The sequence below is a fragment of the Diospyros lotus genome, chromosome 2, assembly GCF_014633365.1.
Source record: "Diospyros lotus cultivar Yz01 chromosome 2, ASM1463336v1, whole genome shotgun sequence".
In the NCBI taxonomy this organism is placed as follows: Eukaryota; Viridiplantae; Streptophyta; class Magnoliopsida; order Ericales; family Ebenaceae; genus Diospyros; species Diospyros lotus.
The window spans coordinates 11,016,557-11,223,650 of NC_068339.1; the positions used below are offsets into that span (position 1 = coordinate 11,016,557).

The 207,094-nt window shown below is 35.6% G+C and overlaps 15 protein-coding genes and 1 pseudogene across 33 annotated transcripts in view; 11 read left to right on the forward strand and 5 right to left on the reverse strand.

Annotated features, from left to right (window-relative positions):
- LOC127794253 (phenylalanine--tRNA ligase, chloroplastic/mitochondrial) overlaps positions 1-13,106 on the reverse strand; it is a 15,350-nt gene extending 2,244 nt beyond the window's left edge. For both annotated transcript variants that reach the window (XM_052325199.1, XM_052325198.1), the window contains exons 1-8: positions 12,855-13,106; positions 11,684-11,874; positions 9,515-9,721; positions 9,314-9,431; positions 9,100-9,176; positions 1,601-1,780; positions 1,411-1,455; positions 606-710 (exon numbers count right to left, since the gene is read on the reverse strand). In XM_052325199.1, coding sequence (XP_052181159.1) covers positions 606-710; positions 1,411-1,455; positions 1,601-1,780; positions 9,100-9,176; positions 9,314-9,431; positions 9,515-9,721; positions 11,684-11,874; positions 12,855-13,053 — 1,122 coding nt within the window. In that variant the 5' untranslated portion in view covers positions 13,054-13,106. The remainder of the gene's footprint in view (positions 1-605; positions 711-1,410; positions 1,456-1,600; positions 1,781-9,099; positions 9,177-9,313; positions 9,432-9,514; positions 9,722-11,683; positions 11,875-12,854) is intronic.
- Positions 13,107-20,806: 7,700 nt separating this feature from the next.
- LOC127794252 (copper-transporting ATPase RAN1) lies at positions 20,807-31,634 on the forward strand. 3 transcript variants are annotated; one of them, XM_052325195.1, is made up of 10 exons: positions 20,807-21,251; positions 23,839-24,465; positions 25,100-25,529; positions 25,789-25,979; positions 26,073-26,114; positions 29,001-29,059; positions 29,165-29,507; positions 29,936-30,133; positions 30,231-30,488; positions 30,889-31,634. In XM_052325195.1, the coding sequence occupies exons 1-10, from the start codon at positions 20,940-20,942 to the stop codon at positions 31,363-31,365; spliced, it is 2,937 nt and encodes a 978-aa protein (XP_052181155.1). In that variant the 5' UTR covers positions 20,807-20,939; the 3' UTR covers positions 31,366-31,634. The 3 variants fall into 3 exon arrangements, with proteins under 3 accessions (XP_052181155.1, XP_052181154.1, XP_052181157.1); XM_052325194.1 differs by having other exon boundaries at positions 20,808-21,251; positions 25,789-26,114; XM_052325197.1 differs by having other exon boundaries at positions 21,110-21,251; positions 23,828-24,465; positions 25,789-26,114.
- An 849-nt stretch (positions 31,635-32,483) lies between these two features.
- On the reverse strand, positions 32,484-36,514 carry LOC127795144 (beta-galactosidase-like). The gene is made up of 16 exons (XM_052326624.1): positions 36,306-36,514; positions 36,120-36,186; positions 35,934-36,026; positions 35,694-35,837; positions 35,483-35,571; positions 35,281-35,386; positions 35,093-35,180; positions 34,864-34,982; positions 34,616-34,777; positions 34,315-34,508; positions 34,130-34,233; positions 33,935-34,044; positions 33,601-33,828; positions 33,293-33,507; positions 32,921-33,197; positions 32,484-32,795 (listed from the first exon to the last, which is right to left on the reverse strand). Exons 1-16 carry the CDS (start codon positions 36,512-36,514, stop codon positions 32,688-32,690), a joined length of 2,313 nt encoding a protein of 770 aa, XP_052182584.1. The 3' UTR covers positions 32,484-32,687.
- A 2,466-nt stretch (positions 36,515-38,980) lies between these two features.
- LOC127794628 (beta-galactosidase-like) lies at positions 38,981-53,981 on the forward strand (annotated as a pseudogene).
- LOC127794629 (beta-galactosidase 15-like) lies at positions 53,227-55,323 on the forward strand. Its single transcript, XM_052325879.1, has 3 exons — positions 53,227-53,434; positions 54,997-55,112; positions 55,234-55,323. Exons 1-3 carry the CDS (start codon positions 53,227-53,229, stop codon positions 55,321-55,323), a joined length of 414 nt encoding a protein of 137 aa, XP_052181839.1.
- Positions 55,324-58,794: 3,471 nt separating this feature from the next.
- Positions 58,795-59,558, forward strand: LOC127796006 (VQ motif-containing protein 22-like). Its single transcript, XM_052328029.1, has one exon. The coding sequence runs from the start codon at positions 58,896-58,898 to the stop codon at positions 59,517-59,519; it is 624 nt and encodes a 207-aa protein (XP_052183989.1). The 5' UTR covers positions 58,795-58,895; the 3' UTR covers positions 59,520-59,558.
- An 840-nt stretch (positions 59,559-60,398) lies between these two features.
- On the forward strand, positions 60,399-62,897 carry LOC127796007 (small RNA-binding protein 11, chloroplastic). Of its 2 annotated transcripts, none has more exons than XM_052328031.1 (4): positions 60,399-60,656; positions 62,112-62,180; positions 62,248-62,354; positions 62,462-62,897. In XM_052328031.1, exons 1-4 carry the CDS (start codon positions 60,521-60,523, stop codon positions 62,588-62,590), a joined length of 441 nt encoding a protein of 146 aa, XP_052183991.1. In that variant the 5' UTR covers positions 60,399-60,520; the 3' UTR covers positions 62,591-62,897. The 2 variants fall into 2 exon arrangements, with proteins under 2 accessions (XP_052183991.1, XP_052183990.1); XM_052328030.1 differs by having other exon boundaries at positions 60,423-60,656; positions 62,236-62,354.
- A 2,975-nt stretch (positions 62,898-65,872) lies between these two features.
- On the forward strand, positions 65,873-83,736 carry LOC127795187 (choline-phosphate cytidylyltransferase 1-like). The gene is made up of 8 exons (XM_052326706.1): positions 65,873-66,098; positions 68,052-68,165; positions 68,394-68,489; positions 68,915-68,957; positions 80,969-81,124; positions 81,270-81,350; positions 83,118-83,216; positions 83,370-83,736. Exons 1-8 carry the CDS (start codon positions 65,953-65,955, stop codon positions 83,538-83,540), a joined length of 906 nt encoding a protein of 301 aa, XP_052182666.1. The 5' UTR covers positions 65,873-65,952; the 3' UTR covers positions 83,541-83,736.
- A 5,165-nt stretch (positions 83,737-88,901) lies between these two features.
- On the forward strand, positions 88,902-155,734 carry LOC127794885 (proteasome subunit alpha type-4). Of its 4 annotated transcripts, XM_052326163.1 has the most exons (5): positions 137,659-138,073; positions 138,194-138,286; positions 146,979-147,030; positions 148,565-148,631; positions 154,790-155,734. In XM_052326163.1, the coding sequence occupies exon 5, from the start codon at positions 154,790-154,792 to the stop codon at positions 155,537-155,539; it is 750 nt and encodes a 249-aa protein (XP_052182123.1). In that variant the 5' UTR covers positions 137,659-138,073; positions 138,194-138,286; positions 146,979-147,030; positions 148,565-148,631; the 3' UTR covers positions 155,540-155,734. The 4 variants fall into 4 exon arrangements, with proteins under 4 accessions (XP_052182124.1, XP_052182123.1, XP_052182122.1 ...); XM_052326162.1 differs by lacking the exon at positions 148,565-148,631; XM_052326161.1 differs by lacking the exons at positions 146,979-147,030; positions 148,565-148,631 and having other exon boundaries at positions 137,660-138,073.
- Positions 98,550-100,415, forward strand: LOC127794884 (zinc transporter 1-like). Its single transcript, XM_052326160.1, has 3 exons — positions 98,550-99,192; positions 99,379-99,528; positions 99,908-100,415. Exons 1-3 carry the CDS (start codon positions 98,590-98,592, stop codon positions 100,211-100,213), a joined length of 1,059 nt encoding a protein of 352 aa, XP_052182120.1. The 5' UTR covers positions 98,550-98,589; the 3' UTR covers positions 100,214-100,415.
- On the forward strand, positions 105,771-109,358 carry LOC127794887 (uncharacterized). 4 transcript variants are annotated; one of them, XM_052326165.1, is made up of 4 exons: positions 105,786-106,004; positions 106,088-106,128; positions 107,740-107,867; positions 108,881-109,358. In XM_052326165.1, the coding sequence occupies exons 2-4, from the start codon at positions 106,100-106,102 to the stop codon at positions 109,102-109,104; spliced, it is 381 nt and encodes a 126-aa protein (XP_052182125.1). In that variant the 5' UTR covers positions 105,786-106,004; positions 106,088-106,099; the 3' UTR covers positions 109,105-109,358. The 4 variants fall into 4 exon arrangements, with proteins under 4 accessions (XP_052182129.1, XP_052182125.1, XP_052182126.1 ...); XM_052326166.1 differs by having other exon boundaries at positions 105,786-105,963; XM_052326169.1 differs by lacking the exon at positions 106,088-106,128 and having other exon boundaries at positions 105,771-105,913.
- LOC127794883 (protein SUPPRESSOR OF FRI 4-like) lies at positions 109,501-136,437 on the forward strand. Of its 3 annotated transcripts, XM_052326158.1 has the most exons (7): positions 109,501-111,320; positions 113,217-113,317; positions 133,308-133,419; positions 133,574-133,983; positions 134,895-135,049; positions 135,139-135,192; positions 135,951-136,437. In XM_052326158.1, the coding sequence occupies exons 1-7, from the start codon at positions 111,127-111,129 to the stop codon at positions 135,957-135,959; spliced, it is 1,035 nt and encodes a 344-aa protein (XP_052182118.1). In that variant the 5' UTR covers positions 109,501-111,126; the 3' UTR covers positions 135,960-136,437. The 3 variants fall into 3 exon arrangements, with proteins under 3 accessions (XP_052182118.1, XP_052182117.1, XP_052182119.1); XM_052326157.1 differs by having other exon boundaries at positions 135,139-136,437; XM_052326159.1 differs by lacking the exons at positions 135,139-135,192; positions 135,951-136,437 and having other exon boundaries at positions 134,855-135,037.
- A 14,358-nt stretch (positions 155,735-170,092) lies between the features above and the next one.
- On the forward strand, positions 170,093-172,388 carry LOC127794337 (cationic amino acid transporter 5). The gene is made up of 2 exons (XM_052325349.1): positions 170,093-170,645; positions 170,757-172,388. The coding sequence occupies exons 1-2, from the start codon at positions 170,369-170,371 to the stop codon at positions 172,139-172,141; spliced, it is 1,662 nt and encodes a 553-aa protein (XP_052181309.1). The 5' UTR covers positions 170,093-170,368; the 3' UTR covers positions 172,142-172,388.
- Positions 172,041-177,493, reverse strand: LOC127794336 (pentatricopeptide repeat-containing protein At4g20090). Of its 2 annotated transcripts, none has more exons than XM_052325348.1 (2): positions 174,732-177,493; positions 172,041-172,163 (listed from the first exon to the last, which is right to left on the reverse strand). In XM_052325348.1, exon 1 carries the CDS (start codon positions 177,120-177,122, stop codon positions 175,161-175,163), a length of 1,962 nt encoding a protein of 653 aa, XP_052181308.1. In that variant the 5' UTR covers positions 177,123-177,493; the 3' UTR covers positions 172,041-172,163; positions 174,732-175,160. The 2 variants fall into 2 exon arrangements, with proteins under 2 accessions (XP_052181308.1, XP_052181307.1); XM_052325347.1 differs by having other exon boundaries at positions 172,041-172,193.
- A 997-nt stretch (positions 177,494-178,490) lies between these two features.
- On the reverse strand, positions 178,491-186,059 carry LOC127794338 (uncharacterized). 4 transcript variants are annotated; one of them, XR_008021641.1, is made up of 8 exons: positions 185,864-186,052; positions 185,559-185,708; positions 184,937-185,113; positions 184,242-184,330; positions 184,095-184,159; positions 183,720-183,822; positions 179,126-179,326; positions 178,491-178,832 (listed from the first exon to the last, which is right to left on the reverse strand). XR_008021641.1 is itself a non-coding variant. In XM_052325350.1 (8 exons), the coding sequence occupies exons 1-8, from the start codon at positions 185,979-185,981 to the stop codon at positions 178,707-178,709; spliced, it is 939 nt and encodes a 312-aa protein (XP_052181310.1). In that variant the 5' UTR covers positions 185,982-186,044; the 3' UTR covers positions 178,491-178,706. The 4 variants fall into 4 exon arrangements, 1 of the variants encoding a protein (XP_052181310.1); XM_052325350.1 differs by having other exon boundaries at positions 179,216-179,326; positions 185,864-186,044; XR_008021643.1 differs by lacking the exon at positions 178,491-178,832 and adding an exon at positions 179,669-180,024 and having other exon boundaries at positions 179,263-179,326; positions 185,864-186,059.
- Positions 186,060-187,012: 953 nt separating this feature from the next.
- Positions 187,013-195,585, reverse strand: LOC127795158 (vacuolar-sorting receptor 6). Of its 3 annotated transcripts, XM_052326653.1 has the most exons (13): positions 195,056-195,571; positions 192,971-193,663; positions 192,792-192,880; positions 192,544-192,613; positions 191,612-191,695; positions 191,429-191,505; positions 191,266-191,347; positions 190,253-190,335; positions 190,054-190,117; positions 189,808-189,936; positions 187,715-187,818; positions 187,488-187,612; positions 187,013-187,390 (listed from the first exon to the last, which is right to left on the reverse strand). In XM_052326653.1, the coding sequence occupies exons 1-12, from the start codon at positions 195,357-195,359 to the stop codon at positions 187,493-187,495; spliced, it is 1,899 nt and encodes a 632-aa protein (XP_052182613.1). In that variant the 5' UTR covers positions 195,360-195,571; the 3' UTR covers positions 187,013-187,390; positions 187,488-187,492. The 3 variants fall into 3 exon arrangements, with proteins under 3 accessions (XP_052182613.1, XP_052182612.1, XP_052182611.1); XM_052326652.1 differs by having other exon boundaries at positions 187,480-187,612; positions 192,792-193,663; positions 195,056-195,585; XM_052326651.1 differs by having other exon boundaries at positions 192,792-193,663; positions 195,056-195,582.
- Positions 195,586-207,094: the final 11,509 nt, after the last annotated feature.

A 207,094-nucleotide genomic window follows, 5' to 3' on the forward strand; every position in this document is an offset into this window, starting at 1 on the left:
TTGTTCAAGAAGAAAGAAAAGAGATCCAGCAACAAGGAAACTGCACTAATGCTTTCTGTGTTCAAATAGAATCGTTTATGTAACTGTAAGATAATGAAATCCTTAAGTTAAATTCAAAGAATTGTATAGAGAAAAGATGTCACTTAACCTACAAGTTAACCAAATAAATTGCTCGACTAACTTGCTCAGGCAGAATATTAAATATCCAGAAACGAAGACAGAACTTCTAAGATGTCACTTCATGAAACAAGTTAACCTCTAAGTAAATTGTTCAAAAGAATAGTTTTATCAATGCTAATACAACTTTAACATGTCTTCTCATGAAATCCAGACACTGAAATCCAAGTACATTGTTTAAAAAGAATGACATATGGCTGGGAACACTAGTGAAGCTTTAAGTGTCACTGCATGAATCGAGAAGTTTAAATTATTTGAGTAAATGGAAAGAAAAAGAGAGAAATGGATCAAGAGCCCAAAAAAAAAAAATCAATCAAATATATCAATTCTTTGGTAATCTCCAAACACGAAGCAAAACTTAGTTTTTTCTTTTTAGGTAATGGATTATTAGTTAAGATGCACTGATCAAGGAAATTCAAAGTATGTACCTCCTCCGCAAGATCTCCAGCAATTCCTCGAACAACTTCACAAAGATTGTTTTCGGTGAAGGAATCATTGATCCAGAAACTCATGTCCTTGTAACAAGGAGGAAACTACAAGGGAGAATAGCTTTTGTTCTTAATGGAAGAGATTTGTTATGACTTATGAGGAACAAAAATAAATACTATCCAAATAATTGAATTTTAGATGTCAAAATATTAAATAACAAAAATATTCTCTGAAAGATTTTCCAAAGAACAAACTACTGTATCAGTGCCTTTAAAGTCTAAACTCTAAACATGAGAGATGTGGTTGCAGAAAATCATATAATAAACTTCAATAAAGTTGGAGCCTATCTCGTAACTTGGACAGGCATTGGATGGGCAGATTACATCTACTCTGGCCCTTTGTTGAAAGCACAAGAAGACGCTCTATCTTGTAACTTGGACAGGCATTGGGGGCAGATTACATCTACTCTGGCCCTTTGTTGCAACAAACTATGCTTCAAGTCCACTCAAGTACTTCAAATTCGTATCCTTCACTTATGAGGAGCAAAAATAAATACTATCCAAATAATTGAATTTTAGATGTCAAAATATTAAATAACAAAACTATTCTCTGAAAGATTTTCCAAAGAACAAACTACTGTATCAGTGCCTTTAAAGTCTAAACTCTAAACATGAGAGATGTGGTTGCAGAAAATCATATAATAAACTTCAATAAAGTTGGAGCCTAATAAACAAAACCGCCTTCCTCACTTTTTGAAAATCTTTTACCATGCCATCCCACTATGCCTAACAAAAACATCCATACCTTTGAAAATGGCTTGAACTTTACACCAAGCTGGCCTTCCGAAAACTGTATTAATTAAAGTAACAAATTAATATAAAATTAATAAATCCAGTTAGTTCATGACTTTTGAACAGTTAGAGCCCTTTTGTGTATTCATTAGCACAAATTTTCTGACAAGAGTTTCGAACTTAAAAAAGAATTCAGCACTTACTTGAGACGTAAACCGCTCGTCAGTTGACCAGAAAAGTCGGATATCTGGTATATCAAAGAGGACCATGGCCAAACGCTCCAATCCAAGTCCAAAAGCCCAAGCAACATTATTTGTTTTGCCACTTCTCTTCAAGATTTCCTGCTCTGTCACCCCACAACCCAGAACTTCCAACCACTTTTCCTGTCAAAGCATCAGAAAAGTTAACAAGTTACACAAGACTTTCTAGCCATGAGCCATTAATCCAAATAACAACTTTGTATCACAGCAATAAAAAGTTGACAGCACATATTAATTCAACCATTGACCATGTCAAATTTATATGGTGTAGTTACAGCATCAAGAAACAGTAGAACATGGAAGTCAAAAATGAATATACAACAACAATCACAAGCCTTAATCCCTCTAGGTGGTGGATTCTCCCACAGCGTAAAGCTTATCATAGGCAACACTAGGCTTAAGAAATTGGACAAACACTTGGTCACATATAAAAATAGCTTACCAACTACACAAATAGACTGCTTCCTTATGAGACAAGAGAGCCACTTATGTTGTGAGGATTATAAAGTTATATTGGAAGAATGCCTAACTGTTCAACATAGACTTATGGTCATTTTGACATCCAAATCAAAAAAAATAGAGGACAAAAAACTATAAATGAAGCCCAAGAATTAGATGGTGGAATCTAAAAAGTGAAAAGCAAACTATTTTCAAGAAAAAAGAAAATGCGTAGCAGAAGAGATTGGACTGTAGTAGGAGACAGTAACCAAATGTGGATTAAAATGGCTATTGTTACTTGAAAGAATCAAAGTTAAGTTGGCTTGCTACAAGACTTTACATAAATGCTGTCATGAAGAGAACCTAAGAGGTATATTTTGGCCAAAAAGGAAGCAAAGAACACAGTTAGTTAAACAAACTCAAAAGCTTATAAAACTTTATACCAACTATTCAACACAAAAGGTGAGGAAAGATATATATATTAGCTAAGGAAAAAGTATAAAAATGTTGGAAGAATCCGAGGCCTGAAGAGTTCTGAGGCATGAAAGGTGGCATACATGGCATGGAATAAACTCCTAGATTAAGAAGGAGTTCTGGAAGATAATACTAGCTAAAATCTAGGAGTGTTTTCAGATATTTATCATGTATAGTTTTAGTTTAAATATATATTATCTACTGCTGTAAAGTAGGAGAGTTTTTAGGAGATATCTTTGGAGAGATTGTAGGAGATTTTTTAGGACTTTTGCTGTATAAATTCTTCCTAAAGTTGATGTATGATTTACGAGTGAAAGATTTAATTTTACCCTAGTTATTTCTTCATGGTATCAGAGCCATCTCCTATGGTGCCTGATTTTCCCCATTAATCCATCTCAAGAAGTTGGGTTAATACTCCGAGATGGCAGACGACTCCAACAGTGAGGTGACCACCTCTAATCCTCCTCCGGTGAGGACTTTTCCTTTGGTTCCACCTCTCTCAACAGCCTTAGACAGTCCGTCTCTCCAGATTACACAACACAAACTGAATGAAACTAATTTTCGAGAATGGTTCCAATCAGTCTTGTTGGTTGTGAGAGGCAAAAGCAAGGAAGGCTACCTAACTAGAGTTACAGCAAGGCTAAGTTCAGAATCTGCTGCTTCAAGCATATGGGAGGCTGAGAATGCCATTATTATGGCTTGGTTAGTTAATTCAATGGAGCCTAAAATCGGTAGAACATATCTCTTCTACAAAACAGCTTGTGAGATATGGCAGGCTGTCCAAGAGATATATTCTGACTTGGAAAACACTGCTCAATGTTTTCAAGTTCGATCTCTCATTCGAAACACAAAACAAGGTACAAACTCGGTTACTGATTATTTTAATATTCTAACAGCTTTATGGCAAGAGATAGATCTCTTCTATGAGATTAAATAGGAATGCACAGCAGATGGTAAGAAATATGGAAAGATGATGGAGAAAGAGAGAGTGTTTGATTTTCTTCATGGATTAAACTCAGATTTAGATGAAGTTAGGGGTCGGCTGCTAGGGATGAAACATTTTCCAACCATCAGGGAAGTATTTGCTAAAGTTAGGAGGGAAGAAAGTCATGTTCTCGGAGTCGGGACACTCTTCTAATGAAGTTTATTCCCCTGCATCAACCCTAAATACGTTAAGGGAAAAACTCCTCTATCTTCTAGAGGAGAGACTGCAAGAGAAAAGCAATGGTGTGACCATTGTAACCGGCCCTATCACACACGAGAGACATGCTAGAAAATCCATAGAAAACTAGCTAACTGGAAGCCTAAGAATCAGAGAAGAGGAGGACAAGCTGGAGGCCAATCAGTCTATATGGTGGAAGCTGAGAAAGGGAGGAATCCAACACCTCTTACCATCACAGCAAATCAACTGGAATTATTACAACAACTTCTCAGCTAAACAAAGGTGACTAAATCAGAGAATGTAGAAAATCCTACTCCTACGGTTTCTTTGGCCACAAAAGGTAATTTGCCTATTCTTTTACATCACAAAGAATACCTACCAGTAGTTGGATCATAGACACTGGTGCCTCAGATCACATGACAGGTTCTTTAAATTTATTGTCCAATTTTGAATCATGTGATAAACCTATAAGTGTAACTATGGCTGATGGTACAATATCCTTAGCAAAGGGAAAAGGAACAGCTGTGGTAGGAGGATTACTACTTAAATCAATCCTTTATGTCCCAAACTTGCAGTGTAATTTAATATCAGTAAGCAGATTTACCACTGACAGGATCTGCAATGTGATATTCTCCAAAAATTCTTGTGTTTTTCAAGATCTATCCTTGGGGAAAATGATTGGCAGTGCTGAGATGAAATGAGGGCTCTATCAAACACCAAGGCATGATCATTCTGCTGCTTCTAGGACTCGATTTTTATATTCTTTAGCTCTTGTTTCAGAGATGAAATGAGGGCTCTATCAAACACCAAGGCATGATCATTCTGCTGCTTCTAGGACTCGATTTTTATATTCTTTAGCTCTTGTTTCAGATTCAGACATTATGTTATGGCATAAGCAGTTAGGACACCCAAGTTTTGAATATCTTAAACACTTGTATCCTTCTTTATCAAGCAATAAAATTCACAATTATTCTTGTGAACAGTGTATTCTTGCAAAACAGACCAGGATACCTCATCCTAATCATGTTTATACTTCCTGCACACCTTTTCACTTAGTTCATAATGATATTTGGGGGCCTTCTCGAACTACAACCCTTACTAATACACAATGGTTTATCACCTTTATTGATGACCATACAAGGGTTTGCTAGGTTTTTTTTATGAAAGAGAAATCTGAAGCATTTTCTATATTCAAAAGGTTTCATCATATGGTGCAGAATGTGTTTCAATCCTCAATTCATGTTTTGAGAACTGATAATGGTAGGGAATACTTTCTAATGAATTCAACACATACTCAATTGAGCATGGTATAATTCACCAAAGCTCATGTCCTTATAACCCTCAACAAAATGGAATTGCCGAAAGGAAGAATCGCCATTTGCTGGAAACAGCTAGAGCAATGATGTTTACTACTTCCGTTCCAAATTCATATTGGGGGGAAGCTGTTTTGACCTATGTCTATCTTATTAATCGCTTACCTTCCAAAATCCTAAAGTTTAGGACCCTTTTGGCTGTCCTCCTTGATGTTTTTCCTCATCATGCTAGAGTTCTAAACTCTCTCACTCCTCATGTGTTTGGATGTACTGTTTTTGTTCACCAAAATCCATCCACTCCATCCAAACTCGATCCTATGGCCATCAAATGCATTTTTGTGGGCTATTCTCCAACACAACAAGGATACAAATGCTACAATCCTAGTACCCACAAATTTGTTATTTCCTATGATGTTTCTTTTCTTGAAAACCAGCCTTTCTTTCAGCCTCAATCTCAATCAGCCCATGTTCCAGAAACAGCCAACAGTTGGAATTCTCTGTTTTTGGATACAGCTCCCTCTCCTTCTCTTCCTACTGCTTATCCTAATCTTGTGCCTGAACTTGATCAAGGGGGAGAACATAACCAAGCCCAGAAGAGTGATCAAATTCAAGCTGAACCACCCTTATTGGTATATTCAAGAAGACCTTGTGACCCTCAGCATCAGCAGCAGCCCATGTCATCTAAACTAAGGGTAAGTCCAGAAAAGGCAAAGGAAAAAGAGACTGAAATGGAGGCTGATATTACTAACAGGGAGAATAGAGATGAATTACAGCAGGAGCATGAGCTGGAATATGATCTAGATGTTCCCATTGCTTGGAGAAAAGGAGTCAGATCATGCACCAAGTGTCCTAAGTATTCTATTTCAGAGTTTTCGGGATATACAAAGTTGTCTCCTAAATTCAAGGCATTCACAGAAAATGTTGATGATAAGGTGATTCCTAAAGATATCTACAATGCACTGCAAGAGGAAAAATGGAGGAAAGCAATTATGGAAGAAATGCTAGCCCTAGAAAAGAATAATACTTGGGAAATAATGGATCTTCCATATGGAAAACACACAGTTGGCAGCAAGTGGGTGTTCACCATAAAGTACAACTCATATGGGAAAGTGGATAGATACAAAGCAAGGCTTGTAGCTCAAGGTTTTACCCAAACACAAGGCCTTGACTATGAGGAAACATTTGCACCGATGGCCAAACTTAATTCTATCCGTGTATTATCGTCATTGGCAGTCAATTTGGACTGGAGACTCCATCAACTAGACATAAAAAAATGCCTTCTTGAATGGTGAGTTGGAAGAAGAAGTCTACATGAGAATTCCCCCTGGTTTTGAAAGAAAAGACACAAGAGGAAAGGTATGTAGATTGAAAAAATCCTTGTACGGGCTAAAACAATCTCCTAGGGTATGGTTCAAGAGGTTTAGTGACACACTAAACCACCTAGGATACAAACAAGGGCAAGCGGATCACACTCTCTTCACAAAAGTTGATTGCAAGGGTAAGAAAACAATCCTAATAGTCTATGTAAATGATATAATCATCACCGAAGACAATGATCAAGAGATAGAAAGATTGAAGCAGCAACTGAAAGTGGCATTTGAGGTAAAAGACTTGGGAGATATGAGATATTTCTTGGAGATTGAAGTAGCAAGAAGCAGTGAGGATATTTTCATATCTCAAAGAAAATACACTCTTGATCTGTTAAAAGAGACAGGAAAGCTTGGGTCTAAGCCTGCAAGCACTCCATAAGAACCCAACTGGAAAAACAGAAAAGAAGACAATGAAGAACAACCAATAGAGATTGGAAGGGATCAACGTTTGGTGGGGAAATTGATTTATCTTTCACATACACATCCAAATATTGCATATGCAGTGAGCATAATTAGTCAATTCATGCATTCCCCAACCAAAAGACACATAGAAGCTGCCTACCATATCCTAAGGTATTTAAAAGAGACTCTAGGGAAGGGAATGCTATTCAAGAAAAACAAGGATAGAGGAATAAGAAGCTTCGCAGATGCAGATTGGGCTAGATCCATTGAGGATAGCAAGTCTACATCAGGGTATTGCACTAAACTTTGGGGGAATTTGGTCACATGGAGAAGCAAGAAACAACAAGTTGTCTCTCGTAGCAGTGCTGAAGCCGAATATAGAGCCATTGCACAGTGTATTTGTGAGGTAATTTGGGTGGAAAGGTTCATGGAAGACTTATCTATTCCTATAACTGGACCTATATCTATTCGCTATAGTTCTTTATAGCGATAGTAAATCAGCTATAAGTATAGTAAATAATCTAGTTTAGCATGATCGAATGAAACATGTTCGAATTGATAGGCATTTTGTAAAGGGGGAGTTGGAAAATGGAGACATACACTTGACTTGTGTTCCCACCAAAGATCAAGAAGCAGACATCTTGACCAAAGCAATGCAAAAGTAGGGTTTTGAAGTGATTAGAAGCAAACTGGGAATGATTGACATCTATTCACCAGCTTGAGGGGGAGTGTTGGAAGAATCTGAGGCCTGAAGAGTTCTGAGGCATGAAAGGTGGCATACATGGCATGGATTAAACTCCTACATTAAGAAGGAGTTCTGGAAGATAATGCTAGCTAAAATCTAGGAGTGTTTTCAAATATTTATCATGTATAGTTTTAGTTTAAATATATATTATCTACTGCTGTAAAGTAGGAGAGTTTTTAGGAGATGTCTTTGGAGAGATTGTAGGAGATTTTTTAGGACTTTTGCTGTATAAATTCTTCCTAAAGCTGATGTATGATTTACGAGTGAAAGATTTAATTTTACCCTAGTTATTTCTTCAAAAAATAATGGATTTAAGAGAAATAAAATGCATAAAAGACAAAAAATAGAAAGTACTAGTAAATGAGGGGGTGATCATGGAGAGATAGAAAGAGTATTTCTCAAAGTTATTCAACGAAGGAGGAGAAACAAGTATTATGTTGGGATCTTAGTAATGTTCAAGAATATACGAATTGCATTTACATGTTTTATAGATGTATATGTCGAAATGAAATAAAACAACATAGAAGTATATGTTGGAACAAAATTAAACAATATAGATTATATATCTTGAAACGAAATAAAACAAACATTGAAAATGATGAAGAACAGTAAAGCAATTGGACCAATAATATCACTTAGAAGCATAGAAATGCATGGAGAATAGGATATCTTTCAGTTAACGGAATTAATTAATGTGACCCTTAAATAAAAAAGGTTGTCAAACTAGTGGAGGAAAAGCACTTTAATGTCTATTTATAAGAATAAAGGAGATGTTCAAAGTTGTGGAAATTGTAAAGGAATTAAGCTAATGAGCTACACTACAAAACTTTGTGAGAGAGTGATTGAAAAAGAATTAATAAGGAAAACCAAGGTGTCCAAAAACCAATTAGGTTTTATGTCTGGGTAAGTCAACAATGAAAGCTATATACTTATTAAGGCATCTAATGAAAAAAGATATGGAAATAAACACAAAAATTTACATATGGTGTTTATAGACAGAGAAAAAACATATGACGAAAGTTTCGAGAGAAGTCCTATGAAAGATCTTAGAAAATAAAAGAATCTGAATTACTTATATGCAGGTTATTAAACACATGTATCATGGAGCAAAAACACATGTTAGAACATGTGGAGGAGATATTGAGCCTTTATCTAACTAACAATTGAATTGCATCAAGGATCTGCATTAAACCCTTACCTAGTGATAGATGAACTCACTACATATCAAGGTGGAGGTGTCTTGGTGTGTGTTATTTGTAGATGACATTGTCTTGGTAGATGAGACAAAAAAAAATGTAAATACTGACCTCAAGATCTGAAGGAAAATTTTAGAATCCAAAGGTTTTAAGTTACACAGATTGAAACTTGAATATATGGAATGTAACTTCAGTAGAAACACAAGGATAGATGACGTAATGGTAAGAAAATGAGGGGTTGGTAAAAATATAAGAATCAACTCCAGACACCCCCCCCCCCCCCCCCAACACACACACTGATAAAGATATATATATAGAGAGAGAGAGAGGGAGGGAGAGTACCTGAAAATATATCTCAAGTTCAAAGGATGGATTGGTAAATGGAAAATATGTGTCAATCCAGCGCATTTCTACGGCACCTGAAAATTTCAACAAGTTTTAGTCTGAAAGGATTCAGTAGAAGATATCTCCTGAAGGCACCTTGCATGCCCAGACAACAACAATGAAAAAAAATGTAAAAAAATGGAGTATTGAAGAAACTAAAAGTTAACTGTACCAAATAAGTGGCGGGCCAACCCCTCAAGACACTTCTTTAAATCCTCAGCTGCATAAGATGTGCCATCAACATCTGATGGCTCCCAATCATCAGGAGTAAAAACTCGAACCCCTTCCATCTGCAGAGCCAGAACACCAAATGAATGGATGGTAAAAGAGAATAGCTAAAGAAAAGGTACTTGACTAAGAAAATATTAAAAACCTGATGGAACACGGGGTAATGAGTTGAATCAATAGAATCTCTACGATAAACATCACCAGTCACAAGGAAATGGGTGTGTCCCTTCCTCAAAAGCTCTGCCTGATGTGCACTAGTGTGGCACCTCAAGACAGTTTGAGGGTCCACGTAGTATGTATCATTGTAACTCCTACTCACATGATCTTCAGGTACCAAGACATCATCAAAGTTCTGCATGAAGTAAATCCATCATCACCAGATGCAAAACAAGTCTTAGTTCACTGAAACGAGAACAGTAGTCACCAAGCAAGAAAAATAATTATATGTTACAACAGAGGTTGAACAGCAGATCCCATGCAACAATAGTTGAGCCACTTGCTAGGTTCCCAATGTGCATGTGGCAAATGTACTACACATTATCTAGAAAAAAAAATTGAAATAATTTATAAGTTAGTCTGCAACAAACATATGATGATGAAACAAGGTGATTATCACAGCTCACTTGATGAGCTTTGCCTACATCAAGACCCTTGAAAACAAATGATGCAAGTTTTTGTTTTATAAAACGTAAAAATTCAGTCAAGCATGCTATGGATGTTTTATTAACTTGTTTTGGGTCAATTCCTTTACCTTAAATCAAGTACATTGTTTAGAGTCAAAGCTTGGCTCATTTGGCAAGATAATAGCCTAGTTCACATCCATCCTGCAATGCATGCAGTTATTTATAGACAGGAGAATCATGGTATACTAGCTAAAGCATTATGTTTGTCTGGTGAAGATCAAATTCACTCTGGTAATGTAGTAGGTAAACTTGAGGGGGAAAGAAAGATCACTTTGGACTTTGTTGATTTACTACATCATGATTCTATTGAAACAGATTGAAGCTGCAGTATTTAGTTTATTCAAGATTGGGTCTCTCTACCAGGCGTTGTGCCTGTGGCTTCAAGGGGTATTCATGTTTGGCATATGCCTGCTCTGACCAAGATCATTGGACTACAATTTATAGGCCTACTTCTTCGCATACATTTATAGGCTAGATTGCTGTAGATTACAATTTTAACTTTAACAACTTATGATCCTTTTTCTCATCCTAATTTGCACTAATATTTGTGAATTTTCATTCTTGATACATTTAATAAGATTAAGATTTCTAGTTTTTCTCTCCATCAAACTAGCAAATACGTATATATTCTTTCTGTCATCATTTTTACAATAGAATGAAGATAATCATATGCTTTAAGCTTAGCATCCCTAACCACATTTTTAACTTCTTCTATACTTGCATATTTATGTTCCCCTTGATGCTATCACTGTGGCTAGTTATAGAGATGTGGACTCCGATATCCATCAATAATAGCCATCTCAGGAAATTGTAGGAAAAAGGTTATGTAACTTGAAGTTTGCAACAATAGCATTTCATTTGTTCTACCCTTCATGGTTCCTGAACATACACGCTAGGTCAATGTGCAATCTACACAAGATTTTCCACTACCTCCATATAATCATCACCTCTAAAATAATTGCTCACTTACATCAGGAACACTAGCAAATGACATTAAAAAGAGTATGAAATGACATTAAAAAGAGTATGTAAGCTTTCTTCGCCAATAGAGGGTAAATGACCAAGACCTTATGTGGTATGAGAAGAAACAGCAAAACAAGTGCAGAATTAGGGCTCAAAACAGTGTAGGATCAAAGCTGAAATGTTAATATGAAATTTAGGGTTTAAGAAAACCTCAAACATTGAATTAGGATAATAAGGCTTCCTACGAAGTGTCTTCAAAGACTGTTTATACTAGGATTACAACAGTCATGAATCTCAGCCACTGATCAGAAAGGAAGTCTTCTAATCTCAACCATCCATCTATATTAAAGAGACATCACATATTAGTCACCTGACTTCTAAGTAAATAAAGAAATAAAAACATTAATAAAATCAAAGAATATGCCCCTGCATCATCCTATTTAGTTTATGGGTCAGATATCAGCTAAAAATCTAATTACAACCTCTTCAGTTCTAAAAACTCAGGAGAACAGGAGATAATTTTTTGATAGTTAATGTATAAACAACAGAAATATCAAACATGGCATTATCAAATCCAAGAAAGATTGATGCAACAGCTTTAGAAAGACCAAACAAAAATAAATAAATAAATAAACAATGTTGTACAGATTCTTAATAAATCCAGGTACCGCTTTAACAGAAACAACTGGGCAGAGATCATCAAATTTGTCAAATTTGTCTGGATAAGTGGTGTCAAAGTAGTTGTATATGGCATTCTTCAGAATCCCAATTGGATGTCGATCCCTCCTATGAAGCTGCATTCCAATTTTGGAAAATATTGTATCTGGAACATTGTTTGTTGGGTCATCCCTCACTACATCTACAAAATTCATTCACCATATACATCAGACAAATGGGCAGAAAAAACAGGTGCAACAAACTCTGAACATCAACAAACTCCACTTTTTGGATGAATTCTATATCAAATTCTGAATTCCAAGTTGAAATGATTGCATCAAGAGCATCAGTTATCAAGCCATAAATGTCATTTTTCTTCTCCTTTTGGGTAGTATGCTTTAAAACCACACTAACAAGCATATCAATTCAGTTGATAAAAACATTACAACTAAAGGAAAAAGGAGTATATGAACCAGTAGTGGTAAAACCGAGGGGAAAAAAAAACAAAAACAAAAATAGAAAACCATAATTCCATGAACTTACTTAGGTGCAAAACTGTAAACACAATACAATAAACAATTTATGAAAAACAATATTCATTCTAAGCTGGGAGCAGGGCATGCTATAAGCAAATTAAAAGACACACTAATAAGACAGTAAAAATAAAGAAAAATAGATAATAGCATAGAACACCAAAATTATAAGGCCTCTGATAATTAAGATAGAAAAACCGAGACCCAAATATAAAGTCTCCACCATCAATAAAATAACGGGGTGCACAATCTCTCTCTCCAGGTATTGGAGTAACAAATAAACTCCCATAAGTATACACAAATGCTGAAACTCTTTTATTTGCTTAGAATAGGCGTGTTTCTACTGTATTCAACAAAGACTGGCACCCCAATTATACTAACATGAGGGGGGTGATTTATACAACCATTTCTATAAATGAATTCTAGTTTGCCAGCCATTTCTATCAATTGCCTTATACAACCACTGTATACCCAACCCCCCCCCCCCCCCCCCCAATTGACAAAATTATGGAAACCAAAAGGGAAATATTCAAATCAAGCACAAGAAGTTCATGTCGTCCTATATTTCCAACACATGAAACGTTGTAAACTCGAAGAAATCAACAGAGAAGTACCATAAAAATGCGATTGTGCGAGATGGGTATGTTACCATCTTTAGCCATCTTTACTCCGCCAAGCTCGAGAACCGAAGCCACGGGTTGTCTCCACTTCTGACGGCGAAGCTTATCCCAACTCACAACCGCGGAAGTCGAAAAGGCGAAGCTCCTGAATCCATTTATATGGAAGAAAAGCGGCGATTTGGAGAAGAGAGTGGACTGAGCAAATGAGAAAGCGATCGCCATGGGCATTCACAGTCCTCTCAGAAAGCCTGTTTGGATAACCATTCGATGAATGAAACTCTTGCAATTGCAAGTGTTTCTTTCAGTGGCTTTATTATTGTTGTTATTATTTCTTAAAATAAAAAATAATAATTATTATTATTAGGGTAAACTGGAATTTTAATTTTTTTAATAATTACATTATCATTAAGCTTGTAACCATTAGATCGCAAAAATTAGAGCACTTGTTAACTTTAAAATAATTACTAATATTTATTTTTCATTTAAATTATCGTTATTTTATAAAAACGTGCTTAAAATATCTTTTAATATAATATTAGTTTATCTAAGATCTCATGTGTATTTCGCTTAAAATAGACAAATATGTTTTAAAAATATAAAAAAGATTATCAAAATTATAAATTTAAAGAATTTTAGATACCAGTAAATTAAATAAAAATAAATATATATAAAATCATTTCGTATCAAAAGAGATCATAAAAATAAGCTTAAAAAAATTGTAATAATAGCATGCTAATTAAAATTACCATTATAGAGTTGACATCATTGTATAGTAATTGCTAACTTAAGAGGAAATTATAACATTCTAGAGTTGACATCACTTTATTTTTCAAACTTATCCTTATGTGAAGAAAAGTGTCCCAATTGCTAATAACTTTATGAGAGAAAAATAAAGAAAAATTTGAAAAAATATGACCTTTGAGAAAAATATAAATTTTACTTTAAAATTTATATTTACAGTGAATCTAATCACTCAAACTTTAAGGCTGCGTTCTCTTTACTTTTTAATTTTTAATTTTTAATTTTGAATTCATTTTCAGTTTTTTGTTTTGGTAGTCTGTTTTTAGAAAATTGAAAACGCGTTTTTTTTGTCATTTTGAAAAATTATTTCTCAAAACAGAAAATTAAAAAACGCGTTTTCTTTGAAATTTTGAAAATAAATTTTTAATAATATTTTATTCAATAAATTTGATTATTCAGAAAATTAAAAATATGTAATGTTTATAAATTATTTAAAATATATATATATTTTTTAAAATTAATAAATTTTGTAATTTTTTTATTATAATAATAAAATATGAATAAATAAATAAATAAATATGTTTTGAGTTTGTTTTGAATGAAAATATTCAAAATAACTTTTTGTTATTTTGAGTTTTTTTTACAATTTTTTTTTTCAAAAATGTATTTTTAAAAAACAGTAAAGAAAACGCGTTTTCATTATTTTAGAAAATTAAAAATGACTTGGAAACAGTAAAGAGAACGTAACCTAAAATTTCGTTCTTTTTCTTATTTTCAAACTATTTTTAATTTTTTTAAATAATAAAAATGAGTTTATTTTGTCATTTTTAAAAATAAAAAAAATTATAAAAAAAACTCAAAACAACAAAAATATTGTTTTGATTGTTTTTAACAAAAACAATCTCTAAATCCAAAATCTGGAAAACACAATCTATTTTTCATGTTTTGCTTCTAAAAAAAAAAGAAAAGGATGAAGAAAAAATAATTATTTTTAAATTTAAAAAATAAAATTATATATTTATTTAAAATTTTAAAAATATAATATATTTATATTATAATTAAAAATATAGGATAACATATAATATATTATTAAGTATTATTACATATATTATGTATAATAATAGTTAATATAAATTATCACTCAGTCAATAATTTATTAATTAAATTTATTATTTTATTTTAATAATAAAATTTTATTAAAAATAGTTAATTTTATTATTTAATAATTAAATTTATTTAATAAAATATTATAAAATAATTTTTGTCAAAATTATAAAATAAACGTGTTTTCTAGTGATGCAAGATTATCATCTATAATTACTTTATATAATATTAGTTCACATTTTTAATTTTTATTTTAATACTTTTTATTTATAATCACATTATAATCTCACCTACTATTTTTTTTCAAGTTAATTTATTTATTTATTTAAAATTAAATAATTTTATTTTTTTATATAATTAAATTTATTTAATAAAATATAATTTAAAATTATTTTCAAATTTTCAAAGGGAACGTATTTTATAGTTTTATGTTTTAAGAAATAATTTTTTAAAATGATAAAGATAACTTATTTTCTATTTTTTGAAAATAGATTATCAAAAAAAAATTTAAAATAAATTTAAAACTCAAAATTAAAAATTAAAAAATAAAAAGAATGCAGTCTAAGTTTTTGCTTCATTTCTATTCGAGTGTTTCTTTTTTTCTTTTTTCTCTTGATCACTTGTCATTGCGATATTTCTTTTTAAGATTTATTATATTAATTTATTTTTATTTATCTTGGTAATTTGGCTAGTGGGGGATAATTACTAGTGTCATGGTTGTTGATTTGTTCTTATTTATCTTAACAGAAATAAATAGTATTTGGGTTGAGTATTTGAGTTTGTTGAATGTTAAACTCTGAATTTTTTTTCTGTTATGGTGTTATTTTAATTTAAAGTAATAGTTTAGAAATACTTATTTAATATATTTTATTGGATTTTGGAAACAATTCATTAGTTGTGTTTTGGACTCTAATTGAGACTTGGTATGTTATAGATTATCTATTTTCAAGGGCTAAAATACAATGCTCTAATTGAGCCTTCTGTGCATATCATTTTGAAGTGTTTGTGGTGTGGAGGTCCTAAATTTAGGTTATTAGGATAGTTTTATAATTATAAAAAATAATTTGTTAATTTTTAATTTTGTTTGGAAAAGGTGTTAATTTGGTTTTCACCAATAAAATAACATAGAAAACTGACTTAGTCAAATCAATTGACTTCAAACGGTACAGCTGGTTCACCACGTCTGTTGCGTTGAACTTTAATCGATCGAATTTGCAGTCTTTCTGCTTCTTCTTTATATTCTTATTTTTTCCAAGTCCCAGTTACAATTAATTCAATTTTGTTTCTCCATTGACGTTGACCCTTTGTTCCTGCGAAGACTCAAACCGAGGGTTATATATATTGAAAGAAAGTAAGTAATTCAGTGGGCGGGTTGCTAGCTTTTAGTGGCGATGCCTGGCAAGGTTTTAACATATGATTCAAAATAATTGATATTTAATTTGGATTTCATTTCATCTGAATTTATTATTTGGGTTTTGTATAAATAAGTTGGGTTGGGTCGGTGATGTTTGTAGCCCAATAAGTCTAAGCACAAGTTTATTGTGTCAAACCCATTTATCCATTTATATCCTTGGCCCGCATATAGATATATATATATATATGTGTGTGTGAATTAATTGGGAAAAATCAATATAGGCGTAACACTTCTTTTGCACACAGATGCACAGGACAAAAATCCTAAGTGCACGCATGGAGAGAGAGAGAGAGAGAGCAAAAACGAAGAAAATCAAGAGCACGACATGGGAGAAGAACATGACGCGTGAAGGCAGTCAATCGATGAAGAAGATCGCGATAATCAAACAATTTGAGTCGTCATTCAATTCCTTGTAAGTATGATTATACTTCTGTAAGTGTAAATCACTTGTTTATGTTAGAGAGATATTGATAAGGTTGAACGCGTGAGATTGTTTAATATATTGTGAGTGTTGTATTCTGATCGATATATTATTCTTGAGTGACCGTGAGATTTTGCGAGAGACCTTGTTTCTTTTGTGTTGTATATTTGTTGTAAATTCATTGTATATATTTTAGTGGATTACCTAGGGGGCGAAACTCTTGTCGTAAATAGGATATTTTGATCCAGATGCGTATATATCTTATTTATTTTATATTTTCATTATGCTATGTAGCATATTTTACATTTTCTTTAATTTTGTTTCAACTTAAATCTTGATACTATCGAATTTAATTGTGTGTATTTAATTCACATAACATTAACACAAGGTGTATGTGTGCGTGTGTGATCCACCAACTCGAATGAACTTTGAGCGTGAATGTAGCATTGGCACGCATAACAAGAAGTGGATTGCTAGTACTATTAGTTTATTAGTGCCCAAGATTGTTCTGATTTGATTTTTCGTCTCGTTAATATTTAAAATAATTTATTCTATTTTAATTTATGAGTTTATGTAAAATTTATTTTACGTTTTAAAATCTTAGTTAGATGAGAGTGAAATTAGGTGCTTTATTTTAATAAATATTAATGTTAATAAGCTTGGGTTGATCAATTAGTTTTAATTTTATATGCATTAAGAGTGAAGCAAATACTAATCGGGTTTATAATTGTGGACTGAGAATTTATTCAATGAGAAACAAATTGAACCATTGGTCCATCACAACCCAATTCAATTTTGGTATGATTAAGCCAAGGTTTTTTTCAATGGATTCATATCCAAAATTTGTAGGACATCAAAAATATTCAAGTCACGTAACTCATTTTTATATAAATTATAATACTTACAAACCAATCCAACAAGCTCAATTCACGAAAAATAGTTTAAACTAGCTCCAATTATACAAATTAACAATTAACAAATAAAAATAGACTTTAGAGGTTGCACAATTTTTTTTAATATCTTAATGATTTATTTGATCACGAGTATTAAAAGCATAACCCAAATCTCAACTCATGCTAATTGGGTTCAAATTTTTATAAAGAAATGAAATTATTAAAACTAAAGGCCACGTAGTAACCTTTTATTCAAATAAGTGTTCAAATATATTTAAATCTATGAATTTTCTTATTTGACTATAATATTGAATTTTGAGTTTTGTATGTTCCAATTAACTGAAATTATAAATCGTAAAGGAGATCAGAGATTGTGCAAATTCATATACCGAGAGTTAAGAAGTGAATATTGTTGAAATAGGAATATAACTTGTCTATCAAATACAGCAGGAAATATTAGCAACACCCCGTACCACTAACAGCAACTACAAACCACAATTATAAGTCTAGCCAAACAGCAAAAAGTAGGAAGAACAGCAAACCCAGATGTCGGCGAGGCAAACAGCAACCAGAGGAGATGGGTCCGTCAAACACCACTGGAAATGGAAATTGACGAGAGGCAGAGGGGTATTGATGACCGAGCCACATTAGGTAACGTTGTTCGAAAAATAGAAACACCCCACTAGCAAGCTCCGACAATTGTTAACGCAGGATATAACGGTCTTACTCCGACAAACGGTGACCTCGATCTGTCAAATCTGGTGAAACTCTGGAAGGTATGTGCTCTTTGCGACTGGAAGACTTCGGGAAAAATGAAGACATTAAAAATTGAGTAATGATTGAAAAATAGAGGCTCGACCAGCCTTTTATAGTTGGGTCGAGGGCACCGAATAACCTCTACCTTCAAGACAACATTGAATACCAGAGTAATGGTTGACGCTTCAAACAGTTGAATTGGTCGAAATAAATTAATGATCATCTGTTTAGAATCCTGTTGAAAACTAAACCATCACTGGTGGAGAAGGTAAATAAAAAAATAAAAATAAGAAATTATTTTTTATATAAAAATATATATATAAATCGACCCGACCCATTCGTTTGATCGAACGAATGACGGCACACGAGGTTCAAGGAGTTCACCTGAACACAAAATTTAGTTGCTTTTTAAGGGCTAAACCCAGATAAAATGAAGGAATATAAATACCTAGTCTACCTCTTTTCACAACCAATATAAATACCCACCCAAACTGGCACTCACTCAATCAGACACGCACGACAAATATTAGATAGGAGAGTTGAAAGATCTGACAATTGTGTGTATAAAATGGATTTATTTTAATAGTGATATCTCAGATTTAGTTTTAGTTTTAAAATCAAGGATGTGTGGTTTACTGAATCCCGTGGGCAATTTATATTATTTTTGCTTACGTTACATACGTGCAACGTCTCTTTGTTATGCCACGCGGCACCCAATGAATGAGTCAAAAATAAGCGATTTTAATTTTGATTTCCCTTTTTTCTCTCCTCTCTTTTTCATCTGTTCATATTTTGTATATCACGGGAAATATTTTTTCAAAAGTATAATTTAGCTAAAAGAAAATACATTTTAAAAACATAAAATATAAATATATAGAATATAAATGAACAAATAAAAATGTGACCGGATCAGAGTGGAGACGGCGGCTGCAGCAGCCTCCACCAATGAAGCTGATAGCCGAATCAGATGGGTTCAGTCCACGCAAGACAATATTAGTAGTAGAGTAGTCGAGCAAGATGGCGTGTGATTGCAACCACGTGTCAGGCGTGCGTTAAAGTGGGAAAAAGAAAGTGTATTTCCATGCAATCATGCATTACGTTTTGTCATTGATTGCTATAGTCTTTCTTTTGGCGCTCATAATTAATGGAAGGCAAGTCATATTCCAATGAGATGAGCTGAGATTAGATAGTGGGCAAGGCATGCCCCTTTCCATTCCCCCCCAACAACAGCAAATGCAATTGTTACTTTATTTTTTTTGAAAAATAAAATATCTTTTCCCATTTCGCCCTTATATTAACATTTCATAAATTTTTTAATTTTTTTTTTTTGGGTACAGGACAAGTCTAACTTCGCGTCCAAACACATCCAACTGCCCATGCCCTGTGCACACGATGGATCCCTTCCGAGTCCTCTTCCGCCTGCTGCCCGTTGCCCGTGGCCTTGTCTGCCACGACGGACGCGCCTTTCCACCGTTGCCGAGAATAACTTACGATTCCGTTACACCAAAGCCCACCAATACATCCTTTAATTCCAAAAATGCCCTTCCTTGTGAAGCTCGCTACATTTCTTGCTTGTACAAGACAAAACAGAGAAGCCTTGCCTTATTGGTTGTCCCGGGAGCCGAGCCGAAACCGAGCGAAAATGAAATGAAACGGGCCACACGAGAAGCACGTGAGGAGGGGCTCCCCTCGATCCGGTTCGTTGCACCCACCTCCTCTACCCACTGCACTCTGTATCTTCGTCGGTTAAGTAAAATCCTACTACTCGAAGTGGGTGGATAGTTGCGTAGGTTTTGTTAAATTTTAGTTCTAAAACTTTAATAATTGAAGACAAATTGTCTTTATTTAGTAAGAAGTAGTTGACTTAACCCCACGCAGACGCATGGGGTAAAGATCTAGAGGTGGGCTATTGAAATGGCTATCAATTAAGAGTGTCCGTCCTCTTGACCCTCCTTGTTTTTGTTTTACTGTATTTGTAAGAAGTTCTGCTTTTTCTTTTTTTTTTTTGAAAAAAATATTTAAAGGAAACATATATATGACTTAATACTGTTATTATTGTTGTCATTCTTTTTTTTTATTATTCATTTCATTTTTTTTGTACACGTAAACTTTAATAGTATTTCAATAAGTTAATATAAATTTTAATTTAGCTGGCTTAATTCCTAGAAGTCTCTTGACAAATGAAATAAAGAAGAAAAGCAAATGGAAAGAAAAAAAGAAGGTGGTGAAATAATTATTAATAGGATAAAAAGCTAAAAAGGGGGGTGTGACTGGATTAGCATAGATAGCAAGATGAAGAATGGAAAATAATAATTAGATTTGGATTAGGTGAGGTTGGTTGAGTGAGGTGGAACGTCTCGGTCTCGGTCTCGCCCTAAATCCCTATTTCCTCCTCCCAAACGGAACGACCCTAAATTAGGGAATTAAATAGAAATCACTGAAATGGATCTGCTAAATTCAGATTACTATGTTTGTTTATATTATGTTTCATCTAATCTCGATCCCGCGTATAGACTGGTCCAACAACTGTACTACCCATTGGGGGCGAAAGTACAAAGGACAAGTTAGGGTTTTTTACCATCCTCCATGGCCATATCCGGCAATTCAGAAGAATTTCTCTTTCCTCTGCCCCCAGCTCCTTCAAATTGTTGCCTTCTGCGCCTCGCTTTGGCAAAGTCCTCTCTCTCTATTCCTCCCCGTCTTCATCTTCTTCCTCCCCCTGTTTTTCTCTCTCTCTCTCTCTCTCTCTCTATATATATATCTATACACCTTCCGTATATCTGGAATGGCGCCGAGTCAGAGGGACGTACAGCTGACGGCGGTGGCCGGGGGCTGGGAACGGGGGGCGACGGATGAGGAAGCCGGCGACCTCGAGGGGGTTAGGCTTTTGGACTCGTACGAGGCTGCGGCGCCGGCGGAGGACGAGGGTTTGGGGAAAGGTGCTAAGAGAATTCAGCTGAGGGTCACGGGGATGACTTGTGCGGCTTGTTCGAATTCCGTGGAAGGGGCACTCAGGAGCGTCGAAGGGGTATTATGGGCTTCCGTGGCCCTGCTTCAGAAAAAGGCCGATGTCGTTTTTGATCCTAATTTGCTCAAGGTTAGTCTTGATTTTTGGCTACTGTGTATCTTCTGGTTACGTTTAATTTGGGACCGATGGAGAATCGAATGTCTGGTTATGATTTTTAGCTGCTGTGTATCTTCAAAAATTCGTTGATTGCTAGCTCCAGGTGGTGTTTTGTACTGTTTGAACTTGGTCTTCGCGATCTAATTTTGTCGCTGTGGTGGTGTTTTTCTTGGATTTGATTCTCTGATTTCGGTGCAATTGGTGAATTAGATTAGATCGTGCGTTAGTTCATTTTAATTGAGAGATCTTTTCATGTTTCTCTGTATTTCCACTTTCTTAAGGCTTGTTTGGGCTTTACGATAGCCCTATGTTTTAGGTGGAGCCGTGGAGGTTAGTGTAGAAAAGTGCTTCCTAGACTATCTAAAAGTAATAGTTGGCTGATGAAACAGAAACATATTTTTTGTTAAAGAATATATTTAAAATAGCTATAATCTGGAAAATGACAATAAATGATATTAGTTATATTGAATAGAATTGCATGTAAAATATTATATATTCTATAAAATTAAATTACAAGCATTGTTGTCTATACTTTAAATTATCCTTTTAAGCTTTATTTTGTCAAAATTACTTGTTTTGTAAGTGATAATTATCATGGAATTGTATAAATTCTTAGTTCTTAACTCTTAATTGTAGCGTTACATATTTATACAACTTAAATTCCAAAGTTCATTTCTTGCTTTCAAAATAATAATCAACAATCAGTTCCTTAAAAAATTGGTTGCGGTCTTGCAGAGCATAAAATGATGCTTCTAGCAAAAGCATGATTGTAGATGAGGTTATGCTGGAAAAAAGTTTTTTTTTTTTTTTTTTGGAGTTGTTACCAAATTGTCAAGATTATCTTGCTTTTGGTTCAAAAGAATTTTGAACCTAAAAGTAGATTTGGAAGGTATTGCCAAACGGGCACTTACTCTTTGTTTAGTTTCAACTGTACTTGACTAATTGATTATATGTGGGTTTATATTGTGAGCTGTAAGGCCAAGTGTTTATTTGCTTTGTTTATCTGATCCATCCATATCATGGCATTGTATCTTAATGTTCAATTTCTTGGAATTTCATTATTTTGGAGTAGATTTTTTCTTTTAAACTGTATGGTGGTCTTTTTGATTTACATGACTGTTCAAATGCTTGCTTATTTGTCAATGAAAGATTAAGCTAAAACTGACTATATTTTGTTCTATTTGAAGGCTTCAGTGGCACATATTAAATTTGCAATTTTTGAAGTCCAAGGAGTAAATCACTCCTTGTTTGGTGGTTTGTTAGGGCAACCCTAAAAGAATTAAAAAGAAAACTGGAAAAGAAGGAAGAAGAAACACTTTTTCTTTTCCTCTCTCTTGTAAATGTGTCCAACTTAGGTTGTTTATGTTTTCACTTTGGAGCTAAAACTCATGCTTGGCACATGCTTCGAAGAAAGAATCCATGGCTATTATCAGAATCATAGGGGCTGTTTACATGTGGAAAACTGGAGTAGTTTTTTCAGAAAATATCTCCAGAAAGATAGAAAATTGAAAGCTATCAAAACAAATTTTTTTCTTTTCTAAATTAGAGAACAGAAAACAAATTTTCTGTTTTGCCAATTTGTTCTGGACTTCAGAAAACATCTAAGAAAACATCTAAAAGATGTTTTCTGCTGTTTCCTTTGTAAATTTTAACTGTGGGAAAACACTTATTTCCAAGGGAAAACACGGTTTTGTACTAAACAACCCCTGCTTCAAATCCTCCAAGCTGCATATCCTTTTTTTTTTTTTTCTGAAGTCTAAAAGTGGTTTCATATTTAATAGAAATGAATGCATTTTCTATTTTTCTCTGATTTTCTGTAAAAATGGAAACATGGAAACAAGGATGAAAACTGGAGATGGGAAATAGAAAACATTCTCCACAAGTAAACAGGCCCATAATCTCTCTCCTTTTTTGTTTCCTTTTTCTTTTTCTCTCTTGTTTTTTGTAGCACGTGATTGTCTGTGTTGGGATCTGTTGGTTAAGTTTGTCTGTCTGAACTAACTTGTCACATTTGAAGTTGGTAAAACCATATCTTCTTGTGGTTGTTTAAATTTGCTGTCAATCTGTTGCTAAGAAAGCTATGCAATGTAATTCTGGACTGGATTTATTGGTTTCAGCATTAAGTGATCAAACCTGTCAGTTTTGGAATCTTCTGTTCTACATATAGTCTTCACTCAGTTATTCTAGTAGATTACTTTGTTTCCTTTTGTACTTTGTTAGGTTTTATACTTTTTACAGATGTTATTTAAGTTTCTTGTTAGTTGTTACCATGGACTCACAGTGTCATGAAGTATTTAAAATATTATGTTCTACTATGTTTTCCCTTTTTTGGTTTATCATTTCTATATTTTTTGTGGTTATAGATACAGCCTATATTACAACATAATTTTCTTCCAGTCAGGTTCTTGAAAACCTTGGATGTTCATTTACACACACTATTCTTGGTGCAGCTAGGAATGTTGTCTTGATCTTTTTGTTTGTATGGGCTTGCTTCTAGTGCTTAATACCACTGATTAATGTGAACATGGGGTAAATTATTCTTAATGAAGTTTTATTTCAGGAAGAAGACATCAAGGATGCAATAGAAGATGCAGGGTTTGAGGCAGAAGTTCTATCAGAACCCAACAAATCTCAAACTAAACCACATGGAACCTTGGTGGGGCAGTTTAGTATAGGAGGTATGACATGTGCAGCTTGTGTTAACTCTGTTGAAGGCATCTTAAGAGATCTACATGGAGTAAAAAGGGCAGTAGTTTCTTTGGCCACTTCATTGGGCGAGGTTGAGTATGATCCTAATGTAATAACTAAAGATGGTATTGTCAATGCTATTGAAGATGCTGGTTTTGAAGGTTCACTTGTTCAGAGCAGTGAGCAGGATAAAATCATACTAGAGGTTGCTGGCACATCGAATGAGTTGGATGCCCAGCTTCTGGAAGGCATACTCCGCAACTTGAAAGGCAACTTGAAAGGCATAAGGCATACTCATTTTGACAGGGCATCAAGACAACTAGATGTTCTCTTTGATCCTGAAGTAGTTGGTTCTAGATCCTTTGTTGATGCAATTGAGAGTGGTAGCAACGGAAAGTTTAAATTACATGTGAAGAACCCTTATACAAGAATGGCTTCTAAAGATATGGAAGAATCCTCTAACATGTTTCGGCTCTTCACTGCCAGTCTCTTTCTCAGTGTAAGTAATTGCTTATACATTCACACTTTTTTCATATATTGTTATCCTTTTTTTCCTTTGTAGAATTTACTTTTTTAACTCCTATCTCTTAGCATATTCTGTGTCTTATAGCTTCCTTGTAGATGGCTCATTTAGAGCTTATACTACTATTTGCCTTGAAAATGCAAAAGTTGCTCTCCTAATTGATGTTTGATATATTGCTTTTTTGTTCTCGTATTTCATAAATACTGTATTTAAAATTACCAGTGGAGACCTCTCTTTCTGTATCTGGAAATTGATACACTAATTCTGGCTTTTTCAAATGTAAAATTTTGAGAAGTGGACAACTGCAATAACATATTTTACAAGAACATCTATTTTTATTAGTCAAAGAGGATCTATGTAGATGACCCAAATAGTTGGGAAAAAGTTTAGCCGAGTTGAGTTGGGCCAAGTATCCTTTTTTTCTTTCCCTTAGCCTGTTATTGAGTCATTTTCGCAGCTTCTCAGAATCTCTCTCGTCCAAGCTTGCCACTTACAATAGCATGCCATGAGATCCTTTCAGTGGAGAGCTATAAGCAGCAATCTGTTACCAACACTTTGTCTTTGTTTTCTAAACATGTCAAATGTTGACTCCCCTATATTTTTGCCCCAGGTTCCTGTCATTCTTATGAGAGTTGTCTGCCCTCGCATACCTTTGTTGTATTCATTACTGCTTTGGCGATGTGGACCATTCCAAATGGGTGATTGGTTGAAGTGGGCATTGGTTACTGTAGTTCAATTTGTCATTGGGAAGCGTTTCTATGTTGCAGCTGGCAGAGCACTTCGACATGGTTCAACAAACATGGATGTTTTGGTTGCATTGGGTACCTCGGCTTCTTACTTCTACTCTGTTTATGCACTTTTATATGGTGCCATCACTGGGTTTTGGTCTCCAACATACTTTGAAACAAGTGCAATGCTGATAACATTTGTTTTATTGGGAAAGTACCTGGAAACTCTTGCAAAAGGGAAAACATCTGATGCTATAAAGAAGCTAGTGGAGCTTGCACCTGCAACAGCTATATTGCTTGTTCATGACAAAGGTAAGCTTGCCTAAATTTTTTCTTGGTTGTTTTTCGCTCATTTAGACCCCATTGCCAGCTAAAGAATCAGGCGTGCATGGATCTCATTTTGATAAAAGAATTTTTCTTAATTTGTTATTCACCGGTACAATACATTCACTGAAGGAAACACCAAAAGAAGGAAAAGAAAAAACTAATTTTACTTCATCTGTTGTGGAAATAGATGCTTAAATAATATTCAAAATCTTGACCTTCAGGCTTGATTTTGTTGGTCTTGTAGGTGGGAAAATTGTTGGAGAGAGGGAGATAGATGCATTGCTGATTCACCCTGGGGATGTGTTAAAAGTTCTTCCTGGCACAAAGGTTCCTGTAGATGGGACTGTTGTGTGGGGATTGAGTTATGTCAATGAGAGTATGGTGACTGGTGAATCTGCACCTGTACTGAAGGACATGAATTCATCTGTTATTGGAGGTACAATGAATTTGCATGGTTCCCTTCACATTCATGCAACCAAAGTTGGATCCGACACAGTTTTGAGCCAGATAATTTGTTTGGTTGAAACGGCTCAGATGTCTAAAGCTCCCATTCAGAAGTTTGCTGATTTTGTAAGTATTGGCCTGCCCCTTCTCTATTACGGTTTTACTTTTAACATGGCCTGGTTACATTTTGAAGTGCTTCTCTTGCTCATTGAAGCATATCTCTGCTTCTGTCAGATAGACTGACACTGCCTTCAAAACTATTAAGAACTATACAAGTTTGTCAAAACTTTCCAAACTGTCCCTTACTCAACAGTCAGCCAAATTATCATCTTAATCCCTTCCACTTGTGAACTCGCTATTGGTTTGGTTGATCTTTTATGTATTTGTGTTTGCCTTTTAGCAAGTTTATCAATATACTATAAGGCTATTGTTCTGTAATCACACACTGAGCTTGAATCTGAGCACTGTTGAACTATCGGTTGGCATTACTTTTGTTAATTACTGTTGAAGTTATACCCAGAAAAAGACCTCCTCAAGCATGTTGGAAATTCATTTGGGGCTAAAGTAACCCTTTAGACTAGAAAAAGGGTCTGGGAAAGAAACAAAGATAATAGAGGGAATAATTTCCTCAAAGTAATGGTCTAAGGAGTCAGGACACCTTTTACAAATTAAACAAAAAAGGCTGTTGCTGGAGAATAAATGGAGGAATAATTGTCTCAAATAACTGGACAAAAAAATGCTGTAATTGAAAAAGAACCAGAAATGGCTGAGCATGTGCGTTCAATTTAAGAAATTTTGTTATCAATGCTTTTACTTCTTTTCTAGCATAAGCATTCAATCTAAGAGATTTTGTTCAAGTCTAGACTCTTTTTGAAGACCATTTGTATTATCTTAATGTTAGTGCAAAAGTGAAACATCTTAGGTTTTGGAATATGTACAAAGCATGGATACTTATCAGGTGCTGTATCTGTACATATGCATAGTTTACCAGATATTTTTGGATATGCCCTATACTTCAAAAAGTTCATCATTATTTAAAAATAAAATATTTTAAGAAGTAACTAATTGCTTGTGCACTTGGACAAGCAGTCAAGCACTAAACGCATCTTGAATATTGACATGTGTGGCATTTTCAGTGCTTTAGTGCACTATAGTTATTAGGAAAAGATAACAAGAATTTTAAATACTTTCAAATACTTGATAGAGAAGAAGAGTGGAAAAATTTATGGGAGACAAAATAGTCCAAGTCCATGTTGTCACGGTTTGATCCTGACAAGTCTTCTTTCTTCCTATTCGCTATGAATGGGAAGATATCCTCTAACGACTAAGTAGTGAGGTAAGGAAGAAATTAAGTAGATAGAGAGAAGTAAGAGAGAAATAAGGAGAGAAAGAGACTGTGAGAGAAAGGATGATCCGATATTCTTTTCATAAAAATCTGGGAAATGGGTAGAGGGGAATTTATACGACCAGCCAAGGAAGATTCCTTACAGCCTGGCTGTTGTAACTGCCTCTGCCAGCTCGCTCCACTTGCACGTGGATTCCTTTGAGCTAACAACCTCTAACAAACTAGAAATCACAGCATTACAGAAATTGAAATGGCTGAAATAACACTAACAGAATAATACTAACAGAATGCAAGAAGTCAAAATCAAGATTTATTCCCAAAGTATGTCTCGTAGCGTGACACATGTCCATAAACCCTTTGTTGTTAAGCATGTTTGTAAGCTGTGAACTGTTTATTGGACACTAGTTTAGCAGATTTAGGACAAACTAGCTACCCTGTGCTGACATGATACCATTGGCATCCCAATGGTAACTTCTCTTGAAAACTTGTTTGAATCTTTTTAAATTGGCATTCAGGTTCAACAACTGAATTAGCTTCACAATTCAATGGCCTCCAGTCTAGCTTGCTTTCTGTAGTGTGTCTCTCCAGAGCGACAAGGTCTCTGGGATACAAATACTCACCAGAATGAGGTTTCTGGAGGTGAAGTTGATGGAGAGAGATTGGGGTAGTCCAGAGGATAGAGTGCGGGAAGGAAGTTAGGTAGGCTGAGAGGTGTGGCGAAGATAGTTTATCTGTGTCACTCTGTACATCCTCAAATGCACGTGTTAAACATTGTCAGAGGGCACTATGCACATCCTTGAATGCCAGGAGGAATCCTGTGTGTTGGGCCAATATGTGAAGGTGATCTCTCTGATGCCCCAAATCTTTCTCATGGACTGTCGCGAGCCAATAGCCTTCGAACAAAGGGGACATGCTCTGTCATGGAAGGTTATTGTGATCCCCAAGATGCTGTGGGAAGAATGCATAGGTGCCGTGATGTTGAGTGAGAAGGTTGACACACCTTGGCCTCTAGGGGCAAGATCAAGGGACCTTGTCACAATGGGCAAGGTTGAGGGAACTTGTGAGGGACAAAAAGTGTGAGGCATCAACTGAATTCAAGGCAACTTGTCTGCATTTTGAATTGAGTTGAGTAGTGTGCTGTTTTTGCATTTGGATCAGTATATCTCTTGGATTATTCAGAAATTCTTAGTTTCATGTTGTTTTATACTTTCTTTCCAGAATGTTTAACGTCATGCTATTGAGTTTGATAAAACTCAAAAAAAAAAAAAAAAAGTGATGCATGCCGACTATTATTGCCTCAGTAACCTTTTCTTATGTGTATATTAATCTGAACATTTCTCATAACCATATTTCAGCTACATGGACTCTTGCTCTAATAAAATGCACTCCCAAGTCAAGGAAATCAAGAGATGTAATTATTAACATGAAACACAACATTGGTGGATGCACTTATTATCTTGAGACCGTTTCTTCCCCTCATTTTGCCTCTAGTCTTTACAAAAAAAAAAAAAAATTAAAGATTAGAGAAGTACTGGACATATCAAATTGCCACCTTTTTCATTCTGATGGGTTTGCTTCTCCAGTTACTAATTTTTTAATCCGCAATATTTTATGCAAAGCTCAAACTTTGTCCTTGTTCCTCATTCTAGGTATGTTTGTGATTACAGGTTGCTAGCATATTTGTCCCAACAGTTGTTGCCATGTCATTATTGACATTATTGGGCTGGTAAGTTAACAATGAATTAGCGTGGCATGGTCATGTTGCCCATGGCTTAAAATATCAGCAGGATATCAATTCTAATTCTTCTTAAACTCTTAATTTTATTTGTAGGTATATTGGTGGAGTTGTGCAAGCTTACCCAGAAGAATGGCTACCAGAAAATGGCAATTACTTTGTTTTTGCTCTCATGTTTTCTATTTCGGTTGTGGTGATTGCATGTCCTTGTGCTCTTGGCTTGGCCACCCCAACTGCTGTCATGGTTGCAACCGGAGTTGGAGCAAGTAATGGAGTGCTAATAAAAGGAGGAGATGCATTGGAGAGAGCTCAGCTGGTTAGATATGTGGTATTTGATAAAACAGGCACCCTAACCCAGGGAAAAGCCTCAGTTACAACTGCTAAAGTTTTCACAGAAATGGAACGTGGAGAATTCCTTACATTGGTAGCTTCAGCAGAGGTAATTCCATGTTTCTTGATTAGTCAACTTTCAATTTTTTTTACAGCTGTTTATCCCCTTCCTCTGCTCCAACCCTTCCTGATTTCAGTAACAGTGCTGCATATTAACTACACAGGAACATTTGCATGATCTATTTTGTATAGTGTTATTTCTAAATGGCATTATGAATCATTATGAACAGAAGAGGGCATTTAGCGTGCAGGAAGAGATAGGAGATCCCCTTCATGCAATTGTAGAACCTGGCTTCCTGAGAACTGAACTGAAATTAAGAATTGGATAGGTTTTTTTCTTGTTCTTTTTCTTTTTGTTGCTCATGGGGGTTGGTCTGGTGTTTGGTGTGAAGGAGGTAACATATTCAACGTCAAAGCAGTAACAAAAAAACAAAGAAAAAGTGAATGACCAATGAATTTGTTTTGTTTCTAGTGCAGGCTAGCAGTGAACATCCATTGGCAAAAGCGATTGTAGAATATGCACGCCACTTCCACTTCTTTGAGCCTTCCACTAGCAAGGATACAGAAGACCACAGTGACCCATCCAAATTTCCTGCATGGCTTCATGATGTCTCTGATTTCTCTTCACTTCCTGGCAGAGGTGTACAGTGCTTTATTGATGGAAAGCTCATTTTGGTGAGTTTTTGGGAATAACGGCTCATTCTCTGTTTTTTTCTTTTGCTTTTTTCCCCTCAGTAGGTTTTAATACCTTTCCATTATGCATGCTGAACAGGTTGGTAATCGGAAGCTATTATCTGAAAATGGGATTGCCATTTCAACTACTGTAGAAAAAATTGTGGTAAAATTGGAGGAAAGTGCACAAACAGGTATACTTGTTGCTTATGATGGCACGCTGATTGGTGTTTTAGGGGTGGCAGATCCACTAAAGAGAGAAGCTGCCGTTGTTGTGGAAGGCCTTAAGAAAATAGGAGTTAAGCCTGTCATGGTTACCGGGGATAACTCGAGGACAGCTCGAGCAGTTGCTAGGGAGGTCAGTTTGTTTTTGTTTTATTTATTACATTTGTCGGAATAGAAATGTCTGATTGGGATGATTGATGTTTCCAAATTTGATTGGTAACAGTACCAGGGCTTGTTGGTCTGGAGATTTTCATGCTGATCAGCCTAGGGAACTTACCAAAGAATTAGTTTTTCATTAAAAAACTGTTTTTAATTTTTTTATTGAATTGTTTTTAGAAAAATAAAAAGCAGCGGGGGCATTATAACATGTCTGTTCAACTATTGAAATGAATGCTGGAATTCCGAAAGGATTGGCTAACCTTAAATTGAAAATAGGCCACAGGATTGCATACCTCCAGAGTGGTTTCGGTGTAATAATTTTTCTTGGTGATGTCAGTACTGTAGTTATAATAGCATGTATGTTGCTGACACAGGTGGGCATTCAAGACGTTTGGGCAGAGGTGATGCCGGCAGGAAAAGCTGAGGTCATCCGTTCATTTCAGAAAGATGGAAGCCTCGTGGCCATGGTGGGTGATGGTATCAATGACTCTCCCGCCTTGGCTGCTGCAGATGTTGGTATGGCGATTGGGGCAGGAACAGACATCGCCATCGAGGCTGCTGACTACGTATTGATGAGAAATAACTTGGAAGATGTTATCACAGCCATCGATCTCTCGAGAAAGACATTCTCCCGTATTCGATTGAATTATGTCTTTGCAATGGCCTATAATGTGATTGCAATTCCTGTTGCTGCCGGAGTTTTCTTCCCTTGGGTAAAAATCAAGTTACCGCCATGGGTAGCTGGCGCATGCATGGCTCTCTCATCTGTAAGTGTTGTGTGCTCTTCTTTGCTTCTTAGGAGATACAGAAAGCCTAGACTAACCACCATACTAGAAATAACCATCGAGTAGGAGGGGAAAAAGAAAAGAAAAGAAAAGAAAAAAATCTGCCCTCTGCTTCTGAGGAAGGAAATTGAAATGGATCAATTTGGAAGCGGATGATATCTGTTATCCCAGTTTTGTGTTGTATTTTTTTTTGTGTAGAATTGACACATTCTCAGAGGGGTTCTTTCACCCAACCCATTCAATGTAAATGCCAATTTATTGTATCATTCTCTTTTGCCCCGCTGTTCTTGATTTGAAATATATCGATAAAGAGAATCAACGCTTGTTCCGTGATATCCCCCAGTCGGTGGCTTAATGGAACAACTGCACTTGATGTCTTATTCTCTTCGAATATTCGGAAAATCCAGCCTGAATTTCAGTACAAGGTCCATTTACCCCGTCTGTAGGATTTCATGATAATGATGTTTCTTGTGGATATTGGTGAGTGTAAGCAACAATGATAATATTATTGTTTGTTTGTGGTCAAAATGTCACATGTTGGAATCTTGTAAACGGGTTTGTATATGGGGAAGGCTGTATACAAATATAAAAATGTTTTTTTTTTTTCTTAATTTTTTTCAAAATCTAGAACATTACTCGATACATTATTATTTTTTTTTAATTTTTCAAGAGTAATATTTATAGCATGTGAATTTTAAATATTTGCCTCTTTTAACTACAGAAGTTTCTTACATCTCTTTAAAGTTTAAATACAATGTGCATAATTTTATATGACGGCTACGAAAAGTGGATCTCGAGTAATTTTTGCTCCATCCATCCGTGCATGGCTGCTTGCTGCTCTTTATATATATACATATTTATTTACAAAATATAGAAAAAGGCCGTGCAAAAAAGAACACAGGAAAGAATAAAAAAATCAACTTTGTAACGTGCGCGTCCGTCCGTACGAATAAATGTACAGAGATGAATGGAGTGCATAGTTTCCTTATTATTTGGAATAAGTAAGAAACAAATTTAATATCAGATTGTGTACTTAATCGGTGTGTTCATATTGTTGGATTGTTCTGCACATTATATCATTAAAATGTATATTTAATTACTTTATTTAACAGTGTTAAGTAATTTGTTTATTTAATGACATGAAAGTCGAAAATTTCAATCCAAACAAGACACATCCACGAAGATATATCTAACAAAAAAGACGCACGCGAACGCGAACGCAATCATCGTGTCTGCTACCCTTTTTGAAGGCTATTCTGCTATATATATAGTCAACTAAAACTGAACTACTGACTAAAACTGAAAAAAAACTATTTAGAATGTAAAAGTAGTTTCACTGTTTCCTAAAACATGCCTGCAAAGTAAATAAATTATTACATAAAAAAAATCTAACAAACAGCCTCAACCACCAGCTTCCTGGCAACGCCATCACAGTTGGTTGATCCAAAAACCTCTTCCGAGGCTTCAATCGAGCAACTCTCCTTTCCCACGCAGGCCTGCACAGATTTATTCATACCCACAAAAACAAAACAGATTAGATTTCTTTGAGCAATTACGATTCGAAATTGTGATGTTAATGCAAGTAAAGAAATCGAAGTTGAAAAGGAATGAAATGAATTACGTTTTGGACGATGGAGATGGCATCGTTTCTCCCTTGGCAACTGCCCGTCACAAGAGCCCCACAGGTGCCATTGGAGTCTCCGAAGTTGGCGAAACGGATGGCCGATATGGGCCGACCTTCGCACGACAGCTCCATGGTTTTGTTCTCATAAGCATTTCCACAAACAGTTCCTGGGGCAATTGTTTGGAAGCTCACCAACGAAGGGTTGCCTCCAAATTCCTCGAAGAGCACTAACGTGTTCTCAGCATCCGTCATAAAAGACCGTGGAACATGGTACCTGACAGAACAAAATCCACCAAAATTCAACATAACCTCTAAACGAGAGAAGAGAGGAGGGGGGGGAGGGGACGCAAAAATGAGAATAATCCTCACCATCTCTGAGTGGGTTGGCCGCAGTTTGAGACACACTTGTTATTGTCATATGTACCGCGATAGTCACAAGGCTCCAAGCTGCAGCCATCATTCTCCGCCAGGTAACTCGGCCAGTACCGGCCAATGCTGTGGCCATTAACCCAAGCGTGGCCCTTGCCCAAGCCCATCAAATCTACAACCACTGGGTCTGTACCCAAAGGAGCCTTGAAGGTTGTCTGATTCCATTCACCATTAATAATATTTGAGTTAGCAGCCAAATCCACAACCCAAACTTAATTCACTGAAACAGGAAGCTCTAGTTTAATTACCTTGTACCAAGTGAACTTTCTGTGGACTGGGAGATTATCAGCTTGCCATTTAGAAGCATGGCGTGAATCCAAACGGTAGAGCTTCTTCTCCTCCCCATGTAATCCAACCTTGTATGTCCACTTATGGCGTGACAAGTCCTTTACAATTGTCTCATCACCCTTCTTCCCAACAATTTCAACAGGACCAGGTACTCCAGAAGCAATGGTATCAAAGTACGGTCCGTAATTCTGCTCAACAATTGACAAAAGTTCATCACAATTAGCATATGATCATGATAAATATATGCTTATCTATTTGGTTTTTCTTTCAAATCCTGTATCAGTTTGTATGTACCTGGAATCCGACGGTAGCGCTCAGCAATGTAATTTGGTTTTTCCCTGGTTTAAGTTTCACTTTCTTCTCAAAAGTGTAGTTGAAAACTCCATATCCAGCCCATTGAGAACCTATAAAAGAAAATACAGAAAATTCTATAAAAACGCTGTTTAAAAAAGAAAACTCACTACAGTACAAAGAAAGCGATGACCATACCGACGTATTTGCTGTTGACAAAAGCATGGAGAATGTGACCAGTGCCATTCACTCTAATACTCAAATCACGACTCCAGATTGGATCATCATCTTCGATGTTAACACTGAATCGAAGGAGATTGAAATGAATTACAAAACAGATAAGACCCAAGTAAATAAATCAAAAAAATCATGCATCCTCTTACCTTGTCATGTACCACAAATAATCACTAACATCATTAATCATCTTCTGATCCATCAGTTGGTTCAAAGAAAGGTGACCCTTTCCAAGAACGACAGTTTCATCTGTGTTCTCAGGCCTCCACTTCCAATTGAGACTTTCTGGTTCGCTTTCTGCAGCATTCTTCTTTTTCACCATCACGGAAGTTTGCGCATTTACCTTTATATAACAAACATGCATTCAATTGTATATGGTTCTCAACAATTAAAAAACTATACTTCTAAAAAAAAAAGTGCGTAAATTGTGTAACAGACGAGTTTTTTTACCTTCGCTGTGTTGTATGCTTCAAGCCTGCAATCTGGAAGAATGCTGACGGACCAAGCGGGCACATTGAATTCCCTCCCAAGGAAGGCGACAGTGGCGTCGGTTGTGGTATTGGCATTGCCAAAGAAGCAGCCGGTTGTTTCATCGGTTGCGTAAGTTGTTGCCTGCAAAAGCACAAAAACCATTAGCAACTCAAGTAAAACATCAATTTAGCTGCAAACGGCAAAGAAGAATTTAACAGAGAACCAACCGTAACACCGTTGCCCATGTCAACATGGGTAATGTTTCCATGAGTGAGAGTCTTTTCCATTGATTTCAACGCGTGATGGAGCTCCTTCAAGTGTCCCCATTTAGGCTGGTTCAGATTGCCTAAAGCAGGCAAAGGCACAAGGAAAAGCATATGTAATTGTGACAAGTAAAGAAAGAAGATTAAATTGATAATCAAACTTAAGCATCTAATCAGAATTCTTTTCACTTACCAAATTCATTGATGGGAGCATCATAGTCGTATGATGTGGTGATATACGGACCACCGGCCGTTCTCCCAAAATTAGTCCCACCATGGTACTGCAAAATTTAGAAAAACACAACGCAAAAAATATATATATATCGTGATATTAACAATATAGAGAGAGAAAAGAGTAGCTATGACGGTACGATCACAAACCATGTAATAGTTCTGGAATGTGCCACCAAATTGGAAAAACCGTGCAACAGCAAAGGCAAGATCCTCTGCAGTTCTAAGTGGGTCTTTACCACCCCAGTTCTTAAACCTAAAATATATAACAGATAATAAATTTATGAGAAAAATCTACTCAAATATTTTTATAGACCTAAAAACTAAACATAAACGAATCAAGAAAACAAACCATCCAGTCCAATTCTCGGTCCACATCTTGGGGCTATTGGGATTGTTTGGGGTGAATGAATCACAATACCAACCATTGCATGTGTTTATCTGTTAAAAGTTAGAACAAAGAGAGAAAGGGTTAATGTTTCATGCATCAAAAGAGATGATAGCATTATACATATATATATGTGGATAGAACATATATTTTATGATAATAGTTGCTAAAGTACCATGGGCTCAGGAGCATCATTCTGTTGGCACATAATCCACGGAACTCCTACATCCAATGATTCGGCCATGTTTGCGCACCAGTCCAGATAGGCTTTTCCAATAGCTCCATAGGATGAAATCACATTGCCATACTCATTCTCAATCTGTACAGTTTTGTTAACAGAACAGAAACCACCATAAGAATATACATAACCAAAAAAGATAATAATAACAAACACGAATAATTGACTCCAAAAAACCTGAGCAAGTATGATAGGCCCTCCTTGTGATGCAAACAACTTCTCTTCTTTAACCATGTCTACTACCAAGCTTGTGAAATTTTGCATCTCATTCTACACAAACACCAAATGTCTGAGTTAATTAATTTGGTAACATTGAATTCTAGGATTTAGAATAAGGACCAGAAAAGGAGTTCGTATAATTACCATGAACACGGTGTTTGCCGTCCGGAGCTCAACGCCGGGCAAATTTTTAAGCCACATAGGAAACCCTCTATTTGCGTGCATAGACAAAGTAATTAATCAACACAGTTGAAACACACATACATGCATATAAATACATGTTTATAAGATTGAGAGAGAGAATCACGTATGAGAAGGAAGTTAATTTACCCAAAGTTCCATTCCGCACAAACGTAAGGCCCAATGCGAAGAACGGCGTAGAGTCCTTCGGACTGGATGGTTTTAATGAACCTTATGAGATCATTATTGCCGCTAAAATCATACTGACGCCGAACGGGTTCATGAGCATTCCAAAAAACATAAGTCTCAATAGCATCTATCCCCCCCTCCTTTGCTTTCTTGATCAAGTCAGGCCACATCTAACAATGAGTCAACATTAACAATAATATCAGTTGAACGTTGTATTTACAGAAAAACTACGTAAAAACGAAACTGAATCGTTATCCAGGGCACATTAATTATTATACACACATAAAGAAAGGGTTATATGCTTTCTCCATGTATATAATATGGGGTTGCAGTAGACAGTGGTTCGTGTTTGGTACGAGGAAATTGACGGTCACGAATGTTATCGTCGAGATTCGGAGTGGAGTAACTTTGAACATTAATTAGAACAATACCGGCCATTTAGAAGAACAAAATATTTGCTTTAATATTAGCTTAGCCTTCTTTTAATGGATGCATGAGCATGCGGTTCGTCTGTCCTTCTAGTTTGCATACCGCAAAATTAAAAAGAATAATCAAAAGATAATTACCTCAGCAGTGCTTCTTGGATAATGAATGGAACCAGAAAGTAATATTTTGCGGTGCCCATCAATAGTGATCGCCCTCCCATCATGAGAAACTTCTATTGCCAACGCCAATGGACTCCAAATTAAGAAGAAGAGAAGAGCAAAGCACACCTTCAAAGCACCCATCTTTCTTTCCTGCAAAATAATTAATTTGTGTGTGTGTGAATTATGGCTGTCTAGCTAGACTTCATATATAGAGAGATGTCCGAAATCCTTTTCCAACTTAGATTTGGAATAATTTGAGATAAAAAGAAGATGTTGGAAAGAATTATCCTTTTAAATTTATGAGAAATATAATATTAAACTTATCCAAAACATTTAAAGCCAAGTAATACTCCTTCTAAGATTATAATTTGACATATCCTGTAAGTAATACTTCATCTAAAATTATCCTCTCGTATGCCCACATGTAATTAATATTAATTTCTTTATTTTGAACATAATTTATTTCTTCGTAACACACGAGCCAGTTTTGACCTACGCAAATTTAAAGCACAAACTTTAAGGGGTTATATATTGCTTTTCATTATTTTTTGTGAGGGATCATATGAACATAATTAAGTTCACTTTAAGTAGAAGTATATAATAATGTATTATTTGTTATCTTTTAAATAATATGAAATTAAATTATATGTATTGTTTCCAAATTATATGAAGATAAAAGGTAATTATCTCAATTAAATTTGCCAATTTACTCGATAGACCTCTAATCCTATGTGATTTAATAATAATTATTATCCATAGATATATTGAAAATCCCATACCAACTAGGTTTAGGATAATAAGAAAATAATTTGATATAAAAGAGGATGAATGCTCAAAAAGAATTATACTTTTAAATTATAAAAAAATTAAATCAATTAATGCTCTAGAATAATTACAACGTAAACCCATACTCAAATTTTTTAATATTAGAATTTTACTATAAAAAGGTGTATTTTAAAATTAAAATACCTTTCCATCTTGATTAATAATAATGATAACAGGTAATTATCTCAATTAAATTTTCCAGTTTATTTGATGGATTACTTAAACCTATCTGATCTAATAATTATTATTATCCATATATATAGCCATTAGTAATAATTAATATCTATGGTCTTATAGCACCAATCAACTTGTGCTATATATGCATGATTTATTTACTTTTGTTTTCCAAGTGATTAATTGCCTAATGTTTGTTATTTTAAAATTTATATTAAAATAAAATTCATAAATCTTAATATTTCGATGCATTACAAATTTGAAATTTCAATTATAAAATTTGCAATCGAGATTTAAATTAGATTAATTTGATACGGTTGGGGTTGAGTGGTGCTCTGCTTGCTCCGGCCCAGGCCCAGACCTAGGCCCAGAAACCTACTACTTTCCTCTTTTCTAATTTAGTTTTCGAGGCCCAAATTTTCCATCAAGCTCCTTGACCCATATTATTACAAGCCTTCGCTTTTTGGGCCGCTTTCTTTTTCCCCTTCCAAGTTCCAACTTCCAACCGAACTCTGGTTCTGCCATGGACGCTCCAGCTTTATCGTTAATGGCGCCCGTTCGGCCAGGGCCGCACCTCCGAACTTCGTCTTCTCCATCTCGTCACAGAGAACCGTCTTCCAATTTCTTATCTGCTTCACGCTCCATCGCCTGCCAACACTTGCTGCTAACATTACCACTCCCCCGTTTGTAAGTTTTTCATCTCCGTCCAATCTTAATCGATCCATTCGCATCGGTACTCCACTCCGAATCTCGACGATAACATTCGTGACCGTCAATTTCCCCGTACCAAGCACGAACCACTGTCTACTGCAACCCCATATTATATACATGGAGCAAGCATATAACCCTATGTTTATCTGTATATAATAATATATGTGCCCTGGATAACGATTCAGTTTCGTTTTTACATAGTTTTTCTGTAAATACAAGGTTCAACTGATATTATTGTTAATGTTGACTCATTGTTAGATGTGGCCTGACTTGCTCGAGTTTCGTGGAGTCAATTATTTGTGTTTGTTATTATTATCTTTTTTGGTTTTGTATATTCTTATGGTGGTTTCGGTTAACAAAAATGTACAGATTGAGAATGAGTATGGCAATATGATTTCATCCTGTGGAGCTATTGGAAAAGCCTATCTGGACTGGTGCGCAAACATGGCCGAACATTGGATGTAGGTGCCAACAGAATGATGCTCCTGAGCCCATGGTACTTTAGCATCTATTATCATAAAATATATGTTCTATGCACATGTATATGTATAATGCTGTCATCTCTTTTGATGCATGAAGCATTAACCCTTTCTCTCTTTGTTCTGACTTTTAACAGATAAACACATGCAATGGTTGGTATTGTGATTCATTCACTCCAAATAATCCCAATAGCCCCAAGATGTGGACTGAGAATTGGACTAGATGGTTTGATTTCTTTATCGTTTATGTTTAGTTTTAGGTCTATAATAATTGAGTAGATTTTTCTCATAAATTTATTATCTGTTACATATTTTAGGTTTAAGGACTGGGGTGGTAAAGACCCACTTAGAACTCCAGAGGATCTTGCCTTTGCTGTTGCACGGTTTTTCCAATTTGGTGTCACATTCCAAAACTATTACATGGTTTGTGATCATACCATCATAACTACTCTTTCTCTCTCTATACTGTTAATATCACGATATATATATATTATATATATATATTTTTTGCGTTGTGTTCTTCTAAATTTTGCAGTACCATGGTGGGACTAATTTTGGGAGAACGGCCGGTGGTCCGTATATCACCACATCATACGACTATGATGCTCCCATCAATGAATTTGGTAAGTAAAAAGAATTCTGATTAGATGCTTAAGTTGAGTATCAATTTATTCTTCTTTTTTTACTTGTCATGACGCATGCTTTTCCTTGTGCCTTTGCCTGTTTTAGGCAATCTGAACCAGCCTAAATGGGGACACTTGAAGGAGCTCCATCACGTGTTGAAATCAATGGAAAAGACTCTCACTCGTGGAAACATTACCCATGTTGACATGGGCAACAGTGTTACGGTTGGTTCTCTGTTAAATTCTTCTTTGCCGTTTGCAGCTAAATTGATGTTTTACTTGAGTTGCTAATGGTTTTTGTGCTTTTGCAGGCAACAACTTGCGCAACCGATGAAACAACCGGCTGCTTCTTTGGCAATGCCAATACCACAACTGACACCACTATTGCCTTCCTTGGGAAGGAGTTCAATGTACCTGTTTGGTCCGTCAGCATTCTTCCAGATTGCAGGCTTGAAGCATACAACACAGCAAAGGTACATGTACATAGGGATTTACACACAACCTTACACACACATGGTAAAATAACAAAAATACGCCTCTCCCAAATCACTTCCACAGAACCCTCCAATCTTGAGAAACCCACCGCCGCCCCCACCCGCACCCCAGCTCGCACCGCTATCGCCCCCACCCGCCGGCCACAACCGCCAGTCGCACCTACCATCGCCCCCATCTGCCACCGCCGCTGACATTTTCAGGCGCTTCTCGATTGCGGATCGAACAATTTCGGGCTTCATCCATGGACTTCATAGGGGGCGTATGTCTCCATCGGACTTCATTGGGGGAGAGTATGTCTGCGAACTTGGTTGAAAAGAGAATTGGCAGCCTGGTGACGACGGTGGGGCGGTTGGCCCGAGGCGAGGCGACGAGAGGATGCAGCGGCTATCAACAGTGGCGATGGCGGTGCCGCGATTTGCGCTATCCTTTCGGCGAGGCGACGAGAGGATGTAGCTGCTGTCGGCAGTGGTGGGGGCGACGACGGCGGCGGTGCGGCGGTTGGCGCGAGGCAACGGCTGTCGGCGGTTGCTTGAGGCACCCATGGGAAGGGGAAAGAGAGGAGATAGGAGGGAGGAGGCGGCCATGGGAAGGTAAGGGTAAGCAATTGCAGGTGAGGGCATTTTTTTTTATTTTGGCGTCTTTTGGTCATCTTTTCGGTCATCCATTAAGTACAAGTAGCATTTTCCATTTTTTAATTGGTGAGAACCATATACAATTGAATGCATGTTTGTTATATAAAGGCAAATGCGCAAACTTCCGTGATGGTGAAAAATAAGAATGCTGCAGAAAGCGAACCAGAAAGTTGAAGGCCAGAAATTTGGATAATTGTGGAGCAATATAATCTAAAATTTACTTTCTATTCTGCCTTGTAAAATACTTCATCATTCGTTCCTATATATACATATCAATTGGCATAGGAACCAACAAAACATTAATTTGAAGAACTAACAGACAAAATGACTCTTCAATTTACATAATTTATGTAACACTAGGAGACTCTTGACTGGAATCTATTCATGTCTAGATTTAATATGTGACTAGACTCCATAATTATTCTAGAAAATCAATGGTCAAGTTCGATTTATTCCAACAATGCCTCTTGTTAACCGAATTTGCTTTTGACTCCTAAAGCTGCAACATTTCTTGAAAAAATGTGTCCTTCAAGAGCTTTTGTAAAAACATCCGCAAGTTGTTCTTCACTCTGGCAATATTCAATATTAATTTCTCCTTCGTTGACAAGCTCCCTTAAAAAATGAAAATGGAGACAGATGTGCTTTGTTCTTCCACATAGAACCAGATCTTTTGCAATTGAAATAGTTGAACTATCATCACAATACAAAGTTGTAGGACCTTCTTGCTTGAATTCCATACTTTCCAAAACACCTTTTAACCACATAATTTGGCATCCAAATGAAGAAGCTGCTATATATTCTGCTTCAGTTGTAGAAAGTGCCACAATTGGTTGCTTTGTTGAACACCAAGAAATTGCATCACTTCCAAGATTGAAAACATAAACAGAAGTGGTTTAAGAATCATTAATACTTCCTCCTAAATCGTTGTTCGTATAACCAAAGCTTGACTGGAACATGAGCTTATAAAAAATTCCATAATCAATTGTGTCACGACCCCAAGGAACCCCAATGATATATTAGTAATACATGTCATGTATTTTCTTTATTAGTTACATTAGTTGCATTTTATGTTGTTGTTGTTAGCATCTTCACTTGTAAGCCTATAAATAGGCTTGAGTAGTTAGAGAAAGGAGCTTAATGAATGATTTGAATCTCAATTCCCTCTCTCAATACTCTCCCACGGCTTTCTCTCTCTCTCCCTCAATTCTGTTATGTTCTTCCTTTCCCTCCCTTTCTGCTCTTCCTTCCTCTTAATTCTTATCCAAATTCCTTCCTAGACCCTAGCTAAACCCTAGAGTCATGACATTTGGTATTAGAGCTCCCGTTCCTCGACGACGACTTTCTTTGTTGCTTCTCAGAATTAGAAGGCGACTTTAATAGTTGAATTCAGAAACATAAGGCCACGGAATTGATCGAGCGGTGACTTGTGTGATTTTGTGTAGCAAAGGCGATTCCATGCAGCGAATTCCGAAGGTTGATTTTCAGAATTGGAAGGTTGTCGCGATCTGAAGCAAAGCCTTCAACGATTGAGATCATTGTTTAGAGGCAATTTTTGCAAGTGGCAATTTAAGTGATCTTGTCCAAAAGCAAATTCCACAAGCGGTATCAACAGAGCTCAGCAAATCGTAGAAGCAAGTTCCAAAGCTGACTCAGGAGATTTTCAAACGAATTGGATTTCAATTGTCAAAATTGATAGCGGTGAGTGTCGGCTCGGATTTGAAGGAGAAGTAGGCGGATTAGCTCGGCTAGGATTCTGGTGATTTTGTTCGAAATTGAGGATGAGCAAGCTAGGCGATTCAAGGAGCAGTGAATTTCGAAGAATTGAAGTAGAGCATTGAGCAAATCAAGAATTGAGGAGAATTCCTATCAGAGGTCGGTAATTGGGTAAGTGGACGCAGGCTTGGGCGATTACCATAAGAATCCAAGCGATGTTGGAATCCGCAACGAATCTGATATAGAACAAGAGGATTGTGATCTGCATGCGGCCATAGGCTATTGCTCTCAGTGACGAAATCAAATCAGGTAAGGAGGAGTTACGCAGCGGAAGTTGCTTCAAAAGCAAAACGGTGGACGGCGATCAGGTGCCAACTCCGCTGGGGCTAGCCTTAAATCAGTTTGATTCCAACAAACTCGTTGCATGTGAGTGAGGCGAAAGGCAGAAGCGGTCAGGAACGGAATTTCAGATCTAAGTTGTTGCATGTGAAGGGTGAGTCAACGAAATTGAGAGCCAGCGGCTTGAATTATGAACTCGAACTCAGGGGGAAGTTGATTGTTCGTTGGCTAGAACTCAGGCGGACATCTGCTGAGACAAAATTCTCAGGCGAACTGTAGAAGCCTGCCATTTCTTGAAAACTGATCGAAGCTGTTTAGGTCAGAGATTTTCGGAAGTAAGTGCGCAACAGAAGTTCGATTTCAGTATTGCCCCACGGAAGTAATTGCGAAGGGGAAGTGTGGGGTTCAAAAGTTGCATGGCAGGTTCCCGAAATGGCTTGGAACGGGTTGTTTGAAACCGTTCAGAGCTAGTAGATTGTTTGAAGTGGACTCAGCAATGGATTTGGAGGCTGTTGATCATTTTAAAAAACTGAAATTTGGAAGGTGACAGTCCTTAGCTATTCCATCGTAACTAAGGCGGTGGTTTAGGGTGAGTTGAAGCTGATAGTATGCTGACTTGAAGGCCGAACAACCTGATCAGATTTTGGAAATTGATTTGGAGGCCATTCAGCAGCAACTAAAAAGATGATTCAGATCTAGGCTACTGTTAGGGCAATGTCTGAAGTGGATTAAGGTTGCTGAATTGGAAGCAGCAATTACATTGGCTTGGGTTGCTGATTTTTAGTATCGGAATCAATTTCCGAAGAGATCCTTAGAAGCTGAACAAGAGGTTGTTACAGCAGTGAATTTTCAAGGAATTGGATGGAGGAGATGGCTGATGGACTATGTGCTGCAACAAGGGAAGGGGAGGTCAGGTGTACTGACTTTGCTAAAAATCTGTATGACCAATTTGGGAAGAAGAACATGATTGATGTGATTGAGGAGTTCAACAAGCTTAAGCAGGAAGGATCAGTGACTGAATATCAACAGAGGTTTGAAGAATTAAGGGCATTGATGTGGAGCTTTTAGCTAGCCTTGTCAGAACATTACTTTGTATCAAGATTCATTAATGGTCTTGACGATGCTTTAAGGCTCAGTGTGAAAATGTTTTGCCCTACTATGGTGGAACAAGCTGCGAAGAAAGCAAGGCTGCAAGAATTGGCACTAGAAACCATTTGTAGAAAGCATGGACTGCCACCAAAAAGTTATCGTAAGAGCAGCTCGCAAGTTTGTAAAGGACCATATGTAGCTAAAGGAGCTTTAACGGAAAAATCCGAGCTGGAACTACTTAACGACAGTTCTAAGGAAGCTGATACTAAAGTTGTTGAAGGAAAAAATACAATCGATGAAGACTTAGACCAAAGGAAAAAGCAGAAGGCTGAGGACTTGCACAATACTGCAGCTGCTGAGAACAACCATGTGGTTTGAAAGATGAGGGAAAAGGAGGCTATTGCCACATGGTTTAGAAGTTCGGATATTGGAGAAGGGATAGTTGACATGGAGGTCCAGGAAGTCTCTATTGAAGATAAGGAAGGAGAAGAGGTTGTGAAGAAGAGAGAGGATATGACTACATCAACCTCGAAGTTTGAAGATTACAATGGAAATTTTGTTAAGGGGAACAGAACTCTTGTTGTTTTGTTTATTCCTCTTTCAGTTGGAGCACTGCAACGCCGAATCAGATTTTGGCCTGCAACAAAGTTGGAATTCCTTTCTATGATTGGAAATGATATGGTTGCAGCTATAACGGATCAATTGGAACCATTCTCAATGGAAATCAGAATGAGGGGGATGGCTGGACTTGCTGTTGCAGCAAGTCATAGTATTGATGTTTTGGAAGAAAAAGACACAAAAAGGCAAAAGAAAAGGAAGATACGAGATAAGCACAAGAAAAGGCGAAGAAGAAACCAGATTGCTAAGGTTGGAATCGGCTGAGGAATGGGGTCAACAACTATCAATTCTTGGGGACAAGAATTGTTTGAAAGGGTGGGGATTGTCACGACCTCAAGGAACCCCAAGGATATATTAGTAATACATGTCATGTTTTTTTCCTTATTAGTTACATTAGTTGCATTTTATGTTGTTGTTGTTAGCATCTTCACTTGTAAGCCTATAAATAGGCTTCAGTAGTTAGAGAAATAAGCTTAATGAATGATTTGAATCTCAATTCCCTCTCTCAATACTCTCCCACGGCTTTCTCTCTCTCTCCCTCAATTCTGTTATGTTCTTCCTTTCCCTCCCTTTCTGCTCTTCCTTCCTCTTAATTCTTATCCAAATTCCTTCCTAGACCCTAGCTAAACCCTAGGGTCATGACAAATTGTTCCTTTAACATACCTCAAAATTCTTTTATCTGCCTCCCAATGATTTGAGCAAGGTTTCTCCATGAATCTACTAACCAAACTCACTGAGAAAATGATATCGGATCTAGTGGCTATGAGATACATAAATTTGCAACTAAGCTTCGAAACATGGTTGGATTCACAAACATTCTTCACCTTTCTTGCTTAACTTCATACCCGTGACGCATGGAGTTGTTACAGGATTCGCATGCTCCATTTTGATTTTTTTTATAATTTCAATTGCATATTTTTCTTGAGAAACAAAAGTTCATGCCTTTGATTGACAAACATTGATGCCCAAAAAATGATGCAATTCTCCCAAGTCGGTCATTTCAAATTCTTTCATCATGGACACTTTGAAATCATTTAACATCTCCAAATTATCTCCGGTGAAGATAAGATCATCAACATAGAGGCTTACAACCATAAAACTGCATGAATTCCTTTTAATGTAAAGCGTGTGCTCAAATGGACATCTTTTAAAACTGAATTTTACAAAATAATCATTAATTTGTCCATACCATGCCCGAAGTGATTGTTTCAGTCCATATAACGCCTTATTGAGCTTATACACTTTATCTTCCTCACTTTTTTTTTACATATCCAGGTGGCTGCTCTAAATATATTTCTGTTTGAAGAAAACCATTCAAAAAAGCTGATTTGACATCCATTTGAAATAATTTCGAACCATTTTGGGCAGCAAGTGAAATAATCAACCGAATAGTATCAAGTCTAGAAAGTGGAGCAAATACCTCATTGAATTCTTTACCTTCGTTTTGCTTGTATTCTTTTGCAACCAATCTTGCTTTGTATTTGTTGATAGAACCATCCGGATTTGTCTTTATTTTAAACACCCATTTGACACCAATCGGAGTTTTTTGAGAAGGTAAATTAGGGGAGTCTTTCTACAAGGCCAGACATGTTGACAAACAGGTTTACAGAATGGAGATTAAAATATTAAAATGCTCTTACCCACATTACATTGAAAAAAGTGTAATGCAATATGGGTGAGGGCATTTTAATCTTTTAACCCCCATTTAGTAAGCTTGTCTGTCAATCTATCTAGCTCTCAAGAATTTTCCAAATTAGGGAGCTTCCATGTGCCATTCTTTTCTATTGCATTGACTTCTTCATTCATGGCATGAATCCACTTCTCACCTTTTGATGCTTCTTCATATGTAATTTGATCTTCTCCTGCAAAGAAGGCTAAAATATTTGATTTGCTGCATTCACTTCTTCGGTATCATCATAAATTTCTCTCAAGCTTCTTGTTCTTCTTCCCAGTGTCCATGGTGAATTTTGAGGAGATTCAATTCTTTGATCATCATCATATTGTGATGGTTGAGATTCATTTTCTTCAAACTCAAGAATTTGCCAACTTGATGAACTTGAAAAATCTGAAAAATCATAAGAAGATTTTTCATCAAAACGAACATCCCTGCTAATCACAATTTTCTTTGTCTTCGAATTGTAAATCTTGTAAGCTTTACTCAATTTACTGTAACCAATGAAGATGCATTTCTCAGATTTGTCATCAAGCTTAGTTCTCAAAGAACTTGGAATATGTGAAAAAGCAATACAACCAAATATTCTAAGAACACTTGGCTTTCTTCCATACCATGCCTTATTTGAAATAGAATTGTTCAAGCTCTTTGTAGGTGATCTATTGATTAAATAAACAACACATGAAACTGCTTCAGCCCAAAAAGCTGGCATATTTTTCTTCTTGAGCATACATCTGGCCATCTCCATAATTATTTTATTCTCCCAAGAAGACTTTGGGAGAGACATTAAAATTTGATATGAAATATATGGATCTAAATGAGGATATGACAAAAGACAGAAATACATGGAAGTCTAGAATTCATGTAGCCGACCCCACATAGTGGGATAAAGGCTGGATATGTTGTTGTTGTTGTTCAACAACACCATTTTGTTGTGGTGAATACCGAGCTGTCCATTCATGTCTAATACCATAGTTTTAAAAAAAAAATCTTCAAATAAAATAGATAAATACTCTCCCTCTCAATCACTTCTCAAATTTTTTATTTGACTACCCAAAGATTTTTCAACTTGAACTTTGAGCTCCTTGAAATAAGCAAGAGCTTCAGATTTTTCTTTCACAAAATAGACCCAAATTTTTTTGGTCTAATCATCAACAAATAGCACAAAATATTGGTTACCTCCAAGAGAGGGAACTTGAATTGGGCCACAAAGATCAGTGTGAACAAGCTCCAATGGTGAATGTGATTCCCAATTTGATTTAGATGGAAATGGCTCTCAGTGTTATTTTCCCAACTGACAATCTTCACAAACTTCACTGATAGCATCAATTTTGGGCAACCCTTGAACTACAGTTTTGCTTGATAACTCCTTTAAGCTTTGAAAATTGAGGTGTCCATATCTGTCATGCCACAACTTCGAAAATCTCTTCATTAGCAGTAAGGAAACAAGATCCATTTATTATATCAAGTTTGAGAATAAACAATTTATTTGAGCCCAAACCAATATTGGCAATCAGATGATTTTTCTTCTTCAAGGTGCAACAATCATGAACACAGTGAATATCAAATCCTTTCTTCATAAGATGGCCAACACTAAGCAAATTACTTCGCAATCCAGGTACATAATATACCTCAGACATCTTCTCAACCTGCCCAATTTTTGTTTTGAAAGTAATTTCTCCAACACCTTTAATTTCGTAGGATTTGGCATCTCCAATTGTCACCTGTCCATGGTTAGCTTCTACAAGTTTTGAAAACAAATCTTTGTTTCCAGTCATATGCCTGCTTGCTCCACTATCCAAATACCAAATATTACCAACATTTCCATTGGAAGCAATCAATAAAGTTTTATTAGAATTTTCAGCCTTATCTTCATGTACTAAGCTAGCTTCATGTCTTTTTTCTGGATATTTTATCCAGCAATCACTCACTTTATGCCAAAGTTTATGCTAATGATAGCATTCAACTATGGCTTTTTTACCTTTGTGATGATAAGAGCCTCATCCTCTTCCTCTTTGAAAAGTGTGCAGGGATTGTTTTTTCTCTTCTTCTTCATGTCCCTTGCCTTGGTCATGCTGTTCATTAGAATATCTTCCACCTCCTCTTCCTTGTCTGCGACCTCTTCCATGACCTCAATGAGAGCCACGACCTCCTCTAAATGTGAATTGGGACTTTAAAGCTTGATCTTGTGAACAAGTCAGTTGATGACTTCTTTGAATGATTCTAATTCATGAGCCTCCAATCTTCCTTGCAAGCTCTCCAAAGACATTGATGAAAGATCCTGTGACTCTTCAATAGCCACCACCACATGATCAAATTTACTTGGTAGATGTTGCATAATTTTTTCAACAACTTTTTGGTTCACCATAATTTCTCCATTTGATGCCATCTGATTCACTATGGAATTCATTCTTGTAAAATATTCTGAAATTTTTTCACTTTCTTTCATCTCATCTTCTCAAATTATGCCCTCAAGGGTTGCAAACGAACCTTCTTCACTTGATCTTGGCCGGAATATGTTGTCACAAGAATTTCCCATGCTTTTTTAGCACTATTTGCCTTAGATATCCTCTCATAAACTGGAATTTCAATTGCTTGATATATTTGGAAAAGTGCTTTTCTATCCTTTTGTCTCTTTTTCAATTGCTTGATATATTTGGAAAACTGCTTTTCTATCCTTTTGTCTCTTGTTTTTCAAGACATTTCTCTGTGCTTTAGTCAATTGATTTTCATTTTCCAGTGGCTGTACACCTTCTTCAACAACATTCCATAAGTCTTGAGATTCAAGACACAACTTTATAAGATTACTCCAGTAATCAAATTTTTCTCCATTGAAACGAGGCGTAAGGGAAACAAGATGTTGGCCATTGTTTTCAATGCTCTGATACCAGTTTGAAGGCCAGAAATTTGGATAATTGTGGAGCAATATAATCTAAAATTTACTTTCTATTCTACCTTGTAAAATACTTCATCTGTGGTCCTATGTATACGTATCAATTGGCTTAGGAACCAACAAAACATTAATATGAAAAACCAACAGACAAAATGACTCTTCAACTTATATAATTTATGTAATACTAGAAGACTCTTGACTAGACTCTATTTATGTCTAGATTCAATACGAGACTAGACTCCATAATTATTCTAGAAAATCAATGATCAAATTCCGTTTATTCCAACATAAGTCTCAGTTGGATGTGGAGGCACTAGAACACAGATGAAACTGTCGTTCTTGGAAAGGGTCATCTGACTAGACTCCATAATTATTCTAGAAAATCAATGATCAAATTCCGTTTATTCCAACATAAGTCTCAGTTGGATGTGGAGGCACTAGAACACAGATGAAACTGTCGTTCTTGGAAAGGGTCATCTTTCTTTGAAGATGATTAATGATGTTAGTGATTATTTGTGGTACATGACAAGGTAAAAGCATGCATGATTTTGTTGATTTATTTACTTGGGACTTGTATGTTTTGTAAATCATTCCAATCTCCTTCGATTCAGTGTTAACGTGGAAGATGATGATCCAATCTGGAGTCGTGATTTGAGTATTGGAGTGAATGGCACTGGTCACATTCTCCATGCTTTTGTCAACAGGGAATACGTTGGTAAGTTCATCGCTTTCTTTGTACTGTAGTGAGTTTTCCTTTTTAAACAGCATTTTTATAGAATTTTCTTTATTTTCTTTTACAGGTTCTCAATGGGCTGGATATGGAATTTTCAACTACATTTTTTAGAAGAAAGTGAAACTGAAACCAGGGGAAAACGAAATTACATTGCTGAGCGCTACCGTCGGATTCCAGGTACATACAAACTGATACAGGATTTGAAAGGATAGATAAGCATACATATATATATATATATGATGATGATGATGATCTTATGCTAATTGTTATGAATTTTTGTCAATTGTTGTGCAGAATTAGGGTCCGTACTTTGATACCATTGCTTCTGGAGTACCTGGTCCTGGTCCTGTTGAAATTGTTGGGAAGGAGGGTGATGAGACAATTGTAAAGGACTTGTCACGCCATAAGTGGACATACGAGGTTGGATTACATGGGTAGGAGAAGAAGCTCTATAGTTTGGATTCACGCCATGCTTCTAAATGGCAAGCTGATAATTTCCCAGTCCACAGAAAGTTCACTTGGTACAAAGTAGTTAAACTAGAGCTTCCTGTTCCAGTGAATTAAGTTTGGGTTGTGGGTTGCCTTCTAATTCAAATATTATTAATGGTGAATGGAATCAGACAACCTTCAAGGCTCCTTTGGGAACAGACCCAGTGGTTGTAGATTTGATGGGCTTGGGCAAGGGCCACGCTTGGGTTAATGGCCACAGCATTGGCCGGTACTGGCCGAGTTACCTGGCGGAGAAGGATATCTGCAAGCTTGGAGCCTTGTGACTAATGCGGTACATATGACAATAACAAGCGTGTCTCAAACTGCGGCCAACCCACTCAGAGATGGTGAGGATTATTCTCATTTTTGCACATCCCCCCCCCCCCCCCCCCTATAGTTTAGATGTTGTGTTGAATTTTGGTGGACTGGATGCTGAGAACACGTTTGTGCTCTTTGAGGAATTTGGAGGCAACCCTTCGTTTGGGAGCTTCCAGACAATTGCCCCAGGAACTGTTCGTGGAAATGCCTATGAGAACAAAACCATGGAGCCAGTGGCGGATCTACCCGTGGGGCGGGGGCGGTTGGAGTTGCCCCCAAGTTAGATAAAATTTAAAAAATGTATATGATATTTATTTTAAATTTATATTCTCCCCACTCACAGCCTCACCACACCACCACTGCTCTAAAAGCTGTCCTCTCTCAATTGTCTCTCACTAATCTCTCTTCTTCTCCACTCTAAGTCTCTAATCAAATTATTTTAAATTTTATTTAATACATATATATATATAATATAATATAATATATAATAATTAATAATAACTTTAATTATATAATAATATTAATTATTTAAAATATTTATTTAATATTTTCTTTTTTGTTTCTCCTTTTTTTTCTTCTTCTCTTTCTTCTTCCTCCTCCCTTCTTTTCTACGCTTCTCTTGCATGCACAAACACCACGCACCTTTCAAATCCACTGGTTGCTCCAGTCGCTGCGCACCTTCAAGATCAGTACCGCCTTCCAGATCCACCGGTAGCTGCGCACCTTCCAAATCTACACTGTCGTTGTTGCTCTACACCTATGTCCGTTGTTGCCACCTCCTAGATCTGCACCGATAGCCATCGATCATCGTTTGACTTTTATGGCCGCCATTGCGACCAAAGCCGCTTCTAGCAATCGTGCCTTACTGTGCTGTGCGATCGTCGACTCGACCCAACCCAACTCAAATCTATCATGCCAAGGTTCGACTCATTTCGATGCGGTGCCTGTAGAGTTTTGAGAAGGCAGTGTACCCCATTGTGTATCTTTGCTTCTTATTTCTGTTATGAGAAATGATCCACTTATTTTGTTGCCATCCACCGCATTTTTTGTGCCAGAAATGCCTCCATCCTCCTAGCCCATCTTTCGGTAAGTGACCGACGTGGAGCTACTATGACACTCTTATTTAAAACTCAAGCCCAACTTTAAGATCCCGTCTATGGTTGTGTGTCTCATATTCTTGCACTTCAACAATAGGTTAGTGATTTACAAGCTTATCGAGCTCTATTGTAAGATTCACTATTTGCACACTATTTTACACATCCTCAACCTGTTCCACAACCTGATACAAACCCAAACTGGAGCCTTGATCTTCCCATCATTCCAGAAAATGCCTCGCTCCCTAGTGTCTCTAAGACCAATTCTCTACCTTACCCTGATAATACTAGAAGTAGCCAGATACCACTCCGGGACGACATTGATGAGCTAGGACCTGTTGTGTTTGACAACCATTGTCGTCACTGAACATCGGCAACATTATTAGTTATATGTAGGGGCAAAGCCAAGATACATAAGTAGGGAGGGCAAGCAACGATGATAAAAATATATATATTAATTCTTTTTATTTTTTAATTAATTTATTTATTTCATTATTTTTATTTTATTATTAAAATTTTAATTTATTTTTTTAAACAATTACACACACAATTGGTAATAAACAAGCACTATAAATGTTATATAATAATTAACTATAAGATCGAGGGTATGATGAAATGTCAATTGATAATTAAGAGCTGGTATTTTTACCTCGATTTTATGAATTATTAAACAGCTACAAGAACTTGAGATATTTTATGATCAATATTCAATCTAGGGTAAGACAAGGGAATGAGACGTTAAAGTACCCAAAATATAATATTCATTCATACGCTCAATACAGTTACAGTAGATCAATCCATACAACTACTCAAAAGAAAAAGTCAAACCATAGAATTGATGATGTTGCTGATGTTCAATGACGATGATGATTGCTAAACACGATAGGTCTTAGTTCATCGATGTTGTCCCGGAATGGTATCTGGCTACTGCTAGTGTCATCAGGGTAAGGTAGAGAATTGGCCTTGGGGAAACTAGGGAACGAGGCATTTTCTGGAATGATAGGAAGATCAAGGCTACAGTTTAGGTTTGTATCAAGTTGTGGAACAGGTTAAGGATGTGCAATATAGTGTGTTAATAGTGAATTTTGCAATAGAGCTCGATAAGCTTGTAGATCATTAACATGTTGAAGTGCAAGAATATGAGACACACAACCATAGATGAGATCCTGAAACCGGGCTTGAGCTTCAAATAAGAGTGTCATAGCAGCTCCAAGCCGGTCACTTACCGGAAGATGGGCCATGAGGATAGAGGCATTTCTGACACAAAAAATGCGGTGAATGGTAGCAAAATAAGTAGATCCTTCCTCATGACAAAAATAAGGAGCAAAGAAGCACAATAGGGTACACTGCCTTCTCAAAACTCTACAGGCACCGCATCGAAATAGGTCGAGCCTTAGCATGATAGATTTGAGTCGGGTCGGCGATTGCACAGCACAGTGGGGCACGACTACTGGAAGCAGCTTTGGTCGCGATAGCGGTCGGAGAAGTCAAACGGTGATCGATGGCTATCGGCGCAGATCTAGGAGACGACAACAACAAACCTGGGTACAGAGCAACAACGACGATGTAGATCTGGAATATGCGCGGCTATTGGTGGATCTGGAAGGTACGTGTAGGAAAAGCGTAAAGAATAAGGGAGGAAGGATGAGAGAAAAATAAAGAAAATAAAATATTAAATAAATATTTTAAATAATTAATATTATTATATAATTAAAGTTATTATTATATTATATTATTTATATATATATGTATTAAATAAATTTTAAAATAATTGGGTGGGGGAGAGAGATTAGGGGAAAATAAATTTTAAAATAATTTGGTTAGAGTAGAGAGAGATTAGGGAAAAATAAAATTTAAAATAATTTGGTTGGAGACTTGGAGTGGAGGAGAAGAGAGATTGGTGGAAGACAATCGAGACGGGACAACTTTTCGAGTAATGATGGTTTGGTGAGACCTATGGGGTCGGGGGATATAAATTTAAAATAAATATCATATATATTTTTAAATTTTGTCTAACTTGGGGGCAGCTGCCCCCTCCGCCGTCATGGTAGATTTGTCACTAGTTCTATGATTTGACTTTTTCTTTTGAGTAATTGTATGACTTGATATATTGTAATTATATTGAATATATGGAATAAATATTATATTTTAGGTACTTTAACGTTTCATTCCTTTGTCTTACTCTTGATTGAATATTGATCATAAAATATCTATTTAACGTCTCATTCCCTTATCTTACTCTCGATCGAATATTGATCATAAAATATCTCAGACTATTGCAGCTGTTAAATAATTTATTAAATCGAGTTAAAGGGCCTGTTTGTTGCAGCTTAAAAGTTGTAACTTTTAGCTTCTAGCTTCAAAAAAGTTGAGATGCAGTGTTTGTTTTAACTTATAGAATTCTAACTTATAGCTTTTACTAGCTTTTAGAATGAGTAGAAGTTGGCTTTTTCAAAGCTGGGGTACCCCAGCTTTTACAACTTCTGCTTAAATGATTACAGTTTTATGACAATTTTACCCTTATTTTTAACAAAGAATTACCCTCTTGTCTACGCAATCATGGGTTTTTCTTCTCCACCACCATTTCCATTTTCAGATCTTTTCCTCTCTCGCCATCTTCCTCTTTCTCTATACTTTAATTATTTTTTTTATAACACTTGAAACTTATACATATACACTAATTAATTTTTAAATTATTATTTTATAACTACTAAGGGTATTATGGACAATTATACAAAAATAAGTTATTTTACAGCTTGTGGTATCAAACACCACAACTACTTAACTACAACTTCTAAAAAGTTGCAACAAACAGGTTCACAATTTATTCTAAGTTTTAGAAGTTATAATTTAAGAAGCTATAAGTTATAATTTCTTTAATTAAGCTACAACAAACGGGGCAAAAAATGCACTCTTAATTATTACCTGACATTTCATCATATCCTCGATCTTATAGTTAATTATTATATAACATTTGTAGTGTTTGTTTATTACTAATTGTATGGGTAATTGTTTAAAAAAATATCTTAAAATTTTAAAAATAAAAAATAATGAAATAAGTTAATTAAAAAAATTTATATATATATATATATTTTTTTTTTATCGTCGTTGCTCGTCCCCCTACTTTTGTATCCTGGGTGCGCCCCTGTATGGAGCTGCCGTGCGAAGGTCGGCCCATATCAGCCATCCGCTTCGCCAACTTCGGAGACTCCAATGGCACTTGTGGGGCTCTTGTAACGGGCAGTTGCCAAGGGAGAAACGATGCCATCTCCATCGTCCAACACGTAATTCATTTCATTCCTTTTCAACTTCGATTTCTTTACTTGCATTAACATCACAATTTCGAATCCTAATTGCTCAAAGAAATCTAATCTGTTTTGTTTTGTGGGTATGAATAATCTGCAGGCCTGCGTGGGAAAGGAGAGTTGCTGGATTGAAGCCTCGGAAGTGGTTTTTGGATCAACCAACTGTGATGGCGTTGCCAGAAGCTGGTAATTGTGGCTGTTTGTTAGATTTTTATTTATTTATTTTGCAGGGCATGCTTTAGGAAATAGTGATACTACTACACACTAATAGATATATTCATGGTCATGGATCGATGTTGCTCTTTGCATAGAAAGTTCGGAGTCATAAGAATCAAAGCAATGAATATTTTTTAAAAATGGGAGAGATGAGAGAAGGATGTCTTTGTTTTTCAAAAACACATAATTGACATGTTTAAGAACACAAAAAGTATTTGTTTCTGTCACAAGCTAATGGAGGTATATAGAAATATGGAAAATGCCTTGTGAAAATATTCAAAAATTAGTCTAAATATTTTTTACTGTCTCAAAATTCAATTAAACGTTGGCTCCCACAAATTTCATTATTACAATGGATGAAAACTCAACAGCCTTTCCCTGTAAAATAATTTATAATTATAAAATTTAATTCATATATCACCTTAATGATCATGTAATGATATTTTATCCTCGGGTTTCATTGTTGAACTTATAAAAATTAATAACCTCTTTAGAAGGCAACCAAGGAGAGAGGCTTCAAAACAAAAATGATTCTTGTCTTGGGTATATTTGGATTATTGATGGCTTGGATTTATTTTAATTTTATAAATTAGTTACAATTAAGTTTAAAAATTTATTTAGATATAAATTTAACTTAAATATAAACATGCATGTTATGTTGTTCATGTGGACTTACAAGGGGTGGGTGTGTGAGTCCCACTTTCATATGGGATTTGCACCTCTCTCTTAATTTATTGGTAGGGGTTCATATTTTTTTTTTAATTTATTTGTGTTAGATAAATATTATGTTATTTGATGTGATTATTCAAATTATAGGTAAGGTGTTATTTTCAAAATATATGGAAGGATAATATAGCTAAGGGTTGATGTGAAGCAAGCAGGCTCAACGTCAGTCAATTTAGAATATATCGCGATATGAAACATATAATTCAGATGAGAAATCTAGCTGTTAAGGGGGCGTTTGTTAAAATGAATAAGATAAAGTGGTATCAAGATAAGATTGTGATACTTTCCGGATCAAGATATGGAATAATCAAGATAAGGTCAGGAAGCATTTTAAAATTTCTATCAGACTATTTGTTAAATTTTTTAGAATTCACTGATAATTGTATTTTTTCTTTCCATATGTTTGTTAATACATATGATAAGTACCAAGATAAGGGTTTTTTTTACCAAAATATTCCTATTATCAAATTTATGATTAAAATAATATTTTATGATTAATATGAATTATCAAAAAAATTAAGATTAAAATTAAAAATAATATTTTATTTTTCAAATTCATGTTCAAAAATAAATTTAAAAAGAGTTGAAAAGAGTTAAATAAAATATATATAGAGGGAGAAATTTAAATTTTAAAAATCAATGAAATGAATAATGTCATTTAAATTTTAAAAATTGTCAAAATATATAATAATTTAAAAATATATTAAAAAATATTAATTATAAGAGTTAAATAAATAAGATTTTTTAATAAATTTAAATCTTTAAAATGCACTAAATAGCATTAATTATCTTATAAGTGGCAGATAAGTAATTCAGTCTTATCTTGAAAAAGTAAGATAAATTTATTCGATGGAAGAGGTCAAATAAATTTATCTTGAAATGGGAAGATAAGAGGTCACGTGAGGCCTTTTTTAAAATAATCAGATAAAGTTAATAAACACATTAAAAATACCAAACATCTAAAATACTTCCTATATCTAATTTTTTTCTCTCTTATTTTGATTAACAAACATCTTTAAATGTAAAGCAATATATGTGGAGGCGGGCGGTGGATTCGCCATATATCTGTGAGTGAGTCAATAGTTGAATTAATAGTTAGTATTATAATAATAATAATAAATAAAAGTTTTTTGATGTTGCATTGGCAGACGTGCCCTTATGGTCCCAATCCCAAAATAATGGTCAAATTTGTCATGTCGATGATGAAGATGAAATGAAACGATGTTTCAACAGTCAAGCTTCTCACGCCTCGGCCTCGCCACCATCACCATCTCTCCTTTCCATTGCAAAGACTGACGGACTTTCTTAAATAGACCTTCTAGTTCTAGCCCGTTAACTACGGAGTTCATGGTATCCTTTGCTTTTATAAAATATACACATTGGCCTTATTCCATGAACTTCTATATTTTTAAAAAAAAAAAAAAAAATTAAAATTTATCATTGTTCTAAATATACTCTTGAATAGTGTAAAATCAAATATTTAGTTTGGATTCTTCTCACCCTACATCTGAAAAAGTATTCACCTGTCTCTTTTTGATGAATATATGATATTAAGAAGTTTTAGAGATTTTATGCGATTGACCATTCTTAATTATACATATGTATATTTATTAAAAAGTACAAGATGTACTACAATAATCTACCTTTAATAATAATATTATTAAATTATTATTTTCTGGAAAAAAAAATAGATAAAGCAAATCATCATAGCACAGCAAGAAGAAATGGAAAGGATTAGAATGGGTTGTTGGTAGGTGGGGTCAAAATTGACCGACCCACAAACCCAACCCAACCCAACCCAATCCAGCCCAACCCGCTTGCATGTATTTCACATGCATTCTGCCCCAGTTTTTGAGTCATAACCATTAGGATTTGGTATAGGACTAGGAAAATGCCATTTTATTACAATTTTTTACACAAAAAAAAAAAAACACAGCATTCCCGGTAGTGATGGTTAATTTTGATAATAATAATATATATAATCCAATGGGCTAACAAACAGAGCCATCTGAACATATTTTTATATTTATGCATTATCTGGTTCAAAGTTGAGCTTTCTTCATTCTTTGACACGTGCAATTGACAAACTACCAATACCGTCATTTGACCCAGCAACGATGGGAAAGCACACAAATAGAAATGGCAGGTGGGGGAGGGAACAGCCCCCAACTATCCATCCAGGATTATGTACTGTAACTAAATTAACCCCATAACCAAACTACACTTAACTTATTTAATGCTTTGCTCCAAAGTATTATTAAAAAAATGATGAATAATATACACACACACATATATATATATACATATTTCACATTTTTGTTATAATTTATTGTCTCTTTTGATCTTTTATCAAATTTTTTAACATAAATATAAATTTAAAAATCACTTAATATTAAAATTAATATAAACTCCATTATCAAGTGATTTTGATGTTTATATCAATATATTCCATATTAGTTTTTGTCAAAAGAATTTGAAAAAAAAAATCAAAATACGGATTAAATTATAATCAAAATTAAAATTTAATGATTTTAATTACAGAAATTAAATTACCATAATCAATTTGTTAGGAAGAAAATAAATCATTGATGACGCAATCACAAAGGAGGTTACATCATGGAGATAAGCATGTCAGTTTCCTGGAAGCATCATCAAATCCTCTGAGAGCTTTTACTGGTCAAAAGTCCACCGTTTATTGCCTTCGCGACCAAGCTCAATGCATTCACTCTATGATCTATCTATATATTTATATGTATACACATATACATCGTAGCTAGGCCTCTCCCCAAGGAGACACTACTGATCTCCGGCACAAAAACCATGAGCTTCTCCGGCATGCCGACCTCCGGTGACTGGATCCACCAATACTACTACCAAGAACCCTTCGCCGCCGCCGCCCACCCCTACCATGACTCCACCGTAGTCACCACCTCCGCCAGCGCCGCCGTACCCGTTGCGGCGGCGGAGGATACACTTAGCCCCAACAGCTCCAGCGGCGCGACAGCTCAGCTGAACCCTAGAAGCTGCATATCGAAGCCGGCGAGGAAGCGGTCCAGGGCGTCGAAGAAAACGCCGATCACTCTCCTCAGCGCCGACGCGGCCAATTTCAGAGCCTTGGTCCAGCAGTTCACCGGCAGCCCCCGCACCGCCCTATCATTCGGTGGCCAGAGAGGCCCTTTCAACATCAATTTTGCGGCGGCTGACGGCGGTGGAGCCGGGCCGGTCGCCGGGGCACAGTTTCCGCCGCCGAGACCGGCGCCGGAGATGTACCCAGAACAGCATGAGTACGATAAGTTTGAGTATGAGAATATTGTTAATAACCCTAGTGATCTCCATGTTTTTCCTCCGGTGTGTAGTAATCCAGCGCCGAACGTCCAGAATCTGGACAACATTTTCGTGGAAAATGTTTCGTTGTATGAACTGCTTGGGGATGCTTTTAGTTAGTCCGTTTTGGAAATATGAATAACTTTCACTTCTTTTTTTTTTTTTTTTTGTAGACTCCCTGTTTGTTCCTCGTTTGCTTGAGCTTTGATAACAGTACTAAGATTGGATCAAAATCAAAACCCTGAAGATTGGATCTGTTAAAAACACTGGAAAAGAGAATTAGACAGAGACTTGTGTCAACTAATTGTCGGCAGAATTGAGGTCTTTGTACAAAAATCACACAGCTTGTGATGACTATTCAAGAAAGAGCCCTGAACTAATCTCCACAGAACAGAATTCACTTATAAAAATAATAAATAAATAAAAAATAATGTTAAAAGTTATATAGATAAAAATGTTCCTATCAATTATGAGACACGTCTCTTTATTATAAAAGATTAAAAAAATTATAATTTTTTGAATTGATCTCAATAGTCAGTTGCAGAGGGTGGCGGACGGTCTAGATTTAGATTTGAATCCACTCTCTGTGCAAGATTAGATTTAGATTTATCTTATATGTTAGAAAGTTATTTTACATGAAAATAAAAATATGAAAATAGATATTCTTCTAAAAAAATAGACATAAATAAAGTTCGAAACGATAATAGAAAACGTTTCGAAAACGAGAAAATGGCTCCTATGAGGTGTTTTTGTGCATCATAGTCGAAAATTATGAGACCGATCGATAGAGACCCCGCAAGAGAGGACATCTCCAGATTAAGAAAATTATACAAGTAAAGATGTTATCAATTATGAGACGTCTCTTTATTAAAAAAATTATATATTATTTTCTCATTTAGCTAATGTCTTCTCCACCAAATTTTTTGATGGGACGGGAAGGGTCTCATTTTTATCAGCACGTTTATAAAGGGTGACAAATGACAATGGACATCAAAAATAGATATTAATAAATTCAAATTTTTAAAAAGATAAAAAAAAACCTTGTTGGGCCTAGCCCGGCCCATCAGTGCCCAAATGCCAATATGTAGCGATGTACTGGTAATCTTCCTCAAAAATTTCCAATGTACGCAGGCATTCGGTTCGGTTCCTCTCAGCCCATCGCTGCAAAATCTCAGCGAAATAGTGCCAAATCCGAATGTTTAAAGCTCCAGGCTTCTCTCTCCGATTATCCTCTCGCCAGCAAGGTCATGGTTAGAAGTAAGTCCAGATACCTGTTCGTGTTGCATGTTCCTCTTCTGCTGATAAATATATATATATATATATATGTTCTGCTTGTATGTGTGTTACGGATTGCACAATATGGTTTGGTTCTTGAGGTTGGTGGCGCGATTTGAGTGAAACTTTATTCCTTTACTTAGGGTTAATTCTTAAAGAATCCGGTTTCTGTAGAGGGCAAAACCCGATTCTCTGTAAATTGAGAGATTCGTCAAGTTCTTTGCCGAATTTCAGTGTTCTGTGTGAATCAACAGATCGAGGAAGGGAGGGGCTAGTTTCTGAAATTCGTGTGCGAATTGACCGATTAGGTACCAGTCATTTTGCAAATCTTTTGCAGTACAGCAAAAGAAACTAACATCTTCTATCATTTTTGTTGTCATAAACATTTCAAGAAAGATGGAATAATTCCAGTCTTCTGAAATACGGGAAAAGAAGCCAATCCTTTAGGAATTTGGTTTGTGGTTAGGCTAGAGCAGCTAGAGGAATTGAAGGAAACTTTTGTTAAGAAGTCTTATTATGCCAGCTATTTGATGTATCTACTAAGGTTAACTTTGGATAGAGGGATTTTAAATAATATCATTTCAAATCCTGTCATTTGAAACGACACCTATGTTAGTGTCATTTCACTTTCTTCTATATTTTGGTGTGCAAACCTCAGGTCAATTTGAACCCAAATCCTAATGCTTCCTATATAATATATCCAAACTAACCATTTAGAATTTCCTATTTCAAATGACAAATAATAGGGTCAAATGACCCATCCAAACACAACTTAGTGAATTTGATAAACCAATATAGCATAAGTACTTGAAAATCAACTAACCTCTTTGATAAACCAATAGGGTCAAATGATTGTTGTTTGTCAAATTTCTTTGTGGGTATAGCATTTTCCTTTTGATTATTGTAGGCCTTCTATGATTTCTGTGAATTTACCTGGCAGGCATTGTTAACATTAATTGGTTCACCCATCTTTTGGTTGCATAACTATGTACCTCCAAAGGTTGAACAAAAATGATAGCTGATGTTAACCATTTCAGATCTGATGTGAATCTTATTGTTGATTTGGTAATCGTGTCCAAATTGTTTCATATGGAGTTGTGTATTTGGAACTCATCTGAAAATGCAACTAGTTTTCCATATTTCAGGTAGCATCTAAATGCCAGCTTTTGAGTTTGATAAACAGATAAATCTAAATGATATTGTGTTATTAATTTAAAACTTAAACCCTTTATTGAAAATTGATCTTAGAAGTCCTTTATTGTTAACAAGTGAAAGTTATACGGATATTCGAATGCTTTACCAAAATGAAAGAACAATGTTGGGCTGCCACAATATCTGTTCAGATTTAAGAGCCAAGACAAATGGCCCATTTCTCTTTAAGGTGTAATACGATTATTGATGCAGACACATGTTCTTAATGTGCATCATAAACTGCAGATTTACCATACACCACTACTGAGAGTTGTTTGAAAAAGGAATTTTCACGCTTCGGTGAAATAGCAGAAGGTACATGTCTTTGTAGATTCTATTGCATGGTCTTAAGCCTATTGATTGTATCTAGTTCGACTGCCAGTTAAGCTTGTAAGGGATGAGGCCTCAAAGAGGTCAAAAGGCTATGCTTTTATTCAATACACCAATCAAGATGACGCCTTGCAAGCGTTAGAATGCATGGACCAAAAGGTTTTTTTTTTTTCACTTTTAACTCTGTTACATTGGTCCCGCTCATGATACAGCTTAAGATTGTTCCATTTTTGAATCTGATGTCTTTTTTCACCCCCTTCTATCAGCATTACAATGGGAGGCTGATTTTTGTTGAACTTGCAAGGCCAGAACAGAGTGCGTTTGGTAGCTATCCAAGGGCCTCTGGACCGCCTCAAGAGGAGAACCTGGCAAAGTCAGATGAGGCAATGGAATAATTTGGCGCATCTTGGGTCTTTCTGCTTCTACCCACTATGTGCAGTCTCTTTAACAGGTTAGGCTTGCGGCCTGGTCTTTTGTCCTGATTGAGCAAAGGCCAGCTAGTTTTAGTCCTACACAACTCAACCTGATGTGAAGGGAATAGGATCTGTTCTTAAACTTACATCCATTTGAAAACTTTCAAAACCTTTGATGCCACACGAAGCTAATTATGCCTATTGAGTTACCAGTGATTTGCCCTCTGTGCATTGTGTTTTGTGAAGTATTTACAACCATTTGTGCAAATGATGATGTGGCATATATAAATGACTCATTATCTTGACACATCTCACAATCAAGCATAAACCTTATATCATTTTACTAACAACATCAGGAATTTACCAACTAGTCGGGCAGCTGGAGTTGGTGCCGTGCTGAATTTCATCATTCTGTAGTTACTACTGTTTTGTAGAAGGGAAAAAGAGAATGAGATAGCTTATTTATATGCTATTCTTTTACTTACATTTGAGATGCACATAAAAGCAATTGTTTTCCTTTCCTTCTAATCTTTGTCCAGCCTTGATATCAATGTAAGATTACTCTTGCGTTATTAAAAGATCATTTTGAATTGCGAAAATAATCTCTTTGTTAAAAATAAATAAATAAATTATGTATCTTAAAATGATTCTTTTTATGCCTTACAGAATGAGGAGCCTTGTGTGCCAAGATGCCCTTTTTAATCCTTCTTTCAGATATTGTGCAAGAGATCAGTAAATCTAAATGCGTTTTCGTTCCACATGTCATGCCTTTCATTATGTGTTTTCTTGTATTATCAAACACTAAAATTATTATCAATAATATTACAAAGTGAGGAATATAATGAATATGATATTGGTATTATCTTAATTATTTAGAATTTTAATATGATAATATAGCAAATAAATAATCTCATTATAATTACAAGATTATCAATATTATGAATTTTAATACTGTAATTTCTTAATATAACGATATTGGATTATTTATGTCATGGGTATAAGCTTTTTGAACATGATAAGAAAATAATTATCCTGTATTTAATATTTAATATAACTAAAACAATCTTTCAAAGCACAAAAAGGCTTTCCCGTGATGCTTGAGAGAGGCTATATTTAATAAAAGAAAAAGGATAATGTAATTGTCATATCCATGATGTCGCCTGTATTAACTTGGCCTGGTTTGTTTCATTTTCTTATGATTATATTCACAGTCTAAACCGTTTGTTTATTAATCTAAATTGTTTATGGCTTATGTTGTCACTTGTCAATGCAAAATAGTCAATTGCATATTTATTATTTTATTCCAAAAAATAGTAATTAATTATGGAGTAATGTTAAATATCGTGTGAAATAAATACATCTTATTTTTAATTCAATGACACTTTTATTGATTAATAAATAATTGTGCTTTGTGATATTTATTAATCAATAAAGTTATTTTAAAATTAAAAATAAAATTATATATTATTTAATATATATATATATATATACTTGTGTATTAATCATTATCCTAATTATTTAGTCTTATCAAATTCATGAAGATTGACTAAGTTTTTTCATCATAATATTTAGAGCCTGATAGGTTTGAAATACCATGACACACATCAAGGGGGTGAATTTGTCTAAAAAAAAAAAATCTATAAAAAATATTTCGATAAAAATGAGATGTCTATGAAAATCATAGCTTTGTTAAATCTCAAGATCTTCAAATGGTACGATGTGGTATCAATCGTATAAAGACAATCTCATATTGACAATGGAAAACACAAAATCGAAAAATATGAAATATTTTTCAATGAAAGATTAAATATATTAATCAAATGAGGAATATAGAGATACTTAAAAAGATAAATAAACAAAGAATACAAACACAATAGAACACAATAATTTATAATAGTGGTTCGGCCTAATCAAACCTACTCTACTATGTACCTTAACTTTCCATTAAGGATTTTTGAAAACAATCCATTACAAACCCCCTATTAAGATCGAGTAGGTTCCTTAGTTCACGATTAGAAAAATTACAAAACTTCCCACTCAAATGGGCCTTCTAGCTTACACTAGGTAAAATACAACAAAAATAAATAAGATAATCTAAGAGTAAAACTCTTAGTTACAAGTTATCTCTAATCGAAAAATAGAGGCTTAAAATAAATGAAACAATGTAGATACAAAGCCTTAAAAATATAATTACAAATAAAATAAAATTTAAAGCTTGATGTAAACTTGAATGCTCGCTAGTTAAAAAATAATAAATGTGTTCAACAACCTTCAACGATTCTTCAACCACTTATTTATAGTTGATGGTAGATAAATACAAAAATTTGACTGTTGTGATAGCTGAGTAATCATTTAATGCGCAAAAAACTAGTTGTTACAACTTTTTGTGAAACAAACTGTCGACATACTAAAGAGGTTAGTCGACTATATTTGTGAATAAAATTAAAACATATAAGCATAATCGACAGAAAGCCAACCAAACTCATTGATAGTCGACAAACACCTTCACATAGTTGATACATTCAAAATATGAAGAAAATTTCTACCATCATACACATTGGTAGTCGATAGAGTAATTTTAACTGTTGACGGAACCAACAAGATAATCTATAGAATAAAACATAATTGACAGATTGCTAGATATAGTCGACAGATGCTAATCATAATCGACAAATCAAACATACTTAGTCAACTATTCATTTAGAAAAACTTGACACTTAGATGACATCATTTAAAATAACACTTTGATTGATATAAGAGAGATTCCAAACATAAGATTCTTATATTATTGAACTCTCTTAACTTTGTCTTTTTAAAAGACAAGTTGAGATTATAAAAAATGATATTGATTTTGAGTTTAAACTCTCATGACTTTAGATTTCAAAATTGATTTTCATAACTTTGTGTTATTATCAAAACTCTTTTAATTTTTAAGAATAAAATATCAAAGTCTACATAGTAATAAAATGTAATAGATATTAGTTGTTTTTAGATAATATATATGTATTATAATATCTTTGAATTAATGCAACTAATCAAAATACTTAACACTTAAAAATATAAGGTGTAATAAGTGAATAAAATTATTTTATTAAAAAAATATTTTGTAGGGGCCATAAAATTCTTAAATATGATTCAAAATGTTTGGAAGTGGGTGAGTGGGTGTTTTCCTTGATATAGCAATGGCATGACTATTTTGTTAATTTTAAAAAAAATATAGCTTATGCAATCGATAAATTTGGCCATCCAGAAATAGCTCTGTCTCTGTTCATAATATTATTGGGACAGGCGCCGTATATATCAGGGCGAGAGTCGAGAGAGAGAGAGAGAGAGAGAGAGAGAGAATGGGAGATCAAGAGAGAAAGAAGAGCAATGGCGGCAATTTGATGGCGGAGCCGCCGACGGACCGCCCGGTTCGGGTGTACGCCGACGGGATATACGATCTCTTCCACTTCGGCCATGCCCGTTCTCTCGAACAAGCCAAGAAATCGTAATTCCTATTTCGTTAACCCCCTTCGGGCTTCTCCTTACTTTTCCTTCAATTCGAATTGGGTTGTTTTAATTTCGCTATCTGCATCTATCTTTCTCTCTTAGCCAGCGAAATACAGATCATGTCTCTCTGCGAGTTATTGTGGCTGCGGATGCACTTTTGTTGTGCCGGGTTTCCATGCTCAATTAGATTTCTGTTCTTTTTCTTTTTCTTTTTCATCTTCTTAGGTTTAAGATTCTGGATCTTAATTTGCTGCTTGGTTTATGCTATTTCTTATTTCAATTGTTTCTTCCGGCGTTCGTCTGTTGATGCATGCTCTTCCCTGTAGTGTTTTGAATTTTGCTTTCCTTATCACTTGTTCTTACATACCTGAAAGAAGTCATGCTTCTGACCCCAATACATGCGGAGATCTCTCCATTTTGATTGGTGGTGTGGATATGTTCGTGCTGCGTTGGGGTTCTGTTTTGGCATTCCAATCTCTTTGTTTTTGTTTTCGTTTTCGTTCTCCTCGGTTTGAATACTTGGATCTTAATTTTGGGGGCTTCGGTGCCTATTTTTTCTTTCGTTGTGTTTAATACTATTTTTAGTCATCGAAATGAAATGATTTTTATTTTGCAAATAGTTTGACAATTCTTGAATGCTAAGTCCATTTTAATTTCTAAGAAAAGTAATTGAAGAGTAGGGCTAGGGCAGTTTGGTTATGGTTCTGAATATCGTTTATGTTTTCTGACAATAGATGACATCAGGAGTGCATGGTTGATGAATTTGTCTTGGATACTATATGAAAAGATTGTTTTGCAAAATCCTGTTCTAAGAAACAATATAAATGTCTTTCCACTCATTTCAAAACTAGTGCTCAATACAAAAATCAAAATTATATGGGAAAATAGTATTTCAAAGTTCACTAATATTGGTTTCGAAAATAGCGAAAACAAAAATATAGACCATAACCAAATAGAACTAGCATTTGGTCTTTATTGGTTTATTAGGTGGTTGAGGGTTTATTTTAAATTTTAGAATTTAAGCAATTGTAATACCTCCTTCTAGAAAACTCATCATCATCAATTGTACCTTACCTTAACCAAGTTAGGGTTGGTGGCACTGCTTTCATAATGTTAATTGATTTCTGAAAGACAGAAAATCCCCCTCCAAAAAACTAAAAAGAGAGCCAAAATTGTGTGCATGCAACTCAACAGGATGGAACATTGGGACAAAGTTACTGCCCTTCTATTTCATGTGGGATGATTCTGGTAGGAAGGTGCGGTTGTCTTGAAAGGCATGGGTGATCCGTTCTTATAACACTTGAAATCTTTAACTCCTCAATCTTCTAAGTCTTGGGCAAAGCATGCTAATGCATAGATGTAGAGTAAATACATTTTATCCCCATGGTTTAAGCAAATCTCATGGCTACTGTGGTTCAAGGGAAGTTCGCTGCTCCCTATTTTTTAGACTGATATGTATATGGGTGAAATTCTATATGTTGTGTATGGCTCCAACAATAGGTTAAACTTAAACATGCTGTGAAAAAAAGCTGGGTAGCACATATGGTAACTGCTTAAAAATGTCGCCTTTTGTGATCCTTGTTACTAAATATCTAAATATGGCCCGGACTTTTTGGGCTTCAGAGCATAGATGATTATAATCATCCATAGAATGCATTAATTTGTTTATGTGGTGTTTGGCATATTTCTGTGTTTACACTTATACAAAAGTGTATCATTTCTTTCTACTCTTGTTCCATATTATAGTTACATTTGAGATAGAAAAGTTATGTATTTTGCTGAAACTGTCAAAATGATTACCCCGAACAATCTTTTTACAAAATCCTCTTTAGCATCATGTATTTTGTTGGATGTTGCAATGATGAAACAACTCACTAGTTTTTACTTGGCTTTATGCTCGTGGGGAATGGATTTGTGTATACTGCAGTCTCTGACATGAGATAACATGCAGGTTCCCAAACTCGTATTTGCTTGTTGGATGTTGCAACGATGAAGTGACTCATAAATACAAAGGCAAAACTGTCATGACTGATAAGGAGCGCTATGAGTCTCTCCGCCATTGCAAGTTGGTCTCATTATAAATGCCTAAAATCCCTTTTTGTCTTCGGGAAGTTTTTCTTGGTGGTACTTTAGCAAGGATCATTAATTACTTTGATAAAAATACTAGTATTACAAACTGATTGCGTATGGAAGTCAATATTGACAGTTGACTGGGTAGAATTACAAAATGTCATACTAGCTGAACTATAAATTAGCAATTCCACTAAAGGTGCCTTGTTGTCATATGGTGCAGATGGGTTGATGAAGTTATTCCTGATGCCCCATGGGTGATCAACCAAGAGTTCCTGGACAAACATCGGATCGACTTTGTGGCACATGACTCTCTTCCGTAAGGTTAACCAACCCAAAACTGCAATCTGGAGGAGTAACCAACACATTGAATTTTATCTTTTATCATTGGGTCAAAATTTCTCTTTTAAAGAACGTCACACCACATTCTGCCTAAGTTAGCCCCCCCACCAAACAGAAGAAACATCTGCAAATATGAGAAAGTATTTTGTATCTGGAAAATGTTCATTCTCTGTGAAATAAGTACGGTAGATTCTTTTTCTGTATTACGTAATAAAAGTTGCTTAGTGAGTGTCTACTGAACAGAACATGCCTCTGAAATGGATCTGTTTTGTTCTTGTTCTTGTTTTTCTATTACCATTTAGAGGAGTCTGGATTCCCAATACCTATGTGGAGTAGTATTGTTATCATAAATTATCTTATACTTGAATCTTTTAATTGCTTTTTGTGTACCCTAAATTTCAGCTATGCTGATGCAAGTGGAGCTGGCAAAGATGTTTATGAGTTTGTAAGTGCAAATTATAATTCTCTTATGCCCTCTTCTATGTTTTAGTCTCCCTCCCCCCCACCCCCCTCTTTTTTGTGGTTTCCCATTATTCTCTCCATCTGAACAGGTCTTATGTTCACCAAGTGCGATCAGCTATATTAAGTCTAGTTCATCCATCATCTCTATCTGTGAACATATCTTTTGTAAGACCATTATATTTTAGGTTATGGCTAGAAGTTTTTCACCAAGTTCTTTTTGGTCTTCCTTCCATTTCATGCACTCTCCTCACTTATGCTTCTTTCGGTTTACAATTGTATAATTGGAAATATTTCTCTAGTTTAACTATCTTGTCTTGATTTTGTGTGAATAACATGTCAACAATCTTTTTTCTTTGTGAACAATCAACCCATAATGAGTTTCTTAGAATGACTTTTCATTATAATATCATCCAACTTCTATTTTTACTCACTCAACTTGAAGCCTTAAGATTCTAAAGTACCCCAATAACTCAAGTTTAGCATTCATGCCTTGTTTTGTCTTATCCTCCAGCATAATGTCATCTGCAAATAATGTACAGCAAGGCACCTCTTTTTGGATGTACTTAGTGAGTTCATCCATCCATCACTCACACAAAAAAGTTGGAGCTTAGTACATATCTTTGATGTAATCTTGAAAAAGTATCGGTGTGTCCTCTACAAGTCTTTGACACGTGTTTTTACTTTACAATACGTGTTTTTCACAATCTATGCATGAGCAATTCAAATTCCCTTTTTCTTTATGTCTTTCCTCAAAAGCATTTTTAAATCTATGAACACCATATATAAATGCTTATGTTTATCTTGAGACCTTTCCATCATATACATTAGTGAGTGGATAGCTTCCATTGTTGACCTACTAGGCATGAAACCAAATTGGGTTTTAGATACCTGGGTTTCTTTTTTTAACTTTTTTTTTAATTACTTATTCCTAATGTTTCATAGCATGGCTCATTTTCTTGATCCCTCTAGAATTTGTACAATTATGAACATCCCCTTTGTCCTTGTATATAGGAATTAAAGTGTTCTTTCTCCCACTTGTTAAGCATTCTATTCAATTGAAGAATCATGTTAAATAGTCTCATTAACCATAAAATGGCTTGCATTTCTGCTTTTGTCTCGATATTATGTGGTCTAACTGCTTTGTTGTTCTTCATTTTTGGGATTTGCTTCACCTTTTCAGGAAAATACCACCTTACTAGTATTGGTCTTCATCTTTTATGTACTTCAATTGGCTCAAATCCTTGTTATTCTTTCTCTTGCTTTAGCCTATTATCTTTTTTCGTCTTTTGCGTCAAGTCAATACAACAAATCTTTATAAAATTTTGACCTTGTTTCACTAACTCCCTGACATGACCCTAGGGTTTAGCTAGGGTCTAGGAAGGAATTTGGATAAGAATTAAGAGGAAGGAAGAGCAGAAAGGGAGGGAAAGGAAGAACAGAACAACATTGAGGGAGAGAGAGAGAAAAGCCGTGGGAGAGTATTGAGAGAGGGAATTGAGATTCAAATCATTCTTTAGGTCCTTTCTCTAACTACTAAAGCCTATTTATAGACTTACAATTGAAGATGCTAATAACAACATAAAATGCAACTAATGCAACTAATAAGGAAAATACATGACATGTATTACTAATATATCCTTGGGGTCGTGACAATCCCCACCCCTTCAAACAATTCTTGTCCTCAAGAATTGATAGTTGTTGACCCCATTCCTCAGCCGATTCCAACCTTAGCAATCTGGTTTCTTCTTCGCCTTTTCTTGTGCTTATCTCGTATCTTCCTTTTCTTTTGCCTTTTTGTGTCGTTTTCTTCTAAAACATCAGTACTATGACTTGCTGTAACAGCAAGTTCAGCCATCCCCCTCATTCTGATTTCCATTGAGAATGGTTCCAATTGATCCGTTATAGCTGCACCCATATCACTTTCAATCATAGAAAGGAATTCCAACTTTGTTGCAGGCCAAAATCTGATTCGGCGTTGCAGCTCTCCAACTAAAAGAGGAATAAACAAAACAACAAGAGTTTTGTTCCCCTCAACAAAATTTTCATTGTAATCTTCAAACTTCGAGGTTGGCGTAGTCATATCCTCTCCCTTCTTCACAACCTCTTCTCCTTCCTTATCTTCAATAGAGACTTCCTGGACCTCCATGTCAACTATCCCTTCTCCAATATCCGAACTTCTAAACCATGTGGTAGCAGCCTCCTTTTCCCTCATCTTTTGAACCACATGATTGTTCTCAGCAGCTGCAGTATTGTGCAAGTCCTCAGCCTCCTGCTTTTTCCTTTGGTCTAAATCTTCATCGATTGCATTTTTTCCTTCAACAACTTCAGTATCAGCTTCCTTAGAACTGTCGTTAAGTAGTTCCAGCCTGGATTTTTCCGTTAAAGCTCCTTTAGCTACATATTGTCCTTTACAAACTTGCAAGCTGCTCTTACGATAACTTTCCGGTGGCAGTCCATGCTTTCTACAAATGGCTTCTAGTGCCAATTCTTGCAGCCTCGCTTTCTTCGCAGCTTGTTCCACCGTAGTAGGGCAAAACATTTTCACACTAAGCCTTAACGCATCGTCAAGACCATTAATGAATCTTGATACAAAGTAATGTTCTGACAAGGCTAGCTGAAAGCTCCACATCAATGCCCTTAATTCTTCAAACCTCTCTTGATATTCAGTCACTGATTCTTCTTGCTTAAGCTTTTTGAACCCCTCAATCACATCAATCATGTTCTTCTCCCCAAATTGGTCACACAGATCTTTAGCAAAGTCAGTCCACCTGACCTCCCCTTCCCTTGTTGCAGCACATAGTCCATCAGCCATCTCCTCCATCTAATTCCTTGAAAATTCACTGCTGTAACAACCTCTTGTTTAGCTTCTAAGGATCTCTTCGGAAATTGATTCCGGTACTAAAAATCAGCAACCCAAGCCAATGTAATTGCTGCTTCCAATTCAGCAACCTTAATCCGCTTTAGACATTACCCTAACAGTAGCCTAGATCTGAATCATCTTTTTAGTTGCTGCTAAATGGCCTCCAAATCAATTTCTAAAATCTGATCAGGTTGTTCGGCCTTCAAGTTCACCGGAATTCATTCACTAAAAATTCAGTCACTGAAATTGCTTCGATAAATTGCCAAGACCTACTGACAATCGATCGCTTCCAAATCCGCAACCTTAGCAGCTTCAAGTTTGGCCAACCTAATTCCACCTCAAACAAAATGCACTGAGATATGGATCTGGATCTGCTTGATTAACTCAAACAAGAATCAGCGGCCAAGGAGCTGCTCGATTAATTCGATCAAGTCAGCTGATAATTTCTTCGAATTGAATTACACTCCGAGGTGCAACGATTACTCAATATTCACTTCTGACCTAAGCTTCCTTCTCGCCTCAATCTTACTTCAACAATCGAGGATCGAAAATTTGGCCTTCAATTTCGCCTACTCACAGCTTCCAACTTCACTAGAATTTCGTCATTGGAACCTCACAAATCTGCCTCGATCAGCCCTATCCTGATTCGCTTACTCCCAAGTAGCCACCGAGATGCAGCTAATGGATTGCACCTTCAACAATTCCGAGTCTCACCGCGAAGAGCTGCCGGAATTACAATCGAATCGCAGCTATCCATACAGCCGAGCTCCCATCCACGAGGCTACCACCTGCTTCGTCTTCAGCTTCTGGATTGCCTGAATTGCCTAGCCTTGCTTCGCTCTTAGCAACTGATCCGCAATCAACAGCCTTCCTTACTCCCACCTTGGTCACATGCAGTGACCTAGACTGGTTCCGAGAGTCGTTCGCCTTGTGTTACCTGCAATTCGGACCCTCACTAATCTGCCGAGGACTATCGGATCTATTGTAGCTAAATTGTCACGATCCTGCTTTGCGGTAGTCTTTCTAAGGAATCGATTGGTTTCTGTGGTTGCCAGAAACCAATCAAAATTCGTTGATCACTGTCGGAACTCTCCCGACCCGTGTCATCTTCAATTCCGAGCGGAAATTGCTTTGCTCGGCTTCGCCTTCCAAATCTGAGTTCAACTCCGGCTTGCAACTGGTCGTTATCTACTCACAACCACCGCCAATCAAGATTCGCGGTGGATTCGCCACCCAATCACCGTCCACTTTAAGCTTGCATCGTCGGAAATCGCTGCTTATTCCCAAACTTTGCTTCCGATCGCGACAGCCTTCAAATTCCAAAAATCAACCTTCAAAATTTGCTGCACGGAATCGCCTTGGTCAATGGCTAAACTTTCGGATCACAGCCGAGGATAACTTGGTTTACTTCTGCTTCAAAAGTCAAACCAGAATGGCCAGAATTCACCGTCGATAATCGTCGGAATTTCTCACAAAGAAAATCGCCGGGGAACGATAGCTCTGATACCAAATGACATGACCCTAGGGTTTAGCTAGGGTCTAGGAAGGAATTTGGATAAGAATTAAGAGGAAGGAAGAGCAGAAAGGGAGGGAAAGGAAGAACATAACATAATTAAGGGAGAGAGAGAAAAGCTGTGGGAGAGTATTGAGAGAGGGAATTGAGATTCAAATCATTCATTAAGTCCTTTCTCTAACTACTAAAGCCTATTTATAGGCTTACAATTGAAGATGCTAATAACAACAATATAAAATGCAACTAATGCAACTAATAAGGAAAATACACGACATGTATTACTAATATATCCTTGGGGTCGTGACACTCCCTTCTTCGTTTCCCGTTTACTCAAAATATACATCTTCAATTTTTTCTTGTTAGGTCATGCATGCAAAGTCTTGTTGCAAGCTCTCTATTATTATTGTTGTTTAAGCTACCAGTATAACTCTTTTTCTTCTTTTTTAATTTTTTGGTGGTTTGGGGGTGGGGGGGGGTGTTCCCCCTTCGACTCTCTTAGAACAGTCTTCTTCTATGTTTCATATTGCAGTAGCCATCTCATTCCATATTGTATTAGTCTTGCCTTTCCCAATTCTAACTCTTCATCTACACACTTTTTTTTTTTTTAAGATAACTTGTTTTTCATTTTTCAAATTCCACATTTGTCTTCTAGACTTTACTTCTTATCATTGTTTTTACTCTATTTTTTGATATGTCAGTCGAGGACATAAGCCTATATTGAGTAGTAGTGCACTCTCTTGATATAATTTTACAATCTTACAATATAAGTGATTCTTTTGCATCATAAAAATGTCTAATTGGGTCGTTGTTAAGTCATTTTTATATGTGATTAATTGTTCATTCTTTTAAAATGGTATTAGCTATGATGACATCATATCCCGTAGCAAAATTTTGAATACTTTTTCCCTCATTATTTCTCTCTCCGAAGCCATGATCTCCATGCACATCTTTATATCCCTTCATTTCTTTGCCCGCACAACCATTGAGTCACTTTAGGAACTCCTTGTAAGAATCCCTCTAAATCTTCTTAAAACGTTGCTTTTATTGCTCATAGAATAACTGGGCAATCTTATCTCCACATCCATTGGCTTGTCCTTTAAAGTCTTATCAATAATAATCCCTACTCTATTTCATGTACAGTCCTTTCTTGAGTATCAAAGTCTGTTCTTGATTCAACAGGTTTTAGCCTTCTCACCAGTTGGAGGCAAAATAATTTTTATTCTTTTCTTAATCATTACATTTACCACGTCAATAAGGACTAACTTCTCTAGGAATTTAGCATTACATTTGAGCAATGGTGCAGCAGCCATAGGTCATTTTTTGTGGCATTTAAGCAGTATAGCATTAGCATGTCTCTTAAGGGGGTTATGCCCCAAACAAAATAAGCAATCTTAACAAAAAACAGAAAAAAGTTGTGTACCTTTTCTATCTAAATTTGATTCTCCCAGTTTCAATGTGATGCAGTTAACATAATTGTGACCAACCTAATAAATATTGCTTTTATGAGATTAAGGTTTTTAATTGTATTTTGATATGTGTTGCTGAATAGAATTATCATTATTTTTATGTGATTAGGAGTCTCTATATTATGATTTTTGATAGCTTTTATGATATAGTTATTTTTGAAAGACTTCTAGTTGTTGTAAGGGTTTTTTTAAGCCTATAAATATGAGTGATGGGCGTAATCCAAAAATCATGATTTAGAGATTGAATGTGATTAATTATTTGAAAGTTTGGCTCTTATCAGGTTCTTGTCTAACCCCAACCCCTAACCCACCACACCCCCCCCCCCCCCCGCCACCCTGGTGCGCGCGTGCCCAGCCCAACAAAAGGTTCTTTTAATCCACTATTTCTTTTCTAATTTCTTCTTCTTATTGGTGTTAGCACCGATTGGTCTGACAAGGTTAAGGACATAATTCAAGGGAATTCCAGCTAATCGGAGAAGAGAGCAGAGAGAGAAAGGATAGAGAGAGAGAGAATAACAGAAAGGAGAGAGAAACCAAAGAATATTCTTACTAATCATGCCAAGCGTGGCTCTAGTATATCTGAATATATAGGCTGTTAGCGGGCCCTTCTAGAAGGTAGCCCATGACTCAGCGTCTACTACCAATGCTGAGGCTCACCTATTAGGCGTTACAAAATATGGATGGACCTATCTACCCTTATTACATATAAGCTACGTGACAATTCCCCCCCTTCCTTGAAATATCTGGAGGCCGATTGGTCTATTGTACCTGCACTTGAATTAGGGGTAAGGAGCCCTGGTAAATGACCCTCCTATCAATAATTACCATAGGTTCAAACACTCTTGGGAAATCCTCCTCCAAGGTTAGCGGTTCTGCACTTACAACTTCATGTGGCCCTACTAACTTCTTGAGTAGTGACACATGGAAGACTGGATGGATGCCTACTCCATCTGATAGTTTTAGTCTATAAGTGGAGCTCTCTACCTTAGCCATTACTTGAAAGGGGCCAAAGTACTTAGGCCCTAGCTTAGAGGGGGGCTTACCGGTAAACATTTGCTGCTGAAACCGTCTTACCTTTAAGTAAACCGAATCCCCTTCTTCAAAATTCCTTTTAGTTCTCCTCTTATCTGCCATTTGCTTCATTCGGTTTTGTGCCACCGTTAATTCTTTTTTAATTAACTGAAGGGCTTCTTGTCTCTACCTCAAGTATTGATCCACATCTCATTCCACATTGGAGTAGTGCATCACTCTTGGGATGAGTGGCGGTTTGTAGCCAAATAGTGCCTCAAAAGGTGATCTCTTAAGTGAGCTTAAATAAACTTCTAAGCATTGGTTCACCATTTCGGTTTGTCCATTCGTCTTCGGATGATAAGTTGTAGACATGTACAAGTCAACTCCCAATTGCTTGAATAATTCTCTCCAAAAGTTGCTGGTAAATATCTTGTCCATGTCTGAAGTGATAGACAAAGGCAAGCCATGTACCTTCACCATTGAATCCAACAGCACGCTAGCCACATTCGAAGCAGTAAATGGACGAGCTAGGCTGAGGAAGTACCCAAATTTAGGCAACCTGTTTACTACTACTGGGATAGTGTTCTTCCCTTCTGACCTAGGTAGTCCCTCCACAAAATCCAGGGAAATTCTTTGCCAAGCCTGGTCTTGTATGGCTTAGAATGTTAAGCAGTCAAATACTAGTATGAGCAAAAGATGAGCGTAGCGGAGATGAGAATGCTAAGATGGATGTGCGGCCATACAAGAAAAGATAAAATTAGAAATAAGGTTATTCGTAATAAGGTAGGAGTAGTACCAATCGAGGAGAAGATGAGAGAGACTAGACTAAGATGGTTTGGTCATGTGAGAATAAGACCAAGAGACGCTCATGTGAGGAGAGTTGATGAAATAGAACAATTAGTCAAAAAAAGAGGTAAAGACAGACTCAAGAAGACTTTGAGAGAGACATTAAAGTTTGATATGAAGTGTATGGGCCTAAATAAAGATATGACAAAAGACAGAAATATATGGAAGTCTAGAATTCATGTAGTCGACCCCACATAGTGAGATAAATGTTGGATATATTGTTGTTGTAGAGCATATTAATGCATAAGTTGTCACCTCCTTCTTCATTCTCGGCCAATAGAACAATTGTCTCACCTTGTTGTAAGTAACATTCAAGCCAGAGTGCCCTCCAATGGTCGATGCATGCAAGGCTTGTAGGATTTGGGTCCTGAGTTGAGGGTCTTCCCCAATCACCACCCGCCTTCTATACCTCAATAACCCCGCCTTCAATGTGTACCTTTTCTGCTCGCCGCTTCTAGCTGCTAAACTGGTCATAGTTCTTGAGCCCAGGGTGTCCTCTCATAGCTATTTGACACCTCTTTAATCCAATCAGGAACAACTACGAAGACTGCTTAGCATTCGCCCATTCCTTCCCTCCTTGATAGTGCATCAGCCACTGTATTCTCTTTTCCCTTGCAGTATTGGATGGTGTAATCCAATCCTAGCTGCTTGGTTACCCCTTTCCTTTGTAACTGTAACCTTTGCTCTCTTAAGAACTTGAGGCTTTCATGGTCGGTCTTGATGACAAACGAGTTTCCTTCCAAATAACACCTCCATTTCTTTACTATCATGAGTACAACTATTAATTCCTTGTCATAGATGCTCAGCGTCAGGTGTTTGGGAGCTAAAGCTTGATTAAGGAAAGCTATTGGCCTACCTTCTTGTGCCAACACTGCCCCCACTTCCGTGTCACATGCATCTGTTTCTAAGGTGAAAGGTTTGGAAAAATTTGGTAAAGCCAAAATTGGAGCTTGGGTTATTGCCTTTAAGGAATTAAAGGTTGTTGCTGCTCTCTCCCTCCATTCAAGTCCATTCTTCTTGAGCAGCTCAGTCAATGGTTTGTTAATTATCCCATACCCCTTAATGAACTTCCTGTAATAACTGGTTAGCCTAAGAAAGCCCCTCAATTCCTTGACAGTCTTAGGAGTAGGCCATTCCACCATAGTGCTTATTTTTTTTGGATCAGTGATCACGCCTTCTCTAGAGATGATATGCCCAAGGTATTCCACCTTTCCCTCTGCAAAGATACATTTAGACTTCTTTACATACAATTGGTTAGATTTGAGGACTTGGAATGTGGTTTTGAGGTGGGCTAGGTGTTGCTCCATGGTTGGGCTGTAAACTAAGATATCATCGAAGAAAACAAGGATAAATTTTTTGAGGTAAAGACAGAAAATGTGATTCATGAGGGCTTGGAATGTAGCGGGTGCATTGGTTAAGCCGAGTGGCATTTCTAGGAATTCATAAAGTCCTTGATGGGTGCAAAAGGCTGTTTTGGGAATATCTGAGGCACTCATTCAAATCTAGCGATAACCAGATCTGAGATCAAGCTTAGAAAAAATGGTAGCCCTATATAATTCATCTAGAAGGTCATCTATAATAGGAATAGGGAATTTGTTTTTGATGGTGTGGGTGTTTAGTTGTCTATAATCGATACAAAACCTCAAACTCCTATCTTTTTTCTTAACCAAGAGAACAAGGGAGGAAAACAGACTTTGACTTGGTCTAATTACATTTTTGGACATCATATCTTTCACTAGGTGTTCAATTTCGGCCTTTTGAAACGGAGAATAACGATAGGAACAAACGTTTATGGGTTCAGTATTTGGTTTGAGGTGGATGGCATGTTCTAAGAAACGATCTGGGGGTAAGGAAGTAGGTTCCAAGAATAATTTCTCAAATTCAACCAACAAAGAATGTAAGAAGTCATTAATTTATACCTTGCTCGGGGAATTAACTGAGGCCTGTAACCTGAACCATTGATTATTTTTTGTTTCCGCTATGTCTGCTTCCTTTTTCCTTTCCCACGCCTCAATGGCATAGACCAAATAAAGCTGAGCAATGGTTCCATCTTCTTGCTTAAAAGAGTTTCTTCAAGTGGCTCCCTGAGATTGCTTTGCACTCTCCTCCATCCCCACATCCTATCAACATTAACCTTCTTCCTCTCTTATCAAAAGTCACCTCTAAGGTGTTGAAGTCAAATATGAGGGGGTTGACTATTCTCATCCAGTCTACTCCCAACACAACTTGACATCCACCTAACTGTAAAATTCTCAAATCGGCAGAAAACTCATGCCCTTGCATTCTCCATGTAAAACCTTGCCACGTGTATCGGCTGATCATTTTGTGACCATTAGGAACCGTGACATATAGGGGAATAGTGGTTTGGAGTACGCACAATAGTTCCTTGGTTGTGCTATCGTCCAAGAAACTATGTGAGCTCCCACTATCTATTAATATAAGAAGTTTCCTCTTCCCTACGTTACCTCTGATTTTAATCATCTTCTCCGAAGGGTGGCCTTCCAGGGCGTGAAGTGAAATTTGCTCTCCTTCCTCCTTCTCTTCCACTTGATCCCCTGTTTCAGTGTTTGGCATTTCTTCTTCATCTTCATTATCTTCCCCTTGCATTTGCATTAGTGCCCTTTTGTATTGGTGCCCCACCATGTATTTCTCCCTGCATTTGAAACACATTCCCATCTATCGTTTCTGATCTAATGTAAGGGATCGTAGGGGATTGGCTGCAATCTGTGCCTTTGGTGGGCAACTCCCCTTATGCATTTGAGTTGCCAACCTTCTGCCCCCACCCCCCATAGAGCCTTGCCAACCCACTCCTGACCCTTTTTGTGAGAGTATGTGCTTCTTAGCGAAGGTGTCTAGGGATAATTCATGTAAGCGAGCCTTCTCTGCCACTTACCTAACAGTCGCTGGTTGTAATATCTTCACCATTGGTTTAGTTCATCATTCAGCCTTTACAAAGCTAGATACGAAATACTGCTCGTTTAGCATGGGGTGGGCGTGCCCTAGCATGGATTTCAACTCCTCAAATCGGGCCTGGTACTCTTCCACTGTCCCTTCTTGTCTTAGCTTATTAAACTGTTCCACCACATCAATTAAGCTACTCTCACCAAACCGGGCACAAATTTCTCTACAAACTCTGGCCACCTCCATTCATGTTGCCTAGCATTCCAACTTTGAAACCATGAGTCTGCTACATCGTTCAAGTATGCAGCAACCATGTTAACTTTGTTTTCTTCTGCCACCCGGTAGTGATAGAAGAAGCGTTCACACCTTCTTATCCACCAACGAGGCTTCACCCCTTCAAACACTGGTATATCCATCTTTGGGACAAGAGTGTTAATTGCAGCACCTAAGTCTCCTCTCATGGTGGCCTCTACTGCTGGCTCCATCCTTTCGCCTCTCTCTTGATGACCCCTTTGTCCCTGAATGATAGGAGCAGTTGCCGTCCTTGGTGGAAAATCCATTGGTAGTGTAGCATTCGGTTGTCGGGAAAAAATGGCCAATGCAGCATTCTGCTGACTCAGTCCTGTAAACTCCACTCTAAGATGAGCAAAGTCGTCTCTCAAATTTTGCTCCACTTCCATAACATTCGTCCACATCATGTTTATGTCTTCATGAGTGTTTTTGATACCCACTTCTACAGTTTCCAACCTTTCCTCAACCAGCTCATGGCTCTGTTGCACGCCCGCTTCTATGGCGTCCAGGCGAGTTTCCATTTGTTTCATGCGGATACCCTCCGCCATGATCATCAGCTACAGCTCGTCAACTCTGGACCGTCAGCTCTGACACCAATTGTCAGCACTGATTGGTCTGACAAGGTTTGGGACAGAATTCCGGGTAATTGGAGAAGAGAGCAGAGAGAGAGAGAGAGAGAGAGAGAGAGAGAGGGAAAGAATAACAGAAATGAAAGAGAAACCAAAGAATATTCTTACTAATCATGCCAAGTGTGGCTCCAGTAGATCCGAATATATAGGCTGTTAGCAGGCCCTTCTAGAAGGTAGCCCATGACTCAGCGTCCCCTACCACTGCCAAGGCTCACTGATTAGGCGTTACAAAATATGGATGGACCTATCTACCCTTATTACATATAAGCTACGTGACAATTGGTTCATCTCACTAACAATGGTTATACTTCATTTTGATCACCTGTCTTGGGCTTTCTGTGCACATGTTATTTGATTTCTTTTCAGCCTTCTTGATGAATTGTTATATTTTCTAGGCCCATATTTCATGTGGTCTTATATTTTTGTAAGCATGGTTGTTTGTTCCAGTCTAGATAATGAATAAATCTTTAATTTCAGGTGAAGGCTGTTGGAAAATTTAAGGAGACAAAACGGACTGACGGAATCTCTACATCAGATATAATAATGAGGATTGTCAAAGATTATAACCAGTATGTGTTGCGCAATTTAGATCGGGGCTACTCAAGAAAGGAGCTTGGAGTTAGCTATGTGAAGGCATGTCTTACCATTATGTAACCATTACTAATGCTTCATAAAAATAAGGTTTTGGTTTTCATGTTTAATTCTTCTGTTGACTCGTTAAAAGCTATTTTATGTTCTAGTCAGCAAAATGATTCTATCCCCAATTCCTTCCTATCAGGAAAAGAGGCTGAGGGTGAACAGGGGACTGAAAAGTTTGAGTGAGAAAGTGAAAAAACAGCAAGAAAAAGTGGAAGAAAAGGTACTTTTGTTACCGTGCTACTCTCTAATTGAAAATTTGCGTTATATATTTTGTATCAAGGAACACTTGTTATCCTTTGACGCAAGGGGTATATCTTGACTTTTTTTCTTTGTTTTCACTTCCCTCCAGGAATGGAATTCTTTGTAACTGTTAATCTTCTCAGTAGTCCGTGTCAGTTTCTTTTTCTTTTTGTTATCGGTCTTCATCACTGTCAGCATCTGCTGTCTTCTTCTTAATCATCACTCTTCTTCATCAATGCCACCGTTTCCTGCTGGAGAGTTATGTTATCTGCTTGTGCTCCTTTGTGTCTCATTTTAGGGCTCAAAACAATAGAGTGACATTCTATGGCATAAAAGCATCTGTTTTTTCTTTCTTGTATTTAGATCTACCCTCTTTTTTATTTTATATAATAACCATCAAAAACTGTCCTAAGATAGTATTACGATCCCCAAGTGTGTCTATATTGCATGTCCAATTTTTAAACATGGGTGTCTCCCATGTACTCATATAATGTCCAAGATAATAATAATCATTACAATAATGACGACGATGACGACAACAAGAATAAAAATAATAATAAATAATTAGACACTCTGAGCAGGATGTCCAACACTTGTTCACTGTGTGTTGTGTGCCTATTTGTTTCATGAATTGTCCAGTACCTAGGTGCTGTGCTTTTTAACCTTGCTGAACAATTGGAAAATACGCAAACCTTGCTAGAAGCAAGCATTATTGTCAAGACTTGAGGTGCATAGGTTATGCTACTTACAAAGGTCTCTGGAATATAAAATATGTGATGTTTCTGGAACTTTGCTTCTCTCTATTATATTGCTACTTCCATGGTGTAAGTGCTGCCCCTCCTGGTATGCACTGAACAATCACTGGGAAAAAAACACTAGGCAATGCCTGCATTGTGTATATAATTCTAGTGGTCAGCACAGGGTAGATTTTTTATACAAGAGTGATAAATTCACTTCTTTTGTGTGGCAAAGGGGGTGGATTAATTTTTGCCTCTTTGATCTTCTTCTGTCAACTCATTCTAGATCCATTTAAATAGAACTTTGTTGACTCATGAGATTTTAGTTTTTTACTTTTCACAAGTTGATTGTTGTTTTTAACTGAGGGTGTCTTTTTGTCTCGCCTGATTCATGTCATGGTCACTCTTTTATTCTCCCAGTTGTGACTTGTGAGAGTTAGAATTTGCTCAGTGCTTGAGTGGGTTTGCATTTCCCCCTCTCGACCCTCCTTTTTTTCATTTGTTGTTCAATATGAATCTGGATTTTCTTGCTGCACATCCCCTGTGCAGGGCAGCAGCTTGTTACAGCATTTATGGTAAATACAGAGCAAATAGGCTGTAGTAAATCTCTCCCTATAGCCAATTCAGAAAGTTTCAGATATCAGCAAATTTTAATTTAGTATCAATTTCATATATATGACATCATTGCTTATTAAAAATGTGTATGGAATTATCATCATAGGTATCACAGTTCTTTTTTTATTTGAAAAAATTATCGTGTGATAAAGATTTTTTAAATTTTTTCTGGGACTGTTATTTTGGTCCTTGAGGATTGCAGCCATTAGATGGGATGTTCTACATGATTAACAACTGCATATTTAAATGTGACTTTTTTTCCCCCACGCCAGTTTGTTAAAATGTTTTTGAGTCATGGATGTCCATCCGCCACTACTTGCATAATAGAAGATCCATAATAACTGATGGCTTGTGGATAATTCTAATAACATGTTTAATGACTGCTATAATGCCAGATACAAACTGTAGCAAAGCAACGCAACATATGGGTGGAGAATGCTGATCGTTTGGTTGCAGGCTTTCTCGAAATGTTTGAAGAAGGTTGCCATAAAATGGTGAGAGAACCCTAATCTGACCGCCAACAAGAAACAAAAATAAGAAAGAATAAAAATGAAGAAGAAACCACAAACAAATATGGTTGGCATAGTTTAGGGGATGACTTCAATTCTCATTGAGCATGTTGGTTTTTTGTTTTCACTCGCAATCAGGGGACAGCCATTAGAGACCGAATACAAGAACGACTACTGGCAAAGGGAAATGTAACAGGGCTTCTATATGACAATGGAGAAAGCGGGGAGGATGATGATGAGTATTATTATGATGAAAGCACCGAAGACGAGTATTATGATGATGAAGATGAAGAAGATAAAAAAGAATGAGCTTCTTCATTCTGTTCAGTCCTGAATGGTGGATGCTAATTAATTCTTCTGTGCTTGCTGGTTGCCGTCGGTACCCTTTAAAGCGGAGAAGACAGCCTTAGTTGTGTAAGTTTGTGAAACTTAGCTTGTTTGTCTGTAATAGAACTTAAGCAGTAAAGAATCAGTTGGTTTCCCGTTATGTGGAAGTTTTTGCTTCTGTTATGCGCCCAAAGGTTTTTTTTTTTTTTTTAATCATATTGTAGTTCTCCATCTGCATTGTAATTATGCAAGTTGATGGCAAGTATCTGAAAAGTGCTCTTGAGGTTTCTTTTTGACAAAACTTATATTTTTGCTCCTCTACTTTCACGTATGATTACTTAAATTTTTTGTTATTTTAATTATATTTTATTATTAAATTTATATTTTTTAATTAATTTAATTTTTATTTTTTTTATGTAATAAGTCAAAATTTTTATTATTTCGATTGTATTTTTAGATTTATATTATAGGGGTTAAATTAATTAAAAAATTAAATTTAAATATATAATTAAAATAATAAAAAAATTAAATTGTCATATAAAAAAATGAGCGTAAAAATATAAGTGTAAAAATATGAATTTGGTCAATTCTAGTTATTATCATATTTAGGCAAAACAAACCATCTCTAGGGCCTGGCTACTTTGTAGTGTGGAAATTGTAAAGATTTTCATTCATTTACATTTACAGTAGGGTCCCTCTTTATTACGGAGAGGAATTAAAATATGTAATTGGAATCTATGAAATAACAAGCAAAACAATTGGAATCAAATACATATAAAAGTCAAACCATAATTACAAGAATAATCCCACAATCATAAGAAACAAGATGAGTGATTGATTGATTACGATTTCCAACACTTTTAAGTTGGAGAGTGTATGTTGATTATTTTCATCTTCTATGTAATATCTTAAAATTTTATTGGTGGAAGACTTTTAGTTAAAATATTCACTAATTAGTTTTTATTGGAACGTGAGGAATGGTTATTAAGTCACTTCAATTTTTATTTGATAAAATGTCTATCAATCTCTATATGTTTGACATAATCATGCTGGACTAGATTATATACAATACTAATAGCAAACTTATTCTCACAATATATTTTCATTGTCCCAATTTGGTCTAATCTTGAGATAATTTAAAATAATTCTTAGTCATAAAAATTCACACACTCCATGAGTTATAGCTTTAAACTTTGTTTTAACACTTGATCTAGCAATCATACTTTATTTTTTACTCCTCCATGTAATCAAATTTATTCTTAGGAATGTACAATAACTTGATGTGGATTATATGTCCGTAAGTGAACTTACATAGTCAACATCAAAATAAACTCCTAGAGTCGTACCATTATTGTTCCAAAACATGATTTCTCTTCCTAGAGTTGCTTTCAATTAGTGTAGGATGCGATTTATAACCAGTAGATGTTCTTCCCTTGAGTTATACATAAATTGAGTGATTACTCACACGAAATAAGCAATATCAGGCCTAGTGTGGGTTAGATATATTAATTTGTCAACTAACCTTTGATAATTGTCTTTATTAATTGCGATGGCTCATCTTTGCTCCTATTTTGTGGTTTGAGTCAATGGGAAAACCTGTTACTTTGCTGTTAAGTTTCTTTGTTTCCTTTAAAAGATCCAAAATATACTTTCTTTGGGATTATAATATATTATTTTGGAGTGGCTTACTTCAATTCCTAAAAAATATCTCAGCCTCCGAATATCTTTAATTTCAAATTCTTGTGCCAAGTGTTCTTTTAGAGCAATTTTATCGATATCATCATTTATTGAGATAATAATATTATCAACATAAATCAATAAGGTGTGATCTTACTTTCTCCATTATGTTTATAAAGAATATGGTCTCCCTAACTCTGTTTATATCTCATTTGTCTCATTACTTTTGTAAATATTCCAAACCACGACTTTGACAAGGTCTTTTTCAAATAACACATCTCATTATTTTCAAATAGTTCTTCAAACCAAGGTGGATGTTCTATATAAACTTTCATTTCTAAGTTACCACGGAGGAAGGCATTTTTATTATTAAATTGCAATAGTTGGCCAATTAAAACAAGTAACAAGAGAAATAAGTATCCTAACCATATTCATTTTAACTACATGAGATAATGTTTCTTGGTATCCTTTGATTACCAATCTTGCTTTGTATTTTTCAAGTATCCCATCAGATTTATATTTCATTGTAAACATCCATTTACACTCTATTGGTTTCTTAATCTTTGGGCGATGTATAACCTCCTAATTTATATTCTTTTCTAATGCTTTCATTTCTTCCCTCATGGCAAAGGTCCAATTTTTATCCTTTAATGCATCATGAACTGACTTTGGGATTTCTATAGTGTTCAAAGAGGTAAGAAAGGCTTGATATTGAGAAGATAGTCTATGGTTGTATACAAATTGAGATATAGGATAGATAGGATGTTCTGTGCATTGTTGGGTACAAGATCATGAAACTTAGGTTCCTCTACAAAGACTAGTGAAGGGATAATGGTATTACTTTTATTCAGACATGAATCTCGAACTTGTGTTGGTTTAGGATCAACTTCCTTTCTTCTTGAGTAAATTAGAGTTTCTCTTGAACACAAGGTTAGCTATTGCAATTTGGTCATGTGTTCATCACAATCAGTATCTGACTGAATTAGGGAGATCTTTGATAGAAAGTGAACAAGATTTTCATCCATGGTAAATTAAGGTGGAGGTAAGGTAAAAAGTTGTGATGGAAGGATTCTAGTGATTGCACAGGAGAAGGCTAACTTGGTTGAAAGAGTGAATGAGAAGAGGAAAGATTTAAATGGGTGTTTAGAGTGAGATCCTCATTTTTACAAGAGTGCTCCCCCTAAAGATGAGGTTGGGAAGAAAGGAAAAAATGATAGTTTCGTGGAAAGTCACATCTATGGAAACAAAGAATTTGTGAGATGATGGATGATAGCACTTATACCCATTTTGAGAGTTAGAATATCCAAGAAAGATATATTTGAGAGCCTGATGATCAAGTTTATCTCGATTATGTTGATGAATATGGATGAATGCCATGCACCCAAAAACTTTAGGGAACATAGCTGAGGGAATGGAGATAGACGAATAGTGTTTCATTAAGAGCCAAATATGACTCTTGTTGCCAAGGCATTGAGAAGGTAGGCGATTAATCAAATGAACTATAGTTAACGCAGCTTCTCCCCACAAATGTTTAGTTACACAAGACTAAAATAAAAAAGGTTTAAGTGATATTTAAGAGGTAATGATTTTTTCTCTCAGCCACATCATTTTGTTGGAGGGTACCTACACAAGAGGACTCGTGAATAATGTATTTTTTTAGAAAGATATGATTTAGTCATTGGTTGAAATAATCATTGGCATTATTCGATTGAAACCTTTTGATAGACACCCCAAACTGGGTTTTAATCATTTGACAAAAATTGGGAAGAATAAAAAAAACTTCGAATTTATCTTTCATGAGGTAAACCCAAGTGACTCTAGTGTAATCATCAATTAAGGAAACAAATCATTTAGCCCCCGTGCAATTGCAAACCCTTGAAGGACCAAACTAATAGTGTTGTAGTAAGATCTTTGGCAAGTTCTTGGAAGTAGCAGCTTGAGAGGAGGTACATTGTGATTAGAAGGTCAACTGTTGCCTTGGTCCATTAAAACTGTTTGTTGCCTCAAGATAGTAGAATCCATCCTTAAGCTTAGCAAGTCCAATCATGTTCCTTGAAGTCTAGATAGAAAACATGGTGTGTTAAAAAAAAAAAAAAAAGTAACGCTACAGTTCAAATATTTAGTAATTTGGCTAATAGACATAAGATTGGTAGATAACTTTAAAACATGAAAAACATTGTGTAAATGGATGTTTGGAATAAGATTAATATCGCCTTAACCAGCAATTGGAATATGAGAATCATTTGCAACAACAATTCCTTTACTTCCTCAAAAAGGTTTATAGATTTCAAATGAGATGGAATATGGTGTCATGCGATTGGTTGCTCCTGAGTCGAGAGTCCATGAAGTATGGTATGGACTTTCATTAGCATTAAAGAAACAAAAAAAGAGACACTTACCAGAAGTAACTAGAAAGCATATAAAATTAGAGCTAGAAAGGGATTGAATAAAATCTCGCAATTTCTCAATTTCTTCCTTACTCAGCCCACCAAGTTCATCACTATTGGAAGGGTTATCTTGTGATTGATATTCCATTTTGACATTGTTAGCGGACTCTTGTGCCTATCTCTTGAATCCACCAATTCAACCAAGCATTAGGTTTTTCCATAAATCTTGAAACAATTTTTTCTCATGTGACGTGGCTTCTTACAAAATGTGCATGCACCAAAGACCATTTTAATGGATAGTTTCATGTGATCGTTCTGTCTTCCTATAGTTTGCTTTCCTTCATTAGTTTTCCTTGATACCATGGCAGATCCTTTAGTTTGCTAAGACTCTAACATGACTAAGTTGTCTGCTTTTTTTAGCTTGAACAATGGAAAAGACTTCACTCAACACTGGTAGCTTTTATTCGCCAACTATTTGAACTTGAATTGAGTTAAACTCTAAGGGTCTGTTTGATTGCACTTATTTTCCATGGAAAATAAGTATTTTCTACCTAAGTTCTAACTTTTGTAGTGTTTGATTACAATTATTTTCTATAGAAATTAAATTCCCATTTTCGATCACGTGACGCCCTTTTCTCGCTTTTGCGGGAAATGATTTTCCTTGCGGGGGGCTTGTTTTCCATTTCCAGGGAATTGAATCACCGCGCGCACAGCACAGTTCACATCGATTTCTCTAGGGTTTCCTCTCCCATTCAAGTCGACTTCGTCCCCTTCCTCCTCGTCGCCATCCACCACCGAAGTCGAGCCCTTACTTGGGCTTCGTCGCCATCTCCGACTTCCTGTGAGTCGCCATCCACCATCGAAGAAGACCATCACCGACTTCATGTGACTCGCCATCCACCGCCATCGATCTTCGACTTGGGCTTCGTCGTCATCTCCACAAAAGACCAGCTCTGAATTCGTTTTCATCGCTATCTCCGCAGAAGGCCATCTTCGATTTCGAGTTTCACACCACCAGTGCATCTTCATCTTTTTCCACAGTAAGGTTTCCGTCCTCGTTCTGTTCTTATTTCTGTAGATCCGGCGAGCGATCTTAGTATTCGTCCACCGATCTTGGTTTTTCTCTCTGTTTCAGTGAGTGATCTTGGTCTTCAACCATCGATCTGGAGTCTTCGTCCACTGGAAGCGATCTTGTTCTCTGTTTCAGCGAGTGATCTTGGTTTCTATTTCAGCGAGCGATATTTGTGTTCGCCATCTCCGCCAAAGTCGACCTCCGATTCCGACTTGCAGACCGCCGTTCATCCTCGTTGCCATCTTCGTCCACGGTAAGCTTTCGTCGCCATCTTCCCCATCTTGGGCAATTTTTGTTCTAAAAATTTATAATACAGAAAACTTCTCAACATTATAAATTTAATATTCTGATATATGTCCATATTTGTGTGGAATAAAGGAAAAAGAAACCAAAGTAGCTTTGGTTTTTGTCACTTCTGCATATTGTGATATATACTTCTGGGTCCACTTGTGTAGAATCAAATGAAAATATTGTTAAATGAGGCATATGCCATTGTAGGTTGAGAAAGTATGTTTCACATAGCTGATACATGGAGTTTCTGAAAAAATGGACAAGTCACTGGCTGCAGAAACGAATAGTGCAAGGTGCCCATTATTCATAGACATGCACTAGTATTGTACACCAATATAATTTGATATATTGATTTATTTGCTTGTGTTATGTGTGTGTCTCTCTTCTTAAAGTATAATTCTTTAATTACTGTGTTAACTTCATATACTTAGCCACCAAATTGAGCTGTAATTTGTTCATTTATCTGTTATCCTGTGTCTGTCTATGCTCATTGAGATAGATAAAACATAACTTCTTATAGTACAATTCTTTGTTGACTGTGTAACTTCATTCTACATGGTCATCAAACTAAGCTGTAATTTGTTCGATTTTATCTGTTATTCTGTGTAATATGCACATTGGGACAGATAAAACTTAACTTTCCAAAGTACATTTATTTAATGACGCTGTTAACATTGTGCTACATGGTCACCAATGACCAAACTGAGCTGTAATTTATTCATTTATGTGTTATTCATTTACTCTGTGTCTGTGCACTTTGAGATGGATAAAACATGACTTGACTGGAATATTTTGATTAATGTTGAAAATACTAGCTGTTTCTCTAAAAAAACTCTTTTGTTTATTTGTTTAATTGGTTATAATTAAATTTATAATAGTTCACTTTTTGTTCTAAAAAAATTACGTCCCTTTTGCTCCAGATGACTTGACTCTGTTGATTTCCTAATGATTTGAATTTTACGAATTTAATTTGTCATCTTTTTTAGTAACATCAATCAGTCGTTTTTTTATTTTACGAATGTTTGGAATGAGTGATAGAATTTGTCATAACCTACTTAGGATGAAATTACAGACCAATTTTTGCATCATCTTGGTCTCTGTTTAGGGTTGCTTTGTCTCACATTATGCATATAATATTTTGTATAAAAATTGTTTTGCTTCTTCCAGACTAGCTTCTACTTTGGATACACATTGATGTTTTGCCTGGGTTTAGGAATTCTTTGTGGTGCTATTTGCGTAAGATTGCTATATAAATTATTATGAAATATTAAACTTTTGATCTTGCATGCTCTATGTTTTCATTGCCCTTTTATGTCAAATATAAATTATCTGTCCAGTGTTCTGATTTAGTAGTTCTATTATTTATGCTTCTTATTAATTACTTGGATCTCTCTTGCATTTCGTTTTCTCAAATATGTGTTTAATTTCAGGAGCTGTTGACTACTTGAAGGGCACTGTTAAATTAATTTGATCAAGAAAGTGCAGTGACAGCCGATTGGATTGGATTGGATGACTGATGACGCTTACCTACTACTCCCCTTGGCATGAAATTGGATCAAGAATTGTACTCTATTTATGCTTTTTGCTCATATATTGGGCTGAATTTCTTCCTTCAATTTCTTACCTAAAGTGAGTTTTTAGTTAGATTGGGTTTAAGTGAGAGAGTAGTAGTAGTTGTTAGTTGGCGTTTGAATCATGTATATGCAGTCATCTACATATTTTTTTATTGACGGTAGATTTGGTGGAAGTGGTAGATATATTGATAATTGCATATTTTTTATATTGATGTATTTTTTACAGATTTGGTTTGGGTTTGGAATAGGAATTGCAATGGGACTTGTGATTGGTTATTATCTGTTTATCTATTTCCAACCAAGTAATGTTTTAAGGATAGCTTGCCTTTGTCTTTCTTTTCAATCCATTGATTTTTAGTTCTAGTTATTTTTTTTCATTATGTACCTTGTATGTGTTTCTTTTTTATTATGCAGAGTCTTGAACAAAGAAAAAAAAATATATAGCTATATGTATTTATTTTTCAAAATTATTTTTATTCTTTATTCTGATATATATATTAATATAAAAATTTGATAAATAATTGTATATAATTTATTAAAATGTAATGATAAAATAGTTATGTATAATTTATTAAAATGTATTATAAAATAATTGTGTATAATTTATTAATATATATTGTATTATTGTAAAAATTTAATACTATAAAAATGAACAAATTTCAAGATAAAAAAAGTATTCTTTCCATGGAAAATGTCTATTTTTTAGGAAAAATAATGATAATCAAACACCAAAAGTGAGAAAAAATGACTATTTTCATAGAAAATAATGGCAATCAAACACCAAAAGTTAGAAAAGTATAGTAATTTCTAGGTAGAAAATTAAACTAATCAAACACCTTCAATTGACATTTTTCCTAGAATTTAATTCTAGGCAATTCAATTCCATGGAATTCATTTTCTTTCTACTCAAATTCCACCCTTGCAATCAAACGCACCCTAAGTTTAATTATGCTATAAACTCAAATATTCGATCTCTTTCCATGAATTCCTTCAAAACTTAGGCATCCTTGTTGTCTTTCATTTTTAAGTTTTGATAGTGATCAAATTCTAACCACATGCCATTCATTGTATTATAATACTTGATCATATAAAAACGTGCATGTTTTGTTTTGTAGACAAGATTTTGGTCTTGATTTTAAACATCAAAGTCAAATCTTGCATTTTTAAGTATGTTTTTCGAACAATTTCCCATACCTCCTTAGTAGTTGATAGGAACATGCAATTGTAGCTGATTTCTAGCTGCATGAAATTTCACAGCCACGACATGATTGCAGAGTTCTCCTCATCCCATGTTGCAAATCTAGGATTGTCTTCTTGTGGACTTGTTCCATCAAGATGACTCGGTTTTCCTTTTTTCCTTTAAGAAGGTTCTTACCACTTGAGAACATTGCAGATAATTTCTTTCATCTAATTTGTAGGATGGGTTCAAGTTTTGGAGGTCATTAGTTGTACTATACTATAAGTGGCCCAAAATAGCATACCAACATTAGGCAAAGTTAGACTAGGGTTGCTAGTTGCTGAAGACATATCTTGCCGATTGGGTCAAAGCACAAGAGATGAATAGAAGTGTTGAAAGGTCTTTCAACTATGAAGGTTGAGAAAGAACCAAAAAGATAAAAAAAAAAAAAAAAAATCCTGACAATGAAGGCATGACAATGACACAAGTAAAAATAAAAAATAAAAAATAAAAACAATACAACACAACAAAATCACAACAATGAAGGCTGTGAAAACTATAATGATTTTTATTCATTTATAGTATGGTCAATCACTCTTTATATACAAAAGAAGAATTACAAAATATGAAAGAATATAATAGAAAACTATGAAATAAAAAGCAAAACAACTGTAATCAAATATGTACAAAAGTTAAACTATAATTACAAAAATAATCCTAGAATCATAGGAAAGAAGATGATCGATTGATTGATTACGATTTTCAACATGTAGAATACTTGGTAAGTTGTGGGTATCTTTTTGTTTGGAATTAGAGTTGTGAATGGAGAGAGAGAGAGAGAGAGAGAAAAGGGCTTTTTACCATGGTGCTATGTTCTTTTAAGAAATTCTCAAAACATAAATTACACTTGCCCCTCTCAAGTTTTAAATTTACAATGTGTAGCTTTTATATTTTAAACATTACATTAACTTTTTCTCTGTTAAATGCGTAATTTTATAAAAATTTTAACATATTCTATGTAATGTAAATCTAGATATAATTTTTGAACAATAAAAATATTAGCATATGTATTTACAAGCTTTAACAATGTTGATATTCAGTTGTAAAAATATTGTTATATTTTCATTTTTTTTCCTTTACCCCTAGATGGCTACAGGATCATTCTCTTCTCTTGGTTTATATAATTAGTATTACAACTTTTGTGGTTTAGCATTTTTGTTCTGATACTCTTATAATTTGCTTTTAGTCAAATAGCCCATGTACCTTGATTGAATTGCCTGAATGCCTCTTATGTTATCAAAGTGTCAATTAAAGTGTAATTAATATAAAATTAACTTTAATTTTTCTTTAATTAAAAAAATAAAAATTTAATACAAAAAAGACTTTACTGACTAAAAGCTATATAAGTTTCGATATTGGAGCTCACTAGATGGGTTCTAATTCTAGAATCAATGTGATGGATAGACCTATTAGATTTTTTGTGATATTAAACCCATTAGATTATGGTGTTGTGGATAGAGCTAGAGAGAAAAAAATCAAAGATGGATACATCTAAAAGAATAAGATAATAATGATGAAAACTTCAAATTTGAAAGGAGATGATGAAGATGAACATTTCATATTTGGATGTAAAGAATTGACTGACTTTTGCGTCTAAACTTTTATTATTGGCTTCCACCTATGAACATGAATGACGAAGGTTCTTTTTCATCTTTTAAATCTTTATTTTTTTCTTTTAAATCTAAAATCTCCGTCCATCATCATCGTTATTTTTTTCTTTCTCATTTTCCTTCTCCCCTTTGTTGGAATCTTATGAGTTTTAATTGTCGTCGATGATAGTTAGAATCTATACAAGTTCTGACTTATAAAGTCTTATTTTTTTTTATTCTTTCTTTTCAGTTTAGGGAGATTAAGATTAATTTTATATTAATCATACTTTAATTGATACTGCTATTGAAGGGACATTATAGCATTTTATCAAAGTATTGAAACCTAAACTAATATGACTATAAAAAACTACTTGGACAAAAATGCCAAACCACAAAAAATGCAATGGCATCTATCTGGTTAAATGGTCCACACGACTTCTTGCAATGGCATCTACGTACGTACCTATCTATCTATACATATATAGGTGGTCTTTAGCCTTTAAATATGGACGGTATGATATGCATGCATTGTGAGATATATTTTACAATTATAAGCTACAGTTGGCTTTATATATATATATATATATATATAAAGTTCTTTCTCGTATTGGATTAGCCAATTGACTGAAATGGTTCGGTATCTACCTTCCAATGTGACAAGAATTGAACGGCTCCTAGTGTTCGGAGATTTTAAGGATAAAATGGAAATACAAATTTATACAAAATAACGCCATTCATTATTCTTATTTGAAATTAAGGGTGTGAACAGTTTAATTTGAAATAATTGAACACCGAACTGTACATTATTATTTTTTTTAATTTCAATCTAAAATATAAATCAAACAAATTTGAAACATGAAATTATAGTTTAATTTAGTTCAAAACACAATTATGAAAACATATATATATATATATATATAAGCTATGTTAATTCTTTTTCCATTTAATTTAGACTGCTACAAGAAATATATTGGTACAAAATATACCTAATTAACATAATTAGAAGTGACATAGAAACAAATGCACTATCAATATTATGTGTGTGTGTGTATATATATATATATTATCAAAAAAATATATTAAAAAATTAGGATTTACCAATTGAAAACTGTTTTTTCAGGTCACAAATTAAACCATACAACCATATCAAATCAAACGGAGTCAAGAATTAAGAATTAAGGGATTTGGTGCTGCTGAAGTGCATGCACACAAACTAGGTAGCTAGCTTGCTGAAATTATTGACGTCCGATTGAGTTGACAGGCCATACTTGGAAGGAGTCGAAGCATTATGACCACCAGACCAGAGACCAATGTTGAGAGAGTTGTACTAAACTGGTTCGTTGGGTGGTTCAACTGAAAATTTTAGATCCAATTGATCGATAAAGTAGCTCGATCGGGATGTTAAAAGTAAAAAAAAAAAAAAAGAATAGTTTGAAATTAAAAGGCCAATCAGTTGAACGGAAACGCGTGCATTAATCTAATTGAAGAACAACTACTAAAATCCAATGCAATAATAAGAACAAATCGAAGTTATATTAAAAAAAAATATGTGTTAAAAAGTTATTTTAGACATAATTGATTAGTCGCTTCGTACCTTGTGAAGACCTTATTAGCAACAATATCATCGATTCTTCCAAAACTTGTGAATCTAATAACATAACATGGCTCAATCATTAGTAAAACTACAAATTAAACCAACAAATTAACTTTAGATTTGTTAGGCTATGCTTCCAAAGCTTCCTACCATTAGCAAAGCTTAGAGTTTATATATAATTGTTTTGGGCCATGCTAAACTAAACCCATCAAAAACAGATTTAAAAAATTAACAAAAAGACAGGGAGGAGGACAAGTACTATTTGAATGAATGAGTAGATAAGATGACCATGCCATGCACCGAGTTGAATTTGGCTGGCCCTCCACTTGGCCATCTGCCTTTGAATAACACCATTAAAAAGTGTCAAATGGCCAGTGCCACTGCACAAATAAGCAATTCCCACTCACCAAAGTGTTCCCATCCTCTTTTTCAACAAGCAACTTTATTTATAAACTCCTAATGTCGTCATTCAACTGAGTTACTTCTCCATCCAAAGTTTTAAAATTAACTTTTGCATTAACTCATAATGTCGCCATTTAATTGAACTACTATACACTTTAGTCCCTCCAATACATTTCACTCGACCCACATCTAAAGTATATGGCACTTTTGTGTCAACATTCAACTAAAGTGCCATCAATACTCTAGTGCATTCGATTTAAATATATTGGAGCAACTAAAATGTATAATAGACATGTAATTCATTTAAATGACGACATTACGAGTTAACACAAAAACTAATCTTAAACCTTCGAATAATAACACTTCAAAAGCCGAACACCGGTTCGTGATGGAGCTGTAACATTTTTATCCCAACCACTCTCTCTAAATGGAAGGGAAGGAAGAAGGGAATGGGGCAATGGCAATGGGTAAGAATTGGGGAAGAATTTATATGGGGAGGGAAGAATCTGAGGGATGGTTGAAATGGCGTTACCCATATGATGGAGATTGCAGGCTGTGTTGTGAAAGTTTGAAGAGGCTAAGGGAAGAGAGAAGGCAGGGGAAGTAGATGGGTATTGTGATGTTACACGTGTCAGCTGGTGGTGAACTTAGGGGGAGATTGCATGGAGTTTGCATGTCGCCATTTAAGTGTCACTCTCCTTTTGCATGGATACATATAATATATGTGCCTAGTGGGAACCCTATTGTCCCCCCAAAAAGATGTCTCTTCTCCCCTTTTGGTGATGCTCATTGCCCACTGTGAAAATAACAGTGGTTCAGGTTTCTTATGTATCTATGGGGTCGTATAATTTTTTTTTATTTTTTATTTTGTGACATATGATTAAGAATATTGTATGTATGTTTGAGTAATTTATTTATAAATAAAAATTTCATATTATACTTTCAGAGTACAACTCTAGCTTCATTTTTGAATGTATTTCTAATTTAATTTTGCATTTTCAAAATGCTTTATGATATTTGGCCATGTCTCCTTTACTCTTCCTTTCTGTCAAATAAAATAATCTTTAGATTTTTTTAAAAAAACTAAAACTTAAAAGGACTTTACCTCAAATAAATGTTAAAGTCTTGGAAACAATAATATGAGGCGATAGTAGAATGCTGTGGATAAATTACAGCCTTTCACTTCTGATTAAATAAAAGGATTCAAGATATAAGTTGTAATTGATAAAATTGTCGGTTGTGAAAATAACTCTCTTGTGAGGGACTTTGTTTTTGGTTTTTACCATTTTGGAAATGAGAAAAAGGATAGTAGAATTTGATTTTTGTTTTTCTATTTTTAAAAATTTTAAAGCTCTTTGAAACAATAAAAATTATTAAAAGTATACTTTTTATATTGTTCATTTCATAATTCTCATTTATTACATATTTTACCTAATATACATCACGTAACATTGTGCATGGATCGAAATCACCTTAGATCTTATTGGATTCCAATGAATCGTTGAGACTTAAAAACTTCCAAACACGTACGGCTATATATGGACACATTACTTCTCTGGCCATTGACAATCATGAGTGGGGAGAAGTGTGTGCGTGTCTCTCCCCAGAGTTCACAGCTCGAATAGTATGGAGCAAGAGAAGAAAAAATTGTGTTTTATATGTATAGAATAAATAAAATCGATTAGTTCACGTCGTAAAAGAAAAAAATTATAATCTTTAGACTTGTCAAAACAATATTGTTTTGATCTTTCACCCCCCCCCCCCCCCTCTTCTTCTCTTTCATGCTCTTCTTCTCTTTTTGTTGTTTAAGAACATTGGGAAGATGGAGCATTGGTGACTTGGGCAAGCAACAACAATGAAAAGAGGAGACAATGGGATATTGTGATGCCAGAGATGACATGGTGAAGGGATAGGAATAAGCAACACATGTTACAACAAAACAATTAAGTGATGCAAGTGATAGGGCAACCATAGTTTACAAATTTGGGTTATGTGACGTTCTTCGTCTATCGTTTATTGCTAGTGCTTCATCTTCTTGTTTCTAGATTGCAAAAGGAAGAGGATGAGTGGAGAGGAGAAAAGAAGAGGTGAGAGGATCAAAATAATGTCATTTTGAAAAATTCATATTGTAATTTTTTTTTACACTATGGATTGATTTTAACTATTCTTTTATATGTTACTCTATCTCAAAGTATTTTTATTTGTCATTTATGATTTTTTTGTTATTTATTTTTAAATTTAAAGAATTGAGAAGTGAAGTACAAGTTTAACGAATTATTATTAAATTGTTTTAGATGATATCTTATATAGATTCGATATTATTGCTTTGAACATTATTTATTAACTCTCAACTAACTGTTATAAAAGTTTATCAAGATACACTTCAATCATAAATATGTTCCTTAGAATTCCAAAAAAAAAAAAAATCAAAAATCAAGATTATCATGTTTAATTTTAATGTTTTTAAATTAAAATAAAAACTAAAATGAAGAAGTAATTATCTGTACAAAGTGGATGATGGCCCACCTAATACTGGAAGGAATAATTGACCCCAACTGCTGAGCAATCCATATGGTTAGATTTTTGGCTGAGACTGAAATCCAAATGAGATATGATTAGTCAAATCATTACCCAATCGCCGCTTGCTTTTGGAGGAGCTACCCATTTCTTCTGGATTTTTCCAATTTCATTTACACCCAAAACATAAAAAGCAAAAGGCAAGAGCACAAGTGAGATGCCCATATGTGAGATTTAAATAATTAAGGATATAAAAGCCAAGCACGTTATATATCATGATGATACTCAAAACTCCAAACCAAAACTATATCTGTTCCATTTTTTCTACATTGGAATCACCTTAACCTTTTTTCATATAATTGAGTGAGATAATGGTTTAATAGTACTGCAAATGATAATATTTGTGATTTTGAGTTTAATTAAGCATTTGCATTTACTTTACAAAATTTTCAATAAAGTTATTAGTCACATCGTATTTGATTTAATAGATAAAATAATGAATTAAACAAAATTAAATGACACAAACAATTTCATTTATGAATTTTTTTTTTAATTAAAAGCTTTCTTTATTTGGGTCACAATCATCACTCCGATGTTAGTTTCTACGTATATATAGCCAGCCTGATTTCATTCATTCACATCCAGCATTCAACCCATAATCTCTCTCTCTCTCTCTCTGTGAGTAGTAGCCATGAACAGGTTTTCCAAGCTCTTCTTCCTGATGCTTCTGCTCCTCCTTCCCATAACAATATACGCAGAGTGCACCTGCAATTTCAAGAACGAAGAACGCAACAAAGCCGAAGCCCTCAAGTACAAGCTCGCCGCCATAGCTTCCGTCCTCATTGCCAGCGCCATCGGCGTCTCTCTCCCGATCCTCGGCAAGATCTTCCCGGCTTTCAGCCCCGAAAACGACTTCTTCTTCATCATCAAGGCCTTCGCCGGTGGCGTCATCCTCGCCGCCGGCTTCATCCACATCCTGCCCAACGCCTTCGAAAGCTTGACCAGCCCCTGCCTTGGCCCAACCCGCTGGGGCGACTTCCCCCTCGCCGGGTTCGTCGCCATGCTCTCCGCCATCGCCACCATGATGGTCGACACTTTCGCCACCAGCTACTACAAGCGCTCGCATTTTCTCAAGGCCGCGCCGGTCTCCGGCGACGACGAGGCTCTCGGCGAGCACGAAGGCCACGTTCACGTCCATACCCACGCCACCCACGGCCACGCTCACGGCGCCGGCTTTGGGTTGCAGGAGGACTCCGCCTCGTCAGATCTTCTCCGCCGGCGTATCATATCGCAGGTAATTATTAATTATCTAGCACGCATTCAAAAAATGATTATTAATAGAAATATTAATTTCTTCTTGATTAAATGATGATGGAGTTGGTATAATTGATTATTATTGGTTTGGGGTTTCAGCTGCGGCTGAGAATGTTGTGGTCTGGTCTTGATGAATGCAAAATGAAGACTATATTTATATGTACAGGTGCTGGAGTTGGGGATTTTGGTTCATTCTGTGATAATAGGAATAACTTTGGGGGCTTCGGAGAGTCCAAAGGCCATAAAACCTCTCGTGGCTGCCCTGACATTCCATCAGCTCTTTGAAGGCATGGGCCTCGGTGGCTGCATTTTTCAGGTATTTATTGTTGATTTTTCATCAAACCCACGAAAATTATTTATTTAACACTCTGAAAAGGTACGTCTAAATTTAGACTAGTTACAAAATTAACACTTAAATAAATATAAATTAATATCTATTACAATTAATTAATTACCCATATCTTATATTCATGCTGGACTATCTTAATGTTAGTTCTTTGGAATAAAATTTTTGACTATTTTTATTAATTACGTTCATTTTGGTTGTTCCAGTTAAATTCACTGATTTCGATTAAATTGACTTTTTAGCACTATATAGATTCAGTTAATTGTAAATTATTTTATATTTAACCGAATACTTAACTTACGGCGGCTGTTAGCAAGACTACTAATACAAACTAGTTGGGCTTGGGCAGGCGAAATTCGGGGCAAGGGCCGTGACGATAATGGCGATATTCTTCACCTTAACAACGCCCATCGGAATAGCAATCGGCTTCGGCGTCTCCAGCATATACAAAGAGAATAGTCCGGCGGCCCTCATCGTGGAAGGCGCCTTCAACTCGGCGTCGGCCGGAATCCTGATTTACATGGCGCTGGTCGACCTTCTTTCGGCCGACTTCATGAACCCTAGAATGCAGACCAATCTCAAGCTGCAGCTCTGCGCCTGCCTTTCGCTTGTTCTTGGATGCGGCTGCATGGCCCTCTTGGCAAAGTGGGCTTAGATTTAGGGATATTTGATCATGTAATTGCCCTTTTTCCAGCTTCCTCCCAAGTATAGATAGAGATTTTCTTCTTCTTGTTTTGCCGTTGTGACATCTATTGATCTCGACTCGAGGAATTAATCATTTCTAGCTTGTGAAATTTGTTGATGTTGGGTTCGAAATTAGGTTCGTTAAGGGAAAAAAATGGAAAATCATACTAAAAGTGGTAGATTAGTGCTACTGAGAATTCAAAAATATCACCAGAGGTTGTGTTCAAGTACTAATTTCTTAGCAAGGCCGCACGGACAAGGATATGACGGCACTGACACGACACGTATATAAAATATAAAATATAGTAAAAATTAAAACAAATGAAAACATAAAGATACGACAATATATACATATATATATATATACAAACAAAAACATTATGTTATTATTATTCTTATATAATTATAAAAAATATATAATTTATATATTTAAATTTCACACAATTATATAAATAATTAAGATGGTTATAAAAGAGTTCAACATTAAATCCAACGAGATACGTGATTATTTTTTTTTTCTAGCATGTTTATAAATATTTGATACGTTTGTTTGGAATATTAAATACATATGTTTATATTTTTTTAATTTTTTTTAATTAAATTATTTATTAAATACATTTTGAGTCATGTCGATTGTTATGTCTGTATTTGATGCAGAGTAAATACTGCATTCTTTGCTTCTTTTTTTTGAGTGCTACTTTTTTTTTTTTATTTCTTATGTACTTCGGTAATGCTAAAAGTTTATATATATATTTTAAGAGATGGAGCCAAAAATTTTATTATTTTTTTACTTTATTTTTGCTAGTGAAAAGGGGTGAGGGACACAAATAGAATTACCCTTCTGGACTTGTCTACCATGCCTTCACCCGCCCCTGGGACACCTATTAGAGATTATTTGTTGAAATTATTCGCTGGGCCATTATTCGTGGGTTAGGTACCATCACAATCACAAGCGTCTTTTTCCTGGTTTATTCATTGTCTCTATATATATATATATATATGCGCGTAGAAATCAATCATATTATATGAGATTATATTTATAGGGGAGCTTGAACTAATTAAAACATTTCTTTAAAGACGTTGACTCTCGCATAACTTCGCCTCCCGCCTGCTGAGAAATCGAATTCCACTAATTGATGTTGCCAACAAAGCTCGGGGCACGAGGATGGCTAGGGCCAAAAACAGTATTCCACAATCATTCTAGCACTGTCACATGACAATGGAGGATCAAATTGACTAAGATATATATAGGAAAGGAAGGGCCCTGCAAAAATAAGCTAAAAAAGTCACAAAAAAACTAGACTGGAATATCTCAATTCAAGCCACTTAGATATATCAAAGTGTAAGGCTTTTATTATATATATATATATATACCTAGGTTGAGTCTTGAGTGCAAGAACAAATTAATGCAAGTGCTTGGTGTTGGTGGCAAGTAGCTAGGAACGTGGGGGAAAGATTCATGCATCAAAATGCGAAGAAATTTAGCCTCTTTGTTTGGCGTCCAACCAAGGTGGGGTGGGGAGGAACTTCAAATCAAATGCTCCCTCCAGCTTTTGATTCCAGCCTCACCTCTAAAAGCCCACTCCTCCTCCTCCTCCAAAAGTACGGCCAAAATTTTCTAGTTGTTGTTTAACACAGTAAGTAGGTATTTAATTATGAATAGATATATTTAATTATATTATATGTCCAGACCACAAAAGGCAGAGGAGGATCATCATCCCCTTAACGAAGCCTTTGACACACATATTATTTTCCGCATAACTTAGCCCCAAGAATTAGCCAAGCCTAATCCTTGGACTGCACCAAACATGAGATAAGACTCAATAAAGGTGGGATTAATTAATCTAATTTCTCGTACAAACCATGCTAATAGCTACATTTTTAATTCTCAAAATATAAAAGATCATGAACTCAAATTATAAAAAATAATTATTTGCAAAATAAAAATAAGGTTACGCACTAAAAGTGACTGAAAATTGTGGTGCACTGAGATGTCTTTTGGGCTATCTATTAAGAATAAAAATAAATATATATTTTTTTTATTTAGTTTATTTTTTCCCTCTAGAAACCCACCACTGTTTCAGACGTGGATTCCTGCATTCATAGATGTACGAAAGGTTCCAACTTGAAAACTAAGCATGGCCCAACACTTTATTCCCTGAGCTAGCAATTGCTTGCAGCCTTGCACTACAATATGGGTTCAACTGTTATCAATTTGACTCCATAGACTACCACCACTAGTGCGACAATTTTAATGTCAAGTGTTGGATTTTTAGCAAATAAAAGTGGTTATATTATATATGTTAATTGTTGACCCAATAAATTCATATCTAAAATAAGAGCAATAACTTATAACTAATTAGTAGAAAACTTAAAATTTATGTATACAAGAGGCAATTTCTTCCCCCCCCCCCCCCCCCCCTTTTTTTTTGTTTGCTTGCGTTTTGGGTAAAAACCACACACACACATATATATATATATATATAATTGTTGTTAAATAGCAACCATAATCATGGTTTTTGCATTTTAACTGTTTACAAAAATTGCACTTCTTTGATATTTTTCTATTGTGTTGGACGATGAGATGGCTTTGATTATAAGTTTATTTTGAATAAAAAATAATTACAAATATAGAAAGCACTCCAAATCTATTCTCTTTGTAAAGAATTTAGAGTGTGTTTTATTGCACACAATTTCTATGAAAAATATGTAATTATTACACATTTTCTATGGAAAACAATCAAACACTCTTAATTTTTTCATGAAAAAATATGTATGGTACAATCATTTAAAGTTTCTTTTCATGAAATTCATTTTTCAAGAGAGTGAGATGGTTTTTGTTTTCTAGACAATATTACCTATAATTAAATTATAGATAATACAATCAAACACACATTTAGATATATAATTAAGTTTTTTTATTTTCACTAAGTCAGATAATTGAAATAACCAATTGAGATGTTGATATTTGATAAAGTAATTATTTGTTGACCTAAGGGGATAATCACTAATTGTTGTTCATAATAGCAAAATAAATGAAATCCTTTTACTCTAAAATTTCAACATTTTCAATTTTTCTTGAACCCTTTGTTTAACAAATTTTGTCAATTTCTTTGGTTTTGAGTTGTTTAGATCCGTCTTAAACAAACTTTGGATTAATTAAGCAATTTCATGACGTTTGATCAGCCAAAGATGTCCAAAACCAATATTTCAATTAAATAAATAGGTTCGATTAACTATATTAAAACAATCAATTGACCAAATAAGTTTAGAATAAAATAATAAGTTTACGCCCCTATTTTAGTTGATCCATATTAATGGTCGACCAAAGATAGACAATGTTTGTATCTTTTGTCTCATTAATTTAGTTGACTAAAATAAATAGGACAATCAACTATAATTAGACAACATGTGATCTTAGTTTCTTGATATTTTAATATAGTCAACCAAAATAAATATGATATTCTATTATTATTTTTGAGAAATTGAATTAGTCGACCAAATTTTATTAAGAATTAACTTTCTTTTTCAAAATGTGTCATTTTCTTCTCTCAAGGGCTCATATCTCATCCCAAGCTTCACAAATTATTTGTATATAAACCATTCATGAGATTTGTCTAAATTGCATCATCATTCTTGTATTAGTAAAGATGATACACATTTTTCTGAATCAACTATTTTATCTTATATTTAAACTATTGATGTTTTTCTCTATTCTCTTTGCTATATCTCTCTTAACCCCCCCATCTCTTTCTCTCATCTTCATCTCATTTCATGGATATTCTTTTATCGTCGAATGCCACCATTTATTTTTTCATCATGTCTATTGGATTTTAAGATTTTTTATCTCTCTTATTTTTTCTCCTTATTTTGGGTTTGAATGAAAAAAATTTCATTTGAATTCGTCTCAAACTTAGATTCTATGTCATCAAATTGTTTGTTTGTTTTTTTTTATAATAATAGTGAGAGAAAAATTTAGAAAAAAAATTATAAACATTTATTATTATAAAGGATAAGTGATTCACATTTATAAAGCTTAAGAAAAAGTGTATTATTTTTAAAAACACAATGGTCTTTATAATTTAAGCAAATTTAAAAGGTGGTTTATGAAAGTTAGACCTTTTCATTTCATACAATATTAATTTTGAGTAATTTTCTTCTTCTTCTTCTTCTTTTTTCTTTCCATCATTTGTAATTATTTTTAATTATTGTAATATTTTTTGACATTTTCTAATTTTTTAGGCCAATTTTATAATTAAAAATGTCCTCGCATTTATGTTTCAAAAAGTCATCCCATTCATATTCAAAAAACTTAGAATCTAATTCATATAAAGTTGAAAAATTACATAACTTAATTTTTTTTTTTTCAAATGAGAGATTCAATTTTTGGATAAATAATTATATAACTTAACTATATTCCCAATGTTCTTAAAAAGTCGTGGTTTTTTTTTATTTTTTTAAACTTAAAAATTAAAGAAAAAATTAATTTTAATCGAGTAATAAAAAACTATTATATTGTTAGATTAGGAGTGTTCAAAAAAGTCACTAGACCACGATTTTCAATCGAACCGAACAGGACCAGGTCGAACTAGTCAGTTTTTATGAACTAGCAGTCCAATTTGATTTGAAAAACTGCCCGCATGGATGATATATAATTTATATATTATAAACATAAATGGGCGAACGGATGCCGCACCATCTTTCTCTCCCCTTTCTCTCGGATGATGATAGATCGACGCCAACCCACCAGCTGCCCTTACGTTGTCGAAGGCTCACAGCAGTCAGCACCTCTCTTCTTCGATGTTCGTTGCCCCATTTTCTTTCTCCCCTCATTCTGATCGTTGGTATGTTATCTTTCTCACTTTATGAAATAGCGAAAATTGAACAGTATCGAACTGCAAAATGCAGTGCGGTTTGGTTTGATTTTCTGCACAAAATTGGTTTGATTTAATAGAAAATTGAGCTTGTAGCTTGACGCATTAAATCGACTCAAAATCGGGCAGATCGAATTGCGAACACCCCTATGTTAGATAAATTAAACAATTTCAAGTCATACCGCTAAATCCTTAACCCAAAATCCCTTTCAGGCAAACCCTTCCCATATTTATTTCTCATAGTTTTTGTGATACTGTCATTCTTTATGTCTCTCATTTATTGTTGATCTCTAACGTCGTTTTTTTTTTGTGTGGTTGCTATCCCAAATTGAGAAGTTATTTATGCAGTGATTATTCTTTTCCACTTCCAAGGGCTCGCCTTGTCATCTCTAACGTCATTGTTGTTGTCTTATTATAAATCAACTTTTGTTATTTCAAAATTTTTAAATTTGAGTAATCGGTGATTTTTGCTACAATATTTTTATTGTTTGATGTAAAATTTTTGGAGCATGTCTTTATTCCTTTTTTTTTTTATCACTTTTAACATTTTGAAGTTTTTTATTGAATACATAATTATATAATTAACAGTTTTAAAACGTATTTCATTTAAATATTTTAGTAATTTAAAGCATTATATAACTTAAAATTAAAAGATAAGTCTCTTTCACAGAAGCCTACGGCCTTCCCAAACGGAAATTTATCCCCAAACATGCTCTGCTTGCGCCTATTGGTTCTCAATCGCATTGCTCTAACTCAGCCATAATATTTTGATAATTGAGTGAGGGGGCGCGCTCTGGGTAAGTTGTAGTGCAGGTCTTCAAGATCTAGGGTAACCAAGCTGCTCTGGGTAAGTTGTATTGCAGGTCTTCAACATCTAGGTTAACCAAGGTGCTTGATTTTTATATGAATCCCTTTCCATCAGAAAGCCCTATTTTTACATTTAAACCTGACTGGGAACCCCCTTTTGGCAGTTTGGAGTCGGGATGGCTGAACCTATAGCCTTGGATACTAGGTAGAATCACGTAACAAGTTGATACTTTGCGAGATTCATGAGGCGTAGAACAAAAATTTATTGTTTTCATGTCACGAGAAACTGACATGAAATACTGCTGGAGAATCAAAATTTGTGTTGTATGCGAATGAGTTGTTTCTATTCTTGTTAGGAATATCTAATAGTTGTTTCTCTATGTCTCTTTTTCTTATGAGGAAATAATTGAGAATAATGGGACGTGTTCAATTACTGGAGAATTTGATAAAGTAGACAGGAGAACATGAGCCTTATTCCTATTCTTATTCAAATGCTTCAGTACATTTTCTTGTTTTCAATTTACATCCATTTTTTTTATTTTTTTTGGTTAGATCTCCTATGTTTGGAACCTTTTCAAAAGATTTCCATCTCCAATCTAACCTACATGATTCAGTGTGTAAACCTACTTTCACATGACTGTATACTGCTCGTACTCCAGTCACTGAGTCCTTTAGAACACACAGCTTAGGGGCTAGAGATAAAGTGAATTATCAATTTCTAAAGACCAATTCGTTGTAGAAGACTTCGATTGAACCTTTTGTCTCCCTGAAGAAGACGGGCTCTATTTCTTTTTTTCTTCTTTCCTAATGCAACTAAAAGCAGCTTATTATTATTATTTGGGGGTTGTTCCATGAACTAGGAATCAAACAATGATCATTTGCAAAGTAGGTTTGTATTTTGAATACAATATTGCACTCCTGCTGACAAAGGTCCTTAGTTTTATTTCCTTGCCTCAACTATTGAATGGAGCCATTCAAGTTCTGTTGCGCTATTTGTAAATAACAAGTGGGCAATCTTTTTATCCATCATAATAACTATAGGGCAACCCTAGAATATTGACATCCATAAAAATGTTTAATATCAGACAATCTCAAGCAAGATACACGTGCACTTGTTTCCTTCAGGTATTAACACAAGTTAACAGTTAAGACTGCTTATTGTTTGCTTTTGAAAAACAGTTCCAACTTGATTAGCAAAGAAGGGGGGGGGGGGGGGGGGGGGTGCAGCTTTAAAGTGAATAATTTAGACACTTAGATAGAAATGATCTAAGTGAAATGGGGGTGAGTAGAAATGAATTCAATCATGCCTTTGCATTTGATTGACTATTGAATATATGTACATGAGCAGCTCTCAGCTTTCTCCTAGAATCTAGGAATTCAAAAAACAAATTTAAAAATACAGTACAACAACAGATAAGATAGGATTTAAACTTGAAAAGTAGTTTTTCTCCTATCTTTACGGAACACCTGTAACTTCTTATCTTCTTTTAATTTCAACCTCTTCTTCTTATCACCTTATCACATCTTTAACCAACTGCTCTTATCATAATTTAATCCGGAATCTTATTTAGCCAGAATTCTTCCTCAACATAAAGACTCCATGGATGGTAGAGAACATAGCTCCAAACTCTGTTTTACTGTAACTTGATATGACATTTAGGCTTTGGCTAATGAATGAACTGCAGGTAATTTGTGCTCTCTGTGTGTGTCATGTGTATGCTTGGTGGTAGCCTACTAATAGTTATTTTTCTTCCTTTTGTAAATTGATTGTCTTTCCTAAGAGAGTGGATTCATGCCAACATATTCTTTTTGACAGACCAGATTTTTCTGGAGAACTGGAGTTAACGATGTCATCGGTTATAAAGAAGTTCTTCATTGCATCAATATTTATGTGGGTAGCACCAATTGCAATTTTACATGGTTTTAACCATAAATTTTTTCCTGGTAAGTTTGCTATTGTTTCACGTGTTCATGTGGTACTTACTGTTAAAAGATGCTAAACAATTTTCTTTTGTTCTTTTTGATTTCAAATTCTAAGAGAATGGATTAAAATGTGGTTGTGTTTCTGTTGGAGGTTTTTTCCCAACTCAGGTGATTCATTTGTTGTTAGCCCTATAACTTGTGTGCAACTTTTTAAATGGAACAGGGAAACTTTTGGTAATTAATGTCCTAGCAAGTCCTTACTGGTTGAGATGATATTCTGTTTGTGTTTTCCCCCAACCTTTTACATTCCTTCACCTCCTCCCCTTCTCTTTTTGGATAATAGGATTTGGAATGAACAAATCTGGGAGAGATTTAGAAAGAAAAGAGCCCATGAAATGAGAGTGTAAAAATCAATAGGAGTTAAAGAGAGAGAGATTGAGTTGAGATGACTTGGACAATAACAAACCTCTAGATGCCCTAGTTAGAAGTGATGTCGTCCCTATTGAATGTAATGCATTGTAATGTGGGAGGTCAAATTGGATATTGATGGTAATGCCCGAGACGTGTGAGGCAAAAATTTAGATGATAGTAAACTAAGATTACATTTAGCTGTTTAACTAAAATTATGTGTTGGGGTCTTTGATAGATCAAGAATGGAGAAAAATGATCCATGTGCCCAACCTCAAGTAGTTCAAAACATGCTTAGTCAGTGAAACTAAGATAGATTCATGGTGTGTTTTGGTGAAGTGAGATGTCATATAATATTCAGGAAAATCTATTACACGCACTCACAAAATGTTGTCCTAGTAAATCATCTTACTTTCTCTTGAGGGCTAAGAGAATACTATGTAGTTTTCTTCTGTTTTTGCTTTTCTATCATTTTTGTGAAAATGCCTATTTTTGATATTCCATTTAGTTTGCATGAGTCCTGAGTAGATGCTATATTAAATTTGTTGTTTTGATCTGAGATGTCACTATTTTAGTTGAGTTGCTTGTTGCTGCTATTGCATTTAAGCACTATTAATCTGGAACAGGTTCAACTGAATTATCCTCCTACTCGTTGACACTGTTGAGCGGATTCCTTGCTGTCATATCAGTCAATGCTGTTATAGCAATTTACATATATATGGCAATGAAAGAACCTTCAGATAAACATGAACCAGATCCTGCATTTCTTGCCAATGCCAAAGCCAGTCTAAAGCAGTCTAGATCAAATGAAGCAGAGGATTCATCAAGAACTGGTGAAAAAGAAGAATAGGATGTTCAACATTTCAGGTCTTCTTTGGCTGTCGTAAAGAACCAACTCACACATGAGCATGCCCTTCCACTTATCAACATTTGTTCTTCAAGGGTGGTGCGTCACTTGTTATTATGCTTGAGATCATGCGATATGCAGCGTGAATGGAACCACTCTTAAATTAGATGGATCCTTTGTCTGCTTCTGATTATATGGTAAATTATGTGGTTCAAGTTGAAATGGATCGTGCCATAATTTGATTAAAAACCATTACATAGACCTTTATTTTAACATTTGATGCTATAAGAAAATTTTAATCTGGCCATTACTCTTGACGTAAAATTTACAACTCATTCATGTCAATTCCTACTCGTTTCTCCTAGCCTTGTTATGTCTATGTGCATTCTTTTGGTAAAATTTGTCATGAGGGTTAACTGTTGGCATTTAGGCATTCATATAAAAGTTCAAGGCCGAGTCAATCACGGGAGCAAAATATATGGTAAGAACATTTTAAGTTTTTATTGTTATTATTCTTTTGTGATAAGAGGTTATGAGTTTAAATAATGAAAATCTCTTTGCAAGGGCAGGGAAGATTGTGTATAAATATGATTTTCCCTTAACTCTCATAAAGCGTAGAGCCTCTTGTACGAGGCACCACCCTTTTTGTTCTTTCCAGGTGTTGTTTGGCTTCAGGTAGACTCTGAATCTATGTATTATTAGTTAAAGACTGTAACATCGTTGTGAAGCACTGCCAGTCTTCGATCAGAATACACAACTCAAGATGGATGTGCAACTGTGCAATTGTCAATCAGAAATATCATACACTAGTCGAGTTTTCTAGCGATGCCATTAGCTATGATTTTCTTAAAATTTATAGTTGTCACTACAAAATAACAGAGACTACATCTAAAAATTAAAATAACAATTTTTGGTTCAGTTTTGAAGATAATAGTTCAGTTTTCAACCAAATAAATTAAATTTATATCAATTAATGCAAATATCTTCAAGATCTAGTATATTTAAAAAATTGTTGCGACGTATAAATACCGCTATATATAGTTATAAGTACTTAATTTTCTAATTTTAGTTTTTGTTTGATTGCTTGATCTACCAAAATTTATATTAATCTGATTGTTTTGGTCAATTCATTTATTTCAGCTAATATGGTTAGATTGATTTTTTTTTTTTTTAATTTGGTTCAAACTGATTCTATCATCAGTTAATTTAATTAATTTGTTTTAATCTTCAAACACTTTCATCACCAATCAAGATAATTTCTCCCTTACTTGTTCCTTGTGGTTGTTCTAGGAAAATAATTGAAGTTTTCTTTGTTATATTTTTATAGATGATAATGGGCGGGATGAAGATACACTCTTCTATTTAAAAAATTACTCAATTTTATGTATTCACTATCTTGTACGTGGGAAAATATAATTGGGCTTTGATATCACATCGATATCCCAAATTATGTTGTATATTTTTTTCCTTGATTACTGATTATGATAACTATAAACGATGACTTGGTGTAGAAAGTAAGTTTTCATCTGTTTGATGCTTTCTAACTGGGGTGTTACACTTGCTATAAACTGATGGTTCCTTTAGTTGCTAGTTTGCTCTTTTTTTTTTTTTTTTTTCCTTATGTATAAAAAAAGGTCGTATTTTGTCAAGTAATTTCTGTTTAGTCGTATTTTGTTAAATTCTTGTATAATGAATATTATCAATAATGTTATTTTTAAAAAAAATCAAACAACAAGATCATGATGCTCTTTTTAGTGCAATTTCCGGAAAAGAAAACCTGAATTGTCCAAAACATCAATTTCCATGTAATAAAAAAACTACACATAACTCAAGTCGTTGAGAACACAAGCGGCGACATGTTTTCATTTTGGGAGAGAAGAAGCACAAAACCCTGACGCCACAAGCAGACAAAGTATCGATCAATTGATTAGGCGAAGAGATTGATTTTGGAGAACAGGGAGAAGCGATTGATTGAATTCAGAGAGCAGGTAGAAGTGATTGATTGAATTGCAGAGAGAGAAAGAGATGGGGAAGAAGAAGAAGAGAGCCTTGCTGAAAGTGTGGTGCTATTACTGCGACAGAGAGTTTGAGGACGAGAAGATACTGGTGCAGCACCAGAAAGCCAAGCACTTTAAGTGCCATGTCTGCCTGAAGAAGCTTTCCACAGCCAGGGGCATGGTCATTCATGTCCTCCAGGTTCACAAGGAGACTGTCTCCAAGTAATTATACTTCTCAATATTATTTCCTCCCTTCTTTACCTCCCGTCTGTTTGTGTACATGAAATCTTTTGTTCGAATCTGGGGATTGTGTCTTGGTTTTGGTTGTTGATGTGCTTATACTGCGTTTCTGGCTCTTATTTGTAAATTGGGATCTTTTCTTTAACTTACTTGGGGTTTTCCAGCTACATAATTCGAGAGGCTTTGATAATTGTTGCCAAGCTCGAAAATGCATTTCAGTGGACAATTAAAAATCAGGGAACCATCAGTTGCTGTGTTTGGGACTTTCTTAGATGTTAAAATATGGCATCTAACATAGAGAAGGACATTAGATAAAGACTAATATCATTTAGCTCATTATCATAGGAATACTAGAACTGCATTTTTCTGCAGTCTTTTTTGTAACCGAATTATTTTGGTGACCTATATGGAAATAATGAGCATTTGTTGTTTGATTAGGCTATAATATATGAAAATCAATACAATAGATATCATTTACCCCATCTCAAAAACTTCCACAGAACCTCTTCACTTTCTTATCATTATATTCAGTGTATCCATTGGAAAAATCAACAACAAAAGTAAAAGTTTGGAACACCAAGGAATATACCACTGAAAAGCCATTTCTACCTGCTTTTCCTGGAGTTTGACCTCTCTCATCTCATATTGGAACATACACCAAGAAAGACCACCTGAAGCTATCATCTGTGCGCCTAAGTAGATAAGACAATGTAGTTTTGTATGTATTAATTCCTCAACTTTAGACTTTCTAATCCACTTCTATCGGCTCTTTCCATGTTTGACATCTTGACATCTCACTATCTCACATTGGGCAATAACTGAGAAAACACACTAAAACTATCTCTTACATGCTTAACTAGAAGTCACAGTGTATTGTATCTTGCATTAAACTTCTTAAATTCGCATTGTACCTACTCATCCATAGCTTGACCTCTCTATATCTCACATTGGGCGAGAGACCATGAAAACCCACCTAAAACTATCTTCTACATGCCCAAGTAGACAAGACAATGATAGTATTTACGTGTTAATGCCTTAGTTTTAGACTTATTATATGCCACTTTTGCATGCTTTCATGGCACCTTCCACCAAGAAAACTCACCAAAACTATTTTCCGCATGCTTAAGTAGACAAGATAAGATAGTTTGTTTGCATTGGTGCCTGTCTTATAGACTTCTTGAATGCAACTTCTATTTTCTCCCCATGGTCTGATCTGTAGCTTTATCATCCTTGGGAGTATGCCAAGAAAACGTACGTAAAACTTTCACCTATCTGCCTAAGTGGAAAATACAATTTCGTTTTATACATATTTTTTTGCTGAAATAGTTTTATACGTATTGATGCCTTGTCTTTTGCACTTTTTGATCATGAATTGTAAAACCTTAAACTTGCATTTTTTATGCAAATAGAGTGTTATCAAATAAATATTAAGGACTTTTATTCACACTACTTTCTCAATATATAGAGACTGGAAAATAATTTCTTATTGCTTAGTTTCGATAAAGTATAATTTGTATTTGTAAGGTTAAGAAAATCAATAGATGCTAATCTAATTTTATATATGTATATACATAATTTTTTTACATATTCTTGTTGCAGTGTCTTTGCAATTCTGTGTTCTATTCGCATATTTAATCAGACTCACCTACACTGGTCTAAATAATAAATTGACTGCTTGTTTCCGCTTTTCTTAGTGACCTTAAGCAGTAGCAATATAATTGAGGATTCAATATTCTGTTTGATGCTCTTCAATGTATCTTTGTATGTGAAAATGTTCTCTCTTTTTGCTATTTTCATTTTGGACATTGCCTTTCTTCTAACATTCATGCATATGTCCTTTGTCTTGAGTTATACTGACTTGAGATAAATTTATCACAGGGTGCCTAATGCAAAACCTGGTAGAGAATCAACTGACATTGAAATCTACGGGATGCAACGGATCCCACCTGATATCTTGGCATCTCATTATGCGGAGGAAGGTATAATTTTCATGCTTGTATCCTACCATTTTACTTTTGCACTTTCTTTGTGCTTTAATGTTTTGTCATGCATACTGAAAGCCAACTATTTTTAAGAAAATACCAAAAGCTAATTGAGGAATTTGCTTCTGTTTGTATCAACTTCTTGAAGATTGTGTTCTCACTGTAGAAATTTAGATATATGAAAATCAAAGGGGTGTGAGATTACACTTGATTTGTCAAATTTCTGGTCCTTTAAAATCTAGATCTTACATATACTTCCAGATTGAAAGGTCAACGTCATCCATGATGGTATTTGCATGGTTTGTCTCATATGTTTCAATTAGGGTGACTAAGATTGATCTTGCCACTACCATCCCAATGTAGCAGGTCTTTTTCTGATTTTTGATGTTGTTATATGTCTTTTAAATCTAGACTCTTTCAACAATGAGATTCTTTTGTAGTTCCTATTTTTGAATTAAAAATTTTTTCTAGGATAATTTGCTTCCAATGGCACTTATCTGTGGGCTATTATGTGTTGACCATGTTGTATGTGACAAAAGCTGACCTGATCTCAAACTTTGCTATATTTATGTATTAGGCTTGATTTTGAACTTTAAACTTCAGTTGCTTTAGAATGTGGATATTTTGACAACTTTTTGGAACTGAGAATTCTTGTGTATTTTTGTGATTAATTTTATACCGAGGGGTTAATTATTTGCCCTACAGTTATGAACTGCTTAAATTTTATGCAAGTGGGATCCTTTGCTTTCTAAGTGGATTAGTTTGGACTCTGCACCACATAAAATGGCAAATGCTATTAATGTTGATCCAAATACAACATATGTAATCCGTCAAGAATTTAGTAATTTTGATGTATAAAAATAATATATATATATTTTTTGTGAATTTTCAGATGTTAAGTTCAAAAGTCGGGTTCTGAGAAGAGGAGAACCTCAATATATGGAAATTTAGATGCACTTTCTTAATTTACTGCTAGTGTTCATTCATTGTTTCACTTTGACATGATTTATGTACAGGAAAGCTGTTGTTGTCTGTTATTATTCATGGAGCTTTATTGGCCTTCATTGATTGGTTTGTGTAAGTCAATTAATTGGCTTGATTTACTGCAGAAAATAATGTTATATTCAGCTTCAACCTCTGTGAGATTGCTATCTCTGATGACTAACTTTTTTCTCTTGAATTCTTGTTTTCACCTCTCATCTTCCCTTTCTCTCTCTTCCAAGTTAAGTAAACTTTGAAGGAAGTTTTTAGGTGGAGGCAGTGAAATAGAACTGCTTCTAAATTTATTTTATATTGGTAAAAGCTCAGGGTAGGGTTGTGTACGAAAACCACCCTCCCCTGACTTTCACAAAGTGAGGATCCTTGTGCATCAGGACACCTTTTTTGGTACAAGGTCAATAGGTGCCTGTTCCTTGCTACTAACTTTATCCAGACGATAAGCTTTTATGCTGGCTCAAGATACATGACGTATATTCTTATGCTTTATTCAATAAGCTATCCATTTTTTCCCCTATGATAATTGTAATCGTGAAATTTACAAAATATCTGGAAAACTTGTTCCCTTGGTCATGGTTTAGGCTTGCAAGTTTTAGAGGGAAAAGAAAACCTGTCCTGTGTTTCAGCTCAATTTCCAGAGTGCTCTTGGAGACTTTGAATGATTTGTGCTGTCAAGTTATATCATACTACTTCTATAGCGGGCAGCAGGCCTTTTGTCTGTTCCCATGCCACTTGCATATTTGATGTTGCTATAAATTTTATGTCCTTACCAACTGTCGTTATTTCTTAGTTAGCCTTACACTTGCTTGCTGCACTTGTTTAAGAATAACTGCTTTGATAATATGTGAAATACATTATTCAAGTTGATTTGAATTCAATACCAGATAACCTCAGCACTTGCCGCAGATCTTTCATTCAACTTAAGTATGCTTATTTGTACTTTACCTTTTATTGTGTTTTTGAAGTTTCAACATTTATCAATGCAATGTTCAAGGTGCGTTGCATTGCGTTTGACTTTTCTACACAATTTCTCTTTATCCACATTTACAAGGATAAAAGAGATAGTCAAAACTGTGAAAGCATTAAGCAGATCAAGTTATTGAGCCATCCCATAAAATTTTAAGGGTGATTGAGAAAAAGTTAAGAAGAGAAACCAAAGTCTCTAAAAACTAATTTGGTTTTATACCTGGTAGGTCAGGAATGGAAGAAATCTACTAATTGAGACATCTAATAGAAAAGGGCCAGAGATAAAAAGAAAGATTTGCATATGATGTTTATAAATTTAGGAATAAGCTTTTAAAATAGTCCTCTGATAAGTTTTGTTGACGGTTTTAGAGAAGAGAAGAATTTGCTAATGGCATGTATCATCAAATAGAAATGTGTTTTAGCATTTATAGAAGAGAAATCAAGGTTTTCAGTTATAATTGGATTACATTCAAGATTTGCATTGAGTGCTTAGCTCTTTTATCTTATGATGGAAGAACTCACAAAGCATATCTAAGAAGACATGTCTTGGTGCATATTATTTGTAGTCAACATTGTTTTTGTGAATGCCATAAAAGAACGTGCGAATGCTGAGTTTTGAATTATAGAGGAACAGGTTAAAATCCAAAAAGCTTCAACCGAGCAGGTCAAAAACTGAATATATGGAATGTAAGTGTGACTCATGTCATGGTGAGACATGAAATTTAAGTAATTTTTCAAAAATATCAGTTTAGATATTTCATCCCAATTTTTTTTTTTTTTAAAAGGAGAGATTATTGAGGACACTACTCTTAGAATCAAGATAAGATGGTTAACATGGAGACGTGCGTTTAGCATTTTATGGTATTGTAAAATTCTTTTTTAAGTTAAAAAGGTAGTTTTATTGGATGACTATAAGGCTATATGTGTTTTATGGATTAATATATTAGGTAGTTAAGCATCATGTAAAAAATGTGAGTGTAGTTGAGATAAGAATGCTACGGTGTATGTACAACTACAAATAAACACTGCATTAGAAAGTGGGGTTGTTTTGAATAAGGTTGAAGTGATGTCTATTGAAGATACACGGGACATGGTGAAGGTGGTTTGGTTATGTTAGAAAAAGACAACAAATGGACCTGTCACACAAATGGATACAATGGAATAAATTTGTAAGAAAAGAGTTAAGAGGAAGACTAAAGAAAATTTGATAGGAAATCTTTAGGCATAACATGGCCTTACAAAAGATATGGCCATAGATAGAGATGATTGGAGAGCTAGAATTCATGTAGCCAATCTCACTCAGTGTGGTTAAGGCTTGTGATGATATACTGAATTGGAAAGGGTGGAGTGTAATGAGAATAAAGTAGAGGGGAATCTTTCAATTGGGAAAGAGAACCTCAAAGGGAAGTTCCGAGGAGAACAGCATTCCAGCTTCCAGGAAGATTAGGACTAGGAGTTTTCTCTCTTTTTTTTTTTCCCTTGATCTTTTACTTTTTTGTTTTTTTGATGGGGTTTGACAGCTTGGACATTAGCTTCGCATATAGAAGGCATAAAGATACTTTTGTAGCCAAATTGTTTTAGTTCATCATAAGCTGATCTATCATTACAAGAAACAACAGTCTGACAAGAAATTCTTGATACAAGATCTCTCGCTTTTGATTTTCGTCATGTCTAGTTTTTGGAGTTTGCTTGATAAAATGGGGACAAAGTGGAGTTGTAATGACAACTTGGTGACAACCTGAAGAAGTGGCAACTTCTGGCATTTGATGTTACAAGTGAACCAAAAAACTTTTGCTTTGAAGTTAAGATTTGTTTCCACAGGCTTGGATATTATTCATTGTGGTGAACCCCTTGACGCCAATTCCTAATTGGCTTGGATTTTCAAGGTAGTAATCTGTAATTTATCATTGATTGTTTAATTTAGGATGCTATCTTCAAGTGTAAGAATTGTTCCCCCCTGCACTGGCAGCACTGTTAGTAGTCACCACTGCAGAGTCTCTCACAATGGATTTGACAGTGTTAAGAAATTAATGTCTCCCTAACTTAGATTCCTTGAGAAAAATTCAAGAAGACATTAGCCTAAGGTTACAGCATCTTACAGTGGTTAGCATCCATATTGTGGCATGCTTTGGAACAGCAGTATGGTTCCCGTCTCCCATGCATGCTCTGCCTTAAAAGTAACTAGGTGCTGGCATTTGGGAGTGGATTCTAGTTCCTTGAGGCCCCATAGAACAGTTCCTTGGGTAATGATAGTTCCAAGAAGCAGTGGTTTAAAAATGCTGGCGCTATCTTACAAGAAAAAGCCTTGCAGCCAATGCTTATCATCCAGATCACGTACAAAATGTTGGTGCTGTGCTTAGAGATTTATGGGGAAGACAATAAAAATCTTGTGTCCAACACTCAAGGCTCATCATGATGATTTTAGGTATTTTTATTTCAACCCATAGAACCTGAAGGGTGACAAGGAAGCATAATGGCTAATCTCAGCGTATTGAGACAATAGGTGTCTATTTGTCTGACCATTTGCCCAAAACCACTAACCAGCAAATATGAGACATGGGTATTAAGTCTTACCATGAGTCATGGAATATGGGCTGTTAATTCTCATTGCAATTTTGCAAATCATCTTATACTTGGATTAGGGTTCTATTGCAAGCTCCATCTTTGAGTACCTTCACAGACCTTGTGAGGTACTGCCAGGCCAAAATGGCAGATTGTAATGAAGACTTGATATTTCAGACCTACTAATCAAGTGAAAGAAGGAATAGTTATGAGGGAGAAGCAGAAGTAATGTTGTGTAGACATATACTTCTTTGAGGGGGTGAAGAGAAAAATGACCTCATTTATTTCTATATAATTGAGATTTCTATTTTTTTTATATTCCTTAGGAAAAATATAATATAGGATATAATGGCCTTATGGATGATATAATCCCACTTGTTCGGATTAGCACTTGTGATTGTTGTTTTTGTTAAGTTCCATGAAGTTCAACAATTGAATCACTTTCTAGATGAGAACTGATGTGGGAAAAAAGATTCTAGGTCTATACTTAATGATATGCCACTTATAGGCATTGTAATTAAAAATGAACCAGTCATTGAATCAACTAGGGAACTGGTTCACTGGTTTGACTGTGGTTCAGTGGTTGAATCGCTGGTTAAAAAAATTTATGTATGAAGTATAATAATGTCATTGTTCAAGTTATATGAATACATTATTGATTAAAAAAATATAAGAACTAGTTCAGCCAAGGAAAGTGCAATTTCAATATTGAATAATACAAAGACAAAACCAAATAAACCACAAATCAAGATTAACAACAATAACAACATTGCAAGACTTAATCCCACTAGCTGGGGTCTATATGAATTCTAACTCTCCAACCATCACTATCCAATGACCATATCTTCTATAAACCCGTTTTATCTCATATCGTGTCTTTTCACCAACTTTTATTTGGTTACAAATCAAGATCAAATAAACTTTAATTAGCCTCTATAACCTCTTTTTTTTTTATGAGTAAGAGTATAATAATAACTAAAGCCATCATAAAAGATGCCAAACCCTATAGAAAAAGCCATGGACTAAGAATCTACACTTCTAAAGAAAGGTCCTCTTTTAACCATACAACAAGGGGAACAAAGAAGTATTGCCTTAAAGAGATGTTAAGGCCTTTCTACTTCCTCAAGAGCTCTCGTTTTCTTCTGCTCTAAATACTTTATAATAATGGGAGTGGTGTTCAAAATTTTGTTGACATGTATTCTTTGGCAATTGAAAGCCCAAAAATGGGAGATCGGTCATAGGTGCTGACCCAACAGACTCCAAACAACTCAGAAGGCTCTACATATAGTGATGCAAGAGAATGTGATCTACTAATCCTTGTCTTTTTGGCACAAAAAGTACCAATCTACTGGGTGCTGTCTTCCCCTCAAGTTATAGATGGATGGTATGAAACTGAGTAATCCATTCCAAGTAAAGAAGCTACGTCAGGCAGTGTTGCTGTCCTTGATCTCCACACTGTCTTCTAAGGATAGGATTCCTTCCTTGTGTCCCTTTTTCACAAGACATAACCTAAAAAGACCGAATAGTAGAGGTCTCCCAATTTTCCTTACTCTCCAAAAACATGTTGGTCCTGAAGCAACCCAGATTTTCCAACCTTAAAAGCTACATCTAAATTGTAGTAGCTATCATCTTTTTGGGAAATAGACATTTCGCTTGAGTTTAATCTTCAATTATACCTTGACAAAAAAGAATTTGGCTTTGACAAGTTGTAAGAAGTCTTTTGATGTGGCCATCAAAAGGAGACATCAAATGTCATGATTTGAGAATGAGCTAAGAACGTCGATGCCAAAAATGTCATCTATATCAACCTTTATTTAATATATCCATAGTCTTCCTATTATGATACTGAATGCAACCATTAGTATAACTTCTCAAGGGTTTGCTCACCAAGAGAGTTATTCTGTCAAAAGCAAATTTGGCATCATCATTTTGCAATAAGTGGTGCTAGAGTTACTACAGGAGGCGTGGATGGTTGATTAAAATGACACTGATAAGTTTAAAGAGAAGCAAAACAGTAGGAACAAGAATAGGGATTAGGACTAGAGAAGGAAAAGATGGAACAGGAAGAACTTGATGAAGAGAGGAAGAAAAAGCTTCTGATGGTGAAAAGAAAAAGGGAGCAGATTCAAAGAATGTGTCACGTTCCAAGGGCAGGACAGTAACTGTAATTTTACTTTCTGTTTGATGCTTGTACTTTGCCATGGAATCAGATTATGCTTTACAGGTTGTACTCTCATATTAGTGTATGGCTGCGAGGCTATAAATAAGCCACAACTAGAGGATGGGGATTCATGTATGATATAAAGTGAATCTTTTCCCTCCAATTTTCTCTCTCGAACCTTCTCTTCTCCCTCCTCCTCTTGCTGTTCTCTCTCTCTCAATCTGTTTTTCCCTCCCAATTCTCGCTAATTCTAGAATTTCAACCAAATAGCCTCTGTCAGATCCGAAGATCTGACAAAATGTGACATTAGAAGAAAGAAAGTATCTACCAAGATCAAGCAAGTAGCACTTGTATCCTTTTTGATGATGAGAGTAAACCAAAAACAAACATTTGATGAAATTGAGTGAGGAGACAATTTCTCACGACTTGGGGAAAGAAGATGGACAAAACAAGTTGTTTTGAAGACATGAAGAGGGATAGGATAGATGGGATCATGAGGAAAGAGTAAAGTATGTGGAATGTCCCCATTCAAGATAGAGGATGTTGTACAGTTGATCATATGACTGGAGGTGACAATAGTTGCATCCTAGAAAGAGACAGGAACATGTATGTGAAGGAGAAGCATTCGAGCAACTCAATGAGATGATAGTTGTCACACCACTAGGGTTGAGCTATGGTGTGAAAGGGAATTTGGAAGATTAATAGAAGAATTTAGAGGGAGATATTAGATGGAAGGAAGAGAAACAACAAGAAGATGAGAGTATTCAAGAGAAAGGGAGAGGAGATCACAAAGAGAAGAAGAAGATTAGAAAAAATTACAGAATACTCATCAATACCATTCATGAAATCCAACGTCAGGCTGTGGCTGAATATATAGGCTCACAGCTGCAACCACTTTAGTTACTGGACAAAGGCTGTAATCGCCTTAGCTATAGAACAAAAGGGGAAAAGACAAGAAAGAGAAAATATCCTAACAACCTTTAGCTACAAGACAAATAGTCCTACAAAAATAGAAATTAAAACAGAAAATAAAACCAAAATTACAAATACCACCCTTGAAATGTGACAACAGTTTTTATGTTCTACCACCGCATTTTGTTGTGGAGTATAAGTACAAGAGAAGTGATGAAAAATACCCTAAGATGAGAGAAACGCCTGAAATGTAGTAGAAAAAAATTCCTTAGCATTATCACTCCAAAGAATCTGAACTAGATGACCAAATTGAGTAGAAATTTCATTACAAAAAGAAGTGAACAAAGATTGAAAGTTTGCAACTCAATATGATCTATCATTAAGTAGAGCCAAGTAGAAGAATGATCGTCAATGAATGTAAAAAAATAGGAAAAACCCTGTTTAAACTTGATTCCACTAGGACCCCAAATGTTGGAATGTAAAAGAACAAAAAGAGCATCAACTCGTTTATTAAGATGACTATAATAGAAAGGATGGACACATTTGCCTAATTTGCATTCTAAAACAGTCAATGAGGACTATGTAGGAACCTTCTATCGAAGAGTAGATAAGTGAGGATGACTAAGTTGGGAATGAATATGGAAAGGAGAGGACCTTGCAGTAGTGCAAGCATATGCCATGGAGGATAGTAAGGCAAGACGATAAAGTCCCTTGAGCTAATGTTCGGTGCCAATCATTTGTCCCATACCTCAATCCTGCATAAGAATGGAATTAGAATCAAAGATGTCACAACAATTTCAAGATTGAGTGAGACAACTAATAAAAATGAGACCAGTGTTATAAAAGGCACGCCTAGGCGCGCCTTGATACCAGGCGCAAGCCTGGCGCTAGAAACAAACCAGGTGGGTGAGATCTACCTAGGCACGCCTGGGCACACCTAGGCCCTCAGGCACAACCTTGCGCTCATAGATGTTAAAGGCACCTAGGCGCGCCTCATGAAATTAGCTGTCAAGCAGCCCACTGCCCACCGAAATCAGCTGCCATTCTTGGTTCTAGCCTCCCATTTTCTTGGTTCCAGCATGTATACATTATAACATATTTACATTTTCTTTAATTTATATTTTACCTTTCATTTACTTTAATACATAAATGTAAATAAGAAAGTACCCCCCATTTGGATTCAATAAAAATATCTAAAAAATCAAAATCCATAACAATAAGAAAATAGAATTTTGGTTTTAGTATAAACTTGGGATTTAGCGATTTTACCACCCTCAAAATACATACTTACTATTTCTAGAAAAATTCATTAAAAATTATTTTAACAACAATGAATATTAGCTATCAAAATACCGGAAGATAGTTTTTCAAAATGAAAATATTTTCTTATATGTCTCCTTATAATCCGCTAATCCTCCAGACTTAGAAAAATAACATTTTTCAAAATGAAAACATTTTCTTGATTGTGGACTTGTAGTGTTTATTGATTGTGGAGTTGTAGTGTTTATGTGTTTGTTTAGAACTTTGTATGATGATTGGTACTTGTTTGAGTTTGAGTATTATCTCTTTGTTTTTCTTAAGATGGTCTTCAGAGTGGTATTGTTGTTGACATGTTGTGAATTTTGCAGGAATCAAAAATTTAAAATGTCATCCAACACTATTGATCCTAATCCTGATAGTAGCTCTGCTGGTAGAAGAAAAGATCCAGCATGGAAATATCATAGTCAGCATATGTTGAATTTTATATTTTTTTTATAACATGCTTGTTAAAATACTATTAGAAGTTAAGACCTATTTTATATATTTTTATTTTATTTTATTAACTTGCGCCTAGTTCCACCAGGCTCGCGCCTCGTCTTGCACCTCAGGCTCCAAAATCCTTGTGTGCCTTGGGCCTTTAATAACACTGAATGAGACTATATGGACAATTAGGAGCAAGTAAAATAGAATTAAGTGAAATATATGGAAGGGGATCAACCCTACCTATACTTGCGAGAATGGTTTTAGAGCCATTAGCTACAGTGATAGGAGGAAGGGAAGTAGGTGAATGAAAATAAGAAAATAAAGTTTTTACCAGAAATATTCTTTGAAGTGATAAAATCAAGAATCCAAGGACTAAGAGGAACGTGAGTAAGGTATTTATGAGGATTACCAATGGATGGAAGAGTAGAAGAAACTGATGCTTGGGCAACAGAAGGTACAGGAGAGGATGCTCGTTGAGCTGTTTGAGGCTACTTTGCGAACTCCTCAACGGAGATTGTATATGTAAGAGCTAGTTGTGTAGTATGAGAAAACATATCTGTTGGAGAAGATAAATGAAAAAGAAGAAATAATTTCAAGTTGGAAACGGGTAGATAAGGAGATAAGAAGATGAGATTAAGATGGGAAAAGATTAGAAGAGTTGAAACTAATAAGATAAAGGAAAGGAAGGATAAATCTGTTTCAAAACTAGATAAGGAAGTCCTAGTTCAAATAAATTCTAATATAGAATGTGTTGTAATCTATTCCTATATTTTAGGAGATTTTTTAGGGGATTGTGTGTATATATAGTGCATCTCTCGATCAATGAAAGCATGGAAGTACATTCTTTTCATTAACTTCCAACATTCCTTTTGTTTTTCATGGTATTAGCGCCACATTCTTGTGGAAGACGTTCCTTTCTTCCCTACGACCTGTAGACTCCTTTAACTACACGTCATAGTTGAAACTCAATCAGCTAGTGAAGCATCTACCACCATACCTCCTCCAACGAGGAATGCACAAGTTCCAGCTACTCCAATGGCTCTTGATAGCCATTCCCTCCAGATTACTTAGCATAAACTGAATGGAACCAATTTTAAAGAATGGTTCCAATCAGTTTTGTTGGTAGTTCGAGGAAAAGGCAAGGCTGGTTATTTGACAAGTGCAGTTCCTATGCCTAACACAAACTCAACAACCTATGGTGTTTGGGAGGCAGAAAACTCTATTGTCATGGCTTGGTTGGTTAATTCCATGGAGCCAAAGATTGGAAGAACTTACTTGTTCTACAAGACAACCTAGAAAATTTGGGAAGCTGCGCAAGAAATATATTTAGACATGGAAAACATTGCCCAATATTTTTAGATTCAATCTACTATTTGGACAACAAGGCAAGGTACAAGTTCTGTTACTGAATATTACAACACTTTAACAGAATTGTGGCAATAAATGGACCTATTTTATGAAATCATGTGGGAGTGTTCTGAAGATGGGAAAAAGCATGACAAGATGATAGAAAATGAGAGAGTATTCGACTTCCTACACGACCTTAACTCTGATCTTGATGAAGTTAGAGGCCGATTACTTGGAACCAAATATTTTCCATCAATAAGGGAAGTTTTTGCAGAAGTCAGGTGAGAAGAAAGCAGGAAGAAGATAATGCTAAATTCATCAAGAACTTCCAATTCTGATGTATACACACAAACATCAGCCCTGGTCTTTTCAAGGATGAAAACACCTAACACATGTAGAGGAGAGTCCCAGAAAGATGAACAATGGTGTGACCACTGCAATGAGCCATATCACTCGAGGGAAACTTGCTGGAAAATCTATGGAAAACCAGCAAATTGGAAGCCTGAGAACCAGAGGAAGGCGAATCAAGTAGTCTATGGGGTAGAAGTTGAGACTAGAAAATCGGCTAACCTAGACTTTATCAGCAAATCAGGTGGAGGTTTTATAACAATTGTTGAGTCAAACTAAGGTGATCAAACTTGAGACCCTAGAAAATCTTAATCCAGTAGTGTCTTTGGCTAAACAAGGTATATTTAGACACTCCCCAATCTCATTTAAATTCCCTATAGACTGTTGGATAATAGACACAGGTGTTTTAGATCACATGACCGGTTCACTTAAGGTGTTGGTAGCCTATAAACCTTGTGATCAAGGTATAACTATCTCAGTGGCCGTCGGTACTACATCTATGGCTCGAGGGAAAGGGACAACCAATGTGGCAGGCTTAATTCTAGAATCAGTTTTATATGTACCTGATTTGAAATGTAACTTACTGTCAGTGAGCAAACTAACTAAAGACGAGTTGTTTGGTGACATTTTTCCCTTCTTATTGTGAATTTCAGGACCTATATTTGGGGAAGATGATTGGCAGTGATGAGGAGAAAGGAGGTCTCTATTATATCTTAGGGCTTGAAGAGAAATCTAGGTCGCACATTTGATCCTCCTTGTCTACTATTTTAGATTCTGAGATTATATTATGGCACCAACATTTAGGGCATCCTAATTTCAATAATCTCAAAGTTTTGTATCCTTCCCTTTTCATTAATAAAAGGAACAATTCTTTTCATTGTGAATAGTGTATCCTTGCTAAACAAACCAAAAGTTCACATCCAACTCGTATGTATAAGCCTTCAAAGCCTAATTTAATTAACACTCGTTGGTTCATCACATTTATAGATGACCATACAAGGGTTAGCTGGGTGTTATTAATGAAAGACAAATTTGAAGCCTATGTTGTTTTCAAAAGGTTTCATCAAATGATAAAAAATGTCTTTCAATCCTCCATCCACGTTTTACATTCAGATAATGGCCGAGAATATTTTTCCAATGACTTCAATCATTATCTAAGCATGGCATTATTCACCAAAGTTCATGCCCTTACAACCCTTAACAAAATAGGGTGGTAAAAAGAAAAAATCGCCATCATCTTGAGACTTGCAAGGGCTATCATGTTCACTAATTCAATGCCTAATGCTTACTGGGGAGAAGCAATTCTTATAGCCTCATATCTTATTAATCGACTTCCCTCCAAAGGTCCTTGCGTTTAGAACTCCCCCAAGTGTCTTTCTTGACTTCTATCCTCATCATACTTGAGTCCTAAATTCTCTTTCCTCGAAAGTTTTTGGGTGTACTGTTTTTGTACACAAGTACCACAACCTTCTCAATCCAAATTTGAACCTAAAGCTCTCAAATGCATATTTGTTGGCTATCCTCCTACTCAGTAAGGGTATTGTGAGATTTAGCTTATGTCATGACCCATTTAGTATTTGTATATATAGGTGCACAATCTATATGTTTAATGAGGAATGAAATTTCCTCCAACTAGGGTTTTTCTCACTCAAGTTCTCTGATTTAACATGGTATCAAAGCCTACCATTACCAAACCCTAGTTGCTGTCACCACCTCCTTCAGATCTTGTCTCGGCCGCTACGTGCATCTCCAGCTTCCCTCTTCCATAGTTCATCTCTGGCGTCAGGCGTCCGTCATCGGTTGGTTATAGCGTCCCATCATCTCTGTCTTCTCTGTTGCTGCCATTGATGTTACTCGTCGATGCCAAAGTGTTCCCTCGCATTTGCAGCAATTGTCATTGGAGCATCGCCATCGTGCCACCATCGCTGTCGGTATCCATCGCCGATATCTTAGATTTGGTCTGTCACGAACGTTTCAAATCTTGTTGTTTCTGCCACTCGATCTCCCTTTTTCGGTTGTCGTTGCCATCACCGATCGACAGATCTTAGCCTTCGGTCTCTTGCGATCGTTGATCTTCTGTGCTAGATCTTCTGTTAGTCTCTCACCGGATCTACCTCTCCATCACTTTCTGCTGTCGTCATCTAGATCGCTGTTGCCTCCAAATTTGCAACCTCCAGTCAGGCTTCTGCGATTTAGATCTGCATCACCCATCTGCGATTCAGATCTGCACCAGTCACCAACCGACGACCTTCAGAACTGCCAGCGACCTTCAAATTTGAACCCTTCAGATCTGCCTACAACATATCTACTGCCTTCAGATCTCTTGCCAGCCGTCGGCCTTCATGAGTGGCTTCTCCAGCTGCCGCAGTTCAGATCTGGCCGTCAATCCCTTAGATCTGGTCAGATCTGGCTGTTAGACCTCAGATCAGGCCATCGGTCTTCAAATCCGACCATTTTTTCTCAAATCCAACCATCTTCTTCTTGGCCAGCCCAGATCTCGCTCCAATGTTGGTATCTCAGATCTGGTTTTAGATCTTGTCATCTGCTCGCGACCCCTCGCCGTTGATCTGTCCCTCCAACGTCACTGTAGACCCGTTCTTTCCGTCATTGGCCTGCCTCTTCTTTGTCAGCGTCATCTCCTTAGTCGATCGATGACCTCTCTGTAGCATCGGAGCATTGCCATCGTCAGTGCGACCTCAGATCTAGTGCTTGTTTCTCCTTCCAGCGTGGCTCTCAGATTGACGTGCCCTCAGATCTCGCGCAACGCGGTCTCACATCTTATGGCCTTTTCTCCGGATCTTGTGCATCACATAGATCTTGCATTGCCGATCTGTCATTGCCTCCCTCGCGACCGTCTTCTATAGCAACGCTCCCACGTGCCCTCAGATAAACTAAATTTGTAACAAGATTGACACACATGATATATATGTTCCAGCTTGAGGGGTAATGTGAGATTTAGCTGATGTCATGGCTTATGTCTTAACCCATTTAGTATTTGTATATATAGGTGTACAATCTATATGTTTGATGAGGAATGAAATTTCCTCCAACTAGGGTTTCTCTCTCTCAAGTTCTCTGATTTAACTAGTATAAATGCTACAATCCTTCTACACAACGCTTTATTGTATCTTGTGATGTATCATTCTTTGAGCATCAACCATTTTTCTCCCTTATTCCTCTGCAGGAGGGCACATCTAGTGTAGAGGAATATTGGGACTCCACCATATCTATAACCAATGAGTTCACCTCTTATCTCTCCTCTTACTTCCCTACCTTTTATGATTTCTACTCCTATCTCTTCTCCTACTTCCCTACTGAACCAATTCCTCCTACCCAAACCTTAGTGCCTAATCTAGGGGGAGATAAGGAAAACTAGATCCAAGACTAGATCTAAGATGATCCAGCTTTTGATAAACCATCCTTGGTGTATTCTAGAAGGTCTCATAACCCTCAGCCAGACCTACTGTCTAATCCAGAGATACGCTCAGATCCTAGTACTATGGAGGATGATGGTGATGTGGAAAGGATGACATCTAGTAGATTTGATGATCTAGATATCCCAATAACACTAAGGAAAGGAGTGAGATCACCTATTTCAAATTATTTGGGGTGTTCAAATCAATCTCCTCAGTTCAAGGCTTGTACTGTTAGCATGGATGATATTGTGTTCCCTAGAGACATATATCATGCATTACAGAATGAGAAATGGAAGGTAGCAGTTGTGGATGAGATGCAGGCTTTAGAAGCTAATGGAACTGTGGATATTATGAGGCTACCTGATGGAAAGAAAATTGTTGGCAGCAAATGGGTTTTTACTGTGAAGTACAAGTCAAATGAAAGCATTGATAGGTACAAGACTAGACTAGTAGCCTAAGGGTTTGCACAAACCCAAGGACCTGATTATGAGGAGACTTTTGCTCCGGTAGCTAAGCTTAATTCTATATGGGCGTTATTCTCATTAGCTGTCAATTTGGATTGGAAATTGCACTAGCTAGATATCAAGAATGCTTTCTTGAATGGGGAACTAGAAGAAGAGATTTATATGAGGATATCCCTGGGTTTTGAGACAGAGCACACAAAGGGGAAGGTATGCAAATTGAAAAAGTCACTATATGGTCTTAAGCAATCCCCTAGGGTGTGGTTTAAACGATTTAGTGACACTTTAACCAAGCTGGGATACAAACAAGGGTAGATATACCATACCTTATTCATAAAACTTAAAGTAGATGGGAGGAAAACAATCCTCTTTGTATATGTGGATGACATTATCATCATAGCAACTAAGGACTGCATTTGAAGTAAAAGACTTAGGAAAATTGAGATATTTTCTTGGAATGGAAGTGGCTAGAAGCAAAGAAGGAATTTTCATATCCTGAAAGAAGTACATGATAGATTTGTTGAAGGAAACTGGAAAACTCGAGTGTAGACCTGCTAGTACTCCTCTAGAACCCAATTGGAAAAATAAAGAAGATAGCATAGGAGAATACCAAGTGGATAAGGGAAGATATCAGCACCTAGTAGATAAGTTAATCTATTTATCACTCACACATCCTAATATTGCATATGTTGTAAGCATAGTTAGTTAGTTCATGCATCACCTACAAGAAGACATCTTGAGGTTGCACATCACATCCTTAGGTATCTAAAAGGAACACCTGGGAAATGACTTTTATTTAAGAAGAGCCATGATAAGGGAATTAGTGGATATGTAGATGCAGATTGGGCTAGTTCCCTTGAGGATAACAGATCTACATCCAGATATTGTACTAAACTATGGGGTAATTTGGTTATATGGAGAAGCAAGAAACAACCAGTATTGGCTCATAGCAGTGTAGAAGCATAATATAGAGTTATTGCTCAAGGCATATGTGAGGTGATTTGGGTGGAAAAATTGATGAAAGACCTAAACATACCTATATCCTGTCCAACGAGGCTCTATAGTGACAGTAAGTCGACAATAAGTATTGTGAATAATTTGGTATAACATGATCGGATGAAACACGTAAGAATTAACCAACATTTTGTCAAGGAAGAGATTGATAGAGGAGATATACATCTTACTTATATTCTTTCTGAGTTTCAAGAAGCAGATATTCTTACAAAGGCAATGCAGAAGCAAGGTTTTGAATCCATTCAAGGCAAGTTGAGAATGATGGATATCTATTTACTAGCTTGAGGGGAAGTGTTGGAGAAGATAAAGGAAAAAGGAGAAATAATTTCAAGCTGGAAATGATTAGATAAGGAGATAAGAAGATGAGATTAAGATGGGAAAAGATTAGAAGAGTTTGAACTAAGAAGATATAGGAAAGGAAGGATAAAGTTGTTCCAAAACTAGATAAGGAAGTTCTAGTTCAAATAAAATCTATTCTGGAATATGTTGTTGTAATCTATTCTTGTATTTTAGGAGATTTTTTAGGGGATTGTGTGTATATATAATGCATCTCTCAGATCAATGAAAGCATGGAAATACATTCTTTTCATTAACTTCTAACATTCCTTTTATTTTTTAGTATCAAGTGCCACTGATTTTTCTTCTACACCCGTAGGAACAACAACATCAGCTTTGGGAGGCTGACCATGGAGTGCATAACATGTCTCCTTATAATGATCAAGGCAATGACAATAATTACAATAAGATCATTTACCACCTTGACCACAACTAACACCTCTACCACGACCACTTCTAGGTCCAATCTCAAATGAAGATCCATGATTCTGAGAGGTAAGTATGGATTGTTCTTCAACTGAAACATCAGAAAATGCCTGTATGCCTATGAAGGATTCGGGCAAACACCTCTTCCATAGTAGGTATGGTTGGACTACTCAAAATCTAAGTATGAACACCCACCATATCAGACTCAAGACTTGCTAGGGTAAGCCTGATAAGCAGTTTGCATTGCATTAAAAATCTAAGTATGAACACCCACGAAGGAGCATTGCATTAAAAATCTGCCATAGTGGGCTTAGTACGACCCAAGTAGCCACATCTGAATCTCCCTTCTAAATATAGAACAAATTGCTAATGATATTGTATAAGCACCCAATATCATTTGTATATAGTTCGTAAGCATGAAACCAAATATCAAAACAATTCTCATATACATGAAACAAGGGGATCAAATCAACATCATCGACTGCATTAACAATGTAACAAACTGTGAATCCACGCGATCCCATACATTCTTATTAGATTCAATGATGTCAGAGAGTTTTGTAGTCAAATGGCCACTTACACCATATCCTCAAAACCACATTCGAACAAAGGTTGACCATGATAGATAATTATTGCCATTCAATTTGTTAGTTGTAATGGCTGGAATACTAGGAAGACGGTACAGTCATAGGAGAAGGCAAATTCTCCACTCCAAGATTTGACGATGCCATATCTCAAAACCCAATCACGAATGAAATCTGAAGCAACAACAATAGCAAACCCAAACCAATAAGAGCAAGGAGGTGCTGTGAACCAGATGAACCAGATCCGAAGGTGTTGCTGGATTTGGAGGTGTCGCTGGATCTAAAGGTGTCGTAAAGGAGGACATAGATTTGGAGATGTCATGAACTAAAATTGCAAACTGAAATCGTTGGTCTTGGAGCGTCATGAACTAGAATGATTGGATTTAGAGATCTCACCTGAGATGTTGCCAGATTTGGAAGAATCATGAACTCAAATTTGGAGGTCTTGTTGGATCTGGAAGAATTGCAAACTCTTGAGAGATCGTGCGAGGAAGAAATGTTGCAAAGAAGTCATTGTCGCCTGATGGCGACGAAGGCGGGGACAGCGATGGAAGTGGTGACAATAGATGGCGGTGGCGGCTGTTGCAATGGCAAATGGTGAAGCCAACAGCTGTTTAGGATTAAGGTTAGGGTTTGGCTGCTGTTTAGGTTCATGGCTTTGATACCATGTTTTGGGAGAAAGAAGAAAGAAGATTATTTTATTCATAGTTAGTTATCTACATATATACACAATTCTACAAGATACAACTAAGAGAAAAATCACACTATGTAAAACATTACAAATCTATATCCTTCTAACAATTGACAACTTAGTAAGAGTTTGAAATTTGTTTTTCTGTAGTCTCAAAGGATGAACAAGATCATGAGAGAGAGGCTCATAAGAACTGCCATCAATAGTTGTAATAAATGGCTCTAATGTAAAATACAGTAGTATGTCACTAGTCACAGTATGCTTTTGGAGGGTGCACCTTGGTTTGGCATAAAGTAGCTCTCTAGTGATATCACCATTGACATCAACATGAGACATCCCAACTTTTTATTTAACATCATCATCATTATTATGGATTAGTAGGTCAGAGATGTTTACATTGGGAGGACTAAGCTTGGTAAAAACAGAAAGCTATTATAGTCACTAAAAAGTGATCAGTCCTCGCTCATAGAGGGCGGGAGGGAGTGAATGTCTAGTTGTCAGGTTAGAGTATATGCTCTACAGTTTGAAGTGATGATTGATAGTGCGACTAGGGATAAGACAAAAGGCTAGGCTCTGTGCCAGGGATTGGGATTAAGATTCCTTAGAAAGTTAGACTGGTGGAAACTTTTGGCAAGCTTACCAGGGAGCTACAGTAGCTGCTGGGTGAGGGTGAGCCAGACAACAGCGAACAGTTTGCAAATCAACTTTTAGAGCAAAACCATACTGTTTTTTGTTGTGCTTCTCTCTTTATGATTGACCAAGGTGTGCCTCCTTGTCCAGTATTGGCAAGAGGGGATCAAGGAACTTGGGTAAACACTTGATTCCGACCTCTGGTCCCCAAGTCCTTGAGAATTCCAAGCAGAGTAGAGATGGCTTCTAGCTTATGCCTAGGACCTAGAGCACCTAAGTTGGAATGCTCAAAGTATATCAGCAAGGAGATGGTCTTCTGAGGAGATGCACCTGTGTAGATATTCAAGGAGAATTTTGAGGTAATCTATATTGTTGAAAATCACTGTAGAGATGCAAAGGAGAATGGCTCCAGAGTGTGAAGAAGAGTCTCTGGCTCAGGTTGAGGCATTGTGTATGGTCTTTTTGACTAAACCAGTCTCAAGAGTCTTGACAAAGAGAACTGATCTCTTATGAATCACCTCGTGATGCTAATTCATGATACTTGAGCAAATATTAGATCTGATATGACATGGATAATTATGTCCCATGTTTGGAAAAAGCTTCTGTGCCACATGAAGTTTCCCTACGTCACCATGTAGCAGATGCAGCACATGCGTCCACACTTACTATCATTGTCTTGCATGGCCAAAATTGCTGTACCATTGGGAATGAGTTAGCTACATATCCACATATAACCTAACTAAGCCATATCAACTTGAATAACAAATTGTACTTTAGCTCTATTTCTTATTGCAATTACTTCATTTTCATATACCCAGCTCTTGTGCTGGATAAGTGTGCTTGCTAACACTATCCTCTCCTTGTTGAAGTCAATGGAATTTGACAAAAAAGGTTTTACTGGTAATACATTGGAAGAATCTGCCCTCTAAATGACTATATCTTGTTTTTGGCAATGGACACTGAACATTTGTCTAGCAGCTCAGTTAGTGGATCTCATTCATTTAATCCATAATATATTTCTTGGCATGAAGATGTGTTGGAAATTTCAGCAGTTTGTGATTTATTTAAGTGAATGTTAACTTGCCCTGTGTTTTCCATGTATTTTTTTTTTTTATCTCTTTTCCTTTATAGGCAGTTTTCTATCACATTATTTTGTTTGTATTAGTTCATCATATAATTGTACAAGTGATGATGCAGCAGTACTTTTTTCCTTCGCATTTTGCATCTTTCTTTTTGATCAAATTGAAACTGGACCAAATTTATATGATTTGTGAGATTCTTACATAGAGTTGAAGTTTTTTAATCGTTGCAGATGTTATGGATCTTAGGGCACATCATTCCCAGCATGGTAGCTTGAAAATAGCTGTTTTTTCTTTTTCTGTTTTTTTTGGCAGAAGATGATGTTCCATCAAAATCAGCAAAACTGGAGGTTGCTTCATCTGTCATGCCAGGGTCATTAGGCATTGGCTTTCCTCCTCAGTCAACTTTAGGCTTGATGCAGCCAGTGTGAGTTTTATTCTTCTTGCCTCCATTATTCATTTTGTGTATTATAGAGTTCGAATGTCATTTAGAAAAAAGGGCATCATGTTTAGCTTTTAGGCTTTTATTCTTCTTGGAATAAGTGAACCTTTTCTTAATGGGAGTATTTGGTTTGGTGCAGTTACAATCCTGGGTTAGCAATGCCTCCTGCTGGTTGGCCGGCTCCTCCTCGGCCCCAACCTTGGCTCCTACGGCATCCAGCTGTTTCAGTTCCTCCTGCACCATTAGTTCAACAGCCTCTATTTCCTGTACAGAATGTGCGCCCACCTGCACCATATGCTGTACCATCTGTACCTCAACCGACTTTTCCTGTCACTCTTCCAGGACTGCCCCAAGTTCCTCCCGCTCCTGTCTCACAACCATTGTTTCCTTTTGTTGCCAATAACAGTGTACCCGCCCAAAGTTCTCCATTTTTTAAAGCTATCCCCTCTGCAAGTATCCTGTTAAGCTCTCCTGCTGCATTCAAAAGGTCATTTGATGCCAACAACAATGCTTCTTTGGCAAATAATTACCAGTTGCCTGGAATTCAAGGTTTGTTTTCACTGTCTTCCCATATTCCCCTTGATGGTTTTCGGGCATTGGGTGAGAAAAATGTTTCCCAATATGTTTTAGAACTTGAGAATCTAAAGACATGAATGGAAAATTTCTTCAAGCATTAAGGAATGGAAGCTGCGTTGGGGTTGTGCCATGATTTTGTTTCTTTTTTTTTTTTTTTCTAGTTGAAATTCAAACATTATCCTTCAGTTGCAAATAAGCTGTGACTTGACTGCCTTGCTGGTGGTAGCTCTATCCCCAATTTTCATCTTTTATTTTGGCATACAACAATAACATATCAAGCCTTAATTCCACTAGGTGGGGTTGGCATCTTTTCTTTGGGCATACGTATCTTGAACTGGTTTGCCCCCTTGTTTTAAGTTAGGGAGCATAAAAGATGATAAGGGTCTCATTTTGTAATATTATCAACTGGTTGTTAAAGTAGTTGCTTTTCCAGACAAAAAATAAGCAGTTTAATGCAGTCATTACTCCTAATAAGTTGTGCAGAGTCTGGGTCTGTACTACATGAGTTTCAAACTTGCAGCCAGATTACTTCTTGTCCTAGTTTCCTTTTTAATATATTTTTACTTGAAAATACTTTTCTTCTTTAAAGCCTTCCTCTTGAAAGTAGATTAATTTATATTGGCAAGTAAACTTTAAGTAGTTCTTCAAATGTGACTAATTAGTAGAATTGTGTTTGGAAGACATCTCTTTAAGCTTCCATTACCACAAAATAATTTTTTCCCCTCCATTTCTTCTCTGATTAGCTTTTTCTTAGTTGTATTTGATGTGTGCTAATGCCTTTTCATCTTGGGTTATCAAATTGATAACTGGTGTTTTTTTTTTTATATGCATTACCATCTTGGAGTGCTCAAGAATGATTTATGCTTCACGTTCATTGGTTGAAGGTGGGGCATCAGTCAATTCACATTGTTATGCTTCTGGTCCAAGTACTGGTACTCCATCAATTGGACCTCCTCCTTTAATTGCAAACAAAGCCCCTGCATCCCAGCTAACTGCAAATGAAGTCTATTTTGTTTGGGATGATGAGGCAATGTCAATGGTTAGCTTTTCAATTTCCCTTTTTCTTCACTCCAAATATTTATCCTGAATGCATCTTTTTACTTGGGAAATTTAATTTGGTACTTGCAGGAGGAAAGAAGAATGTCATGGCTGATGTATCAGGTGCATGATGAAACTAGCCAGGTAATTAGTTTTATTTCCAAAGGAAATGGAGCTGCTTTGTTCATCTAAAGAGATGGGTAGGTGTTATATTCCATGTGTCAGATTCAGTTGTTTACACGTTGTTACTTGTTGATAAGGTACCATTATATGTTTTTTCTCTATTCACGTAAAAGGGGAAAAAATAGACTTCTAAAAATGAGTGAGCCTTCCCACACATTGCTTTTGGCTTTCTACTCCATTTATTGACGGCCATGTACCTTTTCCCCTCATGGAAACTCGTACACCATATTATTACCCATCAAAGGTTCATGTTGGTATTTATGTTTTTGCTGGTAGTTAGTAATTACAATACTGACAAGACAAGTTTGCTATTATGAACTGGATAATGCTCCAATCTAGCATTGTACTCCGTTAATAATAATGTATGTATTATGAATTGGATAATGCTCCAATCTAGCATTGTACTCCGTTAAGAACCGTGTATGTACTTCTTGGATACGTTTACTTGATTTACTGTTGTATATTCCTCTTATGCCTGAGTTGAAGTCTAGGGATAGTGTGGAGCAAGAACTTACTGAACAGAAATTTTGTCCATTGATGTGGTCAATTCAAATATTATTTTTATGACTGAACAAATGAACAGTGAATTCAAATTTGACCCAGGTCAGCCTTTTTTGCAAGTCTGATACCTCTTGTATAGAAGTAAAAGCTAAAATACATGGTCTCTCCCTTCCATCTTCTCTGTTGTAATGTTTGCATCACGGTTGTGTGTCTCCCAGATGAGCTGAATTGATGCAGCCATCGACGGAAGGATATTGGAGAGTGGGCTTGCTGGTCGGATGGCTTTCTAGATTGGCTTATTGGGTCATTTCTGCATGTCTGCAACATTTATCCAGATATTTAAGGGTGGAATCCGTTCAAGGAGAAGTCCTATATCTGTAACGTCCTGGCGATGTCTTTGTCCTAGCTCTTGATTTGTTTGTTTCATTTTCTTAGAAGAAATGGGTGTTGGCTCGGTTGCATTCTTTCAACCATTAGCCACCAGTCTGATATGGTGGGCCCATCTATCTTGGGATCTTTGTAATTTTGAGGAACTCTGTGAGGATATGGCATTTGAGCTTGAACTATACTGCTTGTGAGAATTATTTATGAGCATTTTAGAGTTTGATGACACTTTGTTCTATGCTTTCACTCCCATTCGAGGGGAGATATGGTTTTAAGGTTTGTTATTAGAAATACTTAAAACATTTGAAATCATTTGCATTATCCTTCTCTTTCTCTCGATTTCTGTGGTTTAAACCTTTCACTTTTTAGGGCGAGTTTGTACACAAATTTTGGTTTGTTTATTTAGTATAATTGAGTTATAAAGAATATCGATGATCTTATTCTGTATATACTTGAAGGATGGTTGTAGTTATGAATTTTAACAATAAAAAGAATCTCACATAGTTAAATTAATTATTAAGTAACAACTTACTATTGTAAAAACAAGACATCTAGACTCTTTATAAGCTTACAACCTTGCAAATCTAAAATGTTGGAAGTTGTATGTTAGGTTGTATTTAGTTGAAAATACTTTTTAATTTTATAACTTTAATTTTTATTAAATAATTTAATCTTTAATTAAAAATAAAAAATTGATTTTCTAAATTTACATTATGAATTGACAAACAACTTTTTTTAAAAAAAAATATTATATTATTATTATTTTTTAAATAGAAAATTAGAATATGTTTAGTTATAAATTTGAAGTTTACGAAATATTTCTAAAATTGAATGGATTCTTTTAACTTTCAAATGGTGTGTTTTTCACATAGGAAAGTCTAACTTTGATATGTTAATTATATGCTGCCAATTTACTATATTTACATGTTAGAAGTTCCTTAAACTTTACCTTAATTTATAAAAAAGATATGAGACAAAAAAATTGTAAAATAGATGTACCCTGGAGTTACTTGATGTTTTTCAACTTTCATATTTACATTTTTAGTAAATTTTGAAAGGATATTAACCTTCACTTTTTATTCTTTTAATTATAATTTGTTTTGATAATCTCACTTATTTCTATTATTATTTTAATTTGTTTCGATAATCTTATGACTATGCAAATAATCCAATTGAAATTTAGACTAGTAAGTTTAAGTAAGCATTTTTTCTTTTGCGAAAAAGAGTTCTTAAACTTTGAAACTTAGTAATTTTGATAATAAAAATGGTGTGAAATTCTTATTACTTGGAATGTCAATTATGTTATATATTATTTATTTACCCTGTAATTTATTTAGATAACATGAGAAATATATAAAATAAATAAAAATCTTTAAAAAAAGACTATTATATTTGGATATAAGAGCCTGTTTGATTAGCTATTTTTTTATAAAAAATAACTATTTATCACTTAAATTCTAACTTTTGTATAGTTTGATTGCACTTTATCTTACAGAGAAATTAGATTCTCATTTTCCGTGACGTGAGGCTCTTTTCTCGCTTTTGTTGGAAATGGTTTTCGTGGGGGAGGGTTTTCGTCGGGTGGGGGGCGTTGTTTTACATTTATAGGGAATTCACTCACCGCGCACAGCACCTCCCGCTTCTCTCCTCCTCGATTTCTCTCGGGTTTTCCTCTCCCATTCGAGCCAGCTTCGTCCCCTTCCTCTTCGTCGCCATCCACCGCCAAAGTCGAGCCCCTACTTGGGCTTCGTCGCCATCTCCGACTTCCTGTGAGTCGCCATCCACCGCCGAAGAAGACCATCTCCGACTTCCATCCACCGCCATCCATCTTCGGCTTGGGCTTCGTCACCATCTCCACAGAAGACCAGCTCTGACTTCGTTATCGTCGCCATCTCCGCAGAAGACCATCTTCGATTTTGAGTTTCAGACCACCGTCGCATCTTCATCTTCTTCCACGGTAAGGTTTCCGTCCTCGTTCTGTTCTTATTTCTGTAGATCCGGCGAGCGATCTACATCTTCGTCCACCGGAAGCGATCTTGTTCTCTGTTTCAGCGAGTGATCTTGGTCTCTATTTCAGCGAGCGATCTTCGTGTTCGCCATCTCCGCCGAAGTCGACCTCCGATTCCGACTTGTAGACCGCCGTTCATCCTCGTCGCCATCTTCGTCCACGGTAAGCTTTCGTAGCCATCTTCGCCATGTTGGGCAATTTTTGTACTAAAAATTAATAATTGCAGAAAACTTCTCATTTATAATTATAGATGTTTAAGGTTGCTTTGTGGCAATTTTTGTACTAAAAATTTATAATTACAGGAAAACTATAATTACAGACCAATTTTTGTACCATCTTGGTCTCTGTTTAGGGTTGATTTAGGGTTGCTTTGTCTCACATTATGCTTATAATATTTTGCATAAAAATTGTCTCAATGGATAGGCAGTGGCGATGCCACCCATGCTATTTTTAATTTTGCTTTTTAAACTTTTAACAAAAATAAATGATAGATATATCATATTTCTCTAATCACTGTATGTCACGATAAGGATTAATTTTACTATTTAGTTTGTGTAAAATTATGTCAGTTTCGTTCACTTTTAAGGGAACTTTAGGAATTACAAGTAGAGGGAGGAATACAAGAAATATATTGTGAAAATATTTTTCACTTTATCTTTTTCTTTTAATGGTGAAAATATTTTGTATGTGTCTTATGTAATTATATTATGTAATTTATATGTTGATTTTATTGAATTTTTATTTTATACGTGGTAGTGAGTAACATGCCTTCAACAAGGAATCAATGTCGATGGCAACGACAACGTTTGGGTTTATTTTTTATGATGGTCATGCAAGCGATTATGATATATAATGATATTAGGTGTCGAAACCGACATCTCCCAAGGGCTCCTCATATAAATTGGGATTCTGAAAGACAAATGACCCTTACACAAATGTTTGTAATGAGTGATAGAATTTGTCATAACCTACGTAGGATGAAAATAGAGCCGTTTCATAGATTATGTGCTCGGTTATGAACATATGGATTGGTTGATAGTAGATCTGTCTTAGTTGAGGAACAAGTGGCTATTTTCCTAAACACGGTTGGGCATGGCGAACGTAATCGAGCTAGAAGTTTTACTTTCTTTAGATTTGGACAAACAGTGAGTTATTACTTCCATAGGGTCTTACACGCTTGTCTCAGGTTGTATAGAGATGTTGTCAGTAACACCATTGTTCACAACTGTCATGAACCTAGGGTTCATGACGGGGTTGGATTGACAATTGGAAGAATCCGAATGAGTAGAACTAAGAATAGAAAGTTTAGAGGGATATTTGGATAGAAACAGGGGAAGGATGTAGAGAGAAATGAGGGAGAGGTAGAGAGAAAATGAGAGGGAATCAGATATTCATTTAATCAATTCAAGCATATCCCCTTCCTACAGCTTTGCCCCTATAATACCCAAGATCATGACAATTTCCCCTCCTTGAAATGTTTCTTGTCCCCAAAAAACTTATTACCACCTAGTCGTTACTTCTTTATCCAATGCCCATCTTCACCCAGTGGTTTCTTCTTTGCTTTTCCCTCTTCTTATCTTGTTTCTCCCTTTTCTTTTGCCTTCTTTTTTCTTTTTCCTCAGCAGCAACAGCATTATGGCTTGCTGCCACACCAATGGAAACATGAATGAGCAAAACATCAAGGGTCTCGGTCCCTTCAACAAAGAAGTCCTTCCCTTTCTTCCTTTCATCTTGTTTCGCTTTATCCTTCTGTGTCCTCCATTGCTCCAGAGGCGCTGTCAATCCTACAACCCCATCCTCCAACTCTTCGGGCTGCAATGTTAACTTTGCCTCGTCTTGCGTGCCTGTGCCAATGACATACATGTGGGATGTTCCAAGCAAGGTGCTCGGTGCAATTCTTTATTCCTTCTCTTTAGACTCCTTATTTTGCTGTTTTTGGAAATCAATGGTATCATGAGTCTCAGCACTAGTAAGAGTGCTTGAGAGGCTGTCAATTGATTGAGTGTCATCCTCCAATCCCTTTTCCTCACTTTTTTCTTCCTTCGGCTTCTCCATTTTAAGAAACTCCTCTTTGTTGAAACTTCCATGATAGTCATCAAAGTATTCGGCAGGAAAACTGTAATGATACTCCTTAGATAGTATCATTGCAAACTTTTGCAACTTCTCGCGAAACATTTGACCAAATTCCTTGCACTCTTCATGAATCCCATTGTTTGTTCGTTTGTCCCTGTTGCTGCCCACTGAAAATGCAGCCTTCTTTGGCTGCCATTGAGGCTCCCTTTCAGCTGAAAATGAAGCATTCTTTTGCTGCAATTGAGACTCCATGGGACTCCTTCGTGCACTACTCCTCCTGGCCAAAATCTTGCTGGCTGGAAAAGCAATAGGCCAAGAAACAACAGCTCTTTCCATCTTAATTACCTTCTGTAACTACCTCACCCAATCACCTCTAAAATTGATCCAATAAGTGGCAAATTGTAGCCATTGTTATGCTTCAAGACCAAGTCTATTGTAACAGCAGAAAAAATTGCACACTTACAGCGACTTGATCAGCCTTCTAAAGTCTCCTAAAGCATCTGACTCTTAGCAGAAAATCACAATAGGAATCACAGCAATTGAGGATCGCCAGATCTGTTGGGTAATCAACTGCCTCAAGGCCAATTAGCGAAGAATTCCTTCGTCGGAATCAAGGAGGTTTAATGCGCCAGCAAGTTCCGATCAACTTGAACTGCTCTAGGCGTCTCCGAAAGCACCGTCGAACACCACCGTCTCTGACTCTTTGCTGTCGTCGTTCGCAATTGCTGTAGATTCAACAATCGCTTGGCCTCGAATCCGCTTTAGCTTATAGCCAGTGATGCATCAAGCTTACTTCCCTCGGTTATGCTCTGAGTTGGCTTTCCAGAATGGTTGGAATCTTCTTCCGATCAAGGAGGAAAGCACGGTTCACCAACATGGTTCAGAAGGCAACCCCAAACCGTAGCACACACAGTGCCTTCCGATCAAAGCTGCAACACCCGCAAAACTCCAGTCAGAATTCCAATTAAAACCGCCACACCTCAGCCGCACCTCTTCTTTCGGCCTCAACTGCCCGCCTTCCTCTTCAAGACTCGGATAGGAGTGTCCAGAATTCCCAGGCGATAACCGCCTCACATCAACATCGGAAATCACTAGATCTTGCCTTCCCCTTCGATTCCAATTAATAGTTACCGAAATTATTGGCCGAGGGTCACTCACCTGTTGTGCCTTCCAATTCCGAACTGAGGGTGCTCGCTTGCTTGGAGATTAACACCTCCCAGTGCCAGCTACTGCCCAATCACCGTCATTGGTTTCGGAATTCACTCATCTTCGCTTCGGCCCGAATTCGCTAACTCTGCCTTTGCGGTTTTGATATGGCTTTAGAAGTTACCCGAATTCCCTTTGGAAACCGCCTTCTGAAATCGTCCAGTTCCAGTTCGACAGCTGAGGACTGTCGCTTAGTTGTAGTCGAACTAATCAAAGGCTTAAGACGAGCTCTGTTGCGGTCTCCTGAGGATTCGATCGACTTTGTTGGAGCTCCCTGTGAGTTCAATCAATTCTATTGCAGCTCCTCAAGAGTTCGCCTGTCTCACCGAAAATTCGTCGGACACTGATTGCTGCTACGCTGCTGGAATTACTTAACAGAGAGGATGGCTGAGGAACAAACATCTCTGATACCAATTGTCATGAACCTAGGGTTCATAACGAGGCTGGATTGGCAATCAAAAAAATCCGATTGAGTAGAACTAAGCATAGAAAGTTTAGAGGGATATTTGGACAGAAATGGGGGAAGAATGTAGAGAGAAATGAGGGAGAGAAGTAGAGAGAAAATGAAGAGAGAATTAGATATTCATTTAATCAATTCAAGCATATCCCCTTCCTACAGTTGATGCAATATATATATAGTCTCACTTAGCCACCAAACAAAACTCTCTAACCAACTAAGATACAAGACAAAAAGGGAAGATAACAGAATAACAACACCTATGTGCTGTAATTGCAACCCAATTACAGCTTTGCCCCTATAATACCCAAGATCGTGACAGCAACTCACTCTTTCTCTAAAGAAAATGTCAAGCCTTGGTTCACATATTTTCAGGTTAAGGGTCGAAATTATTTCATTATATATTTTGTAAAGGTTCAATAATTTAAAGTAATTTTCTTATTAAAAGCAATTTTTTTTTTTTTTTTTGTTAAAGGATGCTTTAGGGGCAATAGATGGTACACATATTGCTGTGAATGTCCCCTTAGAAGAACAAACTAGGTATCCCAATAGAAAGCAAGTGATTTCTCAAAATGTTTTAGTAGCTTGCACATTTGATATGAAATTTACATATGTGCTTGCTGGTTGGGAGGGATCGGCACATGACGGTCGATTGTTAATGAGTGCAATATTACGGCAAGGACATAAGTTGACAGTTCCTTTGGGTAAGTTGTACAACTAGTTTGATATCATTTTTTTCACAAGGTTACCAATTATTTAATAATGATTATGTAACAAACAATTCTTTGATAGGTAAATATTATCTCTATGATGCCGGCTTCCCATTGGTTCCTAGATTTCTTGCACCATACCGCATGACTCATTATCATCGTAGAGACATTGAGGGTCAACGTCTTGAAAGTAGTAAGGAGTTGTTCAATTTTCGGCATTCATCTCTACGTAATGTTGTTGAGAGGACAATTGGTTTGCTTAAGAGAAGATTTGCATATTTGAGGCATCAACCCTACCACGACATTGAAACACAAGCAAATATAGTCTTTACTTGTTGAGTCTGTTAAGATGTCTAGTAAAGGACAATGCTCAATCATGGGACCTCATTCTACCTGCAGCTGAATTTGCTTATAACAATTCTGTGAATAGAAGCACAGGTCATTCCCTATTGGGTTTTGCATGTAGAATTATTTCTAGAACATGAATAATAGAACCTGTTAGATTGAAGATGATGTGCGGCTAGTTTTATCTAAGTTAGATTAGTGGTTATATTATGAGGGATATTTTAGTCTTTTGTATAGGCTAAATAGTTAGCCTTGTAAGTACCGCCCTTATGGTTTATAAATAGGAGGCGAGAGGCTGCATATCGGGATATAACAATCATTCTATTGTTTTCTTTGTATGCGAGTGATACTGCCGAGAGAGAGAGAGAGAGAGAGAGAGAGAGGGTTAGAGGGAAAGTTTGTCTTGGTTTTCTCTTGTATAGAGGGCAGTGAACTTGTGTGTGAGAGAGAAGGAAAGTTCTTGTATTTTGTTCATCGATTTCTAGTGGATTTGGCTCCCAGGATCAAGGCTGGATGTAGGATTGCATATTGCAATCCGAACCATGATAAATTCGTGCCTGCTGTTGTGGTTTGATTGTTCTTTGCTTTAATTTCTTTGTTATTTTCATTTCCAGTATTATATATTCTGTTGTAGTTTGTTTTCCGAGTGAGAAGTGAAGAGAGGTTGGCTAAATAGAGAGTTGAATTGGGTTTCTAAGAGCTCATAATCTTAACATTCCTCATTTGAGATAGTGACAGGTTTGAAACCCAAACAGGTTGTTGATCTTGTACATCTACCTGTGGAAACCAGAACTAGCCTAGAAGCTGAAGAGTTCGCTACACACATTCACCATCTCCATGAAAAGGTCAAAAGGAAAATTATGACAAACAACTAGCAATACAAATTTAAAGTAGATGTGCATAGGAGAAATGTTGAATTCCAAGAGGGAGATCAAGTAATGATAAGGCTAAGGCCTGAACATTTCCCAAAAGGTGCTTACCAAAAGTTTCATTGAAGAAAGGCAGGACCATACAAGGTGCTCAAGCGTTTGGGCAGCAATGCTTACTTGTTGGAGCTGCCAAAAGAGTTGAACATCAGTCCTATATTTAATGTGGAGGATCTCAGCAAATACTAGGGAACCGATGAAGACAAAAATCCAGGGCAACCTACTCCTATGACTTCCTAAGGTACAACACGCAAGAGAAGATATTGAAGACATTCTTGATAAACAAGATGTTCATACAAGGCATGGGAATCATAAGAAATTTCTTGTCAAGTGGAAGGGAAAACCAATTTCAGAAAGCACTTGGATCACTGTTGCAGACCTTCAATTCCACAATCCAGAGCTTTATAGAACATATCAAGCTTTTCACTCATCGGAGACGAGTTGGGCTGGGTAGGAGGGAATTGATGGAGAATAATGATTAGTATTTTTTTTTAATTATGGAGTCTAGAAGTTTGTAGCAAGTTAGTCTTCTAACAACACAACATATCTATCCTTTATCCCACTATGTGGGTCGGCTACATAAATTCTAAACTTCCATGTATTTTTGTTTTTTGTCATATCTTCATTTAGGCCCATACACTTTATATCAAATTTTAATCTCTCTCCCAAAGTCTTTTTGAGTCTGCCTCTACCTCTTTTTTTGACTAATTGTTCCATTTCATCAACTCTTCTCACAGGAGCGTCTCTTTGTCTTCTTCTCATATGACCAAACCATCTTAGTATAGTTTCTCTCATATTCTCCTCGATTGGCACTGCTCCTACTTTATTACGAATAACCAAGTTAGTCTTCTGAACATAGCCTTTAATTGAGTTCGTAGAGGGTTTTGGGGAAAATAAGTCAGTTAAGGAGTCTTGAAAAGTTGATTTTTGTAATCAAGGGTTTGAGTAATTAAGAGTAGTCAAAAAGTCAGTCAAATGTCATTTATTTAGTCGGTTAAGAGTCCAATATGTCGTAGAACCTGAAGAGGTCGATAAATAGGGGTTTCCCTCTGTATTTTGGAGCAGCTTTGAAGAATATTTCAGTCTAATATCTTTTGATATTAACTTCTATTCTCTCGGATCAGTTATCTGAATTCTTCAGGTTTCCGTCCTCCCACACATCCAACCTTTTACTAATTTTCCTTTGGGCTGCATCACCCTTCCCGACCTCAACTTGCTAGGGGAGATCCCTCCCCCAAACCTGCACTGCTCTGGTCACAAGTTCCTCCAGACCCCAACCCTGTCCCAATCATATCTATTTTACCCCAAGCCCACACCAAATAGTTTTTTCACAAGAATAATATTAGAACATTATCTTTTGGGAGGATAGTAGATTCACAGTCTTTATACTTTTCTAATAAAAAATAACTTAAAATCAGATAAAAATAAAACAAATAGAAGCATTAGGGTAAGTTATTGTATGCATTATAGAATAAATCAATCATCCAAAACAAGATTGATATATTTTGTGTTTTAACTGATGTTTTATTGATATCAAGGAGAGCTTTGCAGAAAAGAGCATACACTAACGAAATTCTCTATGTACAAATCTGTATATACATATTCGTAAACATATAACTACATATATATATATATGTATTGCTATATGTATACGCTAGTAGTCACTTTATGCCACCTTATGATGGATGACTATGCACTTTGGATGATCAAGGAAACAAGAATTGCAATGTGGCTGTGTGGGTAATGCAACCCCAGTATTGGGGCAGCTCAGGACCAAAGATTTGATGGGTGTCCATGGATTGGGTTGATTGGGGTCTTATATATTAATCTAGACCTAAACTGGTCATGATCGAGTCCGTAAAATTAGACCCAGGACCGACCAACCAAATCACAAAGCCAAACCGACAACCCAACCCAATTAAATTCAGGTTGGTTCAGGGCGGATCTCAGTCCCAAAATATATACAATAAAATTGATGATAGAGATGAAGAGAAAAAATGTCAGGTTCAAACAAATATATACTGTAATTTCCTTCTTCCAAAAGTCTTTGCCTTAGCGAAAACGTGACCCCAAAGGCAAAAGCAAAAGCAAGAACATGCCGAAAGGAAAAGGCTTTGATCAAATCCTACAAATCTACTGATGGTAACCAATAGACATAGTAACTCAAACCCAGAGTTGAATCAGAGAACAAAATATCACAGTTCATTAGTTTGTATCTTTGGTTGCAACTTTACAGCCAAATGATATGAGAAATGTGAGTAGCAAGTTCTGCAAAAGAAAAAAGAATGTTAGAGATGATGGAAAACAATAACGGGGTTCAACGATCCAATAAAAATATACATATCCAAATAGACACACACACACACACACATAAGGGGGGGGGGTATCATTACTTGTAGGTGTAGTCGAATGGGTTAGGGCAGATTTGGAGGAACAGAAGAAAAGAAACGCAAGATTTGGTAGCGAGATTGACAAAAAAGATGCAAAGAGGGTTTTTGACTGTCGACCGAGATTAGAGAAGAGGGCAAATTTAGGTCACTGGCTGGATTGTAACTTATTTCAAGTCTTGGATTGGTTTCTTATGAAAAGGGCAAGCCACTAGTTCAAGTGAATATTAGGCAAATCTTGGATAGGACCAGATGAAACCGGTTCAAGTATCAATCCCGTAATTGGTATTTTTTAGTATATAAACCATATACATGTATATAATTTTTTTGTTTTTGTTCCCCATTAAAAAATACCAATTGTTGGATTGATACTTGAACCGGTTCCATCTGGTATGATCCAAAATTTGGCTGATATTCACTTGAATCGGTGGCTTGCCCTTTTCACAAGAAACCAATCCAAGACTTGAAATAAGTTACAATCCAGCCAGTGACCTAAATTTGCCCTCTTCTCTCATCTCGATCGACAGTCAGAAACCCTCTTTGCATCTTTTTTGTTAATCTCGCTGCCAAATCTTGCGTTTCTTTTCTTTCGTTCCTCCAAATCTGCCCTAACCCATTCAACTACACCTATAGGTAATGATACCCCCCCCTTGTGTGTGTGTGTGTCTATTTGGATATGTATATTTTTATTGGATCGTTGAACCCCGTTATTGTTTTCCATCATATCTAACATTCTTTTTTCTTTTGCAGAACTTGCTACTCACATTTTTCATATCATTTGGCTGTAAAGTTGCAACCAGAGGTACAAACTAATGAACTATGATGTTTTGTTCTTTGATTCAACTCTAGATTTGAGTTACTGTGTCTATTGGTTACCATCAATAGATTTGTAGGATTTGATCAGACTTTTCCTTTCGGCATGTTTTTGTTTTTGCCTTTGGGGTCACGTTTTCGTTGAGGCAAAGACTTTTGGCAGAAGGAAATTACAATATATATTTGTTTGAACCTATCATTTTTTCTCTTCATCTCTATCATCAATTTTATTGTATATATTTTGGGACTGAGATCCGCCCTAAACCAACTTGAATTTAATTGGGTTGGGTTGTCGATTTTGCTTTGTGATTTGGTTGGTCGATCCTGGGTCTAATTTTACAGACTCGATCATGATAGTGACTTCAAGTGTATACATATGTATATATGTAGTTATACGTTTACGGATATGTATATACAGATTTGTACATAGAGAATTTCGTTAGTGTATGCTCTTTTTTGCAAAGCTCTCCTTGATATCGATAAAACATCGGTGAAAACACAAGATATATCAATCTTGTTTTGGATGATTGATTTATTCTATAATGCATGTAATAATTTACCCTCATGCTTCTATTTGTTTTATTTTTATCTGATTTTAAATTATTTTTTATTAGAAAAGTATAAAGACTGCGAATCTACTATCCTCTCAAAAGATAATGTTTTGATATTATTCTTGTGAAAAAACTATTTGGTGTGGGTTTGGGGTAAAATAGATATGATTGGGGCAGGGTTGGGGTCTGGAGGAACTTGTGACTAGAGCAGTGCAAGTTTGGGGGGGAGGGATCTCCCCTAGCAAGTTGAGGTCGGGAAGGGTGATGCAGCCCAGAGGAAAATTAGTAAAAGGTTGGATGTGTGGGAGGACGGAAACCTGAAGAATTCAGATAACTGATACGAGAGAATAGAAATTAATATCAAAAGATATTAGACTGAAATATTCTTCAAAGCTGCTCCAAAATACTGAGGGAAACCTTATTTATCGATCTCTTCAGGTTCTACGACATATTGGACTCTTAACTGACTAAATAAATGACATTTGACTGCTTTTAATTACAAAAATTAACTTTTCAAGACTCCTTAACTGACTTATTTTCCCCAGAACCCTCCATGGACTCAATTAAAGACTATGTTCAAAAGACTAACTTGGTTATTCGTAATAAGGTAGGAGCAGTGTCAATCGAGGAGAATATGAGAGAAACTATACTAAGATGGTTTGGTCATATGAGAAGGAGACAAAGAAACGCTCATGTGAAAAAAGTTGATGAAATAGAACAATTAGTCAAAAAAAGAGGTAGACCTAAAAAGACTTTGAGAGAGACATTAAAATTTGATATGAAGTGTACGGGCCTAAATGAAGATATGACAAAAAATAGAAATACATGGAAGTCTAGAATTCATGTAGCCGACCCCACATAGTGGAATAAAAGTTAGATATGTTGTGTTGTTAGAAGACTAACTTGCTACAAATTTCTAGATTCCATAATTAAAAAAAAAAAACATACTAATCATTATTCTCTCCTGCCCAGGTGAACTCGTCTCTGATGAGTGAAAAGCTTGATATGTTATGTAAAGCTCTGGATTGTGGAATTGAAGGTCTGCAGCAATGATTCAAGTGCTTTCTGAAATTGGTTTTCCCTTTCACTTGACAATAAATTTCTTATGACTTGTCTTGTATGAATATCTTGTTCATCAAGAATGTCTTCAATATCTTTTCTTGTGTGTTGTACCTTAGGAAGTCGTAGGAGTAGGTTGCCCTGGATTTTTGTCTTCATCGGTTCCCTAGTATTTGTTGAGATTCTCCACATTAAATATAGGACTGATGTTCAACTCTTTTAGCAGCTCCAACAAGTAAGCATTGCTGCCCAAACGCTTGAGCACCTTGTATGGTCCCGCCTTTCTTGAATGAAACTTTTGGTAGGCACCTTTTGGGAAATTTTTGGACCTTAGCCTTATCATTACTTGATCTCCCTCTTGGAATTTAACATTTCTCCTGTGCACATCCGCATTAGATGGTGAATGTGTGTAGCGAACTCTTCAGCTTCTAGGCTAGTTTTGGTTTCTACAGGTAGATGTACAAGATCAACAGGTTGTTTGGGTTTCAAACATGTCACTATCTCAAATGGGGAATGTTAAGATTAGGAGCTTTTAGAAACCCAATTCAACTCTCTATTTAGCCAACCTCTCTTCACTTCTCACCCGGAAAACAAACTACAACAGAATATATAATATTGGAAATGAAACAACAAAGAAATTAAAGAAAAGAACAATCAAACCACAACAGCAGGCATGAATTTATCATGGTTCGGATTGCAATATGCAATCCTACATTCAGCCTTGATCCTGAGAGCCAAATCCACTAGAAATCGATGAACAAGATACAAGAACTTTTCTTCTCTCTCTCACACAAGTTCACTGCCCTCTATACAAGAGAAAACCAAGATAATCTTTCCTTCTAAGCCCCTCTCTCTCTCTCTCGGTAGTATCACTTGCATATAGGGAAAACAATAGAATGATTGTTATATCCCGATATGCAGCCTCTCGCCTCCTATTTATAAACCATAGGGGCGGTACTTACAAGGCTAACTATTTAGCCTATACAAAAGACTAAAATATCCCTCATAATAAAACCACTAATCTAACTTAGATAAAACTGGCCGCACATCATCTTCAATGTCTCCTCAATGTCTTCCAAAAGTAAAATACAAATTTAGCATCTCGGTCATAGACTATGGTTTTTGGAAGACCATGCAGCCTCACTACTTCACGAATTGAGCAATTTTAGAGGCATCTGATGTTTTCTTACATGGAATGAAGTGGACCATTTTGGAGAACCTGTCCACGATGACACAAATTGAATCAACCTCCCTTGGTGTCTTATCGAGTCCTAGAACAAAGTCCATGGACAAGTCCTCCGAAGGTTCATTTGGAACTGGAAGTGGTGTATACAATCCAGAATTTTGTTTTCTTCCTTTAGAAATTTGACAAATACAACATTGGTGTATAATCTTTTCTACATCACGCCTTAAACGAGGCCAGTAAAAATGATCTTCTATCAAAATGGCAGTCTTGTCTCTTCCAAAATATCCAGCAAGTCCTCAAGAATGTAGTTCCCATACAACAAAATCTCAAATTGAGGTCTTTGGTAAGCACAACCGATTTCCATAAAAGGGATAACCTTCTCTAATGCTGAAATCATGATACTTTCCACCTTGGTCAGCTTGCAAATCTGTGTAGATTGGTCCAAATATTTATCACTTGAATATTCATTCCTTAATTCTTCAAAACCAACCACCTTTACTGACGAGACAGTGAGCAGTGTTGCCTTTCTGCTGAGAGCATCAGCTGCTTTATTCTCCACACTCGAACAGTGCTTAATGACAATGTTAAATTGCCGTAAATATGCATTCCATTTGGCATGTCTAGTATTCAAGTGTTTCTGAGAATTGAGATACCTTAAAGCCTCATGGTCTGAATAACGAACAAATTCCTTGTAGGAAAGATAGCAATATGGCATCTCTAATGCTTGATAGCTTGAAAAACAGCATAAAACTGAAGGTCATAAGTAGAATACCTTTTCTTTGCCTCATTTAACTTCTCACTGTAGAAAGCAATAGGATGCCCTTCTTGACTAAGAACTGCACCGATTCCTGTATGGCATCACAAGACAATTCAAATACTTTGTCAAAGTCTGGAAATCTGAGAAATGGTGCTTCAGCCAGCAATTTCTTGATTTCTTTAAAAGCTCTGTTTGCTGTATGTGACCATGCAAAGTTTCCTTTTTTGAGGCACTCAGTAATCGGCGCCATAATGGAGCTGAAGTTGCGAATGAAGTCCCTATAAAAACTAGCCAGTCCATGGAAACCTCTAACTTGTCTTAGGCTGCTTGGAGTGGGCCAATCAAGTACAGATTTCACCTTTTCTGGATCAGTTTCAATGCCTTTAGAAGGGATAATAAATCCCAGAAAGTTTATTCTGTCACTTAAGAAGTCACACTTCTTCAAATTGCTGTAGAGCTTCTCTGCCCGTAGTCATCAAGACCTGCCTTAGATGGGATAAATGCATGTCATCAAAATAAATAGTGCTAGGCCCCTGGTTCACTGGACTTATCGAAGAAGGGGCAGGGGCAGGGGCAGGGTGGTAAATTGGCTGGCTGGCATAACGGCCAGCCATGTGCGTAGTAGAGTGGGGAAATTACGCAACCCAGCAAGTGTGAAATAGAATTCGGTTGAGGAGGGGGGAGAAGAATACTTAAGAGGGGGGGAGAAATTGGTAGGGAAGAAGAGAATTTTGATTGAGTTCTTAGGGAGAGTTAAGCGCCTCTCTAATGCCCAGTTCTTTTCTTGTAATCTGGTTGAGTTGGTGAATTGATTAGAACTTCAGTGGATTTTCTTTTCTGGTTCCCATCAAATAACAACAAATTTTCCAATATATGCCTGTAGAACATGATTCATCACTCTCATAAAGGTATTTGGGGCATTAGTAAGTCCAAATGGCATTACCAACCACTCATACAGCCGATCCTTTGTCTTAAATGCCATTTTCCACTCATCTCCTGCTCGAATGCAGATCTGTTGATAACCACTTCTGAGGTCATTTCTGGAAAACACTTTTGCTGCTGTCATCAGGTCGAGCATATCATCAAGTCTTGGTATAGGGAACTGATACGTGATGGTTATTTTATTAATTGCTCGACTATCAATGCACATCTGCTGGGCACCATCCTTTTTGGGTGTTAAAGGTGCTGGAACAGCTCATGGACTGAGACTTTCTCTAATGTAACCTTTGGATAGCAAATCTTGTACCTGTTTCTGAAGCTCTTTATGCTCAGTTGGGCTCATTCGGTAAGCTGGCAGGTTTGGAAGTGATGCTCCTGGTATGAGATCAATTGCATGCTGAGTATCTCTCATAGGGGGAAGACCAGTTGGTAATTCTTCTGGAATCAGATTCTGAAATTCTGATAATATATGCTGCACTTTAGGTTCTAATTGTTGGGGCTGGGAATGTTCCTTGTTCTGCTTGACAACCAACTTATAAATAATACCACTTTCTCTTTTACTTTCTCCTTCAAACTGCTTCAGTGATAATATGCTGACAGTCTTTGCTGTTGACTGCTTTGTTTGGGAATTTTCTCTTTTCATGGGCAATAACTTAATCTTATTCCCGATATAACTAAGAATATAAGTATTGGTCTTACTATCATGGAGGACCTTTCTGTCATACTGCCATGGTCGGCCAAGCAAGATGTGTGCCACCTTCATCAGAACCATGTAGCACCGCAGGGTCTCTCTGTAACAATCACCAATGGAGAATGTAACTAAACTCTGTTTAATGACTGGAAGTGAAGTATCGTTAATCCAAGCAACCCTATGAGGTTCTGGATGTTCCCTACCTTTTAGCTTCACTTTTTCTACTAGGGGTTGTGAGACAACATTGGCACAGCTTCCACTATCAATGACTAACTTGACCACCTGATCTCCACATTTGACATTGGTGCAAAAAATGCTGGTTCGAGGCCAATTGTTTTCAGGATCATCCTTAGGGGCTGCAAGAATACTTTGCATCACCATTATCCCTTGTCCAGCTCCTTCAACTTCTTCCACCTCATCTTGGTCTGTAGCTGAATGTTCTTCATCTTCTTGCTGATCAGCTTCTTCTCCTTCACAAAAGTTCAGATTTTTGGTTGGACACATGGAAGCAAAATGACCTCTTCCTCCACACTTAAAAACATTCATTATCTCAACCTTGCTTACTGCCACCACCTCCTACTGTTTTTCTTTTAAAATCAGGATTGGCTGTCGTCAAGTTAATGTCATTTGTCTTTTGTTTGCTGGCTGGAATTATTTTCTTTATTGGAAACTCCTGAGTGTGACCCAAAACGCTTGACAGAAAATGCTTCAATTGGTTATCAATTTTAATGGCCATTTGATAGATTTCATCAATACTAAAGAAGTGAGCTGTGGTCATCTCTCGCTGAATATCAAAATGCAGACCTGACTTATAATGTGCGATATGATGATGTTCTCCCTCATCAATTTGACATCGTACAGTCAGATTGTTGAATCTTTTTGTATACTCATCAACTGACTCGTCCCCTGCTTCAAATTTTGTAATTCTTCAAACAGTGACTCCTCATATTAATTTTGTTTTCTCCCAATGGATAATAGGAGCTTGGCCAAGCCTGTTGATACGTGCGTCAACATTGCACCACCATATTGGTGCCTGCCCCTTCAGCTTCATTTTTGCAAAATGCACTTTTCTCTCTTCAGTCATCCCAAGATAATCTTCTAAAGGTGTCATCCAATCAGTGAATGCTTGGGGATCTAGCTTTCCAGAAAAATCTGGGACATCAGCTCTAACCCTTTTGGTGATATCATCATAGTTGTATTTATGTTCCAGAAATTGCTCATAACTGCCATGAACTGGAGCCCTATTAAAAGGGTAATTTCATTGATTGCGTTTGGCCTGGTTGCTGTCCTTCGTGGTTGACTATCATTACTTCCAGCATCACGATCATCATTTAGGCCTTCATGGTTGTTTAAATTCTCATCGTCTCCTTCCTGTTGATCGACTGTTGTTGCCCCCTTCCACGTTTCTAAACTAGCAACTTGATTAGAGAGGTTATGAATATATCGGGCAATAGACTGCAACAAATCATCTCTTTCATGATTAGTGAGCCTGCCTTGGTACTCTATTCTGCTTCTCATTGCCATTTAAATGAGGAACTTCTCTCAAATGTAGAACAGTTTGGCTCTGATACCAAAACTGATGCAGACCAGAGGAAAATTAGTAAAAGGTTGGATGTGTGGGAGGAGTCCTCCTTAGAAAGAAACCTGAAGACTCTAGACAACTAATCCGAGAGAATAGAAGTTGATATCAAAAGATATTAGACCGAAATATTCTTCAAAGCTGCTCCAAAATAGAGAGGGAAACCCCTATTTATAGACCCCTCTAGGTTCTAGGACATATTGGACTCTTAACAGACTAAATAAATGACACATTTGACTGACTTTTGAATTGCTCTTAATTACTCAGACCCTTAATTACAGAAATCAACTTTCCAAGACTCCTTAACTGACTTATTTGCCCCAGAATCCTCCATGGACTCAATTAAAGGCTAGGTTGGAAGACTAACTTGCTACAAACATCTAAACTCCTTAATTAAAAAAAAATACTAATCATTATTCTCCATCAAAGGGACTCCCCTGTCTCATTTCCATCCAAGATATACTTGCAAGCTCTAACCATCTGTGTGAAAGATATACCCAGGAAACTATACTACATAATCTTTTATTCAGTTCATTCTCATGGAAAGTGATACAACAGTAAGGAACTCATGAAGACTTCATTGCAGAAATTTCTTTTTTGACTCATAACTGAAGTACAGGGGACTAAAGGTATGGTCAATAAACATAAGATACTAATGCTTTACGTTACAACATTTGGTCCCTGAAGATTTATTTACAACTCATAACTAAAACATAAAACTGATTTAACTATAATCATTTTAACATTATAATGCGATAAGCTTCCAGTGTGTGTCAGAGCCCCAGTGGATAACAGTTTTCTTTATATCAAATCGAAAGAATGATAGTTCTAACAAGTTGGATCATTAAGTGATTATTCTTCCCATCCTCCATTTCTTGCTTTCTTTGGTATTGATTTAGCACATGGAAACCTGTATCTACTACAATACAAGTCAGTAGCCATCTTTCTCTTGATTAATCTATGAATATTCCTTTGTCGTATATTAGATGTCTCGGAGGTACGACAGCCGTACAACGATCTTCTCTCCAGAAGGTCGTCTATACCAGGTTGAGTATGCTATGGAAGCCATTGGAAATGCTGGGACTGCTATTGGCATACTGTCAAAAGATGGGGTTGTACTAGTTGGGGAAAAGAAAGTCACTTCTAAACTCCTACAGACTTCCACATCTACTGAGAAGATGTACAAGATTGATGACCATGTTGCATGTGCTGTGGCTGGAATCATGTCTGATGCCAACATTCTTATCAACACAGCCAGGGTCCAAGCACAGCGTTATACTTTTGCGTATCAGGAGCCAATGCCAGTTGAACAGCTAGTGCAATCTCTTTGCGACACCAAGCAAGGATACACGCAGTTTGGTGGGCTTCGTCCATTTGGTGTTTCATTTCTGTTTGCAGGCTGGGATAAGAACTATGGCTTCCAGCTTTACATGAGTGACCCTAGTGGAAATTATGGTGGTTGGAAGGCTGCAGCTATCGGTGCAAACAACCAGGCTGCACAGTCGATGCTTAAGCAGGATTACAAGGATGATATCACAAGAGAAGAGGCAGTACAGCTAGCTCTCAAGGTGCTTAGTAAGACTATGGACAGCACAAGCCTTACGTCTGATAAACTTGAGCTGGCTGAGGTATTCCTCTCTTCTGGGAAAGTGAAATACCAGGTGAGCTCGCCAGAGTCCCTCAGTAAGTTGCTGTTGAGCTTCGGGTTGACCCAACCTGCGGCTGAGACCAGCTAAATTGATGTATGTGAAGTCGGACCTAGTTCCTGCACTATTTTGAGTTTTAACTGCCCTTTGTCAAGTTGTGTACTCTTTGTTTGGCTTATTTTTTCTCTTAAACAGAATGATGGTTTCATGTGCTACAATTGCCTTTCGTGTTGGGAAGCAGAAACTTTATTGCCAAATGTCTTGAAGCGATTAAAGCCGGCTTAATATTTGTTGTTCTAGACAAGTGTTATTTTGATGGTCCTTTAATAATATAAATAAATATTAAAATTATTTTAAATTTACTTTCTTTGCCTTTTGAAATATAAATCACTAATTAAATTGAGGCCAAATGGACTAACATATCTTGAATTTTGGATCAATTTTTAGTTTTATCCTATTTTGATTTTTACTTTAATTTAATTATTAAATTTTTACTTTTGTTTTAATTTTATCTTCGATCAGGAAATGTGTCCCAATTTATGTGGCGACTAATATGTCAAATAATGGATATATTTACAAAAGTAGTGCTATCTTTGGCTGGTCTTCAATGAGCATGGCTAAAAAGATGTCGTTTGGCCTCTGCATAAAATCCCCCCCCTCCCGACTTATGGTTTGCGATGAGAGGATGACGATGACAACAACAGCGATAAGAGTAGCATGGCGAGGAAGGGACGATGACGACAACATCAAACGAACCAATATGCGATTCAAGCAAGAGAGAAAAGTTAGATTGGCTGAGTGATTATTTGGTGTGCGACCTAGAGAAAGAGGAGAAGCTTCATACCTGAGACAGAGAGAAGTCGGCGTCGATTCTAAAACTGTCGAACCAGTCTTGTTGTCAATTCTGTCACTGTCGAACTAGTCATACCCTGCGCATCACCTTCTCTATCATTGTTGAACCTTCTTTGTCACCGTTGAACCCTGTTTGTCACTGTTAACCCCGCATTCGATTCCTGTGCTGCTCAATCGTCATCGTCGTCCTTTTATCTTCAAAAACCTTAAGTCGCAAAAGAGAGGGATTTTTATGCACAGGAAAAACGATATTGTTTTGGCCGTGCTCATTGAAGACTAGCCCAAAAACGACGCCATTTTTGCTGATTTGTCTGTTATTTGACACATCAGTCGTCATGTAAGATGTGGCATATATTTGCTGGATTGAGAATAAAATTAAAACAAAAGTGAAAGTTTAATTATTAAATTAAAAATTAATCAAAAGTTCAAGGTATATTAGTTTATTTGGCCTTAAATTTATGTATTTAAGTTTAAAAAACAAATCTTTTGCAATTGACAATCTATATATATATATTATAACAAAACAGCCGTCAAAATTTTTCCTACCCATTTCCAATTATTATTTTGATATTTTATTGTATTTTTTAATTTTTTTTGCTTACCTGAAATGGAATTTTTATAAGTCATTAATTAAGTCTAAATTTGTGAAAAACGTGTAGTTCTTGAAACACGTAAATGGTTTTTTTTATGGTTGAATAGTATTTGGAGAATGTGTAAGCATGTTGGTATATGAAGAGACAAGATTTAATCCATATTATTAATTTTTAAATATTAACATAAAATCTTAATTGAAATAAATTACAAAAAAATAAGACTTTTTAAATCGGGAGAAATCTTGAGATATTAGATAATATAGCCGAATATCGACTGTCAAGTAAATTTTATATTTTATTTTTATTTTATATATAGTTTAATTAATTTAAATTTATATTTTTATAATTTTAAATGTTATAATTTTATTTTTTAACTTTATATTTTTATTGCTTTCTTAAAAATGTGATATGTCTTAAATGTGATAATTGATTGCTAAAGAGAATATGTAAAGTCATGTAAGGATAATTAATTTTAAAATTTTGATTATTATTATTTATATAATTAATTGATTATTTAAATTATCTTTATTTTATATATAGTTTAATTATTTTAAATTTATTTTTTTATATTTTTAAATGTTATAATTTTATTTTTTAACTTTATTTTTATTTGTTGCTTTCTTAAAAATGTGACATGTTTTAAATGTGGTAATTGATTGTTAGGAGAAATATGTAAAGTCATGTATGTATAATTAATTTTGAAAATTTGATTATTATCATTTATATAATTAATTAATTATTTAAATTATCTTTATTTTATGTAATTTAATTAATTTAAATTTATTTTCTTATAATTTTAAATATTATAATTTTATATATAACTTAAATATTATAATTTTATTTTTTAACTTTATTTTTTTTGTTGCTTTCTTAAAAATTTGATATGTCTTAAATGTGGTAATTTATTGTCAGAAGAAATATGTAAAGTCATATATGGATAATCAATTTTAAAAATTTGATTATTATCATTTATATAATTAATTAATTATTTAAATTATTCTTATTTTATATATAGTTTAATTATTTTAAATTTCTTTTTTTATATTTTTAAATGTTATAATTTTATATATAACTTAAATGTTATAATTTTATTTTTTAACTTTATTTTTATTTGTTGTTTTCTTAAAAATGTGACATGTTTTAAATGTGGTAATTGATTAGTAGGAGAAATATGTAAAGTCATGTATGTATAATTAATTTTGAAAATTTGATTATTATAATTTATATAATTAATTAATTATTTAAATTATCTTTATTTTATATAGTTTAATTAATTTAAATTTATTTTCTTATAATTTTAAATGTTATAATTTTATATATAACTTAAATATTATTATTTTATTTTTAACTTTATTTTTTTTGTTGCTTTCTTAAAAATTTGATTAGTTTTAAATGTGGTAATTGATTGTCAGGAGAAATATATAAAGTCATATATGGATAATTAATTTTAAAAATTTGATTATTATCATTTATATAATTAATTGATTATTTAAATTATTCTTATTTTATATATAGTTTAATTAATTTAAATTTATTTTTTTTATATTTTTAAATATTATAATTTTATATATAATTTAAATATTATAATTTTACTTTTTAACTTTATTTTTTTATTACTTTCTTAAAATTTGATCTATATTAAATCTGGTAATTGATTGTCAGGAGAAACATATAAAGTCATGGATAATCAATTTTGAAAATTTGATTATTACCATTTATATAATTAATTGATTATTTAAATTATCTTTATTTTATATATAGTTTAATTAATTTAAATTTATTTTCTTATAATTTTAAATATAACTTAAATGTTATAATTTTATTTTTTAACTTTTTTTTTTACTTCTTTAAAAATTTGACCTATCTTAAATGTGGTAATTAATTATTAGGAGAAATATATAAAGTCAGATAATCAATTTTGAAATTTTGATTATTATTATTTATATAATTAATTGATTATTTAAATTATCTTTATTTTACATACAATTTAATTAATTTAAATTTATTTTTTTATAATTTTAAATGTCATAATTTTATTTTTCAACTTAATTGATTATTGTCATTTATTTAATTCTCCTTTTTCTCATTGGTCTACTCCGAAGATGTGCTATATGTTGTACTTGGGAAATTAAATACAAATTAAATTTATGTTTTGAAAATTATGTTAAGTAAGATTTGGATTGTGTGGCAAAGCGTGAGAAAAAAAGGGAAACTTAATAGTGACATGTGAATTGATAAATTGAAGAATTTGAAGGAAGAAAAATTAATAAATGAAAACAAATATCTCTCTCTTCTTCCTTTTCATTCCCGTTCAACATTTCCATTTCCTTTGTTCTCTTTTCTCAATTCTTCTTCTTAAATTTTCTCTTCTTCTATACTTTTATTTAGTAAATTTTAACCGTATTTTTTTTATCCAATTTGGTCTTTTGGTGTAACATAACACTACTATTTTGTCAAGTGAGTGATATGAATGCAATTAGGAAAAATTAAGTCTTGAAAGTTCGTGTGGTACGCACATATGAGACAAATACACGTGAAAATTAAAAAAAAAAAAACGTCTACCCTTGAATGCATATTTTAGAATGAAGAGGTTGGTTATCATTTATTCTTTTCTTTTTTTCCTGTTATCGTGTAATTTTTGTATTTTTTTACACATTGCTTATTGTATTACATGTTAATTTAAAATTATTTTTTACATGATTTCGGGATAGAGTTATGTGTTTTTTATTGTTCGTCTACCCTTGAATGTATATAAGGAAATCTTTCAAAATTTGTAATCTTTTTGTTGTATTCTCATGATTGTAACATGATTATTTTATTTATTTTTTACTTCTTTATTGTGATTTTCATTTATTGTAACTACTAAATTATACAACTTTCGCTTTAACGATTTTTTTTTTTTTTTACGATATTCATGCATCGGATGGGTGATCCACTAGTATAGATGAAAAGATGTAGAAATGTATGAGGTGAATAAATAAAAAATGTGAAAAGTTCACAGTCATGTCTTGCAAATTGAGAAGTTGATTTATTTTTGCTTGTTTTCCTTAATACTCAAATTAGTGTGGATTTGGATTCTTTACATGAATTTTTTAGCTGTTCAAAGAATCAACAACAACAACATATTCCGTCTTTATCTCACTATGTGGGGTCGGCTACATGAATTCTAGAATTTCATGTATTTATATCTTTTGTCATATTTTCATTTAAGTCCATATACTTCATATTAAACTTTAGTGTCTCTCTCAAAATCTTCTTGGGTCTGCCTCTACTTTTTTTTTTTTTTTTGACTAATTGTTCCATTTCATCAACCATTCTCACAGAAGCGTCTCTTGTTCTCATTCTCACATGATCAAACCATCTTAGTCTAGTTTCTCTCATCTTCTCCTCGATTGACACTACTCTTACCTTATTACGAATAACTTCATTTCTAATTTTATCTTTTCTTGTATGGCCGCACATCCATCTTAACATCCTCATCTTCGCTACGCTCGTCTTTTGTTCATACTAGTATTTGACTGCTCAACATTCTGAGCCATACAACAAGATTGGTCTTATAGTTGTCCTTTAGAATTTTTTTTTCAATTTTAATGGGATTTTACCATCACATAACACCCTCGATGCATTTCTCTATTTTAGCCAACCTGCCTTAATTCTATGTGTGACATTTGATATTTTACTCTTGAGTAATAAAATGGTTTTGATAATGACTATATGAAAATCAATATATGAAAATCAATCTATGTGGATTATATGAATGAGAAAATGAATTTTTAGTATATAAGTCTTAAAGCAAGATATGAAATCCTATAGAGAAAATATTGAGTATGGCTTGTTGAGAGAGATTTGTTTCAAAATATACTTTTGATAATCTCAACTTGCTTTCAAAATAATCAAAATGAGCTTTCAAAAGAATCAAATGAGGATTTGATAAATTTTCAATCTTTTCAAAAGGATAGTCGACTATGTTTTTCATTTTGTTGACTATGCCTGAAAATAGTCGACTATTCTGTTTGATCTGTCGACTATTCAAGGCATCTGTCGACTATTTTAGCATCTGTCGACTATCGAGTAAGGATAGTCGACTATGCCTTTTGGTCTATCGACTATTTTTGTTCATAAGTTTCAAAATTTTCTTCACATTTTTGCATATGTCGACTATTGGAATGTGTCTGTCGACTGTTTCTTGCTTTACATGTAAAAATAGTCAACTAATCATTTTCTCTGTCGACTATTGTGTTTCACAGAATTTTATAACGGCTAGTTTTTCAACTCTAACGGTCACAAAAACGGCTAGTTTCTTCTTCAATCTTTATGGATGCTTATATATACAACTCATGGATGATCAAGGAGAGGCTAATGGACGGAAACGAGATGATCTAGCAATTGCAAACAATTTTATTCGAGCTTACAGTGTTTGGGCTTTCATTGTTTTATTTTTCTCTCCAAGGCTTTGCTGTTCTATCATTGTAAATCCATTCAATTAAGCCTTGTTTAATCTTGAGAGACATTGTAACTAAGAGATTCATCTCTTAGATTCTCTCATTTTCTATATTTCTAAATTTTTCCTAGCTTTGTGCTAGAAGACTTGCTCGTTGAAGCAAGTGGCTGTTTTTCCTAGCTAGGTGCTAGAGGGCTTGCTTGTATGAGCAAGAGGTTGTATTTCCTAGTCTTGGACTAGAGGACCTACTTGGTTTAAGTAGGGGGTTTTAGTGGATGGTTTGAAAAATCCTTAGTGAGGAGCTAAGGTAGTGGATTAGGCTTAGTTAAGCTGAACCACTATAAATCCTTGTGTTTTCTTATGCTTGTGTACTTTGATATATTTATCATTGCTAGCATTTTATTATCCTCACTTGCATTGAATTTTTACTTTCAATCAAAAGGATTTCAAAGTTTTTAAATCAAGTTTTTAAAATAATCAATTCACCCTCCTCTTGGTGTGTGCCATAGAACCTACTATTCTAACAACATTCTCGTGAATTTCTCTATCTTTTTGAATCATTGATCCCAAATATCGAAAATGGTCTTTTCTCTGTAAAATTTGATCTTTCAATTTCACTTTTGCATTCTTACTAAATTTACATTCTATATATTCTGTTTTCTTTCTATTTGATTTAAATCTCTTAGATTCTAAATTGTTTCTCCATAACTCAAACTTAGTGTTTACTCATTCTTTTGTTTCATCCACCAACACTATGTCGTCTGCAAATAGCATACACCATGGCACATCTGTCTGAATATCTTTAGTGAGTTCATCCACTACTAGAGCAAATAAATATGGACTTAGTGCAGAACTGTGATGCAGTCCTATTATAATTTTAAACTGTTCAGTATCCCCACCGCATGTTTTGACCCTTGTCTTTGCACTGTGATACATATCTTTAAGGGCTTGTATATAGGCTATTAGGACTCATTTCTTCTCTAAAACCTCCATAATATTTCTCTAGGGACCCTATCATAAATCTTTTCTAGATCTATAAACACTATATGTAGGTCATTCTGATGATCCCAGTACCTTTCCATTAAACGCCTCAATAGGTATATAGTTTCCATTGTTGACCTACTAGGTATGAAATCAAATTGATTTTTTGAGACCTCTATTTCTTTTCTAAGCCTCTTCTCTATTATTCTCTCCTAAAGTTTCATGGTATGACTCATTAATTTAATTCATCTGTAATTTTCACAGTTTTAAACATCTCATTTGTTCTTGTATATAGGAACCAAAGTACCATTCCTCCACTCATCTGACATCTTTTTTGATTTAAGGATCGCATTAAATAATTTAGTTAGCCAGGAAATGCCATCTTCTCCCATGCATTTTCATGCTTCTATTGGTATATTATCTAGTCTCACCGCCTTATGATATTTCATCATTTTTAATGCTTGCCTTATTTCATTTGAACTTATGCGTCGATAAAATGTATAGTTCACGTTCCCTTCGGAGTTATTAAGATGTCCAAACCTAACTCTTGTGTCACCACCATCATTGAATAGTTTTGTGAAATACTCTTTCCATCTCTCCTTAATCTCTCCCTCATTCACTAATACATTTTGATTTTCATCTTTTATGCATTTCACTTGATTTAAATCCCTTGTATTTCTTTCTCTTGCTTTAGCTAATTTATATATATATATCTCTTTCTTTATCTTTTGTATCAAGTCATTTATATAGATTCTCATATGCTTTTGACATTACTTTACTAACAGCTTTTTTTGCTGTCTTTTTTGCTTCTTTATACTTTTTTTGATTTTCTTCATTGTTGCACTGATATACAACCTTATAACAAGTTTTCTTATTTTTAATTTTCAATTGTACCTCTTTATTCTATCACTAAGACTCTTTAAGGTTAGGGGTTCTACCATTTGTCTCTCCAAGGACTACTTTTGCCATGCTTCTCAAGGCGTTAGCCATTTCTCTCTACATTTCGTTTGTCTGTCATTCTCCATTCCATTCCCTTCTATCCCTTAATTTTTCTTTGAAGATTAGTTGTTTCTCCCCTTTTAAATCCCGCCACCTGATTCTTGGATTTTGTTTTATGTGATTTTTTCTCTTCTAATTTCTTACTTGAGCGTCAAGTACTAGAAGTCTATGTTGAGTAGTCAAACACTCTCGGTATCACCTTACAATTCCTATAACATAATCGATCCTCTTGTCTCATGAGGAAGTAATCTATTTGGATGTTTGATGTGATATTTTTATATGTGATTAAGTATTCGTCCCCTTTTTTGAACCTAGTATTGGTTATGATGAGTCCACATGTCATAGTAAAATTTAGAATAGATTTACCTTCATTATTAATTTTCTCGAATTCATACCCTCCATGTACCTCTTTATAGCCATTTCTGTCTCTACCCATGTGCCCATTTAAGTCCCCTCCTATAATCATTTTCTCTGCTCTTGGTATTATTTGTATGAGTCCCTCTAAATCATCTCAAATTTTTTTTTCTTTCTCTTCACCTAATCTCATTTGTGGTGCATATGTACTAAAGATATTCATAGTCATTCTTCTTAGATTAACTTTCACCATAATAATTCTATCCCCTATTCTCTTTACATCCACTACCTCATCTACTAAACTTTTATCCATAATAATCCATACTCCATTTTTCGCTCAATTATTTCCTGTGTACCATATTTTATATCCAGTTTCTGATAAAGTTTTTATTTTTTTCCCTACCCATCTCGTCTTTTGAAGGCACATAATATTAATCTTTCTCCTAATCATCACATCTATCACTTCTATAGCTTTGCCTGTTAATGTTCCTATGTTCCAAGACCCAATCCCTAATCTATGATTTTGTTTTTGGCCTTGACTTTGAATTTGATTTTGGACTATCTTCTTTACCCACATCAGTCCAATTAAATGCGGGGACTCTTGCTCATTTGTCATTACATCCGGTCGCCGATACAACGACCATAGCTTAGTTGACACTACACGCAGACAGTATAGCGTGTCGCTCTGAAGGGTTACACCCACGTTCCAACGATTTTTCATAATTTGTCTAGAGTTCATGTTTTGAATTCGACTAAGTTTTACGTTGGCTGTCGGCTACTTAACACAGCCCTCCTTCGTTATCCAGGTTTGAGACCGACAGTGGATAACATCCCTAGGCAGAGTTTTGTTGTTCAAAGAATCATTTTATTAAATTGTCCTATTAAAATAACGTTACTTCTTACTTTTTTTTTTTTCGTTGCGTTACTAGTTTTTATCGTACTATTTATTGTCTAATATTAGAAAATAATTCGTGAATTTGATGAGTTGAGGGACCTCCTTGTCTAAATGACACTTTATTATTTATTGTCTATCACTAAAAAATGATCAATGGATTTGAAAGGTTGAAGAGCCTTCTTGTCTAAATGACACTTTATTATTCATTATTTAACATTAAAAAATAATCCGTGAAATTGAAAAGTTAGAAAACTTTCTCGTCCAAATGGAATAATAAAATAAATAAAGTATAAATTCAAACAAAAAATTTTCATCAAATAAAATTAGTAATTTTGCATATTAAAAAATAAAAAATAAATAAATTTTAAATAATTAATAATTTTGTGGCTCTTCTTTTTTGGGGCCCTATGCCTATGTCTTGCGCCGGCACTGGAAGCCATAACTGCTTAAAATGACGCACTTGTATGTACTGTGGTTTTAAGATTTTTTTCTCCTCAAAAGTTGGTTGATTTTTCATGTTCTAATTCTAGGCATTATAAGATTTGGATGACATTAATGGATTGATTATCTAAGCAAACGCCATTAATCCTTCCCACTCCTTGCTGTGTGGTTAAGTTTAGGATGACCAGTTTGATGTTATCCATGAATTGACGATGTCTCAAATTGCATGTTGGTGTTGTAATATCTATTTCTAGGATGCAAATTTGTATTTTATCCTCTCACATTGGATATACGTAGGAAATATGGAGTGTGTGAAGTGTGAAATGGTAGCCCACAACTGGTAAGGTCAGGTGGGCATGGCATTGGCATGCATGCCCATAATCTGTAGGCTCCCCTCACACCCTCTTCCCAAATAATGTCACCTATAAAAAAATATATATATTGTAATACATATGGGTTCCTGAATTTTTAAGGAATACAGCTTTTAATACTTTAATTAAAATTTTAACATGTTCTCTCATTCAATTATTTTCTTCATTATTTTAAATTCTTTTCTTTTTTCTTTATTTAGTTAACGCACCATCATGAACACCCCTCACTGTTCGGCCCTACAATTTCAGCAGCAGAGGTAAATCAGAGAATCCAGCAGACAGATATCAACCTCTAACACAATCGCAAACGTGAGAGCGGCAAGAATTTTTCATTTTTTAGGGTTGCTCCTTGCCTACTAAACTATCTCTTGGCCAGGGCTCGAACACGGAACTTGAGGGCCCAAAGAAAAACACCCCAGTACATTCTTCCTTTGCCAATTAATCTACGCCTCAAGGGCCTTTAAATTCTCTTCTTATACTTATAATGTGTGTAATTCACGTTTTGATAAATACTAATGGTAAGGATTTAAAGGTGATGAAAAAAAAAAGTTAGAAAGAAAATGTATCAAAATTTTAGTTAAAGAATTAAATGTAATATTTTTAAATAGTTTAGGGATCCCTTTACGTATTAAGTCAATTTTAGACGATGTGTATTGAATTTTTTTTAAAAAGAATCTAAACTTTCAAACCTATGACTCTAGTTATCACTGTCTTTCCATTTGCCATCGCCACCCCTCCAAACTTGTCATTAGATTCTACCTTGTTTTTCTCCAAGAACTCCTGACCAATATCAACTATCCATTGTCCTTGCCACAACTAAAACTTTAAATCTCACCAAGAAGTTAGCAATTTCTTTTTCTTTCTTTTTTTTTTTTTTCATTTTCAGCTTCTCTCTCTAATATTCAAATACCAAAATCACTGCATTCACCACCACTTATCCTAGGTTGACCACCACCACCACCACTACCACCACAACTAGCCATTCTATATCAAACAACCAAAACCTCAGCAACTACTACCATAACGTGTCATTCTATCTCAAACAACCACCACTACTATTGCAATCAATTACTCCATCTCAAACAACCAAAGTCTTCACAACCACCACCATAACCAGTCGTTCCATCTTAAACAATCACCACCACCATTGCAACTCATTGTTCCATCTCAAACAACAAAAACCAGAGCAACCACCACCACAACCAGTTGCTCTCTCTCTTTGAGCAGCCATAATGTGATCAAGTGCAGTGGATAAGTTAAGATCCCTAAGTCAAGATCTTAATTCAATTTTTGTTCTTTTTTTTTTCTTACTTCTAATGTTTTTTATGAGATTTGGTTCTTTTTTCTTTTTAGATTATAGTTCTTATGCTTGTCGAGGTTGTTGCCGTTGATGAATGAGGTTTAGTTTCTGTTATCTCTTTGTTTGAGTCTCAAGAAAATTAAGCAAAATATGTAATTTTGAATTTATGTAATTTTTCTTTAATTTTTGTTGTAATTTACTATTTAATTACAATTGTGTTGTATCTAGAATTTATTTAGTTTTTCATTTTCTAATAAGTGGGTTTTGGTGTGAAAGAGTGACAGCCAAGCCCGGCCTTGAATCGAGGCGATCAGTGAGATCGACTTGGGCCCATTATTCAAGGGGCCTAAAATATTTTTAGTAAATATTATATTATATTATTATAATTATTAATTAATTTAATATTTTTTTTTAAAAAAAATCCTGAACGCCCAACAATGCTAGGCGGACTTCAACTCCGCTGAAGGCTAGCGGAGTTGAAGTTTGCTTAGACTAAGAATTTATTTTTATATTGTAAAAGAATTTATTTTTACTTCAGCTATTCAGCATGTAGAGAAATTTTTTTTTTTTTGGTTGGATGAAAAAAATTTATTTTACTGGATAAAAAAGAACTTATTGAATTGTTATAAGTATTCATCTTGTTTATATATTGTAACCTTTTATTCTAAATTTTAATATATTAAAATTTGAATCGATACAATTTATTTGATTTGAATGTTAAATTTTTAGTTAATTTGGACATGTTAGATCTTGGTTGAAAAATAAGAGTGAGTTCATTATTAAGTTTAAATATATATATATATGAGGGCCTCAATTTTACTTTTGGTCGGGCCCTAAAAACTTTAAGACCGGCATCAGTGACGGTGGAGTTTTTGATGGGTGATTTTTAGGTGTATAAAAGTAATTGACGGTGACAATGGTAGAGGGAGGTTTAAGTGATTGGGTGATAATGGTGGCTGAAGTGATTGGGTAGATTCTGCTTTGGTGATGGTCAGTGCTAGCAGCAACAGTGGGGGCAAATAATGGGTTTGTGCTATAAGATGATTTTTTTTTTCTTTTTTTTTAGAGAAAGAGAGAGAGAGAGAGAGGGGGGGGGGGAGAGGAGTGGTTGTGATTGTGATGGTGATGGTGGCGAGAAAAAGAAAAGAAAGATGAATATGGTGGTGGTGTAGGGCCTAGACTAAGATGGAGAAGAAAGAAGAAAGGGAAGACAGAAAGAATAGTGTTGTGGTGAATAGTTAAAGAGAGACGAGTAGTTGTGACGGGGTTGGTGACTATCACAAAAGAAAAAAGAAAAAAAAAAAAGAGATGATAATGACGGTAGTGGTGTATGACCAAGAAAAAAAAAAGAAAATATAGGAGAGAGAAGGGGTTAGAAATTTGAGAAATTTAGAGTTTTTATTTTTTATTTTTATTGTTATTATAAGTACGATGTGTAAAGATTTAATTTGATATATATAAATTAATCTAACGTATTAAAAATATTTAATTTTACTTATCGTTGTTAATTAAATCGTTAACTTTTAGTTAATCAAAAGACTTAAAAAAAAAAGAAAAGAATACATCAAAATTTTAATTAAAAAATTAAAATAATATATACTTTTTAATATTCAATGAAATCCTTACGTATTAAATCATTTTTGAATTGGAACATATGGTAATCCCGTCCCACAGTTTTAGCGAAGGTGGGGCGGCCCGCACGGCAGGGCATACTGAAAAGACGGGGGCTGGCAATACGTAAGATAATTTTGACAAGTAGCATTAAGTATTAGCGGAAATATTGGACTAGAGCGAGCGGACATGTTGACAAGAACAATTGGGCCTCCCTGGTCTGGGACCACCCTGCCCTGCCTACCTCTACTTCTACTTCTACTTGGAAGGGATGATTAATTAGATATATATAAAATAAACAAAGACCTCCGTCTACTTGACATGATTTTAAATATATAAAATGAAGACCAACAAAGAGTGGGTATTCTAATAACAAGCTTAAGATAATGGATCTAGAAAACAAAAAAATTAATTAAAAAAATGTTAAATATAAAATCAAATATTTTATGATGACTTTAAAACATCCGCCTAATCAACTATAAGTCCTGTGATGATACTAACGTTACAAAAATTTTGTATTCTTCCAATAATTATTTTCTCTTGAGAAAGCGAAAGCGAAAGCGAAAGAGAAAGCAATTGAGCTCAATTTTGGAGACCCAGCCAGGAGTCAATGCACGAGCTTACGCATGAGGTTCATACGTCAATAATCATGCATTGCATGAGTGACAGTGACCACCATTCCATTCCAGTATTTTCTTTTGTCTTTGTTTCCAAACAAACACGTTCTTGTGTTTAACCAACTAATATTACCAAAATATTTTACTTTTAGCAACGGCTACTTCTGGCTGTCGGCGAGCAGAAAATAAAATTATTTTTTGCTAGCGATTAACATTTAAAATTAGGAACATCCACTTAGTAAATAAATAATATTAACTACACAAAACATTACATTTTAGCTAATGCCATTTTTGATAATTTTATTGTTAGAAGCATTTCTTTTCTTTTCTTTTCTTTTCTTTTCAATCAAGCACAGTCATTCATTTACATATTGAAAGAGATGTCATCGTCCTCATTGTGCATTCCAAGTCCAACTTTGAAATTACAAAAGGAGGACCCGTGGAATATTATTAATCCAAAAAAAGTCTGCAAAGTTGCGTACACACAATCAAGAGATTTTTAGTGTTTGTTAATTAAAATATAAATAAAAAAAAAGTAAGATATAAATGTGTATTAAATTTTATGAAAATAAATCACATGAATTCTTATCTTGAACTTTCAAGATAAATATATCTCTTATCCATTCGGATAACTTATCTTGAACTTTTCAGATAAATTATCTTGATATAGTCTTATTTTATTCATTTTAATAAGCACTACTTTAATAAATAAATTCAGTAATTGATTATACTTCTTGGAAGAATGGAACCATTTCTAGCCAATGCTCTAGCCTCATTCATTCCATACAATCTCATTATTTGTAGAGAGAAAAAAAACGAACAAACAAACAAAAGCATAATAATCCGTGAGCTTACCTCAGTTTGAAATGAGTCCTTTTGGTTTGAGCCTGCAAATTTCACTAATCAAGGGACCTGTTTTGATGTGGCAGCCTGCAGTGCACAACCACGGTAGATGTAGAAAACAATTAACAGAACGGCTCGGCATAGACAACAATTATTGGACGGCTGCAAATTTAAGCCAACAATTGTTGGATTTTTCCGAAGGAAAATTGGTGAATCCAACGAAAATTTCATTATCTTGAGAGCTACCCATTTTGGATATGACATCCAGACTGACAAGCGATTGTATATATGCAAGAGTATGATATCCCGCCAAAGGAGGAGGAAAAGCAAGTGACCTTTTAGTTTTGAGAAGACGACAAAATGCACTCTGTTAAATCTAAGCCTCACCTTTCCAGGGAAGACCACTGTTCTGGATCTATTTCATAATTTCAACGTGATGCTTCAGTATCAGAAGCAGAAACTGAAATTTCTCAAATAAGATGTTCACTTTCTGAAGTAACAAGTAGTTATTGGTTCACCACGAATTTTTCGGATAGAAGCATTTTAACCTTTTTGCATCCCATTGCTTGTCTTCACCATCAACCAACAGAAATCAAAGGGGGAAAGGCAAGGGAGCAAGGAATGGATTCAGTCTCAGGATCGAATGGTACAGTCCAACCGAAAAGCTATTGGAGATGTAGCAAACAAGATTTTTTCCCAGAAGAATCTTTCAAAAACTGGGGGACATACCGATATGCACTCTCACAAATATGGTTTCGGTTCAAGGACCGTCTTGTAAGTCGATCTCATGATGCCAATGAGCTTGGGGAGCTACGAAAACAAAGTGAAAATGACATGAAACGGTGCCTGAACTGGTGGGATCTTACCTGGTTTGGTTTTGGCGCTGTCATTGGTGCAGGTATCTTTGTGCTCACAGGACAAGAAGCCCGCTATCATGCCGGGGCATCTATTGTTTTATCATATGCGGCTTCAGGTGTTTCAGCAATGCTTTCTGTTCTATGTTATACAGAATTTGCAGTAGAAATTCCTGTAGCTGGTGGGTCGTTTGCTTACTTGAGAGTAGAACTTGGAGACTTTGCAGCATTTATAACAGCTGGAAACATACTTCTTGAAAGCATAATTGGAAGTGCAGCAGTTGCTAGAGCTTGGACCTCTTACTTCACAACTCTTCTGAACCGGCCTTCCAACTCCCTGCGCATACATACAAATCTTAAAGATGGGTACAACCTCTTGGACCCTATTGCCGTCGTAGTCCTAGCAATTGCATCAACAATTGCCATGATCAGCACAAGGAAAACTTCATATTTAAATTGGATTGCATCTGCAATAAACACTATTGTGATTTTGTTTGTGATAATTGCGGGTTTTGCTCATGCCGACACATCCAATTTGACACCTTTTTTGCCTTATGGTGCAAAAGGGATCTTCCAAGCAGCAGCGATCGTGTACTTCGCTTATGGAGGATTTGACAATATTGCGACCATGGCAGAGGAAACAAAAAATCCATCCCGAGATATACCACTAGGATTGCTTGGGTCAATGTCACTCATCACCATCATATATTGCTTGATGGCACTTTCATTGAGCATGATGCAGAAGTATACAGACATAGATCCCAATGCAGCCTATTCTGTTGCATTCCAGAGCGTGGGGATGAAATGGGCCAAATACCTGGTAGCTCTTGGAGCTCTCAAGGGGATGACCACTGTTCTTCTAGTTGGGGCACTGGGGCAGGGACGCTATACAACTCATATTGCACGAGCCCACATGATTCCACCATGGTTTGCACTTGTTCACCCAAAGACAGGAACCCCAATAAATGCTACTCTCTTAATCACCATTTCCAGTGCTTGCATTGCTTTTTTTTCAAGCTTGGATGTTTTAGCAGATTTACTATCCGTGAGTACGTTGTTTATCTTCATGATGATGGCAGTTGCACTTCTTGTGAGAAGATACTATGTAACAGGGGTAACTCCTCCGACAAACCTTTCGAAGTTAGTTATCTTGTTGCTGATCATTATTGCTTCATCCATGGGGACTTCAGCTTGCTGGGGATTGAACCCCAATGGTTGGGTTAGTTACACCATTACCATTCCTCTTTGGTTCTTCGGCACACTAGGGATTGCAGTGCTTTTGCCGCAGCAGAGGACACCAAAGGTATGGGGTGTCCCACTTGTCCCATGGTTACCATCCTTGTCAATTGCAACAAATTTGTTTCTCATGGGATCTTTAGGGGCTGATGCTTTTATAAGGTTTGGCATCTGCACCATTGTAATGCTGGTTTACTATGTGCTTTTTGGTCTCCATGCAACTTACGACATGGCCCATGGGCAAAATAGCCCAGAACCCACGAAGGTCACTGAGGCAAACAGCATAGGAAGCGCAGGGCCTTGAAATGACAGACATCTCTTATCAACTGTAGGCAAGGATCCTTGATTAGTACCACCTAGCAATTGTTAAACAGTAGTGATTGAAAGCTCCCATGATGTCTTTCATGAGATAAAGTTTCATAATGTACTAGTTGCTGGAGATAAAAATGTATTCCATTCCTAGAAATGGATTGATATAGCTGATCCTACATAGTGGGATAAAAGCTTGATATGTTATTGTACTCCTAGAAGAGAAAGAGGAATTTGCTCTCTCTCTCTCTCTCTCACACACACACACACACACATACACGTGTGTTGACACATGCATGTTATGAGTGTGACCTCAGTTCATCTTCACAAAGGTATACATGTACCCTTGCATTCACATAACAATAAAATTGATATCTTGAAATTGGCACTAAAAAAGCCATTAAATGAGTTTGATTTTAATCACCAAAAGATATCATCACTTCTTGTTCTCATGATTTGGGTCGCCAATTATTTTTCAAAAGAAAAGTCCACGTAGAAAACTCCAAACCACAAAAGAGTCTTGGTGGTGGGACGAAGAGGTACAAGAAAAAATGATAGGGATATTTTGAAATGTTTTCTATTTTGATTTTAAAAATAAAATTTATATTAGGTTTTATCTTGTTTTGTTTTGATTTATCATAGTTGTTTAGAAGATAAAATTATATTTGATTTTAAAGATTATAATCATATTTTATTAGTTATCTTTAGATAGGTTATCTTTTAATTGCCTATAAATAGGCAACATAATGTAACATTTTATTTAGCTATGGATGATTGAATGATATGATTTCTCCTTGAGTAGGGATATTTTTCTATTTTGATTTTAAAAATAAGATTTAGATTATGTTTTATCTTGTTCTATTTTGATTCATCATTGTTGTTTAGATAATAGTTTTTTTTTATTTTTTTATTTAGGGATTAGATAGAGCTATATTTGATTTTAAAGACTATAATCATATTTTGAGTAGTTGTTATCTTTAGATAGGTTATCTTTTAATTGTCTTATAAATAGGCAACATAATGTAACATTTTATTCAGCTTTGGATGATTGAATAATATCATTTCTCCTTGACTCTCTCTCTCTCTGTGTTCTCTTCTTCTACTTCTTCTTCTTCTTCATCTCTTTTGTTTCTTCCCTACTTTCTACAATTATATCTCTCTCTCTCAGCTATTCCTTCTTCTTGGCTTCTTCTTCTTCTTAATCTCTTATGTTCCTATGGTCCCACATCAAATTTGGTATCAGAGCAAAACTCAATTCTGAATTTTCAGCAGCTTCCATCAGTTCTACATCACCAAACCATCATTGTCATCAGCACACATCAATATCTTCACTAACAGCCACACAAAGTTCATGAAAATGAACATCACCATGGCAATGGCAAAGAATCACTAAGCCATCAAGCCATGGAGGCAGCAAGTTTATCTTACTTTGAGTTAGTTGGAGATGACAACAATACTCAACTCCTAATGACACAAGTCTAGATTCACAAAACTCGAGGGCGAGTTTTTCTCCCACTCAGGGAGAATGATAGGGATATTTTTCAATCATTCGACTAAGACAAGGATAGAGAGAATTAGAAAGGAGGAATTTGAATCTCATTTCACATGATAATCCCATCCTCTTGTAGTATCCCTTTTATAGGCATAGCTGGCTGCTAACTGCATTAATAACAGCACCCACGTGCTCCTAACAATTTGCAAAATATCTCCTAACAAACTATTATAACCCTATTACAATATTGCCCCTCTATTGCTCCTAGGGTCATGACAGTAATCTTAATTTCCAGACCTTTCTCTGAAACCATCCACTTGAACCTACATGTTTTTAAACCAAAACAGACTCACTTTCAATTCATATACCTCCACAATCAAGAAGAATGGCAGCACATCAGGAGTTGATATTGATAATAAACTTTGGAAAGTATTGGGAAAAAAAGTCTCTCGCCTTGTAGAGGAATGCTTATGATCAAAGGCACACTCTTGATTGTGGATGAGTATGCAAAGCTTTCCAACACTTAAACATCAATCTAGTAATGGAAGACCAAGTTTGTTTCTCCGCTGAAGAATGACCTACACTAAAATCTCTGCCAAAGCACCATGAGACATTCCTTTTAAAACCAATATCCATGCCTCGTTCCATCTTTTCCCTACCTTCTCTCTAATCACTGCATGAGTAGGGGCCCTCCTGTCTTGTTAACATAATGATGTGCACTCCACTCACAACACTGATAACATATATTAGCATTCACTGAAATATAATGTTATTTCACTTTTTTAATTCCTTGATTTGTTGTCTTAGACAACAACCAAAGGTCATGGTATAATAGATCAATAGACAAAGATGATATACGCATAAAAATAAAAATTGAAGAAAAAGAATTTCCAATATAATTTGATTACTTTCCAGAGGATATACCCATCACTTCCTAGTTATAATCGAAGCCTGAGACTCAACATGTTGATACCATCAAAAGAAATTTGCAAATCGTGTCTAAAACATAAAATTTTGATTTGAGAGGTATAAATGGTTTGAAATTATACTCATAACTCAGTGTTACTTACAGTTTTCATAAGAGAAATCTTACCTGAAAACCAACAGAATATATCCTCTAGCATGTCAATAGCAGTTCAAATTTTCCTTGGTTTGCAAAGTTATCAAACAGCCTTTCCAAGTAGAGGCCTATAGGGTGTCCACAGTGCAAGACTCCCTGCTTTGTGAGAACCAAGGAAGAGTGGTGTATTTGTATTCAGTCTTTCCCTTGCTTTTTTGCAAACAAGCTATTTCCACAACTTGAACCCATGACCTTCTTGTCACAAAGGAGCAACATTATCATTGCTACCAAGGGTCCCCTCTCCAAGTAGAAGCCTTTAAAGGAGGAAATTTTTAAAGAACCAATTCTACAGTTTTAGTAGCTGCCACAATTCTATGAACTTTTATAGCATATCACATGTCAATAAAGAACTTGGCTCCCATCTTTGGAGGTTCAGCTTTTATCTCAATGCTTTCATGAAAGTCAGCAGAACAGGTCACTCCAGCACTTGTCAATAGCTGCTTGAATCTTCCTTGGCTTGCAAATTTCTTGAACAACCATTTCCCAAGTAGAGGCCTTTAAAGGAAGAAACTTTTGAAGCATCACTTCTACAATTTTAGAGGCAGCTGCAATTCTCCGACGCTTGTACAAACGTGCCACAAGTTCTTCAAGAAATTGGCTCCCATCTTGTGGAGGGTTCAGCGTCTCTCTCAAAGCTTTCAAGAAAATGTTGCATGTGACCAAGTCAGGATCACAACCTCGATCCAACATAATATTTAGAAGATTAATGGCATGTGAAATACTGCTTTGCTTGCACAAGGCATGGAAAAGTATGTTATAGGTGATTACATCGGGTTGAGAAGTAGAATTGTGGCAAAGCATCACATTGAAAAGTTTCAATCCCTGTTCAACTAACCCAGCATTGCAGAGGCCATTTATCATTGAACTATAACTCACAACATCAGGCATGAATCCTCTGCCTAACATTTTCTTCCACACCATCATGGCCTCCCTAAGTTTCCCATCTTCGCACAGGCCATTAATAAGTACACTATAACAAACCTCATTATCCAGACAACTGTTGTTTTCCATCTCTTTCCACAAAAGAATTGCTTTATGGCTATTGCCTGTTTTGAAGAAACCTTTCATCAAGGAGCTATAGGCGTAAGCATTGGGCATACAATGATTATTCTCCATCTCAGACAGAATTTCTTTAGCTTCATCAGGTTTTCCTTCACGGCATAAACCATCTATAAGTGCACTAAAAACAACAGTATTGGGTTTGCACTGTTTATCCAACATTTCTTTCCACAATCTTATTGCCTCTCCAGATTTTCCATCCTTGAACAGCCCACTAACAAGTGTTGAGTAGACATACTCATTCGCATGATAACCTCTTTCCTCCAACAAAACCAACAATTGGAGACCATCAAGAGTTCTTCCTTGCTTAACAAGCCCATTGATGATTGTTCCATAGGTAACATCATTAGGAACACATTTACTCTGTACCATCCTCTCCAAAAGACTGATTGCCTTGCCCAACTTGCCTTTCAGACAGAGACCATGTATAAGGGTGTTATAAGTCACTTCATTCGGAACACAACCTTTGAGTAGCATGTTTTCCACCAGCTTTGCTGCCCGGCCCATGTCACCCTTCTTACAAAGCCCGTGAATCAACACATTAAATGTCACAGAACTAGGGAAACACCCCTCTATTTGCATCTCATCCAACAGGGACACTGCTTCATCAATCCTATCCTCCTTGCACAACCCATCCATCAGAGTGCAGTAAGTAAACACGTCAGGAGCACAATTCCGTGGCGGCATTTCCCTAAACACCTCAACAGCTCTATCAATCAGTCCTAATTTACACATAGCTTTTATAACCAAATTGAAAGTTAAAACATTAGGTGAAATGTTGTTATTACTGACAACATCCGCATGAAACTCCAATGCACGGTAGTACATGCGCTCTTGAATAATCACATTAAAGACCGTGTTAAATGATCGAACAGTTGGTCTGCATTGGAACTCATCCTCCATTCTGTAAAACAAGTCTACAGCTTTTTCGGGTGAATGCGCTTTCCCGTAGGCTCTAAACACAGGAATGAAAATCTTCTCTATAAACACTCTGCGTTCGCGCTTCATGCGATCAAAAACTCTCTGCAACGACCCGAAATCGCCAGACGTTGCGCAGTTCTCGACGAGAGAATAGAATGTGGAGTCACCCAATTTATAAGGACCCAATTTGGGTCCCGCCTTGAACAATTCGTCGGAGATTGGGGGCTGAATATGGTCTCCGTTTTCGGGTTCATTTGGGGAAGTTCTGGTGGGCGAAATGCTGACAACTGAGAAGTTGACTCGAGCTGAACACAGAGAGAACTTACATGGGACAGGGGAGAGCTTCCCACGGAGCCGTGTTCGGATCGAGTTGGTGACGGGCATACCGAGTTAACTCGGTGTTTGAACAAAGGGTAGCGAGCTCTGAGGGACGTGGTGGCGTTGATTGAAAAAACAGAGAGCTTTGAAGAGAGAGTGCCGAATCTGGCAATCCCTGCCATAATCATCAGTAGTCCACCTCTTGTAACAAAAAGGAAAACCTGACGAGTATTACAGAACCAACAGAAGAAGAATATCGATCGGAGTCCATCCCCGTCCAATTCATAATTTCTTCGCCTTCGTCTCGGATAATCCCTTGCTTTCATTCACACCGTCTTAACAATTTTTGAACCCGACACGTCTCAAAAATAAGCCCGAGACAATGTAAAAGAAAAAGAGAGCAAGGTTTCGTTTCTGGATAAATTTTTTGACGTTTAAATTAATTATTATGTTTAAGAATGATATAATAATAATATCATTATAATAATAATATAAAAAGAATACAATAAATAATGTACCTCACTTGTTAAATATTAATTTTGATTTGAATTTTCTTAAGACAATATGAGAGGCCATACTTTTTTTTTGTTTATATTCAAACTAAAGAGATGCATATTCTCTATAATAAACTTAAATACTTATAATTGTGAATAGATCTAAATAAAGACGGGCGCTAAGACACTTGGGTAGTCCATTTGGTTACATATTCGGCGGCATGTTGTGTCCCTTACTATGTGATGCAATGGATTACATTATAACCCAGTTCTCTTGAACTTAGAAAAAAAAAAAAAATTGCTGTTTTTCTGTTGCTAAATACACTTAATTTGTTTGTAGTTGCAATAGGTCATCAGAGTCCTCAATGTTGGCCCTTCCAGCAATGGTAAGGACACACATGAAGCTAATTTAGGCACGAAACAAAAAAAAAAAAAAAAAAGGTTATCCTTTACCATATTGCCTTCCATTGGTTGTCACGTGCCCTGTTTGCAACTTGTAGTTTATTCTATTCAAAAACTTGACTGCTATTATTCATTATTGTCCAGAGTTCACATAATTTTGCATTTTTTGTATGAGGTTACTAAACCTTACCATTACCAATTATCTCTTACCATTATTTTCGTGATATTTTATAGAATACAGTCTTAATATTTTACAGTCTTATGCCAGTTTTTCCAACAGACAGGATCAAATATGAATTTCAAGAGAGAATTGTCCCAAATTGAGCAAGGCAAACCCCCTTATCCCACTCATTAAATTAGGCTCAGTAGAAGCCAATTTCATGTTAACCTTGTTCCTTGCACTGCATCAGGTATCATTCATTCAATTAACAATACCTTGCTAAGCTGAGCTTTAGTGATAGGTATTATTAGCCCATTTCACCCTTAAACCGAGGTGAAGCTTAATATTGGTCAACTAGCCCTCAAAAGGGGAGAGAGAGGCTACTCAAACCCATACCAAATGCAACTGGATATCGACAATGGGAGGGGGAGGCCTCAACACTCAAAAAGAGTCTGAATCGTATACCAAACTGGCTTAACGAGCCTCTTAACTATTGGAATAAGCAACCATCTAGTTATTTTATGGCACTAAATATCTTATGTTTTCTTGTTCATAAACTTCATTAGGGCATTCAAATGATGGAATTATTAGACTTCAAGCAGCTGCCTCGGATGGGGAAGATACCGACTTCAGAGCGTAAACAGGATCTCCTACCCTGATTATCTTTTCCTTCACGTCAGTAATGGAGTCGGAGCAAACTAAACATTGTCCAAAATAGACCTGCAAAATGATTCAAAACATAAGTTTTTTTTGTTATCTCAAAGATACTCCTAAACTTATAATTTCAAGTTAAATTGAATCTCTGAAATTTTTATTATTTCAATTACACTCATGAATTTATTATTCTCAACAAATTTGTTAAGGTGTGCAATTGAATAAAAATTACATAATTTAATAGTGTAATTAAAATAATAAAAAATTTAAAGTTGCAATTGACTTCAAATTATGTAGTTCAAAAGTGTTTTTAAAATAACAAAAAAAATTCAAATATCTAAATGAAAAAGAATGTATACGCGAATAAAATATGTATTAGCCATGGGGCTATGCATTTTGTTAATGTTTGAAGAAATATGCTATCCTGTGGCTGTATGATTCAGCCTCACCCTGCCGCGCTGTTTCTTGTTTGGACGAAGAACTTCGTCTGATCGGAATGTCCTAAGAGTTTCATTTGGTTCAGAGCCAACAGCTGCTGTTTCTTGATTAACTGTGGGAACCTGAAAAAAGAATGAAGAACCCTAATTAGAATAAATTTTTATTTAATAATTATCCATAAATAATATTTTTAATAAAATATTAAAGGATTGACTTTGATAAATAAAATTGAATATTTTTATTAATTTTGAGTAATTGGGATTACTTTCTTTCTTTCTTTTCTTTTTTGGTGTGGTTTGAGTTCTGCATTAATTGATATATGAGCCGAAGTCATGAATGCTTTTAAAGGGGTTTAGTAAAGTTTTCTGAAAAACTTATAGAAACTCAACTACCTTCATCCCCCCAAGTCCATTGTAGCAATCAACCCATTGGTAATCCAGTGTCATTGAAGCTATCGGAATCACCTGTTCGGTCAGACAACACCAGCGAACCAATCCAGAAGCTCCGCCCTTCTTTCTGTTTGTTCACTGCCACTGAAGATATTCAAAACCAGCAATAGCAACGGTGTCGGACTCCTCAACCAGCAACATCAGAAAACCCTAGCCGCAGAAGCCATCACCGTCGGGATCCTTTGCTGACCTGAACCCCAAGTGACAGTCCCGCGGGGGCCATAACAACTTTCGATCTTCTCCAACAAAGCAGCTTGGCATCATCAAAATCCTTCACGGTTCTTTGTTTTATGCTTCTGGTCCAACAGACGCCTTCCTCGACGGCAAAAAGTTCGGGCAACATTGCCGCTGCCGTCACCACCCGAAGCTCTCTGCAACAGCCAGATTTGTCGCGATTTGATCAGGGGCACACAATGTGAATCCTTCGTTGCTTGTTACTTCACTGTAAGCCTAACCCTACCCAATTTCATCATACTGTAACCCGATTTGAGAACCAATACCCATACCCGATCCATTAAAAACCCAATAACCCGCAACCCAATTACCTAACAACTTGCCCCAATAACTCACCCGTTCAGCACAGCCCAACCACAATTACACAACCCACTTTTGCTATGAACCCGGCCACTAGCTACTCTAGTCTACGGCAGGAAAAATGTTTTCTACCCAAAATTAAATTCAACCTTGCTTTGTGTCACGACTCTACGGTTTCTAGGGTTTGAATAGGAATTTGAAGAAGAAAGAACAGAAATGGAGGGAGAAAATAGAATGGACAGAAGGAGAATTTGAGAAGAGAACAGAAGGGTTTGGATGAAGAGAGAGAAATGACAGCGAGGGGATAGACCGATTTCATTCAATTCATTGATGATCCTCCTATTACTGCTCTCTAGCAACAACCATAACTATTTCTCCAAAGTGAAAATAACTATTTCTCCAAAGAATATTGGCAAAATATTCAACGTAATTTTGAGAGATTAGGTGAGCCTTTCAGCACTCGGTAGGCCTTAATGAAGCAAAAGTTAAAAAAGAAATACCTATCCTCCTTCCATAAGGAACAGTTACAACAACTACTACTAAATCTAAAACAGTCCAATTTAAGTGTAACTGAATACTTGACCCAACCAGAAAATATTCTTATTCGATATGCTTTAGACAAGGATTACTTTTTTACAATGCAAAGGTTTATGAATGGATTGACGATGGACATCCAGAAAGAGATTATGTTGCACTCTCCTGAAACTGTAGAGGAAGCCTATCATAAAGCATTGTAGATAGAAAAATACATTAAAGCTCCTCCTGTTCGTCGAGTGTCCACCCAATTACCTGACCCCCATCCATTAAGGTCCTTTCCTCCACTTTCCTTTAGAGGTACTAATATCAGTAGGGCAGGTCCTTAGCCTCCAGGGATAGCTTTGCTAGGAATAGAAATTTTCCTTACAATAATTCCCAACCTAGTACTTCCCATCCTCATAATCGTTCCATTCATAAGAATGGTCACATAGGTGTTGTCCTGAGCGCATCCTCATAACCCTTCTATTCAATCCCACCATTGTCATAAGAAGGGTCACATAGCTGTTTGTTGTCCTGAGCGCATCTTAACTCTAAGCAAGAGCAAGAACTTACTAATCAACTTGAGGATGAAGATGGAATAGTTAATCCATTAGATTTTTCTAGAGGAGAGGAAGAGATTGATGATGATCTAGATTTTGTCGAAGAGGTTAACATTGAGAGGTTGTACTGACTTCCATGATAATGAATGGAAACACACTAGTATTTTCCAGACATGCATTAAGAGTGGTGAGAAAACTTGCATACTAGTTATTGATGGGGGTAGCACCGTGATTGTAGTTTCTAAGTCTGCAATTATTTGACTCGCCTTAAGATAAAATCACATCTAAAACCATTTAAAGTTGCATGGGTGAATAACACAACTTTACCTATCATTGGGAGATGCCTTCTTCCTATTCAATTGGGTGATTATATAGATGAGATTCTTTGCGATGCTTTACCTATGGATTTTGCCCATATCCTTTTAGGTCACCCTTGACTTTATGACATGAGTGTAGTTCATTATGGAAAAAATAAATACCTATGTCTTTAACTATAAGGGTAAGAAACCCACATTGATCCCTGCTACACATTTTAGTAGAGGCACTAGGACCACGCCCAAGCAAGCACCGCCAGTCCCTAGTAAAAACACATTCATTTGATAGCTCCTAAGGCATTTAAAAAATTGTTAAGAAAGTGGATATGGGTTAGCCATTATAGCTAAGGAGTCCATTTTGAGTCCCTTGAGAGTTTGGAGTTTCTATCTAGGATGAAACCATTGTTAGAAGAATTTCCTAATATCATGCCCAATGAGGTCCCTAGTGGCCTACCACCTATGAGAGATATCCAGCATGCCATTGATCTAGTTTCCAAGTCTCAATTACCTAATTTGCCCCATTATAGGATGAACCCAAAAGAGTGAGTTGAATTGAATAGGAAAGTAGAAGACCTTTTGACTAAAGGATTTGTTTGACATAGCCTTTGTGCCGTCCCTGCCCTTTTAACCCCTAAAAAAGATGGATTTTGACGAATGTGTGATAGTAGAATCATTAATAAAATCACCATCAAATACAAACTTCTCATTTCGAGATTGGATGATATGTTGGATATGTTGGCCGGTTCTAGTTGGTTTTCCTAGATAGATTTGTAGAGTGGGTATCATCAAATTCTACTCAACTTGGAGATAAGTGGAAAATTGCCTTCCATCCCCAAACTAATGGACAAACTGAAGTGTTGAAATGTAGTTTAGGAGATTTGCTTAGGTTTCTTGTAGGCAATAAGCCTGGTAATTGGGATTTGGCCTTGCCAACTGTTGAGTTTGCCTATAACAACTTTGTTAATAGGTCCACTGGAAAAAGTCCCTTCAAGATTGTTTATGGTTACTCCCTTGCACCCCTATTGATCTTATACCCTTACTCCAAATGTCCAAATTTTTTAGTTTGCTGAGAGTTTTACCCAACACATCCATGACTTACATGTTGAGATTAGAAGAAAAATTGCAATGAGTAATGTTGACTATAAACTTGCTATTGATGTACATCGTAGGGTGTGGGACTTTAATGAAGGTGAGTATGTCATGGTTTATATTCATTCAAAGTGCTTCTCCAAACATTCCTCATGCTTGAGCTAATGGCCCATTTCCTATCATTTGCAAACTTAGACTTAATGCTTATTTACTCAACTTACCTCATGCTTATTTTCAATGTGGAAGATTTAACTCCTTACTTGGCACATTTGAGCATCCTCTCCTGCCTACAGTGTTCTTGCAGGTCACTAGGTTCCTTGTATCCCACGCATATCGCAACAAAAGGATGTGATTGATGTTGTGCTTAATGATGAGATTGTGACTTCTCATGGCAATGGTTATTAATGATTTCTTGTCAAATGAAAAGATTGACTAGATTTAGATAACACTTAGATTACTAAAGAGGATTTTTGAGTCATAGATCCCCGAGCTTTTAGTTTTGGAGTGGTATTTACAATCCAACTCATCGAAGCTGAGTTCTTTTCAACTAGGAAGACTGATGAAGATCATTGAGACAAGAAGCAATATTTTATGCATAAAAGTAGAAATTAATATTGTTTATTGTTTTATTAATTTTTTTATTGTAATTTGTTTCCTAAGTTTGTTTTAATTTCTTAATTTCCTAGCATCCTAATTAGATAAGGATTACCTTTATAATTATAATTTGATTATACTAAGGAATCCTAGTTAAAATAATTTCTATCAATTAGTTGTCTATAAATAATTCTTTAATGAAGTATTGAAGGGCAGATTTTGATAAATAATATTGAATATTACTATTGATTTCGAGTAGTGGGGATTACTCTTGTTTCTTTGTTTGGGTTATGCATCATAAAGTGAATGCACCAAATATAGGCTTTAAGAACTAATCAAACTTGCCATGTTTCCATTAAAAATGCACCGAATACAGGATTTAAGAAATGAATGGAAAATCTGAATCATTTATGAAAGAACTTATCAAACTTGCCAAGGAGGAACTCAAGGTAACTTTACCTTGCAGCGGTAGCATAGCAGGACACTATGAAATGTGAGCTTATTAATATTGATCTCCTTCCATAAATCCTCAGAAAATGGTTCGCAGCCATCAACAAGGATACTGTGAAATTTAAAAAAAAAGAAAAAAAAAATGCAAGTATTAGGCCATATTACATGCCAAGTCAACCGAGAAAGAAAAGGGTTCTTGAATGGAGTTTGTATGTTTCTCTCTTTTTATCCCTTCTGTGTTGCTGAGAAGATGTCTATGCCTGTAAAGCACCTTTGGGTTGGTTGGCCATTCTACATTAGAAGTCAACTTCATGTGTCTGGCCAATGTTATGCATGGTTTAAAAACAAAATGTTCTATGAAATATATAAGTTCCAAACATGTACTTTGGTCTGAAGCGGTTGGCTGATACAGGCTCCTTAAGAAGCTTATTCAGTTCATCCAAGGATCCCTGTGAAAAAGACAATTACCAAATCCAGGTCAGACACTTGTATTCTATAGAAGGGTTACTCCAAAAGAAAATGTTAAATAACCTGGGATAAAATGAGGAACTGAGTAGCATCGGAAAACATAATTTTGTATCCATGAGCATAATTAGGGTCAACGGCCCTTGTCTCATTTACTGCATAGCAAGCAAACAAACAAACAAATAATCACTATTTATTTGAATTGCAAACACCATGATGCAAGAATATTACACAGTAACACGCTAAAGTAAAATAACAGAGTTCCAGGATAATGTTTACATACTTCTAGAACTGTGGAAATCCAATTCAAGGAAATATGCAACTTGATCTAAGATTCTACCTATTTTGGAGAATTCAAAATAGTTGTTGGATAAAACACGAAGGTGACGTGCTTATTGTTGTGGGGCTAAGAGATGAGAAATCTGCCTCTAGATTATGATTTCCCAATAAACAAAATAACACGCTCCAGAAATTTCTTAGCAGAAACATGATATAGACATAGTTTCAATGTTTAAGACATTACATTCTAACTTGTTGCTTGTTAAAAAAAGAAAAAAAAAAACATGTGCCAAAAAGAAAAAGAAACGCTTATTTGTTTACCAGCCAAAAGAACATTCTTTAGAGATTATGTTTCAGCCACCAAATAGAACCTACAAACAAGTCTGATTCATACAAGAAACAGAATATATAGATAGACTCATTCTTTGTTCAGGGAAACACAAACAAGGTTCTAAAAGCAGTTTCGATGATTTGAGTGCTACCTTCGTTGAAACGCACTAGGTGACATGGTTTCTGAAGAAAACTTGAGAACCATTTTGATGGTTCATCCCCCTCGTCAAATGCAGAGCCAGACCAATCCCACAGGGAAACACCGTCAGAAGTTTCACGCGGTTTACTCAATGGAACTTTCAGCACATCCATTCCAGGAGCCCGGACCACTGAGGGAGGAAATAAATATTACTGGCTAAAGCACACCAAAAACATAATACATGCCTAGCCATCCTAGCCAATCAGGATTGTTTATGAAGGTTAACTTTGCTATTCCTAGGTCCTTTTTCATATAGAAAACTATAAACAGATGGTGTAAACATCTGTGGACGATAATTCATCTGATGTAAACTTTTGTCTAATTGGGAAGATCGCAGTTTCATACTCTGAAACTCAATTCCAGGATATGAAGCAAGAATGTGAACATCTTCATAAAGCAATATGAAATTCTGCAAGATTGGGAGAGTTTTTGATGGTCATAGTTTGGCATCTATTAGAAATGGAGAAGCTGTTTAGAGTTCTAATAAAAAAATTGAACTTTCTACAATAGACCAAAAAAAAAAAAAAAAGCTGCAAACCTTAAGTGTTTTTATTTTTTATTTTTTTAAGCTTTACCTAAATAGGAGTTGTTACTAGGCTCCCAATCCTCACAGAATGCCTCAGTAGGCAACTCTACTTGAATCAGAGCAAGCATTGGTTCAACTCTTTGTGTAATGGCCCTGCCTTTAGAACTGATGACCATCCATTGTCGATCCCACCGAAATCCTGTTGCAAACAGAAAAGAACCTCGGTCGAGTTCCACAGCAAGTTCGAGAGAAAAAAAGAACGATTCGAGTTTTAATTTCGAGAAAAATTGAAGACAATTGTGCATCCATTAGCTACAAAACAAAAATCAGGGAAAGAAAGAGAAGAGAATGAACCAGTGGAAGAGAGGGAGGCTTCAGAGACAGAGATTCCGCGGCAAGATTTGATCGGGTAGATGAAGAGCGATTTCACTCGAGCGGACACCGCCGCCGCTGCTGATTCAGGCTCGGCCATTCTTCAGTTGCTTCTCTATCGATTATCCATTGACGGTGGTCTTTTATTGAGGGGAAGGGGAAGGGGTTTGTCGTGGAGTGGAGTACAGTGACACGTGGAAGCGACAGGCTTCTCCAGGCAGAGCAAACATTCAAACCTGGAGCCATTTGGAGATGAGAACGAACCGTCAATGACTGGACTACCAGGTAGCCCATATATATATATATATATATATATGCATGCACCCACATTTCCCTACTCGGATAAAATGGTTGACAAATACACTTCAAATAACAAAATTACTCCCGTATTAATTGTAAATTCATCCTTCCTGTCCTTAACTGCCTCCCCTCTCCTTGATTCGTCGTTGCATCCTCATCATCGCTGTCACCTCCCCATTGTATCCTCATTGCTTGGCCATTACCACCTCTCTCTAATTGGGGCTTTATCTCGAATACGGATGAAACCTGATCAATTCTTATTTACCGTAAACAGGGAAGAGAGAGTAGAGAGGAGACAATAAATAAGTGGATTTGTTTCATAATTTTACATGTATGTAAGATTGTGTAAATCTGTATGTATATGTAGCACGATTCTCGATACAAAAAAAAAATACAATATAATTGAATATTTCTGTAGTTAAGTTTTTATTAGAAAACTTCTTGATAATTTTATAAAATTTGATAATTTTATTAATATGGAATTAAGAAGTATGTTTCATATTATTTCTTTAATTTAATAGATCTCGAGATCAAAAACTTTAAAAGAGATATTTGTGTGCAAACTTTTAAATTTATAAGTTTTGAATGAAAATTACTTTTTTTATAATACTTTGCTCTTATTTTACCAAAAAAAGACTTCTCACAAGCCAAAACTATGAATGATGTTAAAGTCAAATAAATAATTTTACCTTTACTGTGACGGTCACCCCCGAAACTTATATTTTAAAAATATTTACATTATTTTAAGAATATTTTCTGTAAAATAAACGAAGTAAGAAAGAAAGCCATAAAAAAAAACCAGAGGAGAAATTGCAGGATACAGTTAGCAAATGAAGAAGTAAAGACCATCCTCCACTCACTGTGGCATCTTATTATTGTACATAACTCGTTCGATTTTGTACATGCATTTGCATTGACAATGTCGTACACGTCCTCAACATTATTCTTCTCTCTCTTTCTTTCTTATCTATTTGTGGGCTATTATAAGACTCAACTACAAGTCTTCATTTACATCTCATTAACTTACTTATACAATGTAACAAGAGCAGAGTCGGTTCTTTAGAAGAAATTCCTGGGTAAGGGTCATTCACAATCCCATCCTCGCCAGAATTCTAAGATGAAACTGAAGGTTTCCCAAATCCCAACTAGCAAAATCCACCCCCCTTGTGAAAGGCTTTCGTTTAGCCGTGATTGCCCGAGCTTCTGTTTCTGCAGAAATGAAGGATACACACACATCCATTAGTGAAAATAAGTACGAGCAAAATAAAACTGAGTTGCTCAAACAAGAGCGCAATTACCTGCCTACCTTTCTCATACAGATGAACCATGCCGGAGAGGTTCAGATTCATGGTGCACAACTTGATTGCCGTGCTGGTTGTCAAGTGGCATGTACTGCGACATGATAGCCATAATTTCCGAGTCCATGTAAGACTGCAAGAAGAGGAAACGTTTTAGGTAAGCGAGTTATTTGATCATTTACTAATGGATGAATCAGAACACTAAATAGATCAGTGAATCTCCACCAAACATTACCCTGAGCCTGTATTTGTAGAATATATAACCAGCGATACCAGCACCAGCTACAGCCGCTAGCACCAATATGGTAAGGAACCATCCAAATTTTGATGCATTTCTTTCTGTACAAATGGATGAACAAGATCAAAACACGGCTGGCTACTGATTTTACTTTCTCAACATGTAGCAAATATCTCCTATTCCTATTATGTCATCTGAAGGCAAAGACTACCGCTTGATCTTTTGCAAACATTTGCAGCGTACATTGACATCATGCAAAAAGTCCTACTGTGCTTATAATTAGAGTTAAAACAGAGCTGAAAGTTTGGGAACCTAGAATGGTTATTACAAGAATAGAAGACCATTAAAGATGCAGATGCAAATGACATAGGAAGACAGAATCCGTCCAATTTTATTGTCTGAAATAGATTTTGTAGGATAAGGAAAAGGCTAATTGCTGAATAGAATAGTTACTGACTTCTCTTGAAATAAGCTAGAGTTGCACTTAGATGTGATGCTGTTTTGAATACTATCCCCATAGCTGGGTCTACCGGCCATAAACTAAAAAGGTTTTTGTTGAGCCTAGCGGGTTATCCCCCATTTGGTCTTAGTAGATGTTCCATGTTCAAACTGATATGGTAACTAGACCCATTAAGAGGACAAATATTGGGACTTAGTAGATGTTCTGTGTTCAAATTTATATTGTAAATAGACCAATTAAGAGTACGCATGTCGATCCCGGATGGGATGTAAAAAGAATGTAGCTAATCAAGTTCGAGCTGTCAAAAGACTCAGTTAGAAGTCCGCTCATGCTGGTTGACCAAATTTACAAACCAATTCCAATTATAAAGAAAAAAAGAAAAAAACTTACCTATTCCTTGGTCTTGGAACTCAAAGCTTAGAGCACATAAGATCTTATGAAAAACCAAGGGGCCATTTGAGAAAGCTTTCAGCTTTCTAGTTTTAGCTCTCATTTTTTTTTTGGCCTAGTTTTCATTTTCATTAAAAAAAAAAAAAAAAAACTTAGCATGTTATTTGACAACTATGATTTGCTTTTATATTTGTGTTTGATTTTTTTTTTCTTATTCTTGAAATATTTTTTTTTTTCTCAAAACCCTTCCGCCACCTATGACTGGGGTTGCCAGTGACTCCCTTGCCAAGTTGTCGACATGCCAACTACTCCAAAAATTGCACCTCTCAGAGATTTTTGGGACTTGCCAATGTGGTTTGAGATACCGGCAACCACTCCAATGACTTTTTGGTGACCTTGGTCACTGTCAATGTGAGAGCAAGAGAAGGAAAGAAAATAAAAGCGCAATAAAAAATTGAGAAAACAAGTTTTTCTTGTTTCAAAAATTTGAGAAGTTCTAAAAATTTTCAGTTTCCTTGAAAACAAAAACAAGAACCAAAGGTGAGTTTTTGTTTTTATTTTCAGAATAAGGAAAACAAAATCCTGCCAAATGGGCCCCAAGATCCTTCTCCGTGAGCACAACTAGAGCCTCATTCATGGCTGCTCAAAATACTTCAGGTAATAAACAGATTAGGCAAAATGTTCGTTTCAGATTAAGCAAGCAGGAACCCACAACTGAACTTAGGTCAGCCTGTTATTAAGCTTGCTCAAGGGTTAGTTTTGTGCTGGAAATGAGGTTTTCTTCAATTACTACAACATATGAGTGATACCTCAAGGACCAGTGAGAATGGGTGGTTGTGAGGAAAAAAATAACGTGTTGGGAGTATCTATTTTGCAATCTTCTTCACATTTTATTTCAATGTTTTCTCTCCATAGAATAGGTTTTGAATGAACCATTTAAATTTTTTTGCAAGCTTTGCATGATATAGATTGTGCATTTTTCCTCTTGTTTTTCTTTCTAATTAGTAATTTCAGCCCTAATCTTGATCTCGTCGTCATAATGAAATTAAAGAATGGCAAAGAAAACAGGATAGCATTTATACCTAACAAGCCCATATTATCTCTAGTACGACTTACAAAGGGACATGAATGTGCAATGATGCACATAATAACTAATGCATCCCGTGGATGAAACATAGATGCCATCAAAACTTCCTCAAAACAGGATCATTTAGAATCTTCGATAAAAGAATTATCTTACCGATACATGTGTCTTGTCCCTCTATGTATAGCTTGTTGCCATCACATTTGCAGTCATATCCTCCCCATGTATTCTTACAGGTGCAGCCATTACATTTACAGGCTAGACCTTCCTTGCATTCATTAATATCTGATGTAAACAAGAAGCCAAAAGTCATAATTTTGGATATAATTGCTAAGCATATAAATTTTACATGCATACAATTGCACAAAATTCTCTGTCTTCCCAGAAAATAAAGAAAATCACCTTCACATGTATGACCGTCACCACGGAAACCATGTGGACATTGACAACCAGTTAGGACAGACTCCTGTTTCATGTAAATATGACAGCTTACAGTGAGAGAAATAACCCCCAAAAGAAAAGATAACGAAACATATTGTATAGCATAAAAATTAATGATAATGTTTGCAAAATCAAAAGTGATGAGACGATGCTACTGAACTGAGCAAGCAGATAAAGTTTTCCCATTTTTAGTTTCTGACCAGCAACCTCCATTGTTTACTGCACACCTTCCAGGACCAACAGCTGCCAGACAGAGAAAGACAGCAAGGAACAGAGTTATATATTCTGGATAATTTGTAATTATAGTCTGTGAAGGGTATAGCATTTTAAACTTCCTAAACAAACAAAAAGAATTGGGCAGGTGCAGCAGTCAACAAAGGAGCAACATCTAAAGGAATGAAAATTCCACTTATATGAGTACATTCTGCATTTTTTTCTAACAGATGGCAGGACATTCCCTCCTTATCTAGTTGTTCCTTAGTCATTCCAGGAGTTCAAAGAATTTTCCTTCCACGAAATTTACACTTCAAGGAAGCTGAACAATATATCCAAAACATGCTACCAGAAGAGTTGTATATTCGAGTAGGCATACTTTAAGTTGTTCAGGGATCTTTCTTAAGTAGCAATCTACCGATCCCGTGGCAGATTCGAATAAACCAAGTCCATTTTTGTCACAACATCAAGTGGCCCAAATATTACAGTTTATATGTGAATAGGTTTGGTTGCTGCAAAATAATATGAAAATTATTGAAAGCATTTCAATGCTTAAGGATGATTGTGAAACTCTTGCACCTAATGGAGGGTGAGTCTCTCTCTCTCGCATTGTCTTATTTTCTGTCCTTTTTCCTGATATTTTTTATACATCAAGATTGGCACATTCCATCAATAAAATATTTAATATATGACCCCTTCTGTAATGTTACAAAATACACTACAAATACGTTGTTCATAGAACCCATACACCATTCTTCTTGCTCTTCAGCCACCACCTATCTTTTACATTGAAGCCCTTAAACTGCCTGAGCTGTTCTTTGTTGCATTGTTACGTTTGACAAAATTCTTTACACAAGTATTATTTTAACATATAAGTTTATCAAAACTTGTCCAAGTTAGAACACTGATTATAATTGAGAAAAAGGCATGAAAAGCTTTCTTTTGGGGAGAAATCTGTACCTTGACAACTTGTATAACCATCTCCTCTATACTGCACACCATTCACCAAAGGGCACTCACAAATTCTGCCCCTATACGTGTCCTACAGAAAGACAGGATCTGGTATAAGTAATAGGACCAACACTATGAGTGCTGTATAGGCCCACCAATCAATTTTGCATACCTTGCAAGCAGTTATATTAGATTTTGTGTCCTGCCAGCAGCCACCGTTCCTTTCAAGACACTCATTAGTTTCAAGATCTGTAGAAGTTATAAAAATGATAAAAGGTGGGTACAGATACATTTGATAAATTTCATGCACTAATCATATCAGTACAGGCTAGAAAAGCATAAAATGATGGCAAACCTCCACTTAAACATACTGTAGGCTCTGTAGCCTCCTCAAATCCGGCACATATGGCCTTCAGCACAGCAGTTCTGTCCAATTTTCCTTCACAAAAGACAAATAAGACTTTAGGAGATGGTGATAAATTGCATTTCAGATTATAAACAATAGAAGGCTACATCAGCCGAGTACTACAAAAAGGATTATAGAACCACTTTGTTTTTTAAGCTTAGATATTGGGTGAAGACTTGAGAACTAATTGAGAATGGAAAGGATTGTAAATCTAAAAGGTTGAGAGAAATTTGAGGGAAAATGAAAAACTGAATTGATAGTGTAAAAGTAAATTGCTAGAATCAACCGACAGGCAGAAATCAACAAACTAAGGAATCAAATCAAGGTTTCTAAAGATTCAGTTACATATAAACAGGCTTCAATCAACTATGATAAAATTCCACTAGTCACTTAGATTTTAAAGACAATTAATTAGCCTTCATTTTAAAGCATGCTGACATGGTGACTCATGATTGTTATATTGTCTTAGAAGTAAAAGAAAAGCAGGAATGGATTTATTTTGTGCTAGCCCTGGTGGAAAAGTGCACGTCATTGGTGAAATGAAAAAAAAATAAAGAAAGAAAAGAAATGAAAAGAAACGTAACTTTCATGTCAAACTCAACAAAAACATACAGCATTTGTATCTTACTGAAAGAAATCAGTTAGACAAATCATAAACATAGTGAATTACTATCTCATTCATGCATAATGATCTAACAAAACATGCCTACCACATCTATCCTCCCCATACGCAATTCCATGTAACCGTCAATACAAAAATTCAAATCTTTTCAACAATACCAATATAGCAAGCTAATGGAGTAAAAGTTCTTAGCAAAAACAAAAAACAAACAAAAAAAGCATAATACAATAATGACCGTACTAGAAATTATTTAACAGACCTCGGTACTGAATATCATTTACAACCAATGTTGGCAAAATGGTAACGTCACCTCGAGATCCATGACCAACCTAGAATTTGGAATCAGAGTTCAGTTAAGTTCATATAGTGCAGAAACTGAAATCTTTTAGTTAAATATTGCCTACCAAGTGACTATAAATGCACAGTGCACTAGTAGAAAATACGATCTAACGTGGTTGTGTGGAAGGGACAAAGACAAGAAAGCAGTGAATTTGAGGAAGTACAAACCTGACGTTCTTGCTCAATTTTTAGGACTTCATTTTCTGCGTCTGCTTCTGGTTCACCCATGCATTTCTTTATCTTCTCAATTGGTAGATCTAGTGGATCAGAATCAAATATCAGTAAGGATTCAATGGAACAAAGAAAAACTTGATCATCGACAAAGCAATTTCCTGAGTAGTACTTACCAAGTGACTTCATGACATCTTCAGCACATTCTTTGCTATATCTCTTTCGCTTCATGGAACACCTGATGTGGAAATCTGACACATAATCCCACCAAACCCAGGAGCGGTTGCTCTCATTGGCAACTCTATGCACACATAACTGCCTCAAGTTCTCAAATACCACATCCTTCCCTTGATAACCCTCTCCAAAATCCTGCTCTGGATCAGGTGCACAGTACCTCCCATGGTTTATGCACTGTGATTGGCACTGACTGCTAAGGATGAAAGGCTTAGGGCAATACCAAGTTATATAGTGCGGTGTGAACTGTGTGTAACCACCCTTCTCAAGAATTTGGGCATGGCCTTTGAAATTTTTAATGAAATTCATCTGCTCATCACATCGAATTCCACACTCATCATTGCTGTTAGTCCACAACTCATACTCAACCCTCTTATCTGGGTGGGGCATTGACTCAGACCAGTCTAATTTTACCACAACTTCTTCACCCTTCTTTAGTGCACTCTTCAAGGTCTCACCAAAGGATTGTCTTATTAAGGCTGATGGAATCCCAATTTTCTCAATGTATCCATCTGCATCAGAGCTTTCCTCTGGAGAATCCATAGTTATCAGAGGCTCATCTCTGGTATCAGCCACCAACACTGCTGCAGCCCCTGCCTGTTGCCCATTCCATACCTTCAAGGCAAAGTAGCAATCTACAAGCAAGGGGGAAAAAAGAGCAATTCATTTGCTGACATGAAACTCATGCTTGCATTGGTTAATTCATCAAACAGAGTTAAGCCATTGTTGATGGCTAGTACTGAATAAAACTGTCTAAAGCTATTTGAAGACTGTTGACAGTTACATCCTAATGTGAGATCAAGGGTATTTTGGGAATAATTAGCGGAGCATATTAGGCCCATTGGATATAAAGCATGGTTTAACTGTCTAAAATAGGTAATAATTCCAATGAGACTATAAATTAAGGGAGAGGAAAAAAAATGGGCTAAGTCAATTGGTGGAAGTTGCATGATGGACCCTATTAGGTAGGGTCATCTTGATGGGTTTAATCCAAACTGGCTAAATTCCAAACACAACTAGATAAATGAGAAAACCAATTAAGGAAAAATTCTAGTTATGACATAAAGAGCCTCCTTGCAATTTCTTGTAGAAGGGTCACTGGATCAAGTCTTGAGAGGGCAGGGTTCAACACATACTAACAAGTCAATGCATAATATCCTCTCCCAGCTTCATTGTACATTTAATATTCCAAGAAACTGAAGAAGACAAAGCATTCTAAAAACGAGTGGCTCCAGAAGAGAAGTCAATGGTGCAACCTGAGAGAGAGAGAGAGAGAGAGAGAGAGATTGATTTTTGCAAGTCTGATAAAACTGCCTTAACATCTGATTGATGGATAAGCTGATAAGCCTCCACAAAAGGAAAGGAAGTAACAAAAAAAGGATTAAAAAAAGAAAAAAGAAAAAAGAAAAAAGAAAAAAGAAAAAGCAGTGGGTTTTGTGGAAATTAATTGGATGGGAAAAAAAAATCAACTAACTGAAGAGTTTTTGCACATAAGAAACCAAAGAGTACGATCCAGCCTAAATAAAAACACATCTGTTATATCTGTCAAGCATAATTAGAAGCATAGTTACGGGAACGGGAAAAAGGCGAAACCACTGAAAAAGTGGAGTAGATAATCTAGGCATCAATAAATATTTCCAAAACCCAATTCATTGAGGTCGCAGTCATCAATCAATTCAAACAATCAAGTGAAGCAAGAAAAACCAACAACTGTTCATTTCTGGAAACTACCCTTAACCTGATAAAATAAAAAAATATAAGGGGGCAAAACTGAAAACCCTCTGTAATTGTCATCGTCACAACTCTGGATAATCGGTCAATCGTGCCCTCATAATTCTAGTTATCAAATCATAACACACTCCTCAGAACCTGGTTACAAATTAATGAGTTGTGGTCCTTAACAACTAAACCGGAAATGCCTCTGATTAAATCAAATCTATAATCACAATCAAATCAAATTGGGTTTTAGATGATAAACTCAATTTGTATCATAACATAATTCGAGAATTTATCTAAAAGTTGCTTACCTCCACGATCGACGAGAAGAATAGTGAAGCGGGAGGATTTTGGTTTAAAGGGCTTATCGCCGTCGAAGGGATTGCAACCGGTGGCGCCCTTTTGAGGGTAAATAACAGAGCCGAGCATGGATCCTCCATAGTCGGGCACGCCGAAGTTGGCTATGGAGCCGTCGTGCTTGGAGCGAAGATCGTAGGGGTGGAGAATGCTTATGCTATTCTTCTCTACCACGAATCGAGCACGTGCAGGGCGAATCAACAAGAAGAATAAGGTGGTTGAGAGAACCAGCAACGAGTGGTTCCAGAGAATCCCCATATGGGTATTGATTCTGCTGGGGATTTGGAACCTGTTTGGGTTCTGAGAAAATGGAGAGGAAGAGAAAAGGGTGACGAGTGTGGCGTAGCGTAGACTGCAAACAAACGGTCTCCGGGTGGAGAGGGGAGGGAACTACAACCGCCCCTACATACATCAGCCCCAGGGAAAGATAAGAGAGCCTCTCTGTGTCTCTCTCAAAAAGTCCGTCTTGACTTACTTTGTAGGCCAACTTCTCTGTCTTCGCTGTGTACATGACGTAAAAGAAACGATAGAAGACCTCGGAGAGAGACGGAGAGAGAGGTGGTGGACGCAGTCAGCGGAACCACCTCTGATAGAACTTCCCAACTTGAAACTCACGGCGCCAACCCCTTTAACCTCTCTCTATTCTTATATATAAGTTATTAAACCAAATCAAAATTATTAAATGGGAGCGTTAATGGCATATTGATTAATAGCGTAAGCCAGTTTTTAGAGTCACTGCAATCAACGAACAACTTCCAGTTAAATTTGTCCTCTTTCTCATATTCTTTATAATAAAATATTAGTTTATTCCATCGCTCTCTCCATCTCACAACTTGCAACATTTTTATTTAAAGGGCAAATACTTAAAAAAAAGAAGTCAAATCTTTTCCCAATTTTATAATTTTTTTAAATATTTTAATTTTAACAATTGTACACTAATTGATTTAATTGAGGATAATTTTATTTAACACCTGAAATTAATTTAAAAAACATATGTCATTACTACTAACCTGACAAATCACCTCTTATAAAAAATATATATATAAAAGTGAGACTTATATGAATAAGATTCATATATATATAATTTTATTTTTTATTTTTTTTCATATGTATACATGTGAGTCTTGCTTATATATATATTTTTATAATAGATGACGTGCCACATTAATAATGACACATGTCTCTCAAATTGATTTTAGGTATTAAATAAAATTATATTCAATTGACTCAATTGGGATATAATTGTTAAAATTAAAATGTTTGAATAAATTTACAAATTCATAAAAAGATTTTGAGTTTTTTTTTGCTATCTGTCCTTATTTGAAATATTTAGTTGTGAAGCGCAACAAACAATTTCAATATTATTTGGTCAGGTCCCAAATTAGATGGGAAACTTGATTATGATTATTGGCAGATTTTGATGACTCTGCGTGCATCTAAAAGCTCAAAATCTTTGAAGCTTTGTTGATCTCTAGAAATTTCAGACGGATCTAATACAAATTCTCAATGTCGATGATATCAACTTTGGTTGGGACAAATACATTTTAAGGCGTTGATTATTCAGCATTTGACAAGATAGATAGCCAATGCCAAGACAGCCAGCCGAGGCATGAGATATATTGCAATTGTCATATACAGAGGTTGATCGGCCGGCATAGGAATCCAAGTTGAGTCCTCCCTCACGAAGAGAGTATGATAGCTGTGACATGACTATTTCAGAAACAGTTGAGCAGTGGTTTTTCTAATCTTATCGATTGAAAAATTAGAGAAATCAATTGAAAAGGCTTTGAAGAGTCTACTTAATTTGAATACTGCTAAGATCAATCAAAGAAGAGGATCCGATAGAAGCCAGGGCTACACCAACATAGGAGTAGGAAGTTTCAAGGGAAGAGGACATGGTAATCATTGGGCATACAATTCCAAGCCAAGAAAGAGGTGGAGTTAATGTCCAGCAAGAGAAATTTTAGTTTTATTGCTTTAGTTATGGAAAATTTGGACATAAGATTGCAGATTGCATGTCCCAAAAGTTTTAACAACCCTCCTGATCAAGCAAAAGTCGTTGAAAATCATGGTGAGAATTTTAATAATGAATGGGAAATTTTAGTTTTGGCTAGCAATGTCTTGATTGCAGATGAAAACACATAATTTTTGAATACCGAATATAACAATCACATGTGTGGTCAAAAGAAACTATATTTCTTAACTAGATGAATCAATTTGTTCCAAAGTAACATTTGGCAATGATTTTGTCGACGTTCAGAATCGGTCGATCGTGATCCGTCAGCCCGCACTGAAAGAATAAACACAAATACAAAGGAAAGAAACAAATAGAACAAATGACAAGCTGCACGCAAGAAAGTTTTACGTGGTTTGACCGAAATGACTCTTAGTCCACGACTGTTCTCTAGTTATTCCGATTGAGTAACAGTATATTATTATTTGTCCTCTTCTTTTACAATAGTTTTTCGACCCTTATTTATAGTGTGAGGTGTTTACAATTTAAAAATTTTTTCAAATAGGAAGATAAGATCACGTTAATTGAGTTTCCTTATCAGTTCTCCGTAGTTAGGAACGGATTCCGCTTTTGTGACGATTTGATTTATTTTGAATTAGGAAGATTGACTTGTTCTTTGTTAGGCTATGATGGGTTTCCAATAAGCTTGCGAATGTCGTGTTGAGCGAGTTGAGTAAGCTCGCGAAAAATTGAGCATGCAGCTCGTTGCTTACGCCATTCTGCGACCTGAATTTGACGTAGCGACCTATGATTTCAATTCGCCTTGGACTGATCGGGCTTTGGATGATCGGGCTGGCCTTTTGGGCCGTTTTCAGCCCACCCAATGTGGTCTAAAAATACATATAACAGATTTAAAAGTGTCAAAAAATAGGGAAATATCATATTTATATTAGACTAAAGGATAGTTCTCACAATTTTAATTTCTGATGTATTTTATGTTTCTAGGTTTCACCAAAATTTGTCGAGCATGGGACAATGGTTGGAAAAAAAGATATGATAATATGGGCATTGTACCATCACATATGCAAAATGGGAAATTAATAGCAAAGGTGAATATGCCTCCAAACTGACTATTTCCTTTGAAGCTTCAGCATGATGTCTTTCCTTGCTTAAGTTCTATGATTTCTGATGATAATTGGCTATGACAAGCGTTTTGGGCATTTTCATTTTTTTTGGTTTGAATTATTTGGCAAGAAAAGGTTTTGTTTCTGGTTTGCTGTTATTAATATTCTTGATCATATTTATGAGATTTGTGTTTTGGGAAAGAAACACACAGAATCTTTTCTTGTAGAAAATCTTGGAGAGCCAAAAATCAATTGATGATTGTTCACTTAGATTTATGCATTGTAGAAGTTCCATCACATCACATGGAGGCATAAAGTATTCCATCACTTTTATAGATGATTAATTTGTTAAAAAAATATGAGTTTATTTTTAAGACAAAAATTATAAACATATGATGTTTTCAAAAAATTCAAGTTGTTTATTAAAAAACAAAGTGGTTGCAAAATCAAATTTTTGAGAATTGACAAAGGCTAAAAATATCTTATTTGTAATATTTTTTTTGATGAGCTTGGGTTTAGTATCGAATGACAACTAAATGCTTTATGTAATACCCGAGAATTTCCAAAGAAGTCAAGAGTAAATTTTCTTGGGATAAAAGTGAAATTTCAGATAAATTGAGGGTATAAGGGTAATTTATTACCGTATAAATGTCCAAATTGATTGTAAGAAGTACTTTAGAGCTGAGATGCCAAAGAAAAATGATGTGGCATTAATGAGAGTCCTGAGATAGGATTTATGGTATCGAAAGAAATCAGATCGGGAACAGTTTTCGGTACAGCTAAAATATAACTGCCATTTAGGCTGCAAAACCGAATCTTTATAGGAGACTTCCGAGAAATCAACGAAAACTTGAGGGGATTTCAATTTTTCATAAGAAATAACCCTTCAGTGATTTCAGGAAGAAACAAAAGGGTTTAGGGCCAAAACGAATTTTCGGGCCTAAGTGCAATTTTTTAAAATTGTCAAGAGGTCAAAACGATATTTTTTTTTCAGAATCTTCAGGGGTTAAATAGATGTTTTAGGACTTGAAGATCTTAAATGCAATTATGAAAAGTTTAGGGGCTAAGTGAAAAGGGCCAAAAAGGTAAAAGCCAAAAGTTTGGCCAATGACCAGCACATGGCCGGTCGGCCACAGCCAATTTTGGCCACAGAGTTGCACGAGGGATGGTCGAGGGAGCATCTTTTGTAAAGGCTTGGGCCGACAACGGCCAGGGTTAGTCGAAAAAGCAAGAAAAAGCAACCGAAAGTGGGCGCGCGATCGAATACATGCAAATTACTTTTGATTGTCGGATAAGGCTCTCTCAAGGTCGATCTAGGGGAGGTAGAGACTCCTAAGGGGTTGGGTAAGGCGGCCAAGGGCTTTTGGATGCTTGATTTCGCCTATAAATAGGCGTTTATGAAGACCAAAAATTTCAAGAGTTGGAGCTTCAAATCGAGGCTGATTTCGAACGAATTAAGGTTCCAAAATAAGGGGCTTTTGTTGCCCATAGCTTGAATAGAAATTCTGGAAAGTTTGAAGAGTTTTGGTTGAGGTTTGGTAGGGTTTCGAGCTTCGCCGGAGAAGGAGACGATCCGCCTAGGCCGAGACTTCAAGTGGTTGGTCAGAGGCTCTCCGGTGCTCCTTTCGGGCTCAAACTTGGCCATTTGGATCGACTCAAAGAGAGCTACAAGATGGCATCAGAATCTCCAATCTCTGGTGTGCCGTGGTTGGGGAAGATGACCGGCGCGTGGCCTGCACGCGCTGGTCATCATGCGCAAACCACGCACCAACGCGTGAGGGCGCGTGGATGCTTGGAAAAATGTGGAAAAAAAATGCCCAAAAATTGAGAAAAATATGTTACAAGGGTTTGTGTAAAAAGTTTTAGTGTTTGCCTTCCCGATATCTCGATTTTTACATCAAATAGCCTCGTTTTGCGTAAAACACAACATCCAAATAAGTTCAGTAATTTTCTTTTAAAGTTCATATGATATTATGAATTGTTGTAGGAATAGATTTGAGAAAATAGTCTTGGTGGTATTTATTCGAATTTTTAGAAGGCAAAATGGAAGAAAATGAAGAAAAATAGGAAGAAAGTGGAATATTGAGATATTCAGTGATTAAATATGCTTTTTATGAATTATGTGCTCGAGGAAAAGTGATTAGTGCAACTTTCAAAAATTGGCATGAAAATCGAGGTTGAGCACGCATATTGAGGCAATGCACGCTTTTCGAGAAATTCGAGTTTATCTCTAAAGGTGAATTGTCCTATCCTATATGATATGATTGTTTATTATGCATGATATTTATGAATGATATGATTGCCTATACATACATGATATTTATGAAAGATATGATTCATTTTGTCATATTGCATGGAAAGTTATGATAATTGCATGGTATGATATTATTGTCATATTGATATTTGTGCATGAGAATGGGATGTCACCCTAAGATTGTAGTCGTAATTCTCCAAGAGCAATTGATGGAACAACGTTAGATTTATCTTGCAGAGGTTCGGGATTCTGCCTAGGGTTTCGTGCTGGGCTAGGTCTAGGAAGTTACATTAGGGCAAATGTTTGTTCATATATTTGTATCATCCATTTGTGTATCATGTTTTTAAACCCTCACTAGAAGATTCATCTTCTAATTAGGTTATGGCCTTGGAACATTCAAATGTTCCAGTTAGGACTTGCAGATATGGCAAGGAGATGATTGAAACGTAACGGCACGTGATGACGTGGCCGATGGGTTTGACGAGTTGTCTCGGTATTTGCTTCCTCATGAGGACTCAAGATATATTATTATATTGATGATCATGTATAATTGTTATGGTTTAATGTATTTTTGAGGTACTTAGTTGTTATCTCTTGATGATGAGTCTCCATGTAATTAAGTATTTGAAGATGTAATGGTACAGATTCTTATTTTATGATCAAAGTGGATTTCGATTATATACCATATCAGGTTTCGATTTTAAAGCTTCCGCATTTATAATGATTGTCTGTCTTAACTTATTAATTTTTGTTTAATATGCTGGGAAGGTAGAACGGGATTGTTGGAAAATAATTTATATTGAAAAAAATATATATATTTATGAAATTTCTAAGTTATTTAACGCTTGGGAAAAGTAAGGCATTACATTCTACACAAGAAAATGATGTGACTAAAAGAAAAAACAAAATTATCATAGATATAATGGGACGTGAGTTAAAATTCAAAAATATGGCTAAATATTTTTAGGAGAAACTATTTTTTGTACTATTTATTTATTAAATATGGTGCCTACAAAAAGGTGCTCAAGACAAAATATTTGAGAAAGCTTGTAGTGGAAGATGGCCTTCTACCCAACATTTCCAAAACCTTTGGTTGCATAGCATATGTACCTGAAAAAAATCTTGATGATAAAGATGAGAGAAGTGCATTTTCATTGGTTATTGGGAGACATCAAAGGACAAGCAAGGCGTTTGGGATTGGTCTAATAAGGAAGAAAAGTTCTCCATTCGGTCCACACTCCCAACGCAACAATAACACGAGCGCCACATTCCAACTCGTTTGTAGGATTATGTTTGGGTAATAATAATAATAACCTATCTAATGGGAAAAAAAAAAAAAAAACTGTTCAATTTGCTCTTTTTGCATATTGTGATCCCATATCATTGAGGAAGTTGCTAATGATGCCCATCAGATAGGAAACAATTCATGTTATTGAAAAGAACGATACTAACTTACCTCCAAGAAAGAAGTCAATTGGTGTCAAATGAGTTTACAAGAGAAAATACAAGTTGAATGGTGAAATTAATCATTTCAAGGCAAAGACTAGTAACAAAAGGTTACAAGAAAAAAACGAATATTAATTATTTTGAAGTCTTTGTCCTATTTAGCAGACTTGATATAGTGCATATGTTTATTTCTCTTGCTGTTCAAAATAATTCAAAATTATATCAAATGGATATTAAATATGCTTTCTTAAATAGCTTTTTTTGGAAAAAGAAATATATGTTGAGTAACCTGCAAGTGATGTAAAAAAGAGGGAGGAGAATAAAGTATACAAATTGAAAAAATCTCTGTATGGTTTAAAGTTGACACCAAGGGCATGTATGGTATACTTGCATTGATTCCTCTTTTATTGAGCATGATTTTGTGAGATGTCCTTGTAAACATGTTTTATATGTTAAATGTAGTGAATCAGTTGATATTCTCATACTGGGAATAATTCAAGGTTGATCATAGAGTTTGGGGGCTTTGATTAACAAATTTGAGATGACAAATATGGTCTTACGTGCTATTTTATTGGGCTTGAAGTTGATATCTTAAAAATATTCAAAATTTCAAGCCAATTTTAACTCCAATAACTGAAAAAATGAAGTTGGCAAGACATGAAGCTAGTAAGAACGTGAGTTACAGCTTCTAAAAGTTTGATTGGGGCTTTGAGATATTTGATTCCTACTATATGTTGGATATCTTTTTTAGAGTTAGATTACTTAGCAAATTTATGGAAGAACCAAGAGAATTACACTGGAAGGCAACCAAACCAATTCTAAGATATGTTAAAGGTACAATGAATTATGGTATTTTTTACTCTGCTAATAATGTTGTAAAACTTGTTAGTTATACAGATAGTGATTGAATTGGTGATATTGAGACTAGAAAAAGCACACCAAGCTATGTCTTCATTTTGGTTTGGCTATATTATCTTGCTCTTCTAAAAAGCAATAGGCAGTAGTTCTTTCGATTGCAAAAGTAGAGTATATTGCAACAAGAAGTTTGTGCTCCTCAAGCAGCTTGGTCAAGGCAAATTTTGGAAATTTTGCAACGCGAACATGATGGACGGACTACATTGGTTTTCTATGATAGCAAGTCAGCAATTGCATTATTCAAGAATCCAATCTTTTATATTCGATGCTCTTCGTCTCTTCAGAGTTACGCTCTTCATCATGTCTGGTGACTTTTAAAAGATCAAACCTTTTTTTCTCATCGAGCAATCACTTGTTTGCTTTTATTTTTGCTTTTAGAGGCTAGTTATTGTGACCCTGGAGTCTCATGCTTAATTTTAGTATCTTCGAGTTTGGATGTTAGTTTTGATTTTTTTCTGACTATTGTATATATCTTTAGTTCTTTTCTTATTTTTTTATTTCCTTTTATTTTTATTTTTTGACCCAGAGGGTGATCGTTGCTATGTCTTTGCCTTTGATTTTCTTTGATGATTCGGAGTATCCCTTGACCTTAGTTTGTAGCCGTTCTGGCATTATTCTTGTTTTATTGATTCTTACAAAAAATATATATATATATTTTATGTTCGATGCAAGCATATAGAAATAAATATCACAAAATTCAAGAGTTGGTTGTTGTTGTTGCAAAAAATACAACAATTAGAATTTGTATGAAGAGGAAAGAACTACAATAGAAGATTTCGGTATCGCCAGGAGTCGACCAACTCGAGGTCACAGCTCCTCGAAAATATCTTTTTGAAGGATCTTTCTGTGAGGATCTAGGGCTTCCCGAAAGGGTATTTCCAAAAGGATTTTGGGGTCCTCGAAAGAGTCTTTTCAAAAGGATTTGGGCTTCCCAAAGGGGTCTTTTCGAAAGGATCTAGGCTTCCCGAAAAGGTCTTTCTGAGAGGATCTACTTGTGGCTTTTGGAAAGAAAGGGCGATGAAGACTTTCGGAGAAAGTTTGGGGACTTCTCTCGAAGTGGACAATAAGGGCTTTTGGAAAGAGTTTGGGGCCTCTCTCGAAAAGGATAATGAGGGCTTTCAATGAGAGTTTGGAGGCCTCATTCAGAAAGGACAATAAAAGCTTTCGGAGAGAATTTGGGGCCTCTCTTAGAAAGGATAGTGAGGGCTTTCGGAGAGAGTATGGGGCTTCTCTCGAAAAGGACAATAAGGGCTTTCGAAGAGAATTGCGAACAACCCAACAAAAGGTCAAAAGGCTTGCAAAAGTTTTCTCCCACGAAGACTTTCTAATGCTTAAGTCAAATAACCGAAAGGAAATGTGTTGCGAAAAGAAAAATCGTCTTTTTGAGTGCTGTCATTTGGCTTTTATAGGTGCCAATGGATCTGGGGGCATCTGCAAGTATGCTCTACTCTTTTTTCGAAAAGAATGATCTATCTCCTTCTTGAAAAACTCCTTTCTGAAAAAGGTCTTTTCAACAAGACAATCTTGTTCCGATATTGGGAACCACAGTTGTAGACAAACAGATTAACATTGAGTATTGTCTTATTAATTGTCAAATTACAAATATATTTATGAAGCCATTGAAAATGGAGTTATTTCTCAAATTGAAGAAGACCCTTGGGATGGCTATTACCCCTTGGCTTAAGGGAGGCAATGTGACATTACTAAAACCAAGTTAAAATTGTAGTTATCCTAGTGGAGTACAGACAGAAGAGTTAATAGCACTTGTGATATGCGTGGGGATGTCACACTTTGACAAACTAGACTAGATAGTTATTTGTTTTTTTTTTCTCTATTTATGTTAAAATAAATCTTATAAATTTGAATGTTTTGATGTGTTTGAGAGTTTTTAGATTATAAAATTTGAGAATTAAGATATAATCCAAGTTTAATAAAGTTAACAAAAGTTATTGTGATTGCTAATACACCAAGCTTAAATCCATAACTTTTCAACCATAAATTATCATTAATATTAAGACCCTCACTATCAAATTTGTTTTAGAGGACAATTAAGATGTGTAGTTTGTGTCCCTTAGAAAGAAGGAAAGAAATTATGAAGTGTTAAAAGGAGGAAAGCAACTCAAAATTGACAAGCTCAACCATCAGTCGGTCTTCTCTTACCTACCATTATTCTATCTATAAGTCTAGGGAGCCATATAGGATTACTGACCGAGTTATCAAAAGGGGTTAAAAAGATAAAATTATCCTCGTTTATTTTGTAAATTTGCTCTTTTTCTGTAAGTTTCTCTGTCATCCTCTCTGACTCTGTAATGAAACTCTAAAAACAACTAGTTTACTAGACATATATATATATATATTTAAAAAACAGAACCCTGAATGGTAATGATATACATTTTTAATGGTAATGGCAGTTAAGACTCAAAAGGATCCATCCATCGGAGTTATTAATAAAGGTGTCCTTGTTGGGCCCAATTGGTTGGGCGCTGTGCTTTCTCCAACACTGCTTGCAAGCCAAGTTTAGGGTTGACCTAATTTCTAAAAATCAAAGAATCTCATATATATATATATATATTATATATATCATAATGCAACAAGGAAAAGCATTAAACTATGTATCGATGGCTTCAACATTAATTAATTTTTAATAATTGTACAACTTGCTTTCATACATTTATTAATATAATGAAATGAATTTTTTTCTTTTTTTTTTATGATGATTATAGATAAAAATATTCTTATGATCAATCATAAATTAAGATGCCTAAAAGATTGCATATTCCAAAGTAATTAAAAGTAGTAAAATATAAATAGACATGAGATTCTTCACTTACCCAACCAAGAATAGAAAAGAAAAATCTTCCTTTCTTCTTGTTACACTTGGCGGCCATACATTAGAGAATCTACAAGATTATTATTTATCTAAAGACTTAAAAAAAGACAAATCCTCCTTTCTTTTTCTGGTTGACATGAATTTTTTTATCTAATACCCAAACAACCCAAGTGATCCATTCTTGTAGGTGATTCTTGTTTTTGAAGTTTCAGAGGATGCCTACAATACAATTACATATGTGGCCTTCAACATTTCACCCTATGTTTTGCCTTCACAAGCAAAACTTGGGAACAACCATAAGGTTAAGGTGAAAGACAAACTCCACCAATTTGATGCTAAGGCACCAATTTATTTTAAATGGCAAAACTATCCTTCTCACAATCTACCAACTAGCAAGGATACTAATCAAGCAGCAGCATCAACAACGGTGATGACCCGAGATCCAGTGGCAGTGAATTTCTGGGGGAGCAAAGGGAGACAGACAAGAACGACAAAATTAGGGGTGTTGAAATTCTGCATCAGACCAATCCAATCGATTCAATCCTCAAACTTGAAATAGGAATTAATTATTTTTTTTTAGGTCGAATTTTATCCAGGTCAAAAAATTGATTCATATTGTTATATATATATATATATACACACTAGCATATACCCATGCCTAAGGCACGATATAAATAATATTAAGATTAAAATTCAGTTATAATTTATACATATTATATTAAAATTTGTGAAGAACTTATAAAAATTTTGTTTGTATTAAACACTTTACAAAACTCAAATAAAAAAAAAACATATAAAATTTATAATATTCACTAATATTGCAAATCAAAATATAAAAGTAAGTAAAAAAAATTATAAACATTGAACAAAAAATAGAAATTAAAGTTATTATATACTTGTTAATGTTTTATAATAAAAAGAAAAAAAATACTAAATCTATATAACAAAACATATCAGTAAGTACTCTATAATTTGAACAAATTAAATTACAAATTAAATATCAAACAATACATACCAGTCACCGCCAGCCGTCATGACCGCGGCTATCAACGGGCTGGAAGGAAATCCCAGTTCGCACGGTCAGGAACCTTTGTATTCCTGAATCTTGGGTTCCCCGACCACGCATGGTCGAGAACTCCTTGATTTTTATATTATTTTAATTTAAAAAAACTTTATTGTGCTTAAAATAAAAAATAAAATTAAAATTAAAAAATAAATAAATAAATTCTTTTTAAATATTTGTATCTTTAAGTAACTCAATAAGATAGATTAACCAATTTCACATTTCTTTAAATATCAAAAATTCAATACCTAAAGATAAAAATACTAAATTTCGAATTAAACTTCTTACTTTGATATCATTATTTGAATAAAGTTTTACACTAAAAACAGCATTTGATCATCAATGATTTAAAAAAGAGATTTTTATTTCTTTTAAAATTGAATCATCCATGTCAAATTTTAAATGTC

Coding starts and splice junctions, on each gene's coding strand:
- LOC127794338 (XM_052325350.1), bottom strand. CDS start 185,981: ATGGCCGAGCCTGAATCAGCAGCGGCGGCGGTGTCCGCTCGAGTGAAA. Junction 183,823..184,094: donor GCCAACCGCTTCAGACCAAA/GTACATGTTTGG, acceptor TAAATTTCACAG/TATCCTTGTTGATGGCTGCG. Junction 178,833..179,215: donor ACAAGAAACAGCGCGGCAGG/GTGAGGCTGAAT, acceptor ATCATTTTGCAG/GTCTATTTTGGACAATGTTT.
- LOC127794885 (XM_052326164.1), top strand. CDS start 154,790: ATGTCTCGGAGGTACGACAGCCGTACAACGATCTTCTCTCCAGAAGGT.
- LOC127796006 (XM_052328029.1), top strand. CDS start 58,896: ATGAGCTTCTCCGGCATGCCGACCTCCGGTGACTGGATCCACCAATAC.
- LOC127794884 (XM_052326160.1), top strand. CDS start 98,590: ATGAACAGGTTTTCCAAGCTCTTCTTCCTGATGCTTCTGCTCCTCCTT. Junction 99,193..99,378: donor GCCGGCGTATCATATCGCAG/GTAATTATTAAT, acceptor TTATATGTACAG/GTGCTGGAGTTGGGGATTTT. Junction 99,529..99,907: donor TCGGTGGCTGCATTTTTCAG/GTATTTATTGTT, acceptor GGGCTTGGGCAG/GCGAAATTCGGGGCAAGGGC.
- LOC127795158 (XM_052326652.1), bottom strand. CDS start 195,359: ATGGGGATTCTCTGGAACCACTCGTTGCTGGTTCTCTCAACCACCTTA. Junction 190,336..191,265: donor TGGTTATACAAGTTGTCAAG/GTACAGATTTCT, acceptor TCTGTCTGGCAG/CTGTTGGTCCTGGAAGGTGT. Junction 189,937..190,053: donor TGACGGTCATACATGTGAAG/GTGATTTTCTTT, acceptor TGTTTACATCAG/ATATTAATGAATGCAAGGAA.
- LOC127794252 (XM_052325194.1), top strand. CDS start 20,940: ATGGCGCCGAGTCAGAGGGACGTACAGCTGACGGCGGTGGCCGGGGGC. Junction 24,466..25,099: donor CTGCCAGTCTCTTTCTCAGT/GTAAGTAATTGC, acceptor TTTTTGCCCCAG/GTTCCTGTCATTCTTATGAG. Junction 30,134..30,230: donor TTGATGGAAAGCTCATTTTG/GTGAGTTTTTGG, acceptor CATGCTGAACAG/GTTGGTAATCGGAAGCTATT.
- LOC127794629 (XM_052325879.1), top strand. CDS start 53,227: ATGATAGATTTGAGTCGGGTCGGCGATTGCACAGCACAGTGGGGCACG. Junction 53,435..54,996: donor GCTATTGGTGGATCTGGAAG/GTACGTGTAGGA, acceptor TGCCGTGCGAAG/GTCGGCCCATATCAGCCATC. Junction 55,113..55,233: donor CCATCTCCATCGTCCAACAC/GTAATTCATTTC, acceptor AATAATCTGCAG/GCCTGCGTGGGAAAGGAGAG.
- LOC127794883 (XM_052326157.1), top strand. CDS start 111,127: ATGGGGAAGAAGAAGAAGAGAGCCTTGCTGAAAGTGTGGTGCTATTAC. Junction 113,318..133,307: donor ATCTCATTATGCGGAGGAAG/GTATAATTTTCA, acceptor TTTTTTTGGCAG/AAGATGATGTTCCATCAAAA. Junction 133,420..133,573: donor TTAGGCTTGATGCAGCCAGT/GTGAGTTTTATT, acceptor GGTTTGGTGCAG/TTACAATCCTGGGTTAGCAA.
- LOC127795187 (XM_052326706.1), top strand. CDS start 65,953: ATGGGAGATCAAGAGAGAAAGAAGAGCAATGGCGGCAATTTGATGGCG. Junction 68,166..68,393: donor GAGTCTCTCCGCCATTGCAA/GTTGGTCTCATT, acceptor CATATGGTGCAG/ATGGGTTGATGAAGTTATTC. Junction 81,351..83,117: donor AAGAAAAAGTGGAAGAAAAG/GTACTTTTGTTA, acceptor CTATAATGCCAG/ATACAAACTGTAGCAAAGCA.
- LOC127796007 (XM_052328030.1), top strand. CDS start 60,521: ATGTACGCAGGCATTCGGTTCGGTTCCTCTCAGCCCATCGCTGCAAAA. Junction 60,657..62,111: donor CAGCAAGGTCATGGTTAGAA/GTAAGTCCAGAT, acceptor CATAAACTGCAG/ATTTACCATACACCACTACT. Junction 62,355..62,461: donor TAGAATGCATGGACCAAAAG/GTTTTTTTTTTT, acceptor CCCTTCTATCAG/CATTACAATGGGAGGCTGAT.
- LOC127795144 (XM_052326624.1), bottom strand. CDS start 36,514: ATGTGGCCTGACTTGATCAAGAAAGCAAAGGAGGGGGGGATAGATGCT. Junction 36,027..36,119: donor CGGCAAACACCGTGTTCATG/GTAATTATACGA, acceptor GTGTTTGTGTAG/AATGAGATGCAAAATTTCAC. Junction 34,983..35,092: donor TGCTCCCATCAATGAATTTG/GTAAGTGAAAAG, acceptor TGCCTGCTTTAG/GCAATCTGAACCAGCCTAAA.
- LOC127794887 (XM_052326165.1), top strand. CDS start 106,100: ATGGCTGAACCTATAGCCTTGGATACTAG. Junction 106,129..107,739: donor CCTATAGCCTTGGATACTAG/GTAGAATCACGT, acceptor TCTTTTTGACAG/ACCAGATTTTTCTGGAGAAC. Junction 107,868..108,880: donor TAACCATAAATTTTTTCCTG/GTAAGTTTGCTA, acceptor AATCTGGAACAG/GTTCAACTGAATTATCCTCC.
- LOC127794336 (XM_052325348.1), bottom strand. CDS start 177,122: ATGCCCGTCACCAACTCGATCCGAACACGGCTCCGTGGGAAGCTCTCC.
- LOC127794337 (XM_052325349.1), top strand. CDS start 170,369: ATGGATTCAGTCTCAGGATCGAATGGTACAGTCCAACCGAAAAGCTAT. Junction 170,646..170,756: donor TGGCGCTGTCATTGGTGCAG/GTATCTTTGTGC, acceptor TATGTTATACAG/AATTTGCAGTAGAAATTCCT.